This window comes from Haliotis rubra, unplaced genomic scaffold (assembly GCF_003918875.1).
Source record: "Haliotis rubra isolate DU_JTF1 unplaced genomic scaffold, ASM391887v1 Scf39, whole genome shotgun sequence".
NCBI lineage: Eukaryota > Metazoa > Mollusca > Gastropoda > Lepetellida > Haliotidae > Haliotis > Haliotis rubra.
The window spans coordinates 1971096-2242139 of NW_025767068.1; the positions used below are offsets into that span (position 1 = coordinate 1971096).

Genomic DNA, 271044 nt, shown 5'->3' on the forward strand with positions numbered 1-271044 from the left:
GTGCATACAATAGGTGCGTATTTTGAGTAAAATCTGTGGAAGGTAACCCCGACACTACTGTTCGATGACTTTAATTCGATAAATTGTACAAAAATCCCCAAAGCCGTGACCAAAGAAAGAGGTTATTTGTTGGTCTACTCTATCGTACAAAATGAGTTTAGTTTTACGCGGCACTCAGCAATATTTCGTACAAAATGAAGATCTGTTGGTGATTTATATATACTCTCCCAAAAAAAGAAACGCATCATGAAAATAGCAATTTCATGTAGCAATGAATTAAAACGTGATTCATTTTACAAAAGGTTTTGCTCTGTTTATGAGTCCTATGGTGTTTATGTTTTGAAACATCACAACAAAACGCACCATCCGTAAAATACCCGTATTAAACAGCATTATTTTCAATTTCGGCGTGTAGTGACACAGAATACACAATTCACATGCAATGCACGTGAAAGTTGGGGATCAGATAGTCTCAATGATGGGTATAAAAGGTTGATCGCTGTCTGTCGATTATTCACTGTATTTGGAATATTGTTGACGAACGCAAAATGCCACGTCTAAGTGAAGCCAACCGTCATATCGCCATTGGTTTGCTTGAAGCTGGCCAGTCTCAACGTGCAGTTGCCCGACGCATGAATGTTCACCAAAGCACCATTTCACGGCTCTGGGAGAGATATCGCCGGTAGAATTCGGTAGCAGATGCCCCTCGTAGTGGGCGACCTCGAGCGACCACTGCGGCGCAGGATCGCTACATCCGGGTACATCACCTGCGTCATCGAACAGCTACGGCGACCAGTACCGCTCGACAAATACCCAGATTGAGGAGGCTTTCTGCACAGACCGTCAGGAACAGGTTGAGAGAGGCTGGTTTACGTGCCAGAAGACCTTATTTTGGCCCTGTGCTTCGACAACAACATCATCGACATCGAGTCAATGGTGCACCAACGTTCAGGCCTGGAACCTACCGAATTGGCGTAGAATCTGGTTCAGTGATGAATCACGATTGCTACTGGAACGACGCGATGGAAGAATGCGGGTGTACAGACGTCGACGTGAACGTTTCGCCAACGCTTGCGTTTCCCAGGTGGACAGATTCGGTCGGGACAGTGTTATGATGTGGGGAGATCACCTGCCGTAGGAGAAGTGATTTGGTGATCATCCAGGGCAACCTGACAGCTCAACGGTACTGTGACGAAATCCTACGCCCACACCTCCTTCCAATCATTGATCGCCAATGGGAGTTGTTTCAACAGGACAATGCCAGGCCCCACACAGCACGTCACACTAGAGACTTCCTCCAGAACCACAACGTCAATGTGCTCCCCTTGCCCTCAAGATCACCGGACTTAAACCCGATCGAACATCTGTAGGATGCCCTGGACAGACGGGTGCGACGCCGTAACCCTCAGCCCCAGACACTTCAGCAACTCGCACAGGCACTACGGGCAGAGTGGGCTGCGATTGGGCAACACGAGATTCTGAGACTTATTCGTTCGATGCCGAGGCGATGCCGTGCAGTTCTGGATGCCCACGGTGGTCACACGAGGTATTGACTTCAGCGCCACCACACGTCTCCATGTGACACTCAAACTGACTTTCCTCGAGTTGGTGCCAAAGACGGATAAGTAGACTGCATTCCCAGTGTGCAATTTCGCTATATTTCATTGACTCATAAAGCCTACAAGATGATTCAAAATAAACATAAAAATACAGTTGAAATTCCTACATGCGTTTCTTTTTTGGGAGAGTATATATGTAAAATATACCAATCATTGATATGTACATATTCGTCCCAAAGGTAGAATGTGTGCAATATCGTTGTTCTCAGAATTGAGATTTGAAATAATAGAGCTTTTGGCATTTGGATATATCTACTTTGGCATTTGGATATATCTACGAGTGACAAATTCGTCTCGGACTTATGAAGACTTATGACTTATTACGGTCACTTTATTCATTCTTAATACACCTGCAAAATATCTCGAGAAATGTTACGAGGACTGCAAAGAAAAATAATACATTGGCGTTTACAATTCTCAGTAAGATGAGATCTGCAGTCTCGCTACCCCTACACAAAGATCTGAATGTATCTCATTACAGGTCACGACAGAACGATCTTTCACCCCACGATTCAGAGCGTTGATTACAATATGTCGAATGCGAATGTTCGAATGTGTTAACTTTTCTTATCTTACAGTAGCCTTGAAGGTCCGGTTAGAATGGATCTTGAGTAACCCATGCTTGTCGTAAGAGGCGACTAACGGGATCGGGTGGTCAGGCTCGCTGGCTTGGTTGATGCATGCCATCGCATCCCAAATGCGTAGACCGTTGCTCTTGATGTCAATCAGTGGATTGTCTGGTCCAGACTCGATTATTTTCACGGGCTGTTTGTCTCGTTACAACGGGATATACATTTGTAGCGGACTTTCCACAGACCCATGTACAATATCGACCATCTAATAGATCCATTCAAGAAACCAAGCTGACGTTGTTCACTTTTCATATTTGAATCGAGAACTTTGTCAAAATATTTTTGAAAGTATAATATGAACTTGAAGACGCCATTTTAAATAGAGCGCTCAGAAAACTGTTTTCCGATTGGCTAAGATCGCCTTCTTTGCGATTGGTCGTCTAGGTTTGGGAAGAAGTTGTTCTTACGTGACCGGTAATGGTATTTTCCCGACCTTTGGTGTAGGTAGCAGTAGTGACCGGTAATGGTATTTTCCCGACCTTTGGTGTAGGTAGCAGTAGTGACCGGTAATGGTATTTTCCCGACCTTTGGTGTAGGTAGCAGTAGTGACCGGTAATGGTATTTTCCCGACCTTTGGTGTAGGTAGCAGTAGTGACCGGTAATGGTATTTTTCCCGACCTTTGGTGTAGGTAGCAGTAGTGACCAGTAATGGTATTTTCCCGACCTTTGGTGTAGGTAGCAGTAGTGACCGGTAATGGTATTTTTCCGACCTTTGGTATAGGTAGCAGTAGTGACCAGTAATGGTATTTTCCCGACCTTTGGTATAGGTAGCAGTAGTGACCGGTAATGGTATTTTCCCGACCTTTGGTGTAGGTAGCAGTAGTGACCGGTAATGGTATTTTCCCGACCTTTGGTATTTGTAGGTAGCAGTAGTGACCGGTAATGGTATTTTCCCGACCTTTGGTAGTGGGTAGCAGTAGTGACCAGTAATGGTATTTTCCCGACCTTTGGTGTAGGTAGCAGTAGTGACCGGTAATGGTATTTTCCCGACCTTTGGTGTAGGTAGCAGTAGTGACCGGTAATGGTATTTTCCGACCTTTGGTGTAGGTAGCAGTAGTGACCGGTAATGGTATTTTCCCGACCTTTGACCTTTGGTGTAGGTAGCAGTAGTGACCGGTAATGGTATTTTCCCGACCTTTGGTGTAGGTAGCAGTAGTGACCGGTAATGGTATTTTCCCGACCCGAGTAGTGACCGGTAATGGTATTTTCCCGACCGACCTTTGGTGGTGTAGGTAGCAGTAGTGACCGGTAATGGTATTTTCCGACCTTTGGTGTAGGTAGCAGTAGTGACCGGTAATGGTATTTTCCCGACCTTTTGTGTAGGTAGCAGTAGTGACCGGTAATGGTATTTTCCCGACCTTTGGTGTAGGTAGCAGTAGTGACCGGTAATGGTATTTTCCCGACCTTTGGTGTAGGTAGCAGTAGTGACCGGTAATGGTATTTTCCCGACCTTTGGTGTAGGTAGCAGTAGTGACCGGTAATGGTATTTTCCCGACCTTTGGTGTAGGTAGCAGTAGTGACCGGTAATGGTATTTTCCCGACCTTTGGTGTAGGTAGCAGTAGTGACCGGTAATGGTATTTTCCCGACCTTTGGTGTAGGTAGCAGTAGTGACCGGTAATGGTATTTTCCCGACCTTTGGTGTAGGTAGCAGTAGTGACCGGTAATGGTATTTTCCCGACCTTTGGTGTAGGTAGCAGTAGTGACCGGTAATGGTATTTTCCCGACCTTTGGTGTAGGTAGCAGTAGTGACCGGTAATGGTATTTTCCCGACCTTTGGTGTAGGTAGCAGTAGTGACCGGTAATGGTATTTTCCCGACCTTTGGTGTAGGTAGCAGTAGTGACCGGTAATGGTATTTTCCCGACCTTTGGTGTAGGTAGCAGTAGTGACCGGTAATGGTATTTTCCCGACCTTTGGTGTAGGTAGCAGTAGTGACCGGTAATGGTATTTTCCCGACCTTTGGTGTAGGTAGCAGTAGTGACCGGTAATGGTATTTTCCCGACCTTTGGTGTAGGTAGCAGTAGTGACCGGTAAGGTTTGATTTTAATGGGATCAGCGTTGCGGCCAGGTGTCTTTGCTTTCACTGGTGGTGAGGGTTGGTTCTGATGTAGATAACACCCAGTCATTTCATTTATCAAAGAGATCAAATGGATATCTCTGATCGGAATCAAGCTGTCAAAATCGTATCTGACCGTACTCACTACTTAAATTCGGAATACAACCTCCTCCCTTCAGGCCGCCGCTACAAAGTTCCAATTGTGAAAACTAAGAGAGCCCGTACATCCTTTATTCCAAGTACCATATCTCTCTCAAACAAATGTGAAGATACCTAAATCAAAGAATTTATGTAAATGTGAAGATACCTAAATCAAAGAATTTATGTAAATATGTTTGGTATCTCTCTAATGTGTCAGTAGCTCTGCTGATGTAACACAAATTCCTGAAAAGGCATTAAAGTATTATTCTATTCTATTCTATTCTATTCTATTCTATTCTATTCTATTCTATTCTATTCTATTCTATTCTATTCTATTCTATTCTATTCTATTCTATTCTATTCTATTCTATTCTATAACCATTGCGTTTGATTTCTGAAAAGTCCCATCATACAAGTGGGTACCGTCACACAGAAACGGAACTCTGAAGAATGTTCACTGACACAGGACCTCACTGTATACTCAGTGAAACACAGATTTCACACAAGGCAGACACACTGAGGAGACGAGAGTGTTGGTAGCCAAGGATGAGTCTGACTCGGCCACTGGCCAGTCCCGTCCTTGCCCGATTATCTTCGGCCATTCTCCTCGGACAACACGGGTGGATGTCAAATGTTAATTACTTCACGAATATCAATTGCGGACTCATCAAGAGGACCCTCCCCATCCCCCCGATCCCATTCAGGGTGTACTGTGGGAGTCTATAGTTTGTAATCGACACCCCAGTTTAAGCAAACAGGAAACAGCATGGGAATAGAATTAGAGAGGTTGATACTATTAAACGTGTCGGTTTACAGTTGGTTAAAGAATCAGTTATTGTCTTGAGGGGTGGGCTTCACAGAGATAGTTTCTTAGGTTTCACTCCACTGCTATTGTCAAAAGAGAGAGAGCGGTTTCGTTTAAACTCCGTCTACAAATATGTTATCTTAATTTAATTGTCTTGAGCATCAGGGTATCTATACCTGCTACATGCGACATGGTGGCTACACTTGACTTTGAAGTACAAACAGCTGGGTGTCTTAACTAAGTGGGCTAATGAGTCAGTGTATGTTCACAGCAGTCATGAACTATTGGCGTTTAGTCTGCTACACTTGACGTTAAAACCAATATTGATCTGTATTATTAAACTAGGTTCCCATTATGATGGTGTGTTGCTCGGTCTTAACTGTGTTCTAGGTGTGCAGTGTATTCACTGTAAGGAAGAGACAAAATTCTTGGCGGCATTCATAAAAATGGGCGCTGGATATTAAATATCAATTAAACATGTGACAGCGCGTCTGTGTGTGTGTATGTGTGTGTGAGCGTGTGCGCGTGCGTGCGCGTGCGCACGTGTATGTGTGTGTGTTTGCTGACAGTTGAATGGGAAGGTAATTGACAGGGCAATCGAATTGGAAAGTATAGTAGGTTTCAAAATGTCAGCTGAAGTAGCCTGGACGTATAGGGGAGCGTACCGGAATCATTGAAGTCTGTATACAACAGTGATTCCAAAGTTTAAACGTGGATCTGGTGAAGGTCTTGTCGATGGTCACATCCTCTCGATGGAGATTCATAACGCCATCACATCCTCTGTAGGTCGGCATCGTGGTATTCACTCATGGTATATACTTTGTGTGTCATTCCTGTAGACCCACCTGCTTCTTAATGACCTTCTACGTGTGACAACAGTAAATTTACTGTTACTTTGAAAGTGATACTAATTCGACCTTCCACTGTGAAAGACTGTTGAAACTATTTACAATCATTCCCGAACGTTTTGTAAAGAAGTCAGTGAACATACACTGTATCATATATCATTAGTGATTGTCAGCTGCGCAAAAGACAGGTTGGCGTCTGGTCGTTACACTCAAACGAAAACATACAATACCATACAAATCTTGTAATTTGTTAGGCACAAGCTTCGTTCGTTTTAATCTGCCAGGCACAATTTTGTATATAGCAATGTCTGATCGTGGGTAAATGTCACACAAACAAGAGATGGTTACATGATGGCGATATATCTGATTGCTGGGTTGTTTCGTGTTTTTATATGGTTTGTCATTTTTAGACAGATCCAAAATGTATATATTTAGAAAATATTATATTCTTATTTCTTTCTTAAATGGTGTAATGCTCATGCATATTTCAGGTTTAGTGTGTTGTTTTCACTTATCTCAGCGGTCAAATATTTCAACTATGTTATCTGAATGAAGGATTTAATGAATCATCGACAGTTACTGTTCCTGTAAAGGTATATAAACTAACTCCTCGACAACGTAGAGTGTGGATCAACTAAATCTCCCAATCAGCTCCGGCGTCATGAAACAATAGCCTGGATATTGGTAAAATGCCACCCTGACTGAACTCGTTCATGCTGTATCTGTGATGGTGCGGCTTACCGTGTTATTACCGAGATGTGTTCCGGGCAGTGGTTGGGGGATTCTACGTGGTGAGGAGGGGCAGCGGATCCCCCGCGGTGACCAACACTGACACTGAACATGCAAGTCCTGATTGTTCTGTTGATAAAACGACCAGAGTTAGGCCCTGTTTCAACACCTTCTTGTGAGAGGTACACATTATCATAAAAGTCTTTATCGATCGAATCCGCGTAGAACAGGGTGTGGTGTACCTCTTTTAAAGATATTTCTGTAGTGTCATGGAGGTGCATTCACGCGGTATGTGGGGAATTTCGGGGGAATCGAACCCGTGTGCTGGGCGCAAAGTTTTTAACTGTGTGAGCAGAGACCATATAATATTATTATATGGTCTCTGGTATGAGTTAGTTATATTTTATAAGCAGTCCGGTAGAATCACAGCATATCAGCTGAAGTGGGAGGGAGGCCCGAAGTGACGCATGTATTGGTTTACTACTGTGGGAAAAGCACGAGCTTGGATGTAGTGCTGACGACGTATGTTTGGAAGGGGACGTCAACATCAGACAGGAACGTGTAACTGTTTCTCGCGTGTTTTCAGATCATTGTGTTAAATAATTAACTATGCACCTATATACCACCCGGCCCTGCTTTATGGGGGTGGGGTGGGGGGGTGTGATGTTGATCCAGCAACAAAGATGTCCTCTTTAGAAAAGGTCAGTTTGTAATAAACATACCGTGAACATAAGTCTGTACGTGTCGTTTAAATACACTTAAGGCATAAGTACATAGATGGATGGATGGGCGGATGGATGGGTGGAAGGATGGAGGGAAGGACGGATGGGATGGATGGATGGTGGGATGATGGATCGATGGTGGATGGGCGGGTGGATGGATGGGTGGATGGATGGATCGATGGGCGGATGGATGAATGGGCGGATAGGCGGCGGACGTACCGACAGATGGATAAATGCATACTTTCATTGAATGATTGATCCGAGATAGGTATATGATCATATGAGTGTTATACCTATTTCCGAATGGACTGTCCTACACCTTCTTAACGTTTATGAACCTGTCTGAAATGAATGCCGGGAATAAGACCATTCTACTGAGTCTTATTTCCCGAGACAAACAGACGTTAATTGGGTCGATTTTACAGTGTTCCGAATGTTTATTCTGAAACACACAAACATCCCCAAAGACCCATCTGATGTATTTGTGGGTGTTTGCTACCCGTGTACCTCCATATCACATACTATGTCTTTCCGATTATCCGGCACAACACTCCAGCGAGGGTGGTGGCTTGACGTTCCTCCACTTGCACAAGCTAATTTGCTCGCTTGTTTATAAACAATACGGGTATTCTGATCAAAAGAGCGTTAAAGAGGACGTCCTTCGATAAAGGTATTGTGTACTTTAATCACGAAAGTGAAGAGTATTGTTGGGATATTCCTTTAAACACCAATTAATGTGACCGTATCGTTTGCAATCGTGCGGGATTCGATGCCTGCATGTGGAAAACCTCACAGACTTTGCAAAACATGCTAAATGTGCATGGAAGTGGAAACACATTGTCGCATCTCAAATCATTTTCTCAACGCAATTATACAGTTCATGTCATAGGTTTATCTAATGTGTATAATAAGAAAATAAAACGTAATGGATTATAACATTATGTGAATGGTTGAATGGTTGAATGTCACGATATATCAGAATGTCACAGAATCACAAGGTTGGGTTGATCCTGTGAAATGGTTTGGGTTGATCTTGTGACAAGGGGTGGTTTGATCCTCTCATGCGGGTCGGCTTGGCCCTGTGATACGTGGTGGGATGGTCCTGTGATATGGGGTGTCTTGGCCCTGTGATATGGGTTGGGTTGGTCCTGTGATATGGGGTGTCTTGGCACTGTGATACGGGGTGGGTTGGTCCTGTGATATGGGGTGCGATGGTCCTGTGATACGTGGTTGGTTGGCCCTGTGGTATGGGGTGGGTTGGCCCTGTGATACGGGGTGGGTTGGTCCTGTGATACGGGGTGGGTTGGTCCTGTGATATGGGGTGGGTTGGTCCTGTGATACGGGGTGGGTTGGTCCTGTGATATGGGGTGGGTTGGTCCTGTGATATGGGGTGGGTTGGTCCTGTGATACGGGGTGGGTTGGTCCTGTGATATGGGGTGGGTTGGTCCTGTGATACGGGGTGGGTTGGTCCTGTGATATGGGGTGGGTTGGCCATGTGATATGGGGTGGGTTAGTCCTGTGATATGGGGTGGGTTGGCCCTGTGATACGGGGTGGGTTAGTCCTGTAATATGGGGTGGGTTGGCCCTGTGATATAGGGTGGGTTAGTCCTGTGATATGGGGTGGGTTGGTCCTGCGATACGGGGTGGGTTGGTCCTGTAATATGGGGTGGGTTGGCCCTGTGATATGGGGTGGGTTGGCCCTGTATTATGGGGTGGGTTGGTCCTGTGACCATGGGGTGGGTTGGTCCCTATGATACGGGGTGGGGTAAGTCCTGTGACATGGGCTGGGTTGATCTTGTGAAAAGGGGTGGGTTGATAATGTGATACGGGGTGGCTTGATCCTGTGACATGGTGTGGATTGATCCTTTGATAAGGGGTGGGTTGATCGTGTGCTATGGGGTTGATTGATCCTGTGCTATGAGGTTGATTGATCCTGTGATAAGGGGTGGCTTGACCCTGTGATATTGGGTGGCTTGATCCTGTGATATGAGGTGGCTTGATCCTTTGATACGGGTTGGGTTGATCTTATGATATGGGATGGCTTGATCCTGGGATATGGGGTGGCTTGATCCTGGGATATGGGATTGCTTGATCCTGTCATATGGGGTGGCTTGATCCTGTGATATAGGGTGGCTTGATCCTGAGATCATATGACATGGGGGTATGAATAACTGACAGAAATATAGTGGTAGAGACAGCAGCCAGAACTCTCCCAACTAGAGCATCAGAGATCCTCAGTGCGATCTCCACTTGTGCTCAGACACCGAGCCATGCAGGCAGCACACCATGCGTGATGCTAAATGAAGGAGCGTGCAAGAAAACCTCAAACCTGTGTTTTATTTAAGCATGCTTCCCGCATGTGGCGGTTCATGTTTACCATTCCACGTGAACGAACAAAATTAAATTTCAGTTTAACTTTTAATTGCAAATTAACTCCATGTTTCAGAAACACCACTAGTGTGCTTAACACATGGGTGTACCTGGGTGTATCTCGCATGCGCGATTAATATGACAACTTACTTACATTATTTTTAAAAATTCACCGAAAATTGCTCTCATAGATACAAACACATACAGCGCAGCCAACGTACCAACGATGAATCATTAACGTACGTCCCGGGGTAACAAAAATGAAGGCAAGATTAAGCAAATGTTGAGTGTGTTAATTTTGTGATTTCCGAGGTGTTAACTAGTTGTTCCCGCAGCCGCTCGCCACGTGTACGAATCTCTTTGATGAGGCAACCGTAATTCTAACATCTAATTTACCTCATTTGATTAAATGTTGTAAAAAACACAGATCTGGAGTATGACATGCAGGAAGGTATCCCTGGAAAAGAGACTGTTGAAATACAAGGGTAATGGAAACTGGTCCAGGGTGTGTTATTCTTTGAAGCGTCTGGTTCTAAGCAGGTAGCAATGGCGGTCTGAAATTTCCGAGGTACTGAAGAGCAGACTGACATTAAGAAAGAAGGCGGTGAACGGTGTCAGCACCATCGCCAGCCAGATGTTCCATTACCAGCTTCAACAACCACGGTGGCCCTCTTATGTCGTTGTCGATTGGTTTGGCATTCCGAACATCGCCATTCATTCGTTTATACCTATTTGAATGCATTGAACTGAATGGTACGGCGGACCGTTACCATTCTGTTACACAAGGGCTTGGGAATATACGTTATGTTACGTCATACGTTTCCGGGGTTACAGTGGAACTAACACATGTGAATGAATGAGTAAGTGACGTCAACTGTATTTCAGTAATAGAATGGTGAGACGGAGGCAAAGGCGAAGTGACGGTGCTTGTAGGCGTTTACCACGTGAGTGAATTGGATTCGAACTCGCGATCATCAGTACGGGGCTCGACTAAGATATGGCACCCTACGGGATCTGAAACCACACACTAACACTAACACAATGTTCAGGTTTGTTCTAACTGCATGACTCCGAAACAGTACCTCAGCAGTACCTCACTAACACACCCGACCATGCTGTATGAGGTGGCCTTGTCGTTCATCCTTATCACGTCTTTAGTTGCTTCGGACATTGGCACTATGCACCGTCCCTGCTCGTCACTGAAGCCCTTTAAGACTAAGCATGTGTAGGTATGGACCTACTTTCCTCCTTGGCATGTACTCTCCAGCATGTAGGCTATCGTCTGGAGTGATGAAGTTATTAGTGAATCTCTCATCACTGCTGGAAACTACACCTCTTTCAACGATGCTACAAAAGTTGGATCTTCCCATAGCGCAGGGAGAGCGTCAAGACTGATAGGTGTAGGCGGGTTTCACAGATAACCTGAACTGACTATCGATGGAAAGCGTTGAAAAAGGGATGATGTAGTATAGAAATGGGCATTCAAATGGCCATTTACTTGCATTTTTATAATAAAATACTACACAGAACACACCCTTGAGTGTATTTGACGTAGTGATGAGCAATGTGGCGATATGTATCTTTTAGTGCGATTTCTTATCCTAGGGAGAGCACCAGGTGTCGAACCCATGTAGTCCATACGTTAAAGCATTATGTGATGTACAGTCCCATATCCCAGAGGTACAACGCTCTGGGGGTATATCAACGTTACCTTTACTGTATCTTAGGCTGCTTTAAACATGCCTGTCGTGCGACAAGAGTTGTAAATATACTAGCTGTTCCCTTCTGATCTAGTGTATTGCCCTTCAAGTTCAGATACTAGAAGCATATCGCTATTAGAGCTTGACTCAGTTTAGTAATAACCCATATAAAAGCTGAACCAATACGCTATTAGGGCTTGAATCCGTTTGGTAATAACCCAAATAAAAGCTGAAGCATATCGCTATTAGACATTGACCCAGTTTGATAATAACCCATATAAAAGCTGAAGCATATCGCTATTAGACATTGACCCAGTTTGATAATAACCCATATAAAAGCTGAAGCATATCGATATTGGAGCTTGACTCAGTTTGGTAATAACCCATATAAAAGCTGAAGCATATAACTATTAGTGCTTGAATCCATTTGGTAACAACCCCCCAAAAAGCTGAAACATATCGCTATTAGTGCTTGAATCCGTTTGGTAATAACCGAAATAAAAGGTGAAGCATATCGCTATTAGTGCTTGAATCCGTTTGGTAATAACTCATATAAAAGCGGAAGCATATCGCTATTAGTGATTGAATCAGTTTGGTAATAACCGATATAAAAGCTGGAGCATATCGCTATTGGTGCTTGAATCAGGTTGGTAATAACCCAAATAAAAGCTGAAGCATATCGCTATTGGTGCTTGAATCCGTTTGGTAATAACCCAAATAAAAGCTGAAGCATATCGCTATTAGTGCTTGAATCCGTTTGGTAATAACCCAAATAAAAGCTGAAGCATATCGCTATTGGTGCTTGAATCCGTTTGGTAATAACACAAATAAAAGCTGAAGCATATCGCTATTAGTGCTTGAATCAGTTTGGTAATAACCCAAATAAAAGCTGAAGCATATCGCTATTAGTGCTTGAATCCGTTTGGTAATAACCCAAATAAAAGCTGAAGCATATCGCTATTGGTGCTTGAATCAGATTGGTAATAATCCAAATAAAAGCTGAAGCATATCGCTATTAGTGCTTGAATCCGTTTGGTAATAACCCAAATAAAAGCTGAAGCATATCGCTATTGGTGCTTGAATCCGTTTGGTAATAACCCAAATAAAAGCTGAAGCATGTCGCTATTGGTGCTTGAATCCGTTTGGTAATAACCCAAATAAAAGCTGAAGCATATCGCTATTAGTGCTTGAATCCGTTTGGTAATAACCCAAATAAAAGCTGAAGCATATCGCTATTGGTGCTTGAATCCGTTTGGTAATAACCCAAATAAAAGGCTGAAGCATATCGCTATTAGTGCTTGAATCCGTTTGGTAATAACCCAAATGAAAAGCTGAAGCTGAAGCATATATCGCTTGAATAGTGGTAACGTTTGGTAATAAGCCAAATAAATGCTGAAGCATATCGCTGTGGTGCTTGAATATCAGATTGGTAATAACCCAAATAAGAGCTGAAGCATATCGCTATTGGTGCTTGAATCAGATTGGTAATAACCCAAATAAAAGCTGAAGCATATCGCTATTAGTGCTTGAATCCGTTTGGTAATAACCCAAATAAAAGCTGAAGCATATCGCTATTGGTGCTTGAATCCGTTTGGTAATAACCCAAATAAAAGCTGAAGCATATCGCTATTAGTGCTTGAATCAGTTTGGTAATAACCCAAATAAAGCTGAAGCATATCGCTATTAGTGCTTGAATCCGTTTGGTAATAACCCAAATAAAAGGTGAAGCATATTGCTATTGGTGCTTGAATCCGTTTGGTAATAACCCAAATAAAAGCTGAAACATGTCGCTATTAGTGCTTGAATCCGTTTGGTAACAACCCAAATAAAAGCTGAAGCATATCGCTATCAGTGCTTGAATCCGTTTGGTAATAACCCAAATAAAAGCTGAAGCATATCGCTATCAGTGCTTGAATCCGTTTGGTAATAACCCAAATAAAAGGTGAAGCATATCGCTATTAGTGCTTGAATCCGTTTGGTAATAACCCAAATAAAAGCTGAAGCATATCGCTATCAGTGCTTGAATCCGTTTGGTAATAACCCAAATAAAAGCTGAAGCATATCGCTATTGGTGCTTGAATCAGATTGGTAATAACCCAAATAAAAGCTGAAGCATATCGCTATTAGTGCTTGAATCCGCTTGGTAATAACCCAAATAAAAGCTGAGTCAGGTTGGTAATAATGCTGAAGCATAACGCTGTTTGAGCTTGCAAAAGAACTATGGCCGGTTTATTAACTTAAGAAGATAAATAGACTTGAGATTCCGTTATCAGCATGTCCTACACGGTGGAGTCAATGCCGTGAGCTGTTTCCATAGTTCCTGCAAACGTATGTACTGAAAAGTGGGCAGGAACACATAGAAATTTACTCTTTCATCTTCCTTCGTTTAAAATACCTTTTCAAATATACGATCGTACCCTTGAGGAATTCTAAACATTTTGTAAACATTTCGTAATTAACGAATAAATGTTTTTATCCCACAGTTCCAGAACACAGAAACGTTTCTATTTTGTAGAATCAACTGGAATTGTGTTTCAAGCCCTGCCGGCGCTCAGTGTGCGAAACAGGCATGCGATGGACAAGTTCATTAACGCTAATTGAAAGAGGCCTTGATTGGAACTGGAAGAGATAAGGCACGGACAATTTGCCAGTACAGCGAGCTGATGCCCAGACTTCAGCTCAGATGATACATTTTAGAACAAAGAACGATCACCCCAAAAGATAAACCGTCATTATTATTAACGATAAAGAATATATAGGGTTACCGAAACATCCACAAGTCGTTATGTTTATGTAAGATACCTTCAAGGTGTTGCGTGTCATCGTAACCCATTGGTGTGGACCAAAACCAGGATGTCAATCCATGGATTGAATGGTCCAGCCGTGATTATTTTCAGGCTGCATTCACATAGCTGATATATTGCAGAGTGCGACATAACCACGCACAAATATGTTTTCTGTTCGTCATGCCTTGCACAATATGGTGAGAACACATGCTTAACATAGTAGGATAAGACAATGGGATCTTTTCCTTCCTTTTCTATTTCAGTAAAGCGTGCACCAGAGAATAATCTGGTGTAAGGACCTTTTAAGGTAAGATTCGCTCGTGTGCCTCACAAACTGGCAGATAGGTGAGGACAAGGTTATCATTGACAGACAAAGTTGTCTATGAAGGCTTTGATCTGATATTGCCTTCATATGAGTTGGTCTTTACTCTCAGACCATGACGCGACGTGGTAAATGAGGGGATCTATCACTGTAGTGAGACAAGCTAATTACATGTCATCCACGGAATATCATTAGCGCTAGAACCATCACCGCTACAAGAAGGCAAGGGCAAGGTCTTTGAACTGTGTAGGGAAGGAGTGTGGGGTTGGACGGGTGGATGTAGTGTATCGTAAATTCTATAAATCGTGTTTGTCCATTCATTTCATTATATCGATGGTTCTTTAATCTTTCGAAAAGTAGGCATTGTGTAAATGATATTTATAGTCCACATTCTGTAGTGATCTTAAATTATTTCGTTGTATAAATGATTTTTGATAAGTATATAAGTTTCAAAAATTATGAGAGTTCATCCGTGTTCCTCCGTAAAGCTTTGTGTTTTCGTGATGGGTAAAGAAGGTTCTGGTGATCGAAATTTAATATTTGCGCTTGACCTTGCAAATTACTTGATGGTGACAGAAATGTGGTCAGTGAACATACCTTTCACCAACAGACCACTCCACCCTGTGACCCCGCCACTCAGCTGATGACCGATGGTCAGATTCTGAACTTGCCGACCTTACCGCCAACCCCATGTCATTTATTGGTAATTACAACGAATATTACCCTCTTATCGCAATTAGTACCAGCTGTTAACAATACACGTTTGTGTCCTGCTATCTCAACGACTGCGCCCTGATCGGGTATTATTTCAGCATGTGTACCAATTTGTTCACGTCATCCCAGTCGTCTGCTCCTACAAGTTGTCTGCTCGGACCCAATCAATCATTACAACGTGTAATCAGTACCATTGCTGACAAGTTTTGTCTGCGATTAATTCTATGGAAGTTTTGCCACGCTATCAAAATATGTCCATAAACGAGCCGAGTGCTGTTTATCCGCTTCTAAAGTGTGCCCAATGCACATCAAAAGCTTTCTCCACGATGTTTCTAAGGCCACTCAAATTAAGTGTATTCTCCATTTGTAACTACTTGGCTGCCTAACCACCCCGTTTCTGTTAGTTTATGTAAGAAGTGTATTACACCTTTAACATGAGAAGTCGTCATGGATCCTACCTTGTCCTCTATATAAATACAATTTGGAGTCGAAAACAAAATACCAAAGGCCTAGGTAACATTGTTCCTGGCCTTTCGCCCGGGCATCACAAAGTCAGTTTGAACGTCTTCAAATACAGAGTACGCAGGAACGTATGTGTACTTGTTTACGTGACAATACTACTCTTCACACAAATGAACTTTACACAAAGAACTTAATTAAACACCCCCTGTATTTTTGCAATGATAGGTTTTCAACACGTACATAAAACTTCTCGTTGTGACTACGATGGAAAGTCAGAGTTTTTCTGACCCGTATGATCCTTAGACTCATATACAAACGACAAAATGACTGGAATCCATGTTGATTTTATGATGATAATTGCTCATTTAAAAACACTGATGTTCACACAAAACCATGTCTGTACAAGTATGGCCCTGGAATGTTTGATGTTGAATTTATTGGTGAATGTGAACATTCAAAATGTCATTTTGCGTGTCTTACACGATTCAAGGTCAATACCGAGTGTAACCTCCATGTGACTGTATGACAGCCAGCACCCTCCTCTTCATACCCCCTGTCAGCCTCCTGATCCTCTGAAGGGGCAGTCTACGTCAGAAGGTCGTGTGAATGACCCTTGAGGTGTTGAGGCACGCAGAAGGTTATGTGAATGACACTTAAAGTGTTGGAACACACACAGAAGGTGAATGTGATGTGTTGGGGACACCTTATGTGTTGGGGCACACACAGAAGGTCGTGAATGACTCTTGAGGTGACCAGAAGGTCGTGAGGTGACTCTTGAGGTGTTACACACACAGAAGGTTGTGTGAATGACTCTTGAGGTGTTGGGACACACACACAGAAGGTCGTGTGAATGAAATCTAAGGTGTTGGGACACACAGAAGGTCGTGTGAATGACTCTTGAGGTGTTGGGACACACACAGAAGGTCGTGAATGAATGACTCTTGAGGTGAACACACACAGAAGGTGGGACACACACAGAAGGTCGTGTGAATGGCCATGAGGTGTTGGGACACACACAGAAGGTCGTGTGAATGACCCTTGAGGTGTTGGGACACACACAGAAGGTTGTGTGAATGACTCTTGAGGTGTTGGGACACACACACAGAAGGTCGTGTGAATGACACCTAAGGTGTTGGGACACACACAGAAGGTCGTGTGAATGACACTTTATGTGTTGGGACACACACACACACAGAAGGTCGTGAATGTGTAATGACATACCGTGTGAATTATGTGTTGGAACACACACAGAAGGTCGTGTGAATGACACCTTATGTGTTGGAACACACAGAAGGTCGTGTGTATGACACCTTATGTGTTGGAACACACAGAAGGTCGTGTGAATGACACCTTATGTTTTGGAACACACACAGGTCGTGTGAATGACACCTTATGTGTTGGGACACACACAGACGGTCGAGTGAATGACACCTTATATGTTGGAACACACAGAAGGTCGTGTGAATGACACCTTATGTGTTGGGACACACACAGAAGGTCGTGTGAATGACACTTTATGTGTTGGAACACACACAGAAGGTCGTGTGAATGAAACGCAAGATAAAGCTGAGAGTGAAACCAGAGATGGTCGTATGACTGAAACACAAGAACAGCGCCAAGATGACAAGATCTCCGTGTCGAGGAAACACTAGTCATTAGACCACACAACGATTAGGATTCCCGCACCGTGATAAACTCACTCGAAGATTTCACACATACGACACGCACGTAACACCCACCCAACCTTCACACACTCACTCTCACATTTGGACTGATAGGCAGTCATATTTACTCAATATTATCGGGTGGGTTTACTGATTTTATCACAGAAAACTTTGGTGTTTTGGTTGAAAAGTAATGCCTGGATTACTATTAATCTGTTGTTCTTTGTTTTGGGTTGTTTTTTTCCTTGTGAGACTTTATCACTAAGTGGTGCATTTCAGTTGACTGCTTATAAGTTAATACGTTTTGTTGTCTTCGCGATGTTTCAAATGGCGGCACAAAAGCAAATTGGCTGTACTGATTATATTTCCTTCCCCATATTCCGAGTATTTAACTTTGGTGTATCCGTAAACCAGGTACGTAAACCTAATGGCAAGAGGTAGTTGTGACTTGAAATGACAGTCAGTGATGTAAGTAATATACACACAGAATTTCAAAAGATCTAAAGATCTGAGAAGGAAAAGCTTTAACTGACAGTCGAGGAACACCATTTCAAACCTGCATACTGCTGTCAGTTCCAAGCGTGAAGACCCCTGTGGCGGGACTACTGCTGAATATACATTGTCTTACTTCATCTTCGAAATTACCTCGCGCCTGTCTGTTTTTTCTTGGATGGACGCCCAGAGTTGATGTAGGTGATTGGCCCGTGGCCTTGATGAGACCTATGATGTCGGATAAGTTAACCATAACTGATGTATATATGTTAGACGGTGTCTGCTGATTGCTGTCCTAAGGACCCTCTCGTGTAAGCTGCTCGCTGTCTGCCTTCCGCCATAACGACCAGTTTCTCTCATTATCGTGCCCATGCTGTCTGTTGTATTCATGTGAGGAGCGTCTACTGCCGCGCGTCTTTGGGCGTCACACAATGTAGTCATATCAGGATTCAAACCACAGACAGTGAAGATCATAGTGAAATACTTGAAGTACCGGACAGCGACCGGGACGTCAGACATGCTGAACACGTTAGTTAGAGTTAGACTGTCACAAGTACCCAAATGTAACGGACAATATATGGTCCGTTTTCTACACAACACATTTGGCTACAGGTGGTGATTATGCAAGACATACAATACATTTGCTTATATGTCTAGACTACTGGAAAACAAGAAAATATTGAATATTGTAAACACAGCAAAACGCGATTTTCGATATGCGAGTCAAACATGCATGCTCTATAAATTCCTACCAGGGATAATCTACAACGTTATATCCCTGGTCCTACGTAGATTTGAGGTATCGCAAAATTGGGTGAAGTGGCATAATGATACAAACATGCATATAAAAGGGATTACACGGCTGTTAACGTGTGCACTGTGAATAAGACTGAATATGCCAATTTCGGTCTCTTGTAATAGACTTGTTTAGAACAGATATTGCTGAGCCCTTCAAACATCCAGCATCATCACGAAGACAGTCACCCTTTAAGGCCCGTTCCTGCTAACACAGAGCTGTGATAAGATCAGCTGTGTGAACATCAAGGCCGATGCCGCTATGATTATCCTGGCTGTTTACTTTTCATTGTCTCTATCCTGGCATGCGTAAGGCATTACACAAAGGCATTCGCTGGAAATAATTACGCTCTCAATAAATGATCTCTCAATTACCTTATTTCTTAAAACTCGCGAAATCTCCAAAATTATCAGAGGTTAAAAGCATGCTCCAGCTGGAGGTTGCCATTTGTCACATCTCGGTGATATATAGTTCAAAAACATAAATAATATCATCCAAGATACAAGATATATATATGTGTGTGATTAAATACCGGTGTACTATAAAGCACTCTATTGACAAATCTTGGTCTTTGACGACCAAGCCGTCTACATTTGGGTATGCACAATAACATGAGTAGAATGAAAGAAAACACATGACCAGGAACATCAACAGAAAGTTGGCCTACGTTATCTACAAAGCAATTCTGTCATTCCATAGATGTCCTTGGAATGAACCTAGCACACTGTATGCTGTCCTTTGTCCATGTGGAGGGGAAATGATTTTCCCATGTCTGCTGGAGCTGCATTGATTAAGCGTTATGGACAATCAATTATACTAACACATACTCTATGGTAAATTCGGTTGGGAAAATATTGTCATTGCTCTTTGAAGTCCGAGATAACATTCAGACTAGCCTCCAGATTTACAGTTTCATGACATTCATGGAATTAAGCTTTTATAACTCTATATTATGTACAGTCTTATTCAACCATGCAGGCCTTTTAGTACAAATGTCGTGATATACAGCGAGATACTTCAGAAATGTAATAATGCTCTTCACACAGAACACCAGGTAGAGTGCTGTTTATATCCTTCAGAGTATGTCGTGAGTTAGCTAACACCATTCACTACACGTTACAGCAGTGCTGGTTGCGTTGTAACTTAATAACGCTTTTCACAAGGTACAGATAAATGTTGATTATACACCCTGTAGCACGTTACACTGCTTCCATCAGTGGTTATTGGCAGCAGTTTATATGACAGTCTTTTCTAACCTCATCTTCCAGTTAAGTGTACCACTACTTTCTAGCATCGTTAGAAAACAATGTCGGGGTTATATCTGTAGAATATTCCATCCACTTTAACTGCTAACAAAGACAATAAATGTAGGTCACCAGATTGTTCCTGTTTGAATCAGTTTATCAGTACTGTGTATCCATTGTGACAGATCATTCCTTCTACATTCAATAGAGGTATACATCTATTTACAGTTACAAGGTACCTGTATGCGATTGTGTTTGAAGAAGGTTGCCTGTATAACAAGCACCCTGGTCTGTGGTTTCTCATGCTGGTGAGTGAGTAAATGGGTGTTTTTTCTTTACTGCTGCTGCCAGCAACAAGGCTATATCAAGGCAGCCCAGTTTGGACCAATCACTGAAAGCATAAGCAACATTTCCACACTAATCCAGGGGTATGACAACTTGAAACTAGTCAAGTCAAAGACCATAACCAAACATTCTCACATGGAATACTGGTAGGATTCCATCAAGAAGATACCAACTACTAAAGTGTATATGAAATTCTTCAAAGGCATTTAGAAGTTGGTGTAGTAATAGAAGACAAATGTTTTGGATAACAACTTCTTTATTTGTCAGGACGTTCCAGGATCCACCTGAAGCAGGGAAAAGAACTAGCCCAGAACGTTGTGACAAAGAAATAAAGAAGTTGTTATCCATAACATTTGTCTTGTATAACATTTGTCTTGTATTACAGTGCATATTATGAGATGATACAAAGTCAGGAACTCAAACTGGACAACCATCAAGAATTTGAATTATTTATTTACAAAATAACACATGTAATTATTATAGTTACATGATCACATCCTTGTTTACCATATATGTTTTAAGGTAGACACTTAAAAAATACATATGTACATTCCTACAAGTGACTGTTGTGATTCAGGTTGCATGAATTAACTGTCAAAATGTTATCAAACCCTATCTGATCATTCCATTATTACATATATTGATAACATTTGTTTCATGACAATTTACTTTCTATGTGTTTCCTTCTGGGAGGCCGTCAGTGTTTCAGTTTTTCAAAGAACTAAATATTGTCAGGATATTCATCCTACATAAGAAATGGTTGTAGGACACAAACATCCTCCTGGTCTCAGTGTCCAACAAGGACTACATCAAACATATCTTTTAATAATCACATAAACAATATCTTAAACATGCTGAATGACAAATACTCAAATGTGTTTAACAAAATAGAATATTTATACAGTTGTTCTATGTTCATTCAGGAGATAGCTGTAGGGTTTGGAAAGTACATTCATAATTGTTTGTCGGATATATTATTATTCTTATTAGGATAAATATCTTCCAAAAGGAAAATGAGGAACACCCACAAGGAGCAATGAGGACAAAATCTTTCACACAACACATCTTGTGAAATACAAAAACATGCATGTGAAATGTGAGGTATGTGGGAATGTTATAGTAACATTTTCATACATCTCTGGTGCATTGAAACCTGCAATAAGGACTATTCTACCATGACTTCAGTAAATACTGGATTGCGATTGGTTAATTAAAGTCATTCCGAGGTATATATTCACGTTCGGTTTTAAATAAGATTTAGAGCTATTATAATTTCGCTATATACCTCTGATTTTCCAACACAGTATGTTTATCTCCTAAATAAGTCTTACATAACATCATTTTGATCACAGATTTGCACAGCCAGTATTTACTCAGTACACATTGAAAAGGTAAGGTAAAAAATAAATACATTACTAACGTCATCAATATGAGTAAGTTCATTCATCTTGATTTACTGTAAAGAATTTTATACATTATATAAATATTTTGTAAAATCTGTTTCTGATAATGATCGTCATCTTTGAATAACATTAGTTTCTGATCATGATCGTCACCTTTGAATAACATTAGTTTCTGATCACGGTCGTCATCTTTGAATAACATCTTTGAATAACATTAGTTTCTGATCATGATCATCACCTTTGAATAACATTAGTTTCTGATCATGATCGTCATCTTTGAATAACATTAGTTTCTGATCATGATCGTCATCTTTGAATAACATTAGTTTCTGATCATGATCATCACCTTTGAATAACATTAGTTTCTGATCATGATCGTCATCTTTGAATAACATTAGTTTCTGATCATGATCATCACCTTTGAATAACATTAGTTTCTGATCATGATCGTCATCTTTGAATAACATTAGTTTTTCATGATCATGAGTTTCGATCATGATCATCATCTTTGAATAACATTAGTTTCTGATCATGATCGTCACCTTTGAATAACATTAGTTTCTGATCATGATCGTCACCTTTGAATAACATTAGTTTTCTGTCATCTTTGAATAACATTAGTTCCGATCATGATCGTCACCTTTGAATAACATTAGTTTCTGATCACGATCATCACCTTTGAATAACATTAGTTTCTGATCATGATCATCACCTTTGAATAACATTAATTCCTGATGAAGCAATGGGACTTTACTATTTAAGGAATTCTTTCACAAAACTTACACAATTTAAAAATATACATTACAAGTTATTTCATTTCCATATACAATATACAATTCTTTATTAAATTAAAAATATGTATCAAAGTGTAGTTCACTAAAAATGAACTGCAGTGTCCAAGTGATGACATGTTAGAAATCCAGCCATTTTTTACAGATTCTCTCAGACAAAATTGAAAGTTGCAGGAAGCAAAACTCAAGAGAAATGAAAAGTACAAGCAATCATGTCGAGGTTGATTTGAGGTTAACTTCCTAAAGGAAATTAGTTTTGCACAATTAACATCAGGCAAATACCTAAAAGAAAACCAAATTGTTAAGGACTAATTATGCTGATGCTTGCAAAGCCGGTATCTTGTATGACCCACAGAAGTATCGGTTTACAAACACAAATAGACTCCTATGGTTCAACTCCCATAAAATACACCACTGGAACATTTCCATTCCAACAGTATTGTCAAGATATTGGTTTTCTCACCAGATCACCTCAACAAACCTACAGAAATGATTGATTAATAAATAAACCTGCATGAGCTAACCATCACCTAGTTATAACACACTCAGTTCCAATGACTCTGCCTGTGGTCTGTATCCCGAGCGCCTGGTCTGAAGCAGACCACCTGAGACCTGTGTGAATAACAGGTGTAAAGGTCTATTCATCACCATGACGATCTCCCAGCTTGTTGATTGCTCCAGATACAGGTTCTTGAGTGAGCAGACCCAGCCTCCAGCATGTGTTACGATGTAGTGGAGAGGCCAGACAGCTCTACTGAGGGCCAGACTTCAGCAGCCAGAGCACAGACATCCAGACAGGACACAGACAGGCAAGCTCCTGGAAACCAAACATATATTTCTTAACTCATGATTATGTAGAGCTTTAAATGGAACAGCTTCTAAAATGGTCGCAATGTCCGAAAATAATATTCTACTGAGGTATGTAGAGTTCATTTTGGTAAAGAAGATGTAGTTATTTGAGTTAGGTTAAAAACAGCAAGAACTTGGCAACACATTTTGTTTCTCCTTCAAATTCTCCTTGTCTAAATTTGTGGAATTCTAAATGTTGAATGTTGCCATATTCTATCTGTTGGTAGCCCAGCAGACGATGTGTCAGCTTTCAACACTAAAGAAGCATCTCATCCTAATGTGAGCCCACCTACAAGCTGAACACATGAGAAGATACAAGCCACAACATCGCACCCTAGAGGATGTACTGCTTCCCAGTTAGCAAACTTTTTCAATGAATGAAAGAATATAAGCCATTAAATATCACTCTCTGTAATGTTTTGTGCACTGATAATACTTCTAGCACCTTTAGGTACACTTGGCTGTGTCTAGATACATGGCTTAAGGCAAGAGAGTGACTCAATGACTGTAAAGATGGGGTTCCCAATGCACAGAGGCTTCAGTGCAGAGAGTTTGGCAGTTTGACGGAATCTGCTGGGTTTGTTTAATTTTGAAGACTTGAAGCTGAAAAGTGCTAGATAGAGTGCATGAAGAAAGGACCACTTCAATCAAGTATGATATGATTCAAAGAGTTCCCAGAAGCTATAAGCAGCTATGGTGGTGTCATTTTGGGTGTTGGGTTTCTCATAAAGTGAAGAGTTTCATTAACACATACAGAAGGGTAGGGGGTTAAAGGCATGTGGGTTGGGAAAGTGGATTTACTGATTTGGACTGAATGTCCTAGGTTAAATCAGGTCATATAGCAGTGTGTATGAGTGTGTATTGTGTGAGTTTAAGAGCAGATACAAAGGCAGGTGAATTATGGAACTGGGATGACAAATTTGGACTCAATAAGCAGATGTATGCATGTTGACAGTGTGGGTTGGGAGTTTGAGGCTGAAGGCGAGTGTTGAGACTTTGACTGAAAGTTTCAGCTCAGGTGGTATATATATGATGATTCGACTTTTAGTCTCTAATGGTTAGCTTCACTGTCATAATGCTAATGGACTGACTACAAATATTTCATAATAAGATTCCCGTTACACAACAGTTGCACGGAGAACAAAAACAGTACAAGCAGAAGTGTTTAATCTGAGAACACAGATCCCATTTGTACAGAAAACACTTACTATTGACCTTGGTAGTATAACACATGACGTGGACAACAAGAAAGCCAGAGATTGATAATAAATGAATGACTTAATGATGGTAGCCACATACAGGTGAAAGTTGGTCAAGGTGATCATCAAACCATGACTTTATTCAAGTCACATCACTACCAGTAAGTTTCCATGGAGGTGGAAAGCCTGACGTGATACATGTACTCTGACAGATCTACTAACATAATCGACTGCCTCTGTGGTGTAGTGGTTAGAGCGTCCGCCCGGAGTGCGGAAGGTCGCGGGTTCGATCCCCCACCGCGTCATACCAAAAGACGTTAAAATATGGTACTTGTTGGTCCCTGCCTGGCGTTCGGCATTAATGGGTACAACAAGCTCTGGTCGGCTCGGAGTCAGTATAATGTGTCTGAGTTGGGTATTCATGCTTCACTGCGGCATGGTATCTCAGTGGGCTAGCACTATAAAACCAGCTTCAGTCTGGGCTAGTACAAGCAGCCGCACATACACATACACACGCATGCATGCCGTCATATGAAGCGAAATATTTTCAAGCACGACGTTAAACCCAATTATACCACCACCACTAACATAATCAGGCAAAACCTGAGTTGAAACCTAAAACCTCGAAACATTTAACATTTATTTTCCATATTAATGAACTGAACCAAACCTGTTTCTATGAGCAGTAGTGGTAATGACTAGGCAACCAAACCCCCAAAAGCCACAAAGGAGGAGGGGGCCCATTTGTGTCAGTGTGTCAAACTTCTCTTACCTTGGGCATGCCAGGAAACTATTATTGAGCATTCAAATTCTAGTTGACACTGGTTGTCAGCACCACACCCTTGATAGTAGATTTCTCACTTTGGACCTTTCCTCCTCACTCAGGCTGATATGCCATGATCTAATGGAAATACTGTTCAAAGTGGCTCACTAACAAAGGACAAGTAATTAAACTCAGTCACAACAGAGGCGAGTTACAAGGTGGGGTCCGAGGTTGAACAACATCCTTCAAGTGCACACTGAACTGACCAACAATCAATGGCAACTATTCACCCATAAATTGTCAAATTCCACATAACCATAGAAACAAACGCAGAATAAGTGACAGTATCCCCAGGATGATCTTGGACTTATCGGCCTCCAAGCTATACAAACGCATGGCATGACTTCATTCAGTTTTTTCAAGCCAGCTTAATGTTGTACGATGTAGATAAGATCTAACCACCTAGTCAGAGGAAGCAGTGATCACCCACTCCACTGGGGCTTTAGTGGCAGATACAGACCATGAATTAGGAGAACAGAGCAGCAGGAATCGACTTTTGAACATAACACCCTACAAAAATAAATCTCACAATTTTATGTCATCCTGTTTGTTGAAAACACAAATGAAGGAAGTGGTGAAATGATGGCAGCCTGCAGACCTTCAAGACCATCTCCAAAGACGTTTTTCCGACACATACGCTAATTCTTGATAAGATTGGACCTGTTAAGGTAACACACAGTGCTGTCTTTAGCAAAACTCCCTCAAGTAGCCTGGAAGATGAAAGGTGGGAGATTGGAAACGATGTATTTGACTTGTCATAAACATCTTGTGATGGATGCCATTGGCTGCAAACACATCCTGCGATCTCTGCAGGACATAAAAAGCTTTGGACATATAATACTTCTCAAGGTAATAAAAAAATCAGATCAAATGTCAAAATTATTCTAAAGATCGTAATGCAGTGTGGCCAATCTGGATGGGAACACTAAAAATCTCTCCATGAGTATTTCATAGGGTACATCACAGTGAGTGATGATAAAACTGTGAAAATAGCTTAGTTTGATGGAGACTAATCTGTGAGAAATGGAGATTTACATCCCTGCAAGAGTAACGCTAAGATAACTCAATTGTATGAACTTTTTTGTAATGTTTTTACATATTATACTTAACAAAATCACTTCAACTGCACTGAGATTGACATCAATACAATGATCGAAAAAAAACACTGCCTATGAAATCATGTGATTCCATTAAACAAAGTGGTCTTAGAGCTAAGACAATTGTCACTCTGTGATGTAATGAAGACTCCTTTCTGGAATGAAGTGCAGATTCAGAAACTGAGGTAACCGATACTGCTCAGAAGTGAAGGTCGTTTGTTTTTTGCAAGAGTTCATGACATGACCCTGCAAGGTATCTGAAGCACATCCATTTATCTTCTAAGATCTTGTTATACAAATGGTTATTTCACTTAGGTCCTTAAAATAACTTTCCATTTGAAAATTATTCTACCATTAGGTCTTTAGGTTTCATTTATTGGTTAGTTACGTCTCCATATTATCTTTCAAATAGGATCAAAATTAGAACCATCAAAGACAGAATCTAAGAAACACGAAAATGGAAACATTATCGAGAAAGTTTGAAGAAGAAACCTTCTATCCAACACTTAGCAGTAATTAATCCTACGTAAGCATATCTTTATTACAATGAACTTTGTGGCTATGTAATTGATAACAGGTACACTACTGTTGAAATCTAATGTTACCTTCATTGGCTCTGAAGTCACTTTCCATGGCAAGCATTCATGAGGCAATGAGTGAATGTTGTTTCACTCCACAATGGGCAGTATACTGGGTATATCACAAGCTTGTAGATAATATACATGTATAGTCCAGGCAATGTAAACCAGTGGTTGATAGCATGAGCAACAATTGGCAGTATACTGGGTATATCACAAGCTTGTAGATAATAGACATGTATAGCCCAGGCAATGTAAACCAGTGGTTGATAGCATGAGCAACAATGGGCAGTATACTGGGTATATCACAAGCTTGTAGATAATATACATGTATAGTCCAGGCAATGTAAACCAGTGGTTGATAGCATGAGCAACAATGGGCAGTATACTGGGTATATCACAAGCTTGTAGATAATAGACATGTATAGTCCAGGCAATGTAAACCAATGGTTGATAGCATGAGCAACAATGGGCAGTATACTGGCTATATCACAAGCTTGTAGATAATATACATGTATAGTCCAGGCAATGTAAACCAGTGGTTGATAGCATGAGCAACAATTGGCAGTATACTGGGTATATCACAAGCTTGTAGATAATAGACATGTATAGTCAAGGCAATGTAAACCAGTGGTTGATAGCATGAGCAACAATGGGCAGTATACTGGCTACATCACAAGCTTGTAGATAATATACACGTATAGTCAAGGCAATGTAAACCAGTGGTTGATAGCATGAGCAACAACTGGCAGTATACTGGGTATATCACAAGCTTGTAGATAATAGACATGTATAGTCCAGGCAATGTAAACCAGTGGTTGATAGCATGAGCAACAATTGGCAGTATACTGGGTATATCACAAGCTTGTAGATAATATACATGTATAGTCAAGGCAATGTAAACCAGTGCTTGATAGCATGAGCAACAACTGGCAGTATACTGGGTATATCACAAGCTTGTAGATAATATACATGTATAGTCCAGGCAATGTAAACCAGTGGTTGATAAAATGAGCAACAATCCAAGCAATCTGAGATTAGAGACACGATCACCCAGGGCATATATTGAATCCTTAGTGGGACTCAAAGCCTCCAAAGTACTAGAATCTGTACTTTACTTAGAAAGTGTAATCCCAAATATAGCATTTGATTGAAAGTAAAGATCTGTCCCATCTTAGGCCAACTAAGATCATGAGTTCAACTCCCCTTATTAGGTAGCAGTACTGGACCTTCACCTCAGTGCTCACGCTAGACATGGATGGATGGGGTGTTGATGACGACCTAATTGATCCTTTGTCATTTGTACGAATGACTCTTTCAATAGTATTTCAGTCAAGTCTCACACATCTGTGAATCCCAAGGGTAGGAACAAAAATATGAGTCATCTAATCGTCAAATGGTCATAATCCTGCTAAACTGTCAGAAATTGTGTTTGTAGCTATCTGTGTGTGGGTAGAAGATGTAGAATAGTGCATTCAGCATTACTACAGAGATATCAGACAGAATTTAAGTCAGGACCACTGGCTTGTAGTGTGCTGACTTAAGGTATGCAGACGGGACATAACGTTAGAGCCCACTTCTTGTTAGAATCTGTGTTAACCATAAGATATAGAGAAATAGGGTATGCAAACAATCAAAGAGTCCAGACTTTGAGGGTGTCATTGTATTCAAACAATCAGAGAGTCCAGACTATCAAGGTTTAACTGTATTCAAACAATCAGAGAGTCCAGACTGAGAGGGTGTCAATGTATTCAAACAATCAGAGTCCAGACTATCAAGGTATAACTGTATTCAAACAATCAGAGAGTCCAGACTATCAAGGTTTAACTGTATTCAAACAATCAGAGAGTCCAGACTGAGAGGGTGTCAATGTATTCAAACAATCACAGAGTCCAGACTATCAAGGTATAACTGTATTCAAACAATCAGAAAGTCCAGACTGTCAGGTACAACTGTATTCAAACAATCAGAGAGTCCAGACTATCAAGGTTTAGCTGTATTCAAACAATCAGAGAGTCCAGACTGAGAGGGTGTCACTGTATTCAAACAATCACAGAGTCCAGACTATCCAGGTTTAACTGTATTCAGACAATCAGAGAGTGAGCAGTAACAGGGGTAACACTATAGTCAACAAGCAATGGGTCGGAGAAAGCCTACAAGACTGTAAATCTGTACTGTTAGAGTAAAGGGGATCTTCATTTTGCAAGGTACTGTGCAAAGTAAATCCTTGAGTATGCAGACATTGAAGAGCATACTCCATATCTGTGAGAGATCTTTGATATATTACATGAGCATGTCTATGTCTCTCTTCCTTCCCCATTACCTGAAACACTATCTTCAACCCTGGTTAATGGGAGGAGATGAGCGAACCAAGAAGCAATTTCGAACAATATCTTGCATTGTGTTTTTATAGCTCTAATCAACTTAAGATCTAAAGTAACTTCATTCCAGCTTTATCACAGCAGTCAGTAAATGATCCAGTCAGTGGTTAATAGTATGAGTAAGGCTTGCGTGCTTGCTGTTTAACTCGGCAATAAACAATATTCTGGCAAAATGACAGCCACCTGTAAATACTGGAGTCTTGACCTCGCAATGCAGTGGTCGATAATGTGAGTATGCTATAAACCAAGTCACTGAGCCTCACCACCCAATCCTCATTTTACCCTTTTTGTGTCTTATGACAAGCTCTTGGGGTACTCAACATGTATTCAAGTTGCCATAGTTTGTTATGTCTATCAAGAGAAGTCTCAGATGAAACGTATATTTATCTTCAAGGAACAGATGAAAAGTTTCTCAAATTTACAAAGCTTAAAAAAATGTAATGCGTTGCATGTGACCTTTAACACAATATCAGCAATATTGCACCCATCAACGTCGAGTTAACACAACAGAACAGGGCCTCCTTTCACAAAGCACTAAGGTAATCGTAAGTCACTAAGGTAACCTTTGTGCAGTGGTAAAGAATGGGAGTTAAGGTTAACCTTAATAAAGGTTGCTTCGTGAGAGGAGTTCTAGGACAATAGTATTGATGTCATGACACTGCTTGGCGTGTCCCAGTGACACATTGCATAACAACGTTATCCATCCCAGTAGCAGACCCATTGCCACAAGCATGTCCTCCTCTACAGACAGGGAGCTCCATGGGTAGCTATGAGGAAGAGCTTGGTAAAAGACCATATCAGATAACTATCAGTCATGTCCAGTATGTGAGGAATAGCTATAACTGTCACATCCAACAATCTTATCAGCCCTTTACTGCCCAAACTATCTCAGATGACCATAAACACAATTAGGCTGCTGTGGAAGAGACAGCTATTTAGATAGTCAGCAGCTGGACTGGTGAGGTCACAGAGGAAATAGTCAGTGGTTTGTGTCCTGTAAATACTGACAGTGAGTGTGGTAGGATAAGTGTGAGAAAGTTGTGGATATCATGAATATGATGGGAACAGACACTGTGATTGGTGAGAGAAAGTTGTGGATATCATGAATATGAGAGAGAATGAACACTGATTGGTGAGAGAAAGTTGTAGATATCATGAATATGAGAGAGAACGAACACTGATTGGTGAGAGAAAGTTGTGGATATCATGAATATGAAAGAGAACGAACACTGATTGGTGAGAGAAAGTTGTAGATATCATGAATATGAGAGAGAACGAACACTGATTGGTGAGAGAAAGTTGTGGATATCATGAATATGAAAGAGAACGAACACTGATTGGTAGGAGAAAGTTGTAGATATCATGAATATGAGAGAGAACGAACACTGTGATTGGTGTGAGAAAGTTGTGGATATCATGAATATGAGAGAGAATGAACACTGACTGGTGAGAGAAAGTTGTAGATATCATGAATATGAGAGAGAACGAACACTGATTGGTGAGAGAAAGTTGTGGATATCATGAATATGAAAGAAAACGAACACTGATTGGTAGGAGAAAGTTGTGGATATCATGAATATGAGAGGGAACGAACACTGTGATTGGTGGGAGAGAAAGTTGTGGATATCATGAATATGAGAGAGAACGGACACTGATTGGTGAGAAAGTTGTAGATATCATGAATATGAGAGAACGAACACTGATTGGTGAGAGAAAGTTGTGGATATCATGAATATGAAAGAGAACAAACACTGATTGGTGAGAGAAAGTTGTAGATATCATGAATATGAGAGAGAAACGAACACTGATTGATTGGTGAGAGAAAGTTGTGGATATCATGAATATGAAAGAGAACGAACACTGATTGGTAGGAGAAAGTTGTGGATATCATGAATATGAGAGAGAACGAACACTGTGATTGGTGGGAGAAAGTTGTGGATATCACGAATATGAGAGAACGAACACTGATTGGTGAGAGAAAGTTGTAGATATCATGAATATGAGAGAGAACAAACAACACTGATTGGTGAGAAAGTTGTGGATATCATGAATATGAAAGAAAACGAACACTGATTGGTAGGAGAAAGTTGTGGATATCATGAATATGAGAGAGAACGAACACTGTGATTGGTGGGAGAAAGTTGTGGATATCATGAATATGAGAGAGAACGGACACTGATTGGTGAGAGAAAGTTGTGGATATCATGAATATGAAAGAGAACGAACACTGATTGGTAGGAGAAAGTTGTGGATATCATGAATATGAGAGAGAACGAACACTGTGATTGGTGGGAGAAAGTTGTGGATATCATGAATATGAGAGAGAACGAACACTGATTGGTGAGAGAAAGTTGTGGATATCATGAATATGAGAGAGAACAAACACTGTGATTGGTGGGAGAAAGTTGTGGATATCATGAATATGAGAGAGAACAAACACTGTGATTGGTGGGAGAAAGTTGTGGATATCATGAATATGAGAGAGAACGAACACTGATTGGTGAGAGAAAGTTGTGGATATCATGAATATGAAAGAGAACGAAAACTGATTGGTAGGAGAAAGTTGTGGATATCATGAATATGAGAGAGAATGAACACTGTGATTGGTGGGAGAAAGTTGTGGATATCATGAATATAAGAGAGAACAAACACTGTGATTGGTAGGAGAAAGTTGTGGATATCATGAATATGAGAGAGAACAAACACTGTGATTGGTGGGAGAAAGTTGTGGATATCATGAATATGATGGGAATAGACACTGTGATTGGTGTGAGAAAGTTGTGGATATCATGAATATGAGAGAGAACGGACACTGATTGGTGGGAGGAAGTTGTGGATATCATGAATATGAGAGAGAATGAACACTGATTGGTGGGAAAAAGTTGTGGATATCATGAATATGAGAGAGAACGAAAACTGATTGGTGGGAGAAAGTTGTGGATATCACAAATATGAGAGAAAGAATGAACACTGATTGGTAGGAGAAAGTTGTGGATATCATGAATATGAGAGAACGAACACTGATTGGTGAGAGAAAGTTGTGGATATCATGAATATGAGAGAGAACAAACACTGTGATTGGTGGGAGAAAGTTGTGGATATCATGAATATGAGAGAGAACGAACACTGTGATTGGTGAGAGAAAGTTGTGGATATCATGAATATGAGAGAGAATGAACACTGATTGGTAGGAGAAAGTTGTGGATATCATGAATATGAGAGAGAACGAACACTGTGATTGGTGAGAGAAAGTTGTGGATATCATGAATATGAGAGAGAACGAACACTGATTGGTGAGAGAAAGTTGTGGGATATCATGATTATGAGAGAAAGTTGTGGACACTGTGATTTGTGGTAGGAGAAAGTTGTGGATATCATGAATATGAGAGAAGAACACTGTGAAGGAAAAAGTTGTGGATATCATGAATATAAGAGAGAACAAACACTGTGATTGGTAGGAGAAAGTTGTGGATATCATGAATATGAGAGAGAACAAACACTGTGATTGGTGGGAGAAAGTTGTGGATATCATGAATATGATGAGAATAAACACTGTGATTGGTGTGAGAAAGTTGTGGATATCATGAATATGAGAGAGAACGGACACTGATTGGTGGGAGGAAGTTGTGGATATCATGAATATGAGAGAGAATGAACACTGATTGGTGGGAAAAAGTTGTGGATATCATGAATATGAGAGAGAACGAACACTGATTGGTGGGAGAAAGTTGTGGATATCATGAATATGAGAGAGAATGAACACTGATTGGTAGGAGAAAGTTGTGGATATCATGAATATGAGAGAACGAACACTGATTGGTGAGAGAAAGTTGTGGATATCATGAATATGAGAGAGAACAAACACTGTGATTGGTGGGAGAAAGTTGTGGATATCATGAATATGAGAGAGAACGAACACTGTGATTGGTAGGAGAAAGTTGTGGATATCATGAATATGAGAGAGAATGAACACTGTGATTGGTGGGAGAAAGTTGTGGATATCATGAATATGAGAGAGAACAAACACTGTGATTGGTGGGAGAAAGTTGTGGATATCATGAATATGAGAGAGAACAAACACTGTGATTGCTGGGAGAAAGTTGTGGATATCACGAATATGAGAGAGATAATGGACACTGTGATTGGTGTGAGAAAGAAGGGATCTTGTGACCAGTATGAGATTGGGTGTGGACAATATGAATACTGCCAGAAGGAACACATATCCTCTACACACACAAAATGTGCGTTATACTCAACAAAAAGAAAGAGTAAACAACACAAATTTTGAACAGTCATACAAATTAACATCTTATTTTCATTTTATTTTATGATAGGCAAATCTTTCCACATCACATATACCTGTTATACAACCCCATGGCCCAACAGTTATACATTCACATACAATGTTGTGGCAACAAGACTGTAAGGTTAATAAGGGGAACATGCCTTGCTGGCTTGACAAATAAAAAACCATGCCCTTTTCATGTTAAGACTGTCTGGGATTTTTGATGATGTGAGCATACCCACGAAAACACATATGTCAATAGAACAGAAGAGATTAGAATCATGTGATTGGAGTGGAAATACATGGATACAATTTAATCACATAGGAGCCATGACGGATTGACACAGCAGTTTGCGGTCCCTGACGGCCCATCAATAAGCAAGCCCAAGTAGACTCCACACCAGGAGGATACAACACAGTACACATCATCTCTCTGTTGGAGATACTGTAGAGGCAACACTAAATGTTACCAGTAAGTCACTCCCTCCACATGTGTCCAGGCATGTCAACTCACATGTATGTTTCAGGGTTTCTTATTGTAAGGCACTGCCACTATCACAATGATAGCAATGAAGAGGAGAACGATGGCGATCCAGTAACCTGAAACAATAAACAGGATTGTCATCATGATGCTGTTTTAATCATCCCATTTTACTGGTTACTTAGACATAAACTCACATCATAAACTTCTACCTAGAAATCATGAAAATCTAAATATATTAGATATTTAAATACTTACCTTACCATAGGTCTTATGCATATTACCTTAAGCTCCGCTAAGAAGAGATCAGACAGTCATTGATTCGCCATTCTCTGGAATGGCTGCCTCAGGTATCTACAAGTCTATAGGCACGGAAGTGACGTGATCTCCCCTCTCGAGCAAGCGCATTCTATCCAAAAATCACTTTTACTGACCAGGTCCGAAGAGCCCAGAGGAGGGAGGAGCATCCAGCGTTGGGAGGGAGTTACCGCCCTATGGTAAGGTAAGTATTTAAATATGTAAAATATTTAGATTTCAATAAATTTTTAACTTACTTTACCATAGGTCTTATGCATATGGATTCGACAGTAGGACGGCGGTGTCGGGCTCCAGAGGACTGTCCTAAGACCACATGCCAAGAGCAACCAAAGAGAACTAACTGAGTCGACAGGCTGAATCAGGAGGCGCCTGTAACAGGAAACAGATAGTAATCCAAGGAAACCCTAAGGAAAACAAACACACCCAGGGCGTAAGTTAACCTTAAGACCAAAAGGTAAGAAGAAGAAGTTACCTAATGGGCAGTAGGTTGGGTGAGTTGCTGGGCAACCACCAGAGGACCAAAGGATTGCAGCCCTTCCACATCCTTGACGGCCAAATCCGCAGGTAGTGGCTAGCGAAGACTGTAGAGGATTTCCAGAAGGATCCCTCCATGATGGCTGGAACGGTGCAGTTCCTATGGAGAGCCATAGTGGACGCCGGAGCGCTAATCTCGTGCGGGTTATTGGCTGTAGGATTAGGTAGACCCTGTGCATCGTAGGCGGCCAGGATGGTCGTACGTAGCCAGAGGGCAATAGTATTCCTATAACTTCCCCTTTAGCCACCGAGGAAAAGGGAATAAACAGTCTTGCGAGACTGCCTCCTGGATGATGATTTGGCAAGATAAGAGATTTCTTAAGAGCCCTCACAGGACAAAGCAGCTCTTCCTCAGCGTCGTGTGGTCCTAGAATGGAAGACAAAGGAGGAATGGAAAACATTCTGTCCGGCTGTCCTGGTAGCTGATTCTTAGCCACAAAATCACAAAGCAGTCCCAGATGAACAGGACCATGTCGTGACTGCTCAAAACCGCACCCTGGTGACATCCAAAGCGTGGATCTCACTGACCCTAGCCACCGTAGCCAGGGCCAAGAGAAAAGCTGTTTTCCTGGGCTGAAAAGCTGAGTCCAGGGGCTCGTAAGGCGGACCTCTCAGATGCCGAAGAATGATGTTAAGGTCCCAAGCAGGAGGACGAAACTTTGCCTTCTGGTCCTCTAGCTTGAACGCTTTAAGTAAAGCGATGAGTTCCGGCACCTTGGAAATCTTCTTGTCACACTTGAGTGCCAACACTGAGTTAAGAGCCGACAAAAACGTTCCTATAGTGTTACCCTTAAGGCGCCGGGATTGTCGAAGGAAAGGAAGGAACTCTGCTATAAACTGAGGAGAGGCTTTTAACGGGTCCTTGGATTTCTGTGCACAAAACTTCTCAAAAGAAATCCACTTATCATCATAGAGTGACCTAGTGGAAACTCGATGAGCACGAGCAATAACCTTAGCAACACCTGTGGAGAAGCCCTTAGCCTTTAGCGCCCTTTGCAGATGATCCAACCGAACAGATGAAATCGAGTCGGATCGGGATGCAGCTGTCGACTCTGCGGATGTCTGACCAGATGAGGCCACTCTGGCAACCTTAGCGGAATTCTTCTGGCGAGATGGCGCAGATCCGGAAACCAAGTTCTGGTTGGCCACCAAGGCGCGGCCAAAAGCAGACGAATCGCCACTGTCTTGAGCTTTGCTAACACTGCTGGCAGCAGAACTGGTGGTGGAAAGGCGTATGCGTCCAGACCCTCCCACGACAAGGACATGGCGTCGACTGCCCATGCCGCCGGATCTGGAATTGGAGACACGTACAACGGCAGCTGTTTGTTGAACTGGGTCGCAAACAGGTTGATCAGAGGGCAACCGTGACTGTGGCATAGAAGTTTGAACGCTTCTGGATGTAGCATCCGCTCTGTTGGCGATGGCTTGCCTGGCCTTGAGAGAGCGTCTGCTAGAATGTTCTTGCAACCTGGGATGTGCCGGGCTCTGGCTCTGATGCCATTGTTGTCCAGGAGATCGACCAACTGGAAGGTCTGCTCCAACAACCGTTTGGACCTGGTTGTTCCCTGGTTGCGAATCAACCACACCACCTTAGAATTGTCCGACACTATCAGAAGCCTGGTGTTCTGCAGCAGAGGAATCCAATGTCGAACCGCTAGAATGACTGCTTGGAACTCCAAGTTGTTGATATGCCAGCCTAGTTCGTCGGAGGACCACAGCCCCGAGGTGGTCTGGTCGCTGAGGTGTGCACCCCAGCCCTGAATAGACGCGTCTACGAAAAGTTCGTGATCGTGAGCAATTTCTGTCAAGGAGACGCCTACGCAGACGTTCGACTCTACAGTCCACCAGCGGTAGTAAGCCTGGAGATGTAGAGGGAAGAAGAATCTCGACTGAAGATCGTCTGCCTGGATGTAAGGCAAGAGGAAGCGCTGTAACGGCCAGAGCATCAGGCGACCTCTGAGCGTCAAGTCCTGGGCTGAGGTGAGGAGGCCTAAGAGGGACTGCCACTCCCTGAGCGTGAGTGGCTGGGACAGACCCCACTGGCGAAATTGACAATCTTCCTCCAGCGATCCTGTGGAACCCTGTCTAGGTCGCAGTGAGTCAGGAATAACCCTCCTATGAACGTCAGTTCCTGGGACGGCTCCAGGTGCGACTTGTTTGTGTTGATAATCCACCCCAGTTGCTTCCAGAAGATGCATGGCGAAAGTCATCTGTCTGCGAAGCAACTGAGGATCGTGGTGGGTCATGAGGCAGTCGTCTATATAAGGGTCGAAATCGATGCCCCTGAATTGGAGAAACTGGGTGATTGGCGAGGTAATCCGAGTAAAAAGGCACGGGGCCGTTGAAATTCCAAACGGAAGCATTTTCCACTGGTAATGGGAACCATTGAAAAAGAACCTCAGGGACTTCCTGTGACGATGGTAAATGGGCACATGTAATTACGCATCCTGGAGGTCGAGGCTGGCCAGCCAGGTCCCGGGCGCAAGCTTGGCACGAAGCTGTTCCAGGCATATTGTCCGGAAATGAGGCGGCTCCGACAGGTAAAGGTGGTTGAAAACTGCCATGTTGTGAATTTTCCCCCCGAGTCTTTCTTTGGAACCAGAAAGATGGGTGAGTAGAACCCAGGGGACTGTTGGGGGTCTCTATAGCTTGCTTGTCTAGCAAAGTCTGGATGTTGTCTCTGCAAGCAGGTGACACTGCCATTGGCAGGTCTGGAGCATACACGCGTGACTGGGGCATTCTAGTCAGGATTGTCCAATTGGGCGACATCCTGCCCGCCTACTGGTGAGCTTGTAGCCGGTCTCCCAGGTGTTCCCATCTTCAGCGAGACCTACCCCTGTCGGGCGGCGTCGGGGCTCCCGTTGGCGATGACAAGAATCAGACTAAGGCGAGGGCTCCTGGATCGACGGAGGTGACGAGGAGACCTAGAGCGAGAACGCCTAGAACGCCGGGAACGTTCAGCCTCCTGGCGTCGGGAATGCTCTTCCACTAACTGCCGCTGCAAGTCTTTCTCTCTAGACAACGTAGAGACACGTGTCTTCTTAGGGATGGTAGCCTGCCAGCGGCGTCATTGGCGTTGACGTAGGCAATGTCGTCGGCGTCGCCCCTGGAAAAAGCGCTGGTTGAGAAAACAACCCAGCCACATCAGAGCTGAGTGCTGCAGTCGTCAGCGCCGGAAGTGCGCTAGGCGGAGGGGCAGCGCTAGGTGCTGGCACAGCGCTGGCTTGGGCTTCCACTGCAGCCGGCAAGAGGAGTGTCCTAAAAAGCTTCTGAACCTCCGGATGTGATAGAGCATCTGGCCGAGACAAATCAACAAAAGCGTCAGACGGTTGTTGGGCTTCAGGCGTCAACAGACACGGCGCAGGAGTACGTGTCTGTACTGTTGCAGGAGAGGAACATCCATCTGGCGTCCGAGGAAGAGAGGATCGGGATCCCACTGAAGAACCAGGAGACGACATCTTCATCTTGCACTGTGATAACCGTTTCTTCTTGGCTGCTATGTAGGCCTTGAAATCAGCAACAGACAACAGGGAGCAAAAATGACAGCACTGTTCAGGGGAACAGACGACTGTGGCGCAGTCCGAACACCATGGATGGGGATCCTTGGCAGATTTCTGCACCCTGCAGATGCTACAGAACTGCCGGGTCATGCACAAAGCTGTAACACACACCAAAAAAAAAATCAAAACGTAACAAAACATAAACACACAACGAAAAAAAAACCTGCAGGTAAAATGGAAGCACCTCCTACAGCAAGAATGGGCACACCCAAGCAGGCGAGACAGTAGACAAACAACCAAGATGGCTCCCCCCACTGAGCCGAGAAGCGTGTGATAAAAACACAAAATTAGGCAAGCATATGAAGGATTAGGCAAAAATATGAAGGAATACAACACCCCGCATGAACATTATGATGAAAGAGACATAGGAGTATGCAATACATCAAACATGCCAAGTGGAGAGACACTCGCGAGCCGTGGGAACACACCCCACACCAAAGTGAGAAACACGAGGCAGCCAGGTAGGTGAAGTTTACTTTTATTATATTCTTCACCCTCACAGAGAAGAATAATAAGAAATAAAAACCATACCTACCAAAAAGAAATCAAAAACTTAAATCTGAAAGAGAAAATACGTAACGAGCAAGGGAAATCAAACGTCTGACATGTAACACGCTTAAAGTAAAAGTGATTTTTGGATAGACCGCGCTTACGCGAGAGGGGAGATCACGTCACTTCTGTGCCTATAGACTCGTAGATACCTGAGGCAGCCATTCGAGAGAATGGCGAATCAACAACTGTCTGATCTCTTCTAAGCTGAGCTTAAGGTAATATGCATAAGACCTATGGTAAGGTAAGTTAAAAATTATACCACTCATAAAGCCTTCAACTGACACCAACCCAAACTCCCCACTTTTATCATTATTGTAGCTATGACTTCCTGACTGTTGCTTGTCGCATGGGCTCTACATAATGCTGTAATATGTAGTACCCAAGCAATTAACCCAGCAAGCTAAATACACTTAAGTGTCTGAGCTTCCCTAACTCCTGTCTTGATCAATAAAGGATTGCAGAGACAGAAAGTAGATATGACAAAATGAAGACTTAGTCCTGTCCATAAAAGTACAATAGTATTACTTTTTCCCATGACACAAAGGTAGAGATGTCAAACAGTTAAATCTGGCTGGTTTGTGAGTCTGGTGTAATGCTGCTTGTGGGAGGACAACCTAAATGACACAGATTGAGTGAGTGAGTGAGTGTGTTTCATTCCACTTTGTTGGATGCTTTACACCAGTCAGCATTACTCCATCTATATCACAACACCCTGCCAGTAGTCAAGTCCCGAACCAGTTACGCCAACATTCAACTTACCACAAAACATCATGAGCATCATTTACCCTGATAGTCTGACCAAAGTCAGTTGCTTCTAAACAACAGGCATTCAGTGCTGATAATGTATTCAAACCAGTTCTGCTGAGTAAGCTGCTCAGTAAAGTATTTTAGCTTAATGGACAAGGAAGCCAAAACTCATCAAGCCAGTTCAAGAAAACAACATGGGAATGGACTTGATGCTAATAACTAAGAATTAAAATAAGGGCAGAACTGAAAGTCACAACCACAATCAGCAGGTTTTTGTACAGTGAGTAAGTTGGGTTTTATGCTGCTTTTTGTGAAATTCAAATCCAATCAATATCACGGCAGGGGACACCAGGAATGGGCTTCACACATTGTACCCAGGTTTTTGTAGAGGGATGCAAAATCAACATAGACCACACAGCCACCACCACACCCAGTGCAGCATGACAATGTCTACCTCTTCCTCAAAACCCACGAGCAAGAACAGAATTAGGATATTAACTGGATTTGGCCCACAGCAAAGTAGTACAACTCTGTCCAGCAATTTCCAGCCCCTTTCACCACAGCCCCCAACTCCACATACCCTTTGAGAGATACTACCATGACACACACACTTACCACAAGTGTTGGACTTCCGGTCTACAATCTTAATGTGGGATGTTTCTTTGATCAGTCGTTCCCCAGTTCGGTCCGTGTGGTCAGTTATATCATCAATAAGTTCTGCAAGTTAAAACAGACAGATTAGATTTTAAACTACATTCACATTCCCTTCAACCTCCACACAAGCAATATAGCCCACACAGGTTTGCATTGTTTATGTAATGCACCAAGTGCACTGTCTTTAGACATGAATACATGACACATGAATATCGGCGCTTCAGAGCTAATTCTTGCCCCTTCATCATTCACCTGATGAAGGAGCAAGAATTAGCTCTGAAACTTTGTATGAAGAATAGAAATAAGTTGTTATCCATATAAACATGTCATGTATTCATGTTCGTCTAACTTCTAAATGTCTTTCAAGAACTGTCTTTAAACATGTTAAACATACTTTAAGCATTTTAAATAAACTTATCAATAAAATCTGTAGAGCTATTTTTACTAATAACCACATAATCTTTTCAGAAAATCAGAATAACAAACCAATATATAAGTTCTGATCGGTAATCAAACTTAATGAAATGGCAAACAGTAAATTCAAACAGGAATCCAAAGCATAAAGGTTGAGTCAATATATGATATTGATCAATCACACACTAGCAACTGGAACTGTAACCATCAGGTCTGTAATGAAGCGTAACGCCCAGACATTGGATTTACCCAAGCCCTGATTAAATAATACTCAGCATCTATGTCAGGCAGTCAACAGTTTCCACCTCAATGTGCTCATGCAATTTCATATATTTCACACTGATTGTTGTGGAAGCTGCTGCTGGAGTATTTTGCCTTTTACACAGAGGCTTGTCTATGGATATTAATTTCAAGTGGACAATAGCCACTCTACTCTATTGACAGAACTGGAACAGCTGACGGATCAGACCCAATGGGTCACAAAATGAGGTTCATGACAGAATCTGCAAGTTCCAGCATACATGTGGCATGGCTGAGTGCAGTGTGGCCACACAATCAATGGGAAACGGGAAGCAGCAGAATAAGAGTCCAATACCTGACACCATCTTCTTGTCCACATAATAGTACTTGTTACTTGCCATTCATATATATCACAGGTGTTCGTAAGGCATACGTTTACGGATGGCACTGCTTACTCGGGCTGTAATGACGGGTGTTGCATCACACAGACATTGTTAATTCTTCAGTGATGGCTTGTGTTTAGTTTATTATATCTTTCATGATATAAGACATGTTTTACAATTGTTTAAGTGATAATAGACACAGCAATGGATGATATTAAGTGTCTGAAAACCCATAACACAAAGATACAAGAACTGTTCTCACATCATGTTATGACACTGACTATCATTCTTGTTAGGCATGTTGGCATGAACTATTCAATAATAATTGTAATAATAGTTCATTAAATACTGGATGTCATGGTCAAAGTGCACCCTAATTATCCAGTCAGTTGCTCAGAGTGCACAATCCATATTTGGGAAAATACATCGTAAGCTAACTGTGAGGCTCTGAAAGGTTGACAGTCACATGACCATCTCATCCCACCTGGTACCCATTCACTGCTGAGTCAACAGAGGTTATTTTTAACAAAATCACTTGCTGAAACAACACTCCACGTGGTTCATACAATGTCATGTGGCATATATATAATTTGATTGACTTTCCATAATTATGCACTGTGAATGTTATATCAAACCAGATAAACAAAGAGTGAGTGAGTGAGTGAGTTTACGCCGCTTTTAGCAATATTTCAGCAATATCACGGCGGGGACACCAGAAGTGAGCTTCACACATTGTACCTATGTTGAGAATTGAACCTGGGTCTTCAGGCCAACGCTTTAACCACTAGGCTACCCCACTGCCCCAGATAAACAAAGAGCCCACAGTGTCTGTGCTGGAAGTGACAGATAACCCTATAAGGCCTCATGTTGGCCCAGTATAAAGTGAGGGCAGTCCACAGAACAAGGGTCTGCCAGTTTGTTGTGTGGTCCTGACAGTAGGTCAATACTACCATTTACTCATAAAGAGGCACTTCACAAGAGTGATTAATTACAGTAGTAACCTCATTTACACATTTTATGCTTGTTGTCTAAGTGTGAGTCCCAACTTTAACACACGGAGGGTTTCAGGTGTGTTTTCAGGGAATGAGTATGGTATTTGTACCACCTTAAGCAATATTCCAACAATATCAGAAAAGGGCTTGTAGGGACTTGAACCCATACCTTTAGCCTAATGAGTGAAAACCTTCACAGCCCCTCCCCTCACCCTACAGAGGCCCCTTCTCAGAATCAAGTTATCATAGTTGTCGCTAGCATACTGTGAAATCATGAGGCAAAACGTATTGAGTATTTGGTGTTTTAAAACCAACAGTTCCAATATCTGTCAATAATGCTTATAGTTTAGTTGCAACTATAATCATTTTGCTATGACCAATATATGGTATTAATGGAAGCATCAATGTTTCCCTGAATATTCAATACCTACCATTCTGGTTATCCACTTCGTTGCCAATATCAACAGCCATCATCTTCTGTCGTGCTATTACATTCGACAAAGCCTCCAACCCCTGGTCTTGTTCTACAATGAGAAAATTGTGCCAAAATTGATTATCTGTCAGCTGGCTGACCGTCAGTCGTTATCATCAAATCTCGAACATTCATCATAAATTTCAGGATTACTCTGACCTTCTCAACACGATACTTCCTTCTCACAAATATTGACGGAATTACCAATAAATGGGCATTCTGACCAGGCAATAAAAGTCAATGGTAAATCTTCATCTCCACGTCAGGCATGAAATTGAAATATTCCCCCGAGTATTTCAAGTGATGGAGTTCTTGCCTGAGTCTATTTCCCTTCAATCGAGAGTTCATCAATTTAATCTATGATTGTGATTCGCCCCTTCTAGTCGTCAATAACGGTGATTGAAATTTTTGTGCGACACTCATCAACGTCCGAATCGACAATGCCATCCCAATAACGAGGGACTTAGACAGTATACATCACACATAAGATGACGACTAGGATCTCTTAATCATAGCAGGATGAAGGTAATGATTGTGTGAGAATAGAGAGACTTGACTGTCCAGACTCAGGACAGCCTGACTGACTAGCACTACAACCTGAGGGAGAGCGGCTGTCTTCCAGGCTCATCTCCTTTCGAGAAGTCTTAGAGCTGATAAAAAAACTATGAGGAACTGAAGTGATAATATCACGTTTTAGGCACCGACTATTTTATCTCCTGCGGGGATGAGATAATTTTAGTCCACTTTTGTATGAAATAAATAAATTTCCAGATGAAAGCATGGAATCTTAATGTAGTGTAATCAATGTAATATGATCTTGAAGCTTTTAACCAAGTCACATGCCACAACCCACACACTTGTGTTGTGGCGATGGCAGTTGTGAGATTATGAAGCCAGGAGTCTAATTATAATGATTATAGTCTGTAAAGAAATATATATCTTGCACAGCACCTTGTCCCCCCTGTCACAAAGTGATCATAGCCATATGTGCATTCAAATAGTTTGTTTTACACACAACAGTCAGTTATCCAATTTCTGAAACAGGTTGGCAAATGCTGCCTATATACAAAGCAGTAAAACTGCTCGCTTTAGAAATGAATTCAACTTGTGATTCCTTGATGATCAGAGCACTGTGTATATGGTGACAATGTGGGGCAACTGAATCCTAGTTACAGAGTGATTTCCCTTGAGTACCTGCAGAAAGCGAATGAAGTCCCATCTGACAAGTTTCAGAGTAATGTGTGCAGTTTACAACTCACAACCTAGGACGACATGTTTCATATTGTTACATTGTGAGTGCTCTCAACTACTGTTTGCTTTCAGCATGGCTATACTGCCGCTAATGCATGCCAGTAGCGTATCGGTGGAAACGAAGGATTCAGTTTAAACGGTTTTAAACTTTATTCAGAGGTTTTGTGCTGACAGATAAATACATGCACAATTAGGAAAAAAGTCTGCTCCCCCATGTGCAGTTGATATAGTACAGATTTGCCCTGAACTGTTAGAGTTAAAGCATGAAGAAGCTTTGTTACTTTTCTAAGATGCTGAATTATGGACTAACTTTGTGTCTAATTAGAAATGTATTTTATCAGAAACCTGTAGTAAGTAGTGTCTTAAATTGAAACTATCAAACAGGGTTGACTAACAGGCTGTTCCACTTTAATGCTGTACCCTTTAAGAGACAAAGCATATTTTGAGCATAATAAAACACAACTAAAATTTGTAGCTTATAGTTTAAATAAGTCACATTTCAGTATCTGTTTAGTGTCTGACTACCAATAACCCCATGCAGCCTTAAGAAGGATTAATATTCAAGCTTTTTAAATCATTAGCTTTAGTTTCAAAATATTCCACAAATGCATTGTGGGGCCAAACGAAAACATTAACATCACCAACATTCAGTGTCACTGATTACTTTCAATTGACATACTGTTGTAAAAGCCGTGTTTCACCCATTAGTTCACAGGAGGTAATTAAGACATCGTCATGACCTCAGGCCATTATGATGTAACTAAATAATAATAATAATAATAATAAGTCATCTTCTATAGCGCACAGTCTCGCGGCGCTTAATCAGAATCTGATTCTTATTACCACAGATAACCCTAGCTGCCTCTTAGGCGCTAGAAGGTTATAGTCACATGACTTATCCAACCGGGTACCCCTTTTCTGCAGGGTGAACAGAGGCAATTTTGAACAAACTCACTTGCCTAAGGTGAGACCACATGTATCACATGTGCTTCGTTGCGGGGCAGGACTGACGTCCTAGAAACTCTCAGGAGTCAAGCTGCCAAACACGATCACCCATCCAAGGACTGTCTGAGCTCGACGTTGCTTAACTTCAACTGATTCGTGACCACACGCCACCAAGTGTACTTTACCACAGGATAGAGTCAGCACCTTTCATATTTTAGCAAGCACCTTAGAATGATAAATAATAAACTTCTAAACAATGTCGTTGTCTCATTTAATGTTGAAACTCACATCTCCAATACCAATATGAACCCCAAATACTGAAGGAGTCTGTAAATGGTTTTACACCGGTTTCTGCAAACTTCAAGTAGTATGAAGGAGTGGGACACCAAGGCTTAACAAGGTAGTGCATCACATCAGCATGATGGAAACAAGCAAGCCCTTGAACCACTTGACTACCTGGCTGCTTCTGGAACCTAGACATAAAGTTACACGTCCCAGCTTCCTACATTCGCCCCTCTATGTCCCATTACATTACACAGAAAACTAGGTGCTTGAACAGTGTCACTTACTGTACTGGGATTAAACATTCAGAGGTGTCAACTTGTGATCATGAAAATGTAACATGTCAGGAACATTATGAACCCATTAGAGAGAATGAACCAAGGTCTGTAGGCACCGTACTGCCCTTGCCGTGGATAGAGCGTAAGCCGAGAGGGGTAGAGGGTTGGTGGTTTCATTCCCAACCATATCACACCAAGAGGTGAGGTGAGGTGAAACTGGGTTTTACGTCGTACTTGAGAATATTTCGCTCATATGACGACGTGCATGCATGTGTATGTGTATGTGCGGCTGCTTGTACTAGCCCAGACTTAAGCTGGTTTTATAGTGCTAGCCCACTGAGATACCATGCCGCAGTGAAGCATGAAGACCCCACTCAGACACATTATACTGACTCCGAGCCCACCAGTCCTTGTTGTACCCATTAATGCCGAGAGCCAGGCAGGGACCAACAAGTACCATATTTTAACGTCTTTTGGTATGACTCGGTCGGGGATCGAACCAGCGACCTTCCGCTCTCCGGGCGGACGCTCTAACCACTACACCACGGAGGCCGTCTCACACCAAGAGAGGTTAAATGATGATACTTCTTATTACCCTGAGCTCACCATTCAGGGGATAAACCAAAGAATGTTTGGCTTGGAGTCAGTATACTGTGACTGGTATCTTTATTATAACTGTAGCTTGGCATCTTTATGGGATAGTACCAGGAAACCAACATTTGTGACGACTAACACACATGCACACATGCTGTCATATAAGTCTTGTCTCATTTTACCTCTCATCACCATAGCCATGTTGACAATTTTAACCCAAGTTGCCTATGTCCATTAAGTGCCTCAGTTGCTATGCCTTCCACATGCCTTGATGTAACTGACACTGTTCACACCACAACTACTCATTATAATGGGTGTCCTCATATCAAGCTTTCATTACATAAAATGGTTTGTATAAGCCTGCAGCAAATTAATATTTTTACCCTCGAGAAAACTTGTAGTCTCTTTTTTTTTAAATGACTAATCACATTATCATTAAGCATTGGACACCTAATTACGACAATTATTTACAGTGCATGTAATGTCTGGATCATTGGTAGCATACTTCGATTGATGTTTGCAATTTCCCTCTCTATATCATCAATTATATGTCCATGCAGGCACCATAAATGTTTTTTTATTCACAGATTATCCCCTGCATCTTTAGAAAGCTACCGCAACATGTCAGGGCTTTCTTAACAACTAAGCCTCAGTGCCTAAATATTATTTTCCACACAACTGCTCACCTCTAATAATATCCTGTTGCTGAGCCTGAATCTCATTATTAGCCACCCCTCGGAAGTTGTCTGGATCCTCATTCATCCCCCCAGGGGTCACTGGAGGCAAATGTGTCCGTTCCACGATTTCCCAACAGTGATTGCCTGAAATAAAGGCAAATTCCATTACATTTCCAATTCCCTGAAAACATGCTGAATATCATTATTTTTCTGGATCCCATTAATACTAGCATGATAAAGAACGAACAACCTTTGGTGTGAGGATGGAATTTCAGTACTGATACACTGCTTTGAGTTTCAGTTTGATTCCACTGATACATTAAACGTGCTGAATTTATGGCTGCTTGATTTCAAGCATGGCTACAGAAATGTTTCATCCAGATTACCTTAAACCCTCGTAGGACAAGGATGAAGCTGTGATGATACCAAATTTAAACACAGCATTCAAATTCACTAGTTATGGTATATGTTTCAATGTATCGATAATAGAACTGGTTCTTCAATGCATATTGCAATACATAAAGTGGTGCTTGGACAAATATTAAATCACATTAAATAAAGAAAACTGATAAAGTTCATAGCACACAGATCATACGTCCGCCTTCAGATGATAGTGCTGTCTGCTGTGGATGTAAGCTGACTGTTTGCTGGTATAGTACAATTATAGTTCCTGGTAACCCCAAGTGCACATGGTCTGTTCATGTTCTTGGTCTTATCATGGTTATAGTGTTTCAGTCTGCATCAAATATTTGTATCTCTAATACCAGCTTGATATCCTTACATCGATTCTCAACATTATAAATCATTTTCCATTTCATTTATTCCTAAGAACCTATTCAATAAGCATAAGCCCTTTAAATCACTGTTCATTTATTATACCATATGTTTTTACAATCAAGCAGGACTACATTTTAACTTTGCCTTATATACTGGGACTCTCTATTATCGCGGGCTCTCTATTATCGCGGCACGCAAAAACATCGGGAAAGCAGAAACACCACGCCCCTCATCGGCTGTTTACATATGCAAATTACGTAAAATATATTCATCGCTCTTGAAAAAGACATTTATTTCATTGGAATGTTATGTGTAATCGGAGAAATATTAAAGCATTCATCTTTTCAGTAAGTTCTAGAACATTTTGAAACTAGTATGACCCCTACTGCCCTTACATCTAGCATGAATCAAAACTTACTTCATCAAAAGCAATCCTGCGACAACTATAAGGTCATTTGCATATTTTCCGTGCTAAAAATATAACAGGAAGTGACGTATTATGCAACTTCACTCTGCACACGGCAGCAACTTGTAATGGTACATTTTAAGCCGGAAAAATAATATTTTGTAACGTTATTGTTACCTTGTATCCAAATGAATAGAAGTTTCTGATGTTTGGGTTAAAAGCATGATGATATTACTAATGTGAATGAAATTCCTAAATATTTTTTAATGATCAAACTATTTAGATTCGTTACTTGTCTTAGTAAACGTTTCACAGTGTCATCTGCTTGTACCGCGGGCCATAGTAAGAAAATAGCAATACCGCGATAATAGAGAGTTGCTTCAATTTCCGGGTCAAACGAGACAATCGGAATTGCCGCAATGGTATTAAACGAGTTGCGACCATGTGTCACATTATTTGTGACAGAAATGAAGATTAAAGATCAGTCAACTGAAAATATATATAAAATGCTAAATGTCAGTAGCCGTTCATAATCCCGATGGCGACAACATTAACTACCGCGATAATAGAAGGTCCCATGATAATTTCTTCTTTTTGACATTCTGCATTTTAGAAAAAACAAGCATTGTCACTAAGGTGACATCATCCCCGACCGCAAATTATCAAATCAAACTTATAAAGTAATGAAAGTTTAAGATGAAGTTAAATGTCAACAAAAACATGACTAATCAACCTCTTGATATCTGGCTCTTTAGTTGTTCAAACACACACATATTTTCAAGACGACTTTGACCTTGACATGAATGTCATAGTGTATGAAATATGCAAAACTAGTACTAAAGAAATTGCTTATTGAAAAACATTCTTAAAAGTCTTAAAAGTCTATGAAGAAAATCCAGTGAACCGTTCTTAAAATATCTTGCTGACAATTCAGGTTAACATGCTGAAATCTTCAAAGTGTCATTGTGACCCTAAATATTATGTGAAGGTCACCAAAAGTGACTGGGCCCTGGGTCTTCCCTAGATGAAGCTTGGTGTCAAATATGAAGAAAATCCACTGAATATTTTTTGCGACATCTTGCTGACTATCTTAACATGCAATTAAACATGCTGAAATCTTCAAAGTGTCTCTGTGACCTTGAAAATTAAGTGAAGGTCACCAAAATCGACTGGGCCCTGCGCCTTCCCTGGATGAAGCTTGGTGTCAAATATGAAGAAACTCCAGTGAATGGTTCTTGAAGTATCTCGCTGACAAGCATAACATGTAGGTTAATTTTTATATATGCTGAAATCTTCAAAGTGTCTCTGTGACCTTGAAATTTAAGTGAAGGTCACCAAAATCGACTGGGCCCTGCGCCTTCCCTAGATAAAGCTTGGTGTCAAATATGAAAAAAATCCAGTGAACGGTTCTTGAGATAGCTTAACATGCAGGTAAAACGTGAAAGTTCCCTTGTGACCTTGAAATGAAGGTCAATGTCACCAAACCTGACTTGGACCTTTCTTATAGTGTGATGAACCTGGGTACCAAATATGAAAAGAATCTAGTGAACGGTTCTTAAGATATTCCAATTTCATACGTAGGTACGGACGTACGGAGCCTAATACTATATCCCCCGCTTCACGCTAAACGCGCGAAGCGGGATAACTATAAAAGTCAGCATATGAATTTTAAAGCACCATTCATATAAAATTCTTTGTTTTCTTATAACCGTGGGACCTCGATGCATTACAATGTATCTGCTGGACCCTAAAAATAACACTGTGTCTGTGGGACATCTGTGTTTCACACTGTGTCTGGGGGACCCCTATGTTTCACGCTGTGTCTGTGGGACCCCTATGTTTCACGCTGTGTCTGTGGGACCCCTGTGTTTCACACTGTGTCTGTGGGACCCCTGTGTATCACACTGTGTCTGTGGGACCCCTGTGTATCACACTGTGTCTGTGGGACCCCTGTGTATCACACTGTGTCTGGGGGACTCCTGTGTAACACATTGTGTCTGGGGGACCCCTGTGTATCACACTGTGTCTGGGGGACCCCTGTGTATCACATTGTGTCTGTGGGACCCCTGTGTATCACACTGTGTCTGGGGACCCCTGTGTTTCACATTGTGTCTGTGGGACCCCTATGTATCACATTGTGTCTGTGGGACCCCTGTGTATCACACTGTGTCTGTGGGACCCCTGTGTATCACACTGTGTCACATCTGTGTCTGTGGGGACCCTATGTATCACACTGTGTCTGTGGGACCCCTGTGTATCACACTGTGTCTGTGGGACCCCTGTGTATCACACTGTGTCTGTGGGACCCCTGTGTATCACACTGTGTCTGTGGGACCCCTGTGTATCACACTGTGTCTGTGGGACCCCTGTGTATCACACTGTGTCTGTGGGACCCCTGTGTATCACACTGTGTCCCATCTGTGTATCACACTGTGTCTGTGGGACCCCTGTGTATCACACTGTGTCTGTGGGACCCCTGTGTATCACACTGTGTCTGTGGGACCCCTGTGTGTCACACTGTGTCTGTGGGACCCCTGTGTATCACACTGTGTCTGTGGGACCCCTGTGTATCACACTGTGTCTGTGGGACCCCTGTGTATCACACTGTGTCTGTGGACCCCTGTGTATCACACTGTGTCTGTGGGACCCCTGTGTATCACACTGTGTCTGTGGGACCCCTGTGTATCACACTGTGTCTGTGGGACCCCTGTGTATCACACTGTGTCTGTGGGACCCCTATGTATCACACTGTGTCTGTGGGACCCCTGTGTATCACACTGTGTCTGTGGGACCCCTATGTATCACACTGTGTCTGTGGGACCCCTGTGTATCACACTGTGTCTGTGGGACCCCTGTGTATCACCTGTGGGACCCCTGTGTATCACACTGTGTCTGTGGGACCCCCTGGGGTGTATCACACTGTGTCTGTGGGACCCCTGTGTATCACACTGTGTCTGTGGGACCCCTGTGTATCTGTGGGACCCCTATGTATCACACTGTGTCTGTGGGACCCTGTGTATCACACTGTGTCTGTGGGACCCTGTGTCTGTATGTATCACACTGAGGCAGTGGACCCCCTGTGTATCACACTGTGTCTGTGGGACCCCTGTGTATCACACTGTGTCTGTGGGACCCCTATGTATCACACTGTGTCTGTGGACCCCTGTGTCTGTATCACACTGTGTCTGTGGGACCCCTATGTATCACACTGTGTCTGTGGGACCCCTATGTATCACACTGTGTCTGTGGGACCCCTATGTATCACACTGTGTCTGTGGGACCCCTGTATCACACTGTGTCTGTGGGACCCCCCACTGTGTATCACACTGTGTCTGTGGGACCCCTATGTATCACACTGTGTCTGTGGGACCCCTGTGTATCACACTGTGTCTGTGGGACCCCTGTGTATCACACTGTGTCTGTGGGACCCTGTGTATCACACTGTGTCTGTGGGACCCCTATGTATCACACTGTGTCTGTGGGACCCTGTGTCTGTGGGACCCCTGTGTATCACACTGTGTCTGTGGGACCCCTATGTATCACACACTGTGTCTGTGGGTGTATCACACCCTGTGGGACCCTATGTATCACACTGTGTCTGTGGGACCCCTGTGTATCACACTGTGTCTGTGGGACCCTGTGTATCACACTGTGTCTGTGGGACCCCTATGTATCACACTGTGTCTGTGGGACCCCTATGTATCACACTGTGTCTGTGGGACCCCTATGTATCACACTGTGTCTGTGGACCCCTGTGTACCACACACTGTGTCTGTGGACCCATGTGTATCACACACTGTGTGTGGGACCCCTATGTATCACACTGTGTCTGTTGGACCCCTGTGTATCACACTGTGTCTGTGGGACCCCTATGTATCACACTGTGTCTGTGGGACCCCTGTGTATCACACTGTGTCTGTGGGACCCCTGTGTATCACACTGTGTCTGTGGGACCCCTGTGTATCACACTGTGTCTGTGGGACCCCTATGTATCACACTGTGTCTGTGGGACCCCTATGTATCACACTGTGTCTGTTGGACCCCTATGTATCACACTGTGTCTGGGACCCCTGTGTATCACACCCCTGTATCACACTGTGTCTGTGGGACCCCTATGTATCACACTGTGTCTGTGGGACCCCCTGTGTATCACACTGTGTCTGTGGGACCCCTATGTATCACACTGTGTCTGTGGGACCCCTATGTATCACACTGTATCACACTGTGTGTGTGGGACCCCTATGTATCACACTGTGTCTGTGGGACCCCTATGTATCACACTGTGTCTGTGGGACCCCTATGTATCACACTGTGTCTGTGGGACATCTGTGTTTCACACTGTGTCTGTGGGACCCCTATGTATCACACTGAGGCAGTGGGACCCCTGTGTTTCACACTGTCACTGTGGGGCTCTCTCAGTGTATCAGCTCTCCCTTTACGTGAGTCTGTATTAGGATGATCATCACCACTGTATTTTCTCCCAACAAGGCATCCCCACTGCCAAGGCATCCCAGCACATTCCTACACTCCAAGCAATTAGTGATCAAGACCTATGTTTGTCCAAGGAATCAGTTTCTTACACTGTCTTGTTGATTCTCTCCTTGGAGAAAATTGTCGCGCATAGATACTATAGCCATGGTCTCTCTTCAAACAGAGAAGGGAGATATTTGCAGGAGCTGGTTCGGGGGGTGGACAGGGAAGAGGGGTCTCTCACTGACCACCTTAACAGGTGTTAATTCCGCAGAGGACTAAAGAATCATTTTCTGTCCTTTGTAGCAGTGGGAAGGAGTGTATTTATATGATAGGGCTGGGCTTGTACTAACAAAATACTTAAACGTTAGTCAGACCTGTGGAGGAGCTACAAGTAGTGCTTTACCCCCAAAGCGTGATATTCTCATCGCAAGACCCTTATTGGTGTTCATTCATAACGACAATGGAGAGATTGACAAGGAGAGGAATTCCATTACCTGTCTGCTTATCAAACACAAGATATATATATCCATCCTCTTAGACTCATAACTGCTCTAGGTTGACCAAACAGAAGTGAACTTCTTACATCTAATGCAATCAGGAAAGAAAACGGACTGACAGATCACCCACGAAGTGTGCCCATCATTGTGGTGATGCACGGAAAAGCTTCAGAAAAAGAAAATCAAGCACGATCCTTACTGTCATACGCGACTACCTGCAGAGAAGAAAGAGGATATTGTAAATATGATATGACAAGTTTCAACTATCACCTGGGGGAAACAATATAAGGGAAATTGCAGATGCACTGGCCAGCAGAATGTGGACAAGATTTATTGTATTGTTACCAATCCCTCTATTGATCAAACAACACCTCAAGGAGATCTGTGTGCCAAGTCATAAATGACGAGAACAAATACAACAGTAAGATGTAAATGCTACCTGAAGACTGCCACATATTAACATGTACCAGTACGTGTAAATTTCACATAGTTTTTCACACTGGAAATATTTTCCATGCATTTCATAGAGAATAAATACTCATACAATGGATACCCTAATTCCTGAAAACCATCCTCAGACAAATAATTTATATCCAAATAGCCAAAACACTTGAAAAAAGACTCACAACTTAGAAGTATGGTTTAAATGACATGGTACTGCAGTTCAGCATGAATGCACCTGTATAAAATGTTGTGGGAAGTCTCTCAGTTTCACTCAGATTCCTCCAAATCTCTTCTATACTTCTAACATGTACCCTGAGGCCTATTTGTATTTGTTGGTTTACCGAATTGAAAACAACCCCATGATGTTTAGCAGGAGGAAATGCAGAAATGACAAGAAGGCAAAGTCATCTATATCCCTTGATCATTGCCTGATCTTGAAAAGAATGATGTGCAAAGAAATTTTAAATATGAACCGGTTTGCCCACCTGCTGGTGGAAGAGGTTGAATACAAGACCTGCTGTATCGCATCTCAATAAAACGTTGTACAAATATCTGCATTAATAAGACTACAATGATAAACAAAGGTTCTTATCATCTTTGTGAAGGCTTAGAGAATATTGCGTATCTCTGTACTGCACAATGTGTTCATGTGAATGTCATGAATGGTAGTATGTAGCATTGTTATACAGCCAGGTGTTGTTGCCCCTAACCTTTACAGCTTAGTCGGCAGAGTAAGGTACACAGTACAGTTAGATACAAGAATTATTAGCATGTTTGGACCTCGAAATCTGTGGAACTTGCAATACATCTCCAAAGTTTTTCTTGAACAGTTTTGTTTGTTGCAGTGTCTACTGATGTGCCAACTAATCAAACTAGTAGATAACATTTATGTAGCAACACATTGTAAATCAGCCAAGTTGAAGTGCATACCAAATGCTGTTATTGTGTCTAAATCCAACTTGCTTCTATAAAAAGGGAAAGATATCAGTTTTCAAATTGTGAGGCCTTCATTACGAAAAGACAAGCATACATTTAATGGTGAATGTGTTTTGTAAAGACATATCTTGTAGATGTTTAGTTCTTCTCCAGAAATCACTTCCTTCCATTCAGTTCAAATACCAAATAAATATTTACAAAATTCATATACAGAAAATACATTATTTATGGGAAATGTTAAACGAAAAAGGCAAATCTACACTATATAATGAATGTACATACTGTTTCATGAAGATGTCTCTTACAATGTTTAGTTCCGAGAGTGAAACCCACTGCTTAATTCCCTTCAGGGCAAACTCCAAATGTATAATTTGGACAATCCTTTTTGTCAGTTGGTTCATGGAATTTTTCTAAAAGAATATTCATTTTCTTCAGAGGTGGGTGGAAATCTGGCATGTTGTGTACATTTATGTTTATTCCTATATTTGGGTGGGCACTAATTAAATATTTTTTTGACAAGTTTGTATAATTAATCTGTCTATATAAATGTAGAAGGATGGTATATGCATTTATATAGACAGAGAAATATACTTATATAGGTTTGTACTGTCTAACATACAGATGAAAAAGTCGAAATCAGCAACTCAGTAACGTCCTAGCTTTATCACTGGTGTAAAAATATTAGTGTCTGGGTCAGAATGATCCATGATTGACAGCAAAAACATGATTAAACACTATCAGCTTAGTCTCCTTGATACATCTGTAGCTGGTTACTAAAACACACTTGGATGTTTAAAATGTGCAATGTTCATTAATAATGCCACTAACAAATATCTTTACCTTTCTCCAAATGTATCTTAGTGTTTCATGTTTCAGAATAAAACAGTTCATTCCTGTCTATCTATCAGGCAGAACATGTCAAAATGGCAGGAGGTACAAGCTGAAAATCTATTACCTTAGTGTTGTAAAACTGTCCTTGGCAAGGCATTGGGCAATAACATTTAATTCCTGAGTGAAATGTTCCAAAGTGAAAACAGATAACCAGTGTGTTGGTTACCACGTGAACATTCAGCAACACAAAGATACATTACTCTTGACATCACCTAGCACAAGACAAGAAGCATATAACTAAATGCTGGACCTTGATCGGAAGTTAACAGGATCAAAGATGTCTAACAGACTTAGATCAGACTTTGAAGCTTGCAGTATTTTCTAGTTCTTTATAAGACATGAGTTGTGAGTGTCTGTGGACTATCAACTTCAATACTGTGTACTGAGCATTAACATGAAACATACCAGCACATGTAGATTGCAACCGATATGTTTACAATCTTAATGACATCTTTCCTAAAATTAGCAGCTAGATACAAATTAAATGAATATTACACAAATTTTCTGCCAAGAAGCCATTGATAAAAAGACACCACACAAAAACAGAGAAATCTGTTGATGGCAAAAGGGTGAATAACTCTTCAGTGACTTCAAAAGTATCAGAATGCACACTTTTCAAACACTTCAGTTTATCCAAACCTTCAAGTAACCAACATACTGTCACACTCTGCATCATGATACAAAATGAAAGACTGTTTCCTAACCACTTTGAACAATCACATTAATTAATATCATTTTCAGCCAAAATTTACCGGTGAACATGGATTACAAAAGAAAGAACAGAAGACAGTATTCTTAGAGTCTTACACTGAAGTTCAATTTGAAATTGAAAAAGACTTGTATCACTCAAATATAACCTGTCTTCAAACCATATGTGTAATGGGCAGATGGCCTTGAATACACTTCTTGAAACATTAATATACGTTTATATGACTGGATAGTTCTAGTGGGATGCAAGTGTTGATGATCATCATCAGAAAGGGGACTCATGATTTTATCGCATAACTCAACATGGTATATAAAGTCAGATTAATTTTCTGGGAATATAGCAAACTACAGACTCAGGATATGATCAACTGGTCAGGAACAAATATTGAAGGTTTTTGCCAAGACAAACGCGATAACCAAGTCTTACCAAGTATTTTCTTACATGATTATCAACCCTACTGCAATTTTATTTGCTTCTATTTCTTCTAGCAAAACCAAAATAAATACGAAAGCTTGAAAGAACATAATAATATAACAATGATATTTACGTTATTACACGTTGTTTAACTTGAGAACACATGGAATTGTGCATGGCGGGAAGTGGTGTCAATGGTGTGGTGGTTTGTTGGGTGGGGCAGTTTACAAGGCAAGGTTGTGGTGGGTGGAGGGCAGTTTCAGGGGTCACTCTGAGTGATGGGGCAGTTTGTGGGGAGGGGAAGTTGCTGTGATGGGGCAGTTTGTGGGGAGGGGGAAGTTGCTGTGATGTGGTAGTTTGTGGGGAGGGGAAGTTGCTGTGATGGGGCAGTTTATGGGGTAAGGAAGTCTGTATGGTGGGGTAGTGTGGAGTAAATTAGTTAATGGTGCAGTTAACAGGCAGAAGAAGCAAGTAGGATGGAGAATTGTGTTGAATGCATGTGTTAAGGCATGAAAAATCTTACTGAGTGGGATAGTTTGTAGAGAGAAGACGTTTAGTTCCTTGGTCTGTGTGGCACACTTTGCTGGGTCTGTGTGTGGCAGTTTGCTGGGTCTGTGAGTCTGTGTGTGGCAGTTTGCTGAGTCTGTGTGTGGCAATTTGCTGGGTCTGTGTGTGGCAGTTTGCTAGGTTTGTGTGTGGCAGTTTACTGGGTCTGTGTGTGGCAGTTTGCTGGGTCTGTGAGTCTGTGTGTGGCAGTTTGCTGGGTCTGTGTGTGGCAGTTTGCTGAGTCTGTGTGTGGCAGTTTGCTGGGTCTGTGTGTGGCAGTTTCCTAGGTCTATGTGTCAGTGTGCAACAATTTGCTGGGTCTGTATGTGGCAGTTTCCTGGGTCTGTATGTGTCAGTTTGCTGGGTCTGTGTGTCAGTGTGCAGCAGTTTCCTGGGTCTGTGTGTGGCAGTTTGCTGGGTCTGTGTGTGGCAGTTTGCGGGGTCTGTGAGTGGCAGTTTGCTGGGTCTGTGTGTGGCAGTTTGCTGGGTCTGTGTGTCAGTGTGCAACAGCTTGCTGGATCTGTATGTGGCAGTTTGCTGGGTCTGTATGTCTCTGGTGGCAGTTTGCTGACAGTATGCTGGGTTTGTGTGGGTTTGTGTGTCAGTGTGCAACAGTTTGCTGGGTTTGTGTGTCAGTGTGCAACAGTTTGCTGGGTTTGTGTGTCATTGTGCAACAGTTTGCTGGGTTTGTGTGTCTGTGTGTGGCAGCTTACTGGGTTTGTGTGTCTGTGTGTGGCAGTTTGCTAAGTCAGTATGGGAAAGCTTTTGGGTGGGCCTACTAGTATTTGCCTAATGGGGTGATGGTTTCTGCAGGTTTGGTTCAGTAAAAGGCGAAACTCAAAATAATCATACCTGCTATTAGCTGGGTTAAGATATCTACAAACAAATTCAAACCATCAGAAAACAACTCAAAATGTACAAAAGAATAAAATGTGTTATAGTTACTGATTGAACTTGTGATCAGTTGTCATATACTAGAATACTAATATAATTTTAGCATCATATCAGGCAAATCAGGGGGCATGATGGGCGTGGTGGGCGAGCTGGCTAAGGCACCAGGCTAGTGATCCAGCGAGCTTGAGGTGACGGGATCGAGCCCACCTGTGACTGGGTGTAAAAACCTTGGAGTCAACTTTGCGTGCAGACTCTCGCAGTGTTGTCACAACCCCTAATGTACAGTACACAACCCTGTGCACTTAAAAGAACCCACGAATCCGTTGGTATATGACCAGATGGTGGCCACATGAATACGTGCAAACACCTAGTTGCGGGTACAGCAACGTGCAGTAAACTTGGATAAAATACTGTGACTACATGTCTCATTCCACCCAGCTGTGAATGGGTACCTCGCAAGGACAGGAAAGCCACATTAACTCGGTGCGCCTAGTGGCTGCAAGAGTTGTATGCTCCCCAGGGAGTTGAGATTGATAATACATTGTGCCGTTTGAGACTGACATCCAATGATCAAGGAAAAACAAAGTGCCTTTGAGCAGGTGATCTGGATATTGGCGCTATATAAATATATATAAATAAAAATAATAATAAAATAACTGACTAATTTGTGCAAGACAATTTAGCATGATTACCAGTTGTAATTATCAAGACTAAATCCCTGTGACAGTATGTCAGCACTATTTGGGGCGAACATATCGGGGTTCATATTTTTCATACAATGCCCTAATGCAAAATATCACTTTGTCATGGTGACGTGACGTCATGAACAATGCTATGACGTCACATTTCTTCTGTGACGTTGCGTTCTACATGCGGCGACGGCGGGTAGATAGCCTGTTTGAAAGTAGATTTGGGTTATTTCCCTCAATTTGACGACTTCGGTAATAAACAGAATATTATATTCATGCCCACATCATACCATGTTTACGACACTCGTGCCTAAATATCGGTATATCCCTCGCTCTCACTCGGGAAATACCAACATTTAGGCACTCGTGTCGTAAACATAGTATTACATGGGCACTCGTATAATATCCTCTATTTATTACCTAAGAGGGCGAAAATATCGGGGTTCGTACTTTTCATACGATGCCCTAGGGCAAAACATCACTTTGTCATGGTGACGTGACGTCATGAACAATGCTATGACATCACGTTTCTTATATGACATTGTGTTCTACATGTGGAGATGGTGAGTAGCCAGCCTATGTTTGAAAGTAGATTTGGGTTTATATTCTTCAATTTGACAACTTCCATAATAAATAGAATATTATATTCGTGCCCATATCATACTATGTTTCCGACACTTGGGCCTAAATATCAGTAGATCCCTCGCTCTCACTCAGGAAATACCAACATTTAGGCACTTGTGTCATAAACATAGTATAACATGGGAACTCATATAATATCCTCTATATAGATTGATATATTTGTATTACATATCAATAGTTTTCACAAACACTCAGACATGTACAATATATTCAAAGCAGCACAAAGTCGTTCTGAAATGGATGCAAGATGAAGGGAAAATTAAGTCACCAAGAGTTGTCTCCCCTACATCATTTTACAAACCTCTCTTATCACTGAATGATTATCTCATGCAGATGGTGCAAGGAAATATGGTTTCATCAATAATCCCAGTATATTGCATAATTTATAAATAATAACAAGGAAAAAACTCTGAAGAATAGAAACTGACACATTTGATATCAGTCAGGATGTCTACAAATGTCTCCAGTAATAAGGAGGTTCCAGTTATTCAATCTGTTGAAAAGTTACTAGCAGTCAATTTGGAACACTGAGCATCCCTAATAGTAAGTTTCCTGAAACATATCATTGTTCAAATTCCTCTGTTCTTGAAGGACAGACTGATGCTACACAATCTCAACATCAAGAATACTATCAACATACATCAATCTGATTTTGCTTTCAATATATATAACACAGACACAAAGATAATAATATAATAATATTAAAGAACAACATAATAATATAGTCCAGTTGAGAGTTTTGTAAACGAAAATGTTTGAAAGCAGCCTTAGGAGACTTGACAGTGTACAGAGTTTACACCACATGCCACTGTGAAGAGTTTGCATGAACATAACACTATAAAGAGTTTGAAAGAATATGACACCGTGCAGAGTTCACACCACATGACACTGTACCGAGTTTAAACTAGACGCACCATAATTAGAATGACCATATGATACAGAAAATGTTTGCACAACACAGTATTAAGTTGACACATGACACATTACAAAATTCACACAACACGGTACAGAATGTGTACAGCATATACTACTTGAAAGAGTGACAATGTTCCATGTTAATATGCTGAAAGTCAGTCTAGGCCTACACATTGTGTAAAGTAATAAATTGAGTAACAATCTACGCATTTAACCTGCAAACATTTCCAGTAGCAGACAAAACAAATCTTTTTATAAACTGCATCAAACTTGGCTTGGCTGCTAGCTGACCTGAGAAGAGCACCCACTAGTCAGACTAATAACACGTAGCTCACCTGGTCTCCCCACCTCGCTCATTGCGGAAGGCCTGCTCCATCTGTTTCTCTTTGGTGGTAAGGCCATCCAGCTGCAGCTGCCTCCGTTCCACCTCACGCTGGGTGCTGATGACAGGTTAAGGAATATCATACCAAAGATATACTGCATGTAAAATCATCCTCTATACCCCTAGGTGTGTATTTCAGTCAAACCTACACTAACCTCTGGTGTGGTTCTGGAAACTGCAAGATTACTTGCCCATGATTTTCATTAACATTATACCAATCCAACATCAAGGGAAGGAAGAGATATGAAGGCAACCCGTATTACCTAGTAACCAAAGCCATCTCCAGGTTGTATGATGGCAGAGATTTGAGTAGGTTCACCAAAATGCGAACCCTGGAGATGTGGGAGATGTAGAAGATGATGGCAAACCGCTGGCAAACAGGAAAACTGCAGGGGAAACATGCAGCTCATGGAACAGATTAACACTTGGTCCCATCATGTCACTACAGGTATAATATTGGGGGTATTTATATATTGTTGGTTGGACTCAAATAATGAAATTCAGAAGAAGAAAAGTCTCAAGTGATTTGTAGTTGCATCAACCAAAAGTGTTAGAAGCTCCAGTAAAATATCACCTGCATCCATGACATTACGCTTCATCTAGCAAAGGCCTTCATTTAATTTTAAATAACAGTAAATTTTGGCAAAGTTGAGAACTTAACACAGTTCAATGCCACGGTTTTCTTAGCACAGCAATTGACATCTTAGCAACTGACATCACATCTCAATGTGCAATTCCCACTCCACTACAAACCTCCACCAGACATCCTTTCAGATGACAATGTCAAACCAAGAAATACACTTCTTACCTCCCTTTAACAAGAGAAACAAACAAAACTTTGGTCACATACAAGCAAGGCCACATGGTTTATGGTTCATAGTTTTCTATTTTGTTTACACTGACTGACTGACTGCTTTATGAAAATATTCCAGCAATACGGGGAAGAAATTTCAAGAAACAACATGGAAAATATTCCAGGGGACACACCAGAAATGGGCTTCATTGTACCCATGTGGGGATTCAACCCGGTCTCAGCATGACGAGTCAACGCTTTAACCACTAAGCTACCCCACTGCCCCTTTTGTTTACAGGGAAAATATGAAATCTAAAACTGCTCAAACCAATGGGTATTTTGCACTTTTGAGTGAGTTTACATCAATGAGCTTTGAACAGTATTTTCAATATCACTGCACGTCAGGTTCATGATGAAGGAAAGCCCAAAGTGATGCTTTTTGTGGACCACTCTGGTGAAAGCCACAAGCCCAGGTATGGTGCTGACAAACATTGAAATATAATCAGTTCAGCATGAAATCAAACACTAGGATTCTTATGAGATAATAGCAGCCTTTCCAAAAATAACAATCCAAATAGACTGTGCGAATGTTGTTTCACTCACTGCACTGCAGCTATGTCCACGGAAACCAAAAATGCACTCAACAAACCAGTCCATGGTTGACAGTCGGAGTGAATGTTGCTATACAAGTCCCATACCACTTCTGTTTAAACACTGATGTGACTAAGTGACTTTGACCTTCAATCACAGGACATCGCCTAACACAAACTTTGGTGGTATTACAAATACAAAGTCTCCATTTCAAACTTCCAATACTCCAGAAATGATTCTGTTTGCAAGAAATTTCAGTGGAAAATGACCTTCAAGTTCAAACTGCCCTTGGCGTTGACACATTCATGACATATGAGAGATTTGCAGTAAAAATGACCTTCCACAGAGGTGACCAAATATTGTCAGTAGGTGAAATGTGATACAGCTTGTAGATATTGTGAGTCAAGGTAGGTACCTTGATATTCAGTGGGTGCAGCAACAAAGGATACATATGGTAGGATGAAGAGGCTCTCATTAGATTCTGTCGAAGTTTGCCAAGGTCCCCAGAAAACTGTTTCATTGACACTCGAACTTGTGCAGACAACTGGAAAAAAGGATATTAATCATCATTTCAGGTCACAATAAGTAGAGTATTAGATAAGCCCCTACTTCCTGAAAAGTAAGAATCATGTAATTTCAAAATATTATATTTTTTAAATAATCAAATCATTATGTCCTGAAGCAAAGCTGCTGAAACATGACTTAAATTTTTTATTTTTTCACTTCTAAAATCAAATAAACAAAAGAGTACGAATACACTAGTTACTGCAGAGATTGCCAACACCCCACCCTGTTCTATTAGGGGCTCTTCATAATTTATGGCTGGGGGGATGAAGAAGGTTTTCAAGGAGAAGCATGTACAATGTGAATGACACTCCCTAAAATATACGAACAAAGAAATTGATCCTCACCCCCACCCCTGCATGTCATGTACAAAAACAATTATCCCCTCTCCCCTTCCCATAATATTTAAGCATAACTTTTTAGTAATTTATGTACAAAATTAGAACACAATTGGTGACCACCACATAAAATCAACATCACCCACCCCCTAACCATAAATTATGAACGGTCCCTTATATTAACTACCACAAGTGGAGAAGTGCCCGACTAAACCTGACAACATATAAGGATAGACATCAAGGGGGGGAAACTCCTGATGGCTTAGGAGACAGAGTTATCAGCAAAGGTGTTCTGTGCACTTTTAAGTATGTTCTTGTTTTGAATGGATAATGTGAATGTGTGAAGGTATCGTTACAATGAAATCCCTGAGTAATGCTAATACAATAACACCATCAATGGAATATGGCTGAATGCAGCAGAGGCAAACATAGCAAACTGGCAAATGAAAACTATCTGTTTTTTACCATGTCAAAGATGAACCTATTTTCTATATTTGCCTAGCAAATTAAAACCAGACACCATGGTTTGAAGCTATTCATGAAAGTCAAGGGATACTTGTTAAAAGTTCAAGCAATACAAAACACAAGGTCTAGTGACCCCAAATAATTTCAAGTCTCCTTACATTAAAAGTGAGGGTCCTGTAAAACAATGTAATGGAGAAGTGTACTGCACAGGATGATTTGATAAATACTTTGATTAAGGAACTGTATATTTCATGACAAGGATTTACTTCTATGAATATTACAGTCATTATCCCTTGGGAGTGCAATACTGGTATATATTTCTTCTGCATCCATTCAACACATTATTGGACTTGCACATCTGCATATTGTGGAACTCAGTTCACGATTTAGTGGTCCTTATTCTGTGATGACTCCAAGAAACCCAGGCTCTCCTAATCCTTCTCCCTGATTACAGAATATATGTATTTTATGAAGCCAAAACAAATCTAAATGATAAATAATGAAGATGAGCCAGTTCAATTCCACAAGACAATACAATATACCACAAACAATTTGCTCATAATGTATACAAGAATGCTGACATGGTGTTTTCCCTGTTTCTACATTAAAAATTACACTCACAGAAAGATGACTTTATAGATATTAAAAATATACACCATGAATAAAGTTATATAATTTTAATACATCTTGGTGAACCTTATTAAACAATGATGTTCATTATCATCCAGCAAGGTACATAAAGTGCTTCTCTTCACAAGGAACACAGTAAGACTGCCATGGCAATACTTGTCCAAGAAAACAGCTGAACACGCCAAGACAACAATAGTACTAATTGTCTACTGGTTCATATACAAGAAGCAGTTAAAAAAATATTTTTTTCATTTCAAACCTGATCCTGGGCCAAGCATAACACTTTTCTTTTAACCCTTGACAAACCAAAAGCGCGAGGACATTAGCAGAATAGGAGACATACATCAACTTCAGATGTCTTTGAGAGATAATAAATCAGTGCAAGTCAGCTTGTCGGGGAGTTGCATCAAAATCACCAGACAAGTTAATGTGTTCACTGTGCTTGTTGTTTCTGTACTTAATCAACAGAAGTAACAAATCATGTCTCCTAGCAGATAAGCAGGTCTTGGTTTAATTCCTGCCACTGACAAAAGAGCCGTACCTTTGTGTATGATGAGCTGGTCCGGTTGTGCTTGTTTCTCTCATTGATCTTCTCCATAATTTCTTGCCCAAGTCGGGCACAGACATCGTAGTCTGATAACCTGCAACATAATGGACTTCATGAACAGAAAATAGATTTCAATATAATTCATACGGGTGTGACAACCTATTTAGTAAGACATCATTTACAAATGACCTGTGACATAACACTCATCAAAGTCTAATGACCTGTGACATACAGAAACATTTCTAGGAGGGAATGTATTGTGTAATAATAATTTCAAAGAGGTAGTGTGGTCAGCTTACAGTTAGCATGGAGGCAGATTGAAGCAGGTTGTAGATGTTTACCACTGTATTCAATCCCGAGCCCATCAACATAAAAATGGTTAAGGGATCATTACCTGGTTTTGACCCAGGAATTCAAACCAAACAAGAAGATCCTGTCAAAAGGAAGAAACTTCAGTTCCTGAGACCACTGGCACATTTGTGCCCTCATTCTCTGTTCTACCCAAAACATGACTCTTTTTCTCTATGGAAACACTCATTAAATAAATATATATCTAGCTAAAAGGACAAGCTTAAAAGAAAACTGAAACTTTTATTTTTTTAAATAACAAAACACGATAATTATTTCTTCTCTTTTTGAGTGTTTAATATACTTCTTTTTGTGTGATTAATATACTTAACATTGGGCAGCTAGTGAGCACCTAACTGACACCAAGAATGTACATCATTTCCCCTTATCAGCCTTCCATATGACATCATTAGTATCAACAATCACAAACAATGAATCCCCACTTAAGTATCCTGTTTCATCAACCCGTGAAGATCCGGGTTAGAATATTGATCTTCAGTAACCTATGCTTGTCGTAAGAGGCGACCAATGGGATCGGGTGGTCAGGCTCACTGACTTGGTTGACACAGGTCATTGGTTCCCAATTGTGCAGATCGATGCTCATGCTGTTGATCACTGGATTGTCTGGTCCAGACTTTATTATCTACAGACCGCCGCCGTATAGCTGGAATATTGCTGAGTGCGACGTAAAACTAAACTCACTCACTCACATGTTTCATCATGAACTTAAAGGGGAAGAAAAAAGTTAATGATAATATAGCTGTGTGAAAATATACACAAATTTTCCTCACATTGAAAGTATGAGGGCTATATTTTTCCATACTAATCACTACAGAGTTACCCCCCTTAGATCATACTGTAATTGGTGCCAACTGATTAATCTAGGCCCAAAACATATCCACAATAAAATTAATCCTGAGACAAAAAAACAACATTCTCATTCTCTAGGGGCATTTTAGAAAGACCATTGTGGTTTCATAAAAACAATATGATCAATATAATGCAAAATCTAATTTAGTTACTTGTGATATCTGGACTGTTTTGGAAATGAAACTACTTGATAAGCACTGTTTATGTTGAAAAATAGCAAGACAAAAAGCTATATTCTGCCGATAGAGAAAAAGGGATGGACATACCTGTAGGTCTTCAGAAAACAACATAAAAAAGACATAAAGGTTCCTCTCTGATTCTTACTTTTTTTAGAAGTAAAGTATGAACTAACAATACATTTATCAATGTGTAAGTGTTTATTCAATCAAGCTTGAGGCCATCATGTTGACTTTCTTTATCAGAATGACCAATGTCCGTTGGTGCCAGGGAAAAACAATAGTATCTGAAAGCTTATTTTATTCATACCTCTAAAAAAACTAGGGTCGGCACCAGAATTCAAGGGTCGGTCGGGTAATCGAACCACAACAATTTTTTAGGCCTTACCTTGCAAAAAACTCGCAACTTTAAGCATTAGTACATCATATGCTTCAAAAGATAGAACTGAAATAACACAGGTGGCTCTTAAGAAATGTCGTTCATAAAGATACAATTGGTAGTAAATATAATACTTAGGAACATATGCTATCTGTGCTGAAACGTATTGCATAGTAACCACTTGTTAAATATTAATAAATAATATTGCAATTATCTTGAGTAAATGAAAAGACATTGGCCATAAAATAGCTGATTGATATGGCAAAAACATATGAACTGGGGTACTTTGAAAATACATGAGGAATTCCATTCTTTGGTTTTTCCAATTTAAGCTTTAGTGCAAGTGTAGTTTCAGTGAAAAATTTGAAAAGCTTTCTTTAACAAAAAAATACAAGGCTACTGTGACCTTCGTCTGTTATAAAGATTGTAATTACATGTGTAATGAAAGAATACACACTACTTCATGTACATAAAACTTTAAAATTGTCAGCACAATATGGTTTTTTTCTATAATAGAACAGTCTTTACCATCACCTTAAACAAGTTAAATGTAATTGTCAGCAGGATAAGGTTTTTTTTCTGTAAAAGAACAATCAATACAATCACCTTAAATGTAACTTCAACCTCATACACAGTTAACTGACAAACTTTTCAGATTATGGATGTTTTTCAAGTCTAATTTATGAACAGTCTATACTTCTTGAGGATGAGCTTGACCCTTGACATGAGTGATCAATGAGAGATCCCTATCCAGGCTATAAAGGAGACAAACGAGTGGATTATCAAAGAATAGGAGAATAGTTATCAGCAGTGTTTCATTTAATATCAGACAGTACAACATCAAACAGTCTTGAATCCAAAAGAACTTTCTTATATAAAACAAAACACACATTCAAATATTGCATACTTGGGCTAAACAAAACTGAAACTGAAGATAGACAGAGATGCATCGACATGTCAGTAATCAACACACAAAACATTCAAGGCCTTTTAGAAGTAATCTGATAATATATTTTGAAAAATCAAACTTCTAATCATTTAAAAATAAAACCAAATGTACTTACTTGGCAAACCCTGTCAGTTTTGAATCATGTATTGGGATCAACTAATTATAATTACCCTCCAAGTAAACAAAACCAAAGACAACATTGATTTAGTGATAAGCTGCAATTATACAATCTGTTCACTAACTGGCTGTGTCACTAGCATGACTACAATGTTAAAAGTAAATAAATTGTGCTTGGGTAAGTTAGTCTTTTCAGTCAATAACCCCTTTACACAAAGATCAGGTATTCGTTAAGTGACCAAAAGATCCTATACTGGCTGCCGAACAGTTATCACCGCCCAACAGTTATAGAAGACTATAAACTGCCGGCCCCAGTGTCTGACTGTATATTTCACAATGACTTTGACTGAAGTTGTTATATGTGACATGTGACACTTGTTTGCTGTTTATAAATCTTATTTTTGTTAATAATTTCAATGCCAATTGTAAGAAATGTTCAATCTGAAATGTGTGTTTAATTTTATTCTATGGGTCCTGTGAATTTTCAATGGGTCAGACAGACATCTGAAACTTGCAGGACCCAATGTCCTGGTAGTGTTACTTCGAAACACCATTCGTGAACACTGTACGGGTGGAAATCTTTCCCTTATTTATTTCCACTCAAACGTGAATAACAAGCTTTAGTATATATTTCACTTAATGGAATTTCATGGCGATTGTTGTAACTTGATCAACAGCTAACCAGTGTTCACGGATGCTGTTTCAAAGTAACAGGACATTGGGTCCTGTAAGTTTCAGATGTCTGTCTGACCCATTCAAAATTCACAGGACCCATAGAATAAAATTAAACACACATTTCATATTCAACATTTCTTATAATTGGCATTGAAATTTTTAACAAACGTAAGATTTATAAAGGGCAAACAAGTGTCACATGTCACATATAACAACTTCAGTCAAAGTCATTGTGAAATATAGAGTCTGACATTGGGGCCGGCGGGTTGCAGACTTCTATCGGACCGTTGGCAAATCTGCCTGATTTGTCAGAGGGTCAGACGCTATTCGTGAACACTGGCTAACTGGGAGGCGTGAAGATGGTTTTATGGCACGGAATTGCGTCAAAACACTTCAACGAAATCACAAACATCCATTCAATATTCGTCTGAGAGTTTGGAAATGGAACATCCAGTTTATGAAACATTGAGGAACACAAATAGATAGCACTTCTGCTCATTTCGGGTAGAATTTTATTCTTAATTATAACTTCTGTTCAATTATGACATCGGCGTCTCGTGACTTACCAAGAATCACCTGCCATTTTGTTGACGGAAGTTAACCACCGACTGTCTTTACGCATGCCCACTGGCCTTTAGAACTTCAACATCGACCCCGCGTGGGGCTATTTATAGCTGTCAGCGAGGTCGCGAGAGACGAAAGTTCCCACAGTCGTGCACTGGAATGTAGGGTATCGCAAATCAGAACCATCGCATGACTCGCGTTGGATATGTGGGGACGTATTATGCGTCGTTCATTACGAAATGCGGTGATATTGACCGCTTTCGTTGCTTTTTGTTTATTTGTGAGATCTTCACTTTTTCGGCTAGATGGCCTGCTCGCTCATGCTTATCAGAGAAAAGTTGGTGACAGTCCTTCGAAAGTCCAAGTCAACAATGGCGGAAACCAAAGACCTGTTGAAGATGCATTTAAGAATATTCACTTTCATAGGAAGCAAAGAAGTGCAAAGTCTATTCCTGAAGATGCACACAAATTAGCTCATGTCAGTGCGGTGACAAAAAATGGAGCGTTCGACGACAGATTACTTTTCAAACATCGTCAACACAGACGTACAGAACTTTCTGACATTTTCATCAGTGTAAAAACTTCAAAAAAGTTCCATGAGACACGCGTTGGAGTCATCTTAAAAACATGGTTCACTTTAGCAAGAGAGCAGGTGAGTTTTCAAAACATTTGATCGTTACAAATTATATTTTGAACGCGTGAGCAATATTTTAAGCGTATGTTCTATATAACTGTTAGGGGAGTCTTGCTCATGGTCTCGGTTGAGTAGCTCTAACGGTACACATTGCTCAAACAATGGTGTGAATCACTTCACTTTTTCGATTTGTATATTGACTTGGGCTGTGAGTATAGAATTGATGACAAGTCGTGTTTGACTTGATTTGTTTCAATTCTGAACACACTTCATCCAGCTTGTCAATAGGACAAAAGTACTAACCTTTAGCTCCTGGTAAAAACATATGGCGAAGTGGTTGCCAGTGATAGACCATATTTCATGCAATGTATAACATTTCTCCCTGAAGTGTCTCATTCTTTTCTCAGTCACAGTTACTGTTACCAGTTTAACACAGGTTTCTCACCCAAATTTAGATCGAGGAAAAAAATATTTTTGAGTTACACATCTGTTTCAGACCACGTCAGTATTTATTGTTTGGACCTTTTTGTATTTTGTTTATAAACTGAATGTATAGCAGTATAGGACAAATTATTTTTCAAACAAAAATGTAAACTGTTGTAATGAGTCTTAAATTTTTACTGAAGATTGACATTGTGGGTCTCAGTAAAATTTGGACCAGATCTGCTATTTGCTATGTATCACAGATGTGTTTCTTCTTAATATTTTGACTTCTTTGTTTGAGTGGCATTTTAGAAGTTGGAAGTCAGATAGAACAAGTATATATGGATGGCAACTTCTTTATTCTAGAGCACGACATTTCAATACAGGTTCTTGTATCATTTTCAAGTATGATACTTGTATATATATACTTTGTTCTATTCTTAATATTTTGTCAAAATGTTCACTCTTGTGTGGCCTAGTGTCAATATCTATACCCTCCAACAAGATGAATATTATCCAATAGGGCTTACATCATGTTCTTAGAGCTGAATTAAGTTACACAAATTAGATTATATCAGTATATGACCCCTAAAAGAGTCCCAAAACACAAAAATGTCACCCTTAAAATAAAACATCACCCCTTCGAAAAAAGGTTGGTTATTGTTATCTCATAATATGACTAGTTTACAGTCCTCAAACACTGTACACATGGCTCTGCTTGAGATTTGTAGTTAAAAGTACTCTGGTATATGCTATTCCATAACAATTAACAATAAATACATTTTCCTATTCCATTTGACTAAAGTGAGAGGAAAATGACAGGTATCCACATGATCCAAGTACCCGTTAACTATTTTAAAGTTACTAATCTGCATATTTTGGATCAAATTCAAAATACATATTCACACTGAGCGTTAAACAAAATCGGACCATTGGCTCCATGATTCACAGATGGCTAAACAACGGTGTGTTATAGAAAACAACAACACCCAAGAATATGTCACAGAAACACATCTCATGGGGCCGGGTTACAAGTTCAGGTACCTTCTAAGTAGTACCGTCACAAAAATAAGTCCTCAGAGACAAGATAGAAAGTAAAAACATATCCCTCAAAGCAGCCCTCACTTCAGAACAGATGCCAGTCAGGATAACATGACAATCAAGTCCCTCAAAGCAGGCCTCACTTCAAAACAGATGCCAGTCAGGATAAAAAGACAATCAAGTCCCTCAAAGCAGCCCTCACTACAAAACAGATGCCAGTCAGTCAGGATAGAAAGACAATCAAGACCCTCAAAGCAGCCCTCACTTCAGAACAGATGCCAGTCAGGATAACATGACAATCAAGACCCTTAAAGCAGCCCTCACTTCAAAACAGATGCCAGTCAGTCAGGGTAACACAACAATCAAGACCCTCAAAGCAGCCCTCACTTCAGAACAGATGCCAGTCAGTCAGGATAACATGACAATCAAGACCCTCCAAGCAGCCCTCACTTCAGAACAGATGCCAGTCAGTCAGGATAACACGATAAGCAAGACCCTCCAAGCAGCCCTCACTTCAGAACAGATGCCAGTCAGTCAGGACAACATGACAATCAAGACCCTCAGGAAAAAGCAGGCCCTCACTTCAGAACAGATGCAGTCAGTCAGGATATCATGACAATCAAGACCCTCCAAGCAGCCCTCACTTCAGAACAGATGCCAGTCAGTCAAGGTAACACGGCAATCAAGACCCTCAAATCAGCCCTCACTTCAGAACAGATGCCAGTCAGTCAGGGTAACACGGCAATCAAGACCCTCCAAGCAGCCCTCACTTCAGAACAGATGCCAGTCAGTCAGGGTAACACGGCAATCAAGACCCTCCAAGCAGCCCCTCACTTCAGAACAGATGCCAGTCAGTCAGGGTAACACAGCAATCAAGACCCTCAAATCAGCCCTCACTTCAGAACAGATGCCAGTCAGTCAGGGTAACACGGCAATCAAGACCCTCCAAGCAACCCTCACTTCAGAACAGATGCCAGTCAGTCAGGATAACACGGACAAGCAAGACCCTCCAAGCAGCCCTCAATTCAGAACAGATGCCAGTCAGTCAGGACAACATGACAATCAAGACCCTCAAAGCAGCCCTCACTTCAGAACAGATGCCAGTCAGTCAGGGTAACACGACAATCAAGACCCTTAAAGCAGCCCTCACTTCAGAACAGATGCCAGTCAGTCAGGATAACACGACAATCAAGACCCTCAAAGCAGCCCTCACTTCAGAACAGATGCCAGTCAGTCAGGATAACACGACAATCAAGACCCTCCAAGCAGCCCTCACTTCAGAACAGATGCCAGTCAGTCAGGATAACACGACAATCAAGACCCTCCAAGCAGCCCTCACTTCAGAACAGATGCCAGTCAGTCAGGACAACATGACAATCAAGACCCTCAAAGCAGCCCTCACTTCAGAACAGATGCCAGTCAGGATATCATGACAATCAAGACCCTCCAAGCAGCCCTCACTTCAGAACAGATGCCAGTCAGTCAAGGTAACACGGCAATCAAGACCCTCAAAGCAGCCCTCACTTCAGAACAGATGCCAGTCAGTCAGGATAACACGACAATCAAGACCCTCCAAGCAGCCCTCACTTCAGAACAGATGCCAGTCAGTCAGGGTAACACGGCAATCAAGACCCTCCAAGCAGCCCTCACTTCAGAACAGATGCCAGTCAGTCAGGGTAACACAGCAATCAAGACCCTCAAATCAGCCCTCACTTCAGAACAGATGCCAGTCAGTCAGGGTAACACGGCAATCAAGACCCTCCAAGCAACCCTCACTTCAGAACAGATGCCAGTCAGTCAGGATAACACGATAAGCAAGACCCTCCAAGCAGCCCTCACTTCAGAACAGATGCCAGTCAGTCAGGACAACATGACAATCAAGACCCTCAAAGCAGCCCTCACTTCAGAACAGATGCCAGTCAGTCAGGATAACACGACAATCAAGACCCTCAAAGCAGCCCTCACTTCAGAACAGATGCCAGTCAGTCAGGATAACACGACAATCAAGACCCTCAAAGCAGCCCTCACTTCAGAACAGATGCCAGTCAGGGTAGGACAACATGGCAACCGAGACCCTCAAAGCAGTCCTTACTACAAAAGTTAAAAGTTTTGAGGGAGGTATTTTTGTAGATTTGATCAATATGGCAAAAAGATGGTCTGGAGAGAAGTAAAGGATAAAACAAGACTCCGAGCTTCGTCCTCAGTTTTACAAGCTCCGTCACTGCTGCTCTCATCCCGACCCGACTTATGAACCGTCATGAATGTAAAACACAAATATGTATTATTTTCAATTTGTGCATGTACTGAGAAGAACAACATTGATGGAACAGCCCGCAAATGATGAAACAGGTAGTGTCAACACGCGCTACCGTATCCTGCATGTGCGCTGCCCGCAGTACCCGTCTTGTGAGGAATACATGGTTCATACTGACAAACAATCCCATTCTCCACAGCGATCCTTCGTAGCCTAGTGGATAAAACCGCAAAGCTAGAGCTAAGGGTTGCGGGTTCGAAACCAGTTATCACCACTATTTAATGGAAGTTTGCAATAATGAGATATTTTACGATCAGTCATAGGAAAACATAGTTGTATCAATCATAAATAATGGTCATTACAAAACCTGATATATCAGGTTAAATAACGACCATTTCAAAACCTAGGTTACAAAATGATCGAAATATAACCCGATATGAGGTTTCGAAACGTGTACTTCAAAGCCTGGGTTTAGAAATGATCGGTGCAAAGTCACGGCAGAGGTCTACCCGATTCTGGAAGGAACCTACTTGACTGCAGAGAAAATCAGAGATAGGTTTATAAGACATTTTAAAAACCATTAACTTCAAGAACAGCAGCCCCCATTGTCATTACTATTCTGGTTCTGAAACCATTGTAGGTAACAACAGACCACTGGTGTCTGAATATGTGTATAACTATTTCAGTACATGCATAGACTGACTGACTACACCTGCGCACCAGTAATCGAAAAGGGTGACAACCCAACAATGCGACTTATTCATTCTCTGTGAAATGTGCAAAGTCTTAGACGATGAGCAACACCATATAATATCATGTACCAAGTATAACAATGCTATATTATGACACAGAATTTGCTACACTCTCTAGAAAAGAACAATTCCTAATAATTTTCACAAACAGAAGTCCTGACACAATTTCCAAAATATGTCACCATCTTTACAACTTTAAATGAATTCTGTATATTATCATAGTCTCTTCATATATTATTTCCATGTCATTATACCACATGATTTGTAAAAGTTGTTATAATGTACATCATTTATAATAATAATAAGGGTACTTATACTGCGCAATACTCCATACCACAAAGGGGCATGCTCAAAGCGCGCACAAATGTTTAAAAACAAACACATCAAAAAGTCACATGAATCAGTATTGTAGTAAATATGAGCTTGGAGAGAGTTACCAGTTATATCGACTGAAAAGGTATGTTTTGAGGTTACGCTTGAACACTTGAAAGGATGGAGGTGTACGTAATTTAAGTGGAAGTGAGTTAGTGCGGTTGCAACTGAAGCAAAAGAACGGGCACCAAATGTCTTGAGGTTGAATGATGGAGGATCCAGCAGGTGTTGGTTACTGGATCTGAGGGCACGAGCAGGAGTGTATGGTGTGAGAAGATCACACAAGTATGAGGGAGCCGTGGAGTTAACACACTGGTAAGCGAGAGTGAGTACCTTGAAATGAATTCTTTCATGGATCCGTAACCAGTGTAAGGAATCCAGAATGAACTGTATGTCACTGGACGGCTTAGAACGGCTAACAAGACGGGCAGCTTTATTTTGGAGAGATTGTAGGCGCTTTATCTGGGTTTTGGAGACACGTGTAAGCAGACTGTTGCAGTAGTCCAATCTTGACAGAATGAGGGAGCGAACAAGCAGAGCGCGGTGGTGTCTTGGGTCAGTTGGTGGCTTAATGCTGGATATGTTACGGAGGTGATAGTGAATAGTTTTGCACAGCTGATTTATATGAGTTTCCATGGAGAGACTGCTATCCAAGTAGACTCCCAGATTTTTCACAACACTGGAGAAATGGATCGAAGAGTCCCCAATTTGAAGATGATGAAAGTGACACTTTTTCAGCCTAGCAGGTGGACCAAAGAGTATTGCCTCTGTTTTACTGTCATTCATTTTCAGCATATTTGCTGTCATCCAGGACTTGACGTCACTGAGGCACAACTCCATGTTGTGTATGGTGGAGGCTTGGTTAGTCTCTGACAGATCCAATTTATCAAGCAATTGCGAATCATCAGCATAGAAGTGGCTAGTGATCCGGTACTGTGCTATAAGGTGACCCAAGGATTTAGTATACATCGTGAAGAGGACTGGTCCCAACACGGAACCTTGGGGTACACCACATTTGAGTACTGAGGGAGATGATTGGAGTTCACCAATTTGTACAGACTGAGTCCTGTCAGACAAGTATGAGAGGCACCATTTCAGAACAGTTCCAGAGATACCAAATTCAGTATGCAGTCGATCCATTAACCTGTCATGGTCAATGGTATCAAATGCAGACGAAAGGTCCAGCATAACAAGCATGGCAATGCTATTATAGTCGACAGCACTAATGACCTTGTCCAACACACAATTCAAAGCTGTTTCTGTACTGTGTGACGCTCTGTACGCAGAGTGATGCTTGTCCATTAACTGAAACTTATTAAGGTGTCGAGTTAACTGGTGTTTCACAACTTTCTCCAGCACTTTAGACAAAAGATAAGTTTGAAACCGGTTAGGTAGTTGGAATACTGTTCAGAATCTAGTGAATGCTTCTTTATAAGGGGCTTTATCACGGCGGTTTTGAAGCAGGAGGGAAAGATGCCAGTTACCAAACTTTTGTTGACAATACTTGTGACTGTGGGTAGAAGAGTGTCAAGAATTTTCATAAAGAACTTGGTAGGTACAGGATCCAGGTGACAGCTTGTTATCTTGGAGGACATAATGATCTTTCTAATATCAGTATCACAGACAGGATCAAAAGACATTAGCGGCTGACCAGTAAATTCTTTAGACGAGATATCCTCACATATCACTCCAAGATGTGTGAAAGGTATCTGTATTTCTTGTACCTGCTGTGTTTATATTTGTAGTTTATAGAATATTGCCACTGTTTCTTCATGGAATGCTATGCAATAAATATCTTATCTTATGAGGCACTGTGGCATTGTCACACATTTTAAGGCTTTTAGATAGGTTGACAACACAGCATATTTTAAACTTGAAAATTGTCACATTCTCGCTGTTTGGACGAATAAAAAAATATTATTCAAAGCTTGACATAGCGATGATGCGACAATGGCCAAAATGTTCTTTTGTCACTCTTTTGCCACTTTTTGTTTGTTTTTGTGAGGGCGACAATGCGACAATGTCCCTGGGATTATAAGATATTGAATTGCCCTCCAGATTTGTGGTAGCCTCTGCCTTGCAGACTATCAAGAAGTTTGACGACTTGCATAACTTACCTGTCCTTGTCAGTACATTAAGACGGCAAGCAGGAGTGACAATAGACTAATACTTAGTCTCTGAATATATATAATTTTGATAGTATCAAATAATCCCATTTGAATTGAAAAGGAGCCCCAATGAGATGGGAGATTCAGAACCTGAAGAAATCTAGGCTTGCTTCATTGAGGCTCTTAGCATTGGGGGGGGGCTAGGCAGTAGGGAAAATAATGCGGGTTTGGGAACTGTGAGACAGACAAGGGTCACAAGCAGGAAGCAAGAAGCACAGGGTGACAAGCAAGAGGTACCGGGAGTGGGGGATCTGTCTTCCCTATATATTTTTTTAAGGTCATGGCTGATGGAGATGTATAACCAACATGATACCCTGTGTCCTTCAACTGTCTGCAAGTAAGACTCAGCTGATGGCATCTGTTTCTCATTATGTTTCAATGTGACACACTATGTTCCTGGAAATTACTTCACAGCCAGTTAAATAAGAATCTTGTGTCACAAAATCAATAATCATCTTATGAAAATCCAATCCTTCATCTATTGATGTCACTGGAAAGGGACACTTCATGGTGATCAAGCCTTCATTGTCACTGAAGCTGTTCCACTTAATGTGTTCTGTCAGTTGACAAATTGATTATTTTCAAATTTCTGCCTCCTTGTCACTCTTTTTCATATGGGTATAATTTCATCTCTGTTATTGATATTATGTGAATAGGAATTCTTCACTTTTTTTGGGTACAATACTCTTTACCCTGTTATACTCATGCCTCAGCTGTTACATCACACGCTAAAGCTGACAATGGTATCTGTCTCCACTAGAGGTGGTTATCGTTACATTTTTTCAGATCGATAATCGCTAGTGTCAGATCGATAATCGCTCAATTATAATCATTTGGACAGTCATTTCATTGTCAAATACCTACGTTAGCGAACTAACTTCCGGGATGTTGTCAGCACTTGTCAATTGTTAATGCTAGCAAGTTACTTACATTTGCAGCGTCTTTGGATCATCAACATGATCAAGTATCCTATCGTCTTACGTTTCCGATCGTTATATGTTTTTGATCGCCCATTACAATTCCTGTTTATTGCACGTAAATGCGAGAAAATCCATGAGAAGCATCCCGAATGACAACAAGGCAATCCCCAGCTTTCGTTCTGACATCGATATGCTACGAAGCAAGTTTCCATGCATAGGCAACAGTATAAAAAACCCACAAGACATTAATTTTAACTCAGGGATCCTTAATGCAATATCTACCTCATAATCAAATGCACAAAGATCCTAAATCTTTACTCCAAAGATGCCATTAATGTTTCGTCTGCTTAGTTGACCTCACACCTTACAAGATCATGCTACTAGTCATGTGACCTCGCTGGTAGATTTATTTTCATGGCATGCCATTTTTTAAAAAAACTTTTGTTTATGTTGAAGAGTGAACAAAGACATTGCCTTAAGGTTGAAACACAAACTTTATTCTGGGAAGTATTATAATCAACCACTGTATCAAAAGTTTAAGAGAATTCATGAAACTGAAAATAGCTCTATCATGTAAGTCACGTGTTTGTATGCAAATGCAACTCAAGGAATTCCCGCTTTCAGCCAATTAGAAAGTAGCTAATTTGTAACATCGGGGTCGTATTTTGACGTTTTGTTGCATGATTGGACGAATGAGTTTTGCAGAGTTTGCTCATGAATATTAAATAATTTCTATAAACCACTTTACAACTCGTAGTATTTCAATGACAAAATAGGACACCCCACACTCCGGCACAGCGATGACTAACATAACATCACTGCCACAGGCTAATTTGCATATCACGTGACCAGACTTTTCTCTTGTTTGTAAACAAACGCGCATATTCATAATAAGAAGAGACTGGACTCACGAAAGCTTTTCAGCGCTCTCTTCATAACGTTTTACATTGTTACATATATATTCTTCCACAACTGCGACAGTAAGGTCTATGACAGTACATATTTAGATATCAAACTGGCTGCATCCTTTGCTCTCCATCAGCTTCGATGACAGCACGTGGATCCGTACAACCTATATAAACAAAGGATCGCTATGCAAATCAAAATAGTGTCACGTGTTTTTGGATATTTTCTCAGTGAAACTAAACGATTCTATTAAAGATGATTAGTTAGATGTGTACACTCGTCAAAAATAAAAGAGTAAAAGAAATCTGTACATAATATGGAATGGACATTGCAAGATGTGACAAATCGTCACATTTTTCTGGCCTGTGGCAGAGGTACTATGCTGACTTGCCGCACGGAACTCTGGATAGGAGAGTGAGGACACCCCAATCTAAATATATCTGGCATTACCATTGGCTGACAGGGGAGGCATGCGCACTTGTGTAGTACACAGCTTCCGTTTAAGAGGTAAACAAGCAATGACAACCAGAGTGTTCAGTATAAGAAAACATGACAAGGTAGAATAAAAAGTTTTAATGTATGTGCATCCAAATAATGATTATTTCCGACTATCGATCTGCAGTTTATTTGTAATCGACAATCATTTATTTTGACTTAGATTGACCGATTAACCGATCCTACGATTAATCGCTCCAGCACTACAGTCCGTTTGAGTCAGAAACGGACTGATGAATTGCAAATTTTATCATTGTACAAAATTGCCACATAAATATAAATAGTACACATGTTTATCATTTACTAATACCCAACAGCTTTCTTATGTTTGAAAATTTTCCAGACTCCACCAAAAAAGTTGTTTAAGAAACTATCATCATTGAAAACGCAAATGTTGTTATCTGTCGCGGCGGGGTGAAACCGCAGAAACGGAACAGCCACTATCTCGTCGTGCTTGGGATACACATGCCTGATGAAAAATGAAGTTGAATGCTGACGTGAAACAGTTGATGATTAAAGTGTACGATTTTTTCCGTGCTGAAGCTGAAAGGGGCAAACCATTTTATGCCATTAATAAATTCCGTAAGTGGGCAGCAAAAGCTTTAGGAGTATCAGCAAGGGTACTGACAAATGTTCTGGAACACAAACATTGGTAGGGGTCGTGTCAAAATCACACAAATTAAAACATTTGGACAACTTTCAAAAGAACCTTGTAAGGCAGTCTATCAATAAGCTCTATTCTGAAAACAAATACATGTCGCTGAAAATTTTAAAAAAGCATTTGAAGCAAGAACACAACCTCAGAGTATCAAAGTACACACTCTGGCGACTCATACACTCTTTCGGGTATCGTTATAAGAAAATTTCGGGGGAAAATAGGTCAGTACTCTGTGAACGCCCTGATATCGTTTGAGAAATAATTTTCTCAGGGTTATAAAGAAGCGCAAGGAAGGGTTCGAGCCAGTGTACATGGACGAGACCTAGGTCAATGCCTCGCACACTGCCAGCAGTCAGTGGGTACCCGATGGGGGTGATAAGAGGTCACGTAGAAAGCTGCCTCTTGGGAAAGGAGAGAGACTAATCATTCTCCATGCTGGTTGCTCCAGCAAGGGCTTTCTCACAGGCTGCGACTTGGTATTCAGGGCAAAGTCCACAGATAACAGAGACTACCATTCCGAGATGAATGGTGTGGTTTTCCTTGATTGGGTTAAAAACAAGTTGGTACCAGCTCTACCAGAGAAGTCTTTTATCGTAATGGACAATGCCCCATACCACAGAGTGCAGGATCCCGACTAGTCTGTCGTACAGACCCTGAAGCAAATATATCCAAGAAAGCCCACACAAGTCTAGAAAATGTGGCAAGTCTAGATTTCTTCAGCTTCAGGGCTCCTTTTCATTATAATTTTATATTTTTTTACTATGAACTTTTTCCAGTAAAATATGTTCATTTCAGAGACTAGTTGTTAGTCTAGACAGTAAATCCCCGACATCAAACAGTCGAAAAGGTGACATGATATCATGGCTCGACAAATTTCAGATCGCACGGCCTTCAAATGCAACGAAGCCTCAGCTATATGAGATCATAAAAACCCACAAAGGTTAACCTTTCTACAAAGTTGACAGTTACATAAAAAGTAAGGGTCACGATATTCTGCGACTTCCACCCTATCACTGTGACCTTAACCCCATTGAAATTATATGAGGTATTGTCAAAGGAGATGTTGCCAGATCAAACACAACTTTTAGATTACGTGACGTAGAGGTTTTGGTTAAGGAATCCCTTAACAAAATCACGACTGAAACTTGGCAAAACTGTGTCAACAAGGTAGCTATTGTCATTGAACAAGGTTACTGGTCTCGGGATGGCTTACAACAGGCAACTGTGGCACCACTTGTCATCCCTTTAAGTCGTGACTATGACACTACGACAGACAAGGAACCTACAGGTCTCCCGGAATAGATTTTGAGATGTCCCCCGCCATGACTGGCTGTTCGGTTTCTGCGGTTTCACCCCGCTGCGACAGATAACAACTTTTGCATTTTCAATGTTGATTGTTTCTTAAACAACTTTTTTGGTGGAGTCCGGAAAATTTCAAACATAAGAAAGCTGTTGGGTATTAGTAAATGATAAACGTGTACTATTTATATTTATGTGGCAATTTTGTACAATGATAAAATTTGCAATTCATCTGTCCATTTCTGACTCAAACGGACTGTAGTCTCCACCTACTGAACATGCATCTGATATGATCATATCTCTAGAACTTCGGAAGTCCTGGAAATGTAGGGTCTATGATGGACAACAACAAAACAAGGAGGCACCAGACACAGTGCTTGGGTTTTGAATCAGATAGTATTGATTTTTTATGTCTATTACTACTGCTATACAGGCATATGAGTCAGTTACCATTACATGTCATATTTATCAGTATTGAATTTGCATCAGAGCGCACTGTCAATAAAATTTGTATGCAGGGACAAGATTATAGGATGTCTGACAAAATCAGATTCCTTGCTAGAGACAGTTCGTCACCAGTTATGTTATTTGTGCAGCACCAGTTGAGCTCAGTTTGTACATGGCATAGCCAGTTAACCTGAATAACAGCTGAAATATATACACATGGTAGGTAGGCCATTGTTTGCTTTTCTTGCAAAAATTTGGCATCTGTCTTTAACTTGATGTTTTGTGAGGAATGATGTCATCAAATGAACAGGGTAATTTCATTTGACTTGTGCCTTTTTTCTTCCTCATTTTGCATATCTGAGAAATATAACTTAAATGTGCATTTTTGCCTGTACATTATTCCTGTCTACATAAAACATATGCATGATGTCCGTTCAACTGCACTGGCTCTATTGTGTGTAGAAGCGCATTAATGCCCAGCTTCACACAGGGAATGTCAAGCTGTCAAGTTGTGACTCAGATGGCATTCAGGATTTATGTCTTTCTTGGAAACAAACAGGAAGCAGGTAATGGAGCCTAGCGAAACCAACATCAAATTTCATAATGAATATCTTCTGTACGGCTTTCATTTTGGCTCATCACTGATATCTTGTTATTGATTCTCTATTATTATTTTCAGACGTTTTTCTTCACAGACGAGGACGATAAAAAAGTTACAAGAACAAACAGGTAAGGTTACAACTATTGTGGAAATCATTTGTCTGAGGTGCTGTCTAAATCATGAAGGGAAATATCTTTGGTAGGCGATAAAAAGTTGGTAGTGACTGAGACACAAGATATATGGATAAATACACCAGACATAAGAATTTTCTGCGGGATTTCCGGGATTTTTGTTTCATTTTGAACGTTTTTGAGATCGATGTAAATCTGCAATAAAAAGACCCCCAATTTTCAGTGTTTTTTGTGCTTTGCCATTCTCATGTCTGATACACAGCAGTTCCTGGCTCCTTGTCTCTCCAGCACCAGTTGCTGTCTTACTGTTAGACTAAGGCGTAGTCTCTGAATATATATAATTTTGATAGTAACAAACAAGCCCATTTATATTGAAAAGGAGCCCTAGGGAGACCAGAGATTCAGAACCTGAGGAAATCTAGACTTGCTTTATTTAGGGCTTTAGCACTGCAGAGAGGGCTTGGCAGTAGGGAAATAAATGTGGTTCAGGGACTGTGAGACAGACTATCTTACTGTATATTGTGCCCAGTGTGGCAGTACTGCCCAATTGAAGTCAACTGACTCAAGGGCCAGTAGCATATTATTCGTATTCAGTGATGTTTACAACTTTTTTGATAATCAAATATATAGTACATGAATACAGGAAGGTTGTGTGGTTGTCGTGAGAAGACCTTTTGCTTTTGGATTAAAGGAGAAATGCCAAAAACATCAGATTAAAGCGGCAAGGAAAGATACCCGATTCGTTAATCTTCTTCCTTGGAAAGATAGATGTGGTTGTGATAGTAATAAATAGTACCATCTTGTCTCTGTATGACTGCCTGGTTTGATCTTTGTCTGGAGAAGTTCAGTTGATCATTATTTTTAGATCAGACAGGTTTTATTGTGTTGGATGCTTTAATGTGTGTTCTTCCATATCTATTGTAAACTGGAAATGATCTGTGTGGATGTCTCCGTTATGAACAGTCTGTATTTTTACTCAAGTTTGTCATTGTTTGGAGATCAGACATGTTATTGATGTTATTAGATGTAAATGTTTTGAAATATCTGTGGAGTAAATGTGAGTCAGGTTGGTTGTTCTCTCCGATCACTGTTCATGAGATGAATCTAATCTGTTTTGAATGCTCACATGGTTCACCATGGATTATAACAGCTAACATTCATAAAAATCGTGAAGAAAGAGTCTGATTAAAGGAAACATGTTTTAGTATTAGTAGAATGGAGATAAACCTATTCTGTTTCAAATGTTGAGGTGATCTATTGAGTTTAATCTTAAATGTGTCTTGTGAAAACAGACTCTTAACCCTAGCTCATTCTTCATTGTCATGGTAGAATTGATATCAGCTGACCCTGGGTGGGTTCTCTGTGACACACAAGAGAGTACCATTACTCCCGGAACAGCTAAAAGTCATTATCATTACCCTCAATATCTAAGGTGTTACTTAGTGTTCCACTGAATTCCCCCAAATAAATGTTGAAATAATCACCCTATTTTCAATGTTTCAGGTGGACATGTGATAAATACCAAGTGCCCTTCAACTCATGATAAGTAAGAACAATCTTCACCTTTCAATTTCTTGAACTACATATATTCCGGATGTGTCACCATTCAGTGTTGTAACATTACTCATTGTTGCATGTGCCCTCAGTATGTGTTTCCTTCCTGCTTTGAAATATGCCGTGAGTAGGAATTGACACGTATGGAGGTGGAATTGTGATGAGAATGTCTGGTTCAACTGAACGTCTCCCACTCCTTGCTGTGTGACAACAGCTGCCTTTATGAACCCAGCCATTGCTGGCAGAGTGGGGTATCGCTCACAATATCAGTCACTTGATAGTCTGGTCCAGGCTTGATTATGTACAGGCTGTTGTCATATAGTTGATTTTGATTGTGGCTTTCAGCAATAAACAAATAATCTCTCCTGAACTTCATGACAGTGAATATTAAAAATTTGCTTCTTATAAACTTTAGATATATAACTCAGATGAGTGGCACTCAGACTGTTACATGATCTTATTACTATTATCGTTACAGAAAAAGAAATACTTTTATTGTTGTTACTTTTCAATACCGGTACATTTTACTGAATCCGGGGTAGACTCATCCAGGACACAACAAACAATCACAAACTGAACCAGGAAGTTATATATTGAAATCATATTTTATCTTGTAAGATTTAAGAATCTATTTTTCTGAGGAAAAGGTTTCTTTGTGTATGTTTCTATAGTTAGAAGTGACATTATTTGGAAATGAATATTACAGTTGATCCGTATATATAGGGATGTATATGGCAAGGATTCTTTTATCACTAAATATTCTGTCTCAAGGCTGAAGTAACTGTCAGTATAATTCCAAAATTGTAACTCATAATTTGCCAATCCTCGTTGATATTATAATGACTGCTGTCAATGTCATGGTTTTGTACAGTGCTATGAAGGTAACAGATTAATGAAGCACCACCGAGGAAGAAGTGGTTAAAATGTTTAGTTTACATTATTGCATTGATTGCAGTGTTAACATGGTTACAATTCAATTGGGAACAATATATCAGTTACTATTTTCTCCCCATGTGCCTGCCAAGGCTACTTAGTTTATAAGTCTACATGAGTCACTGTATTACTTTTGATACTCAAGGGATTTATCTACAATAAACAAAGTCCTCTTGGCTTGACAGTTAGGAAATAAATAAAGGAATGTTAATTTAGATTAGGTATTTGTATCATTTTTGTCCAATATTACCATAAGGAAGGTGTACATAAATCCTGGTACTTGTGAATATCAATTTTTACTACAATCCTCTGTGACATTCTGTTTCAGGAATGCATTATGCTGTAAAATGGCTTCAGAATATGATGCATATTTGGACTCAAATAAAAGGTAAGCATTTTACTTGTTTTGTTTTTTGGTGTGTTTTTGTTTGTTTGTTTTTGGAGGGGTGTTTGTTGTTGTTTTTTGGTATTTTCCATATGTATGTTTCCTCCCTGTGAAACTTTGCTTGTTAACCCTTTGTCTTTTCATCAGTCTCCCTTCAACTTGTACTGTTACAGACTGATGTAATGTGTATATGGCTCAATGAAATAATATTATCAGGGAATCCAACAGCATGTAGAGACTTTTATGAACAAACCAGAGGGAGGGAGGAGATCAAATATATGCTGATACTGCAGCTTTCTCATCCACTGGCACTCCAAAGTCGCAGTATTTCCAACCACTACCAGTCCACAAACCTGTCCCAGCCACAAGCTTTCCAAATCTTCACAATTTACATCTTTGACCTGAGTGAGCTGTAGCCCTTTGATAACCCCTAGTAGATGAAACCCTACCACTGCCAGTTCACATGTGGTCAAACAAGTGACATTGAGGCTCTTTGTGGGAACACAGTTTCAGCTGGAGTGGTCACATGACTGTCATGTGATAGGGGTGCCTGAACAGTTCTTGCTTTGTAAGAAGCCTGTTTGTCCACATCTGTTTGAAATAAATCTACTTACTTTAGTTGATGGGGTTCTCAAATCAGATATTAACAAAGTTAACTGAACTGTTTCATTGCTGTGGAATACCATCATAAAATAAAGTATGCTTTTAGTTGAAGTTAATTTTTATTACTGGAAATGGCTTTTGTTCTAACAAAAGAACTACAACATTAAATCCTCCTTAAATATTTGATTTTATTAAAACAAAAACATCTGGAAAGTTGCATCTTAAATGACAGATAAAGTGTGTATGTTTTGAAGGAATAGCACCATAGAGAATAGCAGATTAAAGTTTGTGTAACTACTGGTTGCTGATGTGAAACATGAGGCAGTGTCGGACACCCAAGTTGTGTGACTGCTCAGGATCATAAAACTTGCTGGTAACGATGTTCATGGGTGTTTTTCCTGTTTTGCTCTGAGTGATCACAATATGATCATTCATAGCCAAGAAAATCAATTCTTTTATGGTTGTCTTTCCCGTTCACAGATTGTTATGATACAGATTTTTCAAAATCAATATTGGTGTTATAAATGTGTGTAGAACTATTTGGCAGTGTTTATTTCTTATTTTCAATGGCGTTTATCAGCACAAAGCAGCCACTTATCATCTTTACACGTCAAGTTCTGTAGGAAATGAAAAATCCAAACTCAAACTTTCCAACTGATTTTACGTGGTCCTTCATGAATTACTTCTCGCATGAGTTGGCCATTGATATGAAATTGCAGGAGTTTGTGAGGTGAAATGAAATTTGCTTTGCTTCCAAAACTTGACAATCTATTTCTGATTACTTGGTGCTCCTTGCTGAGTCCATTGAGATCAATAGTGGTGAACACACCGGAGAAGATTTCATTGTGTAGAGAGCAGAACACGAGTGGTATCTGCCAGGGTGTCTGTGTTCAGCTACACTGATGGCCTGGTTGGTAAGGGAGGGAGACCTGGCTATCACAACTGACTTGTCATTATGTAGGGAGCAGTGGTATCTATCTGCCAGGGTGTCTGTGTTCAGCTACACTGATGGCCTGGTTGGTAAGGGAGGGAGACCTGGCTATCACAACTGACTTGTCATTATGTAGGGAGCAGTGGTATCTATCTGCCAGGGTGTCTGTGTTCAGCTACACTGATGGCCTGGTTGGTAAGGGAGGGAGACCTGGCTATCACAACTGACTTGTCATTATGTAGGGAGCAGTGGTATCTGCCAGGGTGTCTGTGTTCAGCTACACTGATGGCCTGGTTGGTAAGGGAGGGAGACCTGGCTATCACAACTGACTTGTCATTATGTAGGGAGCAGTGGTATCTATCTGCCAGGGTGTCTATGTTCAGCTACACTGATGGCCTGGTTGGTAAGGGAGGGAGACCTGGCTATCACAACTGACTTGCGAGTGTATGTGAGATGTTCAAAGATGGTACTTGTTGTTACCTTGTGTTTCGCTCGGTATGAAGGGGATGAAACAAGCAAGAAAGAAATAACTGCAGGAATTGTTAACAGAGGGTTCCACATATTTTTGCATTTTTATTTATGTACAATCCAATAGCTCTGATTTTGGTGCCAAATAATTTCTGCTAATGACTAGAATGCTGAGGAAGCAGCTTGGTTATTGAAAGTCAGTGATTGGTGGTTTTGTGTTGTCGACTGGCTGCCTTAAGTGATCCCGCTATTTACAGCTCATGTCAGTGTTATGGGGTGGATACAATAAGGTGGTAGGAAAACAGCTTTACTCGTTTCATCTAACATGTATCCACTTGGATGTCAGAAGGTTTGCAGTGGTTATCAATCCATGGGGTTCTGTTTTCTGCCTGTGATAGTGATGGAACATGTTTAATTTGTCAGTTCATGTTTGTTTAGGGAAACCTTTTCCTGCATATGTAAACATGTTAAAAACAATGTTATTTTATGCTTGCAAACTGTGTGATGGTGGCACCAGCATGTGTTTACTGGGCATGCTGAGGACACAGGTTCAAGTCCCCACTTCCATACAGTGCATGGTGCTCTGTCTAGCTTACCCTTGATGTTGCTGGAATATCGTTTTCTTAAGTGACTTATCTCAGTATTTCTTATAATAGACATGAAATGTTGTAGCCTGCACTTAACATTTGAGAATGGAATTGAATATATACTATGAAACGTTTGGGATGCAATTACATTTACAGACCAGGCATCCCATTTGCTAGTCTGTCTCACAGTCCCTGAACCACATTATTTTCCCTACAGCCTAGCCTTCCCTGTAGTGCTGAAGCCCTAAACGAAGCAAGTCTAGATTTCCCCAGGTTCAGAATCTCTGGTCTCCCTAGGGCTCCTTTTCAATTTAAATGGGCTTGTTTGTTACTATCAAAATTATATATATTCAGAGACTAAGCCTTAGTCTACCCATTTCCATGCCTGGGAGGTTATTGTCAAGGCCTCACAGATAGACTGGTGTAAATCCAAACATCAGCAGGAAATCCTGTGAGTTTGAATTAGACTACCAAGTACTCCTATTAATCTTTACAATTTCGGCAGATACACTTCAACTCTGTATGATATTTCTCAAGTGTAGACTTGAGGTCTTGTGAACATTTTGGTCCTTATGTTTTAGAGTAGAGAGACCTGTTAGTGCTGATATTGTTGTGTACCTCTGGAGATGGCCATTCAACCTGTCTGTGGCGGTGTACAAGGGTTTGCGCCATTGGTTTGAGAGCTCGATATTATACCACAAAAGGTTGCCGTATCTGAATATTAGCTAGAACTTCCCTGAAACCCACTGTCACCCACCTGCTTCCACTGAAACAGTTTTTCTTTTCACTCAGTCTTTTTGAAATGTTACATTTAAAAACATGGATACGAATAAGTGATGACTCATGTTGCTACAAAGATACATCAGTTTTTTAATCTCATCTGTGCTGATTTTATTGTGCAGGTTTCAGATTTTTCTTGATGTTTTCTTTTTTCCAAGAACGGATTGCCTTACCCGACTGTATTGCAGACAAGTTTAGCCTTTTCAAAGCAATTATGTTATAAAGAATTACCACCATGGAAAACTTTTTATCCCCGCTGTATCCATTCAATCGTTAACAACACGCTTTGCTCTTCAAATAAGAAATTTTCAGATTCCTTGGGCATTTCAAGTGTGAGACATTTATACTTGAGGGACTAGATTAATGCTAATTTCTATCTCAGTGATTATAATTTTCAGAGTTGAAAAGAAACTGCATTGATTTTAGATAATTTCTCTCTTTGATGTGTACCCTTTGATGTCTCTATTGGATTACAGGAATTTGTCGTGTTAGTCAGGCATGGTGCTGGTAAAACACTGAATTTGTGTTTAACAATATCATGAAATCTCACATGAGATTCATTGTTAGGAAAAATGTGGCTTGTTTCTCTTGATTTTATTACAGAATTAACCCTACAGAAACCTATCGTCTACAGATACTTATTCCATTTGTCACAACATTTGGAAATGAAGAAAGGTGGTAATTCTGTGTTGTTCTGTATTTAACAACAACAACTGTTTTGGAAGCCTAGGTATTAATCATTATGCTTTCTTTCTATGTATGCAGTGCAACAGTTTCTTTGAACTGTGTTAGCTTTTGGCAGATCACATTTCCATGGTTTTCAAGTCAAATACAATGGTACACACCCCTGTGTGATACTCCAGAAAGCCAGTGTCGGGACATCAGATTGATTTTACCATTCACACAAAATCCAATAGGTCTCAGTCGGGTCTGTACCTCTCACTATACTCCTGTAACTGCCATTCAAGCACTTGCCGATGCAACTGATAAATTGTGTCATATTATACACTTGTAAGGGAACAGGAAGGAAGCAACCCTTTGATCATACAGCTGGTCCATCTCAGGTGAACACAAACATCAGCTATTCAAAGTTTAGCAGGAAATCATAAACAAAACTCCAAACATAACCTAGACTTTGAAACACATCCTGAGGGAATCTAGACTTGCTTCATTAGGGGCTTTACCATTGCAGAAAGGGTTGGTCGGATGGAAAATTGTGTGGTTCAAGGACTGTGAGATGGACTGAGCACTCCTTTCAGTCCCTTCCAGTCAATTCCCAATGTCTGAATAGGTTTGCAGGTATAAAAGTAACACCATTACAAGTCAGTCCTGTTCCAAGCTGCTCATGCCATGGGAGGAGGGTTCATGCCACAGAGTATTTTCAGTAACTTCACAAAAATGTTTATTTTAAGACGACAGAAAGTTAGTTCCACCTCATTCAACTCAAATGCACCTCTTCAAAAAACTTTCACAAGACCTTGCCACAGCGCATCAAGTCATGTTTACATTTTTTTTCTCAACTTCCTGTTATGTTTTTACAAGTGGGGATTTGTCCCATATATTACACATCAATTTGTTCAGAAAATGAAATTATGATTGTGTTGAAAATATTTCCTGCCTATGTTGTTTATTTTGAAGAAGCTGTATTTCATGGCATGGCTGAGTAAGAGTGAGGAAAAGTATATTCAAACACCGATAAAGTGATATTGTTGCAGTGTTCTTTGCAGAACCAGAGAACTTCAAAATGAGAAATCATTTCTGTGATTTTGATCTGCGAGACCGGTCAACTGGAGAGTATGGAATTATAGAATTGAATGTCAGTTTCATTGTATTCATTGTATTTCATTGTATTTCATTGTATTAAAAGTGCTTTTTAAACTGTCAGTGTGTGAACCTTCCAAGTACACCTGTGTTGAGATCACAGCCTGCCTGTGTTTATTCAAATTCTACCTGTGTTCAGGAAGTACTGTGGTTACTATGCTGGGGGTTGAATTTCGCTCTTGTGGGAAGGAAACAGTCTTCTAAGGAAACATAGAGTGAGAAAATGTGTTTCCTTGTTTCTAGGTTGACATCTTGCAGACAACTATTCATTTACCAATAAATCTTGTAGTTTTTCGGTAGGTACATTCGGTAGCTCATGGTAACCACTTTTGGTGCCATATTTCAATAAGACTGCCAGGCAAGTTGAAGTGTACTTCAACACATGTCAAGGTTAGTTGCCATCCATGTGGTTGGTGATGGTAATATACAGAGTGAGTGAGTGTGTTTGGGTTGAACCCTACTTTGAGAAGATTTGTAAATATCATGTGAGTTTGAATTGGACTACCATGTACTCCTATTCATCTTTACAATCTTGGCAGATTTGATGTATTGTGAACATGCTGATCCCTATATTTTAGAGTGATAATGATAATAATAAGGGAACTTCTATAGCGCTGAACTTGACACCACGGGCACATGCTCTAAACACATATAACGTGGTGGACATGTTTACCCCAATAACCCAAGCTGCCTGTGAGGCAATAAAAAGGTTATTAGTCATGACTAATCCCACTGGGTACCCATCTTCTGCTGGGTGAACAGAGGCAATTTTGTGTACTTCATTGTGGGGCAGTCCTAGAAACTCAGGTGTCAACCTGCCAAACACAGTCACCAATCTAAGGACACTCCGTGACCAATGTTGCTTAACTTCAGCTGATTTGTGACCACACATCACCAGACTAGAGAGACCTGTTAGTGCTGATATTGGTGTGTACCTCTGGAGATGTTGATTCAACCTGTCTGTGGCAGTGTACAAGGGAAAGCTTGCACCATTGGTTTGAAAGCTCCATATTATACCAGGAAAGGTTGCCATATCTGAATATTAAGGCATGGACACCTGGAAATGTGTTTCAGCCAAAATGGGGGATATGTTTGAATCTCAGATTTTGTTTATTTAAATTCTTTGGCTTGTTAGTACCATGTGGAACTGATGCACATGGACACTGTTCACCACTGTATTGCTAACAAACTATGTGGCTATGATACAACAGAGGTACTCTTGGATGCAGTGTGTGTGAAACCCTATCAGATGTTGCAACAATGAGTTCTCAACCTATATCCAATTTATGTAACATTGAAGCAGTAGTAATCTGTTTGTTGCAGTCGAGCAGAGATACTGATTTTAATTTTTAAAGGAAGGGTACATTTTGTAATTAGGCATTTATCCTGAATGAATTGTGGGATTTTTTATGATATAAGAAAGTGTTGTAACGTTTACCTTTGGTACACCTTCCTGCCTCAATTTCCTCACTGTTAAGTTTATTTCAAAATGGTGACACACCCTGGGCTGCACAATGCTCCTCAGTACAATTTTGTGCGTAATTTGTACTCTGTAAAAACCAATTGTATACGAATTAACAGATTGTACTCCTTTAACTAAAAATACATCAGAAACTAAGGTTGTTTAATTCAGCACTTTCATTTGCCATCATATGTCATTATGTGAAACTGGGTTTCTTCTCAATATTTTTCGCTTTTGTGTGCAAAATAGATTGTCAGTACCATTGTATGCAAGGTATGACTCAATCCCAGGTTATCAAAATGGCAGCAAGCAATTCCACCAGTTTGGAATAGTGAGATTTGAAAATCCCTAAAATCATTTGTCAACAAAAGTTTTCATCCCTGGAATAATAAGATTATCATTTCTGTACTGTGAACGTTGTAAGGCTGATGTGTCCATTTCACATTACAGTAATTATGACATTACAAGACATTTGAAAACAAATCAAAATGCAAAAATAACAAATTTTGACACATTTCAGCCTGACTCTTATTAAAAACCTATTGCTCATTTGTTTGAATTAAACAACTACCATGTCTTGTCAAAGATTAATGGCAGCATTTGCGTTTGATTCAAATATTTTATATATAGAGATGATAAGACATCTCTATTCATAGTACTTGATGCCTAATGATCCAAGTGTTTACCTGAATGAGTTGTTTGGATGAATGTAATCAATATAAAGAAATCGTTAAATTACTGTAACAGGCTCTTATTGCAACAACAAAAGAAGCATTTGTTTGTAAGCTCCCATTGTGAAACACCTGATGTAAGCTTCATTAACTTGCAACTCATACGAGCACCACACAGGGACACAGTGAGTGTTCTCAGCATTCAGGACCAGTAGACATGTTTACTTCCACTAGGCTTGACTGATCACAAGCATCAATGATTAATTTGCTTAGTAAAGACATCACATGTATTTTTCAAGTGTGCTTCATGTGTTTAGAGAATTAATGTCTTTCTACCTGTTTGCCATTGTTGTAGGATGGTCTGTTTCAATGCTAACGTGATGGGTAATTGTGGTACTGCAGCTGGTCATTATTCTTCACTAGACTGTGTCCCAGCTGCAGGCAGAAGAACATCTTCACTATTTAGTAGTATAATACTTTATAGTTCATATATAAATATCAATTACTCTTGCTGGCCATATTGCCATGATTATTTATACTATTCTATGTAATATACTAGTACTACTCCAGAGTAGATAAGGTCCACCTGATTCTATTATATCACTGTAATTAATCTGTCATGATTCTGTCATGATCTGTCAGGTCTATTAAGTAGTATACATATTCCTTTAACTCATGATAAGGCACACCTGTGTGTCTCCTTTCCATAAAATTGCTTTGTTGTTTGAACACTGACACAGTCAGGTAAGTCTCCTAGCCTGGCTACCTGACCTGTTAGTTGCCTCGTACCTCAAGTGTAAGTTGCTTATGACCTATATTAGTACCCAGAATCCTAGCTGATGTATTCCTTAAAAGAGATGTGTTGTGATATGTAACACATGCGACAGGTCTGGTGTAACATCAACGTGGTGTAGTATTTGTGGTTATTGTCTGAGGGTATATTGACAAAGATGGAAAACACTAGTTACTGCTGGTTTCAACTTTATTAATGCCTAATGTATCTATTACCTTTATGTTAGCAGACAACCCCAACAGTGGTGACTAGACACCTAGCCATGAATGTTCTTGGAGATGATGCTTGATTGTATCTGCTTGACTGCTGCCTTCCGCTTAGTGTACTCTCGGGAATAAACACTTGACATCAAGTCACTAAAATATTTAATAGCCAACCTTTGCCAGTTATGATTACATTCTTATTTACTGTGATGTAAAAGACCATGACTTTGTTGTAATTTGTATCAGCAATGCCAGTTCTTATCCTTTCTCTTCTACATGGCATATTGGAAGGCTAGAGCTGATAAACTGGGGTTGATGTAGGCAAGAGCAAGCAGCCATGAATATAGGTTCTTGCACAGCACTGGAAGTGCAATAATCATGAACACAACATCTAATCTATTTTACCTCACCTGTTTCATTTCTCTACCAGAATTAGAGAAAATAAGCATAACCATCAAATTCAAAATGTCCATCTGTTTAAAAATTACAGATTAGTAGGTCCAATAGATCAACCGTATTGTTGCTGTATTGTGGACTCTGATTGTAGAAGTGTAGAAGTATACTATGGCCCTTAAATCAATTGACATGGCACTCATAACATCAATCTCAAAAATAGGTTGGATACTAGTAGTTAAGGATTCTTTCTTTTTTTGCACAATTCAGGGTTTGTAAAATATGCTGGTTTGTCAATTAATTACAAAGGCAATTATAAGGGGTGAATGAACGTGTAGATTTGTTTATTTGAAGGAAACGTATGCGCAGCTGATTGCTATGTCCAGGGCCGTTCAACAGACAATACACACGTTACAGTAATCATAATATTTGCATATATAATCATGCCTTACAGAACTGTAGACAAACTTTTAATTAAGTCTAGTCATATTTTGTTTCAAATTTCAATGTTTTATTTCCAAGTTTGTTAATACATGTTTATTGATACCCGAATTTGCAGAAGGGATACTAGTATTCTGTCTGCATCTAATACTTGATAAGAAAAAATGATGCTCCATACACTATGCTCAACACAAAACAGTTCATGGTAATGAAGTACTTGACATCAATCTGAATCTGTTAAGATCTGTTGCTCTTGTTCAGCTACTTCAAAAGTTTATAGACCCGTGAAGATCCGGGGTAGAATAGGTCTTCAGCAACCCATTGTTGTCATAAAAGGCGACTATGCTTGTCGTAAAAGGCGACTAACGGGATTGGGTGGTCAGGCTCGCTGACTTGGTTGACACATGTCATTGGTTCCCAATTGCGCAGATCGATGCTCATGCTGATCACTGGATTGACTGGTCCAGACTCCATTATTTACAGACCACCGCCATATAGCTGGAATATTGCTGAGTGCGGCGTCAAACTCAACTCACTCACTCACTCACTCACTCAATAGTTTCTAGGACATACTCCTAATATTGACTAGGGTCATGGCAATGCAGTGGTAGCTGTATCATACATATTGTGGAAGCAAGTTGTAAATGTTAATGAAACACTAACTGATGTATGTTAACACCTTCAGCAAAATATAGTACTTGACAATAATTATTACTTCTCATGCCAGTTGATATGTTATATTTACATATGTTGTTTTGTATCAGTAAATGGCTTTGTGATGTGGTAGCCTGTCTTCATGGCCAATAGCCTCGCCCTCCGTGGTCCATCACCACTGACTTGACTGAGACTATCAGCTGCTATAGCACACACTCTTGGCGAATATCACACACACTTCTGTAGTTGTGCTGCTGCAACAAGATCGCAGATAATACAGTGTAGTCGGGAATTCCTGTCTTGTCTGATATGTCATTATCATTGATGTTGGTGGTCTTGATGGATTGCAGCAGTATAGGGTTAGGATGTCATGACAAGATGGAGTAGGATAGGAGTCACTTTCACCTGCAGAATACTTACTTGATGATGATGGAAAGAATATATATACTGAACTGAGAAGAAGTTATTACATATATTATTTATTTCACTCTGCCTCCCCCCCCTCCCCTCCCCACCCCACCCACACACAGACACACACTCACAGACAGATACAAAGATTATCATATTCTACTCACCCTTGAGATTCTACGCAAGACAAATTAACACAGACAAGCAGGCTAGTGCCAATGCATCCCTTAACTGTCAGCCATGTACACAGAGAATTTGGTAGTATTCAGACTTAGAAGTTTTCATTATGAAATACTAAGCCCCTATATATCTTGTGAAGAGTTCAGTAGAAACCGGGGACTGAATAATGTCTGTATACTGAGGTCAATCTCTTCTCCCTAAAAAGAGGCTTTAAGAGAACTGTGCAGCTGTCTCCAGACCAATGCTTAGAAGTCATGGACTGATGTCCCAGGAGGGTAGCTCTTCCATTATGGTCCCATCTGCCACTCTCAGACAAGCCTCACCAGCCATTTGTCACCATGGTGATGGCCAGATAATCATGTTTACCTTCACCCTACTTACCTTGTTAAGCAAAAACCATCCTCCTTCGTGTTGGCAAAACTGCATCACTGGAGATGTATAATTATGACTTCGTGATGAATAACAAGTATTTTTGTAACAATTTGTTTGAACTGGATTTTGACAGGAGACATGCCTTTGTTTGGTTTGGGTTGTACAATCTAATGAATGCTTTGTTTGACATGACCTTGCACTGGTCATATGATTCTTACTGTTATAGCTTATTTGGAAATCATTACATTGTTTTGTTCTCATTGAAGTTGATATTGTGGTGAGTTGAGTTGAAGGCTGAGGTCTTCAGGTGTACTGTTGGTTGGCCGACCTGTACAAACTGCAGTGGCAGTAAACTAACAGAGATTAGGGTGTGTTTTACAGCACAGACTTACAGTAGCTTTATATTGTAGAGGAGGACGTTAGGGAGCACAACACAACACACACTTTCCACATCTAGAAGTTGGAAGAACATGAACAGTGCAAAGAATACACATAATCTATTTTATCCATGGTTGATGAGACAGCCCACAGTGAGATCAAGGACAAATTCAGTTAGTCAGATGGCTACACTTTCAGAAACCTATTCTTGGACCCGCCAGTAGTTTGTCTGTAAGATAGCTAAATGTGGTATAAACTCAACACGCTCCCCTTCCCCATAAGATATAGCATTCTTGTAGCTAGTGTCCCTTATCCATAATCAATTTCTTTGTTTGAATACCAAGTCTGGCTCTCAGTTGGTTTTTCCTTTCCCAAGAAATAAAAAATTCATCAAAACAGAATTTTCCATACCATGCATACAGTGTGTTTGCTGAGTAAACATTCATGACTATGTGTTGTATTTGAAAGCTAGGATCGTCTTTATGTGAGAATGTCAAATTACAAGAAGACTTAATTCCAATGGATTCCTTATGTTTCAGGTGGTTCTGCCATTTTGATGATGATAACTATGTAAACATTCCACTACTGCTGAAACTGCTGCAAGGATACAACCATACACAGGACTGGTACCTGGGCAAGCCCAGCCTCAAACACCCCTGGGAGATCACAGACAGAGACAACCCTCAGGTGAATACATTGCTTCGTCATACTAGAACTTTTGTTGTATTTGAGATTACACTTTATCAGTAAAGTACAGATTCTAGTACTTACTTGTGGAAGACGTGGTTGGTTTGATCACAGAATCTGTAGTTTGGCAGTTAGATGTGTGACTGAAAGTGTAGGTTGGAATCTCAGATGTGATGCAACCCCAGAAGACGACTAGAATCTGTACTTTATGCAGGAAGTGTAATCCAAAGTGTAACATGTTACATTTCACCACTTTCTGAAGGGCAAAGTGTGTCATACTTTGCAGTTTGCCAAGGACTTTTGAGATTTCCAGCCAGAACTATGCTCTTACCAACATTTTCGTTGGAATTTCGTGTTATTTATGCACAGTGTTAGTAGCTAAGCCTTACTTGACTGAACAGACTTTTACTGGCCTGAGACTTTGGATCGGTGGCTGAGGTGCCAGAATGCTTTGCCTCATACCAAACAATTTAAAAGATGACACCCAGCATTTGGGGATATACTGTCAATATACTGTATCTTTGCTGGGTATCTATGCTTAACTGTACTTTCTCAGTGGACAAGTATTATGAAACTAGCATTAGTTCATAAAATCACATCTCGGGTGCATGAATGAGACATTCAAAACCCTTTTACCTGACTTGGAGTACTCCTACACTGACTGAGGAATATCTGCTTTATATTGAAGCAAAACAAGCCTAATGGATGAAAATATGTATCACAATCCATATGAAGTCAGCATGAGGAATATATTGAAATAGAGAATATCATTTTATAACTTAACATTACAGACTTTATGTCTTTATCAATGATGGTTGAGGGACTTGGTCTGTCACATGTTGTGATGCCTATATGGTGTGGGATTGTTTGGTCCAGAGTATCTGCAATCCAACTAAATATTGCTACAATATTTGTATTGGTTTTCCCAAATCACTGCCACCTTTCTGCAAAATCTCTAATATTTGGTGGAAGTTAATATAAGCTTATTTACCAGCAGGTGGAAATGTACTTGTACAGGTAGTATGTGCGCACTTACAACACTCCATGGACTATTTACTGTCTGTTTATGGATAATAAGTTACCCATAGCAGTCAGATAATGACACTTTGTCTCGAAGTTTTAGGAGACGTTTGTCCCAATGGATAAAAAGATAAAGTGAAACTCAAAGCATGAATGGAAACTTCGACATGAAAACTCTGACATCACCATTCTGGGTATCTTGAGTCTGGATGATACAGTTATTGAAACAGGTCATGTTGGCCTTTGTTAAACATTTAAAATAAATATCAAAGAATCTTTTTTATAACTCACTAGTTTGCTTGGTTCTGGAGGACAAAAGTGGTAGTTGCTTAATGTATGACAACAGAAATTTTGTTTGAACATGGCTGAACAAGTGCCCCTACAGAAGCTCCAAGGCTCAGTGCTATCTATTGTACGGTGTATTTCAGGACGATATCAATGTGTCTGCCCAGGTTTCATCATGTGCCGCAAGTATGGATTGATGCTCATACTATCAACCTTTGGTTTGTTTGTCCAGACTTCAATACATGCAGGCTATCATGAGATACAGTAGGGCACTCATGGTCTTACTTGTTTAGTATATATGTAAAGAGATCGCCTCCAAGCATTAAACTAAATGATGGATATTCACGGCTTCTTGTATAAACAGGGGCAATGAGGTAGCCTAGTGGTTAAAGCGTTCGCTCGTCATGCCGTAGACCTGGGTTCGATTCCCCACATGGGTACAATGTGTGAAACCCATTTCTGGTGTCCCCCGCCATGATATTGCTGGAATATTGCTAAAAGCGGCGTAAAACTAAACTCAGTCAGTCAGTCAGTCAGTCAGTCTTGTATAAGCATTTTGAATTTTCATTTTTCTTTGATTATTTCAAGCAAATATTCGTCTTTATGAGTTTTTCAATACTGGCGAGTGTAGGGCCCACATCTGCTGGTGTGTCGCACTCTGTGATGGTGTTTGAAATTATCTTACTGCTGAGCCCTGCTTCTGGTGTCCACTACAGTGATCTCGCTGGTGTATTGATAAGGCGGCATAAAACTTGTTACTTAAATATTGGCTCAGTTTACAAACACAACAGACTTAGACAAGACTGCAGACATCATTCACGATCAAGAATCACAGCTGGATTTGGAGCTGTTGTAGCCTCATGTGAAATGGATAATTGAACAGAACAGCTCAATATTGTCCCTGCTGACTTTGTCAGTTGAGTATTAATATGGAAATTATTGAAGTATTTAGAAATCAGAAGCATCATCATTAGTCAGTAACTAACCCAGTTGATTGAGGTATTGAATGCCTGAAAACCTCAGTTTACTGTATTGATTATATGTCTGTTCATGTTAGGCACAGATGGTACTTTGTAGAGTCAGGCAATATAGACATTTATTGTAGTAATTGAGTCTTTAGGGGGAAATGTATTTTCCATTCTAACAGTTGATTAGCAACCTTGTGGGGATTCTGCTATTGTGATGTTTTACAGAACACGTTAATGCTATCTCATTTTGAACATACATACACAATTAACAAAGTTTCACGTCGATGATGGAGAACAAGTATTAGACTTCCCAGGGACCGAGCATGTTCCTAGGAAGGTGAGAGTAAGTCTCTGGCGTCACTCTGTTTGGTTTTGTTTAAGTCTTCAATATTGACTTCTGGTAGGGCCTATTTGTTTACTGGGACAGGTTGGTTATTAATGAATAGTAATTAATAATAGTAATATGATAGTATGTGTCTCCCTAATAATGTAATTTAAGAAATTAAGAATGGGCCTTTTCCTGGACCGACCCTTATACTTACCTCCATGTATTTGTTTTATACCATTGGTTTGGGTTAGCTGACCAATCACAACAATGAATACACAATGCCATTTAGAAAGTGGTCAGATGTTATACTAATAACATAACGTTATAAGGTTTTGAACTATTTTGAAGATGTGGGGACATCGATTGTTTTAGTGATTAGCCCTAGGATATTACAGTGCTGTCTAGACCCACTAAATACAAAGGGTACTAAGTGGTGGATATTTTCTCAATAATAATTTCATAGTTGAATTATGGGGATTAACGTTTGTTTGCATCAATGCATAGTAGACACCACCAATTTAGTCAGAACTTACATAGGATATACATTAAACATTGTTTCAATAGAGTTAACTATTGAAAGTTTCTGTTTTTGTATTTTGGTTTAATATTTAGAAAAAATCCAGATATTTTATTTTTAATACCTTATGTATTGACATATATTTAATTCAACTACCTGTTTCTAACATTTGTTTAGTTTAGTTTTAAGCATTATTGCACAAACTCATCTTCATATCTGATCCCCATGATAAAACTATTTAAGTGCAATATCCTTGAACAAAATGAAACTGTAAAACCCAATTTCACCTCACATGAAGTCATGCTTGCCAAATTCAAATCTGTTTTACATACTGCAGGAATATTCATGCATTGATACTAGGGCTAGTGTGATTTCTGTTTCATGATGTCAAAAAAGGATGTTCAGATGATTTATTATGATGGGAAACTGATTGGCTCTGCTAAGGTGATGCAATTATTGATCACAATGCCCATTATCAATATAGCATAGGCAGTAAAGTGACAAGTTCATGAGGCAAATGAGCACCTTGGGTTGTTAATTTCATGGCAACAGACAGTGTATTTACCAGTAGAAACAGATTAAGATTGATGACTTGATAGGTTAAACTGATTGCAAGCCAGGATCACTGACAAAATTTCCAACACAGCCATTCAATAATATAATAAATACAGAAAGTCAGATGCTTGTTCAGTAAATGCTTACGGCATGATCAATGTACACAGAACTCAGATAAATTGTGTGGCACTAAGTCTGTGTCTCCTTCAGTGAGTGAGAGTTTGATGTTAGGACCACCACTGGTCATTGGACCAGGCAGTAGTAGAGGAAGATGTAGAATATACTCTTACTTTGTCATGGGATTACTGACCCAGAACAGTACTGACAAGCAATGTGACATCTCTTGATTTGTTGCCATGGCGTTTGATTCAGAAAAAGAAATGGATTATTTACAGTCAAAACCAATAGTGATTGTTTAAAATCTAGAGCTATAATTTCTTAGGAAATTATTTTTTATCTCTTTAAAAAATTGTCCAGTAATGAATTATGTTATTGTAAAATCAATGGTAAAGTTGATGGTTAGTCCTAGATATGTACCAAACCAAAGGTTTAAATGGTACCCATTTTTGTGGATGCTTATAGAACTGCCCCAGGAAGTATATCTGGAACCCAGTATGAAGATATGAATGTTTGTTGACAGTATTCCAAGGCCAAAAAATATAGATCTGTGAATAGATGTGTTAATACATCAGCGGCCTTACCCATTAATTCTTCATGAGCTCTCATACTAGGTAACCACAGTGCCAGCACTTGTATAACAAGGCACTATTTACATACTTCCTGGAGCAATCTTTCTCGTTTGGGATATTCATATTTCCTGCTACGTGTTTGGTATGTGTAATCTTGAAATGATTCCCCTATTTACCACTAAACCTGCTGCTTGGTGACTGAGGGAGTCCAGCTATCCTTCAGCAGTTGGAATCAATGCAGAGTTACAGCCAATCCAATGAGTAAATAATGAGTATATTTCCTTATTTGCAAGTACTTACAGTTTAAGTAACCTGCATAGCTGAATTGTTTTTATTATGAGCACATGCTATTGATGCAAGCTTTAGTGTTCAGACATTAGATCCATTTCTCTCTCTTTCTCTCACATGCATGCACGCACTTACACACGATTTGGACTTAGTCTCAAAAGGGAGGGGTGGGTTTCGTTTCTTGAGCACAACTCGAAAACCGTTCAATATCTTTCATCAAAACTTTGTAGATATATCAAACAGGACCTAATGTGGTGCCTTTTGCTATTTACAGATTTTTGCCATTTTTATTTTTCTCAGTTTCCATGGAAACGATTTGGACTTAGTCTCAAAAGGGAGGGATGGGCTTCGTTTCCGGAGCACAACTCAAAAACTTCTTAATATCTTACAGCAAAACTTGGCAGATATGTGAGGCAGATCCAAAAGTGGTGCCTTTTGCTATTTACAGATTTTTGCCATTTTTATTTTTCCTGGTTTCCATTGAAACGATTCGGACTTAGTCTCAAAAGGGAGGGATGGGCTTCGTTTCCGGAGCACAACTGGAAAACGGTTTAATATCTTTCAACATAACTTGGCAGATTTATGAGTCAGATCTTGAAGTGGTGCCCTTTGCCATTTACACATTTTGGCATTTATATTTTTCATGATTTCCATGGAAACGATTTGGACTTAGTCTAAAAAAGACATCAAGCTGGACTTTAAGTAACTGTCGGATGATTTGTTCTTTCAAATATGTGGGGGCCGGGGGGATATGCCATCTTCTGATAACTCTTGTTGCATTAAGCAAGTGTGATGAGGTTGAAACTGGCATCGTAAAGTTTATTGTCAATTTCAAGTTTTAAGGAGTCAACATAATAGATCTTCACGGGATGGGAAGATGCCGAAGTAAAGTCACAAGAAAACTTACTGTTGTTGATGTATGAAAACAAGACACACAACGGTTATATGGTCACTGTGAAACTCAGGAAGTTGACAAGTGGTTGCTTGCAATAAGAACAACTTTCCTAGTGAAAATTAACTTCAACCTGACAATTGCACATTCTGTTTCCTTTTTGTTTGATAAACCATTACTGAGCATCAGATTTTAAAAATGTTTAAACAACACATATAAATAGGGTAGGGACAACTTCATGTAATTGAGACAGTTTGTTATAACTGATGAGCCATTTATGGGGATTAGTGAGTGCAGGACTCTAATCCTTGTTTGTCTAAAGAACATGTATTGACTAATTCCAGGCTGTTAAACATCATTTAAACTAATTAAACATTGTTGTGATCCTGGTCACATGCATGGGGTTTGTCTTGCTGCATCACAGCTGATACTTGTTTACTTTAATGCTCATATTGTTTGTATGTGCGAGCTTAGGTAAACGTTTGTGTGTATGGTTACAACCCTGAAACGTGGTCGGAATGAAATCAACACATCTGTCATCATAAGATCAGTGTCATAACAAATCAACTGAAGTCAACACAAGGGGTCTAGAAGTAGAGATAGCAGCTGTCAATCTATGTAACATATCACTGGGGAATCTTATACTATATATATGATATATATTTATTCAGTATTTACCAGACCTCATAGCCTAGAATACAATTGTGATTTGATAGAACACATGTCACGTATTAGGTGAACAATACAGGCCAATATACAATTTATTTTATGTTTCATTTTTACATCTCAATAGAAATACATTTTTAAGGAAAATGGCGAGTGCTCGTAAATTATCCTCATTATTTGTATTTAATATATTACACAAGAGTTGCACTGAATAGTGCTTAACATTAGAAAGGCTTGGGAGATATTTTATATCTCAGGTCATGATACTTTTTACAAATAAACAGGACGTGGAACTCGTCCTCCACAATGTTAAGATCACATTGCAAACAGAGTGATTTATATACATGTTCATTTTTGTTTCTACGTAGGTGATTAATATTAAAATCATGAAGAGATATTCTAAATTTACATAAGACTCTTAGCAAAGACCTATCCGAGAGACACAATAAATATTTTTCAGGCTGCAACAAAGTCTTAATGCTACAGTTTAACAGTTTGCCAGAAGCTTTTACAGTCTCCAAGTAGTGAAATATCCTCTGCTATTTTCTGGTCATATACTAGAATCTGTACTTTACTAAGAAAGTGTAATCCCAAATATAAAATATGTTACAATCTAACATTTACAACATATGGAATTATTCTAAACATTGCAAGGTTTATATATTGCTCTCAACTGTCAAGGAATATTGCATGACTTGTCACCTCTCACTGTAAGGAAATCATATACTGTGCTTGTGTTGTTTCTGTGGACAGATTGTGTTTTGTATTTTCTGTCTGAGAGATGAAGTAAGACTGACTGTCTTCAGGAACATACAAGTTGCCAAACAAGTTGAATACACATGAAGAGACTGCTGCATACATACCTTGAATATGTTATGACAGAAGAAAGTATACAGTTCTGCAAGGGTTTCAGAGTACAAGCTATCTGGAATAAAGCAAACATTGTACGTGAGAAATTGTTTGGTTAGGATGCAGAAATCAATGGATGTATTTTTTAGGAATTTTCATCCAATTCGTGTGTCAGCAATCATGGCCATGTAACTATTTTCTTTGCCTTGTATTTGTCTGTTAGTGAGCTGTAGCCTACTGTAGGTTTAGACTGTCAGTTAGTTGGGTTAAAAGTTAAAAATAATCATAGAGTTAAAACCTTTATGAGGTGTTTTGGACAGAATATTCAAGAAAGTTGAAATAGTCACTGTTGATACCTACTTATAATTTACCCATTGGCATTTCTACCGATATTCTGGCTTCAGCAGTGGTGGTGGGGTAAGATGCAGCTCTACACACATCATGCTTGTCATCTGATGGTCAGGACAGTCATCCAATATGTCATGCTTGTCATGGATCAGATGCTGCAAAATTTCTCAAAGACTTTTTTTGTTATGGATCAAATGGGGAAGATCTGAACAGATTTACTGAACCCAGTGCTGTCTTGGGTTATGATGCATCCAATGCAATATGGATCAGATACTGTGAGATCTCTCATACCTCTTATGGTTTGGATGGTATACCATAGGTCTCTGTTTTCCCTTCTTTCTTGTGGATTACGGGATCCCCATGTGCTCAATATAAGGCAGGTCACATGAGATCTCCAACACCCCATTCTCTTTGTGGATTGGATGTTACGGGATCCCCATGTGTTCAGTGTAAGGCAGGTCAAACACCCCATTCTCTTTGTGGATTGGATGTTACGAGATCCCCATGTGCTCAATGTGAGGCAGGTCAGATGAGATCTCCAACGCACCATTCTCTTTGTGGATTGGATGGTGACAGAAGGCACCCCAAGTGTGGATTACCCTGTTGTAGATCAGACAGTGCATGTTTAACCCTGCAAATCTTTACCCTGGATCACTGCTCATGCTGTTAGTCATTAGACAAAACTCTGGGAACGGGGACAAACTCAGCTATCAATATGTCTGATATTCCTTCAATCGTCATGCTTCAAGTGTAAATGTTCTTGATTTATCACACTGTAAACCTTATGATGGAACTAAATTTGTTCCCAAAACCAAGATGTCACTAATATTTTTAAAAATTGTAAATATTGCATTTTAGCCTCACTGTGCAGACATTTCCATCCTAAACTCTAGTCTTCTTTCCGTCTAGTATAACATTGTAGAATAATTGGATAAAAAGAATTAGAATTAAGAATTATTGAGTGCTTTTGAGATGTATAGTATGGGTTCCAATTATGAAAATACCAGCACCAAGCTTCAAGTTTGGTCATTGCATGATCAAGGCTAGAATGAGTCAAAGCGACAGTTAAACAGGCTTCAAAGCAGCATTTCGGTAATATTTCCATGTGAACAAGTCTTAGACCCAAGCTGATATTCTTTGGCGACATGGATAAAGTGAGCACAAACATGGTAAACATGTATGGTAAAAGATTCATACAGAGAAAGTAATGCTCATCGATCAGTAATACAGGAAGCAAGTTTTTTCATTCATGCTTTAAGTCATCTGTTGTTCTTTCAATCTCCACAAGTCTTTCTTGAAGAATAATATTGGCAAGCTCACCTGATAAATATCAATCATACGGGAAACTTATTCTAACCAAATTATCGTACCAAATTCTTGACATGAAGATTAGCCTCCCCCCAAAAAATAATCCCCCCCCTAGTTTTGTAGGTCAAGGTGTAAAACCTCCATGAAGTATTTCATCTGCATGTGTTCTGTAGACACATCATATCACAGGACTTAAGATTTCTCAAAGCTTTCTTTGGATCTTGACTGACTGTCATAAAAAAATATATCAACTTTCTTATAAATGTACCTGTTGGAAAACCACTTTGCTTGCCAACTGACTAGCCATGAATATATTCATGTATGAATGTGTGCAGTGGACAAGGACAGGCCTATTTTGTGTTGCAAATAGGCATGAATATCCCCAAGATGATGCATATTCTAGATGGTCTTCATGAACTCAATCGATGGTTGCCCTAGGGTTCAGCTCTGATTGGATATGGCTGCATCAATAAGAGCTCAAGGATTTTGGGATGGTATAGGCAGCAAATCTTCATAGTCTAGTCAATGAAACTGATTTTGTGTTGATTATCATGAATGACAGAATAGGCAATGTTTCAGCTTTGGATTCTGGAAGTGTTGCTCATTCTTCAGCTGTTGAAAATAGCTTTTTAAAAGTTTTTAAGTCATTGAACCCATTGAGATTCTGTCCCTGCAGAGCTAGGTATCTTTTTTGGTCAAAATATCACGCCAAGACACAAACAAGCTAGATTGATTATGAAGGTCGAGTTATTGGAGATTCAATGTCTAACCTCCAGTGGTTGGAGGCATCAATCCTAGACATGTCGGACCCTTTCTGAGCTAACATCGACCAACACATTGCCATCTCAATATCCAGCTTTTTCATTTCTGGTGTGTGTTTTTTCCATTTTGACAAAGGCTTTCTTTATTAAAAGTGAAAAACATTTTGAAGAGAATGTTTTACTGCAAAGACATGCTGCATGTTGTGTCTTCCAAATGGTGTTTATCAACTTAAAGTGACAAATTTGTTAAATATTTCCTTGGTAATGATAGTATTACTCTATGATGGGCTTGCAATCTCCTCAAGTGAACACTTGTAGAAGGCTGAGCTTTATAGAAGATGTTGATGTGAGTGACTGGAGATAAGACACACAGCAACTGACGCTAAGGCCATGCCAGGGTTTAAGCTTGTGGAGTGTAGCGATAAGATAGCAGAGGCAGGCCTCTTGTTCAGTAGTCCTGCTACCAATATTGCCCTGTCAATATATAAGAGTGTTGATAAATAAGTCCTGGCCCGGTATAAGGCCAGCTCCACCCTGCTTTACCCATGATAACACCATGTCTGCAGCCTGCGTCATATTGGACACCACTACACTTGGCAGACAGTTCACAGCAACCTTCCATCAGCGAAATCAATCTCTCAAATGCTTTCTTTAATTTGTATTTTCAAATTTAGTTCGATGGATATGCTTCTCAAATTTGTCAAGATTGTTTTTGTTGTATTTTTTTGGTGGGGAAGCGTGTCAGATATATTTGATTGATTATTGATTGAGTGTTTGTCAGTGTTAGGAACTGGCTTACTTTACTTCAGTGTGCACTTTGAACATTGAAGTGAATTCTTTCACTTGATTAACCTGTCCAGTTCTACGACTTCCCCCCATGATTCAGTATGATCAATACCAACACTGCTAGATACAGTGACTAAATCTGTGAATTGATTTCATATGTCTTTGTTTCAATGGTAATAATTCTACCACAATGAGACCTTGATATGTCCAACCCTATTGAAATGTTAATCAGGTCCATGTTTCACAAAGCAGATGTAGGACTACAACTATCACAATATATACACATGGAACTTTATTAAGCACCCCCCGAATTTTTTCATATTGCTATGAAACTGAGCAACCATTACCATTAGTGGATATACTGGAAAGCTTAAGAGCCATTGTTTCCTGAATGTTGACATTTTGGACTAAACAGTAACAACAAAATCATGAAAATTTGCAATATTTTCATTTACAAAATGGCATGAAATGTCAATGATGTTTTGTCAACAAAATGTATCCCTGTACAACGATGGGGCTGCAGAGTTCTAAAATGGGACAGGTGAGTGTCTCTCAGTCTGAAAATGTTCTCTGTCATCTTCAGACTACAAATCACATGAAATATGTTAACTGCTTTGACCCTCCTCCTCAAGTTTGTCGTGAGTCTCTGGATTCACTCCAGAGGCAGCTGCTGCCACTCGCAGCACAAAGCTGCTTCCAAACATGCCAGATGTTGTACAGGCGGATCCAGTGCTTGCACGCGGTGTCCAAGAATGCCCCAGACAGGATCCAATGGGTTCAGATCCGGGCTCATGGAAGTTTGGTTACAGCGTTGTTGGAGAAAAACTGTCACAAGTCGGGAACGATCTGGTCGGGCGTTGCCATCCATAAATACAGGGCGAGTGGCTAATGGATGGTTATCAAAATGTGGCACAAGAACAGGATCCAGAATGTCCCGGATGTTGGGCTTGCCATTGAGATTTCCACAAACAGTTACCAAGTCCAGTTTACAATCATGAGAGAGACAACCCCAGACCATGACAGGTCCACCACCGTAAGGAACTGATGCTCTAATGTTCTTAGGCTCATAGGCACTGTTCTTGGTCCTCCAGACTCGCTGCCGCCCAACTGTGATGTGCAATAAAAAGTGACTCTCAACCGAACAATGCACCTTCCTCCATGACATCAAATTCCAATGACTTCGGGGTAAACACCACTCCAAATGAGCTCTCTTGTGAAGATTGGTCAAGGCTTGAAGCTTGATCACCCTTCTTGCCCTCATCCCATGTGCCTTTATACGGTTTCTTACAGTTCTATTGCACAGACGTCTTTTGGGGAGCCATAGGTGCTTCAGGACGCCATTTGTAGTGAAAGGCTGACGTCTCTCAAGGCTTGCTAAATCCCGATCCTCAACTTGAGACGTTTCAGGGTTGACCTGGCCTTGGTCAGTCCTTAACCTTGTCGGTTTGACGGTGTTTTTTAACAAGTCGACTTATGACGGCGTGGTGAATGTCAAGCTGTCGCCCAATAGCCCTGCATGACATCCTGGTGTCATGCATTCCAATAATTTGCCATCTTCTTGCTTCTGGTAGTCTCCTTCATACGGATGTAACAGATGCTGGTAAAATTATTAAAACGTTTCGGCGTTTTATACAGTTAGCTGCATTGAGTTAATAGTGCTTTTTGAGACAATCGTGGGTAGTGTGCTTCAACTGCATATTGAGATGTTTTTCGACGATTGATTTAGCAAAACCCTTAAACAATATTGAAAGGGAATACAGTTCAAATAATAGTCATTGTTACAATTCAAGATTTATCATTAGGTAAGTCAGTAACTTAAACTATGTTATTGTTAGGGGGTGCTTACTTTAGTTCCATGTGTATATTTTCACATAGACTTATGACAGTGGTAGCACTACAATCACTGGACATGAAAGAGAGTTCTCCTGATTAACAGGGTTACCCTGTTCAGTATCATCAGAATTGATGCTGGTCTGTGTTAAACATGATTCCTATATCTTATGTGAATTGTTTATATTTCAGCAAAAACTTGTTTTCTGGTTTGCGACTGGAGGGGCTGGGTTCTGTATCAGCAAGGGTCTTGCTCTGAAGATGATGCCACATGCTAGGTACGTATGCTGACCACACTTGCAGCACACACCAGTTGCTGTGTGCACACCTTGTATGTCTTGTGAAGGACATTTGTTTTATACAATTTATATCTCAAAACTGGTCTTCACATGATAGCACAATCAAATAACATCACTAATCTCTCAGTGAGTGAGGCTGGTCAGCTGAACATTTTACACTCAAAACAAGTTACTCTTTGCAATTTGAAAAAGTTGAAAGAATTATACATTTATTTTTTAGGCAATCATTGCTTGCAACACACAACACTTGGTCTGTGTGCTCTACATCTCCTAGACAGCCTCTGTTGTCTTGGTGATAGTGTCCACCTGGGTGTGGAAGGCTGGTAGTTCGATCCCGGCCTCACACCAAACATGTGGTACTTGTTGTTACCTAGCCTTGTGCTCAGCATTAAGTGGGTAAAGGACTAGTCAGCTCAGAGTCAGTATGTTTTGTCTGAGCTGCAGTGTGGCCACTGGGTAGGCTAACACTATAGTAGCTACTGCCAGTCACCTCTGCAACACTCCATGCATGGCTATCTCTATCAACATTACACCCGTGTCACCTCACTTCTCCTTTGCATCTTGTATGTTGGGGGAATATTGTTGTTTTAAGAATTTATTTCCAATCATGCCTGTAGGAAATGAACTGTTTTCTATTCATTTCAGCTTACTGAAAAGGCCTGAAGATAAAATCAAGTTGTTCAAATCAAAATGATTATTCACAACGACTGTGTAGATAGAGCTGCTAGAGTGAAAGGGCCCTGTCCTGTCACGGAAGACGTGCGGTAGCTGAGTTCGACAGACATAATGAAAGGCTAGCTTCTTTATATGACTGCTTAATGTCTACTGACGCATGAAATAAGAAGTACAATGCATTTATAGGACTTCAGAAATGGAGTTTAAAATAACTGTGTCATACCTTATAACACTACAGTATCAAATTGTGATCTTTCTTCTTCTTTTTTCAGTGGAGGTCGGTTGATGACTGTTGGCAAGAAAACCCGTCTTCCTGATGACTGCACAGTTGGTTTTATCATCAGTGAGTACTTCCTGTTGTCTATATTGCCATGTCCATGTACACTGTGTGTATCTTACCCTGACAATCTCTGTGACAACACAGCTGAGTGAGGTCAGACTTCAGTGAGTGCTTCCTGTTGTCTATAGTGCCGTGTCCATGTACACTGTGTGTATCTTACCCTGACAATCTCTGTGACAACACAGCTGAGTGAGGTCAGACTTCAGCGAGTGCTTCCTGTTGTCTATAGTGTCGTGTCCATGTACACTGTGTGTATCTTACCCTGACAACACAACTGAGTGAGGTCAGACTTCAGTGAGTGCTTCCTGTTGTCTTAGTGCCGTGTCCATGTACACTGTGTGTATCTTACCCTGACAACACAACTGAGTGAGGTAAGACTTCAGTGAGTGCTTCCTGTTGTCTATAGTGCCGTGTCCATGTACACTGTGTGTATCTTACCCTGACAACACAACTGAGTGAGGTCAGACTTCAGTGAGTGCTTCCTGTTGTCTATAGTGCCGTGTCCATGTACAGTGTGTATCTTACCCTGACAACACAACTGAGTGAGGTAAGACTTCAGTGAGTGCTTCCTGTTGTCTTAGTGCCGTGTCCATGTACACTGTGTGTATCTTACCCTGACAACACAACTGAGTGAGGTAAGACTTCAGTGAGTGCTTCCTGTTGTCTATAGTGCCGTGTCCATGTACACTGTGTGTATCTTACCCTGACAACACAGCTGAGTGAGGTAAGACTTCAGTGAGTGCTTCCTGTTGTCTATAGTGCCGTGTCCATGTACAGTGTGTATCTTACCCTGACAACACAACTGAGTGAGGTAAGACTTCAGTGAGTGCTTCCTGTTGTCTATAGTGCCGTGTCCATGTACACTGTATCTTACCCTGACAATCTCTGTGACAACACAACTGAGTGAGGTCAGACTTCAGTGAGTGCTTCCTGTTGTCTATAGTGCTGTGTCCATGTACACTGTGTGTATCTTACCCTGACAATCTCTGTGACAACACAGCTGAGTGAGGTCAGACTTCAGTGAGTGCTTCCTGTTGTCTATAGTGCTGTGTCCATGTACACTGTGTGCATCTTACCCTGACAACACAACTGAGTGAGGTCAGACTTCAGTGAGTGCTTCCTGTTGTCTATAGTGCTGTGTCCATGTACACTGTGTGTATCTTACCCTGACAACCTTTGTGACAACACAGCTGAGTGAGGTCAGACTTCAGTGAGTGCTTCCTGTTGTTTATAGTGCCATGTCAATGTACACTGTGCGTATCTTACCCTGACAATCTCTGTGACAACACAGCTGAGTGAGGTCAGACTTCAGTGAGTGCTTCCTGTTGTCTATAGTGCCGTGTCCATGTACACTGTGTGTATCTTACCCTGACAACACAACTGAGTGAGGTCAGACTTCAGTGAGTGCTTCCTGTTGTCTATAGTGCCGTGTCCATGTAAACTGTATCTTACCCTGACAATCTCTGTGACAACACAACTGAGTGAGGTCAGACTTCAGTGAGTGCTTCCTGTTGTCTATAGTGCCGTGTCCATGTACACTGTGTGTATCTTACCCTGACAACACAACTGAGTGAGGTCAGACTTCAGTGAGTGCTTCCTGTTGTCTATAGTGCTGTGTCCATGTAAACTGTATCTTACCCTGACAATCTCTGTGACAACACAACTGAGTGAGGTCAGACTTCAGTGAGTGCTTCCTGTTGTCTATAGTGCCGTGTCCATGTACACTGTGCGTATCTTACCCTGACAATCTCTTTGACAACACAGCTGAGTGAGGTAAGACTTCAGTGAGTGCTTCCTGTTGTCTATAGTGCCGTGTCCATGTACACTGTGTGTATCTTACCCTGACAACACAACTGAGTGAGGTAAGACTTCAGTGAGTGCTTCCTGTTGTCTATAGTGCCGTGTCCATGTACAGTGTGTATCTTACCCTGACAACACAACTGAGTGAGGTCAGACTTCAGTGAGTGCTTCCTGTTGTCTATAGTGCCGTGTCCATGTACGCTGTATCTTACCCTGACAATCTCTGTGACAACACAACTGAGTGAGGTCAGACTTCAGTGAGTGCTTCCTGTTGTCTATAGTGCCGTGTCCATGTACACTGTATGTATCTTACCCTGACAATCTCTTTGACAACACAGCTGTGTGAGGTCAGACTTCAGTGAGTGCTTCCTGTTGTTTATAGTGCCGTGTCCATGTACACTGTGTGTATCTTACCCTGACAACACAGCTGAGTGAGATCAGACTTCAGTGAGTGCTTCCTGTTGTCTATAGTGCCGTGTCCATGTACACTGTGTGTATCTTACCCTGACAATCTCTGTGACAACACAGCTGAGTGAGGTCAGACTTCAGTGAGTGCTTCCTGTTGTCTATAGTGCCGTGTCCATGTACAGTGTGTATCTTACCCTGACAACACAACTGAGTGAGGTCAGACTTCAGTGAGTGCTTCCTGTTGTCTATAGTGCCGTGTCCATGTACACTGTATCTTACCCTGACAATCTCTGTGACAACACAACTGAGTGAGGTCAGACTTCAGTGAGTGCTTCCTGTTGTCTATAGTGCCGTGTCCATGTACACTGTGTGTATCTTACCCTGACAATCTCTGTGACAACACAGCTGAGTGAGGTCAGACTTCAGTGAGTGCTTCCTGTTGTCTATAGTGCCGTGTCCATGTACACTGTGTGTATCTTACCCTGACAACACAACTGAGTGAGGTAAGACTTCAGTGAGTGCTTTCTGTTGTCTATAGTGCCGTGTCCATGTACACTGTGTGTATCTTACCCTGACAACACAACTGAGTGAGGTCAGACTTCAGTGAGTGCTTCCTGTTGTCTATAGTGCCGTGTCGATGTACACTGTGTGTATCTTACCCTGACAATCTCTGTGACAACACAGCTGAGTGAGGTCAGACTTCAGTGAGTGCTTCCTGTTGTCTATAGTGCCGTGTCCATGTACACTGTGTGTATCTTACCCTGACAACAGAACTGAGTTTGGTCAGACTTCAGCGAGTGCTTCCTGTTGTCTATAGTGCCGTGTCCATGTACACTGTGTGTATCTTACCCTGACAACCTTTGTGACAACACAGCTGAGTGAGGTCAGACTTCAGTGAGTGCTTCCTGTTGTCTATAGTGCCGTGTCCATGTACACTGTGTGTATCTTACCCTGACAACCTTTGTGACAACACAGCTGAGTGAGGTCAGACTTCAGTGAGTGCTTCCTGTTGTCTATAGTGCCGTGTCCATGTACACTGTGTGTATCTTACCCTGACAATCTCTGTGACAACACAGCTGAGTGAGGTCAGACTTCAGTGAGTGCTTCCTGTTGTCTATAGTGCTGTGTCCATGTACACTGTGTGTATCTTACCCTGACAATCTCTGTGACAACACAGCTGAGTGAGGTCAGACTTCAGTGAGTGTTTCCTGTTGTCTATTGTGCTGTGTCCATGTACACTGTATCTTACCCTGACAATCTCTGTGACAACACAGCTGAGTGAGGTCAGACTTCAGTGAGTGCTTCCTGTTGTCTATAGTGCCATGTACACTGTGTGTATCTTACCCTGACAATCTCTGTGACAACACAACCGAGGGAATATTTCACTTAATGACTTGTCTGGCCTGGCTTGTCTTTTAAGGAGATGTCTGACTGATAGAAGTGACCGTTCATGTAATCATGATTCAAGGAGCTCTGTGTCTGTCTGCTTGAATCTGTGTGTGAGAGAAATGGTAAAACATTTTAGTGCCATTCCCTACATACCTGCATCATTAAACACCTATAAAACTCATGAAGTAATTAGAAACATTTGTCCTTGTTACATTGATTTAACCATTGTAAAAACATGTCATTAATATATAACTAGTGCTATAAAGTTGTTGGTCCAGATAACTGGAAGTACTGGGTGGGCTAGTTAATGCAGTACACGTTAGCCTACATCGTTCTTCTGTCATACAATGGTGCCAGCTATAGGTGACTGGTACTACAGAATTTCACTGTACCAATACTGACAGAGATTCAGTAAGAATTAAATTGTCTTTCAATGAACTATTCATGAAAAATCTATGCTTGCTGAATACCAGTGGCAAAATATCCAAATTGTTGTTTACACTGAATACAAAGTGCACACGCTGGGTGTATAGTTGGCAAATATTGACTGACTGAATATTGGTGAGGGGATGGGGTATATATTTGGCAAATATTTACTGACTGAATATTGGTGAGGGGATGGGGTGTATAGAGAGAATGTCTTTTCTTGTTAAAGAGGAAGGTATTACACATTGTTCAACTGACTGAGCTATCCACCTTGCATCCAGTGGTTTCTGAGGATTACAGCTGAAGTTTTCAAGTTCTGATGGGATGATACAGCATGTTTGTGTTCCCACGCACGCACAGTATTTGTGCAGGATGATGTGTTGCATTTCTTGTCTTCCTCAACAGAATATTTGGGTAGATAGAGAGGAGTAAAGTTAAGCTGTTTCATGTCCAGGTATTGAATACCCCGACCAACACTGACAAGATTGTGAGTCAGGGCGTTGAGGCCATTATTAATTCGTAGATTCATCGCTATGTGGGGATTTAAAGGCCTACTGATAATTAGACAATCTTGATATGATGGTGGCATAAACTGCTGTTCACTCCCTATAATCTTAGAGAAATATTCATGTATTCGAAGTCAGATGGCATAAGGACTGTTCCTCTTTAAGAGGAATCTGCAGCCGATACTTGGATTGTGTTCACACAAAGTGCCAGTAATATTGTTGTTAGGGAGTTTAATATCATGGACCTAGTTTTGTTTTCAGTAAGTTTAGGTGGATATGGTCCCATATAGATATTTCAAGCACAAAAACATAAAGAAAATGGTACTCTGTAATAATAATTGGACACGTATATAGTGGAGAACTCCATGCCACAGAGACATGCTCTAAGCGCATACAACATTATAGACATTATTACCCCGACTTAGCCTAGCTGCCTGTGAGGTGCTGGATGGTTAATAATCATATGACTTATACCACCGGGTGCCCATTTTCTGCTGGGTGAACAGAGGCAATTTTGAACAAACTCACTTGCCTAAGGTGAGACCACATAGGTGCTTCCTTGTGGGGCAGGACAGAACTCCTAAAAACTCTCAGGAGTGAAATTGACAAACACGGTCACCCACCCAAGGACTCTCTGTGACCAACGTTGCTTAACTTCACCTGATTTGTGACCTGCAATCTGTGCAAAGGTAAATGCATTCAACTATAGGTTTCTACTGTGTGTCTGTACTCTGAACTGACCTGTCACTGGTATTTCTCCTTAATGCCTAAATGCATCGACCCATGAAGGTCTGGGTTAGAACTGATCTTCAGCAACCCATGCTTGTAATAGCCGACTAAGGGGATCGGGTGGTCAGGCTTGCTGACTTGGTTGACACATGTCATGGGTTCCCAATTGTGTATATTGATGCTCATGCTGTTGATCACTGGACTGTCTGGTCCAAACTCAATTATTGATAGACCACTGCCATATATATTGCAGAATGGTAAAACTATTCAGCAGTGTTGAATAGCGTCCTGACCCTCTGACAAATCCGGCAGCGGTCCGATAAACTACAAAAGTGTCCTTCACAATGACTTTGACTGAAGTTGTTATATGTACATGTGACACTTGTTTGCTGTTTATTTTATCTTAATTTTTCTTATGTTTTTAATGTTATAAAAATATAAGAAATGTTAAATCTTTGTTTAATTTTATTCCATGGGTCCTGTGAATTTTCAATGGGTAACAGACATCTTAAACTTACAGGACCCAATGTCCTGTTATGGAACACTGACTCAGTACAACTAAAATGTCTATCTTGAAACTTTGCTCAGCATTACAAATACAAAGATGCTGATGCATGTGGGTGTTCCGTTGAGGAAATAGTTTTAAATATACACTAAAGACCCTAGTACGTACTTATCTGTGTTTGCTGGTCATGTTTTACTCTCATTTTCCCAAAATCATTAGCATCATGAATTGATGATGAAACATCTGCTGTCAATTTGTCAGTGTAGTCAAAACTATAAACATACAGGCCTGAGCTCACTTGCAGTCAAACAATGACAGTTTCCTTTCAGTTCGATGCTGATGCATGTGGGTGTTCCGTCGAGGAAATAGTTTTAAATATACACTAAAGACCCTAGTACGTACTTATCTGTGTTTGCTGGTCATGTTTTACTCTCATTTTCCCAAAATCATTAGCATCATGAATTGATGATGAAACATCTGCTGTCAATTTGTCAGTGTAGTCAAACTATAAACATACAAGCCTGAGCTCACTTGCAGTCAAACAATGACAGTTTCCTTTCAGTTCGATGCTGATGCATGTGGGTGTTCCGTCGAGGAAATAGTTTTAAATATACACTAAAGACCCTAGTACGTACTTATCTGTGTTTGCTGGTCATGTTTTACTCTCATTTTCCCAAAATCATTAGCATCATGAATTGATGATGAAACATCTGCTGTCAATTTGTCAGTGTAGTCAAAACTATAAACATACAAGCCTGAGCTCACTTGCAGTCAAACAATGACAGTTTCCTTTCAGTTCGATGCTGATGCATGTGGGTGTTCCGTCGAGGAAATAGTTTTAAATATACACTAAAGACCCTAGTACGTACTTATCTGTGTTTGCTGGTCATGTTTTACTCTCATTTTCCCAAAATCATTAGCATCATGAATTGATGATGAAACATCTGCTGTCAATTTGTCAGTGTAGTCAAAACTATAAACATACAAGCCTGAGCTCACTTGCAGTCAAACAATGACAGTTTCCTTTCAGTTCGATGCTGATGCATGTGGGTGTTCCGTCGAGGAAATAGTTTTAAATATACACTAAAGACCCTAGTACGTACTTATCTGTGTTTGCTGGTCATGTTTTACTCTCATTTTCCCAAAATCATTAGCATCATGAATTGATGATGAAACATCTGCTGTCAATTTGTCAGTGTAGTCAAAACTATAAACATACAAGCCTGAGCTCACTTGCAGTCAAACAATGACAGTTTCCTTTCAGTTCGATGCTGATGCATGTGGGTGTTCCGTCGAGGAAATAGTTTTAAATATACACTAAAGACCCTAGTACGTACTTATCTGTGTTTGCTGGTCATGTTTTACTCTCATTTTCCCAAAATCATTAGCATCATGAATTGATGATGAAACATCTGCTGTCAATTTGTCAGTGTAGTCAAAACTATAAACATACAAGCCTGAGCTCACTTGCAGTCAAACAATGACAGTTTCCTTTGAACAATTTTATAATATCAAAGATAAATTTAATCAGTGATCTACTTGCTGAAAACCAATCTGCCAGTGAGATTTTTTAGCTTGAAAGGTAATTTGTATACTATCAGCATACATCAAACAAGACTCTCATTTCCCTATACGTGCAAAAATGTAAGATAACATGACAGTCAGTATCTGTGATCACCAATATAGCAGGAGATTGGATGAAATCATGCAATGCTTGCTATTATTTAGTTACAAATGCTTCTTTATTGCTCCAGGTTCCAGAATAGTGTTTCAGGCAAGATAATGCCAAGAAACCTTATCTTGTGACAAAAGCTTCATCTTTTTATTTGTGCAGCTTGCGTCATTTGAATACACTTTACTCTTCAGAAGGTGGTTTCAAATGGTAGCCATGAAACTCTGTTCCATAATTATTTGTCATTGATAGTGTTGCTAGTCATTAAGTTTGTGAAATGTATCAGTTAAATATGAATTATCCAGGTATTACTGTGAAAGACCAGTATAGAGCCTCATGAAATATATTCCTTGTCATTTCTTGAATATAAGTGTCTGAAGAATTTGGTTTCCAGAAACCAATGCTTGTCGTAAGAGTTAAGGAAAGTCAATCATTATATCACATCAAACTCAAGCTTGTCTGGTTGGTCTGATGTCTGCGGACAAGCAATACAAATATATTGAACAGGCAATATTAACACACTCACAGGGAGTGAAACATTTCATACATGGCCTGACTGTCTTGATGTTTTCAGTAAATGTCCTTGGGTGTCCTTGCTAAACTGTGAAAGTAAGGAGAACGCTTTATCTGTGTCTGGTGGACAGATCTGATCATGGCACAGAATGTACACATTTGAAGAAGAAGAAAACAGTTTCAAATATTTCAGTTGTCTTTGCTCCATGAAAAATGTCTCTAAACTTTAACTATTATTGCACTGATTGTCATGAATTGTTATCCATTCCTTCAATCTGATGTTGACTATTTATTACATGTGACATCACTCACTCACTCACTCACTGTGTTGAGATTTTGTGCAAGAATTGTTTTGTACAATGAGGCAAGTTCCACAGCCAGTTTTTACCTGTTTTGAAATGTATATCCCTTAGTCTTCACGTATTAGCTCATTGTTCACGTATAGTTGGTCCCAACAATGATTTTGTCAACACAATGCACAAGCTTCTACTCAAGGCTGTGTTTTTTGCCACGTTCATGTCAAAGGATGTCTATTCAGGTTACACACCATGATGACACCGTGCTGCATGGCAGTCTGTAATCATGCACGTCTCTTACACAGTGCTACATGGAGGAGTGCACTTGTTACCATCACATTCAGGCTATTTCATGGCTACTCAGTATGGTAGCATTTCAACAAAGCTTTGTGACCTTTGGTAATTTTCAAGCCTAGTTTTGAAAATACCACCATCTTCTCTTGTAACAAGGCAGACACAAAAGACACATGAGATATTGTTACAATCAAATTAAAGTGCTGGCAGTACTCTGGCTGTGAAGTAATTTGTCTTCATTGGACAGTTCCTTGTAGCACAGCTGGAATCTGTGGAGTCCTGATGGCGTGCATGTCAAGATCCTAGAGGTTGGTTTTTATGCTCTTTGCCATGGCTTATGTGTCGCGCAACTTCTTTTGTCAAAGCTGACACTCAATGACAGCTCCATTAGAGCAGGTTGTTTGAGATGGTTATCTGTTCTCATGACGTGTCCACTTTAGATTGTAGATATGAAATGAGATCTTTTCAACAGGGGACTGTGTCAGTGGATTTACGACTGCTGCGATCTGTTTTCTATAGGGCATAGTATTTATTGATACCATGGTTGGCACTGAAATAAATAACAAATGCTGGTGTGAAATGTGTCCTGGTTATTTTGTTGTTTCTGTATCATTGAGGTCTTTAGCTCACAGATTATCTACTTGTACCTACACATTATTATGCCTGTCATCCCTCTGTTGGCACTGAAATAAATAACAAATGTTCATAAACAACACATATAACTGTTTTGTTTGTCAAATAGATAAGTATTAAGATACACACTTATGTATAACTGTAATGAGTATTTAAGAGTATGGTATTTACGATGTGACTGTATCGGTTCTCTGACTAATCAGGATGGTTTCAAGGCATTGGGTAAAAACTGAACTCATCGGTTCTCTGACTCACTCACTCAACATTGGGTAAAACACTCACTCACTCACTCACTCACCCTTAAATGTTTCAGGGTTGTGATTCACCTGCGAAAAGGGAGAGAATAACAAATGAACTGTCTGGTCCAGCTTCATTAGTATTACAGTTGTCACCACACCAATGATCATTCAAGATGGTTTCCTTCAATCAAAATAATTCAGAAGTCATTAGAGAAAGTCTGAAGTGACATGTTGCAGATGATAACTGTCACAACAACCACGACTATTTTTTTGCCATTTACAGACATAATGTGTTGTGTGAACGGGATGCTAGTCATCCCTCATGTTAACAATCACAATATTGGGGATCCACTTAAACTGCTGGATAATCAATATTCAAAAATTAAATATATTCCCATAAACACATAACTTAACATTATCAGACACATGCAAGTTAATCCAGTTATTACACTATTTGGTCATAAAAATTATTCTATAACTGGATAATGATTGCAATCTGTTTCTATTCAAATTTCAAATTTATTTGATGAACAGCAACTATGACCAGGTGACCAATGCCATGAGTGAGTGAGTGAGTTTAGTTTTACTCCGCACTCAGCAATATTCCAACTATATGGCGGCGGCCTGTAAATAATCGAGTCTGGACCAGACAATCCAGTGATCAACAGCATGAGCATCGATCTGCGCAATTGGGAACTGATGATATGTGTTAACTAAGTCAGCAAGCCTGACCACCCGATCCCTGTTAGTCGCCTCTTACGACAAGCATGGGTTACTGAAGGCCAATATTCTAACCCGAACCTTCATGGGTAAAACATTGAAGGGAGAAGCATATACACTGATATTAATAGGCATTCAGGAAATATTAGAGAACCTGCAAAACTGATTCTTGAAATGTTTCTGTTATTATTCACATGTTCTCAAATCAATATTACTTGTAATGAATCAGTTGTATTGGGATACATCAGAGACCTGTATCGCTATACAATTCTGTATTACTGTGTCATTATACCACTAGAATTCTGACAATCTTGACAATGATACCATGTGATTTCATGTCAGCAGTGTCATTGCTGCAGGTTGTTTTGTTGTGAGTTATGAAAGCACAGAAACACCACACAAAAAGATAGAAACTCCTACAAAGCAAGAGAGAGTCACCGAGGGAGATATGCTTGCGTTGTTTGATGAATCAGGACAGGAAAGTACCATGCATTTGCCTTTAAATTGCTGTACGTTGACAGAAAGTAAAATGGGGTTGTTGTGCTGCAATCAGGTTCAGTAGAAGGTCATTGTGTCGTGGTTGCAGCAGGCAGTGGTTACCATTTGATTGTGTATCCGGCCCAGCATGCTACTTATTGTGCAGGGGGACAGCTACACTAGCTCCAGGGCGCTCCTGTCACCAGGAATGTAGACTGTTCCAACCTTACACACAATAGCAACATTGTAGCTGTTCAATGACAGTGTGTAAATTATACTAAGTATTCAAGTCTTATCCAGACAAACCAATGGCTGATGTTATGAGTAACCTCCCTTTCCATCAGGTACAAGATAACCCATCATCACCCAAGTCACAGTGTGTGGGCGCCACTCCAGTTAGTCCTTCTATGACAAGCCCATGCACCTTGTGTTGTACATTCACTAAATAATGTTGCACAATGCCTGTGCTTGTGAGTTTCACCAATCCCTTTGTCTGTGTAGTTCCTAAAGATAGCAAGTTGATACAACCTGTGACACCATGTTACATTCAACTGAAATATTTTGAAAGCAAGACAATTTACCCACTCTCCCTGGTGTTGGAATTGTTACCTGTAAAAATACAGCTTTATAGCATGTTACCTATAACAATGCACTTGTATGATATGTGTTACCTGTAATGATACTCTTGTAAGGCATGTGTTACCTGTAATGATACACATGTATTGCATGTTACCTGTATCAATGCACTTGTATGATATGTGTTACCTGTAATGATACTCTTGTAAGGCATGTGTTACCTGTAATGATACACATGTATTGCATGTTACCTGTATCAATGCACTTGTATGACATGTGTTACCTGTAATGATACTCTTGTAAGGCATGTGTTACCTGTAATGATACACATGTATTGCATGTTACCTGTATCAATGCACTTGTATGACATGTGTTACCTGTAACGAGGCTCTTCTAAGGCATGTGTTACCTGTAATGATGCACATTTATTGCATGTTACCTGTATCAATGCGCTTGTAAGGCATGTGTTACCTGTAATGATGCACATTTATTGCATGTTACCTGTATCAATGCTTGTAAGGCATGTGTTACCTGTAATGATACACATGTATTGCATGTTACCTGTATCAATGCACTTGTATGACATGTATTACCTGTGACAATGATGAGCATATATTCATTTTAGTGACAGCATGTGTACATGACATACTAATAGTATGGAAATGACCATGTGTGCTTGGATTGTAAGGATAGTTTAATTCCTACTTATGTAGCATTTCAGCCACTCAGTGTCACCTGCTTCACTATGTAGCAGTAGCTTCTGTATGTACTGACTCCACTGTAATCCCAGTGCACTGACCAGCGGCTGACAAGTCTCCTCCACAAAGTAGTTGTGTGAAGAAACAGTGACATATGGAGACACAGTTAGAACCCTTAGTGTGTTTAAGGTACATGCGTCATATTTCTTGTGAATCAGACTATGGTTTTTGTCATGGAACAATAAGAAAACTCCTAACATGGGGATGTGAGATGCAGGAGTAGGAGTTTCATGTTGTGAGGACCATGTTCAGTAGACTAACACTTAGTCTCTGAAGATATTATTTTGATTGTAACAAATAAACCCAATTAAATTGAAAGGGGCCCAAGGGTGACCACAGCACCTGAGGAAAGCTAGACTTGCTCCATTTAGGGCTTTAGCATTGCAGGGAGGACTAGGCAGTAGGGAAAATAATGTGATTCAAGGACTGTGTGACAGACTACATGTTCAGCATCAATGCAGGGTGAGATAAGATAACATGGTGCTTTAACTGACATTTGTTTATTATCCCTTTGACATTTGAGTCACACAGAGAAGGAAACCTATTTTTGTGTAATGTTTATCGCAATAATGTACAATACATAGCTCTCTAGCTTTAGTGAGAGATGTGTTGTAATGACAATGATGAAAACAATGTGTGTTAGTATGACGTATTGGTATAGAAATTATGTTACCAAGGAGTTATCATTGGTTCTTGGATGGTTCCTCAATCAAAAGGTGCCAATGATAATGTTATTATTTCTCTAAATATCATTGATTGTGTATGCTTTTTAGGAGTAATATTATAATCACCCCTTAGGTGATGGAAATGGTATGTCATGCATGGGTTGTACATATTTATATATGATAATATTTTAAATAATATGTGTATTTATACCGCTCTGGATTCCATACAAAAGTGTATGCTCAATGTGCTACATACAAAGGTGATGGAAGTGCTACAAAACATAAAACATTTGTACATAATAAGGTTGAAACTTTTCAGGATATGTTTGTTAGACACAAATATGTGTATTTATGTCTGTCCTGAAACATTTACTTATTCGCATACATCTGTTCAGGATATCTGTTTATAAGACAAAGAATAAAGGCTCACACCCATAGCCTGTGTCTGGTCTTCTTCAGTACCAACACTATTTTCAGGTTATGAAAACAGAATGTAAGATCTGTCAATAAATAAGAAACACTGTAATGACCTCTAGTATTTTATTTGTTTTGCTAGACAAGAAATTCTTACAAGAAGGTTATGTATTGTTGTACTTTAGTCCGTCACCTCCACTTGTGCTCAATAGTCAAGTACTTACGAGGTGTTGAGGAATATGAGAGTTCTAACTGCCTACTTAATGGTGAAGTGTGGAGGCCAGTTCCACGTACTCAACTTGAGAGAGAGCTGCACTACAGGAGGAAGGTGAAAAATACTTTCTTTAATAATAAATCAACCATTGACTCAATTTACATGTTTCTCAAGTTCACATAATCTACATTATGGTGGCCATCATTGGTTCAAGAAAAGTTGTTACTCCTTTGTTTCAAACTTGTGGAATATGAGTGAGCCTTGAAGATCAGGGGTACATATTACACTTTCAATTTAATTGGGAATATTTGTTACAATCGAACTATGTATTTTCCTCATACTTTAATTATTTATTAAACTAAATGAATGTTAGCTTTAGGAACTCTCAGTTGCCTATGGACTTGGTTTAGTTCTGCATTGGTGCCCCTGCATTAGGCATTCACAATTGTAATTGGTGTGGAATCCAGTAAGGTTTGAAAATTCTCTATGGACTGCACTTTTAAATTCATCATTGAGCCGATCTGTCCAAATCAGAAACATGTTACTGAATTGTACCTGAGGGGAAGAGATTTTTTTTGTTCATCAACTGGGAGTGGAAAATCATTAACACTTGAGCTTGCATCGTGTTTAAACAAACAGCTGGGAAACACAACTGAAGCTACAGTGTTGGATGTGTCACCTCTAGTTGCCCAAATGAAGAACCTGACAGAGAAAGCCCTGTCAGTACAACTGAAAGCTATATACCTAAAAGAAGGTTGCTGACACAGGTATTTCTTCAGATGATGACAGTTTGATTTCAACAGTGGAGAGATTAAGTTAACATGACATGAAGCAACAAATTCATATATTTGTTTTCATTCCACTGATGTGATGGATTAAAACAGAATACCTAATGTTTTTTCCATGAACGATGGTATTTTAACTTTTGATTCATTCACAATATCAGTCCAGGAGAGCCTTAACAAACTGCCTGCATTCCATGTTTTTGAAAACTGAAAGATTCTCTTCACAGTGAATATCATATATTTCCTTGTTATGTGGGCACAGTGTCAGTTAAGATGTACTCCTGAAGTTCTTCACATCTTAAGAGGACATTGGATAGATGCTTGACATCAGGGCAAGTGAAGGCTGATGTCAGGGCATGTAGGACCGTTCTCTGGAGTCCATCAAAATGTACGATTGAAACCTGTAATGAACAGAACAAGCCATTAGTCCTTTAGTAAGGTTTGATTGTTGAAATTAAGGTATTGTTGTGGAATCCATTTGAATTTCCTGCTTTTTGGAAATATATTTTGCTTTATACCTGCGACTAAATATCATTGTACACCTGAATGCATCATACCAATTAACGAAGCCATAAATATATACAGGTACCATGACATGATGCTGTCAGCTTCTATTCATAATTCCTACATGAACCATGTGACTATGAGTCCTTGCATGACTGCATTATAAAGGATGCAGTCTCAAATGAGACTGGCAGTTCAGTGATGCAGAACGGGTGACCCAGTGAGTTCAAGGTCATGCTCTGTGCACATGTCTAGCTACAGGAAAGCTGATCCTGTGTGAGTCAGCCCAGGACACAGGGATGGGAGGAGAGTGTTCTATAGCTGTACTTTGTTATGTGAATTGATCTTATACAATACAGGATTGAAATGTGAACATTCCTGGGAACTTTAAGAGGAAAAACAGGTTTTGAATTGTTGATGACACACGGCGGATATAAGATGTGAGAATTCAGAAACTGTACAAGTACGGATAATGGGATACGATGACATGTTATTGACTATGTAGATCCCTTAAGCAACAATAGATGTGAAACTAGTCTCAGTTGACTGAGCAACAAGTTTACCCTATAGAAGATTATGTAGCATTGTTGATACTATTTGTCCACTTTTACAATCTGCAGTTTGCCTCATGGCTCCTCAGTGCACTTGTTTTCTGTTCTCAGTTGAATACCATACTTGCTGTAATAATCACTGTGAACGCATACAAAATGAACAAAGGGGATGTCTGTAAATGCCACACACCAAGTTAAAGGCAATAAGGCACGGCAGTACATATGCATAATGACACTCTAACAGTTTAAAATAAGTTTATTTTGCATCAGAATTCACTTCCAAATTATCATCATGTCAGACTCATTTTGTGTTGACTTTGCTAGTTCATCAGTCAACAAAAGTATCTGTATGATGGGGTTTGGGAGATCAAACTTCAAAGGTTATAAGTTATCCTCCATCAACTTTCCACAAAACTTCGAAAGCTGAGGACCACCTAATTCAATCTGTAGTTGCCTGTTGTGTTATTGATTATTTGTTGAGGTTGAAATGTTAGACAAAGTCATTTTGTGTCAGTTCAAGGTCTACATCAAAACAGACTTGTTTGATGTTGGAAATAAAACTGGATTGAAGGAGGATTGGGTTCATGGAAAATGAATGTCTCTTCTACCAAAGCACTACTCCGGCAATTATTGTAACCAGTTTATTGTAGGAAGAAAGCTGAAGACTGGTCCAGCGCTAGAGATTCCTTAGTGTCTGTGAAAATAGTTTGTAGGACTAAATTTTTCCACTTCCTTATATGGCTGTTTTGGGATTAAACAGGTTGTAACCTGTTTATTGTAGGAAGAAAGCTGAAGACTGGTCCAACGCTAGAGATTCCTTAGTGTCTGTGAAGATAGTTTATAAGACTAAATTTTTCCACTTCCTTACATAGCTGTTCTGGGATTAAAGGTAATTTTAAAGGGTTTCAGGCATTTTTTTAATGATTGAAAAGGCTTCATTTTGAGGACATAACTTTTGGTTTTTCAGAAACATTGAAGATAGATATTACCACAAGGCTATGTTAAACCTGCAAACCATGAGATAATATGATATAAGAGTGGTTGGGTAACAGCAAATGTTGAAGACTTTAACATTCTTCAAAGTAACTTACATATTGCCAAATCTGAACACAACCACATAGTGTTTTCTTGATTCACCAGAGTCACTTTGAACACATTTTAATCTGAGGCAATCACAAGAGTACTCTCCAGTTTGAAACAGTGCATATTAAACTATTACCATAGCTCTCACATTCTTTGGGAGGAACCCATGAAGGTCTGGGTTAGAATTGATTTTCAGTTACCCATGCTTGTCGTAAGATGCAACTAATGGGATCATGAGGTCAGACTCGCTTGCTTGGTTGACACATGTCATCGGTTCCCAATTGCGCAGATTGATGCACATGATGTTGATCACTGGATTGTCTGGTCCAGACTCGATTATTTACAGACCTCTGCATGGCTGGAATATTGCTGAGAGTGGCGTTAAACTTCACTCACTCACTCACTCTTTGGGAGGAGCGAACTGACAGAAGAAATGAAACACAAGGTGATTGAGATTCAGACTTGGAGTGGTGTTGAAGCAAATGGTGAAATGCAGTCCAACTGGATACACACTCATATTTTGTATGCCTCTAGTTCCAAGTACTTTCACATATACTATACATGATTTTGCATTCCACTTGAAAGGTGTTTCAGTTGTCATGGAAACATTGGCGACATTTCTTCATCCCATAGTGACAGTTGTTTCTTCTGATATCTGGTTATGACATTACATATTATTTATTTACCTTAATTGCATCATGTTTCTATAATTTGTATTTGTTTTTATATTAGCTTTGCTTAAGCTGTGACAAAATAGCTTGTGAATGATCAAGTCTTGACTGAGTCGTGTTACCAAGAAACACATCATCTAACATGTTTAACAATCCCTATGTTGCAGACTATCTAATGAAGAAAGACATTCCATAGTTTTATCTTCTTTATATCCATAGAAGACTGCCTATCAAAGAAATATGACTATATAATGAAGAAAGACATTCCCTAGTTTTATCTCTGTTACAGACTGAAGAATGATGAAACTTATGGATATACAACTTCTTTATATCCATAAGTATCATCATTCTTCATCACCTCAACTTCTAAAGTGCCTATCAAAGAAATATTCCAGACTATATAATGAAGAAAGACATTCCGTAGTTTTATTTCTGTTACAGGGCAGTGGGGTAGCCTAGTGGTTAAGGCGTTAACTCATCACGCTGAAGACCCGCGATCAATTCCCCACATGGGTACAATGTGTGAGGCCTATTTCTGGTGTCCCCTACCGTGATATTGCTGGAATATTGCTAAAAGCACCATTAAAACTACACTCACTTACTCTATGTTACAGACTATCTGCTGAAGACAGACTTGACTATAATCAGTGGATTACATTCTCACCTGGAGGCTCTGATGCATATCAGATCTAACGACCTGCCGAAACAGGTGAGTGTTATGAGTCTTAGGAATGATAACATCTAACTGTTTAACATCAACATTTCGTGTTTTGATATCTGACATGATACAAAAACATAATAAAACTCTGCCTTTGGGATCTGATTGTGTTCAGTCAGCTGACTGTCATGCGATAGATTGATGCATCCAGCCTCAGTGCTACAGATTGCTGGGGTAGCCCATGCCTGTGAATACTTGGAAATATATGCTATGTGTTTCTAACTAACAGTTTTGCACACCCAAGTTAAGCCCCATCCATTTGACACTGCAATAATATGGCCCCAGGATTGTGATGTAATTGTAAGAGAATTCAGCATGTCAGACAGTGTGCTCTTGTCAACACCCAAATGTTGTGGTAAAGAAAAGCCTAAAGGTCACATGCAACCAAAAAATGAAACAAAATTAAAACACAATTATCACTTATTCATGACATATAATATACATTGCTGATTTTGAAAAAAACATATAAACAAAATTATAAGCGTACAATCGCAAATCAAGAGTGCAATATTTTGTACTTGGGTTTACTTCCCTAGAAACGAAGCAGCCGAGATACCGAACCCAGTCAGAGTGGGTGGGTGTGCACTCAAGTGTAACGGCTGGTTCATTTGCAGATGCCCTCACGGCTCATTGTGTGTGTATATATAGAGATGTTGGGTTTTGTAAATACATGCTCATTTTTTGTGTATAACATTTTGCAATCAACAAACATCATCATATCTATATCACAGTTAGAAATTCTGTCAACGCTAAATAATGACATTGCTTTTAAGTATCGAACTGAGAAAGTTCGGTAAGAAGAACGTGTGGTGAAGTAGACAAATGAAATTATATAAACAGTTAAATCGGTAATCTACTGTCATAACATATAAAAAGCTCGCACCTGTTAAATATCAACAAAACCTTAGAAAAATAGCTCACACCAAAGCCTTCACGAGTATTCACCGGACAACCCGCTTCCAAGCTGCGCGAACCTATTTCACTGCGCATGTGCTATGAGCGCAGCCCAGCTGTTGAAACCACTTTTCCCCCAAGCGCTTGGGGATAATTAGTGAATCGTTTGAACTCCGATTTCACGCGGGGGTTTTTCATTGCGTTATTGTTCAACTTTATAAGTTGAATTTGCATTTTTGATGATTTGTTTCGGTAAGTCCATACCGAAAGGTATTAGAATCTGCAAAGTTGTGTTTTACGTTGCATGTGACCTCTAAGGGTGCCCAAGAGTCACATGGGTTCCAACACTAACCAATGCCTGGGCCCATACATATCCTCCATCCATATGGCTGGCAACAATCTGTGTGTTGTGTTGCAGATCACCATCAGCTATTCTCAGTACAATGACAAGATGAACGTCATCAGCCTCCCTGGCTTCAGTGAACAGGAAGATCCCACCAGGTAAGTAGAGCCAATATTTTCAGTCTATTCACTATTGGTCTGAGTAGTTTCATCATCCACTGATTGAGTGGTTGAATATGAAAATGATAATGCTATAACTTGTGTATGTCTTGCCTTTCTTCTATCAACACACTGGGATAGAACTGAAATACTGTTGCAGTCCATTTGTCTCCAATTGAGAACAATGAATTGCAAAATATTTCAGAATTGGGAATAGTCTATCAAATGTCAACACAGTATTAATAACTGATGGGTATCGTGTGTTCATTGATGTGTAAAATATGGCATTTAATAGCCTTCCCAATTTTTAGTAATTTCGCAATTCATTGTTTTCATTTGGAGACAAACTGACTATAGAAACTGTTTAAACCTGCTCAATCACCCATTCTAGTTTAAATTCTTCACAGTTATATTTGCTACGACAATTAACTATTGAAGGAAATGTTTTGTTGTGATGGATGTGCATTGAAATTCTCATATGCTTTTACTCAACCTGCATAAACAAGTAACCCCTTTTGTTTTCAGGTTCCTGTCATTCCATTGTCACCTGTTTCCAACATTCAGAGAATGTAAACACATGCCTTCATGATACTGATTGGACAGTAGAGTGGATGATGTGATATAAGGCAACTGCTGATTGGTCAACTACATCCAAGGTGCAATAAGGCAGCAAACATCACTCTGGGTCCAGTGAAGTCTGTGAATAGCAACCACCAACTGTGATATTAGAGGGAGATAACTCTGTCCAAAGTCTCCACACCATACAAGGGCAATGATTGGGACCAATAGTGGGAACATACATCCTGATTATGAAACCAAAGCTACAGTAAACCATTAGATATTTCAGCTTGCTATTCAGATCAATCTAGAGGGGAAATGGGGCCTTTGGTGATTGGGGATTTATTATTTTTAAAATTTGTGTTAATTCATTTTTTTAATGCTGGCAAGTTTGACTTAAATGCAGTGCATTTTTCCAGAGCAGAGCTCCAAAACTGTTGAACATGTGTCGATGACAGTTACTATGCAGATCAGTCTAGTTGTAGACTGGTTTGAGTTGAAGATTTGGGATATTTAAAAGAAATGAATAGCATTATTCACTGAGCTGAAGGTATCCAATTGCAATTAACCAAAAGTGGGTATAACTGACTGGTATGACTTAGTTTCCATCTTGCCCCAGACAGGGTGATCATGTCTGCTCCTGATGTCTTTTGTATTCATACTCCAGACGTGAAAAAAACTAACTTTAGTCTTCCAACTGTGTTCAATGATTGCAATTTTGGCTTCTGAAGTCAAAGTAATGAATATTCATCATACCATCGGACGGAATCATCATACCCAAAGATAAATGATCTGTTCTGGAGTTCACATCATAATCATCATACCTAGATTGGGAGACCTATTCTTTCCACACCAGGTCTGCAGCTGCATGTATTTGTGAAACAATTCACTCAGAACAGAACCTGGTTTTGAAGCTGCCGACATATGATCTATAAGCAACGTTCCCTACAATGTACTAGTAGTATGTTCAGTTCTCTGTTCAGTTTTCACTGAAATATCTGTTCCTGAAATGTATTTTGTTATAAACTGGGACCAATATTGTTTATAATGTTTCAGATTTGTTATTATGTACATGTTTGTTGTCATCACAGTTCACAGTGTTTATTTTACAACAAAGATAGGTATCATTCCAAATCTTTAAAGTATTTTCGATATTGTTTGTAATGATCTCTTTGTGCCAATAACTTTCCCACCTTACGGGGATCAGTTCTTCCATTTGATAGTACTGTACCTCAATATTGCTTCCTTACCTCTGCTTAACAATAAAGAAACACAATGCTTTAGAATTTCCTAATGAAATCATACTGAAATGTGTCAAGTTTGGAGGGTATTTCATTGGCTCAAATCTTCTTAGACTGTCTACCTTTTGCATGGAAATATGATATGGACAAATTTGCAAGACATTTTGCACAAACTGTTTGAAAATCAAATGCTTATTAAAGAGTGTGTTATGTACACCATGTTTACTGATGACCCACAGTAGGAACTTCCTACTGCTCAATCAAAGTATTTTTATACATTGAATAAGGTGTATTTTTACTTTTATAGGCGATCTAGAGGAAGGTTCTTTGCTTGCTGATGATAAATGACACATATGACATTCAGATAACAAAAGTTTTACTGTTTGGATTATTAAAGAATATAGCACTCCAGAGAATATGTTGAGAATTGAGATGTCTGTCCTACTAAGCATTAAATGTTTCAAGTCCTGAAAGAAACAAGAAACTCTCTTCCAGATATTTCCACATTGGGGGAAAACACCAAAGAATAAATAATCAGTTTGTTTTAATCGTAGTATTGACACCGAGTCCTATACAGGAGGACGTGAAACTCACAATCCCACTTTTTGTTGTACCCAGCGTACACTGGTGTGAGTTAGGATGTGACATGGCTACCAGTATTGTTTGCTCCACAGCAATCATGGCAATGTGTTCAAACTGTATCAGTTACAGTGTGCTGTATGTGGACATATGACTGTTCTTGTTAACTGTGATTTAGTATACGTTAGCCCCTTTATTGAAGTTAAGCTGGTATATTTAGTCCAGTATTTCAGCAAATGTTGTTTGCTGTCTATGTTTTGTACATATATCTGTTCTAGTTAGACCAAGCCATTGTGTATATTACCTCTCTCTCTTACCACAGAGATATTCAGAGAAGAAAATTGGCACTTTTCCCTCCTCTGGAACTGGTTTTCTTCTTGTCACTATTGTTTTCCTATGAATGTGAACAAAATAATGGAAATGCGATTCTGGATGTATTTAGAAAACTTTTAGATTCTGAAAACTTCAGGTGACCCACTGGTTGGTGGAAGTTGCTGCAGTTGTGTTGTGCAGAGTTGTCCCCCCTGGTAATGTCCAGAGAGTTTTCTTTTGCTTTCAGCTGATGCTTCTAACACTAAATTAAGCATTAAGCATGAAACTCCCTTGCTACTGCCATATGTCTAAGTATACCAATGTTTTTAATCATTCTATTTTGCACTTCACAACCAGCTTATTCCATCAAACAATAGTTCCTGGTTCTCTGAATTTTGAGACAATTTTTGTGTGTCAAAGAAATCTTTAGAACCTTTGTACATGTATATAAGAAACCACAGAATATTTTGTCCTGTTCCTAAGTACTTTGCTTTTTAGTATTACTAAACTGGATTTTAGTATGACACTACATAAATATTCCTCATCAGCAAATGGAAAATGAAAATGTTCAAACAGGTTGGAGTTTTTTAAATTAAAAGATGTTCAACTTCTGTGCTCAGTTTGAATTTTCCAAACATTTTATGTGAATATTGTGATTACTGGGAGAAGGCCCTACACCACTATCACACCTAGTATTTCTTCTTTGTATTTGTGCTGCATGTTTTTCTCTTTATTCATTAATTGTTTTTAATGACTGTTTAAATTTCAGTATTTGAATGTAGATTTGTTGTACCTAATATGCTCAATAAAGGTACAATGGAGAGTTAAGAAATCTAAGGTTATTCATGCTTAAATATAAGCCAGTCTCTGTTTTACAATATTTACATATAATGAGCCATTATTACTGTTATTCAAATGTTTACAAAAATCAACAGATGTCTATTATGTCTTGTATTAATTTTTCAGACATTGAAATCAATATTATGACTGCAAAGTGTTTAACTCAGCCAGTGATCAAATTAAGGCAGCCAATGATCAAGTTATAATGGCCAATGATCAAAACTGATCAAGATCAAATTAACATGACCAAAGATTGAGGTGAACCGTTTTGTTTGTCAGTATGTTGTTGATAATACATTGCTAAGCACTGAGAAAGTGTAATCCCAAGTATAGCATTTGTTGCATTTGACCACTTTCTAAAAAGCCATTGTGTTTTTGTATTGATTTAGCTTTATATTTCAGGTCTGGTACACTGTCTCATATGTATATTTTTTATACATTTCTTTGAAAATACTAAATTATCACCATTAACATTTTTGCAGTGGTCATATTCTATATGGTGAGACTGCTGGCCCTTTATGATGATAAGCAAAATTAAGCACATTACAGATATGTTATTGTACTTGATCTCGCTGTCAAGTTACTGTGAACGATGTATGAGCAGATTAATTCACTCTTGTAACAGTTGTAACTTGATTGTTACAGCAAATGTTGCCAAGTTTTTTACTTCAACCTTTGACAAAATCTAATAATTCAGTTGAATTTGCACATTTGCCTTACGTACTTATTTAACTGCTGAAATATTTGCTGCAATCATAAATATTATCATGATATTAAGTTTCAATTTGCACTTATCTGCACTTGATGTTCAGAAGAGATGATAGGGACACCTGGTACTAATGCATGTCACACTGAGTGTCCACGTGGGTGCAGTGTGTCTGCTTCACGCCATTATTGGCCCACCGGAATATTGCTAAAAGCCATGCTCTCTCTCAAAATTACAGAATGTCTTCCTTTCTGATTATGTTCCACATCCTTAGCCAGATCTCAATGTAGGCCAAACCCGGCATAATGAACTTGTCTTTAGGGTGTAGACTTGATGTTGTAAACATGTGTCAGCCTGTGCCATGAAGTTTTACAGACCTGTTGATGGTACATGTGTAAAACTATACATGTCCACAATCACAAGTGCCTTTTGTAAAATAGACTGCAGCTTCAAGCTGCTATCAATACTGTTATTGATCCATTCCCTGAGATTCTATGTCTGTGTATATAATGTAAAGACATTGTCGAATATTTTTGTATTTTATCACATTTTATCATCATGTACCCATCTGTCTCATCCTTATAACAACCGTGAGTATCCTGTACAAAACGTTGTTGCAGTGCTATCACTTTCATTTCACAGCCATTACATATTGTTTTATTGTGGTATGTATTTTAAAAGAACTTATCAAATTTCTCATTTCTCATTAAATCATCCAAGTGCATAGAACTTCAAATAAGATCTCTGCTGGAAATATTTACTTCATGTCCGTTGAAGGAATGCAGTGGGGGCTCAGAATAAGACCAACTGACATTCATGATTGGTCGTGAACATCCAAATGAAAGTTGACTTTCATCACAAACTGGGATTCAGTATAGGAAACTTCTGAAATTGATGATGCAAGATGTAAGAGAAGTAAAACATTGCCTGTCTCTACTAGAGGATAGGAAGGGTATTATGCTGCCTCTATGCACCTCATTGTGTTGGGGCGACTATCTTGTCGTAAGAGGCGACTAACGGGATCGGGTGGTCAGTTTCGCTGACTTGGTTGACACATGTCATCGGTTCCCAATTGCGCAGATCGATGCTCATGCTGTTGATCACTGGATTGTCTGGTCCAGACTCGATTATTTACAGACCGCCGCCATATAGCTGGAATATTGCTGAGTGCGGCGTAAAACTAAACTCACTCACTCATTGTGTTGGGGCTCATGTGAAGGATCTTCTTGGTATCTTGTAGCTGGTTTGCAGGTGGCTTGTAAAGTATGCTGAATTGATCTGCCTTTCCTGAACACAACATATATGATGGCTTTAAAATGAAACATACAACTTTATGGATGACAACTTCTTGTCTGTTGCATAGAGCTACGTTTCGATGTAGATTCTTACATCGTTATCAAGCTTAAAGTATACAGTATAATGAATTACTAATAGTTGTTGTGATAACAGATAATGGTATTAAGCCAGATGGACAAAGGGTAGGGCCTGCTTAGTCTTGATTGGCCTCGATTAGACGATGGTAAGCTGTAGGGATGTAATAACCTTTATCTCTGTTAAATGTTGAGTTGAGAGATTGAGGTTAAAGGAAATTCTGCTGTCCAAACTCGGCTCATCTGGGACAGAAATGAACTGAAGTTGTTCCAAACTGTTAAACTGGTTATTTACAACAGTATTCTTTGATATTATATTTTTGTTATGCCTGTATAAATATGTGTCCTATCATAAATATGTTCAGACATATGGAAACACTACAACAGTAGCCATTCCTGGTGTTTTTATATACAAGTTTCATCTGAAATTCCATTTGTTTTTAAATCATGACTCCTTTGTTGCCGGGCTCTTTGATAGGGATCATCTTGTTTTAGATCTTCATAATTCAGAAACCACATTCAGGAGATGTTAGAATGTATATTATCTGTTATATATGAATAAAAGAAATATAACATACATTGATATTCTGCTCAGTGTTTTTAGATAAATGAAGCCATCTACCTTGGTTTATCTATGGATTTACTGATTGATATTATGTTAATGGCAAAGTCATCAGTCTTACCAAGGACGTATATTCACAGGATTGGAAGCCTTAGGCGATGTGCGCTGTGTAAGCTGACCGTGTTCATTGATAGCATAGCGTGCAGCCACCCCTATTGCGGCAAATGAGCGTGTCACACATCAGAGCGAGACTGTCAGTGGAGGCTTCCAATCCTGTGTATATACGTCTTTGGTCTTGCTATATTTCTGTATCATGGTGGACCATACATCACACATGGACCAGGCAAGCCAGTGATTGATAACAACCAACAGTCCAGTTTAACAGTACATGTTCATATACAACGATCCAGAGCTCATCCACAAAGTGATGGCAGCTCTACGACTGTCATGAGTCTGTTAAAGTATGGGAGCTACGATCACCCTAGACCTGCAACTGTTCTGTGGAACATGGCCAAACAAAATTTCAATCATTCAGGTCTTGTCTGGAGAGCAGAAGGTCAGTGGTTTTCAATCCTGTCAGCATCATGCCCAGAGGGTATACATATTTGTTACCCTGCCAGGCACTCGACAGTCTGCATCACACCAAAACATGCAGGCGGTATATGTACTTGTTACCCTGCTGGGCACTCGGCAGTCAGCGTCACACCAAAACATGCATGCGGTATACGTACTTGTTACCCTGCCAGGCAGTCAGCATCACACCAAAACATGCAGACGGTATGCGTACTTGTTACCCTGCTGGGCACTCGGCAGTCAGCATCACACCAAAACATGCAGGCGGTATACGTACTTCCCAGATAGCAAAGGTGTGTTGGGCCAATGTTGGTATATGGTTGGTTGGTTGGCCAACAGTTTGACAACATTGGCCCAACGTTATCTTAATGACTTGAAAGTAACGGTGGCTTTTGACACGTTGTTCCAACAGTGGGCCAACATTTGAAAAACTCTGCCTATTTTCCCTGATCGTACATCTATTTCACAAAGTTGGGCCACCGTTGACCCAACATTGTGAATAAAAGAGTGAGCACACGTCCATTTTTAGCCATGTTTTCTTATTAAGATTTTGATGAAAGTTGAAATAATTACACAGACAAAAAGAAAGAATCCATTTCCCTGTCTTTCAACTATGATGCAGCAAATTTTACAGCGTTGTTTTCTCCAAATTGAATACCACACTTGTCATCATTGATAGCTTTACCTGATATTGAAGGAGCAGACGACACTACATTTCTGGAGGCTGGTAAATATGCATTGTTATTTCTGTGATACTGAATTGCGAATATATTGTGAAATAATTAATTTAAATCATCATTTAGGCTAAAGAAACTGGCACATACCGTATTGAAAGGCAATTGATTGAGTAGATAAAAGATTTAATTGACTCTTTTCTTTAGGTAGCCTGTTTTAACCACTTCGATAAATCTCATTTCATTTTAAATTATTTAAATTTATTGTGTTTACTTTATTAACATTATGTGTTTGTCAGTTACACTCCTGTTTCCATATACAACTCTCTATTATGCATCTTTACAACCAATAATTGCTAAACATCATCATATCAGATATATGTGTCCCATTTATAGTAGTTACATGTCATATCCAAATAAAACATTGTTTGAACAGCATTCTAGAAGTTGGTGAGTCAAAATGAAACATACAACTCTATGGATGACAACTTCTTCTTTATTGTATAGAGCGACGTTTCGATGTAGATTCTTACACCGTTATCAAGCTAAAAGTGACTACAACCAAATGATTAGAAGTATATATATGTACATAGTATGTTTTGTCAAATAAACATAATTGGGAGCGGCCAGTTGGGGACTAAGAACAACAAATGGATCTAGTGATGAAACCAATTAATAAGGAAGGGAGGAGGGGTGGGGTGTTAGGTTGTAACAACCTGATAGGGTGATTTGATAGAGTCTATAGTTTGATTTGTATGTATCCCAATGGTATGTAGTATCCTTGGTCTCTATTGATCAAAGGTTTGTGGCGGCTGATTGTGATGGCTTCCAAAAATGTTCTTTTTGTGAAGTCCAGATTCTTGGTGGATAAGATTTCAAATTTGTCAAACCAGCCCCCTAAAGCTAAGTTTGGCGTCATCTAAACCCTGATCAAGCACGCTAAGAACATTTGCTCCAGCAGCCATGACCTAGAACATGAGCGGAACCACCTACAACATGTCTTCACGAGCCTCAACCAGTAACCCACCAACACATAGTCTGTTTGATTTCATTTGAGACCAATGAATTGCTCGCTATCACAAAATCTAATAATTGCAACAAAACCAAATTTTGCAGTCACATGATAACGACAGACCAATGAAGAACTAATCAAACTATAGCCTCTATCAAAGCACCCTATCAGCTTGTTGTTACAACTGAATCCCCCCTTGTTTAATGGCTTCATCGCCAGTTCCATGTGTTGTTCTTAGTCCCCATCTGGCCTCTCCCAGTAATGTACCAGTTGTTATTCAATTACATGTTGTTGTTAATGTCAATGTGCTGATTGTCAAAACATACTATGCATATATACTTCTCATCATTTGCTTTTAGCTTGATAACAGTGTAAGAATCTACATCCGAATGTCACTCTGTGCAATAAACAAGAAGTTTTCAATCATTAAGTTGTATGTTTCAAATAAAACATAAGGTCAAATACTATGTCCTTTTACGATAGTTCTCATGTCTAAAATAATGATATCTGACAGTTTCATGAAATTTTTGGGTTGTTTTTTTTCAGGAGCAGTTCGAAAAACCTGTCAGCGGCGAGAGCCAAAAACACAGACAAGAATATTTTCAAGAAATTCAATAATGTTCAAATAACAATGAAAAAAAGAATTAAACAGTTCACTTGATTAACTTGTTGTGTTGTTTATATATGTTTCTGATTGCAGAGGTCAGGAAAGAGCTAAATGTTGAAATACAGTTGTGCCAACATAAGGCCAATTAAGTCACATCGTTGGGCCAAGTATGGGCCATGGTTTAGTACAAAGGTCAAGAAAGAGCTAAATGTTGAAACATGGTGGGGCCAACAAAATCACTACATTGGGCCAACTATGGGCCATGTTTTTGTGGCCATTGGCCCAACAATGAGCCAATATGATGGGCCACTGTGGAGCCGATGAGCATATCCAAGTGGGCCCATCGTCAGTTTGCCAACCATGGGCCAACCAAACTGGTGTTTATGGGCCAACTATGGGCCAACATACCAATGCTATCTGGGTTGTTACCCTGCTGGGCAGTCAGCATGACACCAAAACATGCAGACAGTATGTGTACTTGTTACCCTGCTGGGCACTCGGCAGTCAGCATCATACCAAAACTTCAGACGGTATACGTACTTGTTACCCTGCCAGGCAGTCAGCATCACACCAAAACATGGAGACAGTATGCGTACTTGTTACCCTGCTGGGCCCTCGGCAGTCAGCATCACACCAAAACATGCAGGCGGTATACGTACTTGTTACCCTGCTGGGCAGTCAGCATCACACCAAAACATGCAGACGGTATGCGTACTTGTTACCCTGCTGGGCACTCGGCAGTCAGCATCATACCAAAACATGCAGACGGTATACGTACTTGTTGCCCTGCCAGGCAGTCAGCGTCACACCAAAACATGGAGACGGTATGCGTACTTGTTACCCTGCTGGGCACTCGGCAGTCAGCATCACACCAAAACATGCAGGCGGTATACATACTTGTTGCATGCAGGCGGTATACGTACTTGTTGCCCTGCCAGGCAGTCAGCGTCACCAAAACATGCAGGCGGTATCGTACTTGTTGCCCTGCCAGGCAGTCAGCATCACACCAAAACATGCAGACGGTATACGTACTTGTTGCCCCTGCCAGGCAGTCAGCATCACACCAAAACATGCAGGCGGTATGCGTACTTGTTACCCTGCCGGGCCCTCGGCAGTCAGCGTCACACCAAAACATGCAGGCGGTATACATACTTGTTACCCTGCTGGGCAGTCAGCATCACACCAAAACATGCAGGAGCCGGTATACACGTAAACCCTGCCAGGCAGTCAGCATCACACCAAAACATGCAGGCGGTATACATACTTGTTACCCTGCTGGGCAGTCAGCATCACATCAAACAAGGAAAGGTATACGTACTTGTTACCCTGCCAGGCAGTCAGCATCACACCAAAACATGCAGGCGGTATACGTACTTGTTGCCCTGCCAGGCAGTCAGCATCACACCAAAACATGCAGACGGTATGCGTACTTGTTACCCTGCCGGGCCCTCGGCTGTCAGCGTCACACCAAAACATGCAGGCGGTATACGTACTTGTTACCCTGCTGGGAAGTCAGCATCACATCAAAACATGCAGGCAGTATACGTACTTGTTGCCCTGCCAGGCAGTCAGCATCACACCAAAACATGCAGGCAGTATACGTACTTGTTACCCTGCTGGGCCCTCGGCTGTCAGCGTCACACCAAAACATGCGGGCAGTATGTGTATTTGTCCCCCTGACGGGCACTCGGCAGTCAGCGTCACACCAAAACATGCGGGCGGTATACGTACTTGTTACCCTGCTGTGCCCTCGGCTGTCAGCGTCACACCAAAACATGCAGGCGGTATACGTACTTGTTGCCCTGCCAGGCAGTCAGCGTCACACCAAAACATGCAGACGGTATATGTACTTGTTCCCCTGCCAGGCAGTCAGCATCACACCAAAAAATGCAGACAGTATGCGTACTTGTTACCCTGCGGGGCACTCGGCTGTCAGCGTCACACCAAAACATGCGGGCGGTATGTGTATTTGTCCCCCTGACGGGCACTCGGCAGTCAGCGTCACACGAAAACATGCAGGCGGTATACGTACTTGTTACCCTGCTGGGCCCTCGGCTGTCAGCGTCACACCAAAACATGCGGGCGGTATGTGTATTTGTCCCCCTGACGGGCACTCGGCAGTCAGCATCACACCAAAACATGCGGGCGGTATACGTACTTGTTACCCTGCTGTGCCCTCGGCTGTCAGCGTCACACCAAAACATGCAGGCGGTATACGTACTTGTTGCCCTGCCAGGCAGTCAGCGTCACACCAAAACATGCAGACGGTATATGTATTTGTTACCCTGCTGGGAAGTCAGCATCACATCAAAACATGCAGGCGGTATACGTACTTGTTACCCTGCTAGGCAGGCAGTCAGCATCACACCAAAACATGCGGGCGGTTAAGTGCTTGTTACCCTGCTGGGCCCTCGGCTGTCAGCGTCACACCAAAACATGCGGGCGGTATGTGTATTTGTCCCCCTGACGGGCACTCGGCAGTCAGCATCACACCAAAACATGCGGGCGGTATGTTTATTTGTTCCCCTGCCGGGCACTCGGCACTCAGCATTACACCAAAACATGGAGACGGTATGCGTACTTGTTACCTTGCCGGGCAGTCAGCACCACACCAAAACATGCAGACAGTATCCGTACTTGTTCCCCTGCCGGGCACTCGGCAGTCAGCATCACACCAAAACATGCGGGCGGAATGTGTATTTGTCCCCCTGACGGGCACTCGGCACTCAGCATCACACCAAAACATGCAGACGGTATGCAAACTTGTTACCTTGCCGGGCAGTCAGCACCACACCAAAACATGGAGACGGAATGCGTACTTGTTACCCTGATGGGCAGTCAGCATCACACCCAAAAATGCAGACAGTATGCGTACTTGTTACCCTGCTGGGCACTCGGCAGTCAGCATCACACCAAAACATGCAGGCGGTATGCGTACTTGTTACCCTGCTGGGCACTCGGCAGTCAGCATCACACCAAAACATGCAGACAGTATGTGTACCTGTTCCCCTGCCGGGCCCTCGGCAGTCAGCGTCACACCAAAACATGCAGGCGGTATACGTACTTGTTACCCTGCTGGGCAGTCAGCATCACACCAAAACATGCAGGCGGTATACGAACTTGTTACCCTGCTGGGCAGTCAGCATCACACCAAAACATGCAGGCGGTATACGTACTTGTTACCCTGCTGGGCAGTCAGCATCACACCAAAACATGCAGGCGCTATGCGTAGTTGTTACCCTGACAGGCAGTCAGTATTGAGGTGTTAACACTAGGATTGGTTGGTTCAGGATCCTACCTCCCTCCACCCTATAACTGAACTAGCACTGTGGAGCCAGTGCACTATGTGGCACATTTTTCTTCAAATGAAGAGTGAGGTAGGGTTTTTCGTGCTTGAAAACAATGGTGATGATGTAGGAACACGTTTTATTAATTCCGACCCAGAACACCACCTTGTTAGATATCTATGTATTATGTTGAGTACAATGTCAGTTGTCAAGTAGGTCAGTTTAGGGATAACAGAGCAAGTTTCAATTATGATGCAGAAAATTTCTAAAATTCTAAAGTTCTAAAATTTACATTTTCACAAAGCCTTGTTGGATGATGATAAAAAATACTGTCAGTTACGTGTGAGTAGGCGTAGAGGTTGGATACTGGAGGTGCCTCAAGTGAACTGGCACTGTGGCAGTACAAATTCAGAGGCAGTATAATACAAGATCAGTAATGATTGTAATATAGACAGTGATGGTAGTATTCACTTCAGGGTAACATTAATCTAACTTGTAGGCCTGGGACAGTGCTGGTCTTCTGGGAACTTGTTTCCCGTGAAGACTTTGCTAGGGATCTTCAGTCTTCAAGGTTACTCACAGAACCTTCAGAGGATGTGAATGAACTTGCTGATCTCTATAACACAACACTGATTCAACTCATGGATTCTCATGCCCCTTGTGTCACTAGATACAGGCGACTCAGGCATGAACCACAGTGGTACAATGATCAGATACTTCTCGCAAAACCCACAAGCGCAAGTCGGAGCGTAAGTGGAGGAAAACCAGGCTTGAAATTCATCGGCAGATGTATAACATGGCCCGTAATGAATTAAACCAGCTGATTCGTGAGACAAAGTCAAGATATTACAATGATAATGTATTCTCCAATCAGCAGAATCCCAAAAAGTACTCTTTACTCATCTGTTTTCCTTACTTGGAAAGACGTCAAACACTACTCTACCTAATGTGGATGATGATTTGACTCTTGCAAACGACTTTGGCAAGTTCTTTTCTTCTAAGATTGAGAAGATTAGGCAAGAATTTTCTCCTGAGTCTATTGCTGTAACTGGTGCACGTTTTCAAGGTGAGAGTTTTGATTCCTTCGACCCGCTCACAGAGGAACAGATTATCTGCATCATCAAACAATCAAAGGGCACAACGTGTACACTTGATCCAGCCCCTACTAAATTTGTCTTGGAATATTTTGACATTTTACTTCCTGTGTTCACTCAGATTATCAATTTAAGCTTGAAATGTGGCACTGTTCCAGGTTGCTTCAAGCAGGCAATTGTGAAACCTTTGCTGAAAAACCTGGTTTAGACTCCACCTGTTTCAGCAACTATAGGCCAGTGTCTAATCTTCCATTCCTCTCCAAGGTACTTGAAAGAGCTGTGAAGATGCAAGTTAGTCAGCACTTGAGTAAACATGACCTCTATCACAAATTCCAGTCCGCCTATAGGTCATTCCACAGCACGGAAACAGCCCTGCTCCGTGTTGTAAAATGATTTGCAGTGGAGCGTTGACAGGGGAACTCAGCCGTTCTTGTTCTCTTGGACTTATCGGCCGCGTTTGATACGGTGGATCACCAGATACTTCTATCAAGACTTCAGTTCCAGTATGGATTAAATGATATGGCTCTTCTGTGGTTTAGGTCCTACTTATCAAACAGGACTCAATCTGTTGCTGTTCGTAATGCTCAGTCGGTGGAAGCTATTATTCTTTTGTGGTGTACCACAGGGATCGGTTCTCGGTCCTGTATTGTTCTCTATGTATACCAAAGAACTTGGTGACCTGCTTTTGTGAGAAAGCCACTAATCATCATCTTTATGCTGACGATACTCAGTTGTTTGATGGTATTACCATGGGCTATGACAACAGTTCTGGCTTGACCAGAATTGAAGATGCCATTGACCATATTGGTTCATGGATGTTCAATAACAAACTAAAATTAAATGAACACAAGACAGAGGGTATGATTGTTGGCACAAGAAACATGTTAGTAAAATCACAACATGTTGAGTTGAAAGTTGGAAACATGGTCATTCAGCCTTCTCTACATGTCAGAAATCTTGGCGTCCTACTCCAACCTGACCTCTCCATGAAGAAACAGATTCTGGATCTGTGCAGAAAATGTTACTTCCATCTCCGTAACATTGGACAGATCAGACATCTCCTGTCACAGGATGCTGCGGCTGCCCTGGTGAGAACACTGATTCTCTCACGACTTGACTATTGCAACAGCTTGTTGGTTGCAGCTTCACAAGAGTCCATCCAAAAGCTCCAACAAATCCAGAACACAGCTGCCCGCATAGTTACTCTCCAACCAAAACGCTGCCACATCACTCCCATCCTGTTGTCTCTTCACTGGTTGCCTATTGAGGGCTCGCATTGACTATAAGATCCTTACACTTGCTTATCAATCCATTCATGGTATTGCACCAGTGTATCTTCAAGAACTCTCTCTCTCCTTACATGCCAACAAGAACCCTGCGTTCATCCTCGGCTAATCTGCTCTATGTACCAAAGTGGAACCCTAAAATCGTTTGGCTGCAAGTCTTATCAGAACATGGCATCAGTCAAATGGAATTCCCTCCCTGATGAACTTAAGCTGTCTCCAACCCTTGAAAACTTTAAGTGCCATCTCAAAACCTTTCTTTACAAAAGTTCTATGGACTTTAATAATGCCTTTTATTGATTGTTAGCGCTATGAGCATACCTGGTGTGGAGTTTGGCGCTATATAAATGGACACATTATTATTATTATTATAACTTGAGATGTAATGTGAGATAAGATTCAATAGCTGATTCCTCTTATATACACAGAGGTTAGTTGCCAGAAAATTCTACACTAAGCAGGGGCGGATACAGCTTTTTGAGTAAAGACTTCATTTTCACGAGAGTTTCAATGGTCATTTAAATAAACTTTCAGGACAAAAGGGGGGATGCACAGCCCTGTACCCCAGTCTGGATCCGCCTATGCTAAGGCAGATGTTTCTAATAATAATTGTATTCTCTGCATCAGAGGAGGGTTCCACTACATTCACACACTCTGTCTAAATATTATACTGCTACAGCACACTCCTGCACATCGCTGACTCTGCAGGTAAAATGTATATTAGGTGAAACATTTTTGCACAGCCTGTAACAGGGAATGTGAGAGCATTACTGTTGAAAATCTAACATTTCTGACTTGAAAATGTAATCCCAAATATAACATTTGTTATTATAATTTTCTGAAAGTAAGTTTCAGATTTCATTGCTTGTTTGCTTTGATAACTGGAAGGGTGGGGGCTGATGTGCAACTGTAACAACATCTGAAAATTATCATATCTAACTCGCACTAAAACTAAGTGCCCCGGGTGAGGTTCGAACTCACAACCTCCGCATTCCTCATCCCGTGTGAACACGGGGAAGGTACTGACTATAAGTACGGCGCGCTAACCGATTGTGCCACCGGGGCGCTGACTGCCGAGGTTGAAATTAGTAAATAGATTTCACGGGCTATTTTTAGCCAGGTGATAGTTTTTAACAGTAATAAAATAAACTTTTCGTTTTATTTCACAGATATGAAAAACAACTATGATATAACGTCGCAAAAAATCCTTGAATAACAAAAAAGGCTTGTTCATATTTCGTTTTTCATTCTCTCGCACCTTCGAGATATGAAACGTCAAATAGTAATGGCTGCCGACATGGATGTCAACACGTCAATCGCCTCCAGTTCCTAAATGGTAATTTAGTGTTTATTCCTTGTATGATTTGTGTGTGATCTGATGTGCCCCCTTCCTTGATTAACATTGTCTGTCATGCAAACTTAGGATTTAGTATAGATTAAAATAGAAATAACCTGTGGATGAATAATGTCGTAAACATAAAAATCGGGAAAAGCCTTTTCAAAAGGTGGGCTTTGGTGTATTCAATTCTCCAGTTTTCCTGTCTTTGGGCTGGGTGACAGCTTTCTGCAGATCTTTTCAGATACATGTTTACCATTTTGTTTACCGCATGCGAGACTACCTAACTGCAGGAAACATATTCTCTTGCACATTGCTGTCAGGGCACATGAGCTTTAGCAAATACCTGCTGAGACAATAAACTGGTAGATGTGTCATGCTATCAAACTACAGGTTTGCTCCAAATATATTATGAATGTTAGTTAACTTTCAACATGTTCAGCATATACAAAACTTTGTTTATAACAAACACACAATATACTGACAAATATAATAAACTGTTTTTATATTCGTCCCTGCAACTCTTTTTGGTCAAAAAGAGAATAATGAACTACGATTACATCAAATCAAAACTAGTGGTCCCATTTTATTGTACTTATAGATGACTTTATCTGAAAAGAACCACCCAGGCCACCATCCAAACACACGTTATGTGTTTGTCCACACCTATTGCAGGGGTGGAAATAACTTTAAAAATTGCTAATGTACTCCGGTACAGTAGCACATGTAAAATCACTTGCCCTGATAATATTTCCACTATACTGGCTGATTTTCTTGTTGATTTTTTAAATAAACAACATAATTAACATTGGAAAGTCAACTGGACACCAGTATAGTGTGACATACAAATTTGCTAGCCCTACAGAAAAAACACTGGACTGGGGCGTCGGGCAATGGGTTATTTCCACCCCAGTATTGGTATCATGCAAGGAATCAAGATGAATGTTCATATGATACATATGATCCAACGATAATAGTTAAACATGTAAACCGATACTTGATATAAGTGTTAATTACATACAATATCTGCAGGTGATTATGAACACTTACACTTCATCATTCGAAAGGTTTATGATCACTTAATCAAGTGTAAATCTTAGATACTCACTGAAACATCTATATTTATCATTCTTATAGTAATATACCATAATAGAACCATTCTCTTTCTGCAGTGATACCTGGTTGATTACCCGAGTACAATGAGTTGGTGGGACACTAGTAACATCACTAATTTGGCCTCTCAGGCCCTGAAGAATGCACAGAAGAGTATTGACAAGGCTTTGGACATATCTGAAGAGGATGGAAAAACACAAGGTACTTTACTGTGCTTACTTGTGACAATTACTGAACATCCTCAATGTTCAATGTTCAGTGTCCTCTTTTGGCTTGCATTTGAAACGATTTGAAGTACATTTTTCTTGGTTATCCATTAAAGCATATATCAGTATATACTAAATGTCGTTGCATTTTAAAAGATATAATAGCATAATATAAATCCTGACAGCTGAGTAGCAGTTATTGTTTCATCTTTACCTTGGAGCCAGTTGTTTTGCAGTTAAATTTTATTCTTTCAAGTATGGGCTGTATATATTTATTGATATATTTCTCTAAATATATGCATAAAAATGAAAAATTTATCTTTTATTAACCTTTGCAATCAACAGCAGCTATCAAGGCAGCATCAGCTAGTAAACAGAAGACGACAGAAAAGCCATCTGGGTCAGGTGGTGGGGATTTCTGGAACTCCTGGCTTGGAGCTGGGCAGAAAGCAGAGGGAGCACAAAGTGCACCAGCAAAGAAACCAGAGACAGAGAAAGAAGGAACACAGGCCATCGAACCCAGTTCATGGAACTTTGGCTGGAGTGGGCAATCTGAATCAGAAAAGGGTTCTGAAAGTGAGACTTCATCATCATGGTCAAGCTTTGATCTTGGTGGATTGACCTCCAAAGGCTCAAAGACTAAAGAAGGGAGAAAGGCAAAAATTGATGAGAAGAGTGGAGGCCCTGATAGGCAACAGGCACGAGGACCTCTTCATCTGGGACAGAAAAAGTCATTGAAATCACCCAGATCCAGTACCTCTGGGGCTGTTGGTCAAGCTAGTGGGACATCGTCTGTTACAGAATCTGTGACATCTGATGAAGATGAAGGTAAAAGGAAGGAGGAGGGGGGACAGTTGCAACAAGCACATGCTACCACATTGGTTTCTGCAGATTCCTCCGAGGACATGGAAGCATGTGGCTTCAAGGCCAGTGATCCTGAGCCTGAAAGAGAAAGTGATGTTTCACCTGAGAAGGGGTGTGGGACTTCTGAAAAGCATGGGGATGATAGTGAGCATCCCACAAACAGCGAGTATCAAATCAGGAGGGATGAAAGTGTCAGTGAGGAAGGACTTTTCATTGCAACGGATTTTCCACCCTTTGATACCTCCAATCCTGATGTGCAGGATGTGAAAATGTTTGAAAAAGTTCCTGCTACAGATTTTATGGTAACATCAAGTACTGACCAAAGCCAAACTGATACCACTCAGCCAACCTCCTGTGTTTACCAGCCAGACCATTCCATAGTACCAGATGACAATATGGACGCTGCTAGAAGTGAAAGCATTATTTCTGTTGGGGAAAACGAAACAATAGTATCTTCTACTGAAGGTAGCCTGGACACATCTCAGAGAGTAGTCCTGGAAATTCCATCTGGTTATGCAGAACAGATTGGGCCAAGCACTCCATTATCATCAGAAGCTTCCATCATCACTCTGTCCAGTCCTGGTCAGGATGACCTTGACTACCAATGCAGCCCTCCCCAATCTATATCCAGTCAACAAATCACTTCAGAATACATCAACATCTCTACCACTCAGATTCAGGCACCTATGGATAACATGGACACTTTGTGCAGTGTGGACACACCTTCAGTGGAGAGCATTTCATCAGAAGTCGACCCAGCTGATGCAAGTGCTCTGGAAAGGGAGTTCCTGGAGAAGGATCAGATTGACCTTGGGCAGTCCAGTGGGAATGACTCGTCAGATGCTTCGAAGCTTGACAGTAGTATGGACACATGTACCTCGGGGGAGACTGTGGTGGGTCCGAGTGTTGTCGTGGAAAGGGAGAGTGACAGTGACCATGAACATGACATTGAGAAAAGTGATGAGAGTTTCCCTACAACTTCTCCCAATTCATCTTTTGTGAAAAATATGTTGGAGGAGGCTATGGAGGATGTGTCCAAACCTGAGGATTCTGGAAGTGATAATCATTCCTGTGGAGAGAAATCTGAAAGTTCAAAAGTTGAGTCTGAGATTGATAAAAGTATTAGTGGACAAGAGTCCAGTGATGACATTGAAACAACCACTTCATCTGACATTGAAATTATATCAACACCAACTCCAAATGGAGATAAGAATGAACGTCCATTTGACTTGTCACCCTTAAGAATAGCCCTGCAGAAGACTGTGGACAGAAGACGAGACAGAGAGACCCACAGTCACCGGCGGACAGACAGTCAGTCAAGCAGCAGTACTTACAGCAAGGCAGGAGAAAGTGATCAGATGAGTCCTGGCCGAGACAGTCTGGAGCGGCAGGATCTCGAGTCTGGGGATGAAGGTGAGGAGCTGTTGGTGTCAGCTGATATTGGGGAAACAGGGGACTCAGTAGTTTAGAAACAACAATTTGCTGTGTAGAGTTGTGTTCCTTAGCCCCGACCAGGATGCTATAGTTGTGGGTTTAAATCCTGTGCTGAGTCCAAGTATGTAAAACTCAAATTAGTCATCAAACACTGTCATTAGGTGTGAGTAACTTGGATACCAACCTCTCACAAGAACCTCTTGCATGTTTGTGTTTGTTTAGTTTTAGTGACCATGCTAAAAGATACTGAGTTACACTACAGGTTTGTTTATCAAGCATATATAGATATACCTGTATGATTAGGAATATTGAACATAAAACCTGTATGAAACGTGAAGATTACTGTGAAACATAAAACCATATCCATGTAGCAGCCATATTGTGATATACTGCTCACAAGAAGTTAAGGACCACCCAATTCTTTCATGTTACTACAGTTAATGTCATGCCATGTAGTTATAGGGAAGAATATGGCGACCTAACTCATTTGAGTAGTAGGCAATAAAGTAGACATTACATGATGGTGTTACTACTGTGTAATGTTTGCCAGATCTGCGTGCCCCGGACCTGTCCGCCGTGACGGAGGAGGATATTGACAACCCGTACCACCCCCAGAAGCTGCTCCAGGTATGTGAGGGTGTTCCTCCGGTCGTGTCTTGCTCGCTCTCTCTCTTGCTTCGTCTACAGGTCACTGATATGCCAGCGACAGAGGAAACAGAGTTAGCCAGTGTGTTGTAGGTGTTATGAAAGCATTACAGAACACCTGAGTCTTTCAGTTTCCTCTGCTGTGGTGTTACAGTGATGAGGGATGCTGGGCTGCCATGTTTACACTTGTTTGAAAACAAAGCCTACAATCTTGTTGGTCTTTACACATACTTTTCCACTGGGGTTCTGAGGTACGGGTATGAAAATGTCCTCTTGCATGTTGATCCACAAGGGAAGTACGAGACCAACTGGGTTGAGACTTCTGGGAGCTGGCATGCTTTTTGTGCTTTTTCACCTGTTGTCAGCAAACATTACTTGTTGCACACATGGTTAATACATTGAGTGTCGAGGCATGAGATGAGCATTAACTGTTCGCATTGTAATGTAGGCACATATTCTGTAGGAACGTGTTGATGTAAACAAATATATCTAATAAAATAAGTACATGAAGTATGAACCATCTGTCAACATAATCAGACAAATCAGTAGGTCGGAACTCTTGTTTTCAAAAAGTGTTTTTTGTGATGTGGCATACTTGAAACAAAGAATATACATTAACTACAAGTTAAATAGATAATACAAATTTCTTGTGGCTGTAAATGGTGGTTTTATCATTTGTTAGTTGGGTTGTCACACTTCATGGTGTTCATGTTTTTAAAAGGTTCTAAAATCAGGGTCATATTTCAGTTCGTAAAAAGTATCAAAATATAGCAGATCCCTATTTCCATTTCTTTGATGACATATGTATCAGTGATAAAGAAGAATATGAATGTTGATAGCTTGACATACATAATACATGTGATGAGCAAGATATCACAGATAAATACAATGTCGTTCAGTGAGTGTTCTTGAAGAATGATTGGTCGAATAACAATTAACACCCAACTTTACTTCAAGAGTTGAAGAGCACATGTGATAGCAAGCACAGCAGTGATAATCATTTACACAGAAATGTCATGCACATTGTATTACCCGTGTTGCAGTACTGACCATTACTCTAATGTGATGCTAAAGTAATATTAACATAATGAAACATGATGCATTTAGCTGATCTATGTAGCATCACTGGCACCAGTATCCCAGGCTTGGTGTGATTTTGAGGTGGTTACCATGGTTACATGCATGAGCAGATGGATAGTGAGTAATTGTATCCCAAAATATGGTTCAGTTTTCATACTATCAATCACTGGTTTTCCAGCCATAACTCAATATTTATCAGGGGGCCATATGTAGCTGGAATATTGCTTACTTCAACCAACAAGAACATTCACTCACTAAGTCACACATGTTGTTAGTTTCATTTTTGTGTGGGCAGTGGAGTAGCCTATTGGTTCAAGTGTTCGCTCGTCAAGCTGAAGACCTGGGTTTGATTCCCCACATGGGTAGATTGTATAAAGCCCATTTCTGGTGTCCCCTGTGTGATAGTGTTGGAATATTGGTAAAAGCAGCGTAAAACTAAACTCACTCACTCACTCATTTTTGTGCTTCTTCACACTATATATATGTCGTGACCTTGTATACACAGGTTATCACATAGTTTTCTAGTTTCTTCCAACATAACATTGTTGTGCTGTGGCAAACATAAGTCTACATTGATCATTTTCATGTAAAGGATTTATGAACTGCTGTTGCCCTGTGTTATATCACAAGCAGGATATATCTCCCATGGTGCCATGTCTGTGGAATACTGCCAGTGATAATAGTCGAGGGAATAATGGGGCATATTGGTTTCTCTCTTCAGACCACAATGAGTTAGTAATTAGATTTTCATCCACATCATAAAAGAAAATTAGCACATACTTTCCTTGAAACTGATGTCATCTCAATCATGCTTTTAATTGGTTTCTTTTTTATATGAAATCAGTTTGTATGTTTCTTTTCAACATAGTTATGGAGTTTAATGGAAATGAAAATCTGATAATTGACTTATTGTGGCCTTAACCATTTATTTACATACTTCCGACTGAATTCAGTGCATTTATGACAGGGATAAAAGTAAATTTAATCATTCATCATATAAGTGTAAAATATTGCACCTCTTTGAAGTAAATGAGAAAGGATACAGATTCTAAATTGGTAAAGTGAACAGTTGATGTGAGCGGTAGTGGTATCAGCGGGTAATGTCGCAGTTCTTCATGAAAATAGCTTATGAATTATGTAAATGAATGTGATGAATATATTATAAAGATTTCTTTTCAACATATTAATGTGTTCATTATCAGAATTGAGAACAGGTTAGCTGTTATTCTTGCTTTTAGATAACAGTTTTGTATGATTTTTTACTTTTGTGTCCTCAAATTTTGGAAGAGTGGCAGACCCACAGTAGTTCTGATATCATTGAAGAAATAACATAATAATCATCATGAGTAGCTAGTCCTCAATTGTTGCCCTAACCAGCATCCAGCTGTAAAGCCCATTCCTCAACCTAAGTGATTGAATGTCATAAGCGAGTGTTGGTGTGATGGAATTCAAGTTGTCATGCCTACTTGTACTCCAGGCCAACAACCTCTGACCATTTTACTCAAGGCCAACACCCACTGACCCAGTTGTACTCCAGGCCAACACCCACTGACCCAGTTGTACTCCAGGCCAACACCCACTGACCCAGTTGTACTCCAGGCCAACACCCACTGACCCAGTTGTACTCCAGGCCAACACCCACTGACCCAGTTGTACTCCAGGCCAAACCCACTGACCACTGGAAGTTGTACTCCAGGCCAACACCCACTGACCCAGTTGTACTCCAGGCCAACAACCTCTGACCAGTTGTACTCCAGGCCACACCCACTGACCCAGTTGTACTCCAGGCCAACACCCACTGACCCAGTTGTACTCCAGGCCAACAACCTCTGACCAGTTGTACTCCAGGCCAACCCACTGACCCAGTTGTACTCCAGGCCAACAACCTCTGACCAGTTGTACTCCAGGCCAACCCACTGACCCAGTTGTACTCCAGGCCAACACCCACTGACCCAGTTGTACTCCAGGCCAACACCCACTGACCAGTTGTACTCCAGCCCAACACCCTCTGACCCAGTTGTACTCCAGGCCAACAACCTCTGACCAGTTGTACTCCAAACCAATACCCGGTGATCAGTTTACTCCAGGCCAACACCCACTGACGCAGTTGTACTCCAGGCCAACACCCTCTGACCACTTGTACTCCAGGCCAACATCCTCTGACCCAGTTGTACTCCTCGCCAACACCCTCTGACCAGTTGTACTCCAGCCCAACACCCACTGACCCAGTTGTACTCCAGGCCAACACCCTCTGACCAGTTATACTCCAGGCCAACATCCTCTGACCCAGTTGTACTCCAGGCCAACACCCTTTGACCAGTTGTACACCTAGCCAACACCCTGTGACCCAGTTGTTCTCTTGGCCAACACCCTGTGACCCAGTTGTTCTCCTGGCCAACACCCTCTGACCCAGTTGTACTCCAGGCCAACACCCTCTGACCCAGTTGTGTTACTTTACTCCAGGCCAACACCCTCTGACCAGTTGTACTCCAGGCCAACACCCTCTGACCAGTTGTACTCCAGGCCAACACCCTCTGACCAGTTGTACTCCAGGCCAACACCCTCTGACCAGTTGTACACCTAGCCAACACCCTCTGACCCAGTTGTACTCCAGCCAACACCCTCTGACCCAGTTGTACTCCTGGCCAACACCCTCTGACCCAGTTGTTCTCCTGGCCAACATCCTCTGACCCAGTTGTTTTCCTGGCCAACACCCTCTGATCCAGTTGTTCTCCTGGCCAACACCCTGTGACCCAGTTGTTCTCCTGGCCAACACCCTCTGACCCAGTTGTACTCCTGGCCAACACCCTCTGACCCAGTTGTACACCAGCCCACACCCTGTGACCCAGTTGTACTCCTGGCCAACACCTCTCTGACCCAGTTGTACTCCAGGCCAACACCCTCTGACCCAGTTGTACTCCTGGCCAACACTGACCTGACCCAGTTGTACACCTGGCCAACACCCTCTGACCCAGTTGTACACCTGGCCAACACCCTCTGACCCAGTTGTTCTCCTGGCCAACACCCTCTGACCCAGTTGCCAACACCTCTCATACCAGGCCAACACCCTCTGACCAGTTGTCTGGCCAACACACCTGGCCAACACCCTCTGACCCAGTTGTACACCTGGCCAACACCCTCTGACCCAGTTGTACTCCTGGCCAACACCCTCTGACCCAGTTGTTCTCCTGGCCAACACCCTCTGACCCAGTTGTTCTCCTGGCCAACACCCTCTGACCCAGTTGTACACCTGGCCAACACCCTGTGACCCAGTTGTACACCTGGCCAACACCCTGTGACCCAGTTGTTCTCCTGGCCAACACCCTCTGACCCAGTTGTACTTGAACGCTGTGTGACCAGCTCCTCGGGCAGATCTCAAGATATATGTATCCAGACCCCACCAGCCTGGGCCCCACAGCAGTCCCCAATGGAACCACTACCCAGAGTCCAGCTGCATGTAGGTAGGGGCAGAGCAGGGAATCAGTGTGATGGCTATTGTTTTATTCCTTCTTTGGAAAAGACCAATTTATTGTCTCATTTCATGTAGAAGGCAAAATACAATTAGGTGTTATCATGGTTGATTTGAGACTCTTAAAACAGTTTCATCAAAAATAGAAATAAAAAAGGAAGGTTCAAAAGCATAACTTGGTGAAATACATCTTTTATTTGATCAACTACATCTAGGTAACATTTGGCGCTCTTCAGATATGCCAAGGTAATTCCTGTACATGAAAGAAGAACATGAGTTGGTCTGGAATTGTATTTAATTGGGTTTGTTGCTTTTCCAGTTAACATGGTTAGAAGTAAAGATGCTAAATGACCATAAGTAATTCGAGATGATTAGAACCTTACAAGCACACCTGAATTGATTGCATGTATAACTTTCAGGGTGTACCCACCCAACAGCAACATGAAATAATAAAGGTAATCATATCAAGTTTTTCTTTTCACACATTCCATCATGTCTACTTGCTGTTCCAATAATCACGATCATTTTTCTTTGCGAGATTCACAAAGGGACTGTAGCTCACCTTTATACAAAAGTTAATGATGTTAGCTGCAGAGATATAGCTTCTCTCACGTGATTGCTAACACCACTAACAAGCAGGATAGCCATCTAGTTTTTGTAGGGCTGCGTCGGTTCATTGACGAAGTCAGTATCACATATCTCACCATAAGGCTTTTGGGGAGGAAGGATACAATAAAGAAATATGTCCTTAGTATTATCTATGGATATTTAATCGTGGAATTTTTTAAGTATGGTACAGAAAAAAGTGAAGATAACAGCATTTATGAGCAGTGATATGAAGTTGTTCTGTTTTGTTAGCATGTCTGTCTCTTCAGCTATCTTTTCCCGTTTTGTTGTGTTAACATTTACTTGACCAAGTTGCAGATACACGTTCTGCAACTTCATGTTATGTTTTGGAGCAGATTATGAATTGACTTTTGTTAAACAGTTACCAATTAACAACTAGTTGCATTTGATTTTAAAGGCTAAGACTATGTGGACTATGTCACGAGTTTGTTGAATTTTGTTTTTAGTTGTGTGCTGATGATTCTTTTGCTTGTGTTTCTGCTAGTGTGTATTTTCCGTCATCATATAAGTAGTTAGTACTGTAGTGTGGTAGAATACTAGCATACAGAGACAAGATATTCAAAGACATTTACATTTTCATGTAAGGGACCGTTCATAATTTATGACTAGGGGGGTGATGCTGATTTTAAGGGGGTGGGGGGGCATCACCCATGTCCTGGCCGACTGCTCCAGTGGCTAAGTGGATAGAGCGTCTGTCTGATGAGCCCGTCATTGAAGATGGTACTTGTTATTACCCTGCCTGATGCTTGGCATGAAGGGTATTCAACAAGGACAGGGTGGCTTGATGTTAGTATAATTGTATCCAAGGGAGGTAACCAATTGAAACTATGACATGAGATATCAGTGAGCTAACACTATTTAACCCCTTTGCTGCCAATTTTTTTTTCTGACACACTTTTTTATGCATATATATGAAGTGGATTTGTATGCTTATGTATAATATTATACATTTAGTATATAAATGGACACTTCCCATAAGTGATGAAAATTCATTTAGCTCTAGGATGGCAAATGACGACAGAGAGGTAACAAATGCATGAACAAAAGGGACATAACTCCGCTATACTTAGCAGGTCACTTGCTTAGAATTTGATGTGGATAAGGACAGTATATTTCCGAGATGTTTTATTAACAAAGATCCACACTGCAACTGGATACAGAATCTCAAATGATAAGAAATGATGAAATCGTACTACATGATAGACAGTCTAAGTAAACTTAGGCTCAGTATTATTCGTAATCTAACAAACCCTAGTAGAAGGTCGCGTCAGCTAACCTTTTGGACTGACCAATCAGAACACAGCTTTCCAAGTCGCAAAAGTTAACATTCACAAATAGCGTTTGAACCTTTACCTAAAAAAACCTCGAACGATTCGCAATGCTATTTTCCGCACAATCGCTTTCGAGTGATAACGCAATGAGTAAACAGTTGCTGAAAATAGCAGATTTGTCAATATTCAAGTATGTCATCTTGCGGAAATATAAGCTAATAGTAACCATGTCATTAGAAACCCCCTAAGCATATATATTGCAGGTCAAATATCTGTGTTTTATGAGGATTTTCGTTTGTTGATAGATCAGTGTCAGCGACCAGGTAAGAGAAAATCCCAAAACCATTTTGTAAGTCCCGTCGAACCCTAAGAAGTAGTCGTCGTATGATTGGTTAAATCCGTTCAGCCGTCTCACGTTTGATTGGACATAGGTCATAGGTCGCTGAAAGGTTAGCTGCTGCGACCTTCTACCAGGGTTTGTTATACTCAGTATAGCAGGGTAACAAATGATAAAAGATAACTATGTCTGTGCATGCAAATTTGACTCTTTTCGACAGAATATGAAACAACTGATTATAACAAGTAAACAATGTTTGAAATAGATAAACAGTTGTATCTTAATTGGATTACAGGTACTCAGGTTTGGCATCAGTTTACAGTAGTTCTATAATAACATTTCAAACACATGAAAATATTTTCAATTTTGGTCTTTTCTTTGTTCCTTTTGATGTAGCTATACATATGTGAAAAATAGATGAAATGAAAGTGGTTTTGTAGGGCACTATCAGAATAACTGTGTGGTTTGACAACAGAAGTACATGGCATGGTGTATGTTTAGGTTATGCAGTTCTTGTAGAAATACAGTTTACATTTGTAAACACTATCCAATATGGCAGAATGTTTACTTCGGGGTTCATGTTTGCATATTCCCCAACATTTTTACTGACTGTAAGGTCATCAGCAACATTTCAGAATAGTCATCATGATGACAAACATATCGGTGATCACTGAAATACTATATTTGAAATTCAGTTCTTCGTGAATATTTCAAAACATAGACAAAATATCACTGTTAATGGTGATTATGTAATGTGTCAAAAATAGTGAGATTTACAATGTACCTAATTTTCAGAGGTCATTTTCAGCAAGGTTGATGAAGTAGGTTCTTTAGCCTCTCCATGCACCTATGATTCTGGAAGTATAGGATACATAGGTACTGCCACTGAGAATATGTTAACTTGGATGCAGAGGCTTTGAGAGCCTTCATACACTCATTATAGAGTCACTGTTGATACTGAACTGCTGAAGCACTGGAAATTTGACATCATCTCACAAAACTGCCTCAAAGTACCTGTATGTGTTAACCGGGTGAATAATGGTGCAAGGATAGAACATCTGGAGATAAGTGTATCCAGCACATCTGGTTTCAAAATTTATGGGATCAAAATTCCGCATCGTCATTTGAAGATAAAATTTGGGTACAGAAATTCCTTGCAAATAGAATGCCCAACAAGGGCTGGCCATAAGGTATCATAACTGGCGACAATTGCAAACAACCCTAGTCTGAAATGAGATCACATAAGCTGCACTTACGAGTGACTCGTCATATTTTACTCTGCAACACCACATACTCAGTACTGGGCCCCGTTCCTGAAAGCGATTGTAGTGCTAAGGTGATCATAACTCCCATACTTTAACATAGACTTACGACAGTCGTAGCGCTACGATCGCTTTGAGGAACGGGACCCAGGTTGGCAGTTTTTGCATTCAAGAACTGAAAAATTGATCATATGATTGGATGACTGAATAAACTGACTAATTGTTAAACCAATACATTCGGACTTCACATGTGTTTTTGATAATCTGAAAATTGAGCTCGTGAGTTCAGATGAAGTGTCCTGCTCGTTGCTAGTTGGGTGTACGTTTTGTGTTGTGAACAAGTTCTGAGATAATTTCTAAGATATTTGCACATTCTGGGCAGTTCAGTATGTTACTTACAATACAGCATCATTTAAACTCTTGATGTTTCTGTGTTGGTATGGCAGGCAGAAATGCCTTCAAAAGTTTCAACGGTCAGTTGAGATGTATTAACCCTAAAACCGACTATTACTTTGATTGTTGTTTTTTTCCTGCAAAATAGAGAAGTGATAGGACTTGTTTATATAAATTATAAGTTCCAGATTGATTATTTTCTTTCAAATATCATATTTCTGGCAAATAATATGTCACAGCTTGAAATCCAGCACCATTATTCTGTTTCTTCACTTCTCAGCAAGATCCTTGTACCTTTCATTCTCCTAGAAAGTGTGTTTACTGTCCAGTGTTAAGTTATTTTCTTTTCTCATTGACAACAAAACAGGTATATTTCTTAATTTTGATTGTGATGAGCCTTTTATTAGAATTACGTTCATTACAACATAGTAGCTTTTGTAAGTAGCTGACAGTATATTCCCAGCTAGTTTTCACATGATGAGGCAAGATCATGGACGTCTCCAAGTGATCAGGAGACATCACCTAACTTTTCATCATCCTGTACTGTGTATTATAATGCCATTCTTTTCTGTTTGCAATTTGCCATCAGGCTTCATGTGGATGCCACCATCTTAGATTCTGAAAACCTGAGATAGAATTTCTGTCATATATGTGTGTGACTTTATTAAATTAGCATACCGTTACTACAAACAGTAGATAGGTCCATGTGGTCAGGGTGGACCTGGTGGTTGCAGTATCACATACATGTTACAGAAGCTAGCAGAGCAGGCGGAGGTTCTGCAACACCGGGAGAACAAGCTGGTGCAGCTGAGCAAGGAGAACAACGACCTTCTGGAGACAAACAGCATCCTCCGCAAGTAGGTCCACACACACTTGAGATGGAACAAGGAGAGTGGCACCCTGTAGCCTTGGCCTCTGTTCTGTTTCTTTAGGTGTTAGAAGGGTAACACAGATGTGTTTTAGCTATGAGAAGGATAGTGGGCAGGTGTAAAATTGATTGACCAACACAGTGGTGGTGTTGCATGATGAATTGTAGTAGATATAAGGAGGGTCACTTTAGCTTTGAAAAGGATTGTAGGTAACTACAGGTAGATGCTGGTATATGAAAGGTAACAATGGGAACAGTTGCTTAAAATATCAACCTAGCAATAATCAAAGCTTCCTTCCAGACATAGCAGTTATGTTTTAGTATCTGTGTGTAAGAAATCAAATGTTGTTGATTGCTACCACTCATTTATCATTGTGTATTTTTTCTTCTTTTAAATTCATTACCATAATCTGTTATTATAATTCATTACAATAATCTGTATGATGGCAGTCAGCTGCAGCAGGTGGAGGAACTACGGGAGACTGAAATGACCGATCTCAACATCCTCACAGAAGAGTTCACAAAGAGGCTGTCCGAGGCAGAGAAGAAACTGCAGTCTTCTATCAAGGTACATAGTTTAAAGGGCAGGGGTGATCACAAAGAGGCTGTCCGAGGCAGAGAAGAAACTGCAGTCTTCTATCAAGGTACATAGTTTAAAGGGCAGGGGTGATCACAAAGAGGCTGTCCAAGGCAGAGAAGAAACTGCAATCTTCTATCAAGGTACATAGTTTAAAGGGCAGGAGTGATCACAAATAGGCTGTCCGAGGCAGAGAAGAAACTGCAGTCTTCTATCAAGGTACATAGTTTAAAGGGCAGGAGTGATCACAAAGAGGCTGTCCGAGGCAGAGAAGAAACTGCAGTCTTCTATCAAGGTACATAGTTTAAAGGGCAGGAGTGATCACAAAGAGGCTGTCCGAGGCAGAGAAGAAACTGCAGTCTTCTATCAAGGTACATCGTTTAAAGGGCAGGGGGTGATCACAAAGAGGCTGTCCGAGGCAGAGAAGAAACTGCAGTCTTCTATCAAGGTACATAGTTTAAAGGGCAGGAGTGATCACAAAGAGGCTGTCCGAGGCAGAGAAGAAACTGCAGTCTTCTATCAAGGTACATAGTTTAAAGGGCAGGGGTGATCACAAAGAGGCTGTCCGAGGCAGAGAAGAAACTGCAGTCTTCTATCAAGGTACATAGTTTAAAGGGCAGGGGTGATCACAAAGAGGCTGTCCGAGGCAGAGAAGAAACTGCAGTCTTCTATCAAGGTACATTGTTTTAAAGGGCAGGGGTGATCACAAAGAGGCTGTCCGAGGCAGAGAAGAAACTGCAGTCTTCTATCAAGGTACATAGTTTAAAGGGCAGGTGTGATCACAAAGAGGCTGTCCGAGGCAGAGAAGAAACTGCAGTCTTCTATCAAGGTACATAGTTTAAAGGGCAGGGGTGATCACAAAGAGGCTGTCCGAGGCAGAGAAGAAACTGCAGTCTTCTATCAAGGTACATAGTTTAAAGGGCAGGGGTGATCACAAAGAGGCTGTCCGAGGCAGAGAAGAAACTGCAGTCTTCTATCAAGGTACATTGTTTAAAGGGCAGGAGTGATCACAAAGAGGCTGTCCGAGGCAGAGAAGAAACTGCAGTCTTCTATCAAGGTACATAGTTTAAAGGGCAGGGGTGATCACAAACGCATGTACTAAGGTAGTCAGGTCACAGTGAGATACTATTCTTGGGACAAAAGAATTGCCTTGTCTTTTGGTTCAATCCTAGTTGGGGGCAGTGGGGTAGCCTAGTGGCTAAAGCTTCTGCTCGTCATGCCGAAGACCCAGGTTAGATTCCCCCACATGGGTACAATGTGTGAAGCCCATTTCTGGTGTCCCTGGTCGTGATATTGCTGATATATTGCTAAAAGCGCACTAAAACCATACTCACTCACTTAGTCATTGCAACAACATGCATTATGTATAGCTCTCATGCAGAAACAAAATATTTGCAACACTGCTTCAATGCTCTTAGACATACACAGCCTACGGTAACAGATAAATAAGCATGTATGTTTGTTGTTCTGTATCAGCATTTTAAACCACATATCAAAATACATGACGTGCGGGTGAGCTGTGCAGACACTATTGGTGTAGTCATTACTGAGGCAACAGTGGCCAGTGATGGATGTGAGTGCTGGTGGTTTAAAGAGAATAGAGATGCATATGTTTTACACATACCTTGGAATAATTAGAACGAGAAAGCTGTTGCTATTGTCTGAAATTGGTTTGTGAACAAATTTCCCATTTTACATAACCATCTAATTATCAAATGGAGCATTAGAATTGGCAAGTTTCAAAAGTGGTTATTGTTGACATTGACAGATAGCCTTCCTTTCCTCCCATGACTTTACTGTTTAGACTTCAACCTTCAGTTAATAAATAATAAATATTAATGTGTATAAATATTTTGGCCGTCTGTTAGGCAGAGTCTGTTACATTTCATAAGAAGAATGTATGTCAGTCGGTTTGTGTTTCAAAATTGTTTTGTGTAATGTGACCTGGCATGCAAACATTGTGTGTTATTGTTTTCAGGAAAAGGAAGCTTTAAAACGACAGCTTCAAACAGCTCAAGATGAGCTGAAGAAAAGGTACTTTTAGCAGTGTGATACAAGACTACTTCAATTTATGTAGATCACCATTGAATCATTGACTGGAATACCAGCTGAAATTGTCAGGTTGAGTACGTCAAACCGTGTTCATTGACATTTACAGTGAAATTTAATAGTATTATATTTGTAAGATAGGTACAGCAGTAGCCAGTTACAGTGAAGAAAATATCAAGAAATAACTGGTTTCACTGTTATTGAGTGATCATGTCTTGAGGAGTCAACAAGTAGATAGCACTGAATAGCTAGCTCTCATGCATTGACTTATCATCAAAAACGTCCCTGTGTCTTCAAAATAAAGCATGGTACAGTATTTGCAAATTTTACATTTATTAAATTTGTCAGTTTTAGTAAAATTGTCTACATAGTTTAAAGAAGTCTTGGAGCCAGGGATTCTTTTTTTGATAATTGCCAGTACATTGGTATTGCTATGAATCTATGCATGTAGCATGCTGAAGATGTTGCGATGTTGCAGTGCCAGTGATGTGAGTCAGCAGTGTCTGCTGGAGGAGAAGGATGAGCAGATAGCCGAGTTGCTGCAGGAAGGTCAGTTATATACCATAGGTTCAGATTCAGAATAGGGCATTCCAGGGGAGTGTACATCCCCAGTACCCCATGCCTGTCTCTCTGTGAGGATTCCCGGTCCAGTTTAGGTCCCCAGTACCTCATTCCTGTTTCTTTGTGGGTATCATGAAGCTGAATAGCTATGTTGTACTCCATACTTGTTGTGAAGGTGACTAAAGTGAGGATCTAGTGTTAACAATGTGTGACCCTGGTGACCATGTTGGGCCATCGTACCCCATCAACATGCTACATGCTGTCTAGTCACTCACACGTTACACATATACAGTGAATACTGATGCTATGTTCATTCTATGTAAGCTGTGTTGACAACATCATAAAGATGTTTAAAGGTTTGTATTAACAAATATTCATTTGCACTATTTCAGGAGAAAAGTTGTCTAAACAACAGCTGCAGAGTAACAATATTATAAAGAAGCTGAGGAGCAAGGAGAAGGAAAACGAATCAGTGTTATCTTCACAAAAGTAAGTGGATTATTCCTATGACATACGGTACATTGAATTTTGTAATTCACCAGTTCGACTCTGAGCTTCTCCCAGATTTTGATCTCATCTTCTTGGCTTACATTTAGATGGTATGATCAGCTGAGATACTGTTAAAGCAGTGTGTATGTCAAGCAGTGTTAAGCCCAGCTAACTCACATACATATTGGAGCCACTCTGTAGTGATGACATTGACAGTATACTGTGTGTCCACAGGAAGAATCTGGAGGAGCAGAAGACGGAGCTGGAGCACCTGCGCAAGGTGTGTGACGCCAAGGATGACCTGGAGAAGAAGCAGATAGGTATGTGGTGTCTCACCCAACTCCATCAGGAGTAATAGATACAGGCAAACAAAGACATCTGTCCCTTGATGGTAATGTGTGAACTTCTGACTGCCTAACATGCCATCACAAGTTGACTGAAATATGTGCAGAACAGGTGTTAAGACACAATTGTACATCACATTTTCAAATGCTCACCTGTTACTGGACAAGATCATCTTGTATGTTCACATTCTGTAATGACTAACTTGAAACTAAGGTTAATGCTGAAAGGCCAATTCTGACAACACCTTCAGGACAAGTTGAAATCTATACTTGCTGTTCTCCATACAGTCTGTGTAGTTTTACATTGCTAGACAGCTGTGGGAACAGGTTACGTCAGGGCACAGGTGTGGGGTCCTTCGAGCTGCTGGTTATGTGGTCTTACATTGTAAACTGGCTCCAGGGTAGAAAGAACAGAATGTATTAGAATTCGTTAACAGCAATCTAAGGAGTTTCCAGTTATTTATGAAAACTAGAATGATTTGTGTCTTTGTATATTCATGGTGGCCCTTTGTTACAGAGGCTATCAGTCAGCTCAACAATGCTGTTCAGAAGCAAGAGAAGGAGTTGTTGAAGTTTAGGGTGAGGAGAAAGTGCTGAAACCAAAATCTGGATGTGCAGTGGTTGAATAATTTAACTATGAAATTCTTTTTAAAAAAAACACACCAGTATCATGTCTAAAGGTTTTTTGTTGTCTCAGCTTTCAAGTTCCTGTGACACCAATAAGGCTGTCTAAGATTCAGTTCACTGTGCAGAGTTACTTCCCTTGGTCACACCAGCAACCAGATCAAATGCTAGTCCACATAAATGATGTTTCTTGGTTTGTCAGTGCCAAATGTATTCTGACTGGTGTCACCAAAGCAGTATAGGTCCAAGCTTGCATCCCTCATTAATCTGACTTGCTGGGATGCAGCTGGACAACTGTTAAGAAATGGTGTTACAAACCCAATTTATTCAGTCACAAATATTGTTAATGATGTGAGAAATAAACATCTGTAGCATCAGTAGGTTAGCTTTGTGTGTGTCGACACTTACATTATATGCCCCTTGTTAATGAATTCAGGAGTAGTAGTGTCATACTGGTCCCCTGTTTAGTGATTCTACAAGTATTTATCTCCACAGAGCGAGCAGGAGGACGTGCAGGAGAAGGAGAGAAGTCTTCAGACAGCACTGGAGAATGCTTACAAGTAAGTGTTGCTAAGACGCTGGGTAGTATTGGCTCCAGCTGTTAGCCTTTGTATGTTGTTTAATGTCACACTGTTGATGTTATACATGATGATCCCAAGCTACAATTGCGACTTTTGGGTTGGACCTATCTGTCGCATGTGTGATATCCATAACTCTTTCACTCATATGGTTAACATCTGTCCTCCTAGAGAGATTGCCGACCTCCACAAGATGAATGCAGCCCAGGACAGCAAAGCCCAAGAGGCTGCCCTCAGTGCAGAGGAGGTGTCTGCGTGAGGCTCTCAAGATGGACATGGAGCATGAGAAGATGAAGCACAAGCAGGAGCGAGAGGCCCTGATCATGCAGATAGAGGATCTCCGACTCACCATGGCCAGGATGGACAAGGATCACAACCGGAGGGAGGACATGCTCAGACAGGAGATCTCTGATCTGCAAATGGTGAGTCAGGGATGTTGGGGAGATCTCTGATCTGGAGACAGTGAGTTGGGGTGTTGGGGAGATCTCTGTTCTGCAGATGGTCAGTCAGGGGTGTAGGGGATATCTCTGATCTGCAGACAGTGTGTCAGGGGTGCATGGGAGATATTTGATCTGCAGATGGTGAGTCAGGAGTGTAGGGAGATCTAGACTCTGCAGATGGTGAGTCAGGAGTGTAGGGGAGATCTCTGATCTGCAGATGGTAAGTCAGGGGTGTAGGGAGATCTCTGTTCGGCAGATGGTGAGACAGGGGTGCATTGGAGATCTGTTCTGCAGATGGTGAGTCAGGGATGTAGGGAGATTTCTGATCTGGAGATGGTGAGTCAGGGGTGCATGGGAGATCTAGACTCTGCAGGTAATGTTAAGGGCGCAGGGGAGATCTCTGATCTGCAGATGTTCAGTCATCTGTGTACTGGAGATCTCTAATTTGCAGATGGTGTGTCAGGGGTGTGGGGAGACATCCACTGAGCCGATGGTGAGTCATCTGTGTACTGGAGATCTCTGATCCCCAGCTAATGAGATCTCTGATCTGCAGATGGTGTGTCATGGGTGTGGGGCAGATCTATGATCTACAGATGATGTCAGGGATGTATGTCCTGTATGCAGTAGGTAGATCTACATAGAGTTTGTGAGTTATGAGGTAGAGATGGTTGTACAGTTTGTGAGTTGGGACGTAGACACAGTTGTACATACGGTGTATATGTTCTGTTCCCAGCAACTGCAGGAGGACGAGGCCAGAACCCAGGAACTGTCCCACAGTGTGTCATCAGGTAGGTTCAGTGTAGACCCACTGCATCCATGAGTTTCCAGGATTGATATGAAGTTATTGTCTGGATTGTATGTATTGAGGGGGGAATCTATGTTTAACTGTGACGTGGTATCTCAGTTGATCAGCAGTATAAAACTGGCGTACATACATGCACACACATATTGTGAAAATGACACAATGTCCCTCCCTGCTCCCAGCTACTCGACCGCTACTGAGACAGATAGAGAACCTTCAGGCCAACTACACCGCACAGTCCACGTCCTGGGAGAAGGTGGAGCGCAACATCACAGAAAGGCTGGGTGAGTGAGGAATTTGAAAACATAAGAAACTTATTTGATAATTTGACTTGCCATTAGCCATCAAGTCCAGTCTGGTTTTGAAGTTTAATGTGATTAATGTGATAGGGGATTCCAGATATACACATAGTTTCCCTCAGTCTTTCTTATTGTATGTTTCTGTATTACTTCAAGACATGACAAATTGGTACTATTGGTCCCAGTGGAGGGTATTACCGGTAGTGAGACTTGTTAGTCTGCCCCATTCTTGTATCAGCAGTATGCAATGCTTTGTGTCTCCTACTACTTTGACTAACAAACATTAGTATAACTGCACCATTGAGCCAAACCTTGACTGACTGACTGAGTGACCTCCTCCTGCAGCGGATGCCCAGAGCCAGCTAGCTCTGGCTGTGGAGAAGGAGAGGACAGTGAGTGAGAAGCTGATGGAACAAAACATCCGCCTGTCGACACTGGAGTCGCAGACAGCTCGGCTCCGGCAGGAGAAGTCACAGCTCCTGGCACAGGCCGAGATGGACAAGGCCAAGATTGAACTGTTAGAGGAATCGAAACTCAAGTCAGTTGATCAAATGTAGCCTGCCAATATTTTGTTAAATTGGTGTGATATTTGTAATTATATATACACAGGTGATTTTGTATGCAATGGTTCTTCATTTGGAGCCTTGTTATTACAAAAACTGACTATCAGCCTGTTTTGTTAACAAAAACGTGACTTTTAGTGATGAAGATTTTTTCTTAATCTACCTTCCGAGTCCATATGTTTATATTTGCATGAAATAGTTCCTTGTTTTGCCATTATTTTTCATGCACTAAAGCTATGTAATGAGTCGAAGGTGGGGCTACACTACTGTTTTTAGGGATACCACCGGTATTGTTCAAGCTGATGGACAGGAAACTGGTGATGGCTCAGAGAATAACAATAATATTTTTCCTTATCCTGACTCATGCTAAAAGCTTGTCTCCTTCTCCTTGCGAATGATAGTGGAACACTTGAAGTCCCTTGAAGTCCCTTTCTAAAAAGCGGACGTAAAATCCCTACTCACCCACGAGTTACCTCCCTTGCCCCTTTGGCGCCCTTTTGGTCACCTGACCGGCCATGTTTTGTCACTCTCTCCTTTTGCCCTTGAGGACGGCTGTGAGAGCACCTGGGTCCCTACACAGCACATATCCTTTTCTATTTTGGACCTTACATCAAAATTATTGCTGTATATGGCTTTTAGGATTGTATTCTACTATATGGTTTGAAATTTGATCTAAATTATACGTTGTTTGACATGTTTCTTCATCGTGTTTACATTTGATGAAAACTTGTGTTCTTTGTAGGTACCAGCTGTCTGCGGCTGACCCACATTTATTATGTCCTGATTGCACTACTTCATGTTCTTTCAGCTCTCGCTGTAAACATTGTCTGGATTTAACCACTTTTGAATTTAATAACTACCTTTATTCCATTCATAGACGTGCAAAGGACTGGGTAAGAAGGTATTCACAAGTCATGTCTAAATCGAGTGATTGCGCTGATAACCGTGTGTTAACTACTGCTGCCGATGTTCATAATTCCAGTGAATTGCCGAGCGTTTTACGGGGGCAGGTCGCTGTGCCAGTGATGAACCCTGGAGCTAAGAGATCATCGTCAATGGAGCTGAGCTCTTCAGAAGAAGAAGGCTAGATCTTCAACACAGAAGAAGAAGGCTACTACCCTAAGACTTCATCGAAGTCTCTACACAGCTGACCCGTGAAGATCCGGGGTAGAATAGGTCTTCAGCAACCCATGTGCTTGCCATAAAAAGGCGACTATCTTGTCGTAAGAGGCGACTAACGGGATCGGGTGGTCAGTTTCGCTGACTTGGTTGACACATGTCATCGGTTCCCAATTGCGCAGATCGATGCTCATGCTGTTCATCACTGGATTGTCTGGTCCAGACTCGATTATTTACAGACCGCCGCCATATAGCTGGAATATTGCTGAGTGCGGCGTAAAACTAAACTCACTCACTCACTCACTCTACACAGCTCTACGGTGTACTTCCGGAAGAAGCAGACGTGTATAATGATCCCCCCATCCTCATACCTGAAGTCACAGTCGTCAGCAAGAAGACAAAGCTTGCTTCTACATCTACATCAGCAACTTTATCAGCGCAGACATTGACAGAAGACCTTCTATCAACGCAGACATCGGGTACCAGAGACAGCAGCAGCATCAACTCTTCACAAGTGCAGCGTGCCTTAGAACATGCTTCATCGTTGTCAGAAGCATCGTCAATCCTGCAGCAGTCTCATCAGACATCGCAGAACTTCAACCCGGGACTGTTCATGCAACAGTTTACAGACCAGATGATGGAACGTCGCTTCGCGCAGGAGAAAGCTGCTACGAAGACCACTACGATGACTACTAGCCTGCGTGAAGATTCAGCAATCTCTCCAACGCACTTGGAAGAAGAGGGAAGCCTGCATGAAGGCTCACGCACCCGACGATCTTCCCCTTCTGAAGTTAGGAGGGTGAACACCAACGTCAGCTCAGGAACCGCTAAGGATTCTCCCCACAGAAGCAGGTCGAAGCGTTCTCCTGAACCCTACAGACGTCGTAGATACGGGTCGTCATCACCATCGGACTCAGACGCACATCGGGAACCTGAGCGCAGGCACTCCACATCTTACAGAGGGGAGACTACGTCTAAGAATCAACTTTCACGAAGGCCTAGAGAAACATCTCAAGACTCCAGGAAGGATACACGATCACATCGGGATCGTTCACCTGCACGCAGTTCGTCATACAGATCTTCACACAGAGACTCACGTCGTCGTGAATCATCAGAGCGGAAGATGTCTAAATCAGAGGAAGAAGGTGAAGTCATATTCTCCGATATGGAAGTAACCTCATGGATTGCTAATGGATTCACCAAGTCCTTATACAGAGCCCCATGGTCAGCATCATCCATCTTCGGGGGAGTGATTGAAGAAGTCACCAAAGAGGTTACACTCGAATCAAGGGAGGTCATGATGATAAAGTCCATAGATACCTTGGCAAATGTGATTCGCCAGACGTCCCAGCGCTACTCCAACAAATCCAAGTTTGCAGGAGTCCATAGAGCCAGAGAAAAGAAGTATTCCAGCTCAAGAGGAGGAAGAGGTTCTTTTCGTCGCCCAACCGGAGTCCCCAGAAGTAACCCCGGAAGAGGCCGAGCACCCAGGGGTGCCAGGGGAACCAAGCGCTGAAGGACAGGTTTGGATTGACTGGAGTCTTCCACCCCCAGCCGTTCCTGTACAACTTTCAACAGTGGGTGGACGTCTTCAACGGTACTCGGAGAATTGGGGAATACTACAGGACCACTACGTATCCCAGATACTACGCAGATGGGTACAAGATACAGTTTGAAGCCACCCCGCTGCTTACAAGCAACCCAATGGCCTTCAGATACGCAGCCGACCAGACAGAGAAACTGGACGACACAATCAAGACTCTACTCGACAAAGAAGCAGCAGAAGAGATAAATCAAGATCTCATCATGCCCGGTTTTTACACCCCAATTTTCCTGGTACCGAAGAAGAAATCCAAGGAGAAGTTTCAGCTCATCTACAACATGAGGAAGTTCAACCAGGAGTACCTTTGCAGACCAGCAAAATTCAAGATGATATACAGATATATACACATATACATCGTCGAGGTCTACGTCTACGACGGAATTCAAGTTCCCAAGATCCCAGTCAACTCAGACTGCAACTAGACTTCACCATCAGGCTTCTCACTCAGTTAGGATGGCTGGTAAATCTCCTCAAGTCGGAACTGGAGCCGAAACAGGATCTTCATTCTTTTTTATATATTCCTCCTTGGGGTACTTATAGGCATTTAAATGTCCATTTAAATTCCCTACGACAGTTGTAACAATATTTGAATAAAATATTTACAAAACAAAAACTACGTTTTGTCTTGTGAGACCACCCTTACAGGGCCTTCCGGCCCCCTACAGCCAAGAGCAGGTAACTCTAGACCGTAACCTCGTACCTCACTTTCCATGACAAGACGTGGGTCCATACCAGAAGGTTTTTCCTTGCGACTAAGAGAGTTATGAGTGTTTCAGAAACTGCAACTGTATGTATGGTTCTCTTTTTTCCCTGCATGGGCGAATTGGAGGTTTTTTCTGAATTTTTCCATTCATAATTTCTCGTTGTAACTTGGTACCTGTCGCGGTCGGCTCGCTAGTGCGTGTCAAGATGGCGGACAGGTCCCTTCGCTAGCCTTCCTGTTCATTGGTTTCCCATGTGGTTTCCCATGTGGTTTTTCAATGTTACAGGTGGTTTTAGTGGTTTTTTATTTGTATCTTTGTACGTGTAGGGCGTATGTCTACTGCTCGCATTTTCTATATTACGCTAAAAAAACCGTAATTGTTAGTTATGCTGCAGTGTGTACTAGGTTGTCAACTGCATGCTACGTTTGTCGCATTAGTTGTGTCACCCATGCGTCTTTTTACATGTATTTGTATGTGGGTATAGGGTAGATTGCTGCACAGGTTTTACTTGTTGCAGTTTAAACCCTGTGCCGTGCCTTGCTGCAATTCCCGTGCACGGGATACCCACGAGGTCTGCTTACGCTGTTTAGTGCAGAAGGAACATGAGGAAGAGGGTGTGCGGCATGTGCCATGTTCTCGCCCAAACCATTCGAGCGGCGGATAGACACGCTGTTTTCACGGCAACCTGCTTGGCGGGGTGATCTCTGGGCACAGGATCCCCTGTCCAAAGCTCCCATAGTAAAAGGGGGTCCACGGGGCAGCTTCCCCCGCCGGAGCCGGCTCCCAAGAAAGCTAAGGCGACCAAGGCGGCTTCGTCTTCACGCACTCATGCCCCTTCTGCATCTCCTACTGCTTCCGTCTCTGTACCCGCCACCCCCCCTCTTGATTCAGCACCTGTAAAAAGTGTTCCTGTTGATTCGTTAACCGTTTTTTTCCAGGAGCAGATGTCGTCAGTCAAGTCCCTGATTGATACGGCGTTAGCGGGGTTCCGTAAGGAGCTCAGCGCGCCGGTCGTCGGGGGCGGGGCTGACACATCTGGGGGTTAAGCGCGGCCCGAAGCCGGCTCGAGAGCAGCCCCCCGGCGGCTTGATCCTGGCTTCGGCCCTGGTGATGGCATGCCCTCGGCGTCTGGTGGCGACCTGGCTTTATGCACTGGTCTGTCACAGGTGCCTGGTGCCGGCGATACAGGTTTGCCCCTGTCATTGCCTGGTGTCCCGACTGGCGGTCGCCTAGGCGCCGACCAGTTCGGGGATACCTCGGCGCCTGGCAGCCAGTCTGGGTTGCCCGGGAAGCCTGTTGCGGCAGGTTCCTCTCGGGCGACTCGGCGACCTGGTGTGGGTTCCTCCGGCAGGCGATGTTTTCCCCTGGCTCCTCTTGACCTTATGAGTTTTCTGGTCCTGCCTCGGCGTCTCTCCTCGGCGTTCTCTCAGGAGTCTGAGATTATGGCGGCCGAGGATTCTGCGAGGTCGATATGGAGGAGGAGGAAGGGACGGTGGAATCGGAGGCGGGTGTGCCGTACTCCTTTGCCTCGTCACTGCGGCAGGTTCGGGATAAGATCGCCGAAGTCCTGCCGCAGGTGGCTGTTCCGTCCGGCACCCGACCCCAGCGGAGTTTCGGCTCCGGGGAGGCGTTCGCACCTAACCGGGTCGCAGAGTGCGCCACGCATTCTCCCATCACTGGTCAGTGAGGTGGTGAATCCGCTCCTGGCTGGTACTTCGCTTCGGCGTTTTGATTTGCCTGGCGTCGGCAGGCGGTACCAGTTAGGTGAGGAGGCGCTCTTGAACCACCAGTGGTGGACGAAAAGCGTCTTTGCCTCAGTCACGCGTTAGGAGGGTCGTCTTCGTCCTCCCTGGCCTCGGCCAGGCAGGGCAGGCGCCTCCCCCCTTTTCCGGCTAGTACGTCACTGCCGCTGAAGTCTGCCTACCGGTCATTCGAAGAATGTTACTGGTGCGCGGCCCAGCAAAAGTAGCCGTCCATTCAGCCTACCTGTCTGCGTTGCAGGGACAGCTGGTGGCCCACAGCGCTTGCGGTGCCGATTCATCGGAGTCGGTGCTCGCACGGCAGTTAACGGGCGTGCACTGCGCATCTGGCTCGGGACAGCATTCGGTGCTGTGCCAGCCAGATGATGGAATGCCGTCATGGGCTTGCGCCGCCTGTGGCTGTCTGTGGCCTGGTATTCGCCGGCCACACAGCAAGCTCTACTGTCATTGCCCTATACCATGGGATCTTCCCTGTTCCCTGGGGCCTTGCAGGTGGTAAGGGAGGCCGCGGAGGCTGTCTCTACCTTTAAGGACTCAAAGCCTTTGTTAGAGCAGCCCTCCGCTCCTCGCCATCGGTCCTCCCCGCTTGCGTCCGCTTACCCTTCTGCCTCGGCGAAGGATGTTGTTAAGTGGGCTGCCCCTTTGCAGTCCAAGCGAGAGCAGGCGCCACGAGAGGCAGGGGCAAGCCTGCTCCAGCGCAGCAGTCTTTTTCGGGGCAAGGGGAAGCCAGCCCGGCTTCCCACTGATTCATTCCCCAGAGCCCTTGTTGCCCCCCACTCACGCAAGCGGAGACTTGCCGACGGTGGGGGTGCACTGCCTCTTGCCACACGTCCCTGTCGGCGGCCGGCTGTCCCTATTCCTCCGGGAGTGGGAGGCAGCCACCTCAAATCCCTGGGTCCTGTCCACGCTCAGGGATGGCCATTTGCCACAGTGGAGGCGCGATCCTCCGTCCTTCTCCGGGGTTCGGCATACGCCTGTGCCGACCCCCCGCGACAAGGCGGATGTCCTCCGTGCCGAGGTTCAGTCTTTACTGACCAAGGCGGCCATCGAGGTGGTTCCTGTGAGTCAGCGAGAAGAGGGGTTTTATTCCACCTACTTCCTCGTGACCAAAAAGGACGGAGGGTTCAGACCCATTCTGAATCTCAGAGGGCTGAACAAATTACTGGAGGTGCCGTCTTTCAGGATGGAGACACTCAGGTCAGTGATCTCCTCCGTCGAGACAGGGGATTGGCTTACGTCAATCGATCTCAAAGACGCATACCTCCATGTTCCAATGCACCCCGAATTCAAGAAGTACCTCCGGTTCTCCTTGACGGGGCGTGCTACCAGTTTAGCGTGCTCCCTTCGGCATCTCCCGGCGCCAAGGGTGTTCACCAAACTTATGCTAATCCCAGCTCAGTTAGCCAGGTCTCGGGGCAGGTGTTGTCACCCGTACCTGGACGATTGGCTTCTACGGGCCTTAGGGCCTCAGTTAAGCAGAGCCTCCACACTGTGCGTGCTGGATACTCTGGTGTCACTGGGCTGGATTATCAATCTCAAGAAATCAGACCTCGTTCCGACGCAGGATCTGATATTCTTGGGAGCCAGATTCAACACGGCGCTAGGGATTGTTTCCCTTGCTCCGGACCGCATCGTCAAAGTCCGGAGGACTGTGTTACAGTTCCTCCAGTCACCCGTTGCGTCGGCCCGAACATGGCTTCGGTTGCTCGGCAACATGGCGACAGTGGGCGTGGTTTGGCGTCTTGGCGTTTGAGGATCGCGACCAATTCAGCAAGCATTAGCTCAGCTGTGGTCCCACTTTCGCAGGGCTCACGAGATTATGCTCATAGCGCCAGAGTGGTTAATCCCTCACTTGCGATGGTGGGCCGGACGCCGTGGGAATTTGTCCAGGGGATCCCCTCGACACCCGACACCTTCCCTCTCAGTTCAGGCGGACGCCTCCCTCACAGGTTGGGGGTCCTGGGCGAGCACTCAGCCTCCGGCCTCTGGTCGGGGGCGGAGGTCAGCCTACACATCAATGTGTTAGAACTGAGAGCAGTCCATAAGGTGTTGAGTGCTTCGGGTGTTGGTGCAGGGCCGTGTGGTTCGTCTAGAAATGGACAATCAAAGCGGCCATGTCTTACATTCTCAAGCAAAGGCGGCACAGTGTCTCCGTCGCTCCTTCAGGGGCGTGGCAGTTTCTACTGTGGTGCGATCAGTTCAACATTCGGGTTTTGCCTGTTTATCTCGGGGTAGACAGCGTCTGTGCAGATGCTCTCTCGCGGCGTATACTAGCCCCCACGAGTGGATGCTCGACCGGGAGATATTCGGGATTATCTCCCAGTTGTTGGGTCGTTCCAGGTGGATCTGTTTGCGTCTGGGGTGACGAACCAGATTCCTGTGTTTTGCTCCGGATTCGGATCGGGTGCGTTAACCAACGGCGCTTTTCAGCTAGATTGGACGGACAGGGTACTGTGGGCGTTCCCCGATACCACTGATTTCCAGGGTCCTGTCGCAGCTGACCGCACAACCAGCTCGGCTACTTGTGCTTCTGGCACCCCTTTGGTCGCCACAAAGCTGGTTTCGGTAATTCTCAGGTTTCTGGCTCAGCCTCCTGTTCTATTACCTTTTCGACCGGACCTCCTATCCCAGAGCGGGCCCCCCCCGAATCCCAGGATTCAGTGGGTGGCTTGGCCGCTATCAGGATCGCCTCCATGCGGCGAATTCCTGCACCAGTTGCAGACACAATTCTGGCCGGCGGAGGGATTCGACAAGCGTTCAATATGAGGATAGATGGGCCTGTTATTAGCGCTGGTGTGTCAACAGGGGATTCTTGATCCCTTTTCTACAGATTTAGTCTGTGTGTTAGAATTCCTCCAGTCTCGGTTGGAAGCGGTCTAGCGGCTTCCACTGTTCGAGGATATTCTCACGGCTATTTCTGCGTTTCATATTCCTGTTGGCGGTGCTCTCTTGGGGCAGCACCCTCTTGTACAGCTTTTTAGCAGATGTGGACAGAATCCGTCCGGTTGTCCGGACGGATTAGTCCCCGTGGGACTTGTCAATCGTTCTTGATTGGCTGTCCGGTCCACTGTTTCACAATCTGTCGTCTCTTTCCCTCCAGCTGTTGGCGTGGAAGGCGGGTTTCTTGTGGCGGTGACTTCTGGCAGGCGGGTTGGCGATATTCACGCAATGTCGCCCGATCCAGCTTACTGTTTTTCACAAAGACAGAGTTAGCATTCGGCTGCCTGAGACTTACCGTCCTAAGAAGGATAGTCCCTTCCATGTGGCGGCGCCTATTGAGCTCCCAGCTTTCACACAGCCTTCCCTGTCCGGTACCTCTCTATGATGTGCTCACGTCTTAGATGTCCGTAAGACACTTCAGGCTTATATCAAGCGAACAAGGGGTACCCGTAAGGGTAACCAATTGTTTTGTTGTTATGGCGGGGGTTCAGGCTGGTCTTCCGGCGACCAAGCAGACCATTTCTCGGTGGCTTGTCTCTGCCATACATATGAGTTATACTCAAACAGGGTATCCGCCTGTTGGGTTGAAAGCTCATTCGGTTAGGGCAGTAGCTACATCGACAGCTACGCTGCAGCCCTGCCCATTGAGGAGAGATCTGCTCGGCGGCTATTTGGAGCCGTCGATGCGTTCATCCGTCATTACCAACTTGACAGACTCTCCAGTGAGCGTGCTCGGTTCGGTCAGTCAGTTCTCTCCAGTGGGCATGGTTCCACCTCTCTAGCGATTGAGCTTTTCGAGGTTTTAAAACATTATTGTGTGAACCATTATCTGCCAATTTTTAACACTGGTGTTGGGTTTTACAAATCTTGTTACATTTTCCCTTGGTGATGGGTTTTATGTGGTGCTGGTTTTTATTCCCATGTCTCTTGCTTTCTAACCGAAGCTCTAGACTAAACTGCCCTTGGAAACTTTGCTGTTCATATTCCGGCATTTCGTTTCTGGGTTTATTAGCGGGACCCTTATCTTCACTTCGAGTAGATTACGGGAAGGAGGAGGGTGTGTCTTGTTCGTTGCATTAGCGAGGTTTAAGCTGGACAAATTTATATCGTTTAACCCTGACCCTGGCTCATGCCCCGCCTGATTGGCTTTGGTGGACGTGACCGGGTAAGTGTGCCTTTTCTGCTATAATTAACTTGGGAAATTCCACTTCTTGTCGGGGTGTTTAAGCAGACAGAATGCGCTCCTGAGATCCGTCTTTAGGAGTCTGTCTTATGCTTATAAGTACCCCAAGGAGGAAATATATAAAAGAATCGAACTAACCTGTAGAGGTTTAAGATTCTTTGAATATATTCCTCCTTGGGTATCACCACCTCCCTCCGCATTCTGTCTGACTTCGTTCAGCATGGAAAGTGAGGTACGAGGTTACGGTCTAGAGTTACCTGCTCTTGGCTGTAGGGGGCCGGAAGGCCCTGTAAGGGTGGTCTCACAAGACAAAACGTAGTTTTTGTTTTGTAAATATTTTATTCAAATATTGTTACAACTGTCGTAGGGAATTTAAATGGACATTTAAATGCCTATAAGTACCCCAAGGAGGAATATATTCAAAGAATCTTAAACCTCTACAGGTTAGTTCGAATTTCTAGGAATACGACTCATCACGCTGGTGAATTGCATAGTTGTCCCAGAGGATCGTTGGGTCAAGATACAACATATGATATCTCAAGCAATGCTCTCTCCGTTGACACTACGTGCTTGGCAACGCATGCTCGGTCTACTCACCTCAGCTCAAGACATGACTCGCAGAGGGAGACTACAACTGTGCCCACTACAAATATTTGTGAATGCCCATCTCGACAGTCTGGATCCGCTGATTCTACCGGACAGCCTGAAACGATACCTCCTATGGTGGACTCGGAAGTCGGATGTTTGCAGGGGAACCTTTTTGTCAGAGCCGGTTTGCAACACTCATCTCTACGTAGATGCATCGCTACAAGGATGAAGGGCCCACCTCGACAAAGAAGTGGCAGCAGGGAAGTGGTCGAGTCAGGATCAGAGTCTGCACATCAACCTGTTGGAGATGAAAGCAGTGATCAACACTTTACAACACTGGCCCAGCGTACTAAAGAACGCAAGGCTCATGGTCCACACGGACAACTCCACAGTAGCGTTCTACATCAACAAACAAGGATCAACAAGATCAAGAAGACTGCTACAACTCAGCTTTCTCCTGTTCAGCATCGTCGATGACCTGAACATCTACATGATGGCAGAGATTTAAACAGTATGCAACGAGGAAAGGCTTTACTGCGGTAAAAGCAACCCATCCTCAAGTGGCGGAATACCTGTCATCTGCGACAGACGAGACACTTAAAAGGTTCAACACTCTCAACATACCTGGCTGCTCTCAGCACAGTTATCTATAACCAGGGTATTTAGTAGAGTTGAAAACATTATACACATTTTATAAATATTTAAAGAAAATTTGAAGTTAAGTTCAGAAGGGTAAATGTACTGGGAAAGTGCGTTGACCAAGCTAACTGAACTGTTATTGATTCACTTTTCTTGGGGGAATAACAAATTCTCTGAATTGACATCAATGAGGGTGAAACGTTCAAACTGGTGTTTATACACAAATTGGGTGGATGGACATTTGGGATACAGATGGTCAGTTTGGTCAGTTTGTCAATAAAGGAGCATGCATAGGAAATGAAATGATTTGATTAAGTATCTACTAGTCTGAGATATTAGTCGGATATGTCAACGTTGGGTTGATGTATGGCTTAAGGATAACTAGAAATGTCATTTATCACTGGAAGAAATTGATGGTACCAAATAAAGTCTCCGAAAGGGACTAATGAAAGTAACTAATTATTAAGATTGGATATGAGTCATTTCTGTAGGAGGTAGGACATCATTTCGGGGGGAGGAGCCCAGAAATTGTGAAGAGAACTAAAAACTATCTGACTGAGAGAGAGCGGGAGAGACTGGGCCCTGCCGTTGACTTGAGAGGTTCTCTCTGCATATTGAGAGAATGGCTCAGATGAAATTGTAACTTAGGAGTTGTGAAAGAAACCAACAAGTTCTTCCAGGAGATGTGTGAATATGTGATGTATGTAAACCAGGAAATCTAGGAAATATTTGAGGACCTTTGTGAAAGAATTCATGCTACAATAAACAGGACTTGAACACCATACTGGACTTATCCTTGATTATCCATCTAGCTACATCATCCCCAGAACCAGAGTGGCTAGACAGATTGCCTAGGGAATAAGGGTACAACACCCCGAAACCTAAGGTAATATATCACCATGAAGACAGGTGTCAAGCTGACCAAAGTACCAGAGATACTGGCACTACTACGCTCTTTCAAGTTGGAAGACCAACAAAAGAAATTCAAGGCTCCTGCCTGGGATCTCAACATAGTTCTACAACATCTCACCAGTGATGCCTACGAGCCTCTAGAACGGACATCCTTTGAACTACTGACTCAGAAAACGCTGTTCCTGATCGCCCTAGCAACAGCAGCACGGATGTCAGAAATACATGCTCTGGACTTTGAACGAACACGATTTGAATCAAGACATTGTGACATCGTACATCTAGGACTGAGATGGGATTTTATTGCCAAGAACCAACTGCCCGGCCAGCCTGACAGACAGTTCCACATCCCAGCACTCTCTACAGTCCTTGGGCCACAGGATACATAGGATCTATCCTTATAAAAGTCTACCTACAAAGGACAAAAACAAGGAGACGAAAATTCAAGCACCTATTCATCCCCTTATCTACTGAGACAGAGCCCTAGCGTCTAATCTTGCTCTGCATGGAAACTGCTCAATTGCAACAATAATGGAGGGCTGCCTTTTGGAAATCGGACACGGTGTTTGCCAACCACTACCTCAGAGACACTGCCACCGAAGACGTCTCAGGCATTCACCAGTTTGGGCCACTTTTTGTAGCACAACAACTAACAGTTCCACAAAGGCGCTGAGAAAAATCTCACCCTTTTATCACGTTACTTGTGAAAACCAACGCTCTGGAGAGCAAATGGTTAAAGTCCATGCACACGTCTAGGACAGGCTAGCATGAGTGATAGACCCTGTACTTGTATAGGACATTCTCGTACATGAAGAAGGGTCGCATCTCCACTTGATGCGCGCATCAAAAGATGGAGTTGCAATAGATAACTAATGGAACATTAGTATATCTAAAATCCACACGAAAATGTCAGGAGAAGTTTCGGAAGAAATCTGACAAGTTGTGGTTCCCCCCAGTCTCATCTGAGGAAGTTGAAAGAACAGAATCATCAGCAGTGGCGTCATAAGTTCCCATGGGGGGTAATACAGGACGTAAATCAACAGCCAGATAATCCAGAAGTGGCCTGACCCACCACCGATTCCGACGGATTCTGCAAGCATTTGCATGAGTCAGGATAAGGAAAAATATGTAATTTTCTGACTAAAATTGATATTTTATACTTATCCTGACTTATGAGGTCAGCCCTCCCAACCTCCCCCCTTATAGTACTCTGGATTTCCCTGTAAATCCGGGTGTCGGGCGATACATACGGAGAGAGTGACAAACATGGCCGGTCAGGTGACCAAAAGGGCGCCAAAGGGGCAAGGGAGGTAACTCGTGGGTGAGTAGTGATTTTACATCCGCTTTTTAGAAGGGAACTTCAAGGGATTTCAAGTGTTCCACTATCTTTCGCAAGGAGTAGGAAACAAGCATTTAGCATGAGTCAGGATAAGTTTAAAATATCAATTTTAGTCAGAAAATGACATGATTGTCAATAATGCTACTTCTGCTTGAAGACCATAATGATGAATGTTGGTTGCAGTGAAATGGCTCAGGTTGATGCTGTCAAGAACAAGTTGTCAAAGGAGATTACTGAACTCAAGAAAGACAAGGTATGTGCAGGAAAGGTGATTCCACAGTAGAGTATATGTCCCCAGCATCAGGTGCTTCTTGTAAGAGAGTGAGTGTAGATTTACGCCACTGGCTTTCAGAAATATCACAGTGTAGGGGGCACCAGAAATAGGCTTCACATATTCTAGCCCAGTGGGGAGTCTAGAGATAACTATGTGGATTGGATAGTACGACTCTGTTCATTGCATGTTGTAACCTGTCAGTATGGTCATCATATAGCTGAAGTACCACTGAACTGTGTGGAGTTCATCAACAAGAGGAATGTTGTTGAAGCATGATGTGAGTCATTCATATCTACTGTGTATTCCACTATGTCGTTGTGTTGACTTGATGCCACCATGTTTGGAAGTTGTAAGGATATTCATGGTAGACCAGACACTGATTGATCGAGGGTGTTGATGTTGCAGGTGTTCCTGGAGACGCAGGTGGAGATGGAGAAGACCAAAGTTGAAACGGAAAAGAAGAGAGTCGCTATGATGGATGACCAGATTAGGCTGATGGTAGGCAGGGACAGGGGAGGGGATTAGGGACTTCACAGCTGTCTTTGACCTTGTGTTTGGGGGCCAACCCTTATATGGTTAAATCTATGACCGAGCTGTTATAATACTTCTTTATCGATTGCTATTTTTGCTCCATCACAGATGAAAATTGTAACTGAGTGATATTTTCACAGTGATATTGTTTGGGGAAATAAACACACACAGTTATTGTAGGTGGCCAGTGGACAGACAATGATATCTGGGACCATGCAAGGTTTCAGTGGGCTTGTACCGGTTTTATGATTTACCTTTAAGGTAAAATTACAGTGTGTATTGTAGCAATTGTTGATACATTGTCGGAATAGAAGGTCAGACAAATAGTGTTGATATGATGGTTCCAGGAGCGAGAACGTCCGAAGTCCCGGGGTACACCCCTCGCCAGTGTCGGTGTCCAGACAGGAGAGTGTCAGCAGCTTCCAGGCTCACCCTGAGTACCTCCCCGTCCTGCCACAGGTACGTCATGTTGTAAGAATTGTTTCCCTTTAATAATTACATATATTGCAACACAAGAATTGTGATAGTTTTGGATCCTGTATAACACCCTGTGATGCACACTGCAGGAGGATCTGTTGGAGCGGACGCTGATGTTGTCATCACCCAACGGCAGTAAGATGAACCTGTATGAGAGTCTGAGGCAAAGTGGAGCGGCTACCTTGTTGGAGAACTTGCAGTCACAGCTGAAGCAGCGAGAGGGAGAGATCATTCAACTACAGGTGACCATCTTATCATTGTCCTGCATCCATGTTTAATACTTGGGGACAGACTGCCGCCATATAGCTGGAATATTGCTGAGTGCAGCGTAAAACTAAACTTACTCACTCACTAGGGACAGAGACTCAGTTATATCTTTTATGTAAGGCTCAAACAGGTTGCGGGCCACTTGTGTGCCTTAGACCACAAAGTAATTTTCGGGTTTTGAAATCAGTCTGGTTCCTCTTGATGACCTTGGTGGTGTTCTATACAGAATAAAGAAGTTGTATATCCGTAAAAAATAGTCCTCATTCCTCAAGTAAATATTTGCCTGCTCATGTATCTTACAGATGTAATGAAACATTTTTCAGTTGACATATTGAATTTTCAGAGTGAAATTGCATCACTTGAAAGAACCCGCGAGTCAATGGCAAAGGAACTAGTAAATCTCACCAATCAGAATGAAGAGCTAGAGGAGCAGGTGCATGAACTACCACAACTTCAAGAGAAATACAGGGTATGTGCACTAGGAGCTGGAAACACAATTACATACCACCCTCCCTCACCCTACCTCAACCCACCCAAAATATAGGCCACTCCAAATAATAGACTACCTTTTCTTGAGGTCTACATCATTTTGTGCACTAATGATTACATAGACAGTATGTGAAGTCATTGACATTTTTTTTACAAGTACCCAGGGACCCATGAAGATCCAGGTTAGAATTGATCTTCAGCAACCCATGCTTGTCGCAAGAGGCGACTAACGGGATCGGGTGGTCAGGCTCGCTGATTTGGTCGACACATGTCATCAATGTTGACAGTATGTGTTCAATGTGCAGTGTGTCCCTGCACATGATTTGGAGATGTATCCAGTATGATAAACTGTTGACTCGTGTCCCCAGGATCTCGACCAGCGGTACAATGCCCTGCTGCAGATGTATGGGGAGAAGGTGGAGCAGACCGAGGAGCTCAAGCTGGACCTGGAGGATGTCAAGGACATGTACAAGGCTCAGGTAAGGGGCATCACTGTGTTAACACCTCTACATGTGTTCAGTAGACATGCTGGATCTGGAGGCTGTCAAGGACATGTACAAGGCTCAGGTAAGGGGCATCACTGTGTTAACACCTCTACATGTGTTCAGTAGACATGCTGGACCTGGAGGATGTCAAGGACATGTACAAGGCTCAGGTAAGGGGCATCACTGTGTTTACACCTCTACATGTGTTCAGTAGACATGCTGGATCTGGAGGATGTCAAGGACATGTACAAGGCTCAGGTAAGGGGCATCACTGTGTTTACACCTCTACATTTGTTCAGTAGACATGCTGGACCTGGAGGATGTCAAGGACATGTACAAGGCTCAGGTAAGGGGCATCACTGTGTTAACACCTCTACATGTGTTCAGTAGACAAGCTGGACCTGGAGGCTGTCAAGGACATGTACAAGGCTCAGGTATACACAGGTGTCAGCACACCTGCTGGATCAAGGTTTTCAGGGGAGTAAAAACTCTTTACTTGATCTAAGCAGTTATTCTTCATAATGACCAGTATAAAATGAGCAGGGGACTAGTTGGATAACACCAATGGTGTCTAAGCCTAAGATTGTATCGGTATATGGGCACAGTATTTTCTATGTGAAACTTTCCCTCCAGTCAATCCTACCTTAGTCACATTGTATAGGACCTCCAGCAGTAAATGGTGAATAGAGACAGAATGTCTTCATCAGTAACACAACCGCCTCCGTGGTGTCTGGTTAGAGCATCCACCCGGAGAGCGAAACGCCGCGGGTTCGATCCCCGACTGCATCATACCAAAAGATGTTAAAATATGGTACTTGTTGGTCCCTGCCTGGCGCTCAGCATTAATGGGTACAACAAGGACTGGTCGGCTCGGAGTCAGTATAATGAGTGGGGTATTCATGCTTCACTGCGGCATGGTATCTCAGTGGGCTAGCACTATAAAACCAGCTTAAGTCTGGGCTAGTACCAGCAGATGCACATACACATACACATACACACGCATGCACGTCGTCATATGAGCAAAATATTCTCGAACACGACGTTAAACCTAATTCACCTCACCTCACCAGGAACACACTGCTGAATGTGTTTGATGAATGTGTTGCAGATTGACCACTTACTGGCCAAGTGAGGACAGAGACCAATGGGACGAGTGCAACACCAGGATGTGAACAGGCTGACCCTTGCTGACCCTTGCTGACCATCAGGATGCTACGTCAGGCCCACCACAGCTCACAGACTTCCACTGTTTTTGCACCAAATATGCAGCATTATGGCTGCAGTAGTACCTTGAAATGAGAAACATGCAACAGACAGCAGTGGCAACAGGGAAATCTATTTTCAGCTGACAACTTAATATTGCATCATCGAATGGGAGGTTCAGGGTTTCTCAACGGATTTAGACGATTCACAGAACTGATCAATTTGGAGAAAAATCGATGGATCAGCAGAAACTTGCCATCCCTGAATAGAGGAGCCTGGCTCTGTACTTAGTGGTGTTGTGTTAAGTAACAGTCCAATATTATGCTACAAGACGTTGCTGCTTCTATTATGTTCATTATTGCCATTACTGCTGAATCAAGTTACTGGGTTCATGTACATGAGGCTTGTCAAATATTGCATAATATGGGGTTGTACATATGTACCAGAAAGGAATAATCTCCCCTGGACATGAAACTGGAATCAGTTTCCATGGATTATGATGTTTAGTTTCCCAAGATTGTTTCTGTCACACTCTTCATAGATGTGGGTGTACCAAGCAGGATAAGTTATGGTTTCATTTGTAGAAGTGTTTTAACAACTATTGATTATGCTTATGACACCATTTCCTGACTAATTCTACATTTGTGAACAAATCATGTCGAGATCTCACATATGCAGGTTATCATGAGAATAGTGTTGACAAGTGTTACAATCCACATTTCAGAGGATATCATGAAGATCAAACTAATCTGTTATGGATGATAACATTCATTCATTCCTTGGAGGAAAAATATTGGGCCTCCAAGACAGCAGGACAACCTATATAAACCGACCCCGAATGTTAGTTAAAGTCACAATATGTCCATTCTTAAACGTATGGGATATTGTACACAAAAATGGTAAAAGTATGGAGTAGTTTGCTGTTCATCAGCGTGTGTTGCCACAGTAGTCAGTTTCCTGTTCTGCTGATGGCTGGTCCTCGTTCTGCAGTGTGAAGGGTTGAAGACTTGATGCTAGTGTTCTCAGCATTGTCATGATTCACCTGGGGTGGTGGGGTAGCCTAGTGGTTAAAGCGTTGGCTCGTCTCGCCGAAGACCCGGTCGAATCCCCACACGGGTACAATGTGTGAAACCCATTTCTGGTGTCCCCCGCCGTGATGTTGCTGGAATATTGCTAAAAGCAGCGTAAAACCAAAACTCAGTCAGTCAGTCAGTCATGATTCACCTTGCAGAACATCGACTCTGCCACAATAGGAGGCAGGACAAACGTGATAGCAAATACTATTCTCAGCCAGTGTGTACATGAGTGGTGCTCAAGCCATTTTTAAATGTTTTATTGGGTGTCTGTTCATTTCCATTAACGGCGTGTGACTCCTAATATGAGTTGTCAGGTACCGGTATTGCTCTCGCACTCACCAGGATATCAACTGTATTGTGACAGTCCTTAATGATAGAATATCATAGTTATGTTCACTGATATACAACACCTGGGGATTCTAACGCAGTGGGTCTTGATTTGCATTGACATACTTTGTTCAGGTAAAACAACCATATGATTTGTTTGATGGGTAGTATTTTTATTGGACCTCAAAACACAGACAGGTTGATTGTACCATAAGATCTATACACACAAATCAATACACAAACTACGGTGTCATTTTGAAAATCACATTAGCAAATGATTTTTTATAGATGTATAATCTAGATTGACTGTGATGGTTAGATCTAGAACAATAGTTCTTGTATTACTAATGAAACTTAGTGTTCATGGAACAAGAATGGTACATGTAGCTAATCATGTGACTGAACATTGATTCCAGTTCTGTACAATACCAGTGACCGAGTGTGGTTTCCGATATTGTCTGTCAAGTTGTCTTCACACTTATGGTTACCAGCTTTTTAAAAATCATTGTTATGTTATATTTCAAATGAAAGATGTTTCACTTGGAAGTTGAACTATTTTATGTTTTAGGCTAATTCTTCAATGGACTTGTTCAGTGTTACTCAGCAGTGGTAAATGTGTGAAGCAGTGTTAAACATGCCATGTCTTTCAAAGTTCTGTGATTCATTGTTGATCCAATGAAGTGCTTCTACATGTTTGTCCCAAGTATGTGCATAGTTTGGTGCAACCAGTTGTGCTTGAAACAAGTAACTGTATAACTATTGGTTGTAATGTCAGCAGCCAGGTGGTATTCTGACAAGATATTTGACAGGTCTGCTTTGAGATATGTTGGATGTAAATTATTTATTATTGTACATAGTCTGAGATGCCACATGGAGCGAATATTTGTTATAATGAGGGATCAACATGCTCTTTAAGAGGGAAATAAAACAAATGATTAATAACATGCATTCCTTATTCTCTTCATACAGGTCAGAATACATTTGTCTGTGGTACAACATACAGGCTTATTTGATAATACATGCATTGCATCCTTGTTTTTCACATAGGTGACTCTTTACAAGCAGCAATGAAAAGTACTGCTGAACAATACAAAATCCTCAAATTTTCAATGCACATAAAAACAATGACCCTTGGGTGTAAATATTAGCATATTTTCACTTGATAACCATCCTGAGTTTTTACTGTTATATCAGTGTGTTATATCTCCATTGCCTGATGATAAATATCCAGGTGCCACACTGCCAACTTCTCTGTACCATTGGGGTACAATGACACTTTGAATCTTGCAAGACTTGGGCACTGGATACGTCTTCAGAAACTTGTCCAGTGTAATGTAAACATAACTAAAAACAAGCTTCACAAACAAGAATTTATTCTAGTTCAGTACACATGGTAACGAATGTTGAACCGAATACATGTACAAATCGATCTTAAATGTTCCAGTCATACGTGTACCTGAAGTAACTGTCACTCAATATTTCTGGCATAAATTTCCTACAGGACTTTTCATTACTTGATGTACTCATGGTCCTTGTGCCCAGGCTGCAGCATAGGGATGTGGGGCCAGAATGTGGGCTTGCTGACAGGGTCCAGGCTCTTGTCAGGGAAGTAGAAGGCATACATCTCATGTGTCATCTGGTCAGGTGGAGGGATGCTCCCCAGCTTGTCCAGCTATAAACATCACATCAACATAAATGACTCACTTTATGAGGTTTTAACACTTGTAAGTAAAGTCACATGAATTCTAAAGGAGAATACTGCAACAAATGCAGGATAGTTTACCAAATAACACATGAGTAATTGAAAGCAACCAAGCATGAATTAGTCCACGAAAGTTTTAGGTTATATATTTCGGTTTTCATCATCTAAACACAAGAATTCATATTCAGTTTTTCATTTACTGTAACAGATTCTAGCATTCACAAGTTGAACTCAGAAACAAACATCAAGCAAAGTTGGTTTTCTTCCTTTTTTATTCAAAATACAATGTGAGGATTATAATTAAGATACCAGTAGCCCCTTAGTTAATCATGGTGTTTGCTTTCAAAGGACAAACAGTATATAAAGAATAATCTGTGTGTATCATATGGGAGGAAAATGTTATCAGTATATCAACAAAAACAAATCACTATTTGTCATGGTCTTTCAACATATACTTTCTGTCAGGAGACATCCTCAAACAATCCTTGCAGCAGTTTCAGAGACGTTAACAGACAGACACATTGGCAGCAATCCATAAGAATTAAGATCATTTGTAGCTTTGGTCCTGGTGAGCAAACAAGATGTCTGGACAAATGGAAGTCAGTGTATTCAGCAGATCAACCTACCATCATCCTGGCTTCCTTAATCTGTCCCTGAAGTACTCCGACGAAAGCTTTACTTTCAGTATTCTGTCAAAAACAATGATGTATTACTTCTAATATGAATCACATCACCAAGTTTGTCACATTCCAAAGTCCAATGGTAAATATTATCCTTTGGCATTGTTATTCTGTTATACCCATGATTGTAACAATGCTGAAACTGAGTTAACATGTAGTCATGTACCATCCCCAACAGAATCAGCAAGTCAAAAACCCATAATCACAAGTCAGTGAGTAGGGTTTAACAACACCTTGTTTATGCTACTTGAAACGTCAACATGTTATTCTAAACCAGGATGCTGAGCAGTGGCATTTACAACTTCAGAGGTAAAGCCATAAAATGATAAGCACTGATATAGAGCTTATCACACTTGGTGAATTGCAGGGATTTAGATGACCAGACCATCTGTGCCCACTTACACATTTTAACAACTGCTGCTTCACTTCAAACAAACACAAACTTACAGCCTTCTTCTCCTGTGCATCTACCTCCTGAAGCATATTGTTCTTGTCCTTTGGATATAGTACAGAGACATTCTGGTACTGGAAACAGAGACACAATGTAAGGAACTGGGTTTCACCTTAGGATAGGGTACAGAGACATTCTGGTACTGGAAACATAGACACAATGTAAGGAACTGGGTTTCACCTTAGGATATGGTACAGAGACATTCTGTGATCTGGTACAGAGAACATTCTGTGATTTATGTGATGATCCTATATGTGCAGCAAAAGCAACATTTGTCTCTTAGAATAGTCTATAATGCTTCAACATAGTTCAATTTTATAATTCTCAAACCCAGAGTAAATATTGTTCTATGCACTGTCAGCAATATTACAACTGTATCACAGGAAAATTAGGAATCATTTTCAATCTGCAATTTCCATTGGGTTTCATTTCAAAGGAGGAGAAAATTAGTACAAGTGATATCATGCACACAGGCTCTCGTGTCTTTGCAAGGTAAAAGATTTTATAAAATATACTACCCATCAAAGTTTAGTCTAACTTAAAACACTCACTATATTTTATGTATATACATGTGGTTACATCGAAGATGAATTTCTCCACTGGGGAACCAAGTGCAAACCTTACCAGAGTGCAAATAATGCATCAATGCTGAAAAGCATGTGCAAATATCGTGCATGTGAACAGCTGCATGTTGGTGTTGAGAGGAATTCTCATTTTGCAGTTTCATCATTTATTGAACTCATGACAATAAAAGCGTTAATTTGTTTTACAATACATCAGTTCATCTTCATGTGAACAGTACCCTTAAACCAGTGTTTTGGTGTTTCAAAGTAACAGGAGTTTTGGGTCCTGTAAGAATTCTGTCTGACCCATTGAAATTTTCAGGACTAGAGTTTAGACAAACATTTCAGTTTTAACATTTATTGAACTGGCATGACAATAAACATTTTTAAACATCAACAAATGTCCCATATAACAATTTGTTTTGAAATATACATCAGACACAGTTGAAGACTTCTATCATGATTTGTCAGAACGAGTACCACTGTTAAACTGTATAGAATATTTTGCAAAATCTAGTTTAGATCAGCTGACTGAAGTAAGTGGCTACATTTACACTAGTGAGTCTAAACTTTTGATGGGGAGTATATATTCAAATATTTTAGATGACCCCCGACTCGAAATGTTTCACAATACAATACATTATGACAAGGCCGGACACTTCGGTGCACCCAACTCGACTGCTTTGCCCGATCGCTACGCTACCATCGCATGCAATCGATTAAAACTTGATGTAGATATAATCATGGATGATTGGCCTATCGGGCATCACATGACACCTACCAGTTCTTTATTGTTATTTCAGCAAGTCGACTGAAACCCGATTTTGACTCTCAACTAAACGATCTTGACACAAATGGATGACGATATATCCGCACAAAACAGGGATGTGGTCGAAGCAAGCCCTCTACATCAAGTTTTATTAATTGATTGCATGTGATGTTAGCGTAGCGATCGGCAAAACAGTCGGGCTGGGTGCACCGAAGTGTCCGGCCTTGTCATGATGTATTATATTGTGAAGCATTTCGAGTCGGGGGTCATCTCAAATTTTTGTATATATTTTATAAAATCTTTAATCCTCGCAAAGACACGAAGGCCTGTGAGCACGCACTGGTCAGACTATTTCAGGAATCCTTACGCACATAAAATAGCTTACCTGGCTTTCAAACTGTTGGGCAAGAGCTGGGTTTGCAAGTCTCGCTTTGTACAACGAAAAGTCAATTTTGGGCAGGCTCTCCGGATACTGGTGTACCCTGCAACAAAGTCAAAGATTCAAAGTACTACCACTAGTAACAGACAAACTGGATACTAAAACTGATATAATATAACGAAAGTTCACCATGTTCAGTTGAAAAATTCCAACTTACAGAGCAGAGATGCAGATATCAACAACTCCACTCACAGATCTCTTTTGATTTCAAGGTAAATGTCATTCACTGTTGCCACCCGTCTCATCTATAATTGCAGCATTTAAAACGTTTACTGGTAGTAATTTAACTGGCAGGTACTGGGTTTTTTTTGTCAAATATCATAGCTCTCACATGCATCATTCATGTTACTCTCTTGATGTTACTGTAGGTATATACGATAACCAAGCTTAATGAAATGATGTAAACATAAAATATTACAACCATCCACTTGACATACTTGAATGAAAACATATTTGTTTGAGGTATCATGCCGTAATATTCAATCTATATGACTCTAGTCTGTAAGTAATCAAATTTTGGCAAGACAATCGATTGATATTGAGGGCAATGATCAACACCATTACCAAATAACAGAGCCCTACCGCCCAACCCATTTGATCAACTCTCATAAACAGCATAGTGTGGTGGGTGCTTATTCTAACCTGGTATCCAAACAGGGTTAGAAGAAAGCAAGTTGATGGTAATATACCATCTTATTATCTTGGTAACTGCTCTGACTATATGGCTGAAATACTGTAGATGAGACTTAAAACTAACTCTCTCACTCACACTACAATTAAGGCAATTATATCTACAGATAGACAGGGCTCCAGATAATTTTTCAACATCAGGAGTAGGTACTCAATATTTTTTCAATATAAGAGTACTGGAAAAACTTAAGAGTAGATTTAGAGTATTGAATGGAATTTAATGGTGTATCAGTAATCTTGTGTTTCATTTCATATATGCACCACAACATTGCTAGACTTGTGTAAATAGGTCAATAAACATTAAAACAATACTTTTTCAGATAAATACGTCTGTAAATGATTCTAAGACCATACACCATTGCTGTGGTGCGTATCTGCTACGTTTTCTCAATTATTTCCTACCGTATCGTGCATATTTTTTATCTGTACATACACCGATACGACCCTTATCTTAGCCCTGGATAGATGAAAAAAAACTGTTTTCTTTCTCGAAAGGAAGGGATGTAACTCTTCTTCTGAACGGAAAGATTTCTGCCCGTAACCCTCATTTTATTTTATCATTCTATACCTAAGAACAAATGTTTTTTATCCACAAAAAAAATTAACACTAACCCACACCCTAAAACTAAAACCCTAATCCTAAACCTCGAAATAATCCTAATAAATAGAATACATTTCATGCGGGGGTTACGGGCGGAACTCTTACCGAGTTAATATTGTTGGTGTACAATTGAGTACTCTGAATTGGGTAATATTTCGCTCACGATACCTCATTACCTGTGCCGGCGACCAACACAAACATGTGTAGCAGTATATTTTTATTGCAAATATACCTATTTCGTATCCTAAACATAACTAAATAGAAATGACAAATGAACAAAACTGTCACTGGGCTTAGGTACAATTATTCATCACTGACATTGAAAAGAGGTATTTGACATTCATGCCAACAGAATATAATGGTATCGGAAACAAAATATTTCTGAGTAGCAAAAGTATTAACAAGACCTGTTAACAAGGCTCTCTGATTTGGCTTTAAAGGCTCTAAAGAAATCCCGCTGGTTTGCAGGAACCCTTTCGGCAAATGCTGTCCAATCGACAGCAGATTTAGCAATCCTTCGAGCAGCCATCCTCGCAGCGTGTAAATGGCGACCGAGAGACTGACCTTGCCCTGAAACAAGGTTAGGACACAACGTGAGATCTCGAGGAACGAGATTTGAGTATTGTAGAGTATGGCGTCCACATAATGGAAATAGGACGTAAAAATGTTACTATTTTGAATAGAAAAAAGATTAGACTGATAGTTTAGTAGTTGTAGGAAGGGCATTGGGTTCCTTTTTATATCGGGGTTAATTGAAGTTGGGGGGTTCAAATCACAAGCACCATGTCGACTGAAACTATGGAAACAAACCACAGTGCTGTCAACTCCATTTCCAGGCAAGACAGCAAAACGAGGAAGGCCGAGTGGGTGAGGTTAAATGTCGGAGGCACCATATTTATGACCACAAGAACTACTCTCTGCAGAGATCCGAAATCATTCCTCTATAGATTGGTGCAGGAAGACCCCGACCTTGGTTTGAACACGGACAAGGTGAGTCAACATGTCAGTTCACAAGAGGAACCAACAATGGCAACATTAGGCCTCTGGTCTAATTTTGATCATTTTGGATTTATCAGATCCGTACTTCTAGCGTTTCAGTAACTACTATGAAGATTTATCACCATTGCCATAAAAGCAAAAGTAAGCATGCTAAGGCTAGTTCACATTTTTCTTTCTGACAACATGGTTCACCTGGCTCTTTCCTAGTCACTTAATTTGGAATCCTAGATAAATAGAGAATCTCACCCGAGTGTCTTTTGATATCAAATATATCACGAGTTGATAAAGTAACAAATATCCGAGGCCTGCCGAGGATATTTTTACTTTTATCAACGAGTGTTGATATATTTGATATCAGAAGACACCTGGGTGAGATTCTATTTATCATCAAAAATCACTCTTCATTAGTTTTCAATGAAAAATGTACACCTCTGAACACAGTACTGCCATTAGATTTGCAGTGCAGCGATGTCATAGCATTGTGACGTCATCAAGTTCATGACGTCATAGCATTGTCAGGGCATTGTGCAAAATCTACTGTCAAAACGATATCTCCTAGGAGATATCGTCTGATCTCACACAAGCGATATCTCCTGTGGAACACAGTTTTGGATGATAAATCCCTTGGTCGCATGTGTGGTTATACATGCTAGAGATGTTCTTGTGCTGTCATACCATGACAGGTTTTCATTCGACCTTTTGACTCATGGTTGTTATTTTATTTATATTTTATGAGATTTCACCAGCAGAATGTTTGTCAACAAGGACTCCTGCTATTGCCCCACTGACAAAATGTTCAGAATCAACAAACTTGTCTTGTCAAATTTAAGAAAATTATGTATTGGAAACAGAGATCACTGAGACATAACTCACCCCAATGAAAAAATAGTATTAAAAGGTTTTAGTGATGTCAAAAACCTAAGTGAGGTGAGCAAAAAACATATGACATCATTTAAAGTATTATGGCTGCACTTAGAACTTTGGAAGCAATCTTTCATATTAAACATTTGAATGATATGACACTAACCACATCAACATGTAGGTATGTATTCTTAAAGGTTCTAATATTCATATGTATTTCATGTGAGTCTTATTAATAGCAATGGCTAAACATTTCATGTACTGATATTGCGCTACAGGATGAAGAAGGAGCCTACCTCATAGATAGAGATCCCACCTACTTTGGCCCAGTTCTCAATTACTTGAGACATGGGAAACTTGTCATAAATAAAGATCTTGCAGAAGAAGGTAAGTATCTTCAAGACAAGATTCAAACAAATATTTCGATATGACCTCTGTGAATCATGCAAATGATATGCGGGTATAGCATTAGTTAGGGCTTTTATATTATTGAGGGACATGGACCAATGTTGAACTAATCAAAATTATACTAATTATATTTGTATTTAACTGTGATCTAGAAAAAACTAAAATATTTCTGCTAATCAAAGTGTCAAATATTGTTAAAATATTTCAGTTGTATGGCATCATGTTTGCATCATAAATATTTCACCAAGGAGAGATTTGACTGTCATGTTTATGCAAAACTAAATCCTGAATATCAATGCTTATAATTATATTTAACTGTTACTTTTCATCCCACATCAGGGGTGGTGGGGTAGCCTAGTGGTTAAAGTGTTCGCTTGTCACACCAAAGTCCCAGGTTCAATTCCCACATGGGTAAAATGTGTGAAGCCCATTTCTGATGTTCACCGCCATGATATTGCTGGAATATTGCTAAAGGTGGAGTAAAATTAAACTTCATCCCACATCATATTACCATGAAAACATGTGCTTCACTTTACACACATGTAAACCTTTATTTCAATTTGGAGAAACATTGACTCAAGCAAAAATGTGTATTGGATGGGATGTCAAAATACCATATGTTGATTGAGCTGTTGTGGTTAGCTAATGTGGACTTGTAGAAATAACTGCTACTCCACACTTGTGAGTTGACAAATGACTGAGAATGCTACAAAGAAACATGCATCTATTTTCAGGTGTTTTGGAGGAAGCTGAGTTTTACAACATCACTGATTTGATAAAGCTGGCCAAGGATAAGATCAGAGAAAGAGATGCCAAACAAAACCAGGTAAGGTTCCACCAGACTCACTGGTTTGATGTTAAGACACTTAAGTTTTGAGTCCAGATATGAATGATGTATTGTACTTCTATAACTGGTTGTATGTATTAAGTACAATACTTACTATACTTACTTATTTGAAGCAAATACGTTGTATTGGCATATTTCTGCAAATATTACGGTGCTTAGGTATTGTCTGTTGTTGAAAATACCTATCTTCCACTGAGAAAGATAACTCCAACAGCCTTTCATGTAGACATGGTGTTACCTTTATGAGATGATGCACCTTAAGAGGCCACTGTTAATGCTGGGCAGCAAGGTTTATAAGGGGAAGAGAGAGTCTTGAAAATAAAATGATAAGAATGATCTTAAACTGCCACCTGAGATGAAAATGTTGATAAAGATCATGATTTGATTATGGCTGATCTAACACTTGTCACATCAACTAGCCAATACAGTACAATGTGCTGTTCCACCAGGACAGTACACCTGTGGGCCTGTCTGGCCAGCATTATGTAAATGTCGTGGAGGACAGTTTAAACCACCAGGAGGAAGTCCTCTTCAGGAAACAGGAGCATCTGTGATGACCTTGGACCTTCTCAATACAGACCATTATAGTTAGCCTTAGAACTTTTGAACCACCCTTCTTACATACACACTGCCTTCTATGAATTTCTTCATGTACAAAACTATGGTCAGTTAATGCAAAAGTTTGTTTAATAATAAATCATTTATTTCTATTAGGACATTCTAGAGTAGTACAGATTGGTCAAGGTGAACAAGCTTGTTTTCATGCATCCTTGAAGACTTTCTTTACTGCTTTGTCTTCCAGACATATATGAAGAATGTATATAGAGTGCTACAGTGTTCTGAGGAGGAGCTCACTCAGATGGTGTCCACAATGTCTGATGGCTGGAAGTTTGAACAGGTATGCATTAGCATCTATTTATCATGTTTCCGTGGGGAGTGTTGACAGGGATACCAGTCAAACTGTGGTATAAGCTAACTCTCATACATTGTCAGTGATTGTCTGATATTGGGAGATTTGAAATATGGCTAATGATTTTGAACTAAAAATCCATTTTAAGCTCGTTTGCAAACATATTTTTATTCCTAATTCTTGTCTGTCTCAAAAACATAAATGTTTCCTGGACCAAATTCATATTTCCGCATATTTTGTTTTGTAGATTTATTCCTGAAATATTCTGTCATCAGCTATGCTTCTTTTGAGTTAATATATTTCTTGAGCAAAGACACACTTTTTATTTTTGTTCTTTTCAAGCTGATCAACATAGGATCCCAGTATAACTACGGGTCTGAAGATCATGCAGAGTTCCTTTGCGTGGTCTCCAAAGAATGTCCGAACATTGTCAATGGTCATGAGAGTGAGTCTACAGACCGTGCTAAGGTAGGTCATCATCAGATTCAGTGTTTGTGTGGAATGTCAAACTTTGTCCCATTTTTAACAGATGAGTGAGTAGACGACTGGCTGTAATCATTTATAATGGAAATTCACATCATTCAAGTCCCCACTTACCTCACATTAACATAGGCGGACCCAGAGGGGGGTACAGGGGTGTGCGCATCCCCTTTTGTCCTGAAAGTTTATTAAATGACCATATAAACTCGTGAAAATGAAGTGTGCATCCTCCCTTTCTCAAGAGTGTGCACCCCACCTTTCTCAAAAAGCTGTATCCACCCCTGCATTAACCATGGTGGCCTAATTATTTAAGACGCCACAATTCAATCTGAAGAGTTGCGTCCCTTTGGCATGTTAGCAACATGATGGTAGGTTCAAATCCTTATTCACTTCATTTATGTTTCTAGGTTTGTCAATACCACATCCATGCTCATGAATTTCACCAAAGTGGCATTCATCTAGGACAGCAATCAATTTTGGCTTTCCTCTATAATTAAGAATGCATGTTGTGATATGACTGAAAAATACTGTCCAAACTCATTAAACTCAATATACTCTCACATTGAGCACATTTTATGTCAGTGTATAAGTTGTGTTAGGTGTGTCACTTTTCATTGTCTGGACGTTAATAAACTTAATTTAATCCTATCATTACAAGTTATATAACTGCACCCTTTGAGATGTATTATCTTGCAATTACAGGTGTTGCAGCAGAAAGGCTCAAGGATGTGACTAATTCCAGCGTTTTTGAGAAGCGCATCAGAGACTAGTTGTTTCAGTCTGTTTGACCTTGCTTATCTGTGGTATGAGAAGATTCTGCCATTTTTCAAACGGACATGAAGCTACTGAAGAATCTCACTCCAGCAAGAAGAGAGACATGATGTGTCTTTGCACAGGAAATATATGTCATTGCTGAGTTTAAACAAGTATTCAGTTTCCACTAACGCTCATTCTTGGTGGATCATTTTGAACATACTTCAGCTCTTGAGCATTTTGCATGTGTCATTTGACAGCATCAGCTGTTGCCATGTCTGTTATGTGTGGTACAGTGGTTGCCCTCTTTAGAGCTTCTCAAACTTTACACCATTATAGATGCTGTTACGTGTAGTATTATATTTTATAACAATGCTTTTACTAATACATTAGGGGCCATGGTTCCAACTTCCAAAGGAGATCATTTATATTTTGACCATATTTAAAAGCAGAGGACAGTGATGAGTGAAACATTGCAGTTGTTCTGATGGCAAAAATAGCAAGTTTGTTGTTTCTTTTTAGTACCTTATGTGACAAATTATGAAGTTCACTTCAGTGTTTGTCTGAATCTTTGTATACATGTGGTTATTGTGCTGAGTCTGTGTTATGGCGTCACTTGTTGTATGATCTAGTGCTGTTCTTTGACTAAATGCAGTTGTATTTTATCATAATCTGCATTTATTGTAAAAAGATGAGTCTGATGATGTTTGATGTTTTGCTGATGATGATTGTCATCTAGCAAGACATAATTACATCGGATTACTGAACATGGTTGTTTATTACTACGCTCTCAATCTTTCTTCATTCAGTGAACTGAAATATTCTTTGCAATATAGAATGTTGAAATATTCTGTAATCAAGTGTAATTGTTGTCTAATTGTCTGCTGAGATTATGTGATTGTGAGAGTTCATTTTGATGAAGTACTAGTCACTAGCGTACATGTTATGGAAGATGGGTTTGTGCTATTACCAGTAAAGTGGTCATTTAGTGGCAGTGCAGAGAGTGTTCAGTGAGCTAGCAATGTGTTCTTTTAACTTTACTTGCAAGTCATAGGGGAGATTTGAATTTAATTATGTTGGGTTTTTTTGTAAATCAGAATTACCTGGCATGTCATCAATGTTACACCTGACTGACTTGACCAATTCAATTCAGACAAAGTAAGATAACCGATAAATGCAAAATTATGTTTTTGCTTATCCATTCCATATCTTCAAACACCAGTGCAAATATCACCTCCTTCAGAGTGGGAGGTGGGCAAGTGGGTAAGATTTGTTTTTACACCTGGATCTATTTGACAAGGAACACAGGTAATTCTGTTGTTTGGTACTTCTCAATTCGCTGTGCAGAGTTGCATCCCTTTTAGATGCCAGAATGCTATGATCATTGGTTTGAATGGAAGGTTTTGGTTATGATTCCTGGCACCAGTGCTCATGGTTTCATGGTAAACATGTACAACCTGCATCACTCAGGGCCTTCCACCAACATCAGCTCTCACACATCAGTACTGTTCAAAGTTTAACCCACCTCACTCATTATCAACAAAACTGTGGTCATCTGTCAGATCCTGGAGTATAATAAGCTAACATTATCCCAGTACCTATACACGTCAGCTCAACATAGTCGCAATTGCAAGACTTTTCACTGTGATGTGAAGGACTATGTCTGCAACTGTGCTCCTGTGTAGGTGATGTCATCAAGCAGCAGCAGGTTACACATAGTTGCACATAAATCCACGAAACACACACACAATGGGGGAGTTTCAAAGATATTTGTCATAACATTTTATCATTGTTGCCACTGTGAACTGACAGCTGGTCACACTGATCACTGTGTGTGTTCACACAGACTTAGGAAATGCTTCACATCATACATAATGTTTGAAGAGTCACTGCCTCTGTTCATGGTTCATTATGACAGATGGTTAAGTGTGAAGTAGAAGCATTGATCCTCAGGTCCACACAGAAGTTGTTACAGCCAACTAAATCACACTGTTGCTGTTAAAGAAGGGTTGTGTGTAGATAACTAAGTCAGTTTATTATTCCTGTGAAACATAAGGTAAAGCCACTGGTTACTTTAACTGCTATCATTTCATTTTGCTACATTATCAACAACATGTCTGTTAACTCTGGCTAGTCCAGTGGGTGACCATATTGGGAGACTGAACTGTTAGACATTTCATCAAGCTACATTTAAGATTTACAGTGTGTTTGTTTGCAATGATACATAGTGCTACCAACGTCTGAAGACTGCAGTCATCACTGTCATGTAATCACCACTATGTTAGATAGTGTACAATTACTGCTGATTCCACCAATATACAGTTCACAGCCTCCTATAACAATATCGGCTACACTAACACCACATGTAACTAGTCATATTATCAAAACAAGATTTTCTCATCTGGTAGCTGGTAGATTAAACATTTGTCATTAAATGTGTTGTTAACCCAAGATAGAGTATATGGATCGCTAGACTCAAAAGCTATTTGAGCAAGCCTTGAAAACCCTATGACACCCTTTGTTCACACACTGAGTAAACAGAGCACTTTATCAAAGCAGTTCTGATCATATTTTTTGTGTGTATTTTTTAAAATGGTTTGCCATTATAGTGTAAGTAGTCTTATGGCGATTGTTAGTTTCTTAATATTAATGACGACAGTATCCCCATTCAAAGATGTTTTCATATTTTTCAGCAGAGTATGTGTCATATTTCCTCTAATAAATCCACTTACATTTCTTGATTCATTCACAGTCTGTTCCTGACATACTTTTGAGGCTGATCATTTTTGATGGACCATTGATTACTAGAATGTTCTTCTGACCAGAAAAGCTAATCTTTTTAAGCTGTATACATTGTTTGTTTAACAATACTATTCAGGTATCATCTCGATCTCCATGAACTTGTTAGCAGACTAGAATGTTGGTGTATTGAACACAATGTTTATGAGAGGAAATATGGTAGCTTATGAAATGCTGCTGTGAGACTTTGGTGACTTTTGCATGTGATGTAATAAATGAAACCAATATTCCAACAACCCAAGTGTATGGCAATCATCTTCAGTTTTAATTAAACATTGAAAAGGGTGCTGAGACTGGACATTTTCCATGTTTTCATATGAGAAGTAGAATGTGGATTCTACTTAGAGAATGTTTAGAAAGTAGTGCCAAAATGTGTCAACGATTCACCATACTTGATATTGAACATCCTTTCTTCGCCTTTCTTCTTCTTGATGGTTAGTGTTAGGCTTAAGAAAACTAAATAATTGGTTCTCAGTCCATTTCAAGGAAAGTGTCTACTTACAAGAATGGGTTCTTTGAACAGATATAAATCAATCTACATGCTTGGTTGAGTTTCAAAACAGGTCAGTGTCTGTGAACCAAGTTTTATGTTTTAACTGTGTCATCACTTCATGTTGAAAGTGTTGTTTATTTATTAAATGTATAAAACAACTTGTAAATTCATCATCATTGATATTACTCTATTTTCTGATATTTCTGTCTATATTTGTGAAAATTTGTAAATGAATTTTGTAATATCTCCAATATAATTGGTGTATCAACACTGATGAAACTATTGATTTGTTTGTCATGTACAATTATCCACACATCTGTAACACAAATAAGAACCTGTGAATTAACAAAACATTTATGAATTTAACATAACAGCACATTACATGTTTTTTTGTGATAATATTATGAAGTATAACTGGTTTTCAGTTGTAGATACTGTATTCGTTTTTTTTAGAGTACACAATGTAGTCTGATTATTTGGACTTGCATGGAAAAGTGCTTCTGAGTCTGTTCAGAAGACAAAACCTGCATATTTAGTGAGCAATTTTGTTGAATTATTCCTTTTGTTCATCTGGCAATAATTACATACATGTATGTTATTGTTGCAGAAAAGAATAAAAACCAATTATTTTGCAAGAGATTCTATTTATTGCATGCACTACCTTCTCACCAGCCCCCTTGTATACTCTAAGAGTAATGCAAGAAGATCTTTGAAGCACATGTGCTTACTCCTAGTCTTCTGTCATTTGTATGGTTGTTTGACTACTCTGTCAGTCAGTGTAACACTTTCTGGTCTGATTTACTGGTCTGTATTATGTTGCCAATTCATTCCTCATTGTCATATGACCATTGGTATTTCAAGCCTACATAATAGAAATCAAAATGCCATTTTGTGAGTAAATATTAAATATCATATTTGTATATTTCTCTGTCATTGTTGATCTTACTTTTGCCATTGATTTCTTGTTGTGTTTTCATTGACATCTGTGCTTCTTTCAGCCATTGGGCAAAGTGTATATGTCACAATATCATTTCAAGTGTCTGTTTTATAGAAAAACTGTACATTTTATGAAGAATAAATTTTTAGAGTAAATCTCAATTTGCTTCTGTGTCTGTTTTTATGGATGACCTCGGATTGAACATGACTCAATGTGCAACATGTATCTTATATTTTACTATTATCACAGAATTACACTATTGCTCTAGTGATACATTAGTTTTTATACATGGACAGTTGGTTGTTATCCCTTGTCAACATACATTTTAACTAATGTACACTTGAAATTAATGAACTATTTTTTTATGTGACACTCAAGTGATTTAAAACTGTTTGGAAACCAAGTCACCAGTAGGGCTCGAGGCAGCTTCCTAGAACACCTGACAGAACAATGTGAAGTTGGCTATGACATATTTTCAAATATTTGTATAGTCCTCGAAAAGCCATTTAAGTACTCTATAACCAGCCATATGATCACCACCGTAAAAATAGATAGTGCGTAAACTGTGTGCCTCTGCCGAAATGGCCAAAGACAGTATTGCCTGTTGACATATTCCATGAGGAAAAGTCTATCCTCATGTGCCTCATAGTACCAACAAACACCATGTGACCAATAATCAGTCTGATCACCAGTCAAAAATAGAGTATGTGACCAAACCTGAAATCACGACATTACCCGGAAAGAACCTCTCCGTAATGTGTAGATGGTCCTTCACAGCCTGGTACCGTTATGTCATACTCCCAGTAAGTCTCAAGATCTTTGCCAAGGGACGATTGCTCCACTCTTCAGTAACAGCGTTGCTGCGTTCCAGTAGAGTTGGTCGAAGGTCGGGGCGTCGTGAGAGGGCAATCTGCAGCTCGTTCTGTGTGTGTTTGAGAGCGCTAAGGTCTGATGTCTTAGGTTCTATGCTGACAATGGCCTCCTGCTCTAAGAAGGCTTCTACGACCCTTTACGATTAGGTAGTGCGTGAATGAACTCCGATCCGACTGCATCCGATGTCCAGGACACATCCTGAATGTGATCCCTGTAGCGCAAGCCTATCATAATGCCCAAGTGTAAGACATGGAGACCGGTCGCCCAGCTCTATTGCTCCCACTTCAAATCATGATTGAGTCCCCCAAAGCTTTCATGTTCAGCTCGAATCCTGAATCTTTCTTCTTAACTACGAACACTCAGGCACGACGATATGTGAAGTCTATACAGTATCTCGATTCATCAGTATTTATTCTTGAGCCCATTCCTCTCACTCCTGTAGGCATTATCATGAGCCCAATCCAAATGCTGTCAGTGAGATGCCAATGCATGCCCTACGGGTATGGAGTCGTGATGGCCAAGGACTTTCATTCCCTGTACCCTGTATACTGTACCTTATACGAACGTTTGGCTGAAAAAAACCCAATAAAACGAAAAGAAAAACCAACAACAACCGAATCATTGTTGCCACAGTCAATTAATTTAACGATATTCCGGACCCGCTGGATAACACCGATAATCTCCATGGCCGTAGACAGAAGTACAATGAAGTGTTAGATAAGGCGTTGACTGGCAATACAATTATGTGGAGACAACTTGAAGGCGAAATAAATCGACGGCGATAAAGACATTTAGTAAAAAAAACGAAACAGAATAAGTGTTTGAAAACACGTATATCGTTGGAAGCACTATACTCCAGGTAAAAGCTTGGAATCTTGTTCATGCACGTTTATTATGATAATATGTCAACGTGTAATCGACGAGGGAATTGGCTCAGACTGAAGACGAAGAATAATTCAGTCCAAACTTTTTTAGTCCCTTATAAAATAGATGAATACAGGTCGAAGCGAGGGAAGTCGAGCAGCCGTTCCAACTCCACTACAAGTCAAATCCAGCAAGCAGGCGTATCCCTGTCGGAATACCAGACTCACTAAAGTAGATATGCTGACAAATATACACATGGAAAGCAGTATCGCACCTTCCCACATTTTCATAGTATCAATATGTTACCATTAACCATTGCAAAGGAACTTTGATGTATTGTCTTACTACAAGATTTTGTACCGGTGTGTGTGTGTGTGTGTTGTGTGTACCGGTGTGTGTTGCGTAAATCATCAACAGCACGTGTACGATGTGGTCATTGTCGTCCATGAAGACTAGCCTTGTGTTCATATGGTGGTCTTCGATATGTGGTACAGCTGCTCTGTCTAGGGTGTCAGTGATTGTCCTTTCAAACGTTGTCTGATCATAGGCACGCCACACCAACCCCGCTCTAAGATATTCCGTTGTGTATATACAGACAGTCAGACAGACAGTTTTATTCAATATCAGACGATGGATGTCAAAACACTTTCTCAAACTCAATGTTGACAAAACCGAGTTTCTTGTGTTCTCGTCCCCCGATATGCAGTCAAGCCTGAACATCCCCAACTTGTGAAATCACAGTTGACCAAAAGCCCAAATGCTCGAAATCTGGGTGTGATTTTCAACTCAACCTTCAGTATGGGGCACAAGAGCAACACTTGAACAAGCTACAGCGAGTACAAAACAGTACAGCCAGACTCATTAATTACCAGGACCAGGATACAGAAGCACATTATACCTGTGCTGAAGGAACTACACTGGCTTCCAGTGAGACAAAGAATAGTCTTCAAACTACTCACGTTTGTCCACAAGTGACTCAATGGAGTAGCCCATGTATACCTTGAAGAACTGTTTGTAGCTCACAAGCCGAACCGGACATTGAGATCTGCAGATCAGAACCTGCTAACAGTCCCGCCTTCTCTGACAAAACGATATGGAGACAGGAGTTTCCGTAGAGCAGGCGCCGATCTGTGGAATGGGCTGCCCCTGGCTGTCAGACAAATCAAGGAACTCAGCAGCTTCTGTTCCACCCTGAAAACCCTTTTGTCTCCTGCGCACTTGAGCAGGGAGTCTCTGGATATGATGCGCTATATAAATGTCCGATTTATTATCATTATTACTAGATTAAGAGATTAAGATGAGAAATGCAGCAGAGTGGGTTCGGGTATCCTGGCACAGTCAGGCTGGTAAGGCTCATCATCAGCTCAGGGCCCTTGCCCCCTCTACACGCAGACCAGACAGCGAATGGGACTGCCTAGTCGAACCCACCAAGAACTTTCCGGAGAATATGTAGACTCCCCAACACTGCAGCCTTCTGCGTTAGCCAGAGTGTCAGTATTATTATCAATATAAAGGTCACTGGCCCAAAATACAAGCATTTGTCATTGAATAATTAAAGCACACATAAAATATATAATCAAAGAAAATAGGATTTCCTGATTTTGCAGACACATTTCAAGGCGTTACATATACAGCGTTTCCAAACACGGGTTCGGCCATCAGTCATAAAGAAAAGAAATCGACTTTCGTCGGACCAATGGGTCCTTCCACATGACCTCAACTTCCAGAGACGTCGACCATGACACCAAGCGAGCCCTGCTGCATGTGTTCCCAGGAAAACAACGTACGTCTGCTACCCGGTCGAGTTTAAGCGATTTCGGGCAGTTCTGTTGGTCAAACGACTGACGATGTAGAAGCCACTCTGTTCTTAACACACTGCTTGACATGGACGTATGAAGTCTTGTGATTCTGAAAAGGACTGTATGTAAAAGGACAGGTGTGGATGGACCAGCGTGTCGTCAACGTGCAGCAGTTTCTAATTGAATTTAAACAGAGATGTATTGACATTGAAGTTCAAAATTGGGTTTCATACCTTCGTAAATATTCCAAACTTGAGATGTACAGACAAATTAAGGTATATCTTTTCTGAAGAATATTACTTTAGTGTAGTCAAATTAAAAGCTTACTGTATTGCATTGTGTAAGTTCCGCTGTTCCAACCATGACCTAATGATTAAATATGGAAGACGTTTCAAACTTGACCGCAAAGATCGTCTTCGCACATTCTGTGTTAGACCTACTATTTAATCTAAATTACATTTCTGTCTTGAATGTCCAGTTTATCACGACCTGCGATCAGATCTCTTGCAAGAATTTTATTAATTGTTTTCCATCTTGCAATAAGCTTATCTCATTTTCTAAGATGCCTAGCGGTTAGAACAATCGAAAAAAAAATACATTATCAGACAATAAAGGTATAGTTTTTTGATGACGTAACAATTGAATGACGTTATCCCGTCACTGCGCCATTCTAGTGTGCCCCCTCGTAATCGAACCATTTTACATTACGTCACAATGTAAGCGACGTCACGATGCATGTCAGTTGTCATCGCCTCGTACGGCCTCCTACAGTAAACTACACCGTTGCATCCCGTTTCTTGGTTTGCTGTTGCTTCACGCAGCTGACATCACTGGTGGAAACATTACGTTTATGTTTTACGACGGTTAAAATGTCTCATTTCGACTAACAAGTTTTCAGCGACACGGTAACGTTCGCAATGTTTACATTCCCACAATGCAATCGTGGAATGTCGCTTGACTACTCAACTTCCTCTGGATGTACTGATCTAAACTTACGTTGGTAGTAGAAATGCAACGTTCATATTGCCCCATATGGTTTACGTTAATGGCAGATGTAATTAAAATAATTCAGAGAAGATATTTAATCCGAACGTAAACCGTCATCAAACTGTTATCATTTGTTTTTTTCTGGTAACGTTCGTCTTAACGTAGGGGGCAGACACGTCAATAGAACAGCGCGCCAGTTAGCCCTGTGCGAGGATTCTTAATGTAGGTCACAGACACCGTCGTTTGTTTTCTGCCTTAAATTAATCGTACTTATCCTTAGAAAGTATTAAATTTGGCATCTTAGAAAAGAAATACAGTTCGCTCTACCACCATGTATAGTGTAATAAAACACACTTTCGCCACGAACTATTATAACGTTAAAGCACTCGGACGCAAGCGTCCTCGTGCTTTAACTATAATAGTTCAGGGCAAAAGTGTGTTTTATTACACTATACATGATGGTAAAGCGAACTGTATTTCTTAATTCTAAGATGCCTAGCGGTTAGAACAATCGGAAAAAAAACACATTATCAGACAATAAAGGTATAGTTTTTTGATGACGTAACAATTGAATGACGTTATCCCGTCACTGCGCCATTCTAGTGTGCCCCCTCGTAATCGAACCATTTTACATTACGTCACAATGTAAGCGACGTCACGATGCATGTCAGTTGTCATCGCCTCGTACGGCCTCCTACAGTAAACTACACCGTTGCATCCCGTTTCTTGGTTTGCAGTTGCTTCACGCAGCTAACATTACTGGCGGTAACATTACGTTTATGTTTTACGACGGTTAAAATGTCTCATTTCGACTCACAAGTTTTCAGCGACACGGTAACGTTCGTAATGTGTACATTCCCACAATGCAATTGTGGAATGTCGCTTGACTACTCAACTTCCTCTGGATGTACTGATCTAAACTTACGCTGGTAGTAGAAATGCAACGTTCATATTGCCCCATATGGTTTACGTTAATGGCAGATGTAATTAAAATAATTGAGAGAAGATATTTAATCCGAACGTAAACCGTCATCAAACTGTTATCATTTGTTTTTTTCTGGTAACGTTCGTCTTAACGTAGGGGGCAGACACATCAATAGAACAGCGCGCCAGTTAGCCCTGTGCGAGGATTCCTAATTTAGGTCACCGACACCGTCCTTTTTGTTTCTGCCTTAAATTAATCGTAATTATCTTTAGAAAGTATTAAATTTGGCATCTTAGAAAAGAAATACAGTTCGCCCTACCACCATGTATAGTGTAATAAAACACACTTTCGCCCTGAACTATTATAACGTTAAAGCACTCGGACGCAAGTGTCCTCGTGCTTTAACTATAATAGTTCAGGGCAAAAGTGTGTTTTATTACACTATACATGGTGGTAGAGCGAAGTGTATTTCTTAAATTCACATCCCAAAACAATGTTATCATAAACAATCTTGCTAAATATATTGCATCATGTTGATGCTATCAATGTCCTGTATATGAGAATGTTATGGTGCTTTGTCAACGTATTGTGGCACTAACTTACATGTACAATGGGCCTCTCTCTCTCTCTCTCTCTCTCTCTCTCTCTCTCTCTCTCTCTCTCTCTCTCTCTCTCTCTCTCTCTCTCTCTCTCTCTCTCTCTCTCTCTCTCTCTCTCTCTCTCTCTCTCTCTCTCTCGTCCTTGTGTACACACAGTAATGGCATGGATCTGGACAAAAAACTTAGGGATGTGATTACAGCTACGGCCTAGGAGAGAGTCGATAAAGGTTATAAATGCCATAACATGACTTGCTGTTTAAACAATGGCACACCTGACCACTGCTAGGCATTGATCACGGCATGTGAAGTAGTCACGATGGAGTTCCTTAACTATATGCTACTCTCGACTGTACAAAAGTGGACTAGTCCACAAGCTATAATTCATAAAGGATAATACGTTGTCAAAACACTGAGCTTTTAAGTCTATGATAACAAGAACGGCACTACTGGTTATGACCCCATAAAACAAATTAGGACAGCTGTAAAACGCGCGACAAAAGGTAATAAACCTACCACGAGTATAGTACAAGAGCGGCTGAAGGCTCGATACACCTACACTCTACATAAGGATAACCCTAAATTATTTCCAAGAGAGGCCTAAATTGTTTCCAAGAGAGGCAAGATCTAGTAGAAATATAGTAGATCAACTATGGCATATGACAGTTATGACATCCCATGGATCTGAAAATGATGGTTATAAATATATTTTGGGTGTTTAACAAAAAGACGAAGATAGAGCCGTTGAAACCTAAACACCCTTCGCATGTTCCTGATGGCATTAAACGTATGTCAAGACCCCGACAGTCTTCAAAGCGAATTCAGTAACAGCTTGTTTAAGTCCTTCGCGTAGTTAATGAAAGGCATCTTTTCTTACACCGGTCAAAATCCAACACAAAGTGTATGGTAGTAGGTACTTTTTCAGCGAACTTTGAAAACGACACACGCTGGGTTACTTTACTAGAAACGAGTTCTACTACGCTAGAAACTAGTACTACTACACTTACGTGGTTACAATTCGAGTTATCACAGAGTATCGGGAGAAGCCCCGAAGACGTACTACCGAATGACTACACAGGTGAATTACTCGTGTTGGGATTTCATGAGCGACTCCAAGAAAACATCCACCTAACTAAATAAGAAAATAATACATTTAGAGGTAGGATGTACCGTTAGAGTTAGTGAAAAGGTGTTCGGAAAGGGGTATTAAGCCAAGTAGACACATCTTACCGCCGTGAATTATGACCAGTAATGTCCAGTATAAATAAAATACGCTGTAGAAGAATTACTTGTTTGCCACCAGTAGGAGGAGACTGGCAGAAGTTATCCATCGAGGGGTGTCTACACCAGGTACTGACGGGGTCGCCAGTGGAGGTTCATACAATCACAACCAGCATTATTGGAGAACTATGTGACAATGAGAATGGTGGCGTAATCATGGTGACCATACTTTTCGGCATTGATGACGTTTACGTTTTTGTGTATTCTTCTCAGATTGCCAATAAATTTCAGTTTCAGTTTTAATCAGGGTAAAATATATTACGGTTATCATATCAGTATCGCGGAATTTTTCCAAGCATATACAAGGGCATGTAGTGGCTTCGTACTACCGGCATGTAGTGGCTTCGTACTACCGGCGTGTAGTGGCTTCGTACTACTACTACTAATAAATAATGATAAGTCGTGTTGTATAGCGCACAGTTTCCAAACACCAAGTGATTGCTCGCGGCGCTTTTGTTAACACATCTAGACTAGGCATCGGGGTGGCATTTTCGGAAGAGAAAAGTTTTCAAGTTTGACTGGAAGGTAGACAGTGTTCCAGAGTTTTTAATGAAGAAGGGCAGATCATTCCAGAGAGAGGCGGATGTGAAAGAGAAGCGTCTATGTCCAAACGTTTTTAGTTTGGCTGTGGGAATTGAGAGCAGTGAGTTGTTAGCTGATCTGAAGCATCGAGTAGGAACATACTCTTTCACCAAGTTGGTCAGGTAGGATGGAGCTGAGCCTTTGATACAGCGGTATGTGATGCACAAGATCTTGTATTCGATCCTTGCTTTGATCGGCAGCCAGTGGAGCTTGACAAGGACTGATGTGATGTGTGACCGCTTCCTGCTTCTGGTGATGGTCCGTGCAGCTGCATTCTGAACGCGCTGTAATTTGGTGACAAGATCCTGACGCACATTACCCAGTAGACCGTTGCAGTAATCCGACCGCGAGAGGATCATGGATCTGGCCAAATGGTGTGATTCATCACATGTCAACAGGTGACGGACGTTCCTCACATGGAAATAACATGTACGACACACATGATGACCCCAAGATTTCTTTACTGTTGTACTGAAAGGTAGCACGGAGTTCCAATTGTGATCGAATTCACTTTTACTTTGGCCCGATTCGTGGTTGTTGTCATTCAATTTTAGTTTATTGATTATTTAGTTTATTATTACTACCGGCGTGTAGTGGCTTCGTACTACCGACGTGTAGTGGGAAGTGTTTGAGAAATGCTCATGTGTGTATACATCTTGGAAAGGATATCCTGAGGCGAGGTGGTGAAACTCCACCTCTTCTTAACCGGAAAAATGCACAAAATTCACCGTTCTCAAATTGCTGTAGTTTCATGTATTATTAAAGAATTAAGATGTTTTTGCAAGCCTGATTGGAGCCCTTTATACTCATGTTTTGATAGAACATACTTTTTAATGAGTTTGAGATCATCCTGTTTTTTTTAAATGAGTTTGAGATCATCTAGTTAAGATACAACTGACTGAGTTCGGTTTTACGCCGCTTTTAGCAATATTCCAGCAACATCACGGTGGGGGACACCAGAAATGGGCTTCACACATTGTGCCCATGTGGGGATTCGAACCCGGGTCTTGGGCGTGACGAGCCAACGCTTTAACCATTGGGCTACCCCACCGCCCCGTTAAGATACAAGGCTTCTATAGTACATACATATATAGTTTGTGTAAAAAAATGCAAATTCACCATACATACGGAATAACAAGGGTAGTTCGAAGTTGCTATAACAGGGTTATTCGTACATAAAGAAGAAAGAGAGCAAGTCAACAATTAGGCGGGAGTGTTCCAAACGGAAACCGCTGTCTTGCACAGACATGGAAGTGAAGAATGAAGTACGGACAACAGACAACTGCCACACCCCAGACCCCAGCGCTGGGCATCGTGTCTGACGATACCGACGAGCCGTTCCTGATATATGACAGCCAACAAGATCCCAACCGTGTCATCGTCTTCGCCTCCGACACCACCCTACAATCCCTAGGTCTAGTTTCCCAGTATCGCAACAAGAGTTCTGTGCGATGATCGATGGGCTTGCTTTCTTTCATAGACATGTCTGAATGATAATAAGAAATACTAGTAAGAAGAAATAATATGTTTCATTATGTGTGAAATTTATATATGCATTGATGCATGAATGATTCATAAATGTGAAATGTGAATATATGCCATTGTCATATTTATATATGCATTGATGCATGAATGATTCATAAATGTGAAATGTGAATATGTGCTTTTGTCATATTTATATATGCAAAAATGTGCTTACATATGTATTTTGGTTGTTTTTGTTATCGATTATGAATGACTGATATGAATAAAATTCATTTCTGTGACTAAACATGTCATTATTTTTTTTTTCTTAGGGTGGAATTTATTAGGGGTGGATTTTGTCCGGGGTTGCAATTTTGGGGTGGATTTTGTCCTGGATTCCTGAGGTGAAATGAGGTTTAGCGTCATATTTCGCTCATATGACGACGTGCACGCGTGTGTATGTTTGGTGGCTTGTACTACACCAGTCTTAAGTTTGATTTTATAGTGCTAGCTCACTGAGATACTATGCTGCAGTTAATCATGAATACCACACAGTATACTCCCAGCCCACCAGTGCAGGCAGGGACATGCAATCAGTGGTGAACTGAAAATATGTTAAGAGCGGCTTGACGCAATGTCATCGTGCCCAACGTTTACTATGGGTCTACAGACATGCTGGTTTACCAGAGGCACTGGGATAGGATTGTCTGTCTACACTGAAGCTTGACACTAAGTTTTGCAGGGAACGAGTGTGTCGTAGGCTGGTTGGTTGGTTAGTTTTTGAACGCCGCACTCACCAATATTCCAGCTATATGGCGGCGGTCTGTAAATAATCGAGTCTGGACCAGACAATCCAATGATCAACAGCACGAGCATCGATACGATGACATGTGTCAACCAAATCAGCGAGCCTGACCACGCGATCCTGTACGACAAGCATCGGTAACTGAAGACCAATTCTAACCCTGATCTTCACGGGTCTGGCGTAGGATGGGAGGACGTCACTCATAGTGCTCCTTACGTCAGGTTGACCTTTTTGGAGTCATGAATGTCATACATCATTTTCCCAGTAAAATGGTGCCGCTATCCACCTGTCATAATCTGTATAGATACCTGGGTGATAGCAGTATGATACAACTATTTTGCTAATAATGCAGATGCCACTTGTGGAAGTTAGAAAGGTGTAACTCCAGAATATATTTCATTTCTAAACGTGTAAGCAACAACCCAAGAAAACCAAAAGACGACTTGATTTGTGTTGTTTCTCCTATGATTTGTGTTGAACAACCCAAGAAAACCAAAAGACGACATGATTTGTGTTGTTTCTCCTATGGATTTGATGCAGTTATCATATAATGATTACGTCGGTTAACACGAACATATCCATTTTCCTTTCATAGATTCCTTTATTAAATTGTTTAAATTATATACATGTATTTTTCTATTTGTAGAAAGATCGTAAACCACGCTATAACCGCTCTATGAATACATACGAACATGGGATGGACAGTATCTCGAAACAGTATATATACATTGTCAGGCATCTGTGTACATGTTATATCTTGTATTTTATGGAAATGACATTCATGATTAAATTGCAGATGTATTTATCTATTCCGAATTGCAAATCTTATATAAGCCCCGTGTAACAGTATAAAGAATATCACCCACTGTAAAACACCACAGGGGCCGGAGAATAGAACATTTGTGTGATTGTCTGGTAAAATGTCGTTTTTGTTGATGGCTGCTTTGGGATGGGTCCACGTTCCAACTGTTTAGATGTAGTATAATATATTTGTTTTGTCTGATCAACCTCGCGTGTATCGTGTTGTTGGTTTCACGTGACTTTTGCTTTTTGCTGTGTTTATCCATTGAACGTCGTGTAGCACTAGGGAGGCGCCAAACATGTAACGTCAACTATCTCGTACGCAGGTGGATTAGCTTTCAACAAAGATGTATTCAATAACTTCTCATGTACATGTCTGCCATCTTTTTTATCGATGAGCCACACGTACTCGATCTGTGCTTGTACTGCAGTGACAGCAGCTAAAATATACTGAATTAATTAGTCATTTATTCATTCGTTTTCATCACGTGACGCTTAGTCCCAGACATAAGGCTATCTATTTCGAAAATATGTATCTACAAAGCAAATAGTAGATCAAATCCAAAAGGGGCCTACAACAATGCCTAATTTCAGCTGAGACAATCTAGACTTGCTCAATCATTGAAGATGAGTTGATTTATTCTCCAGGGTCTCGGAGAGCGACGGCGTGATGCCTACTGTAAGCCCAAGGTGGTGTACGTTGTTCAGGGTCTCGGAGAGAGACGGCGTGATGCCTACTGTAGGCCCAAGGTGGTGTACGTTGTTCAGGGTCTAGGAGAGAGACGACGTGATGCCTACTGTAGACCCAAGGTGGTGGAGGTTGTTCAGGACCTCGGAGAGAGACGGCGTGATGCCTACTGTAGGCTCGAGGTGGTGTAGTTGTTCAGGACCTCGGAGAGAGACGGCGTGATGCCTACTGTAGGCTCGAGGTGGTGTAAGTTGTTCAGGGTCTCGGAGTGAGACGGCGTGATGCCTACTGTAGGCTCAAGGTGGTGTAGGTTGTTCAGGGTCTCGGAGAGAGACGGCGTGATGCCTACTGTAGGCTGAAGGTGGTGTAGGTTGTTCAGGGTCTCGGAGAGGGACGGCGTGATGCCTACTGTAGGCCCAAGGTGGTGTAGGTTGTTCAGGGTCTCGGAGAGAGACGGCGTGATGCCTACTGTAGGCTCAAGGTGGTGTAGGTTGTTCAGGGTCTCGGAGAGAGACGGCGTGATGCCTACTGTAGGCTCAAGGTGGTGTAGGTTGTTCAGGACCTCGGAGACAGACGGCGTGATGCCTACTGTAGGCCCAAGGTGGTGTAGGTTGTTCGGGGTCTCGGAGAGAGACGGCGTGATGCCTACTGTAGGCTCAAGGTGGTGTAGGTTGTTCAGGGTCTCGGAGAGAGACGGCGTGATGCCTACTGTAGGCCCAAGGTGGTGTAGGTTGTTCAGGGTCCCGGAGAGAGACGGCGTGATTGTTGTTCAGGGTCTCGGAGAGAGACGGCTAGACTAACAACTAGTCTCTGAAATGAACATATTTTACTGAAAAAAGTTCATAGTTAATTTTTTTTATATATAATGAAAAGGAGCCCTGAGACTTCTTCATTTTCAGAAGCTGAGGAAATCTAGACTTGCCACATTTTCTAGACTTGCGTGGGCATTCTTGGATATATTTGCTTCAGGGTCTGTATGACAGACTAAGAGACGGCGTGATGCCTACTGTAGACTCAAGGTAGTGTAGGTTGTTCAGGGTCTCGGAGTGAGACGGAGTGATGCCTACTGTAGGCTCAAGGCGATGTAGGTTGTTCAGGACCTCGGAGAGAGACGGCGTGATGCTATACTGTAGGCCCAAGATGGGGTAGTTGTTCAGGGTCTCGGAGAGAGACGGCGTGGTGCCTACTGTAGGCCCAAGGTAGTGTAGGCTCAAGATCTTACAATATTCCGCACACCAACAACGACCAAGTGTAATATGCATGCTGATACCCAAGGCTCATCGGGTGTGAATATGGGATTCGAACACAGTATTACTGTAGCTTCGTACAGCAACATGTGCGACATTAAACCACGGAGCCATGAGCACACCATTCAGTGTTACGAGGGCTAATTGAGCAGATAGTGCCAGATGGTCGGTTTCATTATGTGCGGTCTATACGTTATGCAAGAGATCACTCAACATTGAAATATATGGTATTTTAATGATAATCAATATCCGTGAAGGTCATTCATGAATATTCATGTATATTACACCTGTTGTCACTGTTATAGTCGAAGGAGTGGTTGTTGCAGTGGTCGTTGTGCGCCGCGGGGACGTCAAAGTGCATACAATACTGTGGACATCTGGTGTGATGATCTGTATTTTGGTGTGGTGTGGTGTGGTGTGGTGTGGTGTTGTGTGGTGTGGTGTGCAGTGTTCAGTAGGTGTGTGTTTATGCCTGGGTTTATTACGAAGTGGTGTGGTGTGGTGTGGTGTTGTGTGGCAAGGCATGGAGATGTGTTTAGAGGCGTTTTATGGTGTAGCTTTATATGCAACACATCATGATACATTGAAATGGCCAACCTTACGTGTAAAACTGTTGTGAACAATTGTTTCTATAATATATATCTTATTTATGAATTTATCTAATAATGCTACCTTAAAAAACAAACAAACAAGCATACATTTGTGACACAGTTCGGAAGACTTTGAATAATACTCCTGAAGATTTCACTAGAATCTAACCTTCAGCAAGTCTTAACAGGCACAATTAACATATTTATCGCACGCCTACTATACAGCTGTATATACGATATGTGTGATATTGTATATATAACACAGCAGTAACCTATATGATAGAACACGAGTGGGACAAAGGGAAGCACACATTGTAATACTAGATTTGACAAACAAATTGCAAACATTATCATAACATTATTGGGTCGAACACTGACGCAAGACCACAGCAAACATAAGGGTCCAAAACCCAACGACGATACCTGTATCAAGTACATGGAATAACCATTTCATTGTCACCACCATTGAACGAAGGTATACATTCTTTTCCGGCAGTATCATGCTGACAACGACCGCTACATACCTCCTCTGATGTTCACACTCACCTGAATACATATCATGTATTACGAATAACGAATGTTTTAGCAATAGTACAGCAATATCATGGCGGGGGACACTAGAAACGGACTTCACATTGTACCCATGTGGGGAATCGAACCCGGGTCTTTGGCGTTACGAGCGAACGTTTTAACCACTAGGTTATCCCACTGCCCCCTTACAAGATGAATAAATACACCCACGTGCATATAATCACAGCCAGAATTCAATGTGATATGAATTGATAACTGAAATGAATAATGTTCAACATTAGATACACTACATATCTCCACACACTGATTACCTTGTACAACACAATCCGTTTGTCCCGATATACAAGCTTAGATGAAGCCTTAAAGTTTCACAGAAAAAGGTGATCTAGTTACTTTTAGCACAGTAATGTACAACAGGATTACTGCCTACTCCATTCCATGCTGCAATCTGGAGAGGTATAGTGGAGCATAGGAGTTAAGATCCCAGTCAAATTGTCCCTACAGTAATATTGCTGTAATGTTGCAAAAAGCGGCATAAAATGATTCTCACTCATGCTTTAAACAGTAGTGTATGATAAATAACTACCACAACAACTTTTTTTGTGAGGTGAAGTGAGATGATATGGACATTTTTGTCGTGTTCAAGATTATTTCAGTCTTGAGGCGACCTAAGCAATAGTAACACAAACGGGCAAGCAAATTTAAAAGAATAGTTCTTAAAATATGTTCTTAATAATAGCAATATTTCTTACTAATAGTTTTCATGTGTATGAAGATATAAAGGTGGACAGTTAATAGAACCCAGAGATGTTTTCACCAGACTGGACATCAAGTAATTCCACTTGACGTTTTTCCACTGGAAATGGCTGCAACCACCTTGGCATTTGGATCCAATTTAAATTTTCACGGATCTTTCTAAACTGTCGTCTGCACACATAAAGGTTAACATCGTCTGCCAATAGGGAGCTGATGAGGCGGAGAAGGAAGATGGAATTCCTCTCACGACAGCCATTCTACATCTCTGCAAGCGACATTCATCAATCGCAATCCATTTCCGCCACTTCGTTTTCACATGCAGACCTGCGAAGCTTTCCCCGATCCCCTCATTCAGTTGCCATGGCCAAGGCGCCATTGATTTATAAGTCTTTGAATAATGATTAAATGATTTCTCGGATCGACAACGGAAGCTCCGATCACATAGTTCAATTAGTCAAATGCTGGCATAACGGACGACATTCGCCGGATAGAAAACACAAGGTTAACGACATATGATTTGGGGCAGCAGACGACAACGGAACAGTGTGCAGTTGGTCAGTTCTGCCGTTTAAATAACCCGTGCCATCAATATGTATGTCAAATCAACGAAGAGTACGATATCACTGTAAATTGTCCGGTTTAAACACGAACATAATAAGAAAATGTCACCATCATAGCAGTGCCTGTACTAATAGATGCAGATAGGCCTGTGGAAATGTCACAGTGACCCAAACGCTGATTGTTTAATAAATGCCATATGAGAAGCTGTGTAATTAGTGGAGTAATTTGTGATATAATTCAACCAGTTCTGCAACTGAAAAACAAAAGCTCTTAGCATTGCTTATATCAGGGATGGCAACAGGAAAACTAATATTGTGTCATCGAATGTGTTTGTTTGTGTGTTTAGGGGGTTTCTCAACGGATTTAGATGATTCACAGAATTGATCAATTTGAAATAAAATTGGTGGAAATCCGTGAACAGCGAAAAATCGCCATCCCTGTTAAATATAAACTGTCTGCAGTGAAGATACCAGGAAAGCTTCACCCATTTCTCTGAATACAATACAGATAGGAAGCATGAATGTCCTGAGAAAAGTCACTGTATACATTGGGACCCTGTTGTGGATCACTAGGGGTTAATTAGCCACGATCCTTACAAGGTAAATATACACACTGAGATTCTGTTCTGGGGCACTAAAGTTGGATTAGTGACATTTAAACTTGATATTTTTCTATAAACTCAAATTTCAAGGACAGGATAATCATTAAATAATTACACAGTATAATTACACAGGTACAATATCTCAGTTTGCCACATGACAGTAATGTTATGTTGTGGGCCTTCACTGCAATGGATACAAGGCTGTTGAACATATCTCATCCTACCATTCGATGGAAATTGAGTAAATACTCATTGGTATGTAACAGTCACAGCCCTTCCAAATAGTAATTGTCTAGGTTCCATTCTGTCCCTTTCCCACCCATCCCTGTACTGACAGGCGCTCATAGGGTCCATGGTTAGGGTGTGTCAGGGATTCAAACCTATGACTATATCTTGCCCAGCTTAGTGGCCAAATTAGGAACATTGGATCCACCAAATGAGGCAAACACTGTTTAGTAACATTTTGGACCATTTCAGTCCCAATGCAAGGAAGCCCAGGTTTTGATAGAGTGAATGAGTGAGTATGGTTTTATGTCGCTTTTAGCAATATTCCAGCAATATCATGGTGGGGGACACCAGAAATGGGCTTCAGACACTGTACCCATGTGGGGAATCAAACCCAGGTCTTCGGCATGACGAGCAAACACTTTAACCACTAGGCTATTCCCACTGCCCCACAAATCTGAGTACAGTGTTCGAGCTGTTGATCTTCTGACCTCCCATGTGATATGTAAACTGTATGAATGCTCAACTGGCCTGGGAAAGGGGCTCCACCCGTGTTACAAGCGGTATACAGAGTTAAGTGAACAGACATCCATGTGACAGCCAATGTATATAGGATCAGGCAAAAGTGTTGATATATACTCAACCTTTTCCAAGTGCTAGCATACCAGTTTAGATCAAATAGATCCCAGTCAGATCAAAAAGTTAAGGCATTCTGGTTGTCACTCAGCCAGGAATAAGTCAACAGCCACAATGATCAACTAGTCCACCGAAGCAATTCTCATCAGTTGGATGAACAGGAACTTTGGCATTACAAGTACCAGTTTAACTGCTGGGTTATGTGGAGCTTCCTCAATGACAAAAACAACAACAGACTTGAAATAACGTATTCATAAGTTTATTGGACATAATCAGCAGAAGCCCCAGCGACAGCAGTACGAAGAGCTACACAACTGGTTATGTCTGTACACAGTTATCTCCCCCTGATACCTCCATCGCCAGGGTAATGTGTACCTCGACAACGTGCCATGCCCACCATCTTGTCTGAACATTGTCTTGTACACATCCACCTGGAGACAAAACGTCCCTATAGCATGATTGTCAGTATAATATTCCACCCTGAATTCAATGTAGATTGACATGGTACCACAAAACCTAGCACAGAATTCTTTCTAAGATAAAAAGTGTAAATCTGAAGTGTAATCTTCAGAATATGAGCCAGAACTGTTTATTAATTTGCATACCCAACTCAGATCAACTAACCTCTTTCCACCCCTGAAACACACTACAGAATTAATGTCAGAAAAATAGAACACGAACACATAATGCAAACAAACTAACTACTAACCACCCAAAGTTGACCATGGGCAGAATCCACTGACTAACAGCTAACTCAAGTGAACTTCTAAAAGTGTCTCACTCAACTGGCCTTATGATACAATGTAATGAATCATCTTCTTCAGGTGATTAATACTCTTTAAAATAGATGGTAAAAGTCTGGTCTTAATATAAAAACACGTTCAGGTGAGAAACAAAAAACTAACATCTTTGTTTGCAAAATCTAAAAAGAATTTTAATTTTGAAGCTAAAGTGAAATGGAGGCTTGCTCCTGATTTGCCATAATTTATTCAGCAATATTAGGTCTGTCTGTAGCAGGTAAACCAGTGGCTGAACCTGAGTCTGTTAGAGGTACACGACACACAAAGTCAACTCGAGAGTTATCCTTCCTGACTGAGATTAAATAGCAGCTGTTTTCCACCCCTGGTTACTACATCTATACACGCGGGTAGACATGATGCTGTCAGCATCCACACACAGACACATTTTCCCTCACACATTTGTTTTCACTTTATTAGTACTTTTTGGAAAAGAATTCTTTACATTCATAAAAGGAATATTGTGAAATTTATTTCCAGAAATAACAGTAATAAAGTGCACATTTAGATATAGACACTGCCATTTTCTATGTTTGCACTGGAAAGTGGTGAGGTTTCCTCAAACCAAGCACCTGGAACACGACTGGCCTAAAAATGCTGAACCCATCTGCCTCCCATCTTCAGTTTATGTGTTCAGTTTCATTCTGTGCAATCAAAACCTGTATCATTAAAACCTATTATTCTATAAAAATAATTTTTCCACAAATATCAGAGAACATGTCAAAGTATACACTGAAAACTTAATACTCAACACATCATACCGCTATAACAATGGTTAAAATCAACAATTCTGCTATACACAACAAAGCAATTACCTCTACATATTACTTCCCAGAACTTCCTCAGATACAAGAATATATTAAATTTGTGTTCTAATTATCTATCTACTATAAAATACATGACAACAGTATCTGTATTTCAGATTATTATCAGATCACACAGACAGGGTTTCCAAGACAGTTGACAGGCACCGTTATTGTTAGATATTACCAACCTTTCTCTACAAGCCAACAACTACTACAGGGCCTTAACACACGCCTAAGTATGGAGGAACACACATACTGACTTGTATATAGTTGATCCCACAAAGTTATGTACAATGGCAAATTAACACAATTTGCTTTGGCATGGATTCCAACAAGTCATCATTTTATACGCTACCTGAAGCCTGTAGTTCTATATACAACTAAACTTATGATCGGGATTGTTTAACCTGAAATGAAGCTCCAAAATGGAAATATTAATAGTGTTTGCAAGACAGTTACCAGTTACCAAGTGACCACTTGCAGTGCAAGTTGATAATCCCAATCAAAAGTTGAGTAATATATATGTTGAACAGCTATCAGCTATCTAAAATACCATATACCACCCAATAGAAGTTAAGGACTTCTCAGTTTTCTCCTATTACTACTATTGTTTGGTCATGCAATGGTGGTTCTTAACTTCTGTTGTATAGTATAGGCTACGGATTTCTGGTTAGTATCACATTCTGCGTAGACATTTTTCTGCTTCAGTGTTTTGCACCCACTGATTAATCATGCCTTATATCAATGCATATCTACATAAAACATTGTTTGTTGTGCAGCAAACTGTATGTAAAAAGTGGTTTGTATAACAAAAATGGCACATAAGGATTATCTGTTCCTTATCAAAAAGACTGTTGTACAAACAAAAGCAGAAAGTTGGTCACAAATTGTCACATTCATACAATTCTTTTACAAAACATACAGAACAAAACTTACCAGTGAAAAGATACTGATAATGAATGTTAAAATATTTGTTCCCACATGCAAATACCTGTGACAAATTTGATGATATTCTTGTGTTCCCAACTACAGATTCATAAAGAGGAAAAAGGCTCTTCTGTTGACAGACTAAATACATGGCCATAATGATGGTAATGAGGTCCAATGGCTGATGGAACTGAACTGTGAATTTGTGATATTGATGATTGGCTCTTCCCAAAAGTAACACATTGACAGGAAATATTGAAATAATTAATACAATCATATGATTTTAATGTAAATACGTCATACTCAACACATAAGTCTCTTTGTGTCAGTGAGTAGAGCTTTACACTATTTTAGCAAAACTTTTGCAAAGTGTTCATCATAGTGGGAAATCCATAAAAGTGTTACAACATGGGTGGCCAATAGCCATCCGGCTACCACAGTGCCCCACACATCCAATGAGTGACTAAACGACACACATACATAGATATACCGGTACATACACATGGTTACTCTGAAGGATATACTTTACCACATGTACATGACGGTAGTCGATGAAGTATTTGGTAAATAGCCACAGACAACCTTTCTCCACTTTATGCAGAATCTGTACAGACTGTTAAATGACGAGGGTGAGTAGCTGTGCAAATGGAACAGGATTATGCATACTCTCCTGGTTAATGAGATGAATATGTGTGCAGCAGTGCCATTTATTTCTTAAATTATTGCTGTGTTAGAGACTGGTAGAAGTCCACCATGATCTTCCACGCACTTGGTGCCATGAAGCCAGGGGGTGGTGTCTCCCCATCACGTGCTAGTTTACGCATACGGGTGCCAGAGATGAAATCAAACTCCTCCTTCTTCTCAGGGTCAAAGAAAGCCATTGCCTTCTGCTTGGTGTTGTAGGCAGCCACCCTGAATGGGACGATCTCCAGCTGTGTCAGCCCTGGCGCCATGGTGAGAACCTGCAAGATGGGATGAGTTATATTAGCTTTATCTGCCGGACACGTATCTGCCCTGAATAGACTAATCTGGAGATAGGGAAGTGTGTCAGTGGAACATCTGGTGAAGGACATGATCAGGTGTAAAGTTCTCACACAGACTGGACAGCAGGGGTCAGTCTCCGGATAGGGGCAATGCCAGGCCTACCAAAGAAAACTTTCCCACTGTGCAGAAAAACGCCAGAAAGCCCACATTAATTGTGGAAAGAGCAACACAAACATAATACCTCGCTACTGAAACAGTAAAAACGGCAACGAAAGACTAAGATGCAACATTTTTATATCAGCGAATTTTGACCTCTACTGCCCATGTGCATTATGATCCGCGTTTCTTTCAAATTTCCGAGCAACCTTGAATATGTCGAAATAATTGCTGTCAATCATTTCATACCAATTGAAACTAAACAAGTGTGCACACAAGTATCATGATGATAAATGCCAAATAACACAACAGAAATACTTTAAAAAGGGAATGTAACTTTTGTCCAAGCTGAAAATTGTCAACATGCGTTCGAGACTTCCTCTTCCATGTGTGCATGTGCAAAATCGAAGTTGCAGGCTCTTCGTATTTTTTATCCAGTTTTAGCGATTTAAAGTTGCCGTTTTTACTGTTTCAGTAGCTAGGTATTATGTTTATGTTGCTATTTCCACGATTAATGTGGGCTTTTCTGCGTTTTCTGCACAGTAGGAAAGTTTTCTTTGGGAGGCCTGAATGCTAAAGTAGGGCATATCTCTGTTAAAAGGGAAATGGGGCAAATTCCTCTGGAGATATGTCAGATCATCTGTTAATCAAACAGTTTAAGCTTCAGCTTTGACTGATGACTTAGTTCAGAGTACATCTGCAGTAACTGACTACCCTACCCTAATTAGTGCATTGCGTCCACTTTTGAACAAGATATTTTAAAAGAGAAACAGGGTCAGGAACAGTGGCAGTTTCTAGAAACTTTGACCCAATGAAGAATATTTCCAACTGCACATGGCACTCATTACAATATCATGCCTGTGAAAGGAAACTTCAGGAATAGCTAACATTTAGTCAATACTGTGAGCTTAATATGTACATTAGCATATATAGTTGATATAGTTTTGAGGATATATATTTTGCTGCATAAAATAATGAAACTCACAACATGTACTTTCTAACAAATTTAAGTCCAGATACCATAGAGCAAGTTCATGCTGTTTGTTGTTAAATGCAGTACTGGGCAATATTCCACCTAAAGACCAGCTCCCTGTACCAGGCAATTTTGGGGTATGCGTGGTGCCACACTAGTGGTGTTCCGATTAATTGAAATAATCGAAGATTGGTCGCATTGACCAAACGACCAAGCAATCGATCACATTTTCTCATAATCGAACATGAACGATTTTGGAACTATTGTTTGAGTCTTTGGAATACTTGACAATGGAACATATCTTAGAAGTTGTCAGGGCCTGGAAACATGTTTATTTCTTAGAAAACTCACTTCACTAACTGAAAAGTCATGACTGAATAATTCTCTAAGACTCCAGGAAGTTTATGTTCATAATATATTAGTCATCCCTTTAAAGTAACAAGTTGCATCATGTTATACTTTTCTGCAGTAACAACCTGGATAGGAAAATCTAAAAAATGATGCTAACCAGTTTTTTTCGATGATTTTCGTTGGTAATGAAGGAATCATCAATTGTGAGATTTCAACCAATTCCCAACACTATGCCACACCATCACATCATCAGGTCTCACCATGTGATCATTTGGTTGCCTTTTACGGGAAGTATTTCCATATTCGACCTACCTTGGCTCCATGTGTTGGGTCATACAAGTCACGGGTGCCATCAGGGTGTGGCATCCCTGCAGGGTCCCGACCTACGATGTAGAAGTTGGCACCTGTCGACATCCTAGCCTTGGCGTGCCACTGAACCTGTAACCCGTGGTTGGATTACTTGCAGGATACACAGGAAACATGCAGACACACACATATGACTGACAGACTGAGTTTAGTTTTACGCCGCTTTTAGCAATATTCCAGCAATATCAAGGCGGGGGACACCAGAAATGGGCTTAACACATTGTGCCCATGTGGGGAATCGAAACGGGGCCTTCGGCGTGACGAGCCAACGCTTTAACCACTAGGCTACCCCACCCCCCCAGACACACATATGAGATACTCAAGTGAGTGAGTGAGTGAGTGAGTATGGTTTTACGCTGCTTTCAGCAATATTACAACAATATCACAGTAGGGGACACCAGAAAAGTGAGTGAGTGAGTGAGTGAGTTTGGTTTTTTCGCCGCTTTTAGCAATATTCCAGCTATATCACGGCGGGGTACACCAGAAATGGGCTTCACACATTGTACCAATATGGGGAATCGAACCCGGGTGTTCGGCGTGACGAGTGAACGCTTTAACCAGAAGGCTACCCCACCGCCCCGACACCAGAAAAGGGCTTCACACATAGTACCCTTGTGGAGAATCGAACCCAGGTCTGCGGCGTAACGAGCGAACGCTTTAACCACTAGGCTACCCCACCTCCTCCATATGATATAGGTTACCCTAGATAACCCCCTCCTCCATATTATATAGGTTAACCTAGATAACTACCTCCTCCATATGATATAGGTTAACCTAGATAACCACATCCTCCATATGATATAGGTTAACCTAGATAATGACTACAAATCTTCAAATATCACTTCTTAAAACAACATTAAGCTTGGTAATTTGATTTCAGAGAACAAAATTCATGAAATCAGTTTTAATGTACAGCATGGAATAACTGTGGACCAATCAGCCTCTGATACACACCTCTGTAGGTCCAGCATACATCATTGGAGATGGGAAGATGGCCAGTACTGTTGTGTCTGGGTCTAGAATTCCTTCCTGGAGGATAGCCGCATGCTGACGCATACGAACAGGCAGAGGCACATCATCATCCTTCGTCCACCCACCTGGTCAAGAAAAAGCACAGGTATAATCAGTGTTGTAAAACAATCATCAAAACACATTCATCATAGTCTAGGGAGGATGGCAAAGGGCAGATCCATTCTGCTCTACAGACTTTCACCAAGGACTTGCAAGTTTCTTCCATTACTGACATTTACAAAATATTGATGATCAGGTCACCCTGGTATTCCAGGCTGATCTTCCCCAACTGACCTAGTGGATGCAGCAGTAGAACTGGCTTCTGGTAACCTTTCTCCAGCATCCGTCTCTTGGTGTCGTTCATCAGTAGGGCATGGCCGTTGTGTACTGGGTTACGCAGTTGGAAGGCAAACACAGCATCAGCCTGGAAAGAAGACACTTGTCCTACAACTATGTCCAATACTATTGCATCTAACAAGAATTACTACCCGAGTCCAGCGTTCGAAATTAATGTTGGTCCTTAGGCCCCTAGTCGACTGAAAACCACTCAGACCCACAGCTTTTGTTTTCTGCGGGTCCTTATGGGTAAACAGCTTTTTCGTCCCCAATAACTAAGAGTATTATTTTGATATTAAAATTTAGGGCCTACACATTCTGATCAGGACCCACAACTTTTTATGGTTCTGGGTCCTTATGGCCAACAGCCTTTCAGGGTTAAGGGCAAACACTGTCTGAATCACACAGTTGATATACATTAAATCAAATATGTTCAAAGAAAATATGATTTTATTCCTAAATCGTATATGCATTATAATCTTGTAATCTTGGACCAACATCATCTGGCTGTTCCAGCGGCTGACTAACAATTCTGAGAACATACCCCAATGTCTCTGAAGCGCAGTCTTAGTTCTTTGGGTGTGAGTCTGAACTCATCCAGACCATCATTCCAGTAGATCCTCTCCAGCACCTCGAGGTCTCCTCCCACCAGCCAATCACCACTTTCGTACACCATCTGGACAATACACATCACAAGTGATAATACATCACTAGCAAGACAATGGTGATCACATAATCAGACATTTTATACCATGGAATCCCTTCACCCAGCTTATATTGTGTTCAACAATCTCCTACATTTGACATAAGTATTTATACTGAATCCCCGCTGTATGACAAGTATATATACTGAATCCCCTCTGTATGACAAGTACCCTTCACCCAGCTTATATTGTGTTCAACAATCTCCTACATTTGACATAAGTATTTATACTGAATCCCCCGTGTATGACAAGTATATATACTGAATCCCCCGTGTATGACAAGTATATATACTGAATCCCCTCTGTATGACAAGTACCCTTCACCCAGCTTATATTGTGTTCAACAATCTCCTACATTTGACATAAGTATTTATACTGAATCCCCCGTGTATGACAAGTATTTATACTGAATCCCCCGTGTATGACAAGTATATATACTGAATCCCCTGTGTTGGTTATCTCCCATTTGACAGACACCCATTTGACAGATACCCAATTGGCAGACACTGAACTAGAAGGTTAATTAGGGTAACACCTACGGGTATAATGGAACAGTCCACTGGCCAGTGAGTAGAGCAGGGTGAGCCTGAAGCAGGCTTCTTACTGAGAAGTTTGATTGTGGGTAAATAGAACTTTGTTGTGATTAAATAATAAATAATATCTCTTCTCAAAATTGATTTTACTTTCAATTACTATCTAATATAAAAACAGGTTTGTCACTTAGAGGTTTGATTGTGTTTATTGATAGAAAAGCCCCCCTCCCAATAATAGCATATGTACAACAGAAGTTAATTGAGAAAACGTTTTGTTGGAGAGATATAGATATGTACATATTTGAAAACATTCTGATTTGTAGTAAATGAGACACCTGCATTGCCATGTAAGATACGATTAATACCAATCAGTGTTCTAATTTTTACAATACTTTCTAAAGATTGTAACAGTTTATGTCTTTGAGTAGTATACAATGGACATTCAAGGAAGTAATGCAAAACATTCTCACATCCATGGCCACATTGACATGATGCGTCATATTTTTAAATATGTATTCTGAATACATCGTAATTAAGTGCACTCGTCATATATCTTAATATTGTGTGCAAAACATATAACTTCCTTATTCCATATGAATAATATTTAGGTTCACATTTGTCTTTATTTGATTTATATGATACAACAGTGTCGCAATTTCTAATAGATAAGCTAATGTTTTCAACATGATGATGCCAACGCCCGTTAGACTAGAAATGTTTATGTCTTTTCATCCATCTTTCAAATAAATATATAGCTTCAGTTTGTTCCTGTGTTTTTATTTGGACTATTCCATTATAATGTGTAGGTAACAGGTAGTAGATAATCTGCTCACTGAACTGTAAATATTGCTGTTTTAAGCTGTCTGCGAACTGGCTGTCTGCGAAATGGGAGGACACCCCTGTGTTTGACAAGTATTTATATTGAATCCCCTATGTATGACAGGTATATATACTGAATCCCCTCTGTGTGACAAGTACCCTTCACCCAGCTTATATTGTGTTCAACAATCTCTTACATTTGACAGAAGTATTTTTACTGAATCCCCTGTGTGTGACAAGTATATATACTGAATCCCCTGTGTATGACACGTATTTATATTGAATCCCCTGTGTATGACAGGTATATATACTGAATCCCCTCTGTATGACAAGTATTTATGCTGAATCCCCTCTGTATGACAAATATTTATACTGAATCCCCTCTGTATGACAGGTATATATACTGAATCCCCTCTGTATGACAAGTATTTATACTGAATCCCCTCTGTATGACAGGTATATATACTGAATCCCCTCTGTATGACAGGTATATATACTGAATCCCCTCTGTATAACAAGTATTTATACTGAATCCCCTCTGTATGACAAGTATTTATACTGAATCCCCTCTGTATGACAGGTATATATACTGAATCCCCTCTGTATGACAGGCATATATACTGAATCCCCTCTGTATGATAAGTATTTACACTGAATCCCCTCTGTATGACAAGTATATATACTGAATCCCCTCTGTATGACAAGCATTTATACTGAATCCCCTTACCAAGACCACACATTGGGCCCAACCAATCCTCTTTGTATAACAAGTTTCGAAATTGAATCACCTAACCCAGGCCACACATTATGTCCAACCAGTCCTCTTTGTATGACAAGAATCTCTATTTTCTGGGAATACCTTGAGGGTACTGCAGCTACCTACCTTGATGTATGGATGCCCTGGGTTGGTGGTGCCGAACTGCCTGCTGCACCTCTCCTCCTTGTGGTGCTTGTAGAACTCAGGGTCTCTCAGGATAGCAACAGCCTTGCCCTCATACTTCAAGGTGAACGCTGCTTTCCCTTCCAGGAGTTCCTTGTCCACTGTCTGTACAGGAAGCACGATGGGGATGGACTGATTTGTCAGGCCACCTGCAACACGAACATGGATGTCTATATTGTGGGGTTGGGGATGATGACATATATACTTATTCTCCCACTTATAACATACTAGATAGACATTTATGCAGTTATGTACTAGTTATATCCAGACTCTTAGTAATGAAACACAAATAGACTAACCAACTTCAGCACAAATTCTGTTTGAAGTAAATAGGATACATAATAGATTTTCTATGGAGGCGTGAACAGAGAATGTATCCGTCTTTTCATGTGCAAAAATTCTGCTATCCCTAATAGTGGCAATGCCATATTTTCTTTTGTAAAGTGTGCACTTGTGCATAACCACCATTTTGTGTACTATGCAGTCGAAACGAACATCAGGAGGAATAATGTATCATGAAGGAGGATAACATGAGGAATGGATGTAGCTCTGCTTGTAAGTTGGCAAGCAAGATTTGTTTGACATGTTTGTATAGAGGAATCCCGATTCATGTAAGATATTGAGCATGGAGCCATAGGCCCATGAAGAAAATATCCTTCCCAACCATTCCAAGTAGTCATTGCATTTCCATATGTATCTCTTCAAACACAATGTTAGAATAAGACAATGTGCCATTTCCCTTCTTCTGTGAAGCATCTGTACTCACCATCCAGCAGGCACCCAAAGTGCTGACTCTGCAGAAACTCCCTCTCCCTCATGAAACCCCTGAGGAGGGGAAGCCCAGCCCTCTGACAACACCTGAGTCCACTGAAGGTCCAGCTGTAGGGAGGGAATATATAACAATATCAGTCATTCTGTGCTATAAGTAGAAGTCAGTTTTTGTTGTCAAACTAAGATGGGTTTTATTTCAAATATAAGCTCAAATTAATGGATTTGGATAAATAGTATGATTGATACACAGATTTGTTTGGCCAAACTACTCATTGAATTTATACTGAAAGTTAAAATTATTGGCAATAGCTCCAGATAGCAGTACCCACCTTTGTGATGTTGACTGATGGAAGAGATTCGGCCTCAGCACGAGCAGCAGACACTCGGTTTTCTGGCACAAACAATTCCTTCACAGAGTTCAGCGCATGAGTTGGCACAATTTCCTAAATAAAATATACAAAAATGTATCAGCTGACAATTTTATTAAAAATACAAAACACATAAGCTTAACAAATATCAACATTGTTTACTTGCCCCGGAGAATCATCATAAACCAGAACAGCATTATGTATGACCATCTGGAATATACATGTTCTAACTGTAACTTATACATAGTTGTAATATTACTGCACCTTTTCAAGCAGATTTTGAATGATTTCCTGTACACACTCATCCACAGTCAACTCTCCGGCCTTGAGGGTCACCTCAGGGGCATCTGGAGCTTCATAGGCCTGGTCAACACCAGTGAATCCTAGAACACAAGACCCAACAATGTAGTGAGTAACTTGGTAGTTACAACATACGCAACAATGTAGTATTATCTATGTAACGAGGTAGTTGCATATAGGTTATATAAAAATGTTGGAAATAACATCCATTAAATCTAGACAGGCTTCACGTTGGAAACTTGAGTTCCACTACAGAGAGGAACCCATTCTACTAAGCCAGCCCACCTTTGATCTGACCAGCCCTGGCCTTCTTGTACAGGCCCTTGACATCTCTGCTTTCACATATGTTGATGGGTGTGTTCACATAGCACTCAATAAACTTAAGCCCAGCACTTTCATGAAGCTTCCTTGCTTGGTCTCGATCCTGGAAAACAACATGAAGCAATAAACATCAGTAATTTATCTTATAGTTGTACTTGTTTCAACTTACAGTCTGAATAGCATCAGCATAATAGCTGGTCTTGACAGCTTGGGCAGAAAGGCTTCTTTTCAATAGATAGCACTTTATGACTCTTGGAAAACACATCTGATTGAATCAGCAGTCATAATGATCAGCTGAATACGGGTTATACCCATTTAAAGAAAATGTCTTTCTATATTGGAGATGTATACTCCAAAATAAATCACATTTTCACATCTAAGGAGTTGATTATTTCGAAGAAAATAAAAAAATGAAAAGAACTTATGAAGTTTTTTTACCTTTCTGAATGGTGAGATGAAACTGGTGATGCAGACAATACCGCCATCAGCAAACAATTTGGCCACTTCTGAGATACGTCTGATGTTCTCTTCAGCGATCTTCAGGGGAGAAACCTAGATTCTTGTTGAGACCTGTTCTGATGTTGTCTCCATCCAAACTGTAGGAAGGGATGCCCTGACCAACCAGGTATTCCTCCAAAGCGAAGGAGATTGTGGTTTTTCCAGCTCCAGACAGACCCGTCAGCCATATTGTGCAGCCTCGGAATCCCCCTTGCTGCCCACAGTTTTACCTCTCTTGTCTCGGGAGACATGTCCAGCTTGGAACACCACATTTGTGGCCTTCTGTACAGCCTGCAAGACAGAGGGGTGCTCAGGTAAAACAGAAGCCATTATAAAGCCAAAACCTCAAAACTAGATGTCTCTGTTGCTGAATATGATCTACTGAGTCCTCAGTCAGGAGCCTGACCACCCAACACAGTTGGTTGCCTTGACCTTCATCCGGAGGTTACTGGAGCAGTATCAGATTCCTGACAAGGTTTAAGACTCATACATATCCCATATAGGATGTCAACATTTTCTTTATTTATCTGGGGCAATCATACCTGGTAAAATATTCCCGGAAACCTGCATAAAAAAGTTTGCAAACTTGAGAAATGACAACCATTTAGGGGTCATAACTTTCGGCATTAATCGATCAGGTTTGTGAGGAAAAAGTGGAATTTCTTCTACTGGTGCTTATCACATGGCATGATGGAGACTGCCTGGAGAAGAAAGGCTTTGTCCCAATCAGCACACAGAGAAGCACACAAAACCATAACAACATGATTAAAGACACTCCGATCAATGCCACAAACTGGAGCTGCATCTTGTGCCAGTGATTTCTATGAATAGTCAATTAGACCTTTGTCAGCATCACAGATGATGTCAGGAATGGTTAATTCCACTGACTAAGCAAAATGTGATGAAACTTACACAGCGAAAATATCATGTTCTTGATTTACACTTAATGTTATTACACGTCAAGAGTAGAACTTACAAAAATGTCGCACAAGATCTGATAATGCAAAAGAACATAAATGACAGAAACAATACAACAAAGTCCTAACAGGGAGACTCAGCTCCTGCTATCTGCTCATTTCAAACAGGTGAAATTAGAGGGTGTAATTTGGGGTTCTCTTTAAGAGGGTGAATGATATACAGAATAAGTTAAGTGGAGTTTGAACCATTTGACCAAATCATTGCTTGAATTCCCAGAAGGGTCTCGTATAGTCCATCTTTAAAGAGGAACAAGCTCGAAGATCAGATATTTCCATAAATAATCCTGAACAAAATCAGCCAAGGAAGAATACACTCGAGACTATTGCATTCTTATAGTAGTCAAGACACGATGAGGTAATTTTACGACGATGTTGTATTGGCCACAGTCGGTTTACACATGACTATCTGCTGAAGACAGATGGGGATGGACCCCCCATGTGTGTCTCTTGCGATGATGTTTTCACCATCAAGCATATTCTGCTTGACTGTGTGGACTTGTCGTCTGCAAGGGACTCACATTATGATGCAACAAATCTGAAAGATCTGTTCTCCCGCGTGAGCGCTCATCTGATAGTGAACTACCTGAGGGAAGTTGATCTGTATCATAAATTGTACCTGTGTAATGTGACTAACGAATTGCCTGCTTTTAAATTTGGTGTTGTGACTTTTCGGTTTTAAATGACAATGTAATGAATATATGCTTTTGAAATAAAACTCATTCCGAGTATGTACTTACAATGTTTATTAATGCAAACTTGTTCTCGTCACTATATGGCTGGAATACTGCTGATGTGACGTAAAAGCCAACTCAACTCAACTCAACTTATAGTAGTAAACCAAAAGTAGAGAAATATCCCACTGATTGTTTTCCTTGATTATATGTTAACCTTGAATATATGTTAATACTAATCTGTGATGTCAGGAGCAGAAACCTTAAACATACATCCATGGTTGATAGAACTTGTTTCAGTGATGAGCAAGATGTGTAGATGTATCCAAGCAGTATTGATCATGCACTACTTAAGAAATATAGTTCACTCTACCCCCATGTATAGTGTAATAAAGTAAACTTTTGCCCTGAACTATTATAGTTAAAGTGCGATGACGCTGGCGTGACGTAATGCAAAAAAGTGTACTTTATCGCCTGATAAAGTAGTGTCAGTGCCTTTGATCTTTTAGCGAAGCATCTTTGAATTAGATTTGTTGCGTGACAGTATAACAGTTAGTACATCTACATGAAATATATCCTTGAGCGGATAATGTTAGTAGGTTTGTGGTACAAACTGGCCTGCTGTCAGGCCTGATTCCAACTTTACAAATTACACGGATCAGTCGGTAAATTCACCATTTCTAGTGATCCAACAAATGCTAACATTTAGTTTCATCTTCCTGTGAAGGTTCACCACTAGTCCCCCAAAACAAACTTGAAAGTCAATGCATCATTACACATTGAAGTAGCATTAGTTCTGACAGTAACCTGAAAGTCGCCAGTGAAGACCTATTCCAACGTGCGAAATAGCCACTGGCCCGCTAGCCCGTGGCTAGTAAAAATCCAGTTGAGCCAGTAAATATCCACAGTCACTGGTCCGACTGGCGAGCGACTTTCATGGGAATTTTGTAAATATCACACTTCATGGGATCATTTTACGATGAAACCCGATAAAATGATCATCATATTGCCGACAATATCATATTCTAATCTATTTTTGTAATCTTCTGCTTAGTTTCTACATTCAAATTTCGGGCTAGTGAATTATTTTGTGGACTAGTAACTTTCATGCATAGCTAGCCTGACTGGCTAGCAAAATTTGGAAACTATTTCACACACTGACCTATTCTTTACATCATAAATCAACAATTGATACCACCTCTTATCTTGAAGTACTTAAAATCAGATTTACCCTTGTGAGCGATTGTCTGTCAACAGCGTCTAACACTACACCACCATAATCAATGGATACTGCCAGTGAACACAGTAGTCTGTACATACATGCTATAGATAATAATCAAACAGAGCAGATGGTGGATCATGTGCCTAGTCAGTGACAGTAGGCTGAATTCTCTAACTAAGTGAGTTTACGCCAAAGGTGTGTGTCCTGTGGTGGAAAGCGGATCAGCCACATCACCAGCCACATCACCGGCTGACAGTCCACGTCATGACAAAACCAACACTAACATCCATACACCTACCACACGGAATACTGCTGAAACCTGTGTGTATGCAGGGCTGGCTCAAACTGGGCTATAGCTAGTGTCAAGAATAAACAGCACAAATAATAGGCTAGCCTTACTTATTGTACAAGAGATCCACATCCAATGGCTCTCTTCAACTATTATGAACATGAATGAGTGGTAGAGTGATGATTAGTTTTTATGGCTCCAGTTCGTTGCCTTTTTCTAAATAAAGCATATCTTGATCTTGGAGAAGTTTACATCAGTGACAATTGGCAAATTAAACAGAAACTCTGAAATTAGCGACCATTTCCAGTGATCAGTGAAACAATTTGTAACCAGATTCCTGCAAATATGTGTAAAGTTGTCCACATGGGCGGGTGGGGGTGGTTGGTTGTAGGTTCATTATACTGGTTCATAACAAATCACAGCTGAAAGATTGCATGCAAAATGTAGTGGTATTTATTGCAATACATAAATCATTTTGTAACCAACATCCAAGGCGGACGTTTTCATGCCACCATAATGGCTGAATCAACCTGTTACCGGTAGAAACTTAATCCTACATAATCATCTTGAAAGCTCTTATTGCAAATGTGAAAATTCCCATAATTGCATTATCTTAAAAACAATACATACATATGTGTGGAACACAGATGCTAATGCAAACAAGCAATATTTGGTCACCCACACATCCGTCTTAATGGTCAACAGACAGGTGTTTTGAAGCCTGTCATGGCACACTTGGCATACATGATCGGCTGCCTGTTTCAGTTTTAACCAGCCATGTGTCAATGGAACTTCTTTCGGAATAAGAATACCTAAGTTCTGCTGTGGCCAGCTGGATTCTGGACTATTGGCCATGTTATAATCTCAGCACCCCAAACAGCCAACCACTCCCAACACAATATTAAACCCTATTTTACCTTTCCTCATCTGTTCCATTTTGGACAAAATTGTTCATGAAGTTCCCTTGAGTAAACTTAAGGGAAAGACGATAGCCTTGTGGTAAAAGCATTCTTTCATCTTGCCAAAATCTCAGGTTTGAGTTCACATTGTATGTAATGAAAATCTGTGCTAAGTGTCCCCATTTCTTTCAAAACTATTTTGAATAGTCATGTGACACCTTACCACAATAGTGTATCATAATGGCATCGCCACATGGTCCTTGCACACCAGTATGTTGGGACTGTTTTGCCCCACTAATCATGCATGTAATTCCTTGTAATATACATTATGGATCCTCGGCAGGAAAACATAAAACTGAAAGAAGTATTGTTTGGGATAAATATGTATGATAATGAATGGCTTTCTTATTAAACACAACATAGAGCAGTTTCCATAAACAAACCACTACAATGAAATAACTGTTGGAAATAAGCAATTATATGATGTATCACCACTGATGTATCAACACAAACAGAGAACCACAAACCTATTTGAACATGGGTTTGTGTCAGTGACATATATAGGTAACTCAGTCAGGTCAATAAATGTCATGTAAGCCACACCTAGCAATATCTTACATTGATATCTTGTCAGAGTCCATAAGTAAACTTAGGTTTTGTCATCAGCAAGTTAGTGTGTTTCTAAAGCAATATTCCAGCAAATTGACTGTGTTCTGTAACTGTCCTGAACCAGACTGTGAAGCTATTGAGTGAGTGAGTGAGTTTGATTTTACAACGCTTTTAGCAATATTCCAGCAATATCATGGGGGGGGGGGGAGAAAGGGGAGAGGACACCAGAAATGGGCTTCAAACATTTTACCCATGTGGGGAATCGAACCCGGGCCTTCGGCGTGACGAGCGAACGCTTTACCCACTAGGCTACCCCACCGCCCCGTGAAGCTATTGAACTGGGCAGTTGTGATATGATGACATGCATCAACCAAGTCATCTAGTCTCACCTCCTGATCCTCTAACCACAATCATGGTGAAATCATGACAGAACTACCAGGGCGTGACAGGGGAAACCACTCCTGTCTCGACTAACCTCTTCCATATGAGCAAGCTGTGATCTGGGTTGAAGATGAAATGAAAGCTGTATCAGCGAAGGAACTGACTGGAGACTGTCTCGGAAATCAACCAACAGTCAAAGGAAACGGTTGCAGATGTATATGTTCCCCTGCTCCGTTATGTACACACACATGGGCACAATTACTGAGGCCAAAACTTAAAAAGGTGTTTAAACTATGAACCCTCCTGACTTCCAACACCCTGGCTCTATAATACTGATAGAGTACATGTGCCATACAGGGGCGTCTGTACACACTAAACCATCCTACCACCTACCACAACATTTGTAGATTTTGAAAACCAAGCTGCGGCTATGTAAGCATATATTTAGGATAATCTTAGTGGCAAAACCATAAACAAACAATTATAACTGTGTGGCCGAAGATTTAGAAAGACACGTTGCAAGTTTATGTGGCATGTGGATCAACTGAATCAATAATGAAACATACGTTAACACAATACAGCTGCTTGCAATGAAGTATTATCTCAGATAGCAGCAGCAAACATATATATATATGTGTATAATGTATTTGCTTTAGAAATTCTTTATTGTAGGAAAAACTGTGCAAATGTAATCCTTGCTATTCACAACGAGACTTAGTTACCCAACTGATTCCACATGAACCAGGAGATCTTTATTTAAGACATACACTGGGGTAGTGGGGATAGCTGAGTGACTAAAAAAGAAAAATGGCTTGTTTCCTGCTAGACTAACATCTAGTCTTATTTTATCTAAAACATATTTTACAGGAAAAACTGTTCACAAAAAATAATCATAAAATATAGTGAAAAGGAGCCCAGAGACTTTCTTCATTTTCAGAGGAAATATAGACCTGCCACATATTCTAGACTTGCATGGACTTTCTTGAATATATTTGTTTTCAGGGTCTGTGTGACTGACAAGTTTCCCCTACAGTTTAAATCTCCACATGAATACAGTGCTGTTGGGATACTGCCATAAACTAAATGAAACCTCACTGACTGATTCTGGATGTAGCCTTATCCCAATAACCACCTTGAGTCCACGTCAAGTGAGTATTGAATGGATACAATGTCAGACTTACTGTGTGCAGGACCCGTGCACGTCCGGGTTAGAATATTGGTCTTCAGTAACCCATGCTTGTCGTAAGAGGCGACTAACGGGATCAGGTGGTCAGGCTCATGTCTTGGTTGACACGTCATCGGTTCCTAATTGCACATATCGATGCTCATGCTGTTGATCACTGGATTGTCTGGTCCAGACTTGATTATTTACAGACCGCTGCCATAGAGCTGTAATATTGCTGAGTGCTGCGTAAAACTCACTCACTCACTCACTCACTCACTACTGTGTGCATTCTGGGGCAACTACCCAGTACCCTAACTCCACCATCGGTCTCTATCACATCATATCTAGATTCTACTCCATTCATTTGTAAAATTGCTTGACTTTGGCTTCAACTGGCTCCAGCCAATGGTGTCATGGTATGCTCATGTGAACAGTCCGTGGTTCCATTATTTTCTGTTATTGCTGTGATAGACAACTCTATTTGCAACACTGATACTTCTTATCACCCCATCCTTTTGTCATGTGTATCCTAAACAGAATGACATATCTGACTAGCCCTTTCAACAGTTGAGTTGTGTATTAATACATGGAGCAAAGTCCTGAACCACGGAATCAAGAATTGCAACAATGGCATACAGATCATATATTCTTTCCTTGAAATACTCTCAGATAATAATATATATAAATCTTGATACTCCTGCAAATCTACTCAAATCGCTTTTCCAGTACCAAACTGTTATCACGTTAATATAGGACTTATCAGTGAGTGAGTTAGTTTACTTTTAAACTGCACTCAGCAATATTCAAGTTATATGTAGGACTTTTCAGAAATAAACAGGACATGGTGGAGCAACACGGGCATTGATTCTCCAGTTGACATGCACATCATGGCTCTCGTGTTCAGACAAGCATGGTGTATAAACTGATATTGAAGATAAACTCAAGACTGACTACAGCTAACAAGCAATGTGACCCTAGACAAGTCAACAGTGGTGTATTTACTTTCAGGTGATCCTATCACCAACACATGTAACAATAGGGATAGAGGGGTCTGCTTACATTTACCTCTCACACAAACACCAGGTAATCTTACTTCAGTAGTCTGATGTAGTCACTGAGACTGTGATGTCAAGGATTTCATTGCTATCTTTATGATGGTGTAAACCACTTTTGTGACATACATTATACTGTACTGAGTTATCATCATGTCTCCTACAGACAGAGCATCTTTCATCTATTTCACAGTTTGCACTATCTTGGAAACCTTCGGGAGACTCATCAATGGTGTTTCATCAGAACTTTTCTGTTGCACACGTGTGATTGCTTCTGTCTAAAACTGTAACTCAAATCTCATTATCTGGTGGATCAAATCTCACTATATCACATATATCTGGTGGATCAAATGTCACTATATCACATATATCTGGTGGATCAAATCTCATTATATGACATATATCTGGTGGATCGAATCTCATTACATCACATAGATCTGGTGGATCATATCTCATTATATGACATATATCTGGTGTATCATATCTCATTACATCACATAGACCTGGTGGATCATATCTCAACATATATATCCCAGATACCTGGAGGATCATAACTCAACATATATATCCCAGATACCTGCTGGATCATAACTCAACATATATATCCCAGATACCTGGAGGATCATAACTCAACAAATATATCCCAGATACCTGGAGGATCATAACTCAACAATTATATCCCAGATACCTGGAGGATCATAACTCATGAATTATATCCCAGATACCTGGAGGATCATAACTCAACATATATATCCCAGATACCTGGAGGATCATAACTCATGAATTATATCCCAGATACCTGGAGGATCATAACTCAACAAATATATCCCAGATACCTGGAGGATCATAACTCATGATATATATCCCAGATACCTGGAGGATCATAACTCAACAAATATATCCCAGATACCTGGAGGATCATAACTCATGAATTATATCCCAGATACCTGGAGGATCATAACTCAACAAATATATCCCAGATACCTGGAGGATCATAACTCAACATATATATCCCAGATACCTGGAGGATCATAACTCAATAAATATATCCCAGATACCTGGTGGATCATAACTCATGAATTATATCCCAGATACCTGGAGGATCATAACTCAACAAATATATCCCAGATACCTGGAGGATCATAACTCATGAATTATATCCCAGATACCTGCTGGATCATAACTCAACATATATATCCCAGATACCTGGAGGATCATAACTCATGAATTATATCCCAGATACCTGGAGGATCATAACTCATGAATTATATCCCAGATACCTGGTGGATCATACATCACTAATTATACTTCTGATACCCAAGGTTTCAAGTACACCTTGGGGACAAAACCTTCCCCCACATACCCATACCTTGTACATATTACCTGAAACTATCTTTAACAATATCTTTCAAATAAACACCAATTATACAACAATTGTGTTTTCATTTCACCAAAGCTTTGTCACACAAAATGGAAAGACCGCAGCCCAAACAAACCGTGTTCATCTGTGTGCCAGTCCTTCGATGAGGAACCACCAGTCAATGAAGTACAAGGGTGAGGTGGTAGGTATGTGTGGTAACGAGTTCTGAGGGGATCAAGCAACCACACTTGAATGTAAAAACAATGGCTGTCAGAAGATGTTGGTGTTGGTCTATCACGTGCTGTGTCTGTCAGCTGACATTGAAACAATGGGATGTTCCCATCTTGAGATGGCATTGTTTCAAACAATATCTATAGGTATGTCTACTACATCTCTGGAACTCATATCGAAGTAAAGCTACACTAACTTCTTGAACCAGTCCCATGGTTCTCATGATCTCAAATTATCTGCCCTTGATTTCTGTTTTCATTTGCTACTTAGTCTAGAGGACCAATCAGAATGCCAGTTATCAGCCAACCTCTAAATTAAGCACACTTTCTAAGCCAATAGATTTACCTACAAAATGTAACATACATCACAAAAATCAATGCATTACTTTGGGAGCTACGGTTTTCAGAAGCTCTAAAAATCATGATTTCTCGATTTTGAGCCAAAATCCTTGCTCAGAATTTGTATGGGATTTTTATAATGTTTCCATTCTAAATTCCGAGGTATTTCAATATCATATTTTGATGTTGCATTAATTGCTTTAATAATAAACTACGCATTAACACCTTCCAACATCCATTATTGGTCCTGTTATCAGTGAAATCAGCTGTTTGTAACATATACTACTCCACTTTTAACAGTGACTTTAATATCTCTCTCTCCATCATACAGGATTCTCATGACATTTGCTGCAGACTAAGGGCTGGATATTAGCCTCGGAGGAGGTCTACATAAGTCCCTGCAAAACAATGTTTTTTCAGGAAATTTGAGGCAACAGACATGTAATTGTCACTAGCCTGTATTCAGCATATGACATGGAACCTGCCTGAATGTCAGCTTGGCAATCTGCACCAGCTGTGTCATGATGCTGATAGAACAACTTAATTGTTGAGTCATTTACAAAATAACATGATATTTACCTAGCAGGGCCGGGGCTGCTGCTCTGAAAGTAAGTTCCCTATAGCGGACGTGCCTCGTTTAGGGGCAGATGTCAACAAAAACTGTGTCTGAGCGTAGTATAGCTACACGACACAGGCCAAGAATGTTGATTTTGGACCTGAAACTGTGATGGTGTGTGTGGTATACCAGGTAAAGACTAAAGCTGTGATGGTGTGTGTGGTATGTCAGGTATAAGACTAAAGCTGTGATAGTGTGTGGTATGTGGTATGTCAGGTATAAGACTAAAGCTGTGATGGTGTGTGGTATGTCAGGTCTAAGACTAAAGCTGTGGTATAAGACTCAAAGACTAAAGCTGTGATAGTGTGTGGTATGTCAGGTCTAAGACTAAAGCTGTGATGTGGTGCCAGGTGGTATAAGACTAAAGCTGTGATAGTGTGGTATGCCAGGTCTAAGGCATGCCAGGTCTAAGACTAAAGCTGTGATAAAGGTGTGTTATTATGTATGCCAGGTCTAAGACTAAAGCTGTGATGGTGTGTATGCCAGGTATGAATAAAGCTGTGATGGTGTGTGGGTCTAAGACTAAAGCTGTGATAGTGTGTGGTATGTCAGGTCTAAGACTAAGAAAAGACTAAAGCTGTGATATGCCAGGTGTGTGGTATGTCAGGTCTAAGACTAAAGCTGTGATGGTGTGTGGTATGTCAGGTATAAGACTAAAGCTGTGAAAGCAGGTCTGGGACTATAAGACTGCTGTGATGTGTGTGGTATGTCAGGTGTGGTAAGACTAAAGCTGTGATGGTGTGTGTGGTATGTCAGGTATAAGACTAAAGCTGTGATGGTGTGTGGTATGTCAGGTATAAGACTAAAGCTGTGATAGTGTGTGGTATGTCAGGTATAAGACTAAAGCTGTGATAGTGTGTGGTATGTCAGGTATAAGACTAAAGCTGTGATGGTGTGTGTGGTATGTCAGGTATAAGACTAAAGCTGTGATGGTGTGTGTGGTATGTCAGGTATAAGACTAAAAGCTGTGATGCCAGGTCTAAGTGCTGTGATGGTGTGTGGTATGTTAGGTCTGAGACTAAAGCTGTGGTAGTGTGTGTGATATGCTTGTTTTTGGACTAAATATGTGATGGCGTCAGTGGTATGCCAGTTTTTTCACTAAGGATTTGAAAGTGTGTGGACTAAAGCTGGGATAACGTGTTGTATGCCCTTTTCTGACAAACATGTTTGCTGGTGTGCATAATATGCAAATAACTTCACTCTAATGATCCTGCAGAGAATGTATTATCTCCAGATAAAAATAGGTGGAACATCGTGTATTCAAATACAGAAGGTGTGGTATAAATTTTGTCAGCTATGAGTTCAAAATGCTAAGACTTGTGCTGCACTTGATCCATTATGGTTTTTTTACTATTGAAAATATGGAATATTTTGAAATGTCTTATTTCTAACTTTATTATAATCAAGGCTATAAGTTAAATAACCAGCAATTGAAATCCATCATACACTTTCTGTAAAGTAACAAACACGTATTTAAAACTAAACAGGTAAAGCTATGAGTGCTGGATATGTATTGTATACACCACACAACAGACGACATCAAACACCATCATCACTGCTCAGATATTGATGAATCTTCCGCATCAATCCTGACAGTTCTCTGCAGCCCACATGTTGCCATGAATATATTGACATGGTGGACCACCAACCAGCCCTTGTACAGTGACATGTACCACCAGCACACAGCATGGTGTCTGACAGGACAAGGCTAACCCATGTGTCCCACATACAAACTTCATATGTGTACTTGAGCACTTTCATAGCCTGTCAAGTCATTATGTAATGTGATCTTGCTGAATTTCTTATAACAAGAAGAATTCAAACTAATAAAATCCAGGAATGTGTACAGAGCCTCAGTGAAGATACTGAGAAAGAACTCTCAGGAATTCAGTTTTGGCTACCGTAAGTTAACATAGGCTGCTGCTTGAGAGTTAGGTCAGCAAGTTAAAAGATTGTTTACACTGCCCAGGCCTGCTTTCAACTGCATCTATATTGAATAAGTGGCAAGTTGATATTGTAAAGCCACACACCTGTTAACTGCCTGAATCAATGAGCTACTTTAGAGAGGCTGCTTGTGGACAATAACCCCCATGCCACAAGCAGTAGGTAGGAACTAAACATCGCTGACTGACTGACCCATGGACTGACAAGTCAACATTCACATTTCTCCCTGTGAAATAACGAGGGACTGCTCTCACTCACCTTCCCTTCCTTCTTAGAACTGCTCATGGTAGCACAATACAGTCTCCCAAATGTAACGACCAAGCTCTCGGCCTTTTATGCCTAACACTTTTACTGTCAAGTTCTTGCACACAGCTGCATTGATGATGTGGCTTGCACTTGTCACTCACACCAACACTAACCCTGCTAAGCCAATCATTGACCTACATTTTCATGCAGCTCCGCCTCTCAAAGCATGCTTGAAACTGCCTCCCCTTTTACAAGTGCTTCACATTCATTCATGCATCACTCGTGTAACAGTTAAATACCTGAAGTTGTGAAGGATTATAGTGACTTAGGTACACTCATACTGACTTCCTCCCTGGAATCAACTTGTGCAACTGATGTTACATCACACCTTAGTACTGGCAAAAAACTGAAGATCTCAGTTTGAGTTTAAAAGCAACAGGTGTGATGAAAATACTGCTCAAATAACATTTAATCCATAAATCTGAGCTCTTCTGTTACAACATCATAAAATTGAATAGCCCAAAAGCCTTTTACCTAATTATTAACACTATCAAAGTGTAGCTATTAACACCACCCACCACCACCACCCATAGTGTTAGACTTGCCCATACTGTAATCATACTGATACTGACACAAAATACAGACAGACATGGTGTTGTACAAACAGGTAGCATGATCACTAAGAAACTGTTATTAATTTCATGTCATGTCATTGGTTAACCAACCAATTATTGCACCTTATTGTTTCTAAAACATTGAAGAAATCCACCCACTCATCTATCATTGTCTTCAGCATTTAGTTTCATGTTAAATTAGCAATTATTGTTAGCATATATCTTAGACATTTCCAGCCACTGGGTGGGGTTTCATCCCCAATTAGATGTTTGTCTTTCATACACTATATTGTTTCTCTAAGTAGGAAATCCAAAATGGAGAAGTGAAGAAGTGAAGAGTATCTTCAGTACTAACACATCACCACACAAAGTGGGAATAAAGTTATCAGACACCTTCATTGCCAAAATATTTATCCTAATTAAGGCTATTATCCGCTCCAGGAACCTGTGTGCGAAGTGACTTCTTCACACATTTACTTGTACTGGAAATAATTCTTCTGAATCATTATTTAGGCTTGTCCTGCTTTCCATGTTAATTAATCTGTCACAGTATGAGTGAGCATTGCATGAATTTAAATTAATCAAGTAGCATATTGCCTTTGGACTGCAAGGTGAGAAGTTTAATATGAATAGACTGCAACATATGGTGGGCCTGAGGTGGTAGGTACACTTGGAAATACTCACACACTGGAACTGAAAATACATTGTCATGTGCAAGCTATGACAGTATCTATTCAATGAATGTTACCTACATATTATTCAGATTGTTCAATATCACTGAAATATAATACATATATTCATTTAATTTTACAAGATACAGTAAACCCCACACCAACCAAATGCCAACACCTCAAGGGTACAGTCCTCACACTTGTGAGAATCTTTCTAACATCTGGTAGCATCTGCCTTGAAAAGATTAAAGCTAGAAGTGTGATTAAACTGAGACAGAACAGGGAATGAACCGGTATGACTATAGAGATATAGATCTGATACAGTTGTAGGATGGAACAGGTAACAGCTGCTTCACTATCACTGAAGTGACAACTCAGCAGCCCGGAAGTTGGAAACATTTGCAATGTTCAAAGTTTAGGTGGAAAATCCGTAAAACCGTAAATCCTTAAATCCTTAAGTTAAGGTGAAAACCTAGATATCAGGGACTTGGGAAGCAAAATAAAGGTCTTCACAAAAGGCAACTGAGAATTTTTTGGCCATAGGGCCATATTTGCCATAGGGCCATTTTTAGAATACAAAATTTCCCATTAAAATTTTGAAATTTACTATTGATACAAGGGTTTTGGCCCATTCTCAATTCAGAAAATGGCTGATAATCCTGAAAATGTCCCATTGTCAAAGTTCTCTATCCCAATTCCTGCAGTATAATTTATTCTTACTGATAATCTTGCAAGGTGTTACAATTATTCAGACATGTGTTAGAAATTTGTTTTGTATAGTAACAAAGGTATACTGTTTTCAGTCTCTGAAAATATATCATTTTGAAAGAAAATTCATTTTAATAGAAAACAAAACTCCAGTGGGAGTTTGAGAACCTGAGCTCTAGATTTCATTCTACATCATTATAGTAAGGGCTGGGTAGAAGGGAAAATAACATGGTTGGGGGACTGGAGCTGGCCTAAACAAACTACAGATCAAAATAGGCCTGGGGCATCAATTGAAACTGTGTTATGTGCAGGTCAACAAACATCATCATGTATGTACACTGCGCTCACCGCTACGCAGTATATCAATCTGAGGACCTACATTTTCAGCTCCCTGCAAGTATCTTGGTCAGTTTAGTAAACCAGTGCAGCTGAATTCATCTACATATGGAGGCTCCCATCCAGGATTCGAAAGCACACTTTCTGGTATGGCACCTAACCCACTCTGCCAAGGAGGCTTCCACATGAAAAGGTGCCTAACTCTGAAAGTGCGGGTTCAATTCCTACACAACAGAATACCCACTCACTAAAATATCTAAACATGTAAGAAAAGTTAGACACGTATATTTATGGGGAATTTGATCGCTGGATATCTAGCTAAATACACTTCTCACTGCCATATATAGACTCAACACTACTCTGCCAGTCAGACTTAGTAATATTCTAAATGGTTACAGTACCCATGAGGCTATGAGTGCTAACAATTCCACTACAGACAACTCAACAATAAATATCAACACAATGATGAGGACAAGGGAATTCCTATGGCTGCAATGTATTCTTCCAACATTTTCATTTTTTTTAAACATGAACTGATAAAAGATGAAAGGATGATGTGGTTCGAAGGTGAAGTAGCTGTTTCTTCTAGCAGCGTCACTGGTAGTGTTTATACAACCAGGATATTACATTAACAGTCAGGACTTACGTTATCAATTATGTAATCATGCATCCAATAAAACGTCACACTTTTCGATGACTCTGGGACTTATGTCAATCATCAGCTCAACGTTAATGTCCTATTTAAATCTTTCAAGGATTTGGCCATACAGCAGTTATGATTATTGCTATAAACCAGACATGATAACAGCTTATATAATTTGTTGTATCAGTGACAGCTATAGTCATTTAGGTGAGACTAAAGTAGCTCACACGAAACTGACAGTTATAGTCATTTAGGCAAGACACGTAGGTAGCTGATATTTTACAGACAGCTATTACCATTAAGGTTAAACATTTAATTGAAAAGAGCGATATACTTTTAGGCATGTGACAAGTTAACAGCTTATGTTGATCATTGACAACTTTAGTCCCTTAGGTAGGGACAAAAGTTAACAGCAAGAGAATGGTGCTTCTTTGGCTGCCTGGTCTTCACTGAAGCATCTCCAACACCACTGGGCCACTGAGGCACAGATCCCGTCCCTGTGACAGTTGATGTGTGGATGTTGGTCGACACTGACAGTACACTGGTCAGGATTCTTTGATAATGTAAACAGTGGTTTAACTTGTCTGCAAAATATGTCACGTATGTACATATACCCAATTTCTTAATGCCAGTTAAGATCAAGAGAATGAAGCATGTTTATAAGTCAACAGAAGCTGCAGTTCTTCACGCTAGAATTGTTGACTTGCTGATGGTTGATGACCGGCTAGCTGATGTAGAGTAGCTGCTCCACACTACCTGATGTTGCTCTGATGCACTCTTCCACTAACCTCCTTCACATCAATGTTGAATTGTTTTGGGCAGACAGATGCTTACAGACACATCAGTGGCTTCTTTTGTCTACTGAATGATGGTGAACATCCTCCACACAGCCATGGTACTAGACCCAAACCATTGTGTTCAACATGGAGGAGTGAACATCCTCCACACAGCCATGGTACTAGACCCAAACCATTGTGTTCAACATGGAAGAACCAAATCTCCACTAGTTCTACACCCATTGGTATAGTGTTACCCTGTATCTCAGGCTTCTGAACAACTTCATCGTAATATACTTGTATAAAACTAAGTTTACTAGGATGCATATAGTACACAACGAATTAATTCAACTTGGTTTGAAATAAAAAAAACAAATCTGTAGCAATGATAATATAATAAGTGATACAGAACATTCTTGTTCAAGTGCAAAATTAATTACCAGTAGGACACATAGAAATAATAATAATGTACACCTTCCACACATCATAAAGAGGAGGTGCTGACAGAAAGTGCAGAGAACGGACCTACCCTTTTCAAATCCATGTTTGCTCTGGTACTACCTCTTCAACACTGGTGACCCTATCCCATGCAACCCACACTTATATTCCTGTGGGAGTGACATATATTGAACTCTGAACTTTAGAAACAAACTTTGCTGCGTGATAAGAACTGTCTAATCATTGCACGCTGATATGCAGGTTATACACATGATGTAATGCTAGTATCACGACAAGCTTCAAGATCATCCTGCTCTACTTTACACACATACAGGGCTTCATGTTGACAAAGATCTCTGACTATTGCTGGTCCATGTCCGCAAGTCTACATATCAGGACAAAATATAGGACAAGGACTTCCCATTTTTAGCGAAGATGGGCTTACTGTCCCACAAACACGTGTTGGACAGTTGATCTGTGTTTATTCACAGAATACATTGGAAAGGGGACATTTGTCGGTCCCTTGGCTGAAACACACACTCCACAGGGGCACATTTGTTAATTACATTCACTGAAACACGTACCCTAGAAAGGAGAAATTTGTCAGGAAAATTTTCACAGGGACAATCACAGGGACAATCACAGGGACATTCACAGTGCCTTAGAGATGTTTTACTAAAACCTAGTAAAGGCTAGCAATCTAGGAAGTACCATTCACATAAGCTGTTAGCTTGTGCCCCTACTGAAAGGACTATAGCTGTCAATGATCAGCATAACCTGTTAACTTGTCTTGCCTTAACATCTGGTACTCTCAGGATTAATCAAGGCTGTTTTAACATCAATGTGACGTAGAAGTGACTTTACATGAGACCATCTATACGATTGCAGGTTTGTAACTCGTTGACATTGTGGGACCATCTACTCTTTTGAAAGTTTGTACACCAACCATCTACACCAGACATTGTGGAACCATCTACCCTTTTGAAAGTTTGTACCTCAGACATTGTGGAACCAGCTACCCTTTTGAAAGTTTGTACCTCAGACATTGTGAGACCATCTACCCTTTTGAAAGTTTGTACCTCAGACATTGTGAGACCATCTACCCTTTTGAAAGTTTGTACCTCAGACATTGTGGAACTATCTACCCTTTAGAAAGTTTGTACCTCAGACATTGTGGAACCATCTACCCTTTTGAAAGTTTGTACACCAGACACCCTTTTGTTTGTAACAGACATCCATCTACTCTTTTGAAAGTTTGTACCTCAGACATTGTGGAACCATCTACCCTTTTGAAAGTTTGTACCCCAGACATTGTGGAACCATCTACCCTTTTGAAAGATTGTACACCAGACATTGTGAGACCATCTACCCTTTTGAAAGTTTGTACATCAGATATTGTGAGACCATCTACCCTTTTGAAAGTTTTACACCAGACATTGATGAACCATCTGTCCTGTTGAAAGTTGTGCCCCACTGACCTTGAGCTCCACTGACCTTGAGCTCGTCTACCCTGTTGTAGAGCAGGTATCTCATGACATGCGTCCCATGTATTTATAGAAACAAGAAGAAATTTGCTGTGTCACTGAGTTGTCCTTAGTGAATGATCTGTGACCTTATTCAGTACTCATGACAAGTCATTTATGATAATTTCAGGTAATGTTGGTTCCCTTGAGAATGAATAAAAGCTGAATCAGCATTTGAATCTCATTTCACACAGTTTAAAGCTGGAGCTCAAACTTTAAAAAAGTCCATGGTTTCCAAGTATTCTTCCATTGGCTAACTATTTTTTGGTCTGAACATGAGTGACTTGACTGTAACCACTATGAGAGCTTGGTGAGGGCCTGGAGATGTCAAAGGTTATGCTTGGAATTTACTACAAGTGTCACCTTACACATGTTGCTTATAGTTCATGTCCAACAAACCTTTCTCTTGGTGTAACCATCAAATCAGTGTACAACCCTGTGTGGAGAGGGTCATTTTCACTACCACTGTATAAAACTTTCCCTCCACTAGCAGACTCACTACCACTGTATAAAACTTTCCCTCCACTAGCAGACTGGTCGCTATGGAATCACACTTCTTTAGATGTGGACAGGATTTCAAAAGGTATATTTTGTAGACTGCCTGCATCAATACTTTTTGCTTTCATAACATATGTCTTTATACTATGGCTTGACATCATCATTCACCAGTGAGTCAATTTTGTGATATTTCATGGAATGTACTTGAATACTGATTTGTTTTCAACAGAAAGACACCTCTGACATGGCAATCTGGCCACACCCCATTTGTGCATAGGTTTTGAACCCTGGGCTCACTTGCACAAGCTTGCACAAACTTGGACCCTTGTAGCAGGTCAAGGTGACCCAGGTGCAGAAATAGATCACATAAAGTGCATGCTTCAGTCCTATGTCCGTGGACATGTTATCAAGCAATATGTGGTGACTATTTCACAGATAAACATGAATACCAATGTATTGACACTGTACTAAACTGAACCTATACAATTTTAGCTCACCTTGTGTTCGTCACAGTTTTCAGAGTCTGTCATATGGTTGCACAGAAATGATCCACGTCTATTCGACTGAATGTATCAATGTCACACTCAGATAGCATAATATTATTTTTGAGTGGCATTTTAGATGTTGGGAAATATGATATAGACAAACTTTATAGATAACAACTTCTTTTTTTCGTGAATGTGACTTTTTACAGATTCTTGTACCACTGTCACTCATGAAATAAAGAAGTTGTTATCCATAAAGTTTGTTTATATTATACTCTAATATTTCCAGTCATATAAAGCAAACTTTTCATTTTCAAATTTTCAAAATGCCTACCACAGCAGCTGATTTTGGAATGAAAAGATTGTACCCAAAATTAGGATGCAACAAATCCACTTTGAGACAAATATGATATATAAAAAAGTTTGGGTACTGAACACAACAAATGTACCATTATTTCTATGAAAGAACAAAATATATTTTTTGACCATGTTGACGGCATTAATTTATCAGGATAATGACCAGTGACCACGTTACAGCCAAATCAACTATACTGTTAAAACAGTGTTTGATTCTAGTGACTGTGATGTAATGTACTGAATTCATGAAGGGATATAGTTTGATTCACGGAATACGCAAGTGACTCGTATATTCAAATAATTGTGAATTACATAAAATTTAGCCCTTCTTGCCCAAACATAGAACAAGTTCCAAGCACTGTGTTCTTTACAATAAGAGTTGACTACATTGGCTTGAGTGTTTCAGTGACCTGGCATCTCAAGCTGATTGTATGCCATAAGCATTGCTCATCATATCAAACACATAAGGTTCACTATGGAGAGTTGTGTTGGCAAACGTTGATTCCTGATTATAAACAAACACAACCTGAAAAGTATACAAAGCAAATTGTTCCCCAAAGAGTTAAGGATCAGTTCTGGTGTCCCCCGCTGTGATATTGCTGAAATATTGCTGAAACAATACTAACTCGCTCACTGACTCCAAGTGTAGTAGAGTTGTGCCCCCTTTTCTGTTTCTTATTTTGTGCATCATATGTACAACTTGAAACTAATAGTTATTTATACAAATCTATTCGATATATTACTTCTTTGTTCAGACATTTGGCAGGATTTTGCTGCTCAGTTTCCATAAAGTTGTTAAACAGCAAACTATGTCACACTGTCCTTTGATGACAGTATGATAAAAAGTGGCAAAATTTGCTTTTTCTAAGCATAACAAAATCATGGACAACACAAAACACATTTTTTAAAAAACAAGTACCTGTATAATAGTTGTAGTGTTAATTTTACACCAACACATCCCTATTCAAGGGTACACACAGTCAGGTGAGTGCAATTTTACAACAACGTTCATTTTACAAATCTTAGGAAAATGTACTTCAGGAAAGTAACTCTGCGTCCAGGGAGTTAACAAAAGCAGCTGTAAAATGCACATGGTACAGTTACCAACCACAAAGTTTGTATGCAGGTATGCTGAAAGTCCTGATAAAGGATCAGTTCTCACATAAGATCATACCAAGCTTCACTGGAAGGTTTGTATCAGGTGCCAGTGAAAACAGATTCTCCATTTAAAACAAACCTATTTCTTCTTCTTCAAACTTCTGTCAGATATACTGCTTTCTATTTCTACTGACATTTATGGAAACGATCATGTCTGTGAATACGTCACCTGCCATCATCCCAAGGTGAAATAAGAACCTATACAGTGGAAACATTGAATGTCTCCAAAAAAGAAATGGATCTGAGTGAGTGAGTGAGAGCTGCTATGAACAATATTCCAGTACATATCAACTCAGTATGAGAGGAGAGTAATGCAGATTTCCGATATTTACATTGATAACCATGTTCCTTTGGGAGAGCAAGGCATATTGAACATGCCTTTTCAGCATTGTGAATATCATTAAAAGAATGTGCAAAAGGAATGGTGTTGACGAACCAAAAGTTCATTATCCAAGCAAATCTAGTGTTCAATTCCACAATCTGATCTGCACACATCCATGGGACACAATTCTGTTCGGTTCTCAAAAATCAGGCACCTGCAGCTTTATTCCAATCTACATCATCACATCCCAATTACGTACATCGATGCTCATGATGTTGATCGCTGGATTGTCTGGTCCAGGCTCAATATTTACAGACCACCACCATGTAGCTGGAATATTGCTGAGTGCTGTGTTAAACAACCAACCAACCAACCATTCCAATCTATAGGATGACCATTTAGGTAAACAGGGTAGCATTCATCAGGGTATTTGTCCAATTTAGAATGTTATCTACTTAAATTACCTGATGATGTACACTCTGCCAGATTAAATATCTGTCATTGAAATGAACCTCCATAAGTGTGGCATACTGTGACATTATGCAGTGAAGAGTGTGAGGGTGTGACAATGCATGACATTCCATGTGGTGTTTGTATGGCTCATACAGCCATTACAGCAGCCATTAATTCCCTGTCATGAACTGTGTTTCATGACTAAACAGGTCGTAATTCCACCAATAACCCACAGCAATATATAATCATAGGTTTCAAATGAGAAACATCTTTAACTTGGTCAAGGAAATAGTTGCACACTTTAGACTTAACTTCTAAAAACTAGTTAGACGTTGTTCATATTGTCTGACACCACAATTCTAAGGAAATCAATCTTTTAGAATCTTATCTATATTTTGACTTCAGACTAAAAAAAGTAATGTAAAAGCCAATCTTAAATATTAATGTAGTCATTTTACTTAATCACCAATGTATTGGTAATACTGTGCTTGACAATCTTTGTTCATACACTTTATATTAAACCTGCATTCTCATCACGTCCCATAAGCAATTATAGATTGGAACAATGACCTCAAAATGCCAGAAAAATAATAAAAAATTAGATACCAGATTACTTCCACAATGTCTTTTCAGCCATCACATTCTAAATATCTACATTGTACAGGTCATTTACCATTGTAAAAACAACAACCAAACAAACATTTTGTCTGGCCTTATATTTGCACTGTAATAACTGAATGTGTGAGAGAGTGAGCGAGTGAATGTACGGTGTTGCATTATTTTAGCAATAAATCAGTCATGTTAAAACAAGTGATGCTAAAGATTACTTTCACACACTGCATGAATGCAGGGAATCAAACTGAGGTCTCAAATGTTTAAGCCTGTAGGCCAACTCATCATGCCTTTCCTGTGAGTGAAGCTGCTCATTCTACCTTTTCCTAAACTGAAGGACTATAGTTGTTTTTATTTCAAAACTACTGTACAGTACAAAGCAGAGAGTCCAGTCAGCTGACTTTCTCCACTCTGCTGAGGAATACATATCTATGTCTGTTGTAATGAAGGTAATTAACATAAAACAATCGTGGTTGCTTTGTCTTTATCAACAATAAATCCCAACATTCTGATAAGAAAACATCTACCATTAAGAGCAATTTAATAAGCAAAATTATACTTTTTCTGATGAAATCAATTATTACAAATTATCTTCTCTTTACTGACACAATTTTTGAATATAAAACCCACTGCTACCACCTGAATATTCCTTTCAAAATTAAATGCAAATAAGACAGCCACGATTAAACCATTCAAGCCAACAAGTAGATTCCTCACAATTTCAACACTTTTGAAGTAAATTTTAATACCATGCTTGAAAACTCCAGTGTTTTCTCCTGAGAAAGAAGCACCTGCCATCTTATCTACAAGGGATTTACCTTAATATAATATCCTTGGTATGCAGATCCAGACATAATGACCAGTGCTTGTGTTCCCGCTCTATGCCCAGAGCTGTTAGGACAATCTGTTGCACGGGAATATAGCTGGCGATCACTTTAAATACACACCATAACCATATGCTGATGTGGCACTGACGTAGAGCCCTCCCCTCGGCTGTCAATCACACCTTGATCAATGTGATCACATTTACATATGGGCTGAGGACTTCTAGTCATAGGAGCATCATCTGCATAGGCCATGACAGTGGAAATATTGTGGCAGGCAGGGTTGGGCTTATATCTATAATTCACATTTAACATTCAGGGTCATACTTTTGAAGAGAAACTTTCCATGGTCTGACACGATCGGGGTTGTTCTGACGCCTGACCTTTAAGATAGCTCTTTAGGTAGAACAGTTTTGTAGCTCATCTTGTTTTAGAAAACTAACTGTAACAATTTAAAGTAATACTATAGATACACAATGGCAGAATGCCATGACTAGGCAACAATGACATTCTGCAAACTTTAATGACAGTGGTTTTGAAGATAAAATATTTTTTTCTGACAACACTTTAATTGACATATAGCTTCATATTTAAGGTAATAGATCAGCATGATTATGATCAATAGCTAACTAAGAAGAAGGAGAATATGTCTAGGCATGTAAGTATCAGTTAGAGCAGCCCTAAAGCCAAGCACCTCTGTTGAAACAAACAGTTGGTCCAGAGTGATGTATGACCAGGCTCACTGACATTGTTCAGCTGATTTCACTGCACTTGACCCAGTCATAAATCCAATGCCAGTACTTTGCTTTTGGTGGGAGGTGGGTGGGAAGGATTATCATACAAAAAGACAGTTCTAGAACATATTACTGTTACTGCAAGAACTATATTCAATGACCATTCTAGAACATAATCAAGGAAGGACCATGGCAACCAGAAACATACACTTGTTGCAAGAGGCAAGTAGGTCATATTTTCCCTATGCAAACAGCAACATTGTGACCAGTCTGTCAGATTCTTCTGTGCAGATCCAGACAAAGAGACAATGTGTCATATTCCTCTATGGAGATAAAGACAATGTGACCAATGTGTCATATCCTTCTATGCAGATGAAGACAATGGGACCAATGTGTCATATTCTTCTGTGCAGATCCAGACAATGTGACAATTGTGTGATATATTCTCCTATGCAGATCCAGACAATCTGACCAATGTGTCATATTCTTCTATGCAGATCCAGATAATGTGACAATTGTGTGATATATTCTCCTATGCAGATCCAGACAATCTGACCAATGTGTTATATTCTTCTATGCAGATCCAGATAATGTGACAATTGTGTGATATATTCTCCTATGCAGATCCAGACAATCTGACCAATGTGTTATATTCTTCTATGCAGATCCAGATAATGTGACAATTGTGTGATATATTCTTCTATGCATATCCAGACAATGTAACCAACATGTCATATTCTTCTATGCAGATCCAGGCTATGTGACCAATGTGTTATATTCTCCTATGCAGATCCAGACAATGTGACCGGTTTGTCATATTCTTCTATGCAGATGACCAATGTCATGATATTTATCCTCAGCTGAACAAGACAATATGACATGTCTTTGGGGTTTTTTTGTATGCTGGTCAAAACACTGTGACTAACGCCTCAGAATTTCTGTTCATAATTATAATGTCACTAAATCATAATTGGAAAATTCAACTGGTGTATGCGTAATCCCCTAATGTAGGCTGTCACCAAATTTGAAGACATTGGGTACAACAGTTCATGAGATATCGCGTTAACAAGAGTTGGAAAAGTGGTCAAAGTGTCATGGTGACCTTGAAAATAAGGTCAAGGTCGCCCAAATCGACTGGTGTCTGCGTAATCCCCCAATGTAGGCTGTCACCAAATTTGAAGATATTGAGCACAACAGTTCATGAGATATCTCGTTAACAAGAATCTGGACGTACGGACGGATGCTGCTGAATACATAGTCCCCCGTTCCGCATTGCGGCGGGGACAATCAATCTGATCCTCATCCTTTTCAAAACTAGTACCTTTACTTGTAAAACATCCGGAAATATGCCAACCTTTCAGTTTATGCAACAAACTCTGTCTCAATATTACAATTTAAACCAAATATGCAGCTATGTTAAGTTATAGAATCAGTGCTTTTCACAAATTCTGGTCGACATGTCACAACCTGTTCAATGACTGATTTACTTTGCATCAACATTGTTACATGCTCTGTATAACCACACTTGACTTGATCTCTACCCTGCATGTTGGAGCCAATGTGCAACTGTAAAAGTAGTTTTAAAACAAGAAACAATTGTGTCCAGGACACGGATGTCCCCGCTGCTGTAGGAAGAGTTCCCTACACTGAGACAAAGGAATCAGGAACTAATCAAGAGAGAAAACACAAAAGAAGCTCATGTACATTCCTTCATTTTAGACAAAGTCTCGAAAATTGTATACATGAATGGAACCATAAATAAATTATCACACATTCAGGGTCCCACAGAAGTACTTGAAAACACTAAAAACAATGTGTTGAGGGGTTAGATAACACAACCTATTATCATAAAGATCAATAATTGAACAAAATTCACGAATCAAGTTCAATAAACATCTATGCAACTATGACATGCACACCTTTCGAGTCCCAATGAAACACATGTATAAGCTTAATCAATTCTGTTGAGCAGTTTTTGTGGAGAAGTGGATAGACTTAATCCCCTATTTCACTATCATCAGAGAGAAATTCAACAAAGTTTATCTAAGTTCAAATGTCTCTAAACATACAAAAAACTATAAAATACAAAACAAAATATGAGATGCACACCTTTAGAGTCTCTATAAAAGACATATGTAAGCTAAATGAGTTTTGTGCAGTGTTTTTGAGGAGAAGTGGATAAAGTACACCCCCTGTTGTATGGGACGAACAGGATGAATAGAACCAAATTCAACGAAGTTCAAACATCTGTAGAAGTGACAAAATTAAGAAATTGGATGAACAAGGTATGAGATGCACACCTTTAGAGTTCTAATGAAACACACATAGAAGCTCAATCAATTCTGTTGAGCAGCTTTTGTGGAGAAGTGGATAGACTTCATCCCCTATAACCCTATATTTGGAGAGAAATGCAACAAAATTTATGTAAGTTCAAACGGCATTAAAATTGGAAAAAAAATACAAAAATACAAAATCAAATATGAGATGCACACCTTTAGAGTCCCTATAGAGCACATGTGTAATCTAATGAATTCCATAAAGTAGTTTTTGAGGAGAAGTGGATAACGTACACCCCCCTGTTGGATGGAACGAACAGGCTGAATAGAACAAAATTCAACTAAGGTCAAACATCTGTAAATGGGACAAAATTAAGAAATTGCATAAAAAATTATGAAATGCACACCTTTAGAGTCCCTATGTAAGATATGTAGAAGTTCATTCAATTCTGTTAAGCAGTTTTTGTGGAGACGTGGATAGACTTCATCCCCTATTACACTATCATCACACTAGATTCACAGAGAAATTCAGCAAAATGTACCTAAGTTCAAATGTCTCTAAACTTACCAAAAAACAATTAAATACAAAAACAAAATATGAGATGCACACCATTAGAGTCCCAAGAAAGCCCATGTATAAGTTCATTGAATTCCACAGAGCGTTTTTTTGTGGAGAAGTGGATAGAGTACATTCCCTGTTTCATACGGACGGACAGACGAACAGACACGGAGGGTGACCCTATATGCCCCGAGCCATATATGGTGGGGGCATAAAAACCATAAATAAAGAAATTATACATAAGTAGCGATACAATGCCTATAATAAAATTGTTTCCCCACAAAGCAGGGGTGAAGATGAGACAGGGGTATGTATATCTCGGGTTTAAGATGACACACTTTCATATGAGGGCTGGACACACTTTGATATCAGTGGTTCATGACGACAGGTGTATGAGAGGTTGTAGACACATTTGTATATCAGGGTTTGCAGATAACACAACTTACATAATCTAAGTTCTGACCTCATATTGCATGATATTAACATCACACACTTTAAGACGGGTGGAAGACAACACATTTTGCACAACGTAAGAAGTAATGTATTCAAGTGTGAATCTTATTTACAATTCATTGGGAAAGTCCATGAAATAATTAAGTGAATGTCTTCATGGCAGCTGCCTGTGGGTGAGTAATAGTCTGTGGGCTAAATGTTAGGTTGTGGACAATATGAATCAATGTATGCGATATAGTCTATACACTTAGCTCTTGGGAACCTGTCTGCACCAGCTGGTACTAGTTCATTGTGGAAAGTCAGGAGTGAAGAGATCTCATCTGATCGTTCCCTACAAGTGCCATTATACACCATGTGGTATTGATCGCTGGACTAATGCAAGGTAGTTTCAACTTCAAGAAGATCACACAGATTGACAATTTTAGAACAATTGTTGGTTCTATTCGTTCCGGCAATCAGAACTCTTCTTTTTCATTTTTCCTCACTACAAAATCCAAATGACAAGCCCACTGACGACTCAACCAATCCCCGGCTCTCACTGTACTGCCAAAAGAAGACAGGGATGTACTTCAGTGGTGATATTCATGTATCATGTAATCCTCTGTAATGAGTGAGTGAGTGAGTGAGTGAGTGAGTGAGTGAGTGAGTGAGTGAGTGAGTGAGTGAGTGAGTGAGTGAGTGAGTGAGTGAGTGAGTGAGTGAGTGAGTGAGTGAGTGAGTGAGTGAGTGAGTGAGTGAGTGAGTGAGTGAGTGAGTGAGTGAGTGAGTGTGTTCTTCCTGGTATCTGACCGAGCAAAAGCGGGGTAAATAACCATAGGAATGTCACAGTTTCATATAATGGATATGTAATGATACCGAGTGTGGTATTTTATTTATTACCCACGTCTTACCTGCCAAAGATTGACAAACTAGTGCATTTTTGTTATTTTTATGCTTTCAAAAAGAAACCGGTTCCATAAAGAGATTGCAGAAGAATTTTGTCATCCAATCAAATCATTAGAGGTCATTGGTTATCCAATGAAACTGTTAGAATCTCAGGTCAAGTTGTTATGGGACAGGTGAATGCGATATGACACTCGTGTGACATACCACATTAGTATGCAACTACCTATATGTTGACCACATGGGTAATAAAGTCCAATAACATCTGTGAATTATTACTTTTCTGACAGCAAAAGATTTCTTTACGGTGACCATGGTTATAATATGGCTGTAATATACATTATATATGAGACTGTATGTATACTTCCTTGCAAAAGTTTAGACTCACTGAAAACACTCACTATATGGTATGGATATATATATATCTCTACTAAGTTGGGGGAACCAACTGCAAACCTTAGGCAGAAGAACTGCACAAGGATCATGCATCAAATTGCTGAAAAGCATGTGCAAATATTGTGCATGTGAACAGCTGTGTTTTGGTGTAAAGGTTTGTTAAGAATCTGCCAATTTTCACTGATTTTATCATATATTGAACTCATGACAATAATCTTTTCAACGTTACGAATGTGTTTTACAATACATACAGTTTCATGCGTAAACAGTACCTTTAAACAGTATGGAACATTTTGCAAAATATAGTTTAGAACAGTTGCCTGAAGTAAGTGGCTATATCTACACTAGTGAGTCTAAACTTCTGAAAGGAAGTATATATTCAGGTTTGTTGATAAAATCAAACATATGCCCTAAGTTTATGTCAAGAATATGAGCTGAAATTTTGAACATAAAAACTTCATCAAGCCAAAATATCATATAGACAAGCCCTTTCTGTACTCATGGTGGAACACAGAGAGGTACTGCGCATTTAGGGGAAATGTAAAGTCATTGTCTGTGTGCATAATTCATGCTCCACACGTCTTTGTGGCAGGGTGGGGGGAATGAAAAAAATTAAATTAAAAATTTGTTTTTCATGAATAATTATTCATCTTCATCACCTCATATTTGTGACATGAATAGTATTCGTCTGAGGACAGTGGTAGGTCCAAGGCCTATTTTAGATTCACATACATGTTCAGGAGTTGAAATTAAGTTAGTCCATTGGTCAGAGACTGCAAAATTCTCAGGACCAGTGACATTTCCTCATGAGTACTGCTTTTACCACTAAGTAGATGGAAACTTTGTAGCAGGTCAGTTTTGCGGGCTATCAAAATATACACAAAGAACTTAGTTAAGCACCCCCTGAAATATCTCACGATTGAATGAGACCTGATCTTAACCCTTTGGAGCATATGTAACAAAGGGATCCTCCTGTACAGAACCTGGCCCAATTGGAAGCTGCTTTACACGAGGAATGGCATAGACTGCCCTTTCAGAGGATCAGGAGGTATGAGGAGGAGAGTGCTGGCTCGGTACTGACCTTGAATCTTGTAAGACGTGGAAAATGACATTTTGAATGTTCACCTTCAACCAATTAAACATTAAACATTCCAGGGCCATACTTGAAAATCGGTGGGTTTTTTTCAAATGAGCAATTATCATCATAAAAATCAACATGGATTCCAATCATTGTGTCGTTTTTATGAGTCATATTGGATCATACGGGTCACGAAAAATCATGTTTTTCCATCGTGGTCACCACGAGAGGTCTTATGTACGTGTTGAAAACCTATCACTGCAAAAACACAGGGGGTGCTTAATTAAATTCTTTGTGTATATACATTTCTGACATTGATATTGTTCTTGGCAGTTACTGAAACAAAAATGAGAGTGAAATTGGCTGGTACTTCAATAATATCACATAAAGAAGCAAGCCAAAAGATGCATCTTTACATGGTCCTGGCTTGATATACTTGGTTAGCATTAGAGGTGTGATGATTCATCGATACGTATCAATGCATCGATCCATGGGCCGCCGATACAGTGAATCGATGCAAAGTTTTAAACTGTCGTATATCCTGACACAATACTTCAAATAGGCCACGATACATCAGTGTTTTACTTTGAATATTGTCGAATCGCGATATCTGACAAGAAAGATTTACTTTTGTTTGATGATTAAAATATATGTATTAAACTTATTTATTAATGATACTTATTTTCCCTTCATAAGTTTCTCGGAAATTCTTGCGTCAGGAACTGTGTCAAACATAGCGCTCACATTCACAAAGTCCGTGTATAAACTTAATTATCTCATTTCCGAATGAACATTGAAAACGCTGCCGGAATTTGACAAAATACTTTCAAATAGTTTTGTTTTTATCTTAAGGTGTTTTATAGTTGGTGTTAGAATTAAAGATTTTCGTATCGTGATACGCATCATATCGCCACCCTTTATCCGGGATTTGTATCGTATCGCAGCTTAAGTGCACAATATTTTGGCAATATATCGTCATGACTAAAATTTTAGTATCGTGATGTATCGTATCGCAGGTTGTATGACAATACCAGCATTAGTTAGCATAGATATATAAACCAGATATTATAAACATACTGCTACTTTTGCATGCTTCGTGAGATGTACTGCTTTCACGTGAGAATTGCTCAGAACTTTTTACCTGCTTGGAGGATTTACATTTGCATGATGTAAATAGCCCTTGTATATGCATCTAATGTTACAGTATCTTTGGCTAGCTAAATGACAATACTTTGACTTTAAATTTCCATGCCGTGAATCAAACCTTCAACCTGACATCATCCTTTGTCTTGCATTTCACAGTTTTCCAGCGTAGCAGGTGATGAAATGGTGTTTAACCGACACATCCACATTTGAGTTGTCTGCATGATACACATGGTCTTTCTCTACAGTGTCATCAAATTCGTCTCATACGTCTACTGTATAGTTTCACATGGTATCCCAATGTTCTCTTGTTCTGTCAGTAGTTCTTGCAGTAAGATAGTCCATGAGTTTGTCAAAACATGACTCCAAGGCATAGATAGAAAACGTTAAACCTCAAGCTGAAGAAAAACCCTAAACAAAATGCTCTAAGTCATGTTTCAGCTCCAAGTAGAATATAAGACTTTTGTCACCATTCAAAGACCCTGGTGTGTCGAAAGTTTCACTTTTTGTAAATGTCTTTGAATATTTCAAGACCATCATGTGATTCAAATGTGGAATTATTGTACAAACATACTACTTGCAATATGTGTGTTTAGTAAGAAATCATACACATATTATCATAACAATGAAATATTGTAACAGCTGCTCGGATGCTTCTAATGCCAGTAATATGTCACATGTTTCAATTTGTACCTGTTGTGCAAATGGATATTAGTATTGATTCTTATCACTTTCCTTGTCTAAACAAACCTGAACAGGTGGCTGACAGAGCAGTATCTTCTTTGAGGATGGGTTTTGCTCGCACGTGGCTGACCTTGTTACCAACAATATGCAACAAATTGGTTCCCAAGTGACATAATGGTGTTGTTTGAACTTTACACGTTTGTTACCAAAACCATAATCTGTCAAATTTATACAAAAGATTAACTTGAGATCAAACTTTCCACTTGCATCAAACATCTACATATATACCCAATTAAAGAGTGTTATGAGATCATTTCTAAATTGATACTCACACATTAACCCTCAATCTGCACATACATAACCAGAATGAGAAATCAGTAATAGATCACACATGATCCCAGAATTATCAATACATTATTTATAATGAAACTGACAGTTATTAATATATAATTGAAAAGGGCAGTATGTAGGTTAAATAAGTGGCAGCAGCATGCCCTACAATCAGTAATAGTGCACTCACAATATTATTGTCCTTTCACAGTACAAAGTTTTGAAACAGACCTGCTGCCGTTCTTGAATCCAGAATAATGGCTATTCCGTATTTTACAAAGAAAAAGATATCCAATCCCTACCTAGCAAGTTTTCAAGATGGAGGTAGGGATGCAAAAGGTGTGAAATCTCCCACTTGTTGCTCTTACACAAGTAGAGCCAGCCGTTCCCAACCCAAACCTTCCTGAATGATCGGGTCTGCCAGGTTTGTTAACAAGACCCTCTGGTCACATCATGTGAAATAGATCAACTATTTACTTGCAGCCAAGTCACCTGCTGCTGCTGCCAACCACCACAAATATATCAACAGGTGAGAACTTAACAAAGATGGGTTTTATCATTTTACATGTCGCTTAGTAATGATGGTTTTACATTGTTTCAGCAATACTTGCGCTACACACCAATAGCTGACCAAGGATCTGCTCCCTAAAGGTAGGAATTTCATAAACCTTTTTCCAGTATGGAAGCTGTGATAATGTTTGAATAAAATGGCTTCATGTACCAGGTCCCTGACATTTTTCTATTTTCTTTTTAATAAATGTAAGTCTTGATATATTTTCACAAATAATAAGTTCAGTGTGAGAAACAAAATCTAGAGTCTCACGTGCAAATATCTTCCAATCAGCATGATCAGCTCAGCTGTCTAAAGAAAATTACACATATGTGTCATCTTTCAGTTTGACTTTATTCCAGGTGTAAATAGTGACAGAACATAGTATCTTGGATTATCACATGCACAAAACATACGTGGTAACTGACATAACAAGACAAAGTCATTAATATCCCCCGCAATGGCAAAATACTCTTCATGATTATGTCTACGAGTTATGATTATGTCAAATATTTAGGTGTGTATATAGAAAAGTGGAAGGAGAGTATTGAAAGGTTTTGAAAGTTCTGCTCCAGAAAGGAGCACTATCACCAATTTCAGTCTAAGTCAAACTTGTTGCCATGGAATTGACAAAAATATTTTATTCAGAATTCCAAAACTACCAAAAGGCACCAGTACACCACCAGATCTATGTATGTGCCAAGTTTGGTGAAGAAATAGTGAATGGTTTTAGAGTTCTGCTCCGGAAAAGACAAATGTGCACGGACGGACCCATCGGACGGAGTCCATTTTAATACCCCCCGCAAAACGCGCTGCGGGGGATAACAAGTCTCTATTCCTCCAGCTCTGATTTACAGATTCTTCGAAGAGTGTTATAACAGGCTCGCAATGAATGGTGCAGATTTAGTGTTTCTCTAAGGTTATTAGCATTTACAGTGCATATGCAAAATCACATTTCATTCCATGACTAAATCCATGAGAACATCCTTTACCTGGGAAAGTGGATAGTTTGTAAAATCATCCATTCTTTACTTTAACATTCTTTTGACACATCTTTTCAAAATACAAACTTCACAAAAAATGAAAACAGAAAAATATAAAAATTGAAAAAAAACCACAAACCCCCAAAAGGCACATATACATGATATGGAGAGGCAGTATACCAAATTTGGTGAAGATTGTTCAAGTAGTTTTAGAGTAATGTTCTGGAAACAATGAGAACGTCAACGTCAACACCAACGCCGACAGAAACTCAACCCCCTCTCTTCGGGGGGAGACATAATAATCTAAAAGCTTAATAAAAGTGGGCAATCTTTTTGAATTTATCTTCCCTTCAGTAATCAGCTAGGTGCGCTGATCCGGACGGAGGAGCTGTATGTGTTACTATTACACTTAGACACAGTAAACCACTGTAGCCTTCACCGGTAACATTCACGCTGGTGCATGGACAGCACATCTTTTCCCTTCGACGATGATATATCAAGTGTTATGTCCTGAAATATCTGTTCAGTGATTCAATGATACACCAGGGTTAGCCATGACTGCTTATATTGCAATAATGAATCACGAAATATTGCCGTTCGAAGTGAGGCAGTGGAATCAGCTGATCATTTTCAGGTCATGTTTTGTCGTTTTGTTGACGTTTTGCATGCAATCTGTAGTTTAAGTCTGGCACTAGATGTCTGAATATCACACTTTTAAACCTGCAGTGTATTTTCATTGTATATGTACTCAAATCTCTTTCGTATTACGGCCTGTTAGGCTGCATTCATGTAATTCAGTACGGCGGGGAGCTGATGCGGTGCGCGAAATGTGAAAGTCTTGTAATGCAACTTTTGAATTTCTCCGGATCGTACATAATGGGATTTTTTACAACACAATTATTTAGCAGGTATATAAAGAATGAGAAACAATGGTCAAGTAATTGTAAAATTACAGTAACTGACGAAAAAAGGTCAATCATCACCTACATGTAGCCAATTTCAAATACATGGATAGAATGTTAAACATGCATGGGCACAACTGAAATCTACAAAAAAATTTTATATCTGTAAGGGTTTCCGGTGCATGACTGTATAGATAAATGGAGGATATATATATATTGCAAATTTCTTCAATGACAGCATTTTAATTATCCTGAATGAATGATATATATAAAATGAGTTTTTTTTACTTTTGAATAGAAGGAAATAATATTAAAATATTCATTTATAAAATATAATAATTCAGACACAGAGGAAGCTATACCTTATGATAATTATACATATTCAAGGGCACTTTCCAAATTTAATTTTTCAGTACATAAATAAAAAATAAATATATTGATCTTAATCAATTTCAATCTCTATAATTTATGGCACTGTCAACATACAACCTGCCTTCACAATAATGAGATGATTATAATCGTTATGAAAAAGCTCATATTTTATTTTCTAGACCTAGCTCTTTATTTTCCCTTGCAGTAAACTGATTTTTCAAATTCTAACACAAATCAATTAATAAAGTCAATATCTTTTCCTTCTTTATATCAATAGATATCTGCACTGTACAATTTTGCAATTTTATCTGATATTTTTGTATGATGTACTTTAATATTACATTACACATGCATGACTTAATTCAGTCATTGTACATATAAGTATTATCTGTTAAATTTGTAAAAATATAAATAAATGCATAAACATATCTATAGTCCGTTTGACTTCATTTGAGACCGATGAATTGCTCACTAACACAAAATCTAATAATTGCAAGAAAACCAAATTTGGCACAGTCACATGAAATGGACAAACCAAGTCTGATGATTTGTCTCAATTTTGGACACCCGAATAAAAAAGTTGTTTAACAAACGATCATTATTTTGTTGTCACTTTTCGCTATTGCTTACGAGGGAGGACTACTTGCTGGTAGAATAGCCAGGTGTGCGAGTTGTACGTGTGAAACTGAAATTTCAGTGCACATGCTTGTTGATTATTCGAATAAATTAAATTAAATTCGAATTTATGTCATCAAAAACATATCTGATTTTAACAATGTAATTTTTAGAGTAAAATTGATATTTTATACTTATCCTGACTCATGCTCTTTTGCTTGTCTTCTTCTTCTTGCGAACATAGTGGAACACTTGTATCTCCTTATTTGAAGCTCCCTTCAAAATAAAATCACTAATTGGTACTCACCACGAGTTGCTCCCCTTTGTCTCCCCTGGCGGAAAGGTGTAAGCCACCCTCTGGCCATGTGCTCCACTCTCTCCTGATTTAGCTTGAGCCCAACACTTGAATTTACAGGAAATCCAAAGTGTTATGTGGGGAGGATGGGAGGGCTAACCTCATGAGTCAGGATAAGTATAAAATATCAATTTTACTCTAAAAATTACATATTTTTCCTTATCCTGACTCATGCTCTTTGCTTGTAGCATCCTACAGAGCGGAGGTGGGTAACAGAATACTTTGGATTTATAATTAGTGATTTTGTATAGATATACTGTAATATCCCCTGGGAACTTCATGAAGCCTTAGATTTAGGATGTTTCCTGTATAAAGAAAACCATAGGTTATATAAAGCCATTAAAGGGAATTACATTATGAATATATTGAACAATACATATAAATTATATATATATATATATAGGTGACTCTGATAGAGGCACTGAAATTGACTATATCAAGTATATGCTTAAGGTAGAATACTTAAGCTGAACATATATACATAGCCCTAAAACTCCTTAGAGTTATAAGCTAGATGAGTATGTATAAAATACATATTAATCTTGTGAGGCTAATATTTTTAAGCCCTCTGAGGGACTGTCAGTTGCTGGCGAGGACCAGTGGTCGAAATGGTGAATGCCAGAGACATCTTCTGTAGTGATGTCTCTTAGGTAGTGATTAGCAAATACCATGTTAGATTTCCAATAGCATCCTTCCATAATAATCGTGTTCAAGGAACAGTTACCGTGTAGAGGCGAGGGTAGAGGCCAGTGCCCTGATCTCATGTGGATTTGATGCTGTTGGTGGGTCCAAGCCTGCTGCCTTGTAGGCCGCAGGAGAATGACAGTCCTTATCCAAATAGATATTGTGGTCCATTGACACTTCTGTTTGATTAAGTGGCGATAATGGGATGAATAAGCGTTTGAGAAATCTTCTCCTTGTTTTGGATAAAATTAAGTAAAATAAACTTTGAAGCTCTTACGGACACAGTGATAGGTCTTGTGTATCTTGTGATCGAGAATAGAGGATAAGCGCCGGGATGTGGAATAATCTGTCTGGTTGACCTGGCAGTTGATTCTTTGCAATGAAATCCCATCTTAATCCGAGTGCTGTGTTATGATTGTCATCAAACTGTATCCTCTCGTAATCCAGGCGTGAATTTCAGACATTCTTGCTGCTGTGGCTAGCGATAGCAGAAACAATGTTTTCTGTGAGAGAAATTCAAAGTTTGTCGATTCAAGGGTTCATAGACCTCACTTTCGTGAGGTGTTGTAACACTACATTCAGATCCCAAGCTGGAAGTGGAACTTCGCTTTTGGTCCTCAATCGGGCTTCGTAGTAAGGCCAGTAACTCTGGAGATCTTGTCAATTTGACACCCGTTCTCATGGTGATTACAGAGCTAAAGCGGCAAGATATGTTGATATCGTTGAACCTTTTAAATGTTTGTTTTGGCGTAGGTAACACAAATAGTCTGCCACTTGAGGTTGTGAAGCCTCTCTTGCTGTAAACCCTTTCTTTGTTGCATAATTTTTGAAACTGTGCCACTTGTCGTCGTACAAGTTACGAGTTGATAGCGTAAAGGCAAAGCGTGACTGCTTTTGCCGCCCTGGCAGAATATCCTCTCTTGTTTAAACACATTTGTATACAGTCCATACGTGTAGTTGGAACATTGCTGGGTTTCCGTGCACTTGTTTGGTGTGAGGATGAATTAACAGGTTTCTTGCGGCTTGGGTAGCTCCAGTGTTGGTTGACCGATTTCTTGAATTAGTATGGGAAACCACGTTCTGGCCGACCAGTAGTAGCGACCAAAGTGAGTTGTAGGCTCTGTGTTTGTCTGATTTTCTGTAATACTTGAGGTATTATTGCTGGCGGCGGAAGCGATGCGCATTGAGGCCTTCCATGATAGACTTAGGCGTCCGTTGCCCAAGCTTGGGGGTCTGGGACTGGTGACCACGAATGTCGGTAGCTGATTGTTGAATCGGCGTGGCGAATAGGTCTATTAAGCGGCTCCTAATTGCTTGATTATCTGTGCAAAAATTTTCCGGTTGATCATCCACTCTGTCGGTGATGGTAGATGAGAGCCGAGAGGCGTCTGCTAGTATATTTCTGGCTCGGGAATGTGCACTGCTCTGACATGTAGATTTAGATCTTGTATTAAATCGAACAGTTGAAAGCTTAGGTTCAAAAGGTTCATCGATCTCGTTGAGCCTTGCTTGTTTATGTAGAAGCGCCACTGTCGAATTGTCTGTATGGATCATTAAGTAGCATTTTGTAGAAATGTGCTCCAATGTAGAATGGCGTTGATTACAGCTTTCATTTCTAGACTGTTTATATGGAGTTTGCATTCTTGCTGATTCCATAACCCTGATATCGTGTGGTTGGTGAGATAGGCTCCCCAACCTTGGAGTGGTGGCGTCTACATACAGATGGGTTTTGTATTCCTGCTCTGCTAAACAAATCCCTTCGCAGACATTCGATTTCTTGGTCCACCATAGTAGATGTGGTCTGAGATGTTTGGTAGACTGAATGGTTGTACATCGTTGAGATGTCGTTGATGAGACCTGTAGGGGCGTAACTGTAATCTGCCTGTGACAGTCATGTCTTGGGCTGATGTGAGAAGACCTAGTAGGCTCTGCCATTGTCGCAGTGGTAGCGGAGAGAGTAGAGCTGGTGGAATGGTCTGTTGTATCTTGAGCCAGCGGTCTTCTGGTACCATATCACGGTTTGCGATTTGTGATGAATCGAATACCTAGGAACTGTAGGTCTTGCGATGGTACTAGGTCCGACTTGCGTAAGTTTACTAACCAACCTAGTTGTGTTAGTAGCTTTATGATGTAATTTAACTGTAGTTTGAGGCGCAGTGGATCTTGATCTACTTGTATCCCGTCGTCGAGGTAAAGCGCACTCGCGTAGCCCTTGGCGATGTAGAAATTTGATAATCGGTTTCGTTATCCTGCATTGAATAGCCAGGGGCTGATGATATTCGAATGGGAAGTACTTTCCACTGGTAATGTAGCCCTTCTAGAGTAAATCGTAGGTATTTCCTGGAATCGGGATGAATGGGGATGTGCAAGTAGGCATCCTGTAGATCTATGCTGCCCATGTAGTCCATAGGGCCGAATCATCTGGCGTAACTGAGGTAAATGTATCATCGCGAAACCGGTGGTTTGCGTAGATAGTTCTTGTTGAAAAAGCTCATGTTGTAGATGAGTCTGTATTTCTCCGTGGAGTTTTCTTGGGAACTAGGAAAACTGGGGAGTAGAAACCTGGTTCGGCGTTTGCTTGATCTATTACTTCTATGGCCTGTTTGGATAGGAGTGATGAGACAGCCTCTTTTATCTTTGGTAGTTGTTAGCTTATGTAAATCGAACTTGGGGGTTTGATTGTCAGCGGAGGCTTGTCCTGTAGAGGGATCTGAAATCCGTGTTGAATAATGTTGGAGGCGTAAGGATCTTGCAGTATTCCCCAGTTTTCCCAGTGTAGTTGGAAGCGTCCACCCACTTGAGCTGGTTGTACTGGAGCGGCTGGGGTGGAAGACTCCAGTCGTTCGAACCTGTGTTTCAGCGTCTATAATTGCGGGAACCTCTGGGTGTCCTGCCTCTTCCTGATCCTCCTCTATAGTTGCCATATGGGGTGACGAAAAGAATCTTACCTCTAGAGCTGGCTATCTTCCTGTCTCTTGCTCTTTGTAGGCCCGTGAACTTAGATCTGCCTGAGTATCTTTGTGAAGTCTGGCCGAATGGCTGGCTAGTGTGTCCATCGATCTAATCATAAGGACTTCCCTGGAATCCTTAGAGACTTCCTTGGCGACCTTGTCGATTTCTCCGTCAAAGATGGATGTTGTCGACCACGGGGCTGTATAAAGTGGGGCTGTAAAGTTCTCCCCAATTACAGGAGGCGAGGAGGAGGCCTGACGACGAGCTAAGGTCAATGCTGCTGAAACAGATGTAAGATGATCCGTTAAAACTGCTGATCTTTCTTTTGCATAAGTAAGGCAGAATAAATCATTCTATCATCTTCCGTCGTGGAATCCGGAATCTAGTAATAAGAGTCTCATTGATGCGTCCTAGATCTATTTAACCCAAAGAACATCACGTCTCGTCATGGTTTCTATATGAGCCAACTTGCGATCATCCATCTTGTAAATCTTGTTCTTTACATAAGCTGATGATCTTATAGTTCTCATCGATGTCCTGGGCCTTGTAGAAGGAGTCCATGTTATCGTGGAGAACTTCTTGGCTTGAAAGTTGGGTAGATGTGGTATCTGAACTTTTCGTAGCTTTCTGGAAAGCTGCATCTAGATTCTGTGGCACTGCATGTCGAGGTCGATCGGGGTAGAAGTGATTGCATCTGGATCATCTTCCTTCATCAAATCGTCTGAGCTGTATTGCCACTTTTAGATGGTGATGTGAGATCTAGGTTATTGACCATCAATACCGTATCTCTGCATCAGAAAATATGATTCCTCCATCATCCTCAAAACCATCATCATTAATAAATTGTAGATGCTCGCCGGGACTGCGTGTAGCTGTCTGTATATCTGATGAGGTTTGTGGCGATCTAGTTGACTTGTCGCGCTCTATGTGGAGATCTGATGGGTGATCGACCTGGTGATGAGCGGAGTGGAGATCGTCTATGGGATGATCTTCGGAGACTTGTGAGGTGAATGTTGATAGCCAGCGAAGCTCTTGGCAGTCCCTCGATGTTCTTCTAGGCGATGAAGATCTGGAATCATATGTCTTTTCGCGAATGCCTTAGCGAAGCTTCATTGCGTCGGTCGGGGATCGATGATATGACCTTAGCGAAGGCTTCCGTGATGTCTGATGGTCTGAGTCCATATCTAGAGATGAAATCGAAGATGGTGATGATCTCTCCGCCTTAGCGAAGGAAGCCAGCGAAGAGCTGTACATCTAGGTCCGCCGTCAAGGTGGTGCGGGACTTCGCCAGCGAAGGTGACATCGTCTTGGCTGCTCGTTGGCGGGGGTGCCTCTGGGGTGCTGTCACGTTGGAGCCTTCAGCGAAGGCTTCGGACCCTGCTGCGCGGTTTGTAGTGGTCCTCCATGATGTTCATAATCTGCGCATCATGTCTTCTGGGATGATCTGTGGCGAAGTCGTCGGCGTCTTTTCTGCGATGGGGTTCACATCAATGGCGTCTGGCGTCGGGTGTAGAGAGCATCAGGCTGCATGGAGATCTCTGCAGAAGTCACAGTCGCTGACACGGTCGCTTCTTCTGCCGTAAGTCGGGGATGATTATCGGCTGATCATCGTAGAGGCCCAACTCTGCTGCTGGAGCGATCTCGGCTGAGAAAGTTCTTGCTGTCTTCGTAGAATTTCCCTTTGGAAGTCTGCGCTGCCCTGGGTGTCCTCAATCTGCGTTGAGGCGGCGATGAGGCCCTCTTAGACTTAGTCTGCAATGGCCGGGATGTCTGGGGAGGCGGTCGTTTCTTCGAGAGTAACGGACTGCGTCCACGTTCCTCTGCGCGGGGTCTCTAGCAGAACACCAGGCGGGGAGAGGGTCGATCGCTAGCAGCTGACTGGAAGGAATATCTGGACTCTCTGCCATGTTTTGCCCTTGTTTGCGTGATCTATCTGCAGCATGCGTCTTAAAGAGCGCATAAAGATGATATTTATTAAATGCAGAATGAGATAAATTAATGCAGTAACTGCAGCGTGAATTAGCGCGCGCAGTAGAACAACTAGGGCATATTACATGTGGATCGGAGGCAGAAAAGCGTAATCTACAAATCGTACAGATTTTCATGAGCGTAAAGCTAGCTGAACAATCCGCGAATACTGCGTGAATAAACAGTAGAAATCACGATAATTAATCAATACAAATAGTAAAGGATACTAGCTATACCTCTATAGTAACCTATGAGAGGTAAAACTAAGAGATTATCAAAGGATATGTGTGTAAGGAGACACAAAGGCTCTCACATCCTGCTCACTGGAAGAAGAAGAAGGAGAGTGAAGCACATGGCCAGAGGGTGGCGACACCTTTTTCCGCCAGGGGAGACAAAGGGAGCAACTTCGTGGTGAGTACCAATTAGTGATTTTATTTTGAAGGGGCTTCAAATAAGGAGATACAAGTGTTCCACTATGTTAAGCAAGAAGAAGAAGACAAGCAAAAGAGCATGAGTCAGGATAAGGAAAACAATATCCCCTTAATGGCAAAATACTCTTCATGATTATGTCTACGAGTTATGATTATGTCAAATATTTAGGTGTGTATATAGAAAAGTGGAAGGAGAGCATTGAAAGGTTTTTAAAGTTCTGCTCCAGAAAGGAGCACTATCACCAATTTCAGTCTAAGTCGAACTTGTTGCCATAGAAACGCCAAAAATATTTTATTCAGAATTCCAAAACTACCAAAAGGCACCAGTACACCACCAGATCAATGTATGTGCCAAGTTTGGTGAAGAAATATTGAACGCTTTTAGAGTTCTGCTCCGGAAAAGACAAATGTGCACGGACGGACGGACGGAGTCCATTTAATAGTTAAGAAATACACTTCGCTCTACCACCATGTATAGTGTAATAAAACACTTTTGCCCTGAACTATTATAGTTAAAGCACGAGGACCTTGTGTCCGAGTGCTTTAACGATATAATAGTTCAGGGCTTAAAGTGTGTTTTTATTACACTATACATGGTGGTAGGCGAAAATGTATTTCTTTCTAAGATGCCAAATTTAATACTTTCTAAAGATAATTACGATTAATTTAAGGAAGAAAACAAGCGGCGGTGTCGGTGACCTAAATTAAGAATCCTCGCACAGGGCTAACTGGGCTGTTCTATTGATGTGTCTGCCCCCTCACGTTAAGGCCGAGCGTTACCAGAAAAAACAAATGATAACAGTTTGATGGCGGTTTACGTTCGGATTAGATATCTTCTCTGAAGTATTTTAATTACATCTGTCATTGCGTAAACAATATGGGGCAATATGAGCGTTGCATTTCTACTACCAGCGTAAGTTTAGATCAGTACATCCAGAGGAAGTTGAGTAGTCAAAGCGACATTCCACAATTGCATTGTGGGAATGTAAACATTACGAGCGTTACCGTGTCGCTGAAAACTTGTGAGTCGAAATGACACATTTTAACCGTCGTAAAACATAAACGTAATGTTTCCACCAGTGATGTTAGCTGCGCGTGAAGCAACAGCAAACCAAGAAACTGGATGCAACGGTGTAGTTTACTGTAGGAGGCCGTACGTGGCGATGACAACTGACATGCATCGTGACGTCGCTTACATTGTGACGTAATGTAAAATGTTTCGATTACGAGGGGACACACTAGAATGGCGCAGTGAAGGGATAACGTCATTCAATTGTTACGTCATCAAAAAACTATACCTTTATTGTCTGATAATGTTTGTTTTTTTCGATTGTTCTAACCGCTAGGCATCTTAGAAATAGCAATAAAAAATATTTAGCCATAATATTTTATCCCTTATGAAATGTGTCCATCAGTCAGCATGGTCAGTGCTTTGAGGCATAATTTATTGATCCAATTCTAACCACATTTTTATACCATTTAAAGCTCTTAAAATAACTAGCACATTACAGACAATTGTCTCAACAAACAGATCATACTGACTACCTCAGAGGTTGTGTATGATACTGTAATACAATTAAATGACATGTGAGTGAGTGAGTTTAGTTTTACGCCGCAGTCTGGACCAGACGATCCCATGATGAACAGCATGAGCATCATTCTGCGCAATTGGGAACCGATGACGTGTGTCAACCAAGCCAGCGAGCCTGACCATCCGATCCCGTTAAAATGACATATGTATCTTCTTTTGGTGACACTATGTTGACAATATAGTTTCCTTCCCAGACCATCAGCTATATAGCTATAGCTTTATATCCTGATTTGTATTCAACAGTACTCAAAGACAACTGTTGGGAATTAATGTGCCAGAGAAAATTTGTCTAAAATCAAATATTGTTATGATGACATAAATTCAAATTTAACCCCATAATCATTCCATGTAGATATGTGTTATGTATTAATTTATACTTTTACATAAACAATACAGGGCTCGATTTAGTGCTTTGTTGCTTGCACTGGTGCAATCCAATATTAAGAAGTGCAACCTAGTTATTAGTCTAACTTGCACTAGGTGTAAGTCAAATTTCAAGTGGGTGAACTTAATAAAACATCTAAATAATTCAATAGCATATTTCTGATATTACATATTGCAATAAAAACAGTACAACTGGAATTTGACTGGTGCAACTAAGTTTTTATCTTAGGTTGCACCTTGTGCAAGTGGGTGAACATCTCTTAAATCGAACCCTGTAATAGGTAATACTTATGTATAATGACTGCTAAAA

At 40.6% G+C, this 271044-nt stretch overlaps 7 protein-coding genes and 1 non-coding gene across 8 annotated transcripts; 3 read left to right on the plus strand and 5 right to left on the minus strand.

Annotated features, from left to right (window-relative positions):
* Positions 1-20881: 20881 nt before the first annotated feature.
* On the minus strand, positions 20882-68945 carry LOC124286723 (syntaxin-8-like). Its single transcript, XM_046723149.1, is given in 12 exon segments — positions 20882-22002; positions 22088-22303; positions 22490-23457; positions 34367-34452; positions 40660-40761; positions 43159-43251; positions 47236-47314; positions 47316-47370; positions 60795-60899; positions 62675-62769; positions 64764-64863; positions 68850-68945. Coding segments are annotated over 9 exon segments (762 nt in total). The 5' UTR covers positions 68906-68945; the 3' UTR covers positions 20882-22002; positions 22088-22303; positions 22490-23457; positions 34367-34375.
* A 2544-nt stretch (positions 68946-71489) lies between these two features.
* On the plus strand, positions 71490-133898 carry LOC124286678 (fringe glycosyltransferase-like). The gene is made up of 10 exons (XM_046723085.1): positions 71490-71542; positions 81896-81945; positions 83452-83494; positions 84764-84823; positions 96505-96652; positions 108935-109020; positions 109989-110059; positions 127499-127593; positions 128915-128997; positions 129523-133898. Exons 1-10 carry the CDS (start codon positions 71490-71492, stop codon positions 129584-129586), a joined length of 753 nt encoding a protein of 250 aa, XP_046579041.1. The 3' UTR covers positions 129587-133898.
* A 10753-nt stretch (positions 133899-144651) lies between these two features.
* Positions 144652-144760, minus strand: Trnai-uau. The gene is made up of 2 exons: positions 144723-144760; positions 144652-144687 (listed from the first exon to the last, which is right to left on the minus strand). It is a non-coding gene; the product is annotated as a tRNA-Ile (tRNA).
* A 204-nt stretch (positions 144761-144964) lies between these two features.
* On the plus strand, positions 144965-184781 carry LOC124286726 (TATA element modulatory factor-like). Its single transcript, XM_046723152.1, is given in 26 exon segments — positions 144965-145031; positions 146204-146345; positions 146696-148627; positions 149199-149275; positions 154262-154297; positions 158486-158589; positions 159051-159168; positions 161156-161211; positions 161705-161775; positions 162180-162276; positions 162511-162596; positions 163138-163199; positions 163740-163804; positions 163994-164066; positions 164068-164244; positions 164996-165050; positions 165247-165348; positions 165709-165901; positions 178894-178963; positions 179390-179482; positions 179863-179892; positions 179894-179941; positions 180082-180234; positions 180603-180728; positions 181117-181227; positions 182342-184781. Coding segments are annotated over 25 exon segments (4074 nt in total). The 5' UTR covers positions 144965-145031; positions 146204-146230; the 3' UTR covers positions 182366-184781.
* Positions 184782-185195: 414 nt separating this feature from the next.
* On the minus strand, positions 185196-190310 carry LOC124286725 (ATP synthase subunit d, mitochondrial-like). The gene is made up of 5 exons (XM_046723151.1): positions 190142-190310; positions 188390-188486; positions 186669-186746; positions 186168-186230; positions 185196-185511 (listed from the first exon to the last, which is right to left on the minus strand). Exons 1-5 carry the CDS (start codon positions 190261-190263, stop codon positions 185350-185352), a joined length of 522 nt encoding a protein of 173 aa, XP_046579107.1. The 5' UTR covers positions 190264-190310; the 3' UTR covers positions 185196-185349.
* A 28-nt stretch (positions 190311-190338) lies between these two features.
* On the plus strand, positions 190339-199382 carry LOC124286724 (BTB/POZ domain-containing protein KCTD5-like). The gene is made up of 6 exons (XM_046723150.1): positions 190339-190724; positions 191873-191981; positions 192737-192828; positions 193652-193747; positions 194102-194227; positions 194942-199382. The coding sequence occupies exons 1-6, from the start codon at positions 190518-190520 to the stop codon at positions 194969-194971; spliced, it is 660 nt and encodes a 219-aa protein (XP_046579106.1). The 5' UTR covers positions 190339-190517; the 3' UTR covers positions 194972-199382.
* Positions 199383-207016: 7634 nt separating this feature from the next.
* Positions 207017-207487, minus strand: LOC124286679. The gene has a single exon (XM_046723086.1). The coding sequence runs from the start codon at positions 207485-207487 to the stop codon at positions 207017-207019; it is 471 nt and encodes a 156-aa protein (XP_046579042.1).
* A 10274-nt stretch (positions 207488-217761) lies between these two features.
* LOC124286680 (bifunctional 3'-phosphoadenosine 5'-phosphosulfate synthase-like) lies at positions 217762-240033 on the minus strand. Its single transcript, XM_046723087.1, is given in 15 exon segments — positions 217762-219525; positions 221340-221465; positions 222348-222490; positions 222699-222828; positions 223285-223416; positions 225680-225885; positions 226503-226566; positions 226568-226615; positions 226837-226950; positions 227140-227258; positions 227461-227599; positions 227935-228027; positions 228029-228210; positions 228213-228285; positions 240007-240033. Coding segments are annotated over 15 exon segments (1839 nt in total). The 3' UTR covers positions 217762-219282.
* Positions 240034-271044: the final 31011 nt, after the last annotated feature.

Excerpts from the sequence above, each read along its gene's own strand:
- LOC124286725 (XM_046723151.1), bottom strand. The coding sequence starts at position 190,263 with ATGGCTGCTCGAAGGATTGCTAAATCTGCTGTCGATTGGACAGCATTT. Across the intron at positions 188,487-190,141 it reads TCAGAGAGCCTTGTTAACAG|GGTACACCAGTATCCGGAGA; the intron begins GTCTTGTTAATA and ends ACTTTGTTGCAG. Across the intron at positions 186,231-186,668 it reads ATGCACAGGAGAAGAAGGCT|AATACTGAAAGTAAAGCTTT; the intron begins GTAAGTTTGTGT and ends TGTTTTTGACAG.
- LOC124286679 (XM_046723086.1), bottom strand. The coding sequence starts at position 207,487 with ATGATCCTCTCGCGGTCGGATTACTGCAACGGTCTACTGGGTAATGTG.
- LOC124286678 (XM_046723085.1), top strand. The coding sequence starts at position 71,490 with ATGACAATCAAGACCCTCAGGAAAAAGCAGGCCCTCACTTCAGAACAG. Across the intron at positions 83,495-84,763 it reads TGCCCTTCAACTCATGATAA|GAATGCATTATGCTGTAAAA; the intron begins GTAAGAACAATC and ends ATTCTGTTTCAG. Across the intron at positions 84,824-96,504 it reads TATTTGGACTCAAATAAAAG|GTGGTTCTGCCATTTTGATG; the intron begins GTAAGCATTTTA and ends CTTATGTTTCAG.
- LOC124286724 (XM_046723150.1), top strand. The coding sequence starts at position 190,518 with ATGTCGACTGAAACTATGGAAACAAACCACAGTGCTGTCAACTCCATT. Across the intron at positions 193,748-194,101 it reads ATGGCTGGAAGTTTGAACAG|CTGATCAACATAGGATCCCA; the intron begins GTATGCATTAGC and ends GTTCTTTTCAAG. Across the intron at positions 194,228-194,941 it reads AGTCTACAGACCGTGCTAAG|GTGTTGCAGCAGAAAGGCTC; the intron begins GTAGGTCATCAT and ends TTGCAATTACAG.